Below are 251,301 nucleotides of genomic sequence, written 5' to 3' on the forward strand. Positions count from 1 at the left end.
CTGGCTGGTGAAGGCAGCCTGGGAGGTGACATGTGGTTGGGTGCAGGCAATGGTTAATACATCCTTGGGACAGGGAGTGTTCGCAGCTGCCTTTAAGGAGGCGCTGGTGCACCCCCTCCTCAAGAAACCATCCCTGGACCCTCCTGTATCAGACAATTTTCATCCTGTCTCCCACCTCCCCTTTTTGGGGAAGGTGGTTGAGAAAGTGGTGGTGTTGCGGCTCCAGAGGACGCTGGAGGAAACGGATTATCTAGATCCCTTTCAGTCAGGTTTCAGGCCCGGATGTGGGACAGAAACAGCACTGGTTGCAGTTATGGATGATCTCTGGCAGGAGCAGGATGGTGGCAGTGCAACCATCCTTGCTCTTCTTGACCTCTCAGCAGCTTTCGATACCATTAACCATGGTATCCTTTTGGGGCAGCTCAGGAAGTTGGGGGTGAGCAGCATGATTTTGCGCTGGTTCATGTCCTTCCTCCAGGTGATAGGGAGAGAGATATCTGACCCTCGGCCCCTCCTTTGTGGGGTGCCACAGGGTTCGGTTCTCTCTCCACTTCTCTTCAATATCTACATGAAACCACTGGGTGAGATCATCCACCACCACAGGATGAGGTATCATCAATATGCTGATGATACTCAGTTATATATCTCCATCCCGGATGAGGTAAGTGATGCTGTGACTGCCCTCTGTAAGTGCCTGGGGGTTGTGGGGGTCTGGATGGGGGACAACAGGCTTCAGCTGAGCCCTGGTAAGATGGAATGGCTGTGGCTTAATGGCTCCTCTGTATCCAGGAAATTGTCATCTTTAGTTCTAGATGGGGTTGCACTGCCCCAGACAGACCCGGTGCGTAACTTGGGGGTCCTCTTGGACTCATGGCTCCTCCTTTGCACAACTTCATGCTGTGCACCAGTTACGCCCTTTCCTGGATTGGGAAGCCCTCCGAACAGTCACTTATGCCCTGGTCATCTCCCACATAGACTATTGCAATGTGCTCTACATGGGGCTACCCTTGAAGAGTATCCGGAAGCTACAGTTGGTCCAGAATGTGTCCGCGTGGGCAATTCTTGGTGCCCCAAGATCAGCACATGTAACACCTTTCCTACGCAAGCTGCATTGGGTGCCAGTTTGCTTCCGGGTCCAATTCAAGGTGTTGGTTATCGCCTTTAAAGCCCTACATGGCATGGGTCCAGGCTACCTGAGGGACTGTCTCATCCCTGCTACATCAACCCGTCCTACCCATTCATGCAGAGAGGGCATGTTGCGGACCCCATCTAAGAGAATTACATCTGGTGGGGTCTCAGAACAGGGCCTTCTCTGCAGTGGCTCCCGTCCTTTGGAATATCCTGCCACTGGAGGTCAGCAAGCCCCATCACTCCTGACCTTCTGGAAGTCCCTGAAGACCTGGCTCTGCCACCGTGCGTGGGGTGGGGGTGGGGAGTCATTCTTGGGGATGGCTGGCACCTTAGAGCGCTCTCCACATATTTATGATCTTTTGTAGCCATCTGGATTTTTATTTTTATTTTTTAATTTATATTGTATTGTATTTTATTTTATGCTCTATTATGATTATTATTTTTAATGTTTTAATTGATTAACTTATTGTAAACTACTCAGAGTCCTTCTCTGGGGGGAGATGGGTGGTAGCACAAATTTGAGAAACAAACAAACAAATAAATAAGCTATTTAATAACTGTTTCCAGAATCATAAGATAAATGATAGTCATCATTGCACTGGTATTTCCAAATCACATCTAAACTAATTAAATTGTATTCCCCACAATCTTTCATAATAATTTTCCAATTACCCTTGTGAAAGTGTTGCTATATTCTCTTACACTTCCCTCAGTGATGTCATCACACAGCCAAATCTGATTGGATGAATTCAGAAGGCTATATAAAGGAGGTCTTAAGCAGTTGCAGAGCAAACTACAGCAGAATGTAGCTTATTTGGTCTGGCTTCATCTATGACTTATAAACCATAGTTTATGACTTAGAGAGTGATGCTAACCCAGGTAATTGTACTTCATTCAATAAATTATTGTTGAAGTAAGACTTAGCGCAATGTGCAAATCCACTAACGTAGATCTAATCTAATCCACGAACAAGTGGAAAAAAGAGCAATTAAAAAAAAACTGTTCAGAAAGTGTCAGGAAAAGCAGTGGTACCCAACAGAATTGTTGAAAAGTGAATATTTCCAGTGTATTTTCTAACCCTGTACAAAGTATTGCTTTATGTGCCTGTTTTATTCTGCTGCCCTATTAATTGTGCTGCATCCCCAACCAAAAGATAACACAGAATGCAAAAAATTGCCCATTATGAAAAAATGACCATGCCTCAAATGACTTAGGACCCACTTCCAGTCAGGGGCATCTGCTGAGGGAGTGGGGGGAGTCAAGAGTATCAGAATGGCATATAAAAAGGGGTGAGGCTTTGCTCATCCTGGGCAGACCTGCCATTTCGATGCTGTTGACCCGCTTGAGGGTGCCCCTGCTAAATCTGTACTACAAAATTGCTTCAACAATCATTCTCCCTTCCCTGGGGAGACTGGGAATTTTAATTCTCCAAAGAAAAAAGCCTATAAAATACATAGACATTGTAGGACAAGAATCGTGTTAGTCTGGTGGGTGGGGGTGGGGGCAAAAAATCAAGAATCTGGTAGCACCTTTTCCAAATAGTAATTTTTATTAAAAGCCTTAAAGCCTTTTACTTATGCCTTTAACTAATATTTGTTAGTCGGAAAAGACTACCAGACTCCTGATTTATGAAACAGGTAACTATTCTACAATTATCTGCCTATTCTCCAATTATTAGGTGCATGGGCTGGGGTGGGGGCAAGGGAAAAATGGAACAAACCTGACGCACATTCTCTCTTATACAGACACACAAACACACAGGCCAATTTCAGGTCTGGCTGTTTTACTCAATTTCTGAGAGAGTAAAGCTTATGATTTCGTTTACCTTTTTTTGATTAAAGGTTCAGCGAGACCGCTGCATCGGTGTTGATGAAGAGAGCATTCTCAGAATCGGAAAGCAGCGGCCCAGAAATGTGAGTGAGCAGCACTGAGGCTTTTTAAAAGCTACACGAAGTCAAAATCTTGTTTCTGTTTTTCCTCAGGGGGCCCGCATCTCCTGCAGATCTGTCTCCCCAAGCCCCATGCTGCGTAATTGCCTAGCCTGCAGACTGCGAGGGAAGATCGCCATCTACTGAGGAAAGCCTTCAAGGCCGGAGATAGACTTTCTCTTCTCGCTGCCCCTGTTTAGCTGCCAAGTAAAGAAAGAGGCTGCCGTTGCAGCTGTTTTAACACCAAAGCGACGGAGGGGGGGATAAAACTTGAAAAGTAAGCAGTAGGGCCCTTATAAAGGCCATTCTTGCACGCTACATAAAATCACTCCATCGTTGGTGCCCTGCAGCACGGCTTTATTTTTGCACTGTGCAGGATCCGGGATATTTTTCTAAGAGAAAGAAGATTAGGATGTATATCGGCCTCTAGCAATAGAGCCTCCTCACAGCACTTTGTGGAAACCCTTTTTTGTAACGGAGGCGGAAAAATTGATCTACCCTTTTCTGAGGGATTGGGAAGAATATCTGCAGAGCAATGCTTGTATTCATCAGAATGGGCACCTGCTGCTTTGTTATACAGCATGAGCAATGCCCTTTGTTTGATTTTCATTTTTTAAATGTTCATTCCACTAAATCAATTGCTTGGTTGCATGTCATCTTCAGGTCTGACACAACATTATTTTCTTCCCAAAGAATAATCCACCACTTGCTCTGTAAATAGTCTCAGGCTTCCTTTAATTACTAACATGCCAGAAAGTTTCCATTCTGCCTGATGCACACCATCAACACCCAGGAGAAATCAATATGCTGCATTTGATGTTACTCACCTGTTATATTCCCAGACACAGTGTGGCTTCATTTGATCACATTTGACCCTTCATTTGACCCTTGGAATTTTGAAGGAAGGAAGGAAGGAAGGAAGGAAGGACTGCTGAGAAAGAATATACAAGAAAAGAATAAGCTCATAGAGGAAAAATATTTACCAGGTGGTTATCACTGCAAATCCTTCTCCCTACATATACCATAACCAGCCTTTCAACTTGTTTAAAATAGTGCTGTGTTGAACATTCACATCAGAGAACTGGTTGTACAAATGGAGGGAGTAAGATTATCAGTGCAAGAAAGGATGGAAATGAATGTGGAGAAAATCCCCCGCAGTTCATTCCTGCCATCTTTTGTTTTCTCTTAGCATGCCTTTCAGAATTGCATACTATCTCCTAAGGTCTGACCCTTGGAATTTTGACAAGGCGTATGGCACTTACTCTCATGGATAATAATGATTAATATTCACCTTTATTGAATTTGAATGCAACAGAGAATTTTCCTTTGTTTTCCTTCGTTCCTGTTCCACTTGGAATGAACCTAAGACTATATAGGTAAGAGACCAGGAAGAATAAAATCAGGGAGGAATAGTTTCAGCTTTCTGAATATAAAAAGGAGCCAACAGTGGAAAGCTTTTGGGAAGATGAATCCAAGACTCAATTTTACTGTCTGACTTCAGAGGGGAAAAAAAATCTATTCTATAGTCTTTGGAAGCTGATTGGCGAAAGGAATCATTTTTTTCCATAGTCTCTATGCTACAAATCTTTTGTACATACAAAATATCGTATAGAAAACGCCTACTTTTTTATTTCTGGCTTGTTATTGTGGATTAAATGGATTTTTTTAAATGTTAGGAAGTATTCATTGCTTGCATTTGTACCCACAGTCTGAAATGGTACCATCCAGCCATCAGTCTAGTACACTGAATTACAGGACGTATCATGTAGCTAATAAAGAAGGGAGCCTGATCTCAGTAAACATTTGTTTGCAGTTTTTGCTGCAGCACTGCAGTAGTATTCAATCCTAAACAAGACAAGACAGTGCTCAGCGTAAAGGTAGCTTGTTTCTTTCTCAGTACAGTCTGCTGCTGCTGCAAAAACAAAACAAAAACAGCAAGCCAAACTTGAACATTGTATAGATTTTTATGTATCCCATCCACATCCAGGTTCATTTTGTTTTTTAATATGCAAACATACATTGACATCACACTACAGATGCGTATTGATATGGTTAGAATACCCCCTTTTCAGCTAGTGCAAATTGATGATCCTGAGCAGAAGGCAGCAGGGAACCATTTTTGACAGAAAGAATACACTTTAGCATGTCTTCTATTATCTGTATCAATCTGGCATTATAGGAGGAGACAACTTGCAAATGGGACTGCTCACCATTCTGGAGTAACCCAAATATGCTTCAGAGAGTCCTCTACACCTCAGAAGCTACTCTGAGATGTATGCAGCATGTACCAAGTGTCAAGAATTAAGCATCTGTGGCCAAGTGTATGATTTGGAGAAATGCAATCAAAATTTCTATATGGTTTTGTTTTATGCTATACCTTTTCATTTAGTTCTTTAATACTAAAAGAAAGAAGTCATCTACTGTAATCATCCGGCTTAGGTTCAAGGCTATCAAAGGATCAATTTAAATAACAAAAATGGTTATTTGAGCAGATTCCATCTGTGCTACTCAGCAACTTAAGTGGGTAGAGATCTGAGAGAGAAAGATCCAAAAGATCACTTCATATTGTGACACGTGTGTAATTTAAATAGAGTTTAATTGAGGATCTACTCAATTGCCCAGCTCTCTAATGTGAACAGTCACATAAGTATCTAGTATCTAACAGTATTACAGTACTGTGTACAAGCTGAAAAGAAAATGACTATGTTAGCACATAAGCACATAAGACTAACCATACTGGATGAAGCCAGGACCTGTCCTGGTCCAATATTTTGTTTCTTTGAATAGCCAACCAGATCTTCTGGGGTATTAGCAAAAGGAGGTGAAGACATTCCATCTCCCACAACTGGGACACTGTTGTAACATTGTGGTTCTTGGTTGATTCAACCGGCCTATGATCTTGTAATGTTACTCAATTACCTTGGGCTGCCTGAATATGTTTTAATTCTTGCAAACTCCTTGAAGTTAGTTGCTTTGGAAAAAGCTTTAGAAAAACAAGAAGTAGAAAATTCTTCTCCTGACTCAAGTATCTTTTGTTTGATCAATAGAAAAGACACAACACTGTTCACTTTCTCCATGCCATGCATGATCTTATAGACTTCTGTTATTTTTCTGTTTGGTTATCCATTTCTTAAACTAAGGATTCCCAAACCTTTTCTCATAAGGAAGGTGTTTGAGCCTCCTGATCATTTTAGCTCTGAAATTAGTGATCAAAAACACTAAAAAAAGGGGTCAGAAAGGCCTCACAACTCAGCTAGACTATAAAAAAGCAATGGGAACCTTGTGATCCACAAGATATTGCTGAACTACATCTCCCAATATCTTTTACCTTTGGTCTGCTAGTTTGAATTGCTGAAGGTTGTAGATCAGCAACATCTCAAAAGCCATCACTTCTCCACTCCTGAAGTGGAGAATTCTAAATAATATTGAGATATCTGAACCTGAGTTCTGGTCACTACCACCATGAATGCAGTAGGGTAATGACTTTGCACAGAGGATAACCGGCAAGGATATAGAATACAAAATAGGGGCAAAAAGAGAGTATAAGTTATTCATTATGGTGAGAATTAAACCAGAAGAGCAATAGGGGAGAACAAGGAAAAAGAGAAAAGATAGCATAACATAACAAGATATTTGCGTGTTTAAAATTCAGTAACTGTGAGATTGTGTATAGAGTTCCACACCATCTGGCAGCTGCAAGGAACAAACAATGCAGAATTTACAGGTACTGTGTTGTGCACATTCTAAATAATACACCATAGTATACCAATTGTGCATGGGAGACAGTGGAGCACTAAAAATAATTGATGTGCAGCCCTGCACTCTCGGCCTTAATTTATGTCACAGAAATACAATTGTGGTGTAATTATGTGTGCTATACAACATGCTGCAGAGCTAGATGTTATGACACACTCCAACTATGGCAAATGCAACCTTCAGTCCACACTCCAAGCCCTATCAAATCCAGTTGAAAAACAAAGAGCATCATTCAAAACGTCCACCTTCTGCCAATGGTTCTTTAGGCTACTTCCTTTCTCAAGTAACTGTGCAATTTCATTCAAGGCAAATAATTTTATTTATGTTTATGTATTTCTTAGCTGCTTTTCAAGACTACAGCCTTCCCAAGGTGGCATGCTATATATAAAGCCCAACTACCCCTGCTAATACTATATATACAGGCAATTGTTTTTAGGCACCACAAAACTGTTTTTGGGGCTAAGAAGTTTTCAGAGCTTTTGTATACTAAGTTCAGTGTAGATTAGACCCAAAAAAGCATGGCTGTTTCACCAGATTTTCTAGACAACGGTGAGCCTATCTTGCTAGTTCTAGGGAGAAAGAAAATAAATTGACCATTAATTGAAACAGTGAAATGGAGCCCTCACATAGGATTGCACTGCAGATCCTACATGTAGAAACAATGCAATTGTCCCTCAGACATTACCTTTATCTCTTATTATCATGTTTTTCTGGCAGCTGCCTAAATCTGAACGTGATTCAATTCCAAGCAAAATTTTCCCAGAATTCTCTTTAGCAAGATTTATTTAAATGACAGAGATGGGTTACAAAAATTGCAGCAACTGAACTATTTTTAATACAAACTTGTGTACATTAGAATGGAGAGTTTTTTTTCCTCTTTCATGATGCAGTGAGGAGACAGGTCTCTTCACTGATAACAGGGAAGCTTGCAGTTGGCTATTTATGTCTTTACCAGTTCGGGAAGTGATTCTTACATCTGTGCTCAGATATCTGGCTCAGATTTTAATGAGAGGAATAGTTTATTCAGGACATTCTTTTTGTTATGCCTAGAAGTGCTTTCAGACAAAAAGATTCTTCAAGAGAGGACCACAGTAGCATAAGTGTGTACGAATCCGAGTTTGCATCTGCTTTGAACATCAAAGCAGTACAATGAAATATAAACGTAGGTACACATCTATCATTCCAGTCAAGTCTTATTTCTTGTTGAGCATTTTGTTACATATTCTTTTTCCTTCCCAATTCTTTCAGTATCTTAGTCTTTTCTGTTCTGAAGCACCCCACCAAATTAGTTGTTGGATCGGTCAAAGAGAAGCTACACTATGGTTAATTGGTATACAAAAAGACCGTTTATGAATCAGCATGGCTACTGCCATTAGTATTTGGCCTCCCACAAAGGAATCCTCATTTAAGGGTTATGCAGAACATAAGAATCCACAAATCTGAGACAAACAGGAAGTGGGGCCATTCTTACACCCTTTTGGAAATAATTTAAATAATGCAATTAAGAAAGATCAGACAATCATTCCACCTACCTTAATCTGCTAAACTTGTTCTGCTCCTGTCAGGCCCAGCACAAGAGCAACGGCAAGTCAGTGTATTCCAAACTCCCGTTCTTTATTGCTCTCACCATACAGACAGAATCTTGCCAGACTAAAGCTACCCTAACTAACCTAAGGGGAAATAACCTAGGAGACTCTAGGGCGGGGCTGCTCTAACTCTCTTTGACTCTCTGCCAAGGCTCTCTAGACTGTGAGTCCTCTTATCTCCTTGGAGTGCCCTCTCTCCTTCCTGAGAACCACTGGCAGCCTTGAAATCCACCACAGCTCTCTCCTTTTTTCCCCTTTTCTTTTCTTGCCACATCATTGCAGTTCAACCCCATCATTTTGTTCAATGGGCTTGTCTTTAGATTTTTTTCAACTTCCATAGATAAAGCTCTCTCCAACAGAGTGAACACACCATCTCAGAGGGCATTGCTTCTTCATTCTGTACATCTCAATTAAATTTAGAAATAAATTATCTTGTTAGCTACATTATTACATTAAGATGACAAGTAAATTTTATTATAAAAATGTAATGATAAAATAAAAGATATTTTATTCATGCATTTAGTCCTCTCTCCCAATCTCTCTGACATTTAATTATGTCTACTGCCGCATGGTGATCTAAAACATTAATTTGGCAAATCAGCTAGACTTGTTGGTAATGGACTACTTTTCTATTTTGCTTTTTAAAAATTTGCAACTTATCACCAACTAAGATTTGTTTTCAGAGAAAGAAGTCTATTACTAAGGAGAGAAAGGAGGAAGGCAAAAAAATTATGTACAGCATCAGTCTTATTCCAAAGTAAAATGAAACATCCCAATTTGGTTCTGAGGAAGGAGATATTATCTTCACGTCTATAAAAACAGCTTCTACTTGGCCCTTATATCTGAAGTGCAAAAAGATTATCCTGGAAGAGCTGTTATATTTATTCATATATGATGCAGTGATGTTAGATGTTCTGACAAATTGTAGAGATAAGTGGGTACAGCATGCTGTTGGATACTTGGCTTATCCTGACAAATGACAAAGGAAAACACGTTGCCATTTAACTTCCAGACTACTAAGTACAATTTTTTTCTAGTACTTAAGATTTACATCCACCCAAACCGGAATGACTTGCTCATCCAGACAACTGCACAAGAGACATCAAAGAGTGCATATTGTTTCGTGCAAAACCAATGGCTTTCCCACAGCTGTATAAAGGACACAGATATTGAAGAAATGTATGCAGCAACTTCAAGCTATTAAGGATATCAGAAATATACCACTTTTCTCAAAAATGGGGGACAATAAGTAGGAGATAGTTCATGGATGAAGGAAGATGCAGTGAGACTATAAAGTGAACATATACAGAGTCCCAGAGAGTACTGCAACAAGGCTGGCTGGGGAATTCTGGGAGTTGAAGTCCACACCTCTTAAAGTTGCCAAGGTTGAGAAACACTGGATTACAGTCTCCATCATTCCCATGCAGTTTGGGTTTCACAGCAAAGTGTCTCTTTGCCTGAGTCCAGACAATCCAGTGCTGCTACCATTCAGTTCATTTTTTCTTTCAAGCACCCTTCTCCCATGCTGTGGCCCACCTTTCAGAGCGGGATATCAACCCAGATAAGTCATGTCAACTACTAGTTTTCCAGCAATGGTCCCTGTCCTGATTACCAGGAAACACACTGAGGCGAGGACTTGGTCTCTAATATTTATTAGTAGTACTTAACAAGAATCCTAACAAACTGAGAAAGCGTGGGAAAACCCAGCCATATAAACCCCAAAGGTTAAGGCGGTCCCGATCTGTGTCTCTTTGAATGGCTGAACAGTTCCTCAGTGCTACGCATGCGCTTGACAGTCTGGGTGAGAGCCCCCTGCTCGCCATCCTTACTCATGACATCACCCTCCCCTCCAGATTGATATTCCATTTCAGCCCCCTCCCCTCCAGAGTCTTGATAAGATATGTTGTCTGCTTGTAAGGTCCCATGAGAACTTGGCAAAGAAGGCAATTCTTCAAAGGACAACTCCTCCACGGACGAAGCGGTGCTGCCCTCCCAATCCGATAACGCCTCCGAGCCAGGTGGCTGCTGCTGAAAAACATCTAGAGAGTTAGCAGGGTCAGCCCCCCTCCCCCCTGGGAAATGCAAGCCCGAGGTTGAGGGCTGTGGTTCCTCCACCTCCTCTGTAACTGGAGTCGAGGCTTCAGGCAGGGGCGGGGGGAAATACACACAAACTCCTCAGCTTGGGCTTCTTCGGCCCGCTCAGGCGAAGGAGGAATCTCGGGTAAAATGCGAGGCTTGGGTTTGTGAGGGAAAAGCTGATGGAATCGATGAACCAGTGCTGGAGCATGTACATCTCTGGCATTCTCCCACGTGCGCTCCTCCTCAGGGTACCCTTTCCAGTGTATGAAATATTGGATGCCCCTTCCCCTCCTCCTAGAGTCCAGAATCTCTTCCACTTCGTACTCCTCCTCTCCCTCCACAATTACTGGAGGTGGGGGGGGTAGGTGCGATCGCAAGTTACTTGGGGGAGGGTCTTTGGCTAGCAAGGCTCTGTGAAACACTGGATGGATCTTCATGGATGGTGGGAGCTGTAAACGATAAGCTACTGGATTTATCTGCTGCACCACAGTGAAAGGGCCGACGAACTTAGAGTCCAATTTCTTGGAGGGTCTGGTAGAGATCAAGAACTTGGTAGAGAGCCACACTTTGTCTCCTACTGCGATCGCTGGCCCCTCCTGCCTGTGAGCGTCTGCCGCCCTTTTGTAAGCACTCTTTGCCCTGTTCAGCTGCTCCTTTAACAACTCCTGTGCAGCTTGTTGCTCTTTAAGAAAATCAGCTGCGGCTGGAACAGTTCCCTGCTGGGAGGAGGTGGGCAACACCTGAGGGTTAACCCCGTAGAGCGCTTGGAACGGAGACATCTGGGTAGATGACTGCACAGAGTTGTTATAAGTGAATTCTGCCATGGGCAACAGGGCTGGCCAATTGTCTTGCCGATACGTGGTGTAACACCTGAGATACTGCTGTAACCACTGGTTAATTTTTTCGGCCTGCCCATTACTGGCAGGGTGATGCACTGATGACAGGTGGATCTGGACCCCTAATGACTGGAAAAGGGCCCTCCAGAACCTGGAAGTGAACTGTGGGCCTCTGTCACTCACCAAGTGATTCACCATGCCTCTATACCTAAAAACGTGGTCTATGAACAACTGCGCGGTGGCTGGTGCAGATGGGAGGCCCTTGCAAGGAATAAAATGTGCCATCTTTGTGAAAAGGTCCACCACCACCAGTATGGAAGTCAGGCCCTGGACCGGGGGTAAATCAGTGATGAAATCCATGGAGATCGTATCCCAAGGCCTACTGGGGGTGGGTAGGGGCTGCAAGAGTCCTGTGGGCTTCCCTGGGAGAGGCTTGGCTCATCTGCAGGTGTGACAAGAAGCAACGTAGCCTTAATGTCTGCAACCATCTTAGGCCACCAGTAGTCTCTCAGAGCTCTATGGAGAGTTTTGAAAACGCCTCCGTGGCCTGCTGTTTGGTGGTCATGACACAGTCTCAGTACTTCTTCCCTCAATGAAGGGGGAATGTACAATCGCCCACTATGCCAGAGGATTCCTGCCTCCACATTGAATGGGGAGGCAGTGTCTTGCGGGGCCCTCTGGAGGTCATCCATCCTGGCCCTGGCATACAGGTCCTGTTGCTGCTGAGCTCTGGCTCTTGCAAATAGGTCCTCTGCTTGGCTGCCTGCTGCTAAACTCTCCGTTTGGCTCCCCCTCATCGGCTGATCAAAGTTGTGAGGTTGTAATATAGCAGCCTGTACTTCCTGGTGAGTGGGGGGGTCTGCCTGAAAGGATCGAGACAGGGCGTCTGCCAAGCAGTTTTGCGCCCCGGGCACATAAGAAATGACAAAACTGAAACGGGAGAAAAACTGGCTCCATCTGATCTGGCGTGGGGTGAGGGATCTGGTGTTTTGTAGAAGCTGTAAATTCTTGTGATCGGTGCAAACTTTCACAGGAAAGGCTGCACCTTCTAGCCAGTGCCTCCACTCTTGGAATGCTGCTTTAATTGCCAGCAACTCTCTGTTAAACACATCATAGTTTCTCTCTGCTGGTGAGAGTAGGCGTGAGAAAAAGGCACAAGGAAGCAATGTATTCTCTGCCCTGTTTGTATATTGCAATAACACTGCCCCAATGGCAACATCTGAAGCATCTGAATACATTATGAATGGCTTCGTGGGGTCAGGGTGCCTTAAGAGCGGTTGGGAAGCAAAAAGCTGCTTCAACTCCTGGAACGCTGCTTGCTCCCTCTCCCCCCATACGAATTTTGAGCCTTTCTTCAAGAGCTGTGTGAATGGTCTGGTCCGATCACTATAGGCCGGGACAAAACGCCGATAAAAATTGGAGAATCCTAGCCATTTTTGTATATCTTTAACATTTCGGGGGGGTGGCCAAGAGAGAATTGCCTGGACCTTAGCAGGATCCATGGATATGCCTTCTGTGGATACTATATAGCCCAGGAAATGTACTTCAGTTAAATCAAAGGCACACTTCTCTAGCTTGGCGAACAGCCTGTTCTCTCTCAGTCTTTGCAAAACATTACGTACATGGGTTACGTGAGTTGTGGCATCCTCAGAGAAAATTAATATGTCATCTAGATAAACGACCATGTACTTGTCTAGTAAATCAGCAAAAACGTGATTCATAAATCTGGAAAATATGGCTCCTGCATTAGACAAGCCAAAGGGCATAACAAGGTACTCAAATTTGCCAAACCTGGTGTCGAAGGCAGTCAGGTATTCGTGCCCCTCTTTCACCCGGATCAGATTGTACGCACTCCTGAGATCCAACCTGGTAAACATGCGTGCCTTCTGCAAGCGATCTAGCAGCTCCGAGATTAAGGGCAGAGGATAGGATTCTCTCTTTGTTTGTTTATTTAAGAAACTGAAGTCGTGGACCACTCTCAAGGGTGTCTCCTGGGTTGCAGGTGCCAACGGGTCGGGCTTCTTTGGTACGAAGAAGGTAGGAGCAGACGCTGGGGACGTAGATGGTCGGATGAAGCCCTTCTGGAGATTGGAGTCCAAGTAATCCTTTAAGGTGGCTAACTCCTTGGGGGACATGGGATATTGTTTCCTTGCTGGGATCTTGGCTCCTGGTAACAACTCAATGGTGCAGTCACAGTCCCTATGGGGGGGTAGTGCTGTGGCCTCTTGCTCGCTGAAAACGTCTGCAAAATCTGCATACTTGGCTGGCAAGTGGACCCCCCCCTGCTACTGTGACTGCGTTGGTTGCTGGAGAGTGTGGAGCGGCTTGACTCTTGTGGTGCTGGCATTCCTTAGCTGGGAAGGAGATTGCTCCTGTAGTCCAGTTCATCAACGGGTTGTGGATCCTCAGCCAAGGCGTGCCTAGGATTACCGGCACATTTAGCGCTGCAGTAACATAAAGCTGGATCCATTCAGTGTGGTCTCCCACTGTGAGCTGCACCGGTTCTGTGAGCCTTCTAATCGGCCCTGCCTTGAGGGGCTGGCCGTCAATGGTCTCTACTTCTATGGGGCATGGCAATTCCCTGGTCGGTATGTTGCAGTCTTGTACGGTCTGTGCATCAATAAAATTAGTTGAAGCTCCAGAATCCACGAGGGCCTCTAGCTTGACCTGGTGCTCTGGGTTGACTTGGACTTTTATGGGTAAGTAGTAAAAGTCTTGCCTGGAATCTTCAGAATGAGCTCTCCTTAATTGATTTACGGTCTTCCTGCTGAGCTCTTGGGAGGGAGACCAACGGAGTTTCCCTGATTGGAAACAGAGGCGGGGATGGGTCCTGTTTCAGCTGCTTGCCCTGGGGGTCTTACTGGAGCTGTTTGGCCTCTCGCTGGGCAAGTTCTCACCATGTGCCCCTGGGCTCCACAGTAGAAACACAGGGCTCTCTCTCTCCTTCTCTGCCTCTCAGTCTCGGAAATCAGTCTCCTGCTTGCCCCAATCTGCATTGGCTCCTCTCGTGCTGAGTGAGAGGCTGCTACAAGGGGAGTTGGGAATCCTGAAAACACTCGGGGGGTCTTGCTTCTCCCCGGCTGCATCTGCCTAAGCTCCTCTAGCCTGGCATCTATGACCACCGATAGCTGATATAGGGCTTCTAACGTGGCTGGTGTTCCCTGGCGCACCAATTCATTCTTAATCTCCTCATCCAGCCCCTGTTTGAATTGGTCTTTTAATGCACTCTCATTCCAGTCCAGATCTCCTGCTAACAACTTGAAATCAGCAATGTAGAGTCCCACCCTCTTGTTACCTTGCTTGAGCCTCCGAATCTCCCGGCTGGCCGTGGCCTCTCTGATGGGGTCGTCAAAGTGTGCTCGGAAGCCTGCCAAAAAGTTCTGGTAGTCGTTGAGAATCGGATCGTTGTTCTCCACCATGGGAATAGCCCATTTGGCCGCTGGTCCCTTCAGCAGGCCTAGGATGAAGGTGACTCTGGTTCTGTCTGTGGGAAACTCTGCGGGTCTACTGTCGAAGAACATAATACACTGTGTGAGAAAGATTCTCAGCTGTCCTGCTTCTCCTCCAAATTTCTCTGGTAGACTGCCCTGTGATCTCAACATTACCAGTGGGGCTGCTGCTGCTGCTGCTGCTGGTGCCGGTTGTGGGTTAATCGGAGCTGGTTGTTGCAACTGTTGTAGCATGGCAGCTTGTAATGTGTTGATCTGGAGATCTACTTGTTGCTGGTGTTGCTGTAGGGCTGCTGCCAATTGCTGGATGGCGAGCCGCATTTCTTGGTTTTCTGAAGACATTTCTAAACGTATCTGTTTAATTGCTTGTTCCTCCCTCTTTCGATGGGAGTAGGAGTTTGTTAGGATTGATGTCCTGATTACCAGGAAACACACTGAGGCGAGGACTTGGTCTCTAATATTTATTAGTAGTACTTAACAAGAATCCTAACAAACTGAGAAAGCGTGGGAAAACCCAGCCATATAAACCCCAAAGGTTAAGGCGGTCCCGATCTGTGTCTCTTTGAATGGCTGAACAGTTCCTCAGTGCTACGCATGCGCTTGACAGTCTGGGTGAGAGCCCCCTGCTCGCCATCCTTACTCATGACAGTCCCCAGTGCAATACCAATCATTCATTTAGAATAACATCACATAACTTCTCTGCCTATAAATACTATGTGCAGAATGCCCATATTATTTGATTGTTGTCACCTTTATGGGTACATTTATCCATGAATGTCATCTGAAAATCTGCCTCCAGTTTCTCAAAAGCTCCTTTTTTCTGCATAGTCGGCTTCTACCCTGCTACCTCATTTTCAAGGTATTTAGAAATTATTCAGCATTTATCTATATTCATGTTCTTCTAATTGTGGCAGAAACAAGGCATGGTGTGTTATGTCCTCAGGATACTGCCTTTGTCTCATCTCCAAACTATAGCCAAGGCAGCTTAAAACCATGTTTTTGCTGTTCCAGTTTTAAATTAGCGTTTTTCCTCTTCCCTTAACACAACTATGACCATGGGAAGGATCTGGCACTCTTGCCAATGATGTGGCTGCTGACATGGTAAGGGGTTTGATATGCCCAGATCCCACTGGCCACATTAGGCTGGCGCAGGTATGCCCCGCCCTCCAGTTGCTGGGCTCTGCCCTCCACTGCCATTTTGTCTTGCACTTCAGGGGGACCAGATGCAATGCCTAACTGGCATTTTCTAAAGCATTTGTCAGGCTTTATGCAGGCTTCTTATAAACATGGGTTTAAGGGTTTTGAAAAAAAAGCCCTAGGCCTGCTTTCTTTAATACTGTGTTTTTAAACAACTCTCCTGAGAGACAGCTAGTACAGTTTGGCCCAGAAGGTCAGTTCAAAGTGAGAAAGAGAGTTGGGTTCTGCTAATTCTTACTGGTTCTGTCACCCTTTGGTGCATTCAAGGTTTTCTGCTGCTTCTGCCAATGTGAATGTACTATTTTTACTCTTATTATTGGCATGGTGGCAGTAATGCCTCCTCCTTTCCAATTTTGGTAGAACTTGGTGCAGGTGTGGTAATTGTTATTACACTGGGTAAATCACAAGGGTGTGTTCTACATAGCCATCCACCATGATTGTAAACCGCCCAGAGTCTCCTTCTCGGGGGAGATGAGTGGTGATGGAAATTTGAAAAATAAATAAATAAATAAATAAATTTGTGCTGTAGGTGCTGGCAGCCATGAAGTCAGAACTGGAGACTTCGGTCACTCCCTGCCAACACTGCCATTTCCTTGCAGTGCTAGTCAGGGATGGAGCTCATTCTTTACTGATTACCTCCTTCCACTTCATCCCTGCCCTTTGCCTGTCAGTTGGTCTAGTTTTGGACATAGGTTCAGCACTCTTTCAGAAAAGCCCTAGACCTGTGAAGAAATAGCCTGACAGGTCACAGCTACAGAGCGCTATGCCTATGATCTATTAGGCAATCTGACATGCGGCTAAATACACCATTCCAAGCAGTTGCCTACTCTTGTCTAATCCCATCCCGCTCCACTCTAAATTAAGGAGCGTGATTGGTACAGGTAGTCCTCATTTAGCAACTGCCTCATTTAGCAACCATTCACAGTTATGGTGGTGATGAAAAAGTAACTCTGCAACTAATCCTTGCATTTACAACCTTCACAAGTCTATAAAGCAAAGGAAAGCTGACATAAGGTCAAAGCACAACTGCGTTTTCACTTAAGGATCACTTCATTTAATGACCGAGTTACTAGTCCCAGTTCTGGTCACTAATGAGGACTACCTGTAGTTGTTTTCCCATTAGCAGGAAACACTTGCTGAGAGGAAAGACAATGTTGAGGGAACTGACCACTTGCTTAGGACAGCATCAGTTGCCAGTCTCCTTGTTGTGGCAAAACAATTTATAGTGGAATACTTTTCTGCCAGCTCAGACCTAGAGAGTAGCCTTTTAGTTTTGTCCTTAGTTTTCTGTTCTTCCTCTTTTGAGGAGGTGGAAGTCAAAACAATTTCACCTCTGAAATGGAAGGAGATCAAGGAAAAGAATAGAAAAAGAGAATAAACTTTCAAAGCAGTGCAAGTTTACACACCAGTCCAGCTACCTGCCCACACATTCATGCCTTTTTCAAGCATGCTCAAAAGTGACTGTCAAAGAACCCCAAAAGGAAAGGAGCATGGGCATAAAGAGCATACAATAAATGAGCATAAAGTTAGTTCCATCAGCAGCTCCTTCTATCCTTATTCAAGTTGCCCTCCTTATGTTGGAGAACCAGTCTGACATAATGGTTAAGGCACCAGGCTAGAAACTGGGAGACTGAGAGTTCTAGTCCCACCTTAGGCACAAAGCCAGCTGAGTGACCTTGGGCCAGTCTCTCTCTCTCAGCCCTAGGAAGGAAACAATGGCAAACCGCTTCTGAAATCTTGCCAAGAAAACTGCAGGGACTTGTCTAGGCAGTTGCCAGGAGTCAACACTGACTCGAAGGTGTGCATGCTCACAGACACCCACATATCACCAGCTCCTTCTATCCCTGTTCATGTTGCCTTCCTTATGTTTAGGACAGACTTTGAGAGCAGACTGTCTCGCTTATAGAGGCTCACATGGGGAGCCTTCACAGAAAGGAGCGATAGCAAGAATCTGCCCTGCACAGCAGGAAAAAGAGAATGAGGAGGGTCAGAGAGACTTACTCTTCCTTACCTGATGCAAGTTTCAGACAACGTGAAGAGGCCACATGGAGACACACACGGAGACACTATTTGGTCTATTTGCATGCCCCAAAGCACTGAGCCAAATAAATATTCTCTTGTCCAGAGGCACCTCTAATTTATTAGAACTCACTGTGCGAACAGCTCTTCAGCCTAAAGGGGGTTGGTTGTTTTTAGAGAAAATACCTTCATTATGAGATGTAATTCTAAGATATGGATTAGTGTTATAAGTTAAATTGTTCATTTGCTCATGCCATTTCACCCTGTTCTGCAAGAGTAGAAGTGTAGCACTTAAAAAAATTAAATGCTCCCCCCATTACTTAGCAACGTTATTTGTGAAGTTCTCCCCCCCCATATACACCAGTCACTATGGAAACCAAGTGGATATAATGCATATTGCAAGCAAAGCGTGTTTCTGACTGTTAAAAGATGTCCAATTATTTTAATAGTAGAGCTTCATGGCAAACTTTCTATTTTGGATGAATTCTTATTCCTCTTAAGCACACTAATGATGTGTCAGAAAGACTGGAATGATCCAGGAGGACCCCACCGGGAAGTCACCATCATATATATATATTTTCATGTATCTCATGTACTGTAAATCCTTAATAAAGTACAGACACAGACTTTCTCTGTGGAACATGAGTAGACAATGTGGTAGGACAGTGAATGTTTCTCCTGGCTTCCACCAGGCTCCATCTCTCACCTTTAAAAACCAAAACATAGTAAATGGAAATTGGCATGCTGCAAAGCAAGGTGCAAGAGTCTTCACCGTCATCTTTGTTTCCAAAATGCCTTTGGGCCCCTGTAGGCATTTGTAGAAAATATAGATTCCAGGGATTGAAACTGTGCCCATCTGCCCCAACCCCCAGCAAAGATAAACACATTTCTCACAGATTTCTCTTTAACAGAGCTAAGAGTACAAGAATTATAGCAACTAAGCTATGTTCAGTTTGGGACCCATATATCCTCCTACATGTTGGGGTGGAAATGTTCTGATTTTTCTAACAGCCATCCTGTGAGGCTTTGAACAGCCTCTTCACCAATAATGGGACCTTGCAGCTAGCTTTTAACCTAATGGTCTCCTGAATTTTGATCAGTCTAGGAGCAACCTCTTACACAATGAATGGGAGCAATTCCATTGTTCAATCGCTGTTGCATGCCTGGCCTTGTTCACACTGGCAGCCATTTTGTGGAACTACCCAAGACATGGTCTTAACGTTCCTAATGTATCTTGTGCCTACCCACACAGTTCTGCGTATCCCTACTGTAGATGCCCTTGGCATGTGAGGAAAGATTCTAACCAGGCATCACAAAGCTGTGGCTGCATCCCATGGCCTTGAAGAGAGTGGCAAAATATCCACTGATTCAGAAAGATGAGAGGAAGAAGTCAAAGATTCAACACCTGATAGGGAGAAGGAGAGTGTTTTGATTGCTGTGAACTTCAGTAAGAAGATCTATTGTGTGTGGTTCATCCTAGCCTCCAAAAGGTAACTAAGTAACTGTTGGGAAGCTGGTTCCTGAATAAGAAGCTGGTGTCTGGAGGGACCAGATTGCCACCATATCTGGAGCTGGTTTGACACTCTTGGCATTGGTACAAGATTCTTATCTGAGTAAGGCTGGACATTGCCCCCTTCAGCCAGTAAATAATAAAAACCTCAGCACCCATGTTCCTCAAACAAGAAAAATAGGGGAGGCATCTCTACTTCTCCTCCAAGGAATTCAGGTCACTGATACTTGGCTCCTCTAGGACTGATTAGATAGGATACTCAGCAAACCTCCTCTAGTTACAAGGAGGGTGTATTGTTTTGAGTAGTGTTTGCAACCATTTAATAATGAGGTGGAAGAGCTGTAAAGTATAAGTGGGTGGAATCATGCAAAAAATCAGCCAGCTTCAATTGCAATGAAAGTATTAATTGTTAATAGGATTACTATCCATATATTTTATGATTTCTCCCTACCACCCATTAAAAATTACAATTCAACTGTAACTTTGGAATATACTGTAATGAGAGGAGGGTACCTTATGCCCACTACTTTAAAGTTGGTAGAATTTTAAGGAATTCTTTAGCATCCCCAGATGTAGACAATTTGCTGTTTTGTTACATGATTCTGTTATTAGCCATTATAAAACTGACTTGCTTGTAAAGTGCTCAGAGGAATTTAATTTGATTTAATTTACATGTAAATGTAATTTCAATTAAATATAGTTCATACGATTACTCTGCAGTCATGTCATTAATAATTTTCCACTGATGTCACATTAAACATGGAAATGTAGTAACCACATTTTGTCCCTTGCAAGACTTTTTCAGAGGACTGCAAACAGTCCCAGTATGCAGTTTTGCAGAACTAATCATAGTAGATATGCCCAGAGAAGGGGTCATGACACACATAAAAAGGGCAGGGCTTGACTTTTTTGACTCCCTCCCTGTGGATGCCCCTAAATGTCATGTTCACATTCTAATGTCTGGTTAACATTGTAACGTTTCACATGTCATTCTCTGTTCCGTATCCCTTCACCCGGGGTTTTTCCATTCTGTTGCCCTCCCTTGTTTTGAGGGCTTGGAATGCATGTTTGGGTTTGCGCTCCTGTTCAAGGTTACTTTCCCAGGCGCATCTAACGGCATTCAGCACCTGGGAGGGGGAGCGTCCTGACGGGCGATCGGGCGGGACCTGCCCACAAGCAAGGCTTTTAAGTTTGTATTTGGCGCGCTTTTGCTCATTCTCAGCTTTCTCTGTATTTGCATACTATTCCTTTAATAAATCAGTTATCTTTAAGCCCGAGCTTGTGAGACTGAGTATTTGGGTTTAGGCAATCATTACATAAAGCTGAGAATCATTTTTTCCATTTTCCGCTGGCCCCATCCAATCCTTGGATAAGAGGGAACGCTAGCGATGACAGAACCTCAACTTCGCGTAAGTGAGGGAGGCGAAGAAGAGCGGGAGGTGGTCAAAAGCCGGCCAGCGCTAACCTCGAGAGCGCAAAGAGCAGCACGTCGGGAGTTGCGAGATACCCAATTGGACGAGCTGTTGACATCCATACAGGAGAGTCTCAGGAGTGAACAGAGATCTGTTATGGAAAGAACCACGGGGAGGGGGTCTCCCCAATTGGCCTGGGAGCACGAAGTCCCTCTGTCACCGAAGGTGGTGATAACCAACCAACCCCCGGAGGAGCCGGTCACTCCGGCCCGTATGAGGGCATTGGAAGATAAAATGGATTTAATAGTAACGATCCTCAAGGATCTACCCAGAGAGGATCAGCCCAGAGAGGCAGAGCCCACCCCGGAGGATTGGGAGGAAGAGCCGTCACAGTACCCCAGGCACAGCACCCTGTCGACCCGGGGGAGAAGTAAGACTCGATCAGCCCATCAAAGGGGAGAGCGAGAGGCAAGACCTCCTAGGGATCGACCACTTGTGGGGGCTCGGCGTACGCTGTCATTCGCGGCACCGCCACAGCCAGCTGAGCCGGCAAGAACCTTCCCACCATTTGGAGTGAAGTTTGATGGGGATCCCGCAACGCTCTCCTTCTTTATTACGAATGCCAAGCATTATATGGAAGATTGGGGTCGGAACTTTCGGTCTGAACACGGCAAGGTCAATTTCATTGCCAACAAGCTGAGAGGAAGGGCAGCGGATTGGTATGTGCAACTATGCCAAGCTGAGGCAACTGAGTTAGAGGACTTCGATGAATTTTTGTGGGCACTTAAAGAGCATTTCGAAGACCCCCTAGCTCAAGAAACGGCAAAAAATGACTTGCGGAAACTTTACCAAGGGTCCCTCTCAGTTGCCAAATATGCGTTGGAGTTTAAAGCCTTGGCAGGAAAAGTGGAAGACTGGTCTGAGCCAACAATCATCGAATTGTTCAAGCAGGGGCTTGAACCCGAAATCCTTCGATGGGCTCTGGGCAGAGATGATCCCAAAACGCTATATGGGTGGATTCAGTTGGCGGGAAGCGCAGAAAATGCCCTACGAACCTATGCCCATACCAAAGAGCTTAGACAAACACGTCTCGCTAGAGGAGCGCGCGCATCTGGACTTGCCAGCCGCCCCAAACCGAAAACCTGGGAAGAAGAGAGGGAGCAACGGTTCTCCAAGGGTCAGTGCCTCCGATGTGGAAAAGAAGGGCATCGAGCCACGTCGTGCCCGAGACGCCGTCCAGAAGAACGACAGACGAAACCCGCGATAAAGACGCCTGCTCCTGCTCCACCGCGAAAACTGAAGGCAGCCCTCGCGGAACTGGACCCCCCCGACCTACCCTTCGGAGAAGAGGAGGAAGAGTTGCAATTCGAGCAGCCGGCGGGAAAAGCCTACCACCTGCCCTGAAGGGCGCCCTAGGGCAGGTGGAAGAAACCGGGCGTAACCATGATTCGGTGAGTGGAAACTTTCCCACACTGACTGTTAAACTTAAGCTGGGCTCACAAACCAAAACGGTGGAAGTGTGGGCCATGCTAGACTCGGGTTGCTCCCGTTCTCTAATGCACCCTGATGTCGTAGCGGCTCTAGAACTGCCCACGTTCCCTTTGCCAAGACCCATGATTTTCACCCAGTTGGATGGAACTATGGCGGGAGGGAAAGCAGTTAATCTTTCCACGGGACTGGTCGCCTTGCAGATGGGCTCCCATCAGGAAAAGCTGCCATTTGTGGTAGCTCCAGTGGGGGGTCCTCTGGTAATTTTGGGGATGCCTTGGTTTGTGCAACAAAACCCTTTCATCAACTGGCTGCATAGAACTGTGACGTTTGCGGATGGATTTTACAAAGTACCCGAAAAGGACCTATTGGAGGACATGGAGGGTGGAGGGGTAGCGTATACCACTGTACAAACGCTTCAACCTCTTGAGGGGCTACCCAATCAGTACCAAGATTTTGCTGAAGTATTTGGGGAAAAGGAAGCAGATCGCTTGCCACCCCACCGAAAAACGGACTGTGCCATTGAGTTTTTACCAAATGTAAAATTGCCTCACCCAAAAATATACCCCATGTCTCCCAAAGAGCTTACCACGCTAAGGGAGTTCATTGACAAAAATCTGGCTAGGGGTTTCATTGAGCCTGCTAATTCCCCGGTAGGAGCTCCTGTCCTATTCAGGCCAAAAAAGGATGGGTCATTAAGGCTTTGTACCGATTTCCGCGGGCTCAATGCGGTCTCAATATTAAATAAATATCCTTTGCCCCTGATCAAAGATATGTTATCACATCTGGCCAGAGGTAAAATTTTCTCAAAACTGGATTTGAGAGAAGCTTACTTTCGCATTCGCATAAGAGAGGGGGATGAGTGGAAAACAGCGTTCAACTGTCCTCTTGGGGCTTTCCAATATAAAGTTTTACCATTCGGTTTATCTGGGGCACCCGGGGTTTTTATGCAGTTAATCAATGAGGTCTTGCATGACCACCTATTTAAGGGGGTACTAGTATATTTGGATGATGTATTGATTTATACTGAAACCATGTCAGAACATATCCACTTGGTGCGTCAGGTACTGGCTAAATTGGAAAAAGCAGAGTTGTACGCAAAACTGTCAAAATGTGCGTTTCATCAATCACAAATTGATTACCTAGGCTACCGAATTTCAGCTCAGGGCATTGAAATGGACCCTGCAAAAGTAGAAGCTATTGTAGCATGGGAGCCTCCCCGTACCAGGAGACAATTACAAAGTTTCCTTGGATTCTCTAATTTCTATCGGGCATTCGCCCAACATTTTGCAGAAATCGCCCTCCCCCTTACTGAACTGTTAAAAACTAAAGGACAGGGGGATACGCGACGTTCGAAGAACCCAGGCGCGCTCCTTAAATGGACTCCAGCCTGTCAGCAAGCGTTCCAAACGCTCAAACAACTTTTTACCACCGAACCAATTTTACAGCATCCAAACCCCTCTCAACCCTTTGTTGTACAAGTCGATGCTTCGGATTTTTCCATAGGCGCAATTTTGTTACAATCTGACCAATCTGGCGCTTTAAAACCCTGTGCCTACCTCTCTCGCAAATTCACTGAAACAGAGAGACGTTGGCACGTTTGGGAAAAGGAGGCTTTTGCTGTGAAAACGGCTTTAGAGACGTGGCGACACCTATTGGAAGGTACTTCCAACCCTTTTGAAGTCTGGACTGACCATAAAAACCTGGAAGCTCTAAGCACCAGCCGAAAACTCAGTCCCAAACAGCTGCGCTGGGCTGAGTTCTTCAGCCGCTTTGACTTCACTCTTAAATTTATACCAGGCAAGAAAAACTTTTTGGCTGATGCACTCTCGCGCAGACCCCAAGATGATGGCCCAGGGCCAACGGTCCAAGGCACCGTCTGGACCGACAAACAATTAAGTCTGGCAGCAGTGACTCGCAGCCAGACTCGAGCACAATCGACTCCGCCTCCAGCCGCTCCGCCTTCCAGCAGCTCACCTCCCTTGTCAATTCCCTCCGATTTGCAACAACAGTTGCTCTCCCACCTTAAAACGGATACTTGGTTGCAAGCCAACCGACACATGTTAACTTTCACCGATGATCTTGCCTGGCGCAACGATCGTCTCTATGTACCCGCAACTATGCGGAAAACCATACTACAACGCTGCCACGATGACAAGCTAGCTGGGCATTTCGGCTACGTGAAAACTTTGCACCTCGTTCGCCGGCAATTCTGGTGGCCAACTTTACTCAAAGACTTAAAAGAATATGTCACTGCGTGCCCTGTATGTGCGGCGATAAAGCGCAAACCGGGCAAACCCCAGGGTCTCCTTCAACCCGTAGCCACTCCGTCGGTCCCTTGGCAGGATATCTCCATGGATTTTATCGTTGATCTACCCCCTAGTCAACGCAAAACTGTCATTTGGGTCGTCAAAGACTTTTTCTCCAAACAAGCCCACTTTATCCCCTGCGCTTCTATCCCTACCGCGCAACAGCTGGCACGCCTCTTCCTCATCCACGTGTACCGTCTCCACGGTATCCCCGCCCGTTTGGTGAGTGACAGAGGCACACAATTTACGTCACAATTTTGGCGCGCATTTTTGAAACTTCTGGGTACGAAACAATCACTTTCTACTGCTTGGCATCCAGAAACGGACGGATCTACAGAGGCTGTTAATTCTACCTTAGAACAATACCTCAGAGCTTTTGTTAACTACCAGCAAGACAACTGGGTCGATCTACTCCCATTTGCTGAGGTCGCTTACAACAATTCCATTCATCAAACCACTGGTCAAGTTCCCTTTAAAACAGTTTTTGGACGCGAGTTTGTTCCCATTCCTGAACTTCCTCATCCTCAACCGCTCCCAGCCACCCTCGCTGGCTGGGCGGACTCTCTCAAGGACTCATGGTCTAATATTCTACTTGCCCTCCAACATGCCCAAGCTGCCTATAAACGCCATGCTGATGCAAAGCGTTCCCCAGAACCATCCTTTACAGTCGGGGATAAAGTATATTTATCAACTAAGTTTATCAAGTCCCCACAACCCTCTAAGAAACTTGGTCCTAAATTTGTCGGTCCTTTTTCAATTGTTGCTCAGCTCAACCCTGTTACGTTTAAACTCGATTTACCTCACAACCTTAAACGTTTACATCCTGTTTTCCATTGCAGCTTACTCAAACCCTGCCTGTCATCGGACCGTTGGCATCCACAACCCACTCCTCCACCTCCCCTCATGATCGACAACCAGCAACACTTCGAGGTGGCATCTATTCTCGATTCCAGACGCCAGCGCTCTACTCTACAATACCTCGTCCGCTGGAAACATTTCCCTCATCCTGAATGGGTTGCTGCTCCAGACGTCCATTCTCCTCGTCTCGTAGCCCAATTTCACTCTGCCTATCCTGACAAACCGGCTCCCTAATTTCTTTTGGGGGGGCAATATGTCATGTTCACATTCTAATGTCTGGTTAACATTGTAACGTTTCACATGTCATTCTCTGTTCCGTATCCCTTCACCCGGGGTTTTTCCATTCTGTTGCCCTCCCTTGTTTTGAGGGCTTGGAATGCATGTTTGGGTTTGCGCTCCTGTTCAAGGTTACTTTCCCAGGCGCATCTAACGGCATTCAGCACCTGGGAGGGGGAGCGTCCTGACGGGCGATCGGGCGGGACCTGCCCACAAGCAAGGCTTTTAAGTTTGTATTTGGCGCGCTTTTGCTCATTCTCAGCTTTCTCTGTATTTGCATACTATTCCTTTAATAAATCAGTTATCTTTAAGCCCGAGCTTGTGAGACTGAGTATTTGGGTTTAGGCAATCATTACACTAAATCTCAGAAGCATGTCCTTCAAGCTCTATCTCAGAGAGTGAAGCCCAGTTCAGCAACAGCTTTTATCTTCAGCACTGTGAGCTGAGTCCATCCAGACTGGGGTGCCCTGGTTGGTAGCTTCAATTTTTTGACCCCCCTCTCCCGCCTTATCTCCAGGGCTATAGGCTAGCCTGGGAGATCAAAAATAAAATCCCCAAAGAAAGTAGTAGCGAATCAGTTACATCCTGCTGCCAAGACGACCTCACAGGTGTGTCGATGAAGCCACCAGGAATTCAAATTGGTTCCAGGGAGATTTAATCTTTTATTCCACCAAGTGGAGTTTGGGGAATGTCTCTGTATATTCAGCCTTTCTTTGAATGATACCAGGACACACCCACCCAAGTGGTAGCACCTAACTGAGCTTGGCTGATCTCAAAATGCTAAGTGGGGCTGAATCTGGTTAAATCTTGGAAGGGAGGCTGTCAGGAAGTAACAGGGTTGTCAGTTAGACTGGGAAATACCAACATCTGCAGAAGGAGGGGGAAACCACATACCTGTAGAGCAGGGTTTCTCAACCTTGGTGGCTTGAAGATGTGTAGTGTTCAACTCCCAGAATTAAGATGTGTGGACTTCAGTTCTGGGAAGCTCTGAAACTGCAAGCTCTGCAACAGGTGTGAGCAATTCCATTGGAGGTTTAGGTTACACTGCAATAGACTACAGAGGTCAGTTCAGGGGTGTCTGCAGGGTGTGGTCAAAAAGTAAATATGGCAGCTGTGAGGGTGTGATAGCTCTAACTAGACTTAGGTGTGTCAGCTGTGCAACGCACATAAAAATCTGGCAGAGTTTTGATCCTACCATTATAGCTGTCACCTTGACTTTTTTGTCCACAACCTAGAGACTCACTGGATCAATTGTTCTCACCTGGATAGAATAAGGGGAAAAAGAGATATTATAAGCTATTTAATACCCCCTCCAATCCCACAATGCAGAAAAAGAGATCTGAAAAAGTGGTCCTGCCATTTCTGGTGATGTTACATCATCATCATCATCATCATCATCATCCATGCCCCACGCAGGATGGGAATTCATACTTTGGCACATCCCTGGATTAAAATCTCCATAGTTTCTGACTATATTACATTTTGGCTGTGCCACTTTGATTCATAAGTATCTTCCATCCATTTCTTTCTCTTGTACTTTAAAGTTAAAATGAGAAGAGAGAGACTAAGAAAGAACTCGCATTTCAAAAGATGCATTTTTAAAAATCAGTATTTAAAGGAAAATATTGGGATACTTTTTTTTTAAAGCAACGATTTGCATGGAAACAGATGGGAGATATGGAAAACAGCGAATGATTACATACAAGGTCTGTCCGTTACTGGGGGTAGATAGTTCAGCTTTTTTACAGGCTGTGCCAATTCCTTCTGTGCTCATTCATTACATTCTGTTGCCTCCTTCCTCTAACTTAAAGAAAAAAACAGTGGGAAAAATTCTGTTTAAATGTGCATTGCTGATATTTTTTCTTCACCAAACACACTTTTATAAATGTACTTGTTCATGTGGCAAGCATCCTGAAGTGTATTTTATCATAAAATATGCATTGTGAAGCCCAAATTGATTGGTTTTTTCTAAGCCAAGAAGTGCATCACAAAATCAATTACACGAGAAAGCTGAAGCGTAATGCTGTTGCAAACACCTGATTAATTTGCAAACAGAAGCTGTGGATCCAGTCCATATTGGAAATCCACAAAGACTGAATTCTTCAAGTATCTTATCGTGGCAACATTGTCACAAACACAAGGCCTCATCTGGAGAGATTTCACTCAACATGGCTTCACAAAGGTACTATACGCTGCTCTAAAAAGCAAGTTGCTTCCCCCCCCCCCCCCCGAATGCAAGAACTCCATTTCCAGTGGCTGATTCAGGTTGGAATAAACCAATTTGGTTTATCAGGTTAGTTGTTTCCAGATGGCCTCTTTGGATGTTTCTGTGATAAACAAGGTTTTGCTAGAAAGCAACATATGGTGCCTGAAGTTTGCAGGGCTCTCACTGCCAGTCAATGGAATGGAATTACTGAAACCTACTCGTGAGGTCTGGATGGTGTGAGAAGAGCCAGGCAGGCAATGTTTAAAACACCATCTACTTTTGGAAATGAAAGCTGTCAAGGCTCATAGAAAGAAATTGGAGGAGAAAGTAGCTCTCTGGTGGATTGCCACAAAAGTCAGCGAGTATTGGTGTATTTAAAAAGGCTCACACTGAGAATGAGGAAGAGAAAAGGTCTATTATGGCTGTAAAAAGATAACAGCAAGCGGTGTGTACTGCCAAGGGGAGAAATGCTAGGCTGTTATTTTTATCTGAGCAAGAGAGAAAGGGATCTGCTTTGATATTGGTTTAGATCTTATTTAAATACAAGGCAAAACTTCCTGATGGTAGGAGCTCCACAACAGTGGAACAGTCTGCCTATGGAGATTGTGGGCTCTCCGTCTCTGGAAGTTTTAAGAAGAGGCTGGGCAGCTGCCTGTCAGGGATGGCTTGATTGGTTTTATGGGACACTGCAGAGGGTTGAACTAAGTGATCCACGTGGTCCTTCCCAACCCTACAATTCTGTAGCTCCATAAGATCTGGTAAATTCTGTCTCGCTTACCCAGTGGGACTTCCTTCTGAGTAAACTTCAGACTTCAGACTGACTGGCCTAGAAGATAGGGAGTGTGAATTCATACAACAAGTGAACATTGGTCAGAAAATGTCATGTCAGATTTGGGAGAATACAGAGTGATTTTGTATGCCAGATGTTTTGTGGGTCAGAGTGGACAATGACAGGGAATTCTGGTAGCCCAAACACTTCTGAAGATCACCACTTTGGGAAAGGCTGATGTTCAGACCTGGCACACATTAAACATTACATTGAATTAATATGATCAGTGCATAAGCAGAATGCCCAAGAATAAGATCCCGTTCTATGTACAATGAGGACAAAACAGCAGTATTGTAATGTAAAAAGAATGATTTATAGACAGGTCTAATTCCTGCTTGTTTCTCTGTGTACCAGCACTGCTTATTAAAAACAAACAAGCAAAGAACCATTTATTGTCCTCTTCCTTCCCCAGTTTGGCTAGTGAAGTTGGGAAGATCAGATCTTGGGGAAAATGTTCATTTTAAAAAGCACTGCAAAGCCTATTTCCAGATTTAAAACTGCACATGGTGTGGCATGATGTATTAACAATCCCTGAAGTAAGGGAGAGGGCAGCCTTCAGTGAAATCCTGTTCTTTTCTCCAACTCTCCCAAACTGACCCAATTCTTTCCAAACAATGAAATCCTGCCCAAATGCATAATGGGATCAATCATTCATCCAAACATACTGCCTGCCATTTTTGCACAGATTGAAAACTATACTTGCACACTCCAGTAATATGGCCTTAACAGGATTCTTAATCATGAGAAGCCATATATTCTACCACTACCACCACTATCATCATCATCATCTTATTTCATTTAGCTGGAAAAGCTATAGCTGTTTGAAGAAAACTCATGGAAGATTCTTCAAATCTGTATGGCAAAGGAGAAACTGCTCTGAAAAAGGAAAAAAAAGGAATTGTCCTGAAGCCACTGCCTTTGACTAATCAACTCGGAAGTCTCCCTTCACCTTGCCTTTTTCTCCTTATCTAGTTTTTCACCACAGCATTTAAGGATCAATATTTAAACTTGAGCCTGCCATCCATTTTGAGACTGCCAAAGCTTTACCATTTGAGACCTCCTTAAGCAGAAAATAACAGCAATAACATTCCTTTATTTGTGTGTGCGTGTGTACATGCATGCACACGCAGGCTATGGTAACTCCAGACTTCCTCCAGCGCATCAGGTGACAGATCCCATTGTTCCTATGCCATATAAATTTCCTAAATAAATAAATATTAAGGTGGGCATCCATATAAGTTACATCACAGGATGAATGAATGAAAAGGCTACATGATGACTTCCTCAACTGAAAGGTACTACAAAAGAATTACTAGAGGTGGACAAACTTATTTCTTATACATTCCCTCAAGAGAATCTTTTGGGCCGATGGTGGATGGAGATGAGTCATATTGTGGTTGGGGGCCTTTTGCTCTTTCCTCTTTCTCCAAAGCAAGAGACAGCCAAGAAAGGAAAAGCTCAATCTTACTAGAGATGGGAATTGTTCTTGAAATTATACCTTTATAGGGCTGTGGGTGGCTTGAGGAATCCAAGGCTGGAGTTAAAATCGCTGGAGGAAACATTAACAATCTCAGATATGCAGATGATACCACTTTGATGGCTGAAAGTGAAGAGGAACTGAGGAGCCTTATGATGAAGGTGAAAGAAGGTAGTGCAAAAGCTGGCTTGCAGCTAAACCTCAGAAAAACCAAGATTATGGCAACCAGCTTGATTGATAACTGGCAAATAGAGGGAGAAAATGTAGAAGCAGTGAAAGACTTTGTATTTCTAGGTGCGAAGATTACTGCAGATGCTGACTGCAGTCAGGAAATCAGAAGACGCTTAATCCTTGGGAGAAGAGCAGTGACAAATCTTGATAAAATAGTTAAGAGCAGAGACATCACACTGACAACAAAGGCCCGCATAGTTAAAGCAATGGTGTTCCCCGTAGTAACATATGGCTGCGAGAGCTGGACCATAAGGAAGGCTGAGAGAAGGAAGATCGATGCTTTTGAACTGTGGTGTTGGAGGAAAATTCTGAGAGTGCCTTGGACTGCAAGAAGATCAAACCAGTCCATCCTCCAGGAAATAAAGCCAGACTGCTCACTTGAGGGAATGATATTAAAGGCAAAACTGAAATACTTTGGCCACATAATGAGAAGACAGGACACCCTGGAGAAGGTGCTGATGCTAGGGAGAGTGGAGGGCAAAAGGAAGAGGGGCCGACCAAGGGCAAGATGGATGGATGATATTCTAGAGGTGACGGACTCGTCCCTGGGGGAGCTGGGGGTGTTGACGACCGACAGGAAGCTCTGGCGTGGGCTGGTCCATGAAGTCACGAAGAGTCGGAAGCGACTGAATGAATAAACAACAACAAGGGCTGTGGGTAGCCCATTCCCAATTTATGCTAAATCAAAAGCCATGCTTCAGAACTAGCTTGCACAATGAGCTAGTGTGCAAGCAAATGCAGGCAAAACCAAACCTGCATTCAGTTCAGATGATGTTTACCATTCCAATACTGTAACTCTCCAGATGATGAAGTATGTTGAAAGAATCAGTCCATATTGGCAAGGTTATATTGTATATAAGTGATTGTGTAATAAAGGTTAAACTCCAATAGTTGGTACTTACAATTCTTTGAGAAATATAGAACTCTTTGGATGTAAAACAAATGCTCACATTTTCACATTTCCTGACAAGCCTCATCATAATATTCTTACAGTTGCCATTATTTTTACTGTTATTAAATATAACTTTATACTGCTTCCTGTATACCCAAGATGGTTTGCAAATTAAAAAACACATAATAAAAAGCATACATTATATACCGTTGTTAAAAACGTATAAAGAGATGGGAGGAAGGAAAACTAACACATATTCTATATAAACCGCTAAGAGTCTTTTTGATTGTAGCAGGATAGAAGCCTGTTTAATAAATAAAAACAGGAAGAAAAGCTATTCATCCAACAGAGAAGGCCTGAATGAATAGGTAAGTCTTCAAAATGCACCTAAAAGATGGAACAGGAAGCATTACAATAGGTGTAATCACTGGCAGACCATATGTCCTACTTTACAGAGAATGCTCTTCTGTTTGAAGGACTGTCAGAGAATAGTCCTCTAGTTGAAAGTGTCCTCTAGTTGTAAAACGCATGAACAATTCTCCATTTAAAGGGACCTCTTTTCAAAAGGCTACCAGAGAATAGTCTCTTGTTTGAATATGGCCTTGATCCAAAGGGTGGTAAAGACCACTGAAAGTAGAAAACCCACTGCTTATTTGGTAACCCCTTCAAGTCTTCGCTCTAGTGAAATTGTATTGCTGTTTCAATCACAATTACTTTTGAACATGGAGATGACCATGTACATCTGTACGTGCATGTTTTATCAAAGGGGACTTTTTTTTCTCCTTTATTATTTTTATGATGCAGTTACTCCTCTCTTTTTGCTAACACACAAAACCACTTAGGGAAATTGCCTTGGGTATTATTATGGCCTGTCCTTTCCAAACTCTTAGAACTCTGCCCAACTGTATTTCCCTGTAATGTGCTTGCGTTAATAGGCAGTGTTATGTGTATTTCTGCAGCTTTTCAACCTCTGCATACCAGTGTTTCTACATTTTAATGAAGTGCTAATGAAGATGTATGCTTTTTTTTCCTTTGGTAGGCTGTAGTGGGGTCAAGTAAGCTACAGGAAGTCTTGAAATGTTGTTCCCATATGGCAGTACCTCAACATTTCCCTTCAGTTAGCTTGTACATTTGGATGGAATTGCTAGACCTCATAATGAGAATTAAAACTGACTTGGAAGAGTGTGACTCTCAGCCACGCAACAAGGAAAAAAGCAATCTGTGGAGGTGTAGAGACCACCCAGAGACAAACATTGTTTCTAAAAGAAGAAATCAAATGCCTGGTCCCACTTGAGACTGTGAAGGAGGAGAAAGCCTCTTTAGAAGAGGAACAGGCTGAAATGCATAAATAGGGATGTACTGGTAAGTGCATGATGGATGGATGGGTGAGTGTGAGTGTGTGTGAGAGACAGAGAGAGAGAGAGAGACCCACCAATCTTGGTGGTTTCAGGGATGTAAAATCATCATAATCTTCAAGTATTTATTTATCATTTCAAAAGAAGAATTTGCTTTAAAATATATATTCCATGTAGAACTACTTATTATAATATGTTTTAACATTCTCACTGTTTCTCTGATAAATCAAAAACTAGTTTCAACCATAAGGAGATGCAGTTAGGATCGAAGTTCTCGTTAACTGCTTTCTGAGTATCACCTCCATATATTGTCTTATGTAAGATGTTGCAATGTTCAAAAAATTAACAGGAGAGCATTTACATTTCTCTAGGCTCTGTGCTGCAGTCCTGAAAGTTTCCAGCATGAACAAATTGAGTTAGAAGTAGTTAGAAGGAATGTTTAATTTTATTTGGGTGTACATACAAGAATATAGACAATGGTCTACTGTTCCATTACAAGTGTTAATTAGTTTAGCCAAGGTAGAGTAATTTTGCTATAATTAGTTGCTGCGGTTGTAAATGTGTACTTATTTTGCATACATTTAAACCTTAAGTAGATGATCACAAGTGTACTTCAGGTATTTCATTTCCTTTGACTCTACTGATTACAAGTTTTTCCTCTACAGATGTGTCCATTTCATTCTATATTATATCTATCACTAGTTTGATACTTTCCAGCATTGGAACTATAAGTCCCAGAACTCTCAGGGAGCATGACTATTGATTGACTAGGAATTCCAGGAATTGGAGTGGTAGTCCCAACACAATTATAGATAATTGGAAATGGGAAGGTTGTTGAACTAGCTTATATAATTGAATGTTCTGTCTGTAGATTGAGATAGTCTGGATTCAGAACCTAAACAGGATTGGACCTGGTTAGACCTGGTTGGTATTTGGATGCGAGATATTCAGGATATTCCAGAGCTGTTGGCTTAACTCTGAAGTCAAACATCCCTGAAGGTGGTGGCATACCAATTCTGGAGCATTATCAAGAAAATTGCATGGATGTATCCATAAAATCACCAGGATTTCAAATTAAGTTTGACTCAAAAAAAAAAAAAATCTGATGCCTGACACGTTTATGAAGAAATCCCTAATCAGGGCTGGAATCCTTTATGGTGGCTGTTTTAGAAAAATAGTAACTTTAATTTTTTACTATGTGCATGTTAGTGTCCCCCTTGCTTTTTAAAATAGGTTAAGAAGAAGTGGCCCTCCAGATGTTGAATTGCAACTCTCAGCATTCAATAGTGAGTGGGGCTGTTAGGATAGAGTTAGAGCAACTATTGCCCCAACCTAGCTTCAGTGATGATCCTCATATTTCATTTTGCAGTGCAATGGTATTCTAATGTTCTATTTTGCCTAAACAAAGCTTTCTAATGTTACCAGTCCAAGATAAGAGAATCTAAAAAACCATTAGTATGATTTTTCTCTCCCCCTCTACCCTCAGTCACTAGGAAAGAACAGTTGTTTTACCTGATCAGTATCTTTGTGGTCAGGCCATATCAGCAGCATCAGAAACTCCAAGTCATCATTCTTCTTTGGGTGAGCACATGATGACAACGAAGAAGATAATCCAGTTCCGTGCATCAGTGTAATGATTCCATTTACTCTTTAACAAGCTCATTTCCAAACAATGATGGATCTTTTCCTTGGTGAAATTATGGCTCAGTGGTGGTTTTTTTAAGTTCAGAGAGAGAGAAAAGCCCATCATAGTAGTATTCCTAACGCTAATGACTTATTTTAATTTTTCTTTTATACAGCTTGCAATTTAGATTGGAATTGTCTCTGAATGGAACTTAACAGTGCAGAGAACAGACCTAGATTTTGACAGTGAGAGGAAGGCAAAACTGTTAAAATATTACTTTCTGGAATCAATATTCAGAGGACATTGAATATGATAATGCTAAAAATACCCTTCTACTCAATATACATAAAAAACAAATGTATGGTTGTTTCAGATTTGCCCACTTATTTTGAGCTTTTGATACATGGTTTTGGGCTCCACAACACATACTATACAAAGGCACCCAATGGAACAATACAATGCTCTTGGTGACCTTAAAAGTATATCGCAATTAAGCAAGTGTCTGTCTTGTGAACTTTTCTTACCTATGTGCATTCCAGTAGTAGGATATCATGTTTGAGGGAAAGACAAATGGAAACAATCCTATAGGGTTGGCGGTATTCTATAGCGATATGGAATTGGAATAGGGCACTGTGAATGGACATGTATACATTGGTGTGCAAGAGAGAGAAAAGAAGAAGTATATAGTATTGCTTAAAACAGTTGCAAAAAGATTGTCTAGGATGTCACTCATATATTTGCTCTCCTTTGTTATCTTTCTTCATTTTTAAACCAGAGAGTAATAGAACACTGTCCTCTGAGAACTGGTCGAATAAGAGGATTATTATGTAGAACGTAGGTCACATGGACATTCTACATTTTATTTATTAGATTTATATAGTCACCCACCTCCCATTTTTGACTCTGGGAGGCTTACAATTAAAGCATAAACAATACCAAAAACACAAAATAAAACAAGCATACAAACAATGCAAAACATTAAAACAAAATTAAGACCATGCAATACAATCACTGGGACAGCACAGTAATTCATGAACAGTACAGCCATTTTATGGGCTCTGCACCACTCTCTGATCCCCAGGCCAGATGGCAAAGCCAGGTCTTTTTGCAGACAGGACCCGCACCATACCCCTCCTGCCTGGCCTGAAGGGACGGGTAGATGTAATTGGGAAGAGGCAGCCCCTCAAATAAGCTGGCCCCATGCCATGTAGCACTTTAAAGGTCAAAACCAGCACCTTGAATTGGGCCTGGAAGCAAACTGGTAACCAATGCAGCTCATGAAGCAAAGATGTAACAGGTATCCTCCTAGGGGTACACATAGCTGCCCGTGCCACCACATTTTGCACCAGCTGAAGGGCCATCCCATGTAGAATGTATTACAATAGTCCATGTGGGAGGTGACCAGGGCATGAGTAACTGTGAGCAGAGCCTCATGATCTAGGAACGGGCGTGATAGGGCAACTTTAGCATTGGCACCAAAAATGCCAAAAGCAAAATCACTGCCAGGGCCCACACCAGACCAACCAACAGCCAGATTGATGCCCATAGAACATAGAATGGTGGCAAACTCCCCTCTGGCAAACCTCTTCCAAATAGCCCCAACAAGCTCCCACTATAGGTGTAAGTCCGCGGGAGATGAGGAACCACGCTGTACCACCCTCTCAAAGCCCGCAGCCCAAGGAGGAATCCGAAAAGAAGGAGTCTAAGAGGAATAATGACTCCAACCTGGCTATGGATCCAATTCAAGGTGGTCCAGTCCTCCACCAAGGCCCACCAGGGAAAGGCAGGTAGGTTCTAATGCCACTGACAGGCCCAATTATCTCTGGCACTCCAAACCCACCACAACATGGGAAAAACCATTCAAATAGAGCCCATGTTCACACACACCACCACTCTCGCCACCATCTTGAATTAAGATTTGATTTCAGATTTGATCATATGACATATGACATGATTCACAGTAATCAACAGCACCATATTCTTCAAAGCACATTGAGCTACTTAAACAATTTTCAGTCTATAGAAATAGAATAGCCTTCTACTGCTGCCTCAGCAGCTTCTATCTGAGCAGCCTCCAAAGCTTCATTGAAGATCACCTTTCTCATACCTCCATTTGCATGAGAAAAAGAGAGAGAAGACACAGAGGAATGATCTCTTTGCTTGCAAAACCCAAGGCTGTTGGTTTAACATTATGTTTCTCTCCTTTTAAAAGATGTTCAAATCCTCACCATGTTAAATAATATAACAAGTTCTGTTCTCCAAAGATAGCTCAATTTGTGTTATTCTCTGTGAAAGGCAGCAATTGGGAATTGGGAGAGTTGGTGTATAAAACCAAAAAGCAATGAACGGAAAGAAGGAACTCTAATTTTACACAGGAACAAGCTGCACGGAGTGTCATCTAAAATTAACAAAACCCATTTGGAGCTTCGTTTAAGACTGATCTCAGCTTATATCACCAACATGATAGGACAACCTTCCTCCTCTTGATGCCCTTCAGATGTTTTGGAAGCAAAACACATTCTCAGCCAAAGGCCACACAGGCTGGGGATTCTGGGAGTCTTATTCCCAGAATATCCGAAGGCACCAGGCTGCAAAAGAGGGTGAGTCTGTGATTATTCATTTACTATAACCTTCAAGTACAACATTTATAACTACAAGCTATCAGCCCAAGAGAAATCTTATGAACTGACAAACTTCAATCATTATGGCAAGGTAATGATTGAAACTCTAGCAATGACAGAAACAATTGTGACATCTATTTAAAACCTAATTTACATTTGCAGCACCAAAAATCGAGGCTTCCTTCTAGTGAAGGTTTGATTCAGGGAACTCCAGAGATCATGCTGTAGGGTTTGAATTATCCTGTGAAAGGGTGAGAAAGGCCAAAGAACAGCAGCAATGTATAAACCTTTAACGTGTAATTAATAAATAGTACTCCTCTTTGTTTTTCTTCTCCAGGAATGGGAGTGCACATTTAAGCACAAATTAGACCCAACAAAGCTCACTCAATAATCAGTTTTAGTTTTGAAAAATAATGAAGGCACAAATTCCAAGATAGTAAGACCCAATCCATTGGCACTGCTGTAGTTTTGGGAAGTTGTTTCCTCTTTCCTTTCCCACTTTCTTTTGTGTAGCTCTACCTTTGCCTTTAATACTTTTTTATTTCTCTTCTCTCTCTTATCCTTTTCCTTCTTCTCTTCAGCATGCTGGTTTCTCTCCTACTCTTTGTTCTCTTTCTCGTCAGCCTTCTTTATATTTGATGCTGATCCCTTTCCTCAGCCTATTTTTAATAATGATGATGGCAATAATGTCATCATCATCATCATCATAATTGTCATGGGTCCAGAAATTATCCCAAAACTATGTACCATCAGAGTTGAAACATATGACAAAAACTTCAAAAGTTATATGACTAACTCATTATGAGCAGTTTGCTGAAGAGACAGATTTATTCTAAGAACTGTGAAACTATTCAAAAAAAGTCAAGATAATAGACTGGTTTAAATTAAAAATTAATACTCTAGGAGAGCGTCATCAAAGGAACCATTTATTTAAATACACTTTAAATAGAAATTTCCCAAATGGAAGACGTTTGGTGCAGAACATCAAAAAACAAAATAGAGACAGACCCAAAGAACACATTTGAGTAACGTTGTAACCTTGGTAGAAACAAATTTAAAATTGTTTGACAGAGGAGAATGAGTAAGACATCCCACTGCTCCAGTGCACAATTGAATTGTAATTCATTTAAATCCAGATTTGTTTTCTTAACCCATATTGAAATGCCAGGTAAACCAAATTATGCTTTGACTTATCCCTCCTGAATTCTCCATGCGTTTCTTGATGTGCAGAGTATTAGATGCCACATGGCCTAATTAAGCACTGCTCTGCCCCAGGATTAACCATATATCCTCCAACACATCACAGAGCTTCACGTTCACACAGCAGTTGGCACACCCAGCAAGACTGTCTGCTGAACAACAAAATGGCTCAGGTAGCTTCTTAGAAAATGGACAGGAAAGCTCCCAATCACTGAGCGTAGTTGTAGAACCTTCAGTTGACATACAGAACACTTTTCCAGCTTTGGAAGTGGCAGGTCAAGACTCGAAGGAGATATCCAGCTCCTTGTTACAGCCAATTGTGTCAGAGGAAGAAAACTACATTGCCTCTGCCATTACCATGGAGGCAAATTCAAGATGCCATGCACACTCCTAATGCAAATAGATGCAACCAGATTTCTGAAGGAAAGCAGTAAGCCATACACTACCTGGCAAGGTGTATACATGAAATATACATATTTCCACCATGTTTTGATATATACCATTTAAGTGAATACAATGGTATACATTTGCAATACAAATGCAACAAACGGTTCCAAGTGATCTTCTCCACTTATCTCCCTGCTAGTCAGTACCAAGCCCCTAATAGCGGCTTACAGAAAAGAGAGCCAGATTGTTACAGAGTCTGTTTAGCTAGTTTTACAGCAAAGGAGAAGGGGTTAGATTACAGAATCTTGGGAGATGGATTCGTGTCTTTTAGCCCTCATTTATCAGCGGGTGCATTAAGGCAGGGTCCTCTTGATACGTTGGAGCCTCTATTTTTCTCTTGGTTCAGAGAGAGGGGTTGCTACCTGTTTGAAAGATATGAAAGGAATGTCCATCTGTTCTTCTGCATATTTTGGAAATATCCATTTCTATTCCCAGGCTCAGGAATCCCATTACGGTTAATATTATTCAGCAGCAGAGTCTGTCCAGTCCTCACTGGATTCTTTTGGATTTTTCTCCTCACTGTTATATACCTCCCCACCTTTTTTTGTTTGTTTTGTCCTTTTGCTGATAAGATCCTCCTTATGAAAGGGTTATTCTCTTTTTCTTATCTTTAAACATTAAAGTAAGCCCTCTTTCAAAACCATAGTAAAGAATGGTTAAGTTATCTGTATGGTCCTAATAAATGAATGATGTAGGGCCTGGTTATCTGATGGTCCATTTGTCTTTCATAGTTTCTGCCTGTCCTGCATGACCTGTCAGAGTCAGCATGCTCTGGATCCCATTGTCATCTGATGGGACTCAGGAAGCCTTTTCTGTTGTGGTGCCTGACCTCTAGAATGACCTCCTCCCAGAGATTCATATGGCTCACTCTCTAATCTTATTTAGAACAGTCATAACCTGGGCTGGAGTGGAAGCAAAGGAGTACAGAAATAGTCTTGAAGAAGGTATGCAATGGGTGTTACCCCAGAAAGACTGGAGAGAGTAAGGAAGAAACTCAGGATTGCCTCACTCTTGACTCTCTTTGGTATATGAAGGAGAGAGAAATCTTTCAAGATTCTGTAGTTATACAGTACAATTAAAGTTGTCCATATGTTACCTGACCTGAGCTGACAGTGGGTGGTGGACCCCTACAGAATGCTTAATTTATAAAAAATTGTTATTTTTTCTAGGTATTTCCTTTTGCATTGTTTAGATTGCATATGCCACTCAGAGTCACAAGAGAGGTGAGCAGCCTATAAATTTAAGAATTTAAAATAATTTATTTTAATTAATTAATTAAAATTAATATATTAATTTTTATTTTATTTATAAAATAAAATATTTTTTTTTAAAAATGTTTCAATATACTACAATTAAAAACACTCCATAAAACTAAAACAAAAACACTAGAACAGAGGTGTGTTTGCTATATTTTTGGACTTGGTTATGAGGAACTTTTTAATTAATTGCCCAGAGATAAACAATGGATGGTTAATGGATCAGGCCTTACACTGCTGATACATTTATCTCCATAAACCTCATTGCAAAACAAATGCAGAAAGCAATTGTTTGTGTGGATCCAGGGAAATATTTGCTACTCTATTGCAAATTCTTAAGGGATATTTGGTAGAGTTATATATTACCCCTGTTGCGTCACTCTCTAGGAAGAATGAATAATTGTACCAACTCCTCTCAAATACAAAATTATTTATCACCCATATAACAAATTTTGAGTTGCCACAGTGAAAACTAGGAAGCAGCTGATGAAAGTCTGAATACTGTTTTTTTTGTGTGTTTTTCCTCTAGCTTTCTGATTGTTGAATGAAATAAAATTGATAAAAGACACTTGAAATTCTTAATAAATGAGTCTGAACAAAATTACATAAAAAGTAGATCAGGTATGAAATATAAACTGACCTTTATGAGTTTAATAAGTTACTGCCAGAAATTTTGAACCGAAGATTTAAAAGTCATGAAAGAGAACTTGACCACCCCCCATCTAAAGCCAAATAGTGAACATTAGAAATCCCAGCGTTAGGCAGACCTAGGGAGCTAAAACAATAAGTTGAAACTTCAAGTAGAAACAGGGTACAAGAAGAAAAAAATGTTGGTCAAATTCTGCTATAATGAATGAGAGTAAGCTATTATTTATTTATACTGATAGAGTCAATAATCCCAATCATCAAAGGAAACAGCTGATGAAAGTCTGAATACTGTTTTTCCACAGGAAACAAAACATATTTCCACAGCTAGATGACAGTATTTACAATCTTTAGAAAAGTACCAATGAACATATTTTTAGCCTTTCTTACTATTAATTAGTTCATAAATAAATAAATAAACAAACAAACAAACAAATGCCTATGCAGCCACATTTTAAAAAAAGACTCTTGGCAGCTTACATAAAACATGGAAATTAAAACTTTGTTAACCCAAAGGTACATATTGTTACTACCTTGGAGGTATAATTAGGGCTGTTTGATCAATTGTTCAGTTGCCTCCAACTCTTCGTGATCTGATCGACTTCATTTCATCAGGACTGTAATCAGGATTCTTGGAATTATTTTAAGATTATGCTTGGGTCATCAGTATTTGGTGTTCTGTTGCTCTCTTTTTCAACTGACTTCGATTTTTCCAAGCAACAGGGTGTCCTCCAATGAATCTTGCCTTCACGTTATGCATCTAAAATATTTAACCTTTAGCTAAATTATTAGTGATTCCAATGAGCAACTTGGTTTTATTTTGAGCACTAAATTATTTGATACTTAAGGGCAAAAGGAATCCTTTCCCTGTTTTTAATTGATAAACAAGAATTAGACATTCTTAGCCACGTACTGCAAATAAGTTTGAGATCTACCAGTATATCCATCTTACAGGAAAACTGAGAGCTTAAGATGAAATCAAGAGAACAATTGACTGCAGAGGGATTTAGTTTTCAACATTTGCCAGAGGTACAATTAAGAGAAAGATTTAATATAGATAAAAAAGCACCAGGAATTCAACATTACAAAATGGAATTTGGAAATGAATTATGTACAAATGATGAACATGTGATTGCTAAAATGTATAAACTTTTGCTGATGTTTGAAACAGTAGAAAAGCAAGTCAAAGAATGTATGATAAAATGGGCTAAAACTTTGGTTGTAATATTCAAATGGATCAATGAGGGAGAATGTGGTCAAAAGGTTTGAAATTCACATTGTCTTAAAATTAAAAAGAATTTTTATAAAATGATGTACCATTGATGTATGTCACCAAAGAAATTGTCTAAGATGTATAAAGGTACTTTTAGTTACTGTTGGAAATGTGAAAAGCATGAGGGGACATTTTACCATGCATGGTAGACTTGTGAGAAAGCAAAAAAAAAATTGGACACAGATACATATGATGATGCAGAGGGTGTTAAAAATTAACATTCAGATGAAACCAGAATTTTTCTGACTAGGATGTAAGGATAGTCAATTAGAACAGACTCATGGTAGACTGGTTTTATGTATGATAACCACAGTGAGGTTATTATCTGCACAAAGATGGAACACAGAAATGCCCATAATGGAGGAATGGATCATGAAGATGGCAGAGCTTGCAGAAATGGCTAAATTGACTTGTTTGATTAAGAAGGAAACAATAAGTTACTTTTATAAAAGCATGGAAACCCTTTATGGACTTTTTGCTGAAAATGGATAAAAATGACCTGCTGATTTCTGGATTTACTGATTAAAAAGGTTATTTATGGGAAGAAGGGAACCAAGATATGTAATCTGGGAGGGCATAGATGGTAACTATCATATATATAACTGCTGCAAAGAAGACTGGAAGTTGCTTCTTTAGACATTTTTTCTTTTTTCTTTGTCTTTTGCTATCCCTTACTTTTTCTTTTATTTCTATTTTTCTGTTTAAGTTTCTGTAGTTTTTTAGTCTTGTGTAAAATTCTTTCAATAAAAAATATATTTTAAAAAAGTATATCCACATCTATCACCTGCTCACCCCTACAGTATGAATTCCAGCCACACTTCTTTAAATTGTGGGTTTATTAAAAATATGTGTTAAAATAATTATAGCTGCCTAATATCAATGAATCCATCCAAACCAAGAGTCAATCAGTTACAGCAATGAAATGGAGCAATGCCAAAATGTTTCAAATAACTTGGATCATTTCCCAGTCAGGTTCGTTCATACAGACTAATACACCAATCAAACAACAGAATCCATTGACATCATAAACACCTAACGGCCTAATAAAAGCATAAGCATTGGTAAGATATCGTCTCCATCAGCATTATGAAACATCATCCTGAATAGGATGTTGTATATTCATTATACAGGAGTATAAAAAGAGAGGAAATAAACATTAGCAGTGGTGAGTGCAAGCCAACATCAACTGAAAATGTTTATGAAGCACCTTCATATTTTAATGCTCAGTTCATTAGAGACACATTGTGGGTAGGTTTTCAGTGTTTTCAGGAAAACCCATGGGGTGCTTCTCTTTTTCCAATTCTCTTCTTGCTTACAGTATTTAGATTTTCTGTGTGCGTGTGTGTGTGTGTAAGATTATAGCTGTAACTGAGTTGAAAAAATGGGGAAAATCAGGGGTCATAGCAATGACTCTATTTGAGAGGAATCAACCATATTTTCTACATTCTTTTAGCCCTGATTTAGTTTCCTCAGAATATCACACTGGCAAGCCTCAACTCAATATTTCCTGTTGGATTGAAGACAATTTTTCCATGTGGTATAGGAAGATAAAAAGCAGCAAACTCATGATAGCAGTTAAGAAGAAAATCAGTAACTAACCCAAAAATCTCATAGTAGAAGTTCACTTTATGTAGTGCAAATACCAGTTTCAACTGTTTTCGCTATTGTGGTTCAACAGCCCTTTCTGACTATTTTTTTAGCAATATAGTAACAGATTGTCCAATAAAAAAGACTAAAAAATTATGTTTGTCGATAATAGGAAAAAATGCCTTGAATTAGATGTACTATATTCCCAGGAGAAAGCACAATAGCCGCATCTCACAACAATCTTTGAGAAATCCAATGCTTAAAAAGCAGTCTTTTAAAAGTGGAACTAGTTAACTCAAATGGACTTGAAAATCAACAAAGCCCATTTTTGTTTTCCTTGACTGGTACAATCACTTAATATGAGATATTAAAGCCAGAAAATGGCAAATGGAAGCTGTTCAAATTAAATTGTTTTAATTATTCAGTGTAGCAGGCGCACATGATGCATTGGCAGATTTTCTGACTTTCACCATGAGGATCTCCAGGGTTTCTATCCAGAGTGCTGATGGTTGCCAAGCATAAAATACAACTTCATTGTTAGCAAGTTTCATTAATAGAATCCTAAGGCTGTCCATAAGGGACACAGGAGGGGTAATTACCTTCTAGCTTGGCAATCACTCTCCCTTTTTGATCATGCCACAGCAAGGAGCCCTAGGAAGCAATATAGCAATGACCAAGGCTGGGAAAAAAATGAAGAGATGCCATCCAGAATTACTGCAGAAGTACGTGCTAAAGCACGTGTTAAGACATCCTTGTGCTCTGCCTTTCTGAATTTTACAAATAAAAGAGTGCCAAGTCCCAAAGAGATAACAGGAACCTAGAATATTGCTCAACAGAAGGGATGAGGGAGTAAAACTTGAGAATTGTTTAACTTCTCCAGACGAAAAATAAAATCATGATGGAACTAAAAGGCAATGTTGTTGATATGAGCATTAGTGACTGGGTTCACTCCTCAGAGTTCGTTTTGGTATTGTGTGTTGTATGTACCCAACTGTGGCTTATTGGCTTAGCATGTTACATTGAATCTGGCCACCTGCACTTTACTCAATAAATCACAGTTAAACAAATGTCCCCAAAGTGTGATGTTAGCAGTCCTTGTTTTTCATTCTGATGGTTGAAAGCCAGCCACAATCAAAATTATAGAAAGCTTTGTTCTGGATAACGCTTGAGATGTGTCCAATTTCAGGCTCTACATTATTAAAAATGCTACCCTATCGTGATATTTCGTTTGCTTTTGGACCAGGAAATTGAGTTTCTTGCTAGACTGTTTTATACTTCCCAGTGCCTGCCACAGTATGGATTTTATGCTGATTTTGCTTCAGTTTTATCTTTTTCCTTTGTCTGGTAATATTCCAGCAGAAGTCAAAAATCCCAGTAGATATATATTAAAAACATAAACACCTAGATGAAATACATATATCAGAATAAGCTTTTCATATATTCCTTTAACCATCACTGACAATTTAAAAAAAGCTTGTTTTCCAGAATAATCCTTCCTCAATAAATCCATGCTTTCTACAGATCTCCTTGATGTGACCCTGCTGGTTAATGGACACAAGATAATTTGAAATTGAAAGACTACTATCATTATCTTAGCCACAGAGATATTTGCTATCTATACACCAATTCTTAATAAACAAGGTTTATAAAGTGAAATAATAAATCAACATATGCATGAGGAAACACAAGTAAATGATTAATGTTATTATTTTCTCCTTAGAATTTGATAAACCAATATATCTCCTTTGATTCTTCTCTGCAGGGCTCCATGCAAAGCTGGATGAATTTATTACAGTTTTTATAAAATTTTTATAAAATGTTCTTTTAGCAGAGGAAGAGGCTCCAGCACTTTAGTAAGAAAATGAAACCCAACAAAACATTTTCTTCAAGTCTGACATGCATCACAGGTTCAGAAATTTGGTAAGATTTTGATGACAATCCAAGGGAAAACAGGTCCTTTTTCATACATGTTTTTCCAGCATATTTTTGTCTTATTTTTTTAAAAGGACATTTAAAATAAAAATCCCTACATAAATGTAACGGATCCTTATAGAACAGGTAGCACAGTTTGTACACGTATTACAAGGAAGGTTACTAGACAGCAAAATGTCTGGGTGAGTAGGGGCTAAGAATGTAAGAAAATCAACTTTTAAAACTTTAATCCTGTTCTTTCACCTGGAGTAAATCGGCATTATCTCATTTTTGCTACATTCAACATCAAGCTGTGTTCTTTTTCCCCTTCAGCTATACAAGACCTATTTTTTTAATTCTTAAAAGGCTTGTGTGACAAAAATAGTTATGTAAAAGAACAAGCACTTATAAGAACAGTTATATTTCATTAAACATGCTTTTAAAAATATACTATATTGCTTCAATTGTCTTAAAACTCTTAGCTAAAATGAGACAGCACAAGGTCAATATCAGATGTCAGGACTGAAATCTTACCATTATGTCTATTGCTTTGTTTGCAAACCTTGGTCTCTCTCTACCAGTAATATTAAATTTGTGTATTTGGCAGCATGCACATTTATTTTCTGCATTGATCATACAGTCTTTGCCATTAAAATAATGTCACTCTTTTCTCCTTAAGAGTTCATTATATCTAGATATTGTGACATAAAAAGTAGGTTTATTCATTTGAAATTAGATGCTACTATTGTTAATTCTAAAAATTATATAATGCACACATATACACATAATCTTGGGTATCAATTACATTTTATTGATGTAATACAAATCTATGGGCTTTTCCATATGAAATTAAAGACTAGTGCAACTAGTTTGTTATAGTATATTTGAGATGTACAGGTGATTGCAAGATAGTTATATCTTTCATATTTTATATTTACATATTTAGTACATTGTTTTTATTTACATTACTAAGCGTATACTATAGATATAAATTGGTTATCTGCAGTGTACAGTTAATATTGCATTTATGACAAGAGGGCCTTTAGGCCTTCAATATGACATTACAGATCATGCTAAATTATTGAATTGTTCCAATATCTTTCCTACACTAGTAAATATTAAATGGAAGAATATTGATATTAGATAGCAATTCAAAATTTTAACAAAGGGATGTAAAAGTGGCATAAATATTTCTTCCATGTAACATTTGGTTGAGATGGCACTTTTCCTGAGTTATACAAAAAAATCAAAACACAATTTCAAGGAAAAAGAAATAGAAAAATAAGTACATAGAGAAAATACGGCCAGAATGATATCAGCTTTCCATAAAATACCCCATTTTTATAACACAACATTGGAGGATAGATTCACTCCCACTTTCTGATGTGCTCAGGGGTTTTTTTTTTCACAGCATGAAGTATTATTCAGTTTTGAACAGGAAGCAATAATGATACTAAGAAAGCTTGAAAGTCATATCAAACAGAATTAAAGTTTTTTTTTCATTTCTCTTAATATATTTAACACAGTAACATGTGTTTTACATAAGGGAAATTCCTATGTAAATTACACAGTTTAAAAACTACAAATCCATGTCCTATTTTCTTTTTTTATGATTCATACAATTATCATTCTCATTACATTTCAGCTGCTTTTGGGGGGGGGGTTGTTTTGTTTTACACAATCTGACAACTTAAAAATAATAATGCACTGAACTTTAAAGTGTTGTTATGTTTAAGATATAGATATATAGATATATATATCCTTTGACTTACAGACTTCATGGGGGAAATACTGCAAAACTAAATGTCACTTCATTATATGATTAAATTCAAGAACCTATTGTGAATTACTTTGCATGGGATGTTAGTGGATGGATAATAGGATTAAAATTAATGCAGATACTTAAACAAAAAGTGATGGTGCAACTCCTCAATAATGTAGCTCCATCAGATCATTGTTGACTTGGAACCTCTCACTAATTGTATCCCCATTTGTGACCATGCTTCTGTGTTACAGTAATACCAGAACTACTCTGTTTTGTTCAGTAAAGCTATTAAACAGTATGTATTTGAAAATGAAATCAAATGGAACTGGATTGTGTTTCACAATCACATATCCCAATACAATCCAAATGCATAGTTAAACAATGCCAGAAAGAGAGTAAGAATAGGGTAAATACTCTGCTGAACAAAATATCTTTAAACAATAAACCTTGAAAAATCTTTGCAGCCTATGAAAAGCCAGAAAAATAGTTCTATTGCCCGTAATTATCATATATTTTGGCATCTATACATACAGAAAGGAAGTCAACATATACAAACACACTAAGGTATTGAAATAAAGACTTAAAGGCACACTTGAAGAGCTCCTAATATTATGTTATTCCATTTATAGTACAGGCTGACTCAGGACTTAGTGACAATATGAGTGATAAAAAGGTTTTCATAGATCATACTTTAGTAGAAGCATAATGGCATCACTGCTAACTTTTCCAACAACCCTTCCTCTATACAAAGATCAAGAACAATTGGCTTGGTCAACTGTATGCTAGATATGGAGTCTTAAAAAAAGAATAAATCACCTTTTGCATAAAAAGGTATACCAGTGGAAAAACTTTAACTGCTTGATTCTATTAGTAAACTGGACTCTCCAGTGGGTTAATGGTTGGTGAATATTTCAGAAAGCCAAATAGTTTATATTATTAATAAAGTCCTTTAACTGAATTCTTCAATAAGTAGCTGCTAAACTGACACATTTGTTTTATATAAGTGGCCTCTTAACTAATCAAGAAATCTGCTTGATAGGTGCAAGAGAGTGGATTTGAGAAGACTTCATCAGTCCAGTTTTCTAACCCTGACCAACACAGCGCAACTCCATGCTTATATTCTAAGAGCTGAGGCGCATGGACCCACACCCACAACAAAACACAATGTCAAGTGCCCCATCATATTATAAATTCAAAATAAGGCAGTAGCACATCAAAACATATTCTTCACCTATAAAGTAAGATTTTGACTAGGAAAGAAAATCTTGAAATTAAATGATCTACATGCTCAAAAATGTTTTAAAGCATTAGCTTAGTAATACATTATGGCAAACCAAACTTATTCCTACATTATGGTCAATATAGTTTGGAAACTCTAAAGTCAAATAACATAGTAAACATTATCTGCACACCACTGGGTAAAAACATCTGGGGATCTCCTTTGACAAGGCATGTGGCATTATCTTCAAGTTTTAAATATTGTGTTCCATAAAAATCTATTCCTGGGTTTCACTGGGTAAACCAACTTTATATTTAAAGTACTTAAATATCTTGCAGTTGGGAACAAAATAAAAATAAGTGTGTACAACCTCTACATGACCTTCTTGCCTAATTCATTTGTCCTCATTTTCAATGCAAGACTGATTATTCTTATTAGCTTGCGTGCACCTCAGACAGCAAAAATACTTCCATCAAAATAATGAACATAATTGACTAGGAACAAAGCTGATGGAGACAACACAATCAGTCATTAGATCCCAATGAACATAACACACTTTCTTCATTCACATAGTAACTCAATTACCACAGAAAAAAGGGACCATAATGAAGATAAAATTTAATCTGTATCTTTTTTTTTTAATCAGTGAACAAGAATATTTCTTTTTAAGCACACAAGATTTTCCCCAAGCCTGTATTCTCCATTTCTTTGGTAATCCAGTAGCCCCATAGCTTCTTGCTCAATAGTAATACAGGAGCTGTAGACAATTATGTGCCAGCACAATCACAATGTGGAAACTGATTTGGTGCCACAACCAGAGCCATGCTTTTTTCATCTCTTGTAATGGTTGGGAGCATCTGCAAATGCAAACTTCAACCTGTAGGCTTCAGCAAGGAGAACACTGATATCTTCATTTCCCCAGTGTATCGTAGGCAAATTCTGTAAAAAGATTAGTAGTTCCTTGTGGGAAAAAAAAGACAAAGAAATCAAAATATATATTTTTTGTTAACTTCATTGGTTAGTTTTGCTATATCAGTCCAAAACTTCAAGATTGGATTCATCCATTTTGAGTTATTTTTAGACATCTAAACGTATATCTCTAAAAACACAATAAAATACTGAGCAGCTCATATGTTATTCAAGAGCAAGAGATCCTGACAGCTTTAGATCACCCAATGAAGCGGCATGGCCATATAAATACAGCAGTAATTCAAAACAGAAAAAAGCAAAGCAAAATTCCACTTAGGTATAGTAGAATGGATAATGGCAAAAAGCGTTGATGTTTAATTAATCCCCTCTCATTTGGAATGACCTGATCCAGATCTTCCTGCCCACCCAAGTCTTGTTATGTGTTAATTTCATAAACAACCAGAATTGATCTACAGAAGCTTTCTTCTAATATATTTGTCTATAATTCCCACATCCGCAGACAATATGGTCATTGGCTATACGGGTTAGAGAGGGTAAGCATTGAAGCCAAACACCCCAAAAGGAGAGTAGGATGGAAAAAGTGGGCTTACAACTTTATTATCTAACCTTTTATTTATCCAATATAAATGAATAATTATTTCTTGTAAAGATCTTTTCCAGGGTAGTTGCCGAGTATTATTAAGCAAAGGATCTTTAAACATCACTTATCGCTTCAGGCATTCATGGCAAGGAATGCTGCCTGATCAGTCCAGTTCAAAAATGCTTATGTGCATCTCTACATGAAATAATGTTAAAACTTGGCATATAAGCACCATCATATCTATCTCACAATGTGAACAAGTGCTCCAAAGATAAGTACATTTACGAACCGAGAGATAGAAATCTGAAGAAAACAAATAGTTTGCCAACTTAAACAGTGGCAAATAGATTTTCCTTCACTATGTAATTCATGCTAGCTTTGGAGTGCTTTGCTAAGTATTTTATTTCTAAGAATAAACTTGTTCTTAGGAGTAAAATAGAGCATAGCCTGTAATAATTTTAACCAGATTTATTTTAAAAACTGGAAAAGGATTTGTAAAATGAATTCCCTTAAGACTAAGCCAGCTATTAATAGTTAGATATCCTAGTGCAGTTATGGACCAGCTGTAAAAGAAAACACATACGTACAATATGTCAGTTTCAAATATAAATAGAATAAACATAAACCAAAGTTTGAAATAATACCAATAAAATGAACAGGAAAAAGGACATGCCTCATCATCTCTACTTCTCTCATTTCACATGGGCCAACACATTACATAAGAACAGAAGTACAGACCTGCTAGATCAGGCCAAGGACATCTTAGTCCAGCATTTTTTTTTTTTTTTTTGCAGTGGCCAACCAGATGCCTCTGGAGAGCTTATAAACACAAGGCTATAATATACTGCTGTTGTTTGTTTCCCTTCAATTTCAATATGGAGTAATCTTTTTTCCCCAAGTTTAAGTTAAAATAGATTGAGGAAACATAAAACAATATATGAAAACAAAGCAAATTGGAAAAGGACCTAATTCATCCATACTTAATTCCAACATTACATGATTCCTCTAATTCCTTCATCTCAAAATGGTAGCATAATGTGGCATATCTCACAATACGAGAGCATTTAGACTCTGTATGCCATGCATTTCCTGTGTGCCTTCAGCAATTAATGTTTTACTATGCCAATTGTCATCAATGCTCAATGTCCAGAAGGTCAGTCCATTGTAATATTAAACTTTATTGCAACAAATACTTTTGTTGGACCTAGTTGTTTTACCAACATTCAGATTATTATTCTTCCTTTTAATCAAGAATTGTCCTCAGTAAATAGATGTGCAAATGGAACCTGAAAAATGTTACAAGCCAATTTGATATAAAAAGAATGTTCTTACTTTATTTTTAACGGTTTCATCCCATTTTGCAACCAATGGATCAAACAAAACACAAGTGTGATTCATAGAAAAAAAAATTAAACTATGTTTAGACCAAAAGATATCAATTCTATATAAATATGGTTAAATCTTAAGGAAGTTCTATTTCTCTCTCCCTTTCTGTCTCTCACATAAGCCTTCAAATGTGGTGAATAAACCAAATTTGTGTACCCCACTTTATCAAATTTATCAAGCAATCCACAGCTTTCACAGGACATCTTTTCATTTTTGCATACTAAACTCATGCTGCCTTTCAAAATGTCACTATTCTTTAGAACAATTCTACATTCTGACCTGGATTTGTTCAGTATTACTTTTTGTATCCATCTTCCTCTAAACTATCTTTGACAAGGTTTCCAGAATCATTCTAAATCTCAAATGAATCAGTAAAACCAGTTTTTATAACTGATTTCTTTGACAATTCTGTTATTAGTTGTGGAGGAAAAATCCTAGCCAACATCTGGATGACCTAGCACCAAAAATAGAAAAATAAGTGATAGTTATATTTGACTCAACAGTCAGCTTTTACAATTGGTCAACAAGGGCTGACAGTTCTCAACAAGGTGAAACAGAAAAGGTGACATTTTGACAGAACAATCTTCCATTAAACTTTCAATAATATAAGGAGGTATTCTACCCATGTGATTAATTTCAAATTCTCAGCGGAAACTAGTGAATGCCTTAAGATGCAGAAAATAAAGCTAACAAATTGAGGGGATATTACTGTCTACTTTAATGTTTCAAAAGGAATAAACTACTATAGATTTTCAGAATGGTGCATACCAAATTTTGAGCACTCAAATAAATTGCATGGTTCTCTACTTTATCTATGTATCTTTTTATAGCATTGATTCTTAGCCTATATTCTCAAAAGCTTTGTCAGAAAATTATATGCTAGTCACACGAGAAAGAGCTACAGTTTTCATGGATTTGTACTACCTAAAAGTAAGTTAAAATTTTGGGACTAATTTGACATTTATTAAAACTTCTTGAAACTGCCCTTCCTTCTCATGAACTACAAAAGTATATACGAAGTACACAAGTATAATTAAATAAAGTATAATAAAAACATTAAAACAGCACCATCATCAATGATATAAAAACAATAGCAAAAATAAAATAAAATATAATAAAATAAAATATAATAAAATAAAATAAAATAATAAAATATAATAATCAATTAAAATGTCTGGGTATACCAACTTTTTACAGTGCTATAAAACAGCTGCAATATTGGCACAAATTGGATCTCCGTGAAAGAAGTATTTCACAATTAGGGGACACAACCAAAAACATCTGCATCAACATATCACTCCTGAGACCTTTGGAAAAGATCTCTAAATAAATTTCAGATTCCCTGAAGAGAAGGTAATGGGTCAACTAGTATAGGAAAATTTCCTTCTCTGGATATTTGGGTTCTAACCTTTAGAGCTATAAAAATAAGCACCAATACCATGAATATATATCACAGCTCCTAACTGGCATGATGTGACCCCAAACAGCTGTACTAAATATTATTCTGGCTGCCAAATTTGACATTAGCCTGATAGCTTTTAAATGTAACCCCCGTGGCAATGTACTAGAGTAATTCAACTGGGATGTTACCAAAATATGAGCTGATGAGCTAGCTGACACTAACAGAAAGCATTTCTAGCCACCAAAGTCACCTAATCTTCAACTACCAATACTGAATCATGCCAAGCATCATGCCAGAAACTCTGTCTTCTTCAACTTCAGCTTATTGGTCCTCATTAAGTTCATTACAGATTCCAGATGGAAATTCAGAACCAGATAATCTGATCTCAGATGGCAAGGAAAAGTAAGGATGGGTAGGACTTCAGGGGGAGAAATGGCAAACTGAAGATGGCTCCATGAAAAGCAAAGCCAATGACTGCAGCAGAATGGAGAGCCGGCAAATAGACAGACTCTTCATAATTCCTCTCCAAACAAGGAGAGGATTTCAGATCACCCATAAGTGCTCCAGACATTTGCTCCTCATTAAGACACTGCAAGACAGCAGTCTCCGGCAGGTTTAGAGCTCTGGGAGATGAGGGAATAGCCATATTTTTGCTCAAACTGTGGTCAGTGCCTTGTAAAGGACACTGGGTTCACATACTTCCTTTCTAATCACGTTCAGAAATTGCTTGTTAACTGTTTTTCAGCTATTTAACCTTTAAATTAACAAGTTTTGCACTGGGTGAGTTTCCTTCTATCCTTAGCAAAAGAAGTCTAAAATACAAGTTTAAGGACTTAATTTGTTTTTTCTGGAATAAACATTTGATTAGTACCATTTGGGAGCATATAGAAAATTTTATTCTCAGCTGCTTAGATAAATATCCCACAGCATCAATAATAATAATACGCGGGAACTTAAATGCTAGGATGGGATTAAATGATCACACACTGTTCAGTCAATTTAAGGTCTATTATGAGGAGAATGTATTAGAGGAACCTTTGTACCCTAGAGAATTTAAAGATCTAAAAGCTAACTGGGCAGGTTTATGTGCAAGACAAATGATTGCACGCCTGGATCTATGCATTCTTAATGGTTCCGTAGGAGGGGATTACCCAGCAGAATACACTTATTGGGGGTCAGGAAGAAGATCCACAGTTCATTATTGGATAACTTTGTGCAATCTATTGAAATTCCTACGGAGGATGGAGGTAGACCCTGCTTGCGATATGAAAGAGAGCCAGATTAATCTGGACAAAATCCCTCACTGGCCTCCAGTTAGAGCACAAGAGGTATCCCAGCTGACTGGTGCTGATTGTGTCTTGTCCGAAATAATTAAAAGAAACTCTAATTGGTGGGCACCTCTACTAGCTTCTCTCTTCACATATATAGATCAGACTGGTTACATGCCAAAGGACTGGGGAATGGCAATTATTGTACCAATTTATAAAAAGGGTAACAAAAATGACCCATGTAATTATAGACCCATTAGTTTATTGAGTGTAGTTAGCAAGTTATAGGCTAAGCATTTAAATTATAAATTACAAGATTGGATTTTGTCAGAGGGCATAATTAGAGAGGAACAGGCTGGATTTAGAGAGGGGAGATCAACAATTGATCACAACTTGGTGCTTCATCACCTTGTATTAAAATATACATATAAAAGAAATTTTCCCTCTTTGTGGCCTTTCTTGATTTTAAACAGGCCTTTGATTCAATGGCCAGAAGTGTTCTTTGGAAAAAATTAAAAAACACAAATATTGACAGACGCCTCCTCTATTTTATACAGAAATTATATTCTAATTCTGTCCTAACAGCCAGGAACCACGCTGAGACAAGGAATAGGTCTCTAGTGTTTATTACTGCTACATAACAGAAAATCCTAACAAACTGAAGAAGCGTGGGAAAAACCCAGACATATAAACCCCAAAGGCTAAGGCGGGCCCGATCTGTGTCTCTTTGAATGGCTACCTAATTCCTCAGTACTACGCATGCGCTTTACAGCCTGGATGGGAGCCCCCTGCTCACCATCCTTACTCATGACATCACCCTCCCCTCCAGATTCACATTCCATTTCAGCCCCCTCCCTTCCAGAGTCTTGATAAGATTCGATGTCTCCTTCTAAGGTCCCATGGGAACTGGGCAACGATGGAAAGTCTTCAAAGGAAAACTCCTCCAAGGACGAATCAGTGCTGCTCTCCAGGTCTGATAACGCTTCTGGCCCAGGTGGCCGCTGCTGGAAAATAGCTAGATAATTATAAGAGTCGTCCCCGCTCCCCCCTGGGAAATGCACGCCTGAGGTGGATGGCTGCGGGCCCCCCCCCCTCTGTAACTGGAGTCAAGGCTTCAGGCGGGGGTAGAAGGTGCAAACTTACGAATTCCTCTGCCTGCTCATCCAAGTGAGAAATCACTGGTAGAGTGCGAGGCTTGGGTTTGTGAGGGAAAAGCTGATGGAATCGATGAACCAGTGCTGGAGCATGTACATCTCTGGCATTCTCCCACGTGCACTCTTCCTCAGGGTACCCTTTCCAGTGTATGAAATATTGGATGCCCCTTCCCCTCCTCCTAGAGTCCAGAATTTCCTCAACTTCGTATTCCTCCTCCCCCTCCACAATTACTGGAGGTGGGGGGGGGGCAGTTGCGATCGTAAGGCACTTGCGGGAGGGTCTTTAGCTAGCAATGATCTGTGAAACACTGGATGGACTTTCATGGATGCTGGTAGCTGTAAACGATAAGTCACTGGATTTATCTGCTATACCACAGTGAAAGGGCCCACAAACTTAGAGTCCAATTTCTTGGAGGGTCTGGTAGAGTTCAAAAACTTGGTAGAGAGCCACACTCTGTCTCCTACTGCAATCGCTGGCCCCTCTTGTCTGTGAGCATCTGCAGCTCTCTTGTAAGCACTCTTTGCCCTGCTCAGCTGCTCCTTTAACAACTCCTGTGCGGCTTGTTGCTCTTTAAGAAAATCAGCCGTGGCTGGAACAGTTCCCTGCTGGGAGGAGGTGGGCAACACCCGAGGGTTAACCCCGTAGAGTGCCTGGAAAGGGGACATCTTGGCCAAGGATTGCACAGAGTTGTTATAAGTAAATTCTGCCATGGGGAGCAGGGCTGGCCAATTGTCTTGCTGATAAGTGGTGTAACACCTGAGATACTGCTGTAACCATTGGTTAATTTTCTCAGCTTGCCCGTTACTAGCAGGATGATGCGATGATGACAGGTGGATCTGAACCCCTAATGACTGGAAAAGGGCCCTCCAGAACCTGGAAGTGAACTGTGGGCCTCTGTCACTCACCAAGTGATTCACCATGCCTCTATACCTAAAAACATGGTCCATGAACAACTGCGCTGTGGCTTGTGCAGATGGGAGGCCCTTGCAAGGAATAAAATGCGCCATTTTTGTGAAAAGGTCCACCACCACTAGTATGGAAGTCAGCCCCTGGACCGGGGGTAAATCAGTGATGAAATCCATGGAGATTGTATCCCAAGGCCTACTGGGGGTGGGTAGGGGTTGCAAGAGTCCTGTGGGCTTCCCTGGGAGAGGCTTGGCTGGTCTGCAGGTGTGACAAGAAGCAATGTAACCCTTTATGTCTGCAGTCATCTTAGGCCACCAGTAGTCTCTCAGAGCTCTATGGAGAGTTTTGAAAACACCTCCGTGGCCTGCCGTTTGATGGTCATGGCAAAGTCTCAGTACTTCTTCCCTCAATGAAGGGGGAATATATAATCGCCCACTATACCAGAGGATTCCTGCCTCCACATTGAATGGGGGGGGCAGTGTCTTGCAGGCCCTTCTGGAGGTCATCCATCCTGGCCCTGGCATACAGGTCCTGTTGCTGCTGAGCTCTGACTCTTGTAAATAGGTCCTCTGCTTGTCTGCCTGCTGCTAAAATCTCTGTTTGGTTCCCCCTCATAGACTGATCAAAGTTGTGAGGTTGTAATATACCTCCTGCTGAGTGGCAGGGGTTGCCTGAAAGGATCGAGACAGGGCGTCTGCCAAGCAGTTTTGTGCCCCGGGCACATAAGAAATAACAAAATTGAAACGGGAGAAAAACTGGCTCCATCTGATTTGGCGTGGGGTGAGGGATCTGGTGTTTTGTAGAAGCTGTAAATTCTTGTGATCGGTGCAAACTTTCACAGGAAAGGTTGCACCTTGTAGCCAGTGCCTCCACTCTTGGAATGCTGCTTTAATTGCCAGCAACTCCTTGTTAAAAACATCATAGTTTCTCTCTGCTGGTGAGAGCATGCGTGAAAAAAAGGCACACGGAAGCAATGTATTCTCGGCTTTGTTTGTATATTGCAATAACACTGCCCCAATGGCAATATCTGAAGCATCTGAATGCATTATGAATTGCTTCGTGGGATCAGGGTGTCTTAACAGCGGCTGGGATGCAAAGGTAAAGGTAAAGGTAAAGGTTTCCCTTGACGTAAAGTCCAGTCGTGTCCGACTCTAGGGGGCGGTGCTCATCTCCGTTTCTAAGCCTTGGAGCCGGCGTTGTCCCTAGGGACACTTCCGGGTCATGTGGCCAGCATGACGACTCGGAACGCCGTTACCTTCCCGCCGAAGCGGTACCTATTGATCTACTCACATTTGCATGTTTTCGAACTGCTAGGTGAGCAGGAGCTGGGACGAGCAACGGGAGCTCACCCCGCCACGCGGTTTCGAACCGCCGACCTTCCGATCGGCAGCTCACCGCTTAAATTCTTGGAAGGCTGCTTGCTCTCTCTCCCCCCAAATGAATTTTGATCCTTTCTTCAAAAGCTGTGTGAGGGGTCTAGCCCTGTCACTAAAGTATTATATGAACCGCCTGTAGAAATTGCAAAATCCTAGATATCTTTGTACTTCTTTAACATTTCGGGGAGGTGGCCAAGAGAGAATTGCCTGGACCTTAGAAGGATCCATGGATATGCCTTCTGTTGATACCTTATGTGAGAGGGGAATTTAATAACTGTACTTCAAATTCAAGGGAGTAGTAAACAGGAAGAGACTAACGAAAGTTGAAGACTCGGATGTGGGTAACTGACCCTCTGATGCCCTGTTGTGCTTGCTCACAAGAAACCGCATATGCTCCGGCAAGTGGGTTTGCAGCTGGGGAAGCTTTGCAACTGGGGTGAGTGCTTCTCGCTCTCGTAAGGATATGGTTAACTTGCTTGCAGAAAAAGGGGAAGTTAGAAAGTTCAAAAAGGGAAAGGTAAAAAGTTCAAAAGTGTACACGTGTCTCAAACTCATGGAAATAGGGAAGTGGTAGAAGCTGGCCATAACTGGCTTTCATCTGCTGATGCTAAAATGCTTATGTGTCAAATAATAAGAGGAGGATTGTGAGCCAAGCCTCCTAAAGGGGGGGGGGGCAGCAATAGGGCAGGTGGTTTACGAGAAAAGGCTAGTATAAGCAGGAACGAAATTTAAGCAAGATTGTACGCCAAGCCTCCTAAGGGAGGGGCGGCAGAGAGGGAATAAAAGAGCTTGAAATGCTTAACCTGGTGCTCTCGGGACTTTGGTCTACCTGCGAGTAGAGCCAAAACCTGGGAGCCCAGCTTTGCAAAGTTGAAAATAAACTTCCTTCCTTCGAGCCAACGAACCGGGTGAGTGTATTTTGTTGGGTCTTTTTCCAGCACTCTGACAATTGGCGAGCCAGCCAGGAGCCCGGAGGCCAGGACCGATCCAGAGGGGACCAGGAGGGGGTAAGTGGCCACCACTTCCCATTGGTGAAGTGTCTCCACTCGGGACCCCTCGGGACCGCCGGCACGGGCACCTTTCAAAAAGGACGACTCGAAGGAAGGAACGGAAACGTCCGACTGTTTGGGACAGCGGGCGAAGGAAAGCCAACCGGTTGGTGGTGCCGACTGTTTGGGAATCAGTTGAGAAATATGCCCAGTCGAAGGCTCTGACGAGAGACCAGAATAGGTGAGTTATAAGTCTTGGAAAGTCGTGACTGACCGGCGGGCCCTTGTGTGGGTGGTTAAACAGTCGCAGTTCCTGCAGGTAGCCGTGAGAGTCCGGTGCCTCAGGTCGGCTGTAGTGTTCCCGTGGGACGGGTATAGAAGGAGTCAGACTTTAAAAATAGCCAGCGCCTGCTGGGAGTCTGATAAAATCTTGCTGAGAGGAAGAGGGCTTAAAATTCGCATCCAGCGTGGGCTGGAGTCCTCGTGGCGAGACTAGATAGTGAGCGGTCAGTCATGGGGAAAGCATAGAGCAGACTACCTAGGTGACTGGAGGCTGGAGTTCAGGGAACTTCCAGCTCTGAGGCTCGGGGAGCCTCTAGGGTGGATCCAGATGTGCCGTTAGGGCAAGTGATTAATCAGTGGAATATGCCTTGGCTGAAGAAGTATACTAGAGGATTGGATAAACTAAAAATGATAAGTCTGTGCACAAAACAGTGGCCAAAATACCCCTTGGTCAATCCCGAACGTCCCTACTTTTGGGATTCGAATGGGATGTCCGATGGGTATCGGATCACTTAGTTGAAGGAAATGGTCTCACGGACCAGGTTCCTTATGTGGAAGTATGGTACCATGTGTCTTGGGAAGGGCCAGACCCGCCCACAGGCATTTTTGTAAGTAAAGAGGACAGCAACTCGTCTCGATGCCACAGATTGAGGTCGGACTTTAAAACTAGCCAGCGCTTGCTGGGAGGCCGGTCCGGTTTTGCCCCCGACAGTCAGAGGCTTAAAATTGCTGTAAAGCAAATCCAGCGTGGGCTGGAGTACTCTACCTTGGGTGTAAAACAATCAGAGGGTCGAGAGGAGGCTAGTGCTGATCAAGGATCGGGGTGAGAGAAGGCAGTAACCAAGATGGGCTGAGGAGAATATAGAGGATTTCTTAAAGGAAACGCAGAAAATCTATGTCAAGGAGAAGCAGAGAAAAACATAAGCAGAAGGGTAAGATCATGGTAGCAACAGTGAGGGAGGTTATGGAATAAAGGGAACACCGGAGGACGCCGCCAGTCAGAGATGAGGAAAGTATAGGTGTGGAAATGGCGGGGAAGAAGAGAACCGGTAGAAATCAATCCTGGGAGTCCTTCAGGACTGTCAGAATTTGTATGAGTATGTGAAAATGTTTTCTGTTTGTAGGTATTTGTCTGTGTATTGGTATGTATATTTGTTGAGGGAAATGGTGCAGAGTGTGTGTGTGCTCATGTGTGTGTGTGGCATGGGCATCTGTCCTGAGCTCAGGGAGAGAAAAGCTATGTGAGCGTGTCCCTTAAGGAGTTAAACGTGAGTCTGTCCCTTTCAGGAACTGAACTCCTCCACAGTAAGAAGGGGAATGCTTCAGGTTTTTGGAAATCCATAGCCCTGGCCAGGCTGCGGGTCTTCCAAATTTTTGGCTATGCCATCCCTTCTGTTATTTGCTGTGAATGGAGGGACATGGGATTTGATTGTGCCATGTGTTCAGTGCTGTGAGTAGGTGACCAATTTAATTTGTGTGCAAGGAAATTGGGTAAAAGTGAATTAAATAAAGTGAAGGAGAAATAAGAATGGACCCGATAGCCCAGCAAATAAGCAGCAAGTGCTTGACCTGTTTGAGGGCTAACAAGTGAGCCTCGCCAGAACAACTTATAGACCACTTGGAAATTGAAGGGGGAGGAGAAAACAGCCTTGGTGGAGACACCAGCTTTATATTTGCCCGACCTGAGGAAGCCTTGTGTTTTGTGTTGTTTGCTTAATTCGAATTTGGAAACGAGAGCTGAGGATTGGCAACTGTATGTGGCTGGAAGGTTGGATGGATGAAGTGTCAGTGATTTAGTTGAGAGTCTGTGGATTGGATCGATGCAAACCCACAATCCAAGGTGACAAGATATTCAGACTTTGTTATCAGTCTTCCTGACACTGGAGGAACAGAGGATGGTTATTGAAATAGGGCAGAAAAGGGAAAGGTTGGGAGGATAGTCGGGCAGAGCCCATAAATGAACAGGGTGTTTGCAGGGCAAACCCAGGAGATGGAGAGGAATAGGAGAAATGAGAGAATGAAGGCAGAAAGAAAGGGAAATGTCTTGTTTTAGCTCAAGGTTTGCGGCCCCAAAGAGGGGGAGGCAGGGGGAGTTCTCGGAAGATTGGGTCGAGGAGGTATTCCATGGAATGGAGGGCTCGAGAAACAGACAGGCGCAGAAAGGACCAGGAGAGACGCAGGCTCTCTGGGAGAGGAGTTAAGTTAAAACACAATAGGGCAGTTGAGTGTGGATTGTCTCCAATAGGCATGGGAGCGGCTAGAGCTTCTGTATTCCTGCAGTGCTGTGATGAATTGCATGTGGCAACAGCCTGTTGAGGCATTGGTGTGCGGTTTTCTTTCTGGGAGTATTTGTTTGTCTGAATGTACGCATATACGTAAGGTTGAGAAACTGTTTTGAGTTGTGAAAAGAGAGTTGAGAGATTGTGTGAGTCTATTCCTTGGGAGGCTGCAGGTTCTGACCATGCCTGCATCCACCATTTATTCTGGTTTTGTGTGTGGTGATTTGTGTAATTTGAATGCATATGATGGGAAAGTTAAAAGGTTTTTGTCGATCCTTTCCTATTTTTTAATTGTTTGAGAAGTATGTGTGTTTCATTATTTGCCCAGTCTCACCCAAACTCCCCCCCTTCAGTCTGCCTCTTGCCTGCTTGTTACAGGCTTGAGGATCCAGATGAGGGGATGGAAGGGTGACAGAGGGGAGGGGCAATGTTTTTACAGAAGATCCTTTACTCCCCCATCTTTTTGGATTCTTCCTTTTACAATATCTTTACACACACGCAGGGACAATCCTTTAAGTTTCTTTCTGCAGCTGCCACTGTAAAGGGGGGAGAATGTGGGCAGTTTCAGAGAAGCAATGACTCAGAGAAGGGGGGGGGGGAACAGCTCCATTCTACTCTGCCCCTGGCATTCCAGTTTTAGGAACGTGTGTGTGTTTTTATATGGATTAAATTTTAATCCCTCCTCAACATGACACATGATGATAAAAACAGGAGAGAAAAAAGAAAAAAAAAATTTTGGATTGAAAGCAATTGGGTCAGGTGGCAAAGAGATGGCCAGCCTATTTACTTAGGGTGGTATTTTGTTAGGGCAGGAAAATTAGTTTTATCCAAAGTAGTGCTTAGATATATCCAAAACTACACCTACCAATCTAGTCACATGGGACAAACGCTTTAGGGGATTGTGTGTCTAGAATATTTATTTGTCCTGGAACCTTTTTGAAAGCCAAACAGGTGTGTGTGAAAGATATGTGGTATGCCAAAAGGACAACCCAAAGAACCAGGAGAACCTCCAAAAAGAGGGTGGCCCTGGGGTGAACTGTTTCTTAGAATGGGTGAAAGGCTTTCTTTATAGGCTGAAAAGACACTGGGAGAGGCTAGGACCAAAGGCAGGATTAACATGGACACAAGCCCTTTTAGTGACAATACTTAGTCTCTGGATTGCTCCTAAGAAAAGATGAGGAGTCAGTCCATTTGAGATGGGTGACTCTATCTTGGAATTCTTAGTGGAGAAGTAGGAGACATGCATGCCATGGGGAAGAAATTTGTCTGCAAGCATTTGAAACAGTTATCTGCGCAAGTCTTGTCCTTGTCTCCCTCTCTACAGGAACACAGAGCCCTACTGTTGGAACAGCAGACGCATCCTTTTAAGTCTGGAAATCGAGTTAAACCAGACGGAGGGGAGTCAGCAACTGAGTTGGGAGAAACCCTAAAGAAGACACTGGTGTTGCCAAATACTGCTGGACACTGGACTGTGCAGCCCCAGGAAGACCCAGAAATAGGGCGCACCAGGCGCCTGAACTTTTTCTAATACCTTGTAGTTTTGATGACCATGATAGTCCCTGGACCTGGAAAAGAGAGTCACAGGGTTCAAGGGAAGCTTTGAAGATGTACTCAATTTAGAGCAATAGAGAATTTCTATTTCCATATGAAAAGGTATTAGGATACAGTTTTGAAATCCAGCTTAACTAGAGTATGGAACTACAGTTAATTCACTAGTTTGGACTTGTTAGCCTTATGGGAGGAAGAGAGAGAGGGAAGATAGACAGGGGTGGTTCAAGTCTCTGTTTAACACCTCCCCTTGGCTGACTACCCTAATTTCCACTCTGGTGGGGCCTTTAGTCATATTGTTATTACTCCTTATGTTTGGGCCCTGTATTCTAAAAAGAATAAGAGACTTTGTAAAAGGACAAATAGATACAGTCCAGCTGATGGTATTAAGGAAAGATTATAGACCAATAGAACAGGATGAACAGTCTGACAGGGATGCCGCGTTCCTGTTAGCTGAATTTGAAGCTAAGTGGCGTGAAAAGAAAAAGGGGGGAATTGTGAGAGGGGAATTTAATAACTGTACTTCAAATTCAAGGAAGTAGTAAACAGGAAGAGACTAACGAAAGTTGAAGACTCGGATGTGGGTAACTGACCCTCTGATGCCCTGTTGTGCTTGCTCACAAGAAACCGCATATGCTCCGGCAAGTGGGTTTGCAGCTGGGGAAGCTTTGCAACTGGGGTGAGTGCTTCTCGCTCTCGTAAGGATATGGTTAACTTGCTTGCAGAAAAAGGGGAAGTTAGAAAGTTCAAAAAGGGAAAGGTAAAAAGTTCAAAAGTGTACACGTGTCTCAAACTCATGGAAATAGGGAAGTGGTAGAAGCTGGCCATAACTGGCTTTCATCTGCTGATGCTAAAATGCTTATGTGTCAAATAATAAGAGGAGGATTGTGAGCCAAGCCTCCTAAAGGGGGGGGAGCAGCAATAGGGCAGGTGGTTTACGAGAAAAGGCTAGTATAAGCAGGAACGAAATTTAAGCAAGATTGTACGCCAAGCCTCCTAAGGGAGGGGCGGCAGAGAGGGAATAAAAGAGCTTGAAATGCTTAACCTGGTGCTCTCGGGACTTTGGTCTACCTGCGAGTAGAGCCAAAACCTGGGAGCCCAGCTTTGCAAAGTTGAAAATAAACTTCCTTCCTTTGAGCCAACGAACCGAGTGAGTGTATTTTGTTGGGTCTTTTTCCAGCACTCTGACACTTATAGCCCAGGAAATGTAATTCAGTTAAATCAAAGGCACACTTCTCTAGCTTGGCGAACAGCTTGTTCTCTCTCAGTCTTCGTAAGACATTACGTACATGGGTTACATGAGTTGTAGCATCCTCAGAGAAAATTAATATGTCATCTAGATAAATGACCAGATACTTATCTAGTAAATCAGAGAAAATTTGATTCATAAATCAGGAAAATATGGCTCCTGCATTAGACAAGCCAAAGGGCAAAATAAGGTACTCAAATTTACCAAACCTGGTGTCGAAGGCAGTCAGGTATTCGTGCCCCTCTTTCATCTGGATCAGATTGTACGCATTCCTGAGATCCAACCTGGTAAAAATGCGTGCCTTCTGTAAGCGATCCAGCAGATCAGAGATTAGAGGCAGCGGGTAAGTTTCTTTTGTTTATTTAAAAAACTGAAATCGTGGACCACTCTCATGGGTGTCTCCTGGTTTGCAGGTGCCAACGGGTCAGGCTTCTTTGGTACGAAGAAGGTAGGAGCAGACGCTGGGGAGGTAGATGGTCAGATGAACCCCTTTTGGAGATTAGAGTCCAAGTAATCCTTTAAGGTGGCTAATTCCTTGGGAGACATGGGATATTGTTTCCTTGCTGGAATTCTGGCTCCTGGTATCAACTCAATGGTGCAATCGCAGGTCCCTATGGGGGGGTAGTGCTGTGGCCTCTTGTTCGCTGAAAATGTCTGCAAAATCTGGATACTTGGCTGGCAACTGGACCCCCCCTGCTTCCGTGACTGCGTTGGTTGCTGGAGAGCGGAGAGCAGCTTGAATCTTGTGGTGCTGGCATTCCTTAGCTGGGAAGGAGATTGCTCCCCTAGTCCAGTTCAGCAATGGGTTGTGGATCCTCAGCCAAGGCGTGCCTAGGATTACAGGTACATTAAGCGATGCAGTAACATAAAGCTGGATCTACTCAGTGTGGTCTCCCGTTGTCAGTTGCACCGGTTCTGTGAACCTTCTAATCAGCCCTGCCTTGAGGGGCTGGCCGTCAATGGTCTCCACTTCTATGGGACATGGCAATTCTATGGTCGGGATGTTGAAGTCTTGTACGGTCTGCACATCAATAAAATTGGTTGAAGCTCCGGAATCCACAATGGCCTCTAGCTTGACCTGGTGCTCTGGGTTGACGTGCATTATTACTGGTAAGTAGTAAAAGGATTGCCTGAAATCCTCGGAATGAGCCCTCCTTAATTGATTGATGGTCTCCCTGCTGAGCTCTGTGGAGGGAGACCGACGGAGTTTCCCTGGTTGGAAGCAGAAGCAGAGATGGCTCTCGTTTCAGCTCCTTGCCCTGGGGCTCTTACGGAATTTGCTTGGCTTCTTGCTGGGCAAGCCCTCACCATGTGCCCCTGGGCTCCGCAGTAAAAACAGAGGGCTCTCTCTCTCCTTCTCTGCCTCTCAGCCTCGGAAATAAGCCTCCTGCTCGCCCCGATCTGCATCGGCTCCTCTGGTCCTGAGTGAGTAGATGCTACGGAGAGAGCTGGAAATCCTGGAAGCGCTCTGAGGGCCCTGTTTCTCCCCGGCTGCATCTGTCTGAGCTCTTCTAGCCTGGCATCTATGACCACAGACAACTGATATAAGGCTTCTAGGTTAGCTGGTGTTCCCTGGTGCACTAATTCATTCTTAATTTCTTCATCCAGCCCCTGTTTGAATTGGTCCTTTAATGCACTCTCATTCCAGTCCAGATCTCCTGCTAACAACTTGAAATCAGCAATGTAGATTCCCACCCTCTTGTTACCTTGCTTGAGCTTCCGAATTTCCCGGCTGGCAGTGACCTCTCTGATCGGGTCGTCAAAGTGTGCTCGGAACCCTGCCAAAAAGTTCTGGTAGTCGTTGATAATCAGGTCGTTGTTCTCCACCATGGGAATAGCCCATTTGGCTGCTGGTCCCTTTAGCAGACTTAGGATGAAGGTGACTCTGGTTCTGTCTGTGGGAAACTCTGCCAGTCTGCTGTCGAAAAACATTGTGCACTGTGTGAGAAAGGTTCTCAACTGTCCTGCTTCTCCTCCAAACTTCTCTGGTAGACTGCCCTGGGATCTCAAGACTACTGGCGGAGCTGCTGCTGCTGCTGCTGCTGCTGCTGGCGCCGGTTGTGGGTTAATCGGAGCTGGTTGTTGTAACTGCTGTAGCATGGCAGCTTGTAATGTGTTGACCTGTAGATCTACCTGTTGTTGGTGTTGTTGCAGGGCTGCTGCCAATTGTTGGATGACGAGCCGAATTTCTTGGTTTTCTGAAGACATTTCCAAATGTCTCCCCTTTAAATTCTTTGTTCCTCCCTCTTTTGATGGGAGTAGGGGTTTGTTAGGATTGATGTCCTAACAGCCAGGAACCACGCTGAGACAAGGAATAGGTCTCTAGTGTTTATTACTGCTACATAACAGAAAATTCTAACAAACTGAAGAAGCGTGGGAAAAACCCAGACATATAAACCCCAAAGACTAAGGCGGGCCTGATCTGTGTCTCTTTGAATGGCTACCTAATTCCTCAGTACTACGCATGCGCTTTACAGCCTGGATGGGAGCCCCTTGCTCACCATCCTTACTCATGACAAATTCCACCTTAAGAGTAAGGTGTAATCCCCTAGGGCCTTTATCTGGCTTAGTAAGTGTGCAGAAAGGAATACATCAGGGATGTATTCTGGCCCCCTCACTTTTTAATCTATACATTAACTCCTTGATTGATCTTCTTCATAATCTGGATTCCCATCCTCCCAATCTAGCACAGCGCAAAGTACTGATACTTCTTTATGCTGATGATGCCGTTATTATCTCACAAACCCTACTGGATTGAAAAGAGTCATAGCAGCAACACTAAACTACCGCAGACAAAACAGTTTTGTTCTTAATTTTGACAATCAAAAATCCTGGTCTTTGCTAAAAGAGCTATTCAATATTCTTGGAGAGTGGAAGGGCATAATTTAGAACAAGTTAATTCATTTAAATACCTTGGAGTTATTTTCCACTCGAAAGGTACTTGGAATGCTCATTTGAATTATGCGGTGCAATCAGCCCTTAGGTCCTCAAATGCTATCAAAAGCTTTTTTTACACAGGTGGAGGACAATCAGTCCCTGCAGCCTGAAAACTTTTTGAGGCCAAAACATTGACACAAATTCTCTATGGGGCACAAACGGGAATTTTTTTGAAGGAAGAGTCACATGAAACTGTACAAACAAAATTCCTGCGATCAATTTTAGCTGCACCTAGTGGAACATCAAATGCCCAGTTGAGACTAGAAACAGGAATGCCTCAAATTCAGGTTAGGGCCTGGAAGATGATACTTTTTGGTTGAAAATTCAATTCTTTCCAGTTGGCTTGACCCCTCTAGTCCTGACTGATAACTTTTCCTCTCCCTGGAAACAGGCGATAGAGCATAAGCTGGCTTTATATAGGCTTTCGTCGTCATTCTTAAAATCTTGAGGTTACGATCAAGCCAAGCAATTGGTTATGGATCGAATAAAAGATATGGAATTCCAGTTAGAAGTTAATAGGATACCTCTGCACAGTAGAAATCGGATAAGATGGGGTACATGGGGACCAGCAAGTTATCTGAAAGACCTAACATTTCCCAAGATTGGAATAGTATTTTTTTAGAGCTAGATTTAATATCCTCCCATCAGCGCTCCTGCAAGGCAGGTACAAAAAAAACCCCTTAGCAGAGAGAGTTTTTACATGTGGCAATAAGGAGGTTGAAAACACCTCTCATGTTTTATTACGCTGTAAATATTACAGGGATACCAGATCAATATACATTCACCCCCTAATAGAAAGATTTCCAGGGAGACCAGACAGTTTTTATGAGAACCATCTTCTTCAGGACTCAAAACCAGCCGTCACACATGCAGTAGCTAAGTTTTGTGCTGCCACAGTGATAATAAGGCAAAACTGATTAAAGAGGTAGGGATTCTTGCTTACTTTTCTATTTTTATCAATATTTTGTGTAGTTATCTTTTAATAAATTTTTGAGGATATATTTTACAATATAGCATTACAATATAGTATTAATATATTGGATCTATTAATGTTTAGGTAAATGAATATGTCATTATTGTAATAGGGATCTATAGATTATAATTGTTTTAATTTACAGTTGCCTATATATAATTGTACTCATTTGACTTATTTCCATTTCATTTGCTATTTTTATTAATTCTATGTTGCTGGTCATTGACCGAATAACCATTATTACTCTTGCTGAAATAAGATTTTGGAATTATAAAGAATCCTTCCCATGGGAAAATGCTTTTGTTTGGAATTCTTTTTAAAAAAAAATAGTAAGACTTTAAAAATTGGATACTAGAGGGAACTAGAAAGAACTAAAGATTACAATTAAAGAAGAAGAACACTTAAACTTGACTTACTAATACAAACTGAAGCAAAATATTTTAACATTGGACATATTGAAGGATGTTTTTGTACAATGGACCCAGAAGTTAATTTTAAGAGTGTCTGTCTCTATAGATAAACTGTGTTTAAAAGATGCTATGGAACAAGTATTACATGACATGACTGAGACTGATTTGAAAGTGGATTTAAAAAGGACAGGCTAAATGAATGGCATGGAAAAAGATGTTCCACTGGACATACAAAAGTAACCAGCTGATGTCTTCATAATTAAAAGGGATATACAAATAACAAACCAATAGAGTGACCTGGATAATTTTCCTATATTGGATTTACAAAAGAGGCTTGTTAAAGCTCTGGAGAATTTTGTGAGAAGGGACAAATTAAAAATGAAAAGAAATCAAGTTCTAGGACATTACTTGAAGTGATAAAGATCAAGATTGTTAGAAGTAAAGGGAAAAATATAAAATTGGTTTATTTGATCAAGGGTAAAATAGATATATTATGATAACCCTTAATGTACTTTTGCTGACATGAGGATTGAAATGACAAGGTTTTATGGGTTTGTTTATAGATAAGAGATGGAATGGGGAAGAAGAGATTTGTTGTATTTTAAGAGAAGTGATAAGTTACTAAAATTGTTTATACTTGTGATGAAGGGGGAAGTCACTTCTTTATATATTTCTTTTCTTTCTCTTTACTATGTTTTTTTCCCCTATTTTTCCTCTTTTTTCTGCACCTTCTTTTTATTACTTTCTTTTCTTTAGTTTGTATTAGTTTTTATTCTTGTAAATTGTAATAAAATTAGTGTTAAAAAAAGTAAGGATGGGTGACAAGTGTATTAAATGAAAAAACCTGTAATTATTTTCAGTAAAACATTGATACATTATTTGGCTGAATATGAGTTTTAATCATATTAGTAAGTACTCAATGTAGAGTACTTTTTGTGATTAAAAACAACAACAATAATATATCAGATTAGGCTGCAAGAATAATAGCATAATGCCTACATACAACTTGGAAAATTACAATGCAGACATAAAGTTTTGTCTTACAGCAAAATATTTTGAACTAATGGACCCATTTGAAACATTGAGAAACTATCCTGATGTTTCACAAAATGCCTGTCATGGAGGGTCATATTCTATTCACAAAGTAGCTGGTCATGATCAGCCACAAAAGTGCTCAGCCAGAAGCCACTGGTGAGAATGCCCTCTAAATCTCTCTAGAATCTCAACATACTCCCTAACATCCTCCAGCTTATTTGGATACACTTTTAACCAAAACCCTGGGCTGGAGTCAATTAGCATTTCCATTTTTTGAATTCTATACATGGGGCTTGTGAGAATTCTTATAAAGTTGACACTTGAGGCTGGTACTTTACTTTGGAGCATGTACGTTTTTCATGTAATTAAGTTTTTCATTAGAAAAATCTAAAAAAAAAGTAATGAAATTCAGATTGAGCAGAAAGCCAAGGAAAGTACTTACAGCCATAATGGTGTCACTTCGCCTACCCTTGACTTTCAGTTCAGTAAAACTGAGTTTAGAAATAATAATGCCCTAGAGGGGGAAAAATGATTTGGGTCAATTATCTGATCTGAGTGAGGCAGACAGTAAATAACAGTAAAGCTGGCGAGGCCTATATGAGTCAAACAGCCTGCTGGATTCTCCTAATAAATTAGATTTCAGTATCAAAACAAACCAGGAATATTTTATACAGACTAACTGAAACAAAAGACTCAAGAGCAAGTCTTGTAACTCAAATGCCTATTAAGTATTGAAGACAGCATCAATGATGTGTCAACAAAATTAAATACGGATATCCATTGTTACAGCAACTTTCAATGGCTTTCTAAAAGGGGGGCATATATTGGCAAAGGCTGAATAAAAGTTTTAATTGCTTTTGCATTAAAAGAGAAAGGTTTTAATGCAAAATGCTCAAGGCAGAGAGAGGGGAAAATGTGATGCCTGTTTATGAAAATGAACAGGAGTATTTCTGTATGACAGAAAATAAAGTAAATTAGCTACTCCTGACTTTGAACCCAATTGCAAAACTCAGCTCTGGAAACAGAATCCCTTTTATGACAAGGAATTATATCTAACTGCTTTACACCAGGTGACAAAACAAGACATATTTACCCTGCTTGTTTTCTGTCTTGCTGTTGCAGTATAACAGTTTTGTAATAAGATTCACAAAATTCATCATTTAGTGAATCATAAGAGACTAGATGCAATTTAAAAAAAGAAAAAAACTAGTAAATCACTTCTCTTCTATCACAGCTTGTCTGACAAGACAAGCATCTGTCACTTTATTCCATATTATCCATTTTATACCCCAAGGCTTCTCCCTCTTTTTTTGGAGGGTGGGGGTTGGTTTGCCCCCTTATCAGCAGTTTTGACTGAATTTGCTGGATATGCATCCAGGGTGTCTGTGATTTTCATTTTCACTAGAGGCGACACATTGATAAAGCCAATAATTGGCATTGTGATTCAGTTTCTACTGCAGAAAGAAACACAAAAAGAAAACAATTTTCTTTAGAGCAAGGCCTCTCCAGTGCCAGCTATGAATTACCAACAAAAAGAATCACTGCTAAGACATTTACTCTGGGCAGGTCACCTAAACTGCTTGAACTGCAACAGTCAGAAAATCCTTTAGAAAGTGGGAAATAACTACAAGTTGAAAGAGAGAAACACACTTAGTAATTCTTTGGTGACAGTTATTAAAAAACTAAAAATAATTTGAGTAAGGAAAAAAGTTATTCTGAACTTCACCAAATTGCATAGATATGACTGCTTTGTAACACAGACATGACCTTGAAGTTTATTAGACACATTTAAGACTCTCATAAGTAAATAACAAAAAAGAGAGTGCATTCTATGCACAATATCAAAGTACAGATAGGTTTTTCTTATGATATTCCATTCTTGAGTTATGTATGTAGTTCATCAGGTGTATTTTAAGAGCAAAATAGACACATGTAAGAGTAGAGATGATCCACTCATTCATGGCTTGCATCAGACTGGTTTGAAAATAAGCCTATGCAATTCACAGGAATGGCTCAGTTCACTCAGATTTTACAGATGAGACCATGCCATATTGTTGCAGCAACAGCAGCAAAGTTAAGCTGATACTGCTTATCACTCTCTAATGCATTTTAATAAGACAAGGTAGACTTAATGCTTCTGAATATTGAAAATCAACCTATGATTGATTGATAGATAGATGATAGATAAACTGCTATGACATAACAATGAAGTGTGTGAAATCAAAGGAACATCCTGTGTATAAGGGCTCCAGAGTTCAGTATCCTGAACCCATTATCTGATCATTAGAAAGCATACAGGCTAGGCTCAAAATAACAGAGAAACAAACAAGTCTTCAGTATGTTTTTTTTAAAAACAGATATGAATGAATCTTTCATGGTTGCCAGAAGCAAACAACTTAAAATAACCTACTAGAGCTCCAGACAGGAATACAGTACACAGTGATTCCAAAGGTAACATAAAAGCAAGTGGTATTTACACACTACAAATGCAGAGGAAAGTGGATTGCCAGTTTTACAGCCATCCCCTTGTCATCTGCTGTTACACTTTATGAGCTGCCATACAAATTTAGCTACATTATAGATAATAGCAGACTGTCTTGCCAAAAGTAAAAATATGAGAAGAAATGTTATTCTTGGTGGCCTGGAAAGTGAGACATATACAGAGGTGCTTCAAAGTTTGTGAACCTGATTGAATTTCAGTATTTCTGCATAAATTTATTATTTAATTAATTTTTAACCTGCCTTTATTATTTTTATAAATAACTCAAGGTGGCAAACATGCCTAATACTCCTTCCTCCTCCTATTTTCCCCACAACAACAACCCTGTGAGGTGAGTTGGGCTGAGAGAGAATGACTGGTCCAAGGTCACCCAGCCTGCTTTCATGCCTAAAGCAGGACTAGAACTCTTATACCGCACCTAATTTGCTCTTGGGCTGAGAGAGAGGGACTGGCCCAAGGTCACCCAGCTTTCATGCCTAAGGCAGGACTAGAAATCTCAGTCTCCTGGTTTCTAGCCTGTTGCCTTAACCACTAGACCAAATATGACCTAAAATGTGATCTGTTCTCCACAAAAGTTCTAAAACTAGCTAAAGAGAACCCAGTGAGTCTAAATTATCCTTGTTTATTTATTGAGGAAAATGATCCAAAGCTTTATATTTGCATCTGGCAAAAGTATATGAACCTCTAGGATTATCAGTTCATTTGAAGGGGAAATAAGAGTCAGATGATTCAATCAATGGGATGATAATCAGGTGTGAGTGTGAGAGGTCCTGCCTTATTTAAAGAACAGAATTCTGGGTATTCACTATCAAAGTCTTATCTTTACAACACAGGGATGTGGAAGTGTGTCATGGCTTGAAAAAAGGAGATTTCTGATGACTTCTGAAAAACAGTTGTTGATGCTCACCAGGCAAGGTTACAAAACTATTCCCAAAGAGTTTGGACTCCACCAGTCCGCTGTCAGGCAGATCATGTACAAATGGAGGCAATTCAACACCATTGTTACTCTCCCCAGGAGTGGTTGACCAACCAAGATCACACCAAAAGCAAAGTGTATAATATTCCAGGAGGTCTCAAAGAACCCCAGGATAACATCTAAGGAAGTAAAGGCGTCTCTTGCTTTGGTGACTATCAGTGTTCATGAGACCATTATCAGGAGAACACTGGACATCAATGGTGTGCATTGCTATACAAAGATGTTGCTTTGGATCATTTGTTCAAATAAGTAGCTACAAATATGTAGCTTTGGATTACGTTTTAGGTCATATTTATGCAGAAATATTGAAAATTCAAAAAGATTCACAAACTTTTAACCACTACTGAATTTATATTAATCCAATAAATGCATGTATAGCAAGACATTCTGACCTCTGAATGGATATTTATATTCCTCGGAAAGGATTAAGAGAAATTATTCTGCCTTCCAAGAGCGTATAGGAAGCATTAACCTCAGCTTGAGAGAAGGCTCTGTGATGGTTAGGGATTCCAAAGTTAAGTATTTATTTGGTTGCAGACATAAATTCAGTCTCCAGGACCAAATGTCAGCTCATTTTATCATTCAAGGTTCAGGATTTGCTGACTAACTTGCAAAAAGCTCATGGAGAAGAGTCTATAGGTCAGCAGTTTACCTCAAAGAATCCTTCTTTCAGAGCAAATAAAATTTATCATGAACTTTTAGAGGAGAAAAAGAGGTATACAAAATTCCTCCTGATTAATTTACCTGCCCATGTGGTGACAAGGAGATTGAAACCATTCCACATGTATTATTACATTGTAAATCAGTGTTTCTCAACTGTGGCAACTTAAGATGTGTGGACTTCAACTCCCAGAATTCCCCAGTCAATCATGCTGGCTGGGGAATTCTGGGAATTGAAGTCCACACATCTTAAAGTTGCCAAGGTTGAGAAATGCTGTTGTAAATTCTATAGGGGTATCAGGTCTGCTTATATTCTGCCCCTAATAACAAATTTTCAGGAAGGCCAGACAATTTCTATGTGAACCATCTTCTAGAAGATTCCAAACCCTTTATCACTTGTGCAGTAGCCAAATTCTGTGTTGCCGTGATGAAAATAAGGCATAACTTGTTACAGAAATAATCATTTGTTTTATTTATCACTTTAGGTTTAATACCTACCAGCCATCTTGTTTATAGATGATACTGTATATATTTTACTTTGTAGATTGTAATATTTTAGATTTACACTTGCAGAGGTAATTAATTAATCCACCATTATACTACTGTATGTTACATTTTTATGTTATTTTATCTTTGCTACGTGTTTTATCTCATCTATTTTATTTTGCTTTGGTGTTATTTTTTTTTTTAATTTTTGCTGGTCATTGACCAAATAAACAGTATTTCATCATTTCAGGTACTTTATTAAAAACATATCAAGAGGAATCCTGCCCATTCGGCACTCATTAGTTCCTAGTTTTATTTTACTTTTTTCTTAAAGATCTCCCCCCAAGAGAATCCCAGAGGGAATCTCCATTCTTTCTTTCTTTATTTATTTTCTACCCTGCCTTTATTATTTTTATAAATAACTCAAGGTGGCGAACATACCAAATACTCCTTCCTCCTCCTGTTTTCCCCACAACAACAACCCTGTGAGGTGACCTGAGTCCCATGGAAGGATGACATTATATATAAGCAAATATTTAAATAAAGTAGCTTGGTTAAAATGAAGTAGAATAATGAAGCAAAGTGTCAGGTTCTTCTAACAGTGTGGTGCATCTTGGAATGAAGTGATTCATCGCTTTCTGGAGACAAAATCTGCCAGCAGAGAGGAAATGGCAACATGTATTTGCAAAGGCTGCAAGAAAACAAGATAACATGCCTGCATCATCAGCAGACCATGAGTCCAGTCCATTTAGGATAGCTGGAATCCTTCCAAACATAACACCAGTTCATTTATTTCTCTGTGTTCTTTGATGATAGGATTGCAGTACAAGTTGGCAAGGCAAAATTGTTCTCCTGCTGAGTCATGCTGATAATTCATGTTGCTATCCTTCTACGTTTATACTGCCATCACATTACTATATGATGGGACTTCCATTATGGTCAAAGCAAGTGCAGGAAAGTGGGAGATAAACTACATGTCAGAACAAACAGCACTCGCTTCCTTACATTCCGATCTAAGATTTCAGTTAGAGACAGTTCTATCAAGAAAGAATATTATATACTTAATATATTTCTCTCAAGAATTATACCATGGTTTCACGGGCCGTTGTACCTCTATACATGAAGCTGTAAGCTATTATTCTTGCTAACATTAGAGCAGACTTTATAGAAATCTAGCCAAAAAATATCTAGATAAGACTCTTTGTTTCACGTTTTACTGGGATGCTGGCCTAATTTTTCCTGGCATTTTAAATGGCTCTTCATAATTTTTTGTGTAGCGGTATCAAAGTGGCTTCAAAATTATTTTGAAGAACCTAACATTCTTGATAACCTTCAATCATTTAGCAGGAATACACATCATAAAAAATGGGATATAGAGATTCATAACAGGCATTCTGCAAGCTCCAGAAACTGAAATCTTGCTGTCTCCGAGGCTGGGGCCTCAAGAAACATTAGAAATAGGAAAGATGGATTCAAAATCATCAACATCTGAACAGGCATGGAATATGATAGACAAAAACAGCATGGCTGCTAGCTCTATTATAAATGTTAATAGTAAGCTGAGGTATAACTTACGGTTGCTAGATAGCTAAAATAGGCCTAATAAAAGGGAGATTTCATGTGTTCAGAGGCACTTCAAAGCGCGCAGAAGCAAATAAATAAATGTTTGGGGGGGAAATTCTAAGAGTCAGAATTAGAATTGTTAGAGATGCCCAAAGGTCAGGTTCTTGCAGCAACCTGAACCAAGTGATTCTTTTCTAAGCATAGTTCTCTTCAGCAAGATTTATTGAGATGACTGAGTATTACCAAGTGAACTGTTTTCCATTTTTAACCAAAATACCCTCATATATATCACCATCAAGACTTTCTTCTAACATCCTTCCTGTGATACAGCAAGGATAAGTGTCCTCACAGATAATGGGAATGTTTGCAGCTAGTTGTTTATGTAGTTGTCTCTTTAAATTATCACTCTGACAGCCAATCTGACAATCAAGTTTCACAGATGTGTCAAAGCATATGAAGGCAGTTTCTGGATTATATTCCAGTTGTGCACTAAAGTATTTTTGCAGTTTGCCGTAGTGTTAGAACAGACAGAAATTAACCACTCATTTTTAAACGGGTTAGTTATTCAAATATGTTCAAATAGCTACAAAAGCCTGAACTTTTATTTAAACCAAGCACCACTCTTACAGGTCTCTGACCAAAAATTTGAAAAACTTTGTCCGTGTATAATGCCACTAATTTGCGTATTATATGCTTAGGCCTCTAGGCACATTAGTAATACAAAAAGAATAAAGAAAAAAGTCACTCCAACAGAGAACTAGGGTGAAGAGTTCTGGTAGAAAATGAGGTACTGAGAAACAAGAGAAGGTATCAGAAAGCATACCAGAACATCAAGATTTGCAGAAAGATTTTTTTTAAAAAATTGGGGAAAAAAATCACAGGTGAATTAACCTCCCCAACATTTAATTGGGATTTTTTTCCGCTGAAGATATGCTTTTTTTAATCAGTGCAACTGTTCCCAAGTTATTCACTAGGTTTCTTTCAATTAATGCTATTGTTCATATTAAATGATTTCACATTACTATGGCTATTTTCTAATTAGACCCATGTATGCACTAGCTGCAATTTGCCCTCAATATATTAGTACAAATGGCTTGCTACCATAGCAAACAGAGAAGCATAATCCTATTTTATTTTCCTACTTTAATTATACAGTCTTCTTATTGGTTTAGCTTACTGCAAATTTACATATAATTTATTTCGATTTCTTAAAAACAAACCATTTTTAAAAACTTGCCTGAGATTCCATTTATGTTTATGTTCTGGTTTTATAAACACACTAAAAGAGCACCCTTTTTTTCTCTTTTGAAAAGAAAATCAATATAGAATACTGTTCAAAATTGCAATTCAACAGGAATACAACTATATCCCCCAATCCTAAAATATCCACTGAGATTCTAAAGTAGTTCTATAATGATTCCATTCAATCCAAAACAATTCTGAGATACAAATCTCAAACTGAAGTATAATACATCAATTATACGTCTCTATTTTTTCTCGGTAATGGGAAAGGAGGTCTTTATAACGATGAAGGCATACAGCATCCCATTAAACATTTTGCATATCAGTGCTCAACTATGAACATGATTAAAGTATGGATTATAATAGAATATATGTAGCTCAGGGTTGAAATGTTGGGATCTTGGTGTTTTCTTCTCGGAAGCATTTCACGACCAAACTAGCAAACACGGTACCTAGTTTGGTAATGCAATGTTTGCAAAAAGAAAACCAAGGTCAGCGAACACCAACGAAATCTGGATTCTAACATGGGAAAATTACAGCTATTTAAAAATGGCTGGCAAGAAGAGAAGCTCTGCAAGGATGGCCCATTTAATTCACTGGGGATGAGGCAACAAACCCAGTATAAACTTAATAGACAAATACAGAGCAGCAAGAACAACAACAACAAAAACTGTATATCAAAATTTGGGGAAGGTGAGATTACCTGAGAGAGCTGTTTTATCAATTTTTTAAAGTGTAACAAAAAGACTATTCACCAAAAATTAATCTATGAATGATCCACGTTGTTGTCAGCTGAAGAAATATACTATAGGAAACAACACCCAGAAGCCAGATTACCTTGCTCACAGGTTAAATATACGTGTAATTTTTTACTGAACTTCCTTTTTATTTTTTTGTCCCTTTTCCCTTCCTATCAATAAGATGATTCAGGAGAATCTCAAGGCTCTGTAGGGGCTGGAAAAGCCCCCTGAACCATCCAAGGCTAAGTACCGTAAAAAAAAAAAAAAAAGCAAAACAGAAACAACTTTTAAAGAAAAATGGTTTAAGAATCTCGCATTTAGAAAATAAAAACAGTTTGATTAGTTTTTGGTTAGTGTTACTAACTTAACTTGCTAGATAATACTAGGACTTGGAACACATCAAAGTTCATTGAACTATCAAAGGGCAAAAAAAGTTAAAAGGGGGCAGGGGTCACACCACACTGGATAATATATCTGTACTCAACTGGGGTGTGAAACATATTGCTTTAACTACCATTATTTCCATTAATTGGATGTTTGGAAACAAAACAAACTGGGATAAACTGAATTAAAAATGTGTGCACATTAACTAATTCATGATAATGGGAGAGAAGCTTATTAGAATTAGTATTAAAATCAGCAGTCTAGGCTGGTTTAGGTGGTTATTGCATTTTTTTCATCATTTTCCTGTAATATGTATGCTGAAATGCAAATGTAAGAGGAGGCTGGATCTGTTCTTCCAGTGGTTTTTGTTGAATAGGCTAATGGAGAGCACCGGCTTTTACCCCAAAAGTTTAACAAGTTTACCAGTTAAAGTAAACTCTTTTGAGATTAAAAGATTTCAAAAAAGCCACAGGTGCCAAACATTGTCCATAGATCAAACTGGACTTAGGGTTAAAACAGCTTTATGCAATAACTAAATCAATGTGGACAAATTAGGGAAAAGGCATTCTAACCAAATGAGTGAAAATGGGCTGGATTCTGACATCTGGAAAAAAGACAAAATGGAACTGAGAAAGCAGAGTAGGAATAGAAGAGGCAGCTACACCAGTTCAAAAGAAATGTTATAAAAGAAAGATCTCAGGAAAAAAAGTTGGGGTGTCAAGTTTATTTTTTATAATCTAGAAGAATATACTATTGAATACAGTCATATTTGTCATAACCTTATATCACATAACATTATGACAAATAAAGTTACACTGGCGGCAAGAAGAAGAAATACAGCTTTTTTTCAAGAGAGCTGGAGGAAGGATTACCAAACTGTATTTTTTCATGCATTACCCGGAGTTAGTAGTGGAATTTCACAGGGGCTCCAGAAAACATCCTTCCTGATTTCCTCTACCCTTTCATTAGTTATTTTCCTCTGCAGCAAATCCTTTAAGGAAGAAAAGATGAAATAGCTGCACAGTGCTTTTCAGTTGGTAGCACTTGCAGCCTTATGCCTTGAAGCATCTGAGAGTCCAGTGCTCTGCAGCTGTTACCATGCTGTGAAACATTCAACTTTCCAATATTACAATATTCAGATGAATACAAAAAAGGCCTCTTATTTATTTATATTCAGTAATGTACAGGTCTCATCACAATCAAACAAATGTAGATACCCACAAAGGAAAACCTTCTTTCCATTGCTAAGAACTCCTACACAGAAATAAGTATATTTCAGAGAATTCCAATTCTTAACTGCCTAATTACAATGAGTCATAAACATCAAAATTACATGTAAGAGCCAATGTGATTAGAGAGTTGGATTTATGACTGAAAAACCCAGGTTTCAGTCCCAACTCATTAAGTTTACTGAGTATCTGTGGACCTATTACTATTTCTAAATGATCCTCCCTTGCAAGGTTCCTGAAGGTTAAAATTGAGGTGGGACTATTATGACAATAGCCTTGAATTTCTGAAGAAAAGATGGGGTATAAAGGCAGAAAGCATCTTCAAAATGTATGAAATCTCATACTGTGGAAGTCTCTGCAATAGAAATTATTTCTCATTTCTCCTCCAAACACTGGTAGTACAGAAGTTATCCCCAGAGCATCCCACCAATGAAAGTATTCCATGAATAGAGGAACTCTAGCCAAATTCTTAATTGTTCAGTATTACCTTTTATTTTACTAACCTTCTTCCTCCACGTTATAAAACATGGCACTGTCATCTTTAGTGGAGTTGTGTCAGACAAAATGAAGCATTGTCTTCTAATGAACAAAATGCTATAAGAGCTACTAGATATAATATCAGAGGGCATGTTGATAAACTTGTTTCTATCCTACACAATTCTGAACTGCTCCTTCTGTTATATTCCATTCCAAGTATCATCAGCCAAGAGTGATCTTCTGATTTTATGGTAAGTCTTGTAAGGCTTACCATAAAATGTGTACCAATAAATACACAGAAACTTTTAGCATCCACTCAATCTCATTCCTCATCCAAGTATGTTCAGTAAAAAAAGGAAACTCTTCTGTAGCCAGAAACTGACATGACGTTCTTAAGTATTTTGGTTGTATCTTCTTAACTTAGGGATGTAAAACTTCTGTTGATTCAAAACATGTTTTGTGAAGCTTGTTGAGGTCCACACCCAAAAATAATAAATAAACAAATAGGGCTTTATTCTTTTTATTTTTTTCATTTCCCTTTATGTTTTAACAATTGATATTTTACTGCAGTATTTTATTTTATCAGGTTATCTTATTGGTTGTATTTAAGAACAAGTAGAGTTAGAGAGAGAACAGTAGATCGCTATAAAGTATCATGCAAGGTTTGGAGAAAGACAGTATTTGAGGTGGCAAAAAAATCAGAAAAGCCAACCGGGAAGACAGAGAGAGGGGTTAATATACATAGGAGGTGAAGCTGTTGGGATTATGTAAGAAAAGAGTAGATAGGAGATGAAAGTCAGCAGAGACAGGAGGGCAACAATTCTACCGCAGAAAGCTAGAGAGAGGGAGAGAAGTGAAAAAGGAAAGTGGGGGACATGGGAAGGGTCAATGTGGGCCATAGCAGATCCCCTGCCTTACCAGAACTTGACTTTCCTATCCAAGTTTCTAAAAGTAGGGGTTGTTTTTTCAAAAGCCCGCATTTGCACTCACCCACAGCTAGGTGGCAGCACTATGCTGTGGACTGATTCAAAAACATAAGTAGGGTTAGGTCTGGCTAGTACTTGGATGGGAAAGTAATGCAATGGCAAACCACTAGTGCTTCTGTGTTGGTGTCAGGTACATTACCAAGAGTCAAACTCAATTCAACACAACTCAATATTTTGCCTTGTTATATTTGCTTTTCAGCTGTTGCTAGCAACATATAAAAAGACAACACATAATCTAAGAGACGCAATACCTACAAGCAACAAACTAGTTTTTAACAAAAGCAGTTAATCAAAAATAACATCATTGGGCCTGTCAAATTATTAGAGCTGTAACGATTTCATTTGCTAATAGTCATTTGCTGATGGATGAAAATATTATGGGATGACTTGGCATTTCACACTATACCACAATTGATCACTGGGAATTGTGCATGCACTTCCCACAAAAAGATTCATGATACAATTGCAAAGTTTGTCTCCCTCTTTTCTGAGAGAAGAAGAATATCACCATTCGCTTGAGAAAAATGTAACAGCTGAGTCATAAATGCCTTGATCAGTTGTAAATGCATATAAATCAAAGTAACTAAGGAATGGGAATCAGAAAAATCCAGCTGTGGCTATTCATGCCAAAATATGTTATAACAGCAAAACACACTACAGGTAGCCCTCATTTAGCGGCCTCAATTGGGACCACAACTCAGTCATTAAGTGAAGCAATCACTAAGTAAAATGGCGACTGTGCTTATGATCTTACTTCAGCTTTCCTTTGCTTTACTGACCTGCAAAGGTGTCATGAGTGCCGTTGAGCTAAAGTCATCAGCGCAATGGCACACATGACAATGACAAGGAAATAGGTGAAGGGGTACAAGATAAGTAGCCATCAACCCACAACGACTAACGGCTAACAAACAATAGCTAAACGGATCACGGAGCCACCCAAGCCATCAGCGGCAATACAACGGGGATCGCCTAGCTGAAAGCAATCAGCAGAAGAATGGAAACCTGATGATGGGCGATCCCGGAAACCCTCACCCACCGGCAGGGCAACGTATTGGACAAAGGGGGGTGACGTGACCGTGAGCGAGGGGGCGCTGACCGGCGCGGGGTATTTAAACCCCGCACCGGCGCGCTCCTGTCACTCTCAGCTTTTTTCTACCGACGCTGTACCTGCCCTGCAAATAAACCAGAGCCTGATCCACGAACCAGTGTCTGAGTGTTATTCAGAGGTAGGCAGCACATGACATAAAGCTGAGAGTCATAAACTCAGCCTCGCCGAGCCCCACCGGACGACAACGAGCCGCGGGAGGAGTAGACGGCGAGAAGACCAGCAAGATGAGGCCGGAGCGGCGCGGGCAAGGAGGGCGAGCCGTGCGGCAAGAGACAGAGGAGGACCGACCAAGGCCAGAGGCACCGCGGACTCCCGGAGCCATGGACGCCCACCCCACCCGACCCGAGCCTCAGCTCCAACCCCAAGGGGAGATGGCGACGGAGGCAACCCGACCGCGGGAGGGAGCAGCACGACTTCCGAAACCAGCGGAGGACCCCGCGCCCCACATCGCACCCCAGCAACGGGCGTGGAGCGACAGCCCCACGGCGGTCAACACGGAGGAGGACGACGGAGACACCCATCAGACGGCGGAGGAAGCGGACCCGCGGCAGAGGGACGATGAACCCCGCCGGCAACCCACCCCCGAGGACGCGCCAACGGAACCGGCCCCAGCGGCGGCGCGGGCTGTGGACGAGGAGGCACGAGCTGAACTCGCGGCCATGCGGGCTCAACTGACGGAACTCCGGACCATGCTCCAGGCGCTTATGCCCCCCGCGCCACCCAACGACGTCCCCGCACAAGCCCACACCCCGAGCGAAGCACCGAACCCACACGGGCCAGCGGAGGGGCAGCAGACGGCACAGGCGGCCGACACCACACCCCGGGAAGCGAGAGGCGGGGCCGCACAAAACGCCCGGGCCCCAAAGGACTTCCCCATCTTCTTCGATGGGACCCCCACAAAACTCTCGTTTTTCGTGACCAACGCTAGGGAGTTCATGGGGAGGCACGGACACTCCTATGACTCCGAGGCCGACAAGATCGCCGCCGTGGCGATCAGACTCCAAGACAGGGCGGCGGACTGGTACGTCCAACTGTACGAGTCCAGCTCCCCCGCCCTCGCCACCTTCCCTGCTTTCATCAATGAGATGAAAAACTACTTCGAAGACCCCCTAGCCAAAGTAAGGGCGAAAAGCGCACTCCAAAGACTTAAACAGGGCACACGCACGGTCCCTGACTACGCCCTGGAGTTCAAAGCCCACGCGGGGAAGGTCAGCGACTGGTCCGAGACCACCCTGCTGGAAATGTTCAAAAGGGGGCTCAACCGCGACGTTCTCCAATGGGCCCTCTACCGAGACGACCCAGAAACGTTACACGGGTGGATCCACCTCGCGGGGAAAGCCGAACATGCGCACCGCACCTTCCTCATGACAACCACGGAAGACACAAACTATGCCGGGAAAAAGGTACCCGCACCACACGGGGGGATGGCCGGCCCCATATACCCAAAAAAGAAGTTCAACCGGGAGTCCTGCGGGAGGTGTGGCAAATTAGGGCACAAGACGGCGGATTGCTTCGCCAACCGACCGCCGACCAGCGCGCCCAAACCCACTCCGAAAATTAGCCCCAAACCACCCAACCCGGGGCCGCCCCCTCACCGCCGAATGACCGTGGCCACAGCGACACCAGAAGAGGGCTGGGACGCTTACTGGGGGGAAGAGGACAATACAGACCCCGACCAGCCGGCGGGAAATGCTCCCCGCTTGCCCTGAGACGCGTGGCGAGGCAGGCGGTGGGACAGCAACGCGGACCACCTCAACGAAACGACGAAAGCCCCGTAATATTGGCAGCAATTCAACTCTCTGCCGGCAACGGAGCCACCACGGCCGCGGCACTCGTGGACTCGGGGTGCTCAAAAAACCTCATCCACCCCGACCTAGTCGCCAAACTCGACCTCCGCTGCTTCCCCCTCCCCACGCCGCTGGCATTCCACCAGCTGGACGGCTCTACAGCGGGAGGGAAACCAGCCACGCTACAAATCGAGCCGGTCACCCTGCAAATGGGCACTCACACCGAGCGCACATCGTTCGTAGTCACGCACATCGGACGGCCCATTGCAGTCCTGGGGATGCCATGGCTCGCGACAAACAACCCGCGGATCAACTGGGAGACCCGCACCTTCACATTCGGCGACGGCGGGTATCGAGCACCAGTTCCAGCGGGCAGAAGCAACCCCACGGTAGGACGAGCGGAGGCGACCACACAAGACAACGCCGCTACCACAGCAGACCTACCAGAACAATACGCCGACTTCTCCGAGGTCTTCGGAGAGGCAGAAGCTGACCAACTACCCCCCCACCGCAAGACGGATTGCCGGATCGACCTACTGCCCGACGTCCCCTTACCTAGACCAAAGATCTATTCAATGACCCCGAAGGAGATGGCAACCCTCCGGGAGTTCATCGATAAAAACCTAGACAGGGGATTCATAGAGCCAGCATGCTCACCGGTCGGAGCCCCCGTCTTATTCCGGGAGAAGAAAGACGGGACCCTACGGCTCTGCACCGACTACCGGGGCCTAAACGCGGCTTCCCTGTCCAACAAATACCCCTTACCCCTGGTGAAGGACATGCTCGCCCACCTGTCCACGGGCAAAGTCTTTTCCAAATTGGACCTTCGCGAGGCGTACTATCGCATCCGAATCAGGGAGGGGGACGAATGGAAGACGGCGTTTAACTGCCCCCTAGGCGCTTTCCAGTACAAGGTACTGCCCTTCGGACTCGCGGGGGCCCCTGGGGTGTTCATGCAGCTCATCAATGAGGTACTGCATGAACATCTGTTCAAAGGGGTCCTGGTCTACATCGACGACGTCCTTATTTACACAAAAACGCACGAGGAACATGTAACCCTCGTGAGGCAAGTCCTCGACAAGCTCAGAAGGGCGCAGCTCTATGCAAAGCCTACAAAGTGCGAGTTTCACAAAAAGCGCCTAGACTATCTGGGGTACCGAATCTCCGGGGACGGCATCGAAATGGACCCCGCAAAAGTCGAAGCGGTGCTAAACTGGGAGCGGCCCCGCAACAGACGGCAACTACAGAGCTTCCTCGGATTCGCGAATTTCTACAGGTCATTCGCCCGGGGGTTCGCTGAGATAGCCCTCCCCTTAACGGACCTCCTCAAAACCAAAGGGGTGGGGGACACCCGACGCGCCAAGAACCCAGGCACAGTGCTGAATTGGACTCCCGCGTGCCAGACCGCATTCAACAAGCTGAAAGCGCTGTTCACTACGGAGCCAATCCTCGCGCACCCGGACCCAGAACGGCCGTTCGTGGTCCAAGCCGACACCTCAGACTTCTCCCTGGGAGCCATCCTGCTACAGAAAGACCCCACGGGACTCCTGAAACCATGCGCCTACCTGTCAAGGAAGTTCTCCGAGACAGAGAGGCGATGGCACGTCTGGGAGAAAGAAGCCTTCGCGGTGAAATCGGCACTAGAGACATGGCGACACCTACTCGAGGGAGCCACCCAACCATTCGAGGTCTGGACTGACCACCGGAACCTCGAGGCCCTACGAACGCCTAGACGCCTTAGCCCAAAACAGGTCCGATGGGCCCAATTCTTCAGCCGCTTTGATTTCCAGCTGAAGTTCATGCCGGGCAAGAAGAACTTCCTGGCCGACGCCCTCTCCCGACTGCCCCAAGACGAAGAGCCCGCCCCAGACACCATTGGGACGGTCCTATCCGCCTCGCAACTGGGGATGGCCGTGACCACCCGAAGCGGCGCACGGAGGCAGCTCGACTCTACGGCGCAGCCGACGGCGGGACAACCGGCGACGGAAAGAAGCCAACCGCAACTACCAGGGGGAATGCGCACGGACCTCGCCGCCGCCCTCAAAACCGACCCCTGGTTCCTGGCAAACCCCGACAAGGTAACGATGGCACAAGACCTGGCATGGGGGGAAGGCAGAATCTACGTCCCGGACTCGCAACGCCAGGCGATCTTGCATAGGTCACACGACGCCAAGCAAGCGGGACACTTTGGGTTCCTCAAGACCCTACACCTAACACGGCGTCAATTCTGGTGGCCCGCGCTCAGGCGAGACGTAAAAACCTACGTGGCGTCCTGCCCAACGTGCGCTAGGGCCAAACGGGCACCAGGCAAACCCGCGGGGCTATTGCAACGGGTGGCAGAACCCTCCCGCCCATGGGAGGAAATCTCTATGGATTTTATAGTGGACCTCCCACCCAGCCAGAAGAAAACGGCCATTTGGGTGGTGAAGGACTACTTCTCAAAGCAGGCCCACTTCATCCCCTGCACGTCGGTCCCATCCTCACAACAGCTAGCCAAACTCTTCCTCATCCACGTGTACAGGCTACACGGATGTCCCGCACGTGTGGTGACCGACAGGGGCACACAGTTCACCTCCAAATTCTGGCGGGCCTTCCTGAAGCTGACGGGGACCCAACAGGCCCTATCTACGGCTTGGCACCCTCAGACGGACGGAGCCACTGAGGTTCTTAATGCCACCTTAGAGCAATTTATACGATCATATACTAACTACCACCAAGACGACTGGGCTGAACTGCTCCCGTTCGCCGAAGTCGCATACAACAACGCCGTCCACACGAGCACGGGGAAAACTCCGTTCGAAGTAGTCTCGGGGCGCGACTTCGTCCCCATACCGGAGCTACCTCAACCCCCGGAACCCCAGGTGGACGCTAGCGACTGGGGACGGAAGATCGCGGAAGCATGGCCAGTAATCACGGCGGCGCTGAAGGATGCACAGGCTGCCTACAAAGAGCAGGCCGACAAGCACCGGCGCCAACAACCGACGTTCCAGGCGGGGGATATGGCCTATCTATCCACCAAGTTCCTAAAATCAACCCAACCCTCGAAAAAACTGGGGCCTAAGTACATCGGGCCGTTCCGAGTCACGCAAATAGTGAACCCGGTAGCAATACGCTTGGACCTGCCACACAACCTCCGGAGACTCCACCCGGTGTTCCGCACCAGCCTCCTGAAACCGGCAACCACCTCCCGATGGCACCCAAGCACGCCACAGCCCGCACCGGTGATGATCGACGGGCAACACCACTTCGAGATAAGGGACATCCTCGACTCCCGCAAGCAACGAGGAACTCTACACTATCTGGTCAGGTGGAAACACTTCCCCCACCCGGAATGGGTGGCAGCGCACAACGTTAACGCGCCTGACCTGACCAGAGCATTTCACCGGGCATACCCCGACAAACCGCAACCAAGGTCAGCAAAACCAAACCCCCCCCCCGCAGGCCCCCCCGCCTCCCGTGCCCCAAGGGAAAGGGCCCCCCCAAGCCCGCGACTTGGGTGGACCTTCCCCCCCCGGGACTCACTCCCCCCGCCCCGGGCCCACGGGGTGGTGACAAACGTTCGCCAGCACCCTCCCCCCGCCCCCCGGCCGCGGGGGAGTGGCAAGCAAGTCAACAGGGCAACCTGGGGGCAACGCCCAGGAGACACAACAAAGGCGACGCACTTTAAATAAGAAAAAGAAGGGCCCTACCTGGAGCTGAGAAGCACCCGACCAGCCACGCCTCTCTCCTCGCCGAACTGAGCCAAACAAACAGGGTGTGGCTGGAGCATGCGCACGCCAGGTCAGGACCCGAGCATGCGTACCATGGACACACCCTGGGAAGGCACGTGGTAGAGGGAGGAGCAAAGGGAGGGGCGACAACTACTCCGGCGGGAACTTTGAAAAAAAAAAAAAAAATGTGGCGTTTTGACAGCTCCACGGGGAAAACCCAGAAAACCGGGGGAGAACACTATTCGAAAAGGGGGCAGTATGTCATGAGTGCCGTTGAGCTAAAGTCATCAGCGCAATGGCACACATGACAATGACAAGGAAATAGGTGAAGGGGTACAAGATAAGTAGCCATCAACCCACAACGACTAACGGCTAACAAACAATAGCTAAACGGATCACGGAGCCACCCAAGCCATCAGCGGCAATACAACGGGGATCGCCCAGCTGAAAGCAATCAGCAGAGGAATGGGAAACCTGATGATGGGCGATCCCGGAAACCCTCACCCACCGGCAGGGCAACGTATTGGACAAAGGGGGGTGACGTGACCGTGAGCGAGGGGGCGCTGACCGGCGCGGGGTATTTAAACCCCGCACCGGCGCGCTCCTGTCACTCTCAGCTTTTTTCTACCGACGCTGTACCTGCCCTGCAAATAAACCAGAGCCTGATCCACGAACCAGTGTCTGAGTGTTATTCAGAGGTAGGCAGCGCATGACAAAAGGTCATAAATGTGGGCATTGGTCACAAAGTTTTTTTAAAATCATTGCTGTAACTGTGAACGGTTGGTAAATGAGGCAGTCGCTACATGAGGAGTACCTGTACATTCTATGTGGATCACCTTGTCACCTCACACCTTCCTTCAAGACTTCTGTTTGGCTTTCACTTGTCATTGTACACTGTGGACTCTTTATCCTACCTTAGTTCATTCAAACACCACAAGGAAAACCTTGAGCAAATACAATCATGTAAGGGACGTTAATCCATATTAAACATGTTGTCTCAATTAAAAAAAAACATTAGTGGCAACAAAGCCTTTTGGTTAGCATGAATTTAATTACACCTATTCTCATTTCAAACATCCAGAAAGCATTCCTGAGGCAAATACCAAGGGCTGATCAATGACACTGCAAAGTTAATAGCACTGACCTAATCATATTAAAATATTGGAGTTTCAGAGAGAATCTATGGGATCTGCATTTTATTATACTGCTGAACACTGCAAAAAAAGGTAGCATTACACACTAAGTGTACACTTTATGGGATTAAAATGTGAGGATCACACACACAGTCAAATAGAGTGGGGTTGAAAATAAAATCTTGCATAAAGCAGTGTTAGCAGAATGATCTGAAAGCCCTGAGGTGAATATTAGACTATGTAACTTTTGTCCTTTTCAATCCCTCTGGGGTTTTTTTCCAAGCCACCTTTTGACCCCAAAACTGCTATAATTGCAGCGCTTTAGAGACAAAGTGAAGTAATACAATGGCGATATGCTTCTTGGGTTGCTATGTTACAGTGATTATCCAATTAGCTACCTGCCTGTAGTGAATAATAATGGCAGCATTTAAACAAATCGATAAAATACATCCAATCAGTCCTTGGCAGGCCTTTCGGTGTGTTTTAGAAATAACAGCTAAGAAAATAACTAGTCAAAAATATGCTGCTGCAGCTTCATGTAGAACTTTTACACTGCAAATGCTGACAGATAAAACAATCTTTTAAATGAGCCTATTTAATTGGTCTAGAAAGAAAGTTCTATTCTCTGAAAGCGTTGATGGCATGAAGTTAATATAATAAAATGTTAATGCTGGCTTTGCATCTTCCCTGAAGGCAAATCTGAGCCACAAAAGGCAACAGTTCACGTATAGCGGTCACACAAATTCCACAAAGATGTGAGATAGTTTTTTTTTTAAACAACTCACGATCAAGAACCTTAGATCTAATTGTGCTCAGCAACTACATGGGTCAGCCCTGACACCCCAAACCATCCAACAGGACAGACCATTGAAGCTACGTCTAATGATGGAAAAATAGATTATGAACCGAATAGGTTCATCAGGTCCTTCGCTGATTGAGCTGCTATCTGGATTCCAAACTTTTCTTACTCATGTCATGATGTTTAGCTTGCTCTTCTCTTATACAACTTCTGATGCTAAAGGATAGATGAAGAATTTAAAATGCAAAGTTGGAATTAAAGTTTGGCACTATGATAACATAGGAGGAAGAAAGAGTAAATCTAGGTGGCCAGTGATGGCTCCGCAGTGACAATTGGAAGTTTCTGTTGAGCTGGGTGAGCGGTAGATTGCATTTTCATGGAGGCCAGCAAGGAACAATGAAGATCACCCTCCCATTGCTACCAGAACCGGTCCAGCACCATTGCCTTGCACTGATTGTGCCTCTTTCTCTTATGCAGGGCCTTCTCTCCACCAGAAAGTCCTGGGAGGGTGGGAGAGCAAAGCCATCACAGCTACAGCCATGGTCTGGATCTCCTCACTTCCGGCTCCTCTCTCTATGGACTTAGTGTGACTGTGCGCCCAGGGGGCAGGGTAACAGTCCCTGGCCTCAGCTCTGATGGTGCCTTGATGCAGGACCAAGGACTGTAGTGCCCTTCAGCCTATTCTGCTGAGTCACAGAACCTCAAGCCATAACAGGGAGTTGCTGCACCATTTAGCCTGATTTTTGGCTTGCTTCGCTTTATCACAAGTGTGAGATCCTCAGATGGTCCCACTTTCTTGTCAGCCTAAGGAAGGACTACCAGGCTGCTGCCTTCCTTCTTGCTGTTGCTCTCCTGCTCTGGGAGGTGTGGTCTGTATGCAGCCCCAGGATCACAATTTGAATCCCCTGCTCTGGATACAGCTATGATGGTGAGATTTTTACCAAACTGAAAACAGATTCAAGAGAAGGTCAAGAGAAAATAATTGTGTATGAAATGTAACCTATTCAAAGTTGATATTTAAGAATGAAGAACCACATTACAATGTATAATGGTTGAAATTTAGAAGCAAGGTATGTGATTCACAATTCACACCGACCTATATTCAGTAGAATAAAATCCCCCTGGAGTCAAGGTCAAACTCCTGGAGACTACAGGTAGTCCTTGACTTACGATCACAATTGAAACCGGAATTTCATCACTAAGCAATGTGGTCGTTAGGTAAAACATCGTATGACTGCACTGCTTAGTGATGGCAATCCCAGCACTCCCCACTGCCATTGTTATTAGCCGAAGACCCACCTCAATCCAAGCCACTCCAGATTTGTTCCCGCCCAGCCCCAATCCTCAGTAAGGTAAGGGACTGCCTCCAACTCCTCCCACCTACCTATCTCCCCCCGATCTCTGCCCTTCTGGCCACCCTGCACCCTGCCCTGTGGGGCGGCAAGCAGTTCCAGTACCACGTGGCTCTGGGGCTACTTGCCACGCTGCAGCTCAAGGGCTTCTTGGTGCAAAGGGCCAGGCTGGGCATGCCTCGTCAGCAGCAGGAGCAAGAAGACAGCAAGGTCAGCTGGGGCAGCAGAACGCAGGGTGGCAAGGGTCTTGGAGTGCAGGGTGGCGAGGGTGACTGCAGCTGGGACAGCGCTGGGGTGGCTGTAGCATCCAGGGGTGGCTTTGCGCTACACTGCAGCTCAGAGGCTCCTTGCAGCCCCAGAGCTGTGGTGTGCCAAGAAACCCCTCAGCCACAGCGTAGCAAGCAGCCCCAGAGCCATGCAGTTCTGGGGCTATTTGCTGCTTTGCAAGGCAGGGTGCAGGGCAGCCAAAAGGGCAGAGATGGAGGGAGACAGGTGGGGGGGGGTTGAAGTGCTCCTGCGGTCATAAGTGCAGGCAGGCTGCCAAGTACCCAAATTTTGATCATGTGACTGCAGGGGCACTGCAAGGACCATAACTTTGGGGACTAGTTAAAAGTCAATTTTTTTCAGCACCGTTGTAACTTCGAAAGGTCACCGAACAAATGGTCATAAGTTGAGGACTACCTCCACATGGACACATCCATGTTTTTTTGGGTGACGATATGGAACTAATTTGCAACTGCCTTCTGAGCCTACCTTTTTTGAGATTAGTGATTTATAGCCTTTTTGAGCCTTACAATGCATTAGCTAGGTCTCTCTAAACAAAACTCTCATAATGGCATGTACTTCATTGCACCCAAATAATTGCCTTTTTAAAAACCAGGTTAGCTCTATAAGCAAATTCACAAGAATTAAGATTTATGTGTGATTTTTTTTCCTGCAGAGTCCAAGTAGTTTCTTGACTGGGATTCTCCAAAGTTCATGCTATTGTTGGCTAATATACATATCAGTAGGTATCACAGAAATTCAAGACTTCCAGCAGGGACATGGCAGACTGAACACTGTGCTTGTGGGTTCCACGGGCAGGACTGACAATGCAGCAGGTTTTTCCTGAAGCCCAGGAGCATTTTATCAGGAAAGGAAATCACTCAGAATTACCCCATTTGTTCTCCAGGACGGCGGCTTGCAGCCAGGAGATAGTAAACAGCGTTTGTGATCGATGGGTAAGAGCTGCTCGGAGGCTGGGGTGTCATCATTTCCAAGCCACGCTGTAGCCTTAAAGGGACATTAAGTCCAGCCACCCCATTTCTAAATCACCCAATTTATTTTTTTTTTTAAAGAATGTGTACCCTAAGAGAGGCTTTCTACAGCAAGGAGAAAATGCTGTCTTGGTGCTTATCGTTATTTTTGTGATTCTTTTTTTTTTTTTAAAGTTCTTTTTAAGTTTTGGATTTTGCTTTCCATCCAAATATTAAGGAGGGTTGAAACTATGTAATTGTCTCATTATTATTTCTGTACTAAATTTGAAGATTTTAGCATTTTCCTCCATGCTGAATCTGCTGTTTTGAACTCTCAGCTTTCTGCTGCTACTTTCTCTGGAGAACTGCCTGTTAGCTTTCTTTCACTGGTGTAAACACATTCTGAAAATTCTTCTATAATCTCCCACTTTTGCTGGTTAAGTTCCTAGGGGGCACCATAATCTACTGCATGAGACATGGAGGGTTTCAATCAGACTTCTGACATTCACCGAGACATTAAACAGATGCTTTCTGATTCCTGCCAAGCTCTTATAGGGGGTGTTCAGGACATTGTGGAAAAACTGAGGTTTGAAATGTGTCATCTGGCTGGGGAGGTCATGGAGGAAATTGAAGAGCTTAACAGTGATAGAAATGTCTCTTTTAATAGTGAGATCGGGCTTCTGTTGAAATGCTAGATGAAGATCAGTTGGTTGAGTTGAAGAGATTGAACGGAGGGATCGATTTGCAAGCTATGAGTGAAATTGACTTTGAAGAGAAGTTGGAGTTTTTTGTGGGGGCAGTTGGGCTGCTTGATCTCTTTATGAAAAAAGCTCTGTGTATATTGTGGAGATATATAAATGCTTTGGTTTATTTTGAAGTGGGGTAAGGGTTTTAGAATATTTATCTGGATTGCTTTTAAGGTTTGGTTGACTTCACTTATATTTAATGATTTCAATTAAGATTATTAAGGCATATAAAAAAATAATAAATAAATGTTTGGTTTTAGGTTTGATATGATTAGGATTATTATAATTGTATTATTAATTACAATGGCAGACAATTTACATGTTTTTTAGTTTGATCTTTATTATAGTAGACAGGAATGTATAGAATAGTAGTAGGAAGAAAGTAATAAAATAAATGTTAACTGGGGGGGAGTTGATTAGGAGGTTTATATATCTTTTCTTTTTCTTTTTTTTTAACGTAAGGGGAGGGAGCAATTGTATTTAGTGATTTTTATATTGTGCCAATGGAATGATTTATAGAAATAATGTGATTTTGGTTTAATACAGAGTAAGGGATTGATTATGGAGATTGTTTATAGCCTTGCTGTTAAAAGTTGGAAGTCACCTCTTTCTGTAACCTTTAAAAAAAATTTGCGTTTTCACTCTTTTTTAGTTTTATTATTCTTTGTAGTTTTTTTGTTTTTCTATAGTTTTTATCTATCTGAAATCCAATAAAATTCTTATTGAAAAAATGAATAAGAAATTCTACTTCAACATACCTCCTCATGCACTTGGACAAACTGGTATTTGTGGACAGTGAAAATAGGCAGTCTTTGCCTACACATGGCATGTCACTCTCTGGACTTCATTTGAACATGAGAAGATATTTCTCCTTTATCTTCCTATATGGCCAGGTGAGTTAGATTTTACCAGTTACCAAAGCGGTTTTTCTTCCCCCTTAATTTCTTTTCTACATGAAAGTTGCTGTGCTGGAATTCTATCAAATGAAGTTTGCCTGCTCCTAGTAGCCACATTTGGGGGGGGGGCGTCAAACTATCTTGATCTCGCCCCATCTGAAACAAGGAGACGGATAGATGCGAAAACATACAGCTGCAACTTTGTTCTTTCCTTTCATTTCAAACTCAGCAAGAGAAATACTGAAAAACGTCCAAATGTATCTAAGGCTGTTGAAACCCAGTAAAAGTGGGAGTCTTTTGCTTCTAATGTTTATGGAGTTTTTTTTTAATCCTCTTTTTTAGTAAAAAATAAAAATAACGTTTTACTTACTTGGAAGTCTTTTTCTTCTAGGATTTCCTTTTTCCATCTGACAAGGAAGGCAGCACAGACATATAGGTGGAAGTGGGAAAAACCTTCTGGTTCAGACTGTTAAAAGAAAGCAAATATATATCTAAATAAAAACATATTTGGATAGATATTTATCAGAAGTCTTCGTTATTTTCCTTATTTTTAAAATGTAATTGTTAAGATTAATTGCAGAATCAGATTCCAAATAATAGCCTTTTCATTTGGGGAAGGAGAGGAGGAATAAATAAAACAATACTGCTCCAGAATGCCTAGCTTATGCAAGTATATAAAAAACATACTATCAACCAATAAGCTTCTGCTATTGAGCATCAAGAAAAGACATCTGGCTTCAATCTTAGTTTAGGGAATAAAACTGCTGTGATTGTTCTTCATCGGCAAGTTTTGCTGGGGAAGAGACAATGGACTTCACTGGTTCTTCTCCAGCTTTGATGACTTCTGAAACAAGGCATCATTCTGTACAACCTGTCATATTTTGCATTGTATTGGCTGCATTCTTACCTGACAGAAAAAGTGTAGAAGGTAGTATTTGGAGGAAATATCTAGAGAGGTTGGTTTAATCCCCAATCTGTTTATATAAACATGAGGTTGCTAGGAAAGGTAATTAAAGGATCTAGAGTTGGGAATGATCAATATGCTTATGACAATACATTTATAATCAAGTTATATCCAAGAAATTATGTATCAGAAAGATGTAGTCTTCTAGTATACAGAAGAACATGTCTTATTCAGAAGTCCCATCTCATAAACAACTTGAATGAAGGATGTTCTAAAAATTCCTAATGTTTAATCAGAATCACTACCATTATAGCAGGAGAAGGATGGGGAATAAAAAAGTCTGCTTTTTTTCTCGCACAGAGACTTTGCCTCTGTGCAAGAAAATTAACCACCTTAGGCCTATCTGTAAGACACAGCAGTCCAGGAGTCTTAATTTCAACCAAAGAGACCTGAGACTGTCTGGGGCTAAAACTAACTCCTTCTCAACCCACTCACAAGTTTAACGGTTCACACAACACAATCCCCACCCCATTCCTTGACCCAGTTAAACATGCCATCTGTAGTTGACCCAATTCAAACTGTAAAAAGAACAAAGCAAGGATGCTAAGATGATTCACACCTCTCTATAATATAAGGCAAAGAATTTGGGAAGAATTAGGTAACAGCTAAAGAGATCACATGAAAAAGGACAACAAACTATACCTACCACGGAGAAACAGAGCTTTTACTACCCTTACACTCAACAAAACTGACAGAAGATTCAGGACAAAAGAAAAGCATAATTTTTTAGAATTTGAAGGTGACCGTGTAAGATGGCTTAAAATTGATTTTTGATCTGATCTAGTAAATCTTTTATGTCTGTGGGAGCATGGAAAAGAAGAAACCACTGTTTTCAGTCTAAATCCAACACCATCTGGTAGAAGTCAAAGTAATTGAGCAAAACTTCATGAGAAACTTTGAATAATGCTTTACATAAAGGCCTAAATAACATTCCCTATACAAGCTGTATCAAAAAAAAAATTTTTCCTTAAGAAAGGGAAATAAAATTGCAAACTATGCCAAAGATCTAAATTTATTCTTGGTATTTTCCTTTTTCACATTGTTTTTCAGTACTGTTTGCCTAGGCTCTTTTAAATTAAATCAAATGGACTTAAGCATTCAGTTCATTAAAGGAAAAATGCATATTCCCTTTAGATCTGAGAATTCATCATAGTTCAGGGATAAAACTAGGGTATAAAGCATTTCAAATGGATAGTCTTGGACAGTTTTGGAAATTGAGCAAAGCACCTAATGCATAATTGCCTTTCCTAACACCTGCTACCTATTATAACTTTCCATTTGCAACCCTTGAAGTTACAAGCAAATTCATCTTTAAATGTATAAAATGGCAGGCCAATAGCTAAAAGCTGCTTAGAAATCAAATATAAACAATGACCTTGATTTAAATATTTTAGCAAAAGATCTTAAAAACAGATGTACAGCCTTCCAGAAGACTTATTCTGAACATATTAGGCGTGACTCTGAGTGCATCACCACAGAACCATCTGTCATCATCAATAAAAATCATTTAGACGGTTAACACCACAAATATCACATTGCCTCACAAAAAGTTTATCGCTTCTCCGGATGAAATCGAACCCATTATTTCAGACTTTGCCCTCAAAAATCTCATGAATTAGTCAGAAGCTGAGTCTAAACTGAGAGACAGAGAGAAGTAAAGCAGAATAAATTATGTGGTTACATTGCACCTCACCAGTTCAAAAGGGAATGTTGTTATGAGGCTTAACCAATATTGGTTTATAATTGCAACAAAACCTATTCTACTGTTATACCAAGAGATTTGTAGTTTAAAGGGTCATTTCCCAACTGCAGTAAAACATACACATTGATTACCCCTTTTTTAAAAAATAAAGTTTTAGATCCCAGTACAAACCATACAAATAACAAATATTATTCCTATTTCTTTGTATAATGCTTTATCTGTAGTGGCTACTAAAGTCAAACAATACTTCCTTGGAATAATAAAAGTAATTGTTTCACTAGCTTGAAGTAGTTGTAGGAGTAGCTGTTTGAAGACTATTTGGGGACAGATTGTTTTAAAATTGGTTTAGATAAGTGGGTTACAAAAAGAATTAGTAGTGCAAAGGAAATAGCAAAATGGGTCTTAGGTGAAAGGTACTAATTGGCTCTCCTTTTTCATGGGCTATCAAACTCTGCCCATTCACTCACTCCAAGCTGTATCTCAGACACTGGTATGTTGACTTCCAACCAAGCAATTATTTCACCTGGAAAAAAAGCATCTGAACTGTGGAAAAGGAGCTACAAGGAAGTGGACAGCAAGCACAAGGGAGAGTTAGAAGTCCTCTCTTCCATATTTTGAACCAGCCAACCACTTTCCAAAAGAATAAGAACCTAAAAGTTGTGACAGAAGTATCTGTAACAGAAAAACTGCCAACCCTTTTCAAGAAAAACAAAAGACAATTATTTCAAAAGCCAATAACCCACATCCTCTAGACCACAACTCTTAAGAACCACAGTCAAAACTTGCTATAATCGAGGATTAAGTTGTAGCACATAATTATCTATTCCTACGTTAATTAAATTGGGGTTCAGAGGGAGAAAATGTAAGTTTATTTAGTATTATGTCTCTTACTGAAATAAACTATCTGCAAATTCCTTTGAAATGCACATCCTGCAATGTCCAGGTAACTTAAGCTTCAGAAGGGAATTTATTTTATTTGTTGAATTTTATTACCGCCCATCTCCCCCCCAAAGGAGGGACTCTGGACGGGAATATCTACTGTATCTCCATGAAGGAAATAGCTAATTGCTAAATCTCTTTTCTATAACAGTGGCAGTCATCTGTGATTTTCTTAAAAAAGCTTTTGCAGGCTGCTTCTATTTGACTGAACCGGCTGCAAAGCTCCACTTCCACACCAGAGAATAAATACCAAGGATTCAGCAGTCCTGCTCTGAAAGTACAGTCACTTGGCTGGACCAGCAACCAGTTTACTTGATTGAAGGCCTCCTTTCCATCTCACTTTCACAGTATGAACTCATGATGGACAAAATAAACAAACAAGCAAACAGATAAACTCATTTGGAAGGAGGGCTGTATACAATACAGAGCTAACACATTTTCTTTAATCTCCATTTTCTTTCACTAAGAAAGCTATGCAGAAAGAAATGATGGACAATACAACTTTTTCCCCCCGTCAGAATTAGTAAGGAACAGTTAGAAATGAGAAAGGCATAATTCCACTTCCTCTGCAAACTTAGCCTTAAACAGGTTCCCTGTTTAACACCAGCTGCAATTCTGCCATATATATGGACCAATAATAAGTAGCAGTAAGGATTGAGCAGCCTGATGGGGGACTTGAGAATATCAGATGTTGACTAACAAAGCTGTTGGACTGAATAATATTTCTTTTATATTTTTGCAGCTGCATTAACAAATGCAGTGTTTGGAAAATTCAGCACGGGAGAGAACAGCTGAGAAGATTATACTGCATTTTGGATTTCAAGTCTGAACAGGCTTGAAATAGCTGAATAATCTATTCCTATTAGGAGCTAGTCAGACATACAAAGAAGCTGCCATCAGATTTCTAAAAGGGATACACAGTAATCTCACACCCATCTTCTGTTCATGTTCTATAGCACCCTCTGCAACCTGATTCCTTTCAGACGCGTTGGACTACAGCTCCCAACATTCCCAGCCAGAGTTTGTTTGATTTTCATTCAAACCAAGGAGTCTAGAAATCTTGAAACGATTTTGATTCTAGATAAATGGATAAAGTCACCACTTTACTGTACTTGAAATCTCCATAAGCTAAAATGTCCTCTGAAATGGATAAACTGAAGACCAGTTTAGGAATTGCAAGAGCTTATCAGCTGAAAAACTCTTCTCAGCCTCTGAGTACATTATCTCAGGATTAACATTCTGAACTCACATCTTCTTTTGAGCCAGGACAAACTGAAACCATGATGACACCCTCACATCCCATCTGATCCTAATGACACATTCCAACCCCATTCACAAACATTCATTTACACAACTCTTTTCACCATGTACAGATCTGCAGATCACAAGGAACAGAAGCAGAAACAGTGGAAAGAGGGAGGTGACATGTCAGGAATTGTGCTGCCTCATGGCAGGAGGAGTATAATAGAAGTATTAGAATGTTCAGTCAAGGACAAGCTAGCTGAAGTATAAGAGACCAGCAGAAATAGCAATGCCTAACCCTGCAGTTAAACATGAGAAAACTCTCTAAGGCAGAAGTTCTCAGACTGGGTCACCCTTCCTAGTGAGAAATGAGTAAATTTAAGAGCGAGTGCAAAATTTGGGAGGGCTGCCCATAAAAACCTCAGCTGACGTGAGAATTGGCTCCATTTCTCCTTGAACAACTGGTGGTGATCACATAAATTCATTCATCAGTTTAAAGATTAACAGCACCAGATGGCTTTTTAGTTGGGCAGAATATATTCTATGAACATCTGAACTGTTTTTCCTGATCTGGATTTAGGGTTTAGCATGTTGGAGAACCCATCCTTGGTGTTGCAAAACCGACTTTGGCTGAAGAGGAAGAGATAGAAAGTAGTCCTGATTTTAAGACGTTTTAAGGGGAGGGAGATTCCCTTCTTCTCTCTCTCTCTCTGGAACTTTGGTGTGCAGAAGAAAAAGGAGGGTGTCTTCATCCAAGCAGAAGGAACAGATGGAGCTGAGCCTTGACGTGGGGCTATAGGGACACTGCCTGGCCAACATCTGGCAGAGAGCTGCCATAATGAGTCTTGCCCAAGTGGTAGATTAACAGAGCATCCATACTAAGGGGCAGTCTACATGGGAAGAGCTAGGGCTCTTGGGCAAGAAGACAGGAAACCTGCAGCTTTCCCGATTCGTTTTATATCTTCCCAAAGGCATTGGCCTGGCATTGCTGGAAGGCAGAAACAGTGGGGAGGAGGCTGTTGATAGAATCCTGAATGGACGGCTGTGACTAAAAGAGACCCAAAAGGTAAAGACCAAAGCTCTACCTACAGAAAGAGCAACGCACCTGGGGCCGGATACTCCCACCTCTCCCAAAGGAGAAGGAAATGAAATACGTTCTTGAAGCTGAGGAGGGGGTTATCTATTAGTCCATCAGTAACTAACCAGGCACCTATCTTGCAGTCCTGATGATGGAAACATGTAGGACGGCTGCCTTGGACCTTTAAAGGAAGAGGGAATGTAAGTCTAGCTCAGCTGAACTTCCTTGGACAGAAATAGCAGATCTCCAAGGGTGAGATGCTGGTGAGAGTAAAGACTGAAAGTGACTACCAACTCTATGACTCACTGTATCGACTGTGTGACTGGCTGGGGTGGTTCTAAGAGGCATCTACATGGCCTTTATTTGACCCCATGCCAATTCTTGCTCTTAGATATAAGAACTAGGACTTCACGCACAAAAGCAGAATACCTGCAAATTAAGGGGGACAGGAGGGTCAGAAGTTCCTGCCAACGTTTCCTGCTAGTGGAATTGCTCAAGGAAATCAACACATTGCTGTTGGGAAAAGGAAGCAGGAAATCATGCCATTTTGGTATGATCCAGCTTGGTATCTCTCTGGGGATGGAGGAATGTCACTGAAAAGCCTCACTTGCTTAATTTATAGCCCAGAAATTAAGAACAAAGTCTTTTGCAGCATCTATTTCAAGACACAATGTTTAGCTGTCCGGAATGCAAAAAGGTTGACCAAGCCGGTCCAGGACAGCAATTTCTTCCCAGAGGAAAAATCTGATCCTTTGGCTCCCTTGACAGCTGGATCCCACAACACTTGGAACTTGGCTAAAAGAGGGTCATGTGATTTGGGGTACAGCATCATTCAGCCATACAGTATTGTGTTTTGACAGACTCTGTGTTATAAATGCAGGATTTTTTTTTTCTTGGCCTAGATTGCTGTATGAGAAATGATGTCTGAAATTAAAAAAAAACAGAGTTTCTCTCCTCTCTCTCTCTGTCCTTAGAGTCAGCACCATCTAACAACAATTTGGGATGCAGAGGAAGGTGTTTGCACCTAAGCAGAAATAACAGAGGGAGCTGATCCTAGACACACTGGGATGTCGAGACACACAGAGACATCCACACAAAAAAACCCAGCACGGCAATGCAAAGGGAATCAGACTGGAAGTTGACCAAGAGCTGCATCAATTGGTCTTGGTCAGTCAGCTACTTAATGGAGCTTCCATATAAAGAGGCCATCTACATCTAAAATGCTATGCCTTCTGTGGAAATAGATAAGAAATATGCAGCTTTAGTGATTTGTTAGAGACCTTGGCCTGGCATTGGTGTACGTAGAAAAGGTGGAGCAGTGACCTTTGGTAGGATCAAAGTAATTAACCAGGCACCTATCTTGCAGTCATAAAGCCTTTGGTAGGCTTTATGACTTCACCCATTCAGGTTAAACTGGCAGGTACTGACTGTTCACAGACTGAAAATGTCTTCCAGGATGTAAGTTGGACTTCAGGAGGGCTGCTGGACTCTGGGGAACCTTCCCTCTTTTTGTAGCCAACTTCTCAGAGGGGAATTCCAAGGGTGAAAAGGCCCATTTGGCCTCTTCTTAGGAAAGGGAAGCAGGGAGAAGATGGGCTCCAGGGCACACCCAGCTGCTTTCCCTGCTAGTTTTAATTCTTCAGCTGATCCTTTTTAATCAACTGGGATCATACACCCCCTTTACCTTGCTTCCTGAATTAGCCATGTTTTCTTGAACTTTGAAGAAAAATTGAAGGAAAAGCTAGAGTGGCCAAGGAAGACAGTAGATCACCCAAAAGCAAAACAAGGTTAAAATTACGCAGGTCAACCCAATCTGGAACTACACCTTTTCCACTTGGGCACCTGTGAACCACAGGGATGTTGTTAGGGGATCTAAGTGTCACTTATTATGTCACTAAGTGTCACAAGTGCAGGATACCAGTCATTATGTACAGCAAAGGAGAAAAAAATAAATTAATGATATCGGGATGCAAAAAGCATTGTGGAGCATTTTGGTAAGAAGACCTTTGCCCTGGGATGGGGGAACAGAGAGGGGAAAAGTAGGCAAGGCTTGTCTTCAGGGCTGGGCTCCATCACAGAGATTTCTACTGAAGAAACTTCTCTCTTTTCCCAAATGCAAGGTTACCCAGAGGGAGAGCACAGGATAAACTTTCCTGATTCACTAAGCACCCTTCCTACTGTATCTTCTCTGACTACCTGGCTTTCTCATGAGGTTTTCTGCCTTCCATGGGAGCCTTCTGGGATACCTCCCAATTTTTCACCAGAGATCTTAGATGGGAAATAGGCTGTTTTACTGTTGAAAGTAATCGCTTCAACCAAGAAGTACTAATTTTCCTCCTGGCTGATCTCCATCATGGGGATAGTGTTACAGGATCGAAGTCTGTTCAATTGAAATGAAGTGATTCTAGAAAATAGGCCTCAGTCCATTCCTTTCCGAAGCTTCCTTCCTCTCTGTTCTAGGGGATTTCTCAACTGTTTTTCCTGTTTTGGGAGAAAAAAAAGAAAGGGTAGGAAAGCAAGTGATCCAGGAGCTGGTACCCAAAGCTCTCCAGGAGCAGCAGGCAAACTGGAGGATACTGCAAAGTCTCCTCAGGAAAAAAAAATAAAATTTGTTATTGATCCAGAGCCCCAAAAAGAGGAGCGGCTTGGTGAGTAGATGCTTTGGGTTGGGATGGGGCATTGAGAGGGAAAGGGAGGGAGTCCCTTCAGGAGTGGACCCCTCCATATAGGCATAAACAGGAGCCACTTCTGCATCTTTCCTGATTCAAGGCTGCACACAGGGACAGGGCAGAGGCAAAACAGAGGCTGTTCCTGACCACGAAGCACCCCTCCTGCTGGACCTCCTGAGTCCACACTGATTTCCCACAAGTTCTTTGGCTTCCACGGGACTCTTCTGGGCACCTTCAAGATTGTTCAGTGACACTTGTCTACATACTGGCAAATGGGGAGGGGGAATACAGAGAGTGGGATTTGCCCAAGGACACCACGAGACTTCTCTTATGGCCAGGAGACTTATCAGCTCTGTGAACCAAAAAAGCTTTTTAATGGATGGAATCGGGTCTCGATGGGGAGGACGCTGCATGGACAGGGCTGCCTTTGCCGCATTTCCTTCATGTGTAGGAGACCTAAAACTTTGCTGAGGATCACAGCCCCGTCTCTTCTTTCCCAGATTTCCCCAAACAGGACAGCCGAGGGAAAAGGAGGCTCCTCTTCACAAAGAAAGATCCCCACAAGGCACGTAAGGCCCAATGCGAGGCTGCCTGTGTCAGAACAGACCTGCGGACCAGCCAGAATCTCTGGCAAGAGGTCTATGAGAGGAACAGCAAGGCAGACCAACACGTAGGTACTCCTTGGACACAGAGGGTCCCATGGCTGGGCTTTGTTCCAGCTTTGAATCTCAGATTCTTTTGCCCAATCACAGTGTGGTACAAATGATTCCACTGGATAGAGAGAGTCTCAGAAGGGTTTCCAGCTTCCCCTCTCAAAGGGAGGCCATTGGGGACTACTGGGGGCAAGATGCCCCACAGCCTGCCTGACTTACAGCTTGACTCTTTTCCATTGCAGCAGGACCAAAACATCATTCAGTGCCTCAGTTCCATCGCTGCTCTGTTTCAGCTGAAGCAGAGCGGGGAACTGAAAGTCCAGGTTCCCCGCAACAAGAACCTGTATAGTCTAGCTGTGGTGGTAAGTAAGTGGGAAGGAGGGAGGTGAAAATGGGTGGCAAACAAAGAACGATGGAGAGAAACTAGGGGGAGAGGGAGAGGGAAAAAGCTACCCCTGGATTTTCATAAGTGTAAGCAGAAGCTTAAAGTCTGTCAGAGAAAGAGAATGCAGATTTCAAAAACAGGCCCATGCAAAGGGTCCTTCACCTGCGGGACATTCCCCTTTGGGCTGAAAGACAAGCTGAAGCAGAAGAGCAGGTCAAAAGGGGCTGGGAGAAAGAGGAAGGCGTGGGCTAGAGCAGCCTGGTTGACTTTGGGTTCTCTGCTTCTCTCCGTTCTTGTTTCCCGCCAGGCTCTGTTGGAGGACAACAATTTAAGCAGCTTCTCTGCAGGACTAGCTGCACTTCTTGTGGTCTATGAGATCAGGTCAATTTCTTGTTTCTTTTCTAGTGTGTAAGAAAAATCTGTTTGCAGTACTCAGAGAGTAAGAAGGGAGAGAAACAAAAACAGACAAAAAAGTAAAAGCACAGCTTCATCTGGTATACCAGGTGTGCCCCTTCCTACAGCAGGAGACCTTTCAGACAGTCACTCATGCCCTGGTCGCCTTGTAGCTTGACTAGTGCAACATACTCCACAGAGGGCTGCTCTTAAAGACCACCCAGAAGCTTCAGTTGGTCCATTGCCCAACTTTTGGACACTTCCAGCTGGGGAAACAAAATCAAAGGAAACCTTTTCCTTGTGAGGTGGAGAGGGTAGATTGACCTCCCCACCTCTCCCAGTGGTTGGCTCAGCTTCTCCTATTCTCTTGGGAAAAATGAAGTGGAGGGCTGTTGACTAAGACGATTGACTGATGCCTCTTCCTTCTTTGGCCTCTACAGCAAGGTTCCACCAGCCATGGACTCACCTGTGGAATCCATGCTCCTGGACCTCTTTGTCTTCCTTTGGATGGGCTCCATGGAGATAACAGATGAGGATATTCCTGAGGTACCACCTTCACCAACATTTCCGGGATTTCCATTCCAACGTTGGCATGGCTGGTAAGACATTCCGGCAAAGGGTATGTCACCCTCTCTGTGTTTCCTTTCAGGTCGAGAAGAAGTTGCTGGAGGAGGCCTTGGGCCTCATGCTCAGAGGTCTTCTTCGGCAAGGTCCGACAACACGGCACTTCATTTTCATTCTGAAGGTAAGGGCGTAGAAGTCCCAGGAGGAACTTGAAGGAACACTTGGCCAGTGCAAACATTCAGAGAATCAAGTGTGGAAACTCCTGTTCAATGTCCCACTCTGAACAACAGCTGGGGATTGTTCTGGAATATAGGCATCAAGCACCACAAGCACACTGGCTTGTCACAAGAGCTGTTTTTCTTCATGCAGGGATCTCTTTGTGATCAAGCGTCTTCAACTGTAATGTTGCAAGGCCAGAATTGCAAATGAGAAAAAAGTGTTTATAGTGACCTTGAGTTCTTTGCTGGGAAATGCCAACCCAAAGCTTCCTCCTTCCAAAGAGGCTGGGAGTTCGGAAGGCTGGGGCAATGTTCGAGGGAGAGGATGGCTCCAAAGGCCTGGAGAAGAATGTACCGTAAACTGCACATGTGCCCTTTGGCAATGAGATTCTTGGCTCTGGGAAATGAGCAAAGGTGTCCTCTCTTCTTCAAATCCACAGCACTTTGAGCCACATGGATGGAGATGTTTCTCCTCAGTCTTGAAACAGCTTCTCTACTGTGGGAACCATCATCCTAGGATCAATGTATGTTGCAAACCTATAATACCATGGATTGTAGGCTGTGGGTCCCCTGCTGCTCTTGGGAACCCATCATCATTTAACCTCTCTCTTGGGAGAAAAGGGCAGGGAGGGTTTCTTCTTCCCTTCATTCCACTTGATGGTAGACTAGGGAATTGCTGGAATGGATGTCTTGCTGGGTAAGATTTGGGGCAATGGGTCAAGAGAAGAAGGGGAACTGCTCTCCAAGACACTTGGCATCAGTGTGATGCACTTCTTTCTCTCTCTTCCAGCTTGCTAAAGTCCAGCAGACATTTCCACAAGTCCCTGCAGAAGTCTGGGATGCTGGAAAACAGTATGGCTTCATTAATGAAGGTAATTTCATTTAGAACGTTCAGGGGAAGGGTGAGGATATCAGAACATGGAAGGAAGGAAGGAAGGAAGGAAGGAAGGAAGGAAGGAAGGAAGGAAGGAAGGAAGGAAGGAAGGAAGGAAGGAAGGAAGGAAGGAAGGAAGGAAGGAAAATCCCATGTTTTATATCTGAAATGGGGTATATCTTTTGCAGCTATGTACCCAATTGATTACATTTCAACATCTCTGTCATTCAATTGTTCTCACTTTGTTGACAGGCGTAGGGCTCTGTACCATTTGCCTACTTTCCTACTTTCTTATCTATTTCTCATCTTTTCTTTTCCATGCAGATGACCTAACAGTAGAGGAGCTGTGACCTTCTCCCCCCCACCTCCATTTAACAAGCTAAGCTGGGGGAAGCTAGCTCAACATGGAGATTAGGAAGCCAGATCATCCATTTGCTCATTTGTTCAAGGTGATTGTTTGTTTTTCACTGGTCATAACCAATACGATGGAGATCTGAGAGAATGGCAAGCTTCTCCCCCTAGGATCCATCTTGTGAAAGACCCAGGATATGCACTTTGGATTTTAAATTCCCACCAGATTTACAAAAGGATAGGAAGAAACACAGCTTACCACCTGCTGTGTAGCTCTCGAAAAACAGGTCAGCTGACACATGGAAAGAAGTCACATTAAAAGGGACATTGAAACTTGAATACATTCTATTGTATTAGAAGGACTGAGATGGTGGTCTCAAGATTCTCAAAGTTTCCACCAAAGTCAAGAAAGTCTATAACACCAAACACAAGATGCCCCCTCAGCATTTAGTGAGGATGTGGATCATCAATGGGGACAGTAATATTCACACCAGTAGAGTTACTCAAGGATGGATGAAAGGGACTTCCACTCTGTCTCAGGGAAAGGCCCTCAGCTTGTTCCATTCATGCCCCTCAACTGTTGCAAATAATTGCTGTATTTGTTTTGTTGCACGCTTCTGACCTTATAATAACCTTGATATTTGTGCTTTTAGATCTTTGGACCATTCTCAATCACGTGAAGAATGGACCTCTCCGCTATGGAACTTCGACTATTCAACCTCAACTGATAAAAACAGTTCTATTTCCAGAGGTCCATCTTTCAGGCCCTTGGGAGATGGAACTTCCTGCATGATTTGCACAGTACGAAATGCACTCGTCTCAGGAGTCATGCTTCGGCCCTTCTCAGCAGTACTGAAGATTAATTAAGATGGCAGAGAGAGAGGGCTCCATGTTTGGGCTGTTGTCATGTCCAGCACTTCTGGCTGGAGGTTCATGGGCAGGTCAGACTGGACCGGAGAGCGGCATGCCAGAGGAAGACAGTGTTTGTCGTTTCCCCACGTGTGGCGGCATTTTTGCGGCGTTTTGCTATCCGCGCCTGCCGAGCCGCTTTGGGCTGGTTGCGCTGTGCTGTTCCTGTTGCAGGTTCAGCAGCAGTTTTTCTGGACTGGGGGTACTTTGGACTGGTTTTTCGGAGGACCAGACTGCAGGTGGATGACCGGATTGCTGCTGGATGCTACGGGCAGGCTGAGAGGCGGGCTGATGTGGGATGCTGCTTCTGGACGCTCTTTGCTGCTGTTTCTCCTGGTGCTTTTCTTGGAGATTCTGCTGCTGGAGGCCTTTGCCATTGCCTGTTTCCTTCTGCACTATGGACTTTATTCTTCTGTGGGACACTGGGACTTTGGAGGTGTGGCCAGTGGCCAGGTGGGAGGCGACAGTAGAGTGGGAGGCTCCTGTTGACCCCTTTCCCCCACATAGGCCACCTGGCCTGCCCTCTGGGTAGTCCTGAGAAGGCAGGAAGTAAGGAGTAAGGTGGCTCCATCTGTTTTTTTTTTTCTGTGCCTTTGTGAATTGACTGTTTCCTCTTTTCCCCTTCCCCTGGATGAGAGTGTGTGTGTATAGTGTATGGGGAGGTGGCAACTGGGTATCCTGTTGGCGCTGAGAGTTGGTGAAGCTAAAGTGCCTCTGGGTGCCCAGCTTCCCCTCCCAGGGATGGCTGAGGACACTGGGAGGTTTCTGGTCCCGGATTTTGAGGGGCTCGGATGTGGGGAAGGGGCTGCCACTGGGGAGCTGGTGGTGGGCTATAGTATCATGGTGGCATGTGGCATGGGGAGATATGGTGGGCGACGGGGAGCAGGCTGCCTTCTGGGAACTCTGAACCATTGTCTTATACGAGTTCTATGTGCCAGCTCCTTGATCCCAGCCTCGATGCCCTGTAAGCAGACCTTCAGTGGTCCTGGCCTCCAGCTGCTGCTACTGAATGCCAGGACGGTTTGCAATAAGGCCTCCCTCACCCGTGATTTAACCCTTTTTTAAGTTATTATTACTTTCTAAAATAATAACAGAAAAAGGGGAAAAAATTAAAAAATAGACAAAGATGTTATATAAAAAACTACATAACAGGTGCTTAAAAAATAAGAATATAAGAGAAATGTAAAATAAAATAAAATAAAAACATGAAATATAATATGTCATTACAACTATAAATTAAAATTCTTTCTATATTTATCTAATGTAAATATGATGCAAGGGTACATTCTAATACCATTATATAACAATCAGCCTTTCCCCTAAATTACTATATTTTGTATAAACGAGTCCCATATTTCACTGTACTTTGCACTTATCCATACAAAGTCTACGTCTATAGGCAATACTCTCATAGGCGGCAAGTGTAATCAGGTCTTCAGTCCATTGAGGAAATGGGGCCAGACTTTCACCTTTCCAGTGTTGCGACATCAGTCTTTTGGCCATAGGAAGGGCATGGAGAATCCATTTATGTTGTCCAGTTGTCAAATTCCATGGACTACGTTTGTAATTCAGAAGAATATTGTCCTCTGAAAATTTTAGTTTTTGTCACACAGCCGCATTAATTTGATCCACCCCTTTCTCCCAGAATTTAGTAAGTATAGCAGATTGTAAGAACGTATCTTTTAAGGAAGCATGGTCCTTATTACATCTCTAACACCGTGTTGTCTTAGACAGTCCTTTCTATAAAAACACAATGGAGTCCAATAAATTCTAAATATTATTTTTTGTTGCTTAAGTCGTAGTTTTAGGTCCACTGACACCCTTCCTCTAGAAGTTTAACCGTTCTCCCTTTGTCTAGGCTATATAGGCACCTCTAATTCTCTATTCCATTCACGTCTTAGCATCTGCATATCAAATTGATTTATTGATAACAAATATCTTTAAAAAAAATAGTAGGGTGTTTTTTTTACTTTTAAAGGATTTCACAAGTTGTTCTAATCTCTCAGGTATCTCAGAAGCTGAAAATGCTGCTGGTCCAAACAATGCTGTTAACACATGTTGTCATTGTAAATATTGCCACTGAGTTACCTCTGGTAGATGTTATTTACCTCTTAACACAGGATACGTTAAAAATTCATCTTCATCCTCTATCAATTGATCCAAAGTCAACATGCCCGCTTCCATCCAATTTTTCCATATCCCCATCTTTTCCCCAATTTCTAATGTTGGGTTTCAAATCCTCATAAAGTCAATTTCACATGGGAAAAGGCACTGAATCTTTTTTTTATTAGACATTCCATTCCATAGCTTTCTGAGATAATGGTTTCCAATGATTACCATTGGAGTTCTATTGTTTTCATGATTTAATCCTTGATGAGAAGGACAACATGGTGTGTATCACCAAGACCTGGCTGGGTCCAGAAGACAGGGTTGCCCTTTTGGAAATATGCCCAGCTGGGTTTCGAGTGTGGCATCAGCCGAGACTCCAGGGCAGGGGTGGGGATGTGGTGACTTTCATCCAGGAAACCCTTAGGGCTTTAACCATACCTCTACCCCTGCCCCAGGATCTCGGCTGATGCTGCACCCGAAAACCAACTGGACATAACTCCAAAAGGGCAACCCCCCTTCCAAATGCAGCCAGGTCTCGGTGATACACACCAGGTCGGCCCTCTCATTAACGATTAAATCACTGATGAGGGCAGTCTTATTACAGAGCAACGTGGTATTAAGAAGCAGCAGCCGGAAGCCAGGGCCTCCAATGGTCTGCTGGCAGGGTACTGGAGCTAAGACCGAGGAGCCGGAAGGCAAGACCAGAATCAAACAATGGGCCAGAATTCCCTGGGAATGGCCGGCTCTCTGTCTCCCACCATATGTCCTCATGCCCATCACCAGCAGAGTACTTTGCCCTGCCCCCATCCCCGCAATGGCTGCCCCATCTCCATATCCAAGTCCCTTGGTTCCCAAGACCAGGAAGCACCCACTGTCCTCACCAGCCATCCCTGGGAGGGGAAGCAGCACTCTGAGGCACTTTACCTTTACCAGCTCTCAGCACCATCAAGGTACCTCCGACCCAGGCCTCCTGCCAAAATCGTCCCAATGTGCTGAGCAGCCCAACAGTCCCGCTTCCATTCAGGTGAGCGCCAGTCCGGACACCGCCCTCCAGCCAGGCACAGCATCCCACATCCATCCGAGCACAAGGACAGCGGTTCCAGAGCGCTCACTCTCTCCACCATCTGAAATGCGTTCTTCAATCCGAAGTTATTTTCCAAAAGACCCTGTGCTGCTTCTCTATATTGCCTCAGTTTTTGAAATCTGTGGTTATCTGATCTCCAATCATAAATAAACTTACAATATAAGTCTTTATTTTATAGAAAATTCTGCATTGGATCCATCCAGGGCATCTCCTGTCCCCAAAAACTATGTAGGAAAGCTACACACACACACACACACACGCACCTGAAATATCAGGGAATGGAAAGATTTTAGTTAGCTCATGCTATTTTGATCTCATATGGTTACATTACAATTTTGTGCAAGATCTTATAAGATTTTCACACTTCTGCCAGGAGGTCTGAGATTTTAGAATTCTTTGTAGGTAATGGAAACTTATGGTGGTAATCAGATGGTCAGCATCTCTGCAATGATTTTCACGATTTAATCTTTGATGAGAAGGCTGACCTGGCACGTATCACTGAGACCTGGCTGGGTCTGGAAAAGGGAGTTGTGCTTTCAGAAATAGGCCCAGCTGTGGTGGATTTTGGCAGTGCTGCTGGTTCTCAGGAAGGAGGGAGCACATTCCAAGGAGGTGGAGGAGATAAGAGGAGGCACAGTCCAGGAGGCAATGGTGGGAAAACGAAGAGGTTCAGGATAGCCCCGCCCTAGAGTCTCCCAGGTTATTTCCCCTTAGGTTAGGTAGAGTAGCTTTAGTCTGGCAAGAGTCTATCTATACGGTGTGAGCAAATAAAGAACTGGAGTTTGAATGGACTGACTCTTCTTTGTTCTTGGGCTGGGCCTGACACCAGCTGAGTTTCAAGTATGGCATTATATGACAACATTACAATTTTGTGCAAGATCTTTAAAGATTTTAGCACTTCTGGAGGAGGTCCTAATAGAGCAGCATTCCGCCCCAGGCACAAGCTCCAGAGGACTGCCTCCCTTTTCCAGAGTGGCCTTGGTTGGGTTGGCTGGGAGGCCCAACTGCTCTTAGTGATAAGTCATCTGTTAAAATCTTTCTACTTGCTAAGCCAGGCTTTGGCAGTGTGGTGCCTACAGGACTCAACACTCCTAACTGGCACCTGAGACCTGCAAAATTAAGATAATTACACACAATCTGAACAGAAATCAGAGTACTTGGCAGCACATATGCTAAATTAAAATAGTTAAAAACAAAAATGGCCAAATTATACAAAATCTTGAAAAGTCTGTGTTAAAATGTATGAGATACATTTTAATATCCATAACACTATATGAAATCTCATGAAAATGCCCCCAACTTGAAATGGTTCCTAACCCATGATGTAAGCTTTCCCAGAAATATAGGTCTGATGCTGGCTGGTGTCTGACTGTCAAGTATAGGACATGTTAACATTTGCTTAATTTTAACTAATTCTACTATATTCATATTCATGCTGGATTTTAATTAGTTTCATTATATTTATAGATGTAATATTTCTCAAGCATGCTTAAGTAGAAGAAAATCGCTATTGATATTAAACTATTTTCACCTTGCCTACTCCAAAGACATCCATTTCACCTGTTAGTTAAATTGGTCAGAGTACTGCTCTTCTGAAATCAATTTCTATGTGACAGCAATCTATGCTTCCTTTTTACACTGGGAAAGGCATACTGAAGTTTACCCATTCTAATTTTAATGGAATTGTTTGATGGAAAAAAAGAACACCATAACAGAACAGTACACCCGTGAGATTAAACACAGACCAGTTTTGTCATCAATTGTCACTATAGGAAAGACTGACAGCAGCATCCATAGATGAAATAAAACTAAATGTGGCATCATTATGCCTTTTCAGGTTAACTTCTTCTACTAAAGGTCACACAATTCCAAGTAGATTTTTCTAAACAAGAATGTAATCAGCCTTCCATGCAGTGGCACAATTCCTTACCCTAAAACCACAATTTCATAAATACTTGCAGACTCTGCTGAGAGATGAATTCCAACAGGATACTCCTCACCTTGAATTGTTTCTATCTCAATTAGCTAGTACCACTTTAAAAACTAGTGCCAAAGTTTACTTCTTTTTTCTTCCTTTTTTTTGCCTTTTATGGTTTTTTTTTTATCTTTAAGCACTTCTGGGAACTTTTTCAGCTGAAGGAAGACATGCTTCAAATAGACAGACACAAAAAGTACAGCAGAAATAGATTTTATGGAACAATGGGCTTCAAAACTTATATTCTGATTTTTAACAAAAAGGCACCTGAATTCTTTTTCTAAAGAAAATATTGCTATCATACTTACCAAACAAGCTTCTTGCAAAGGGTACAGTATGTATGGATAGAAGTTTTTTTTTTCCCTCAGTTCAGCCAGTCACTAGGATCTACTAAACTCCTTCTAATAGGATAATTCCAAGAGGATATTCTTGCATTTAATGAAAAATTAGAATAAAATTTTCAAGGAACAAATGAAAGTGATTTCAATCTAATTATGACCACTGAAGTCTTTAAAATAACATCGTTAAAAATCAAGGATGTACTCCAACTCAACAGAAAGCCTGATTTGAGGCCACCCAGAGTCACTTTTAACTGATGTGAAGTGGGGCAAGTGTCTCTATCTTACTCTGTCAAAAAGCTCCATTTAGCTCAGTAATAGATCACGCTCTTGATTACAGCGGCAATGAGTGCACCATTGGAAGAGCTGAAGAGCCAGATTGCAGACAGATTATTCTGGAGAATGTCCATCTATGTGGTCACTAAGAGTCAAAACTGTCTTGATAGCACATTATCTATCAAGGAAGGAAGGAGGGAAGGAGGGAAGGAAGGAAAGAAGGAAGGATACACCAAAGCAGTGAAAAAAAATTACAGTAGTACCATTTGGTGCTTTCCCCCAAAATATGTATTTATTTCGTTGTAGTTCTGTAGTGCCATAATCTACATGGACTCTCAGAGGTTTACATGTATAAAAAAAACCATAAAGCCCGTAAGTTAGTATAAAAGATAAAATATAACATTATGAAAATAATAAACAATCTTATTTTTTACTTAATCCTCATCTCTCATTCATATCTCCTGCAAACCATTGCTTATTCAGCTTATTCTATTTTACCTGTGTAAAACTGGATACAACCCAGATATTTTTGGATCTGCTTTCTTGCCTTTTATTTTTCTAAGCTGTATTCCCTTCTCATATGATTTTGGCCTATAGAAAGATAGTGTACCTCCCTATTCGCCAGATTTCTATGAAATTTGGCAGGCTTCACTCTTACAAAGTCCACCTTTCCTGTAAATTTCATACCATTCTCATGAAAAGCAAAAATGTTATCTAAAAAAAGTTTTTAAAGGACTGAAATGCTGAAATTACTGCCATCAATTTCAATAACATTAGCCACATTTCACCTTCTCTTAATGCTGTAAATTTTGTTTGCTTCTGATTTTTTAAAAAAGCTATTAAGCAATTAGGCATTTATAGTTTTTTCCCATGTTATGTGATGGGAGGGAAAACTCTTATTTTTCTGATTCACAGTTCAGAATCAGGAAGATGTCAGAAAGAGCCACAACCTAAACTAACACCTGGCAAATCTGGTTACTTTCGAAGCTGAAGATTAGGCTACACAGAAGATTGGGCAATCCTTGCATTACCCTATGAATAATATGGAGCTACGGTTCTGTCAGACCTTCGAAGTAGGCCAGATCAGGCACCAGAGGGGATTCCAGGAATGCTACTTTATTGTTGTAGGGCATAGTAACAAAAATTTGAAAGGCTGCCCAAGTTTCTCTCTGTTCCATCTTATTCCAACAAAATCAAGACAGGGTTATTTTGAGTTTCTTTCTCATATTTGCTTCAATCACTGGACTGTGTAATCACTTCTCCAAGTCCCTCCTTAATGGCTCTTTCACACCTTCTGCAAGGTTATCTCAGAATTTCTTTACTGTAAGAAATGTGGGTAAGAAATAGGTCTATATGCACTTACTTGGAATTAAGTTGCAATGAGTGCAATGGAATTTGTTTCTTAACCTTCAGAACTGTACTGTGAGATTCTTCTATTAGTTTATATTTAGAATAAACTTCATGTCTTGCCCCCAGTTCACAAAAGCATATAGAGACAAACACTCAGAAGTAGTCAAGTTCTTCCTTCATAGTTAATTATTTCTTCCTACTTTGGATTCACCCTCAATCTAATTTGGAAAATTAAACTATAGAAACATTCTTCTGCTGCTCTTCCATGTACCTGCATTGGGGTCATACAGGACATACAGAAATACACAAGTACACAAGATGAAGTTAAATCTATATCTATATCCACACTCCACCTGGAATTATCTTCCCCTTCCAAAAAGAAATGTGCACCACTTCAAGATCTCTTTTGACAAGAGGTGTGATATAGAAATGTTAAGTGAATAAATGTATTTATAGAGTATTACATTTAAAGTTATTACCAAAAGCTTTATATCACCATTCTGTTGCTAAATAAAATGTTACTGACTAGGCTAATAGAGCAAAGAAGACCTTTCCAAAGATATGGTATCAGGTCTGCCACAGAAATGGTGGATATACGGGAATCAGGCAGCCTGCAAATTGTAAAATAGATTAATAAAATATTCAAAATAAGTTTTATATTCAGCAGTCATTTTCTTGTCTTCATCGTTTCTTCCAAGTTAAAAATCAAGACAAATACAACTTGCAAGTTTGTTATAAAAAAGCATGCTTGATCTGAAAGCATTATGAGGTGATCATAAATTTATTACTTGTCTCAAGATATAAATACTTCTTTACAAATATATTTACAATCCTTCCCCGTCCACAAATATGCAATATAGTTTGATCAAGTAAAATAACCAAGAGAATTTTGTAAAGTCAAATCTTGGCCAGCAGCTATCATCTGGTCTCTGACTAAAAGATTTCAAGATTGTCTATATACACTACCTCACAATAAGCAGAGGAATTATCTCCAGCAACTAGTAATAGCACAACAGTAAAATTACTAATGGAAGTATTTTGAGGATGATAAAAATGTAAGAAGGACTGAAAGATAAAGAGTGAATTATTGGCAAAACAATATTGGAAACAATTTTGAACAGAAAGATAATACGCCGTAAAAGAAAAGTGGTGAGAAGAATCATTATTTTGAGCCATGTTCACCCAAAATGGCACCTTAATTGCTGGGATCCTAAAGCTATTATTTAGTTCCTAGATTGTGTCTTATAGGCAGTCATACACACACATAGATACTTCTCCCTTGGGAGTATAAAACCTGTAAATTGCTCATAAGCTGCTAGAGAAGTGGAATCATAACATTTCAGAAGCTTTACGCTAAGTTGCCATGGCATTTTCCTGCCCAGTAAGTGGAATATTTGAAGACATGCTTCTCAACTGAGTCAGAAATGTTCTTTACTGCTTAGAAATGGAGTTGTTCTACTTCTTATAGAAAAGAATAGCAGAAACCGTCCAGAGCTGTGATTATCAAAGGCTTATGCATACATGATATATCTTGCCTTTACTCTGAAATACCTCAACATATTAAACACTCTTTTCTTTTATTGGCCCTCAGGAGTCAGGTGACTACCTCTGGGCACATCAGGCTGGCTTTTGATTTAAAGGGCTAGCTGCTCGCCACTACACTACCTATTTCAGTCTGGAAGTGAATCTCAGGAGCTCTGTGAAATGGTATCATTGGTCCAGCTTGGCCAGAAGTAATCCAGAGCTGATTCTCTATCTGAAGCAGGAGTTGGAAAACTGGATTCTACCATACCAACATACTGGCTGGGGAATTCAGAGAGTTGAAGTTCACACAATTTAAAGTTGTCAAGATTGATTACACTGCCTTAGTGTAGCATGAACAGTTGAAACATTTTTGTTTTTCACTCGAATGGGATAAAAGCTGCAATAATGGATGAAAGATACCAAATTTCAAAGGATATTAAGACTGCTTGAGCTATGTTTTCAGAATCTGATTTTAAAGGAGGATCATGGGTTTTTACTTTGGAAGGGAAGGTAATGAAATGTGCAATGATAACAGCTCCTATGGTAATAAAAGACAGATATATTCAAGGCTTTTTATGCAAAGAAGAGTGTAATAAAGAATCATGATACTCTTTCCTGAGCTAGAAGCATAAAAGAATAACTCACTGTATTTCGACAAAATAAATCACACCTTTAACCCAGTTGGCTAGCTAACATAGCTCACAAAGCACTGCCATACAAAGAACTGGAGTGAGTGATAAAATTAAGTATCTGTCTCCCAAGATCTTTCTGATACTGAAGTGACCATGATGGTCAGATTTGAAGGATCACTCTGATTTCAGGGCAGAAATTGATATTTGACTGATAGCCCTCTTGCCTGCCTGTAATAGTTGTCAATCTCCAAATGTTGCCTCCCGCTTTCCTGTCTGCTTGCCGTTTTCTTATCTCCTTTTCTCCTATACACCTTCACACACTCTGCCTTAGCATTTGCTTTGTAAGCTAAGGATCTGGGTAGGGTGAGGCTGCCTCTGGACATCGGCAGGTTCCTGAAAACATCAGGGTGTGGCTCAATTAGGCAGGCAGCTGGAAGGCCAGCGTGGATGCTTGTAAGTGAACTGTGAGTAAATGGATCAATGAGCCCATCTCCCAAGTTTCTGGGGCTGTAAACTGCCAGCCCTTTGGGGAAAAAAGAATGACCTGTGCTGAGCCTTGAAGAAGATGGGGTGGAAAGCACTTCTGCCTGGTTGCAGCTGCTTTTCCAAAGCGCAGACAGCTATCCCAGGTTCACTTCCTCACACCAATCCAATCCAATCCTTCTCTCTCTCTCACACACACGGATGTGCGCGCACGCACACACACAAACATAAATACATTCAAACACACCCTTTCTGGCATACCTCATTCTTATCATATACAATACATTGGAAATTTGGAGAAACAAAAGATTGGAGTTCCATGGAAGCCCAGATTCAAAGTGAAGTGAATTCAAATTCATTCATTTCATTCTGAGTTCACTGCAGGAGAACAAGATTCTTATAAAGAATAAACAAAATCAATTGTAAATGTATCTACTTTAACATGGGGATAGATTATGGAGGGTAAATCTGAGAAAAGTTCATCAATATCCTATACTATATCTGAAAATCACCTATAGTTCACAGGACTGAGATTGAGACAGTGGATAAATGAAATGAAATGAAACAAAGCAAAACATCTGTGATCTGTAATTTACCTAATGAACATGAAAGCAGAAAATGTGATTCTCTAGACCTTTTCCATGGGCTTCTGCACTGCAACCTTTAAATATCCCAAACATGTACATATGACTCCACCATATGAAGTTATGATTCATTTGGATGAACTCACTGACTTTATTTTCACATATAGATCATACAATACCAGGAGAGTGCAGATTGTCTGATGGGTGCTGTGTGAACTGTCCCTTTGAATAGATGGCCTGAAGGCATGAAGCAGCCGCAGCTGCTTCAAGTTTTGTCTGAAAGCTTAAAGGCTTTCCCATTATAGGGTCTGCACAGTCAACCATGTCAGTGAAGTAAGACTGAGTTTTCCCATCCTGTACTCAGTATTTCAATGTATGAGTGAAAGATACTTCATCTATAACCAAACTAATTTTTCCTTAGTAAATTTGACTTTTTATTCAAATTAAGTCTATCCTAAATATAAAAAAAAAGTTTTAGCATAAAATAGCTAAAATGTCATGTTCATTGATTCAATATAGTTTATACATCGTAACGTTTCACATGCCATGGCGTTTCTGTTTGGGAGGGAGCTGCTGTGAGACCTTGTACCAAGCTCTGTATGTGAAATCAGTACAATGGAATGTGTTTGGGTTATGTTCTCTGTTCAAGGCCTTTTCCCACAGACCATCAGAAACCGTTAGGAGCACCTGGGATTGCGAACTTGAGAAGATTCTCTGGGGGGAGGGATTTCATTTGCACCAAGGGTTTTTGGTTTGAATTTGGCGCGCTTTCATCATTCTCAGCTTTCTCTGTGATCCTGCATACTATTCTTTAATAAATCAGATATCTTTGAATTCATACTCATGAGTCTGATGGTGTTTTAGAATAGGCAACCATTACATAAAGCTGAGAATCCTCAAAGTTGTACAGTTAGCTCCTACCAAGATCAGTCTCTTGTGAGGGAAAATAGTTAACGATGGCTGAGTCAAAATTCACAACCTGGGGACTCGAGGAGATGGCTAGCTTGATGCCCGAGTCGACGGTCAAGAGCGGAGAACTGAATCTCACCACAGAACCTTCAGAATCCTGAGACCTGTCAAGGGATGAATCGAATTCCAATTCTGATGCAGAGGAATCTGACAACAGGGAAGAGCCAAAGCAACCGGCACCCAGCGAATTGCTCGCAGAGTTGATCACCTTGGATGAAGTGGGGGAACCCCAACCAGGGACGTCGGGGACGTCCTGGAAGTATCGGTTCCCACTAACCCCAGACAAAGAATCTACTACAGTGTCAACTGAGAGGAAACCAGGCACACGAAGGAGAGGGGACTCTCGAACCCCTGAGAGACTAAGAGTGGTGGAAGCCAAAATAGAATCGATGGAGTACATGTTGAAAAACCTGTCTTTGTCACTGGAGGGGCAGGGGAGGTGCGGAGGAGATCCCAGCTTCCTGCAACCATCCCCCATCCAGACTGCCAGCGGAGTGGGGCCGGAGACGGCTCCGGGATGAATCTCCACCCCGCAGAGCCCGGCCATCAGTATCCCCACCCTGAAAAGGTAAAGCTACTGTAACCTGGGGCCCAACCACTCAAGCGCCGGCTGGTTCCACTCCAACCAGAGGTGGAGTGAGAGACTTTTCTGTCAAATTTGATGGGGATCCAACAAAGTTATCTTTCTTTTTAACTAATGCTAAAAGTTATATGAGGCAGTTTGGGGCACGCTTCCCTTCCAAAGAGGCTAAAATAACTGCCATTGCCACCAAGTTGAAGGGTCGAGCGGCTGACTGGTATGTTCAATTAAGTGATGCTGACTCCCCTGAACTTGATTATTTCGATTATTTCATGTGGGCATTAAAGCTGCATTTTGAAGATCCTCTGGCCAAGGCAAGAGCTAAGAAGGCACTGAAGGATCTTACCCAGGGCCAAATGTCAGTAGCTGATTACGCCCTAGAGTTTAAAGCTCTGGCTGGGAAAATCACTGACTGGTCTGAGTCAACTCTAATAGAGCGTTTTAAAGAGGGACTCAACCGGGACGTCCTGCTTTGGGCGTTGTGTAGAGACGACCCCGAGTCATTGTACGACTGGATCTGTCAGGCAGGCAAGGCTGAGCACACTCAGCATACCTTCATGCAAACTAGAAAACATGAAAAACCACCCGCCACCATGAGAGGATCCCGAAGTACTGCGACTGCTGCCCGGCCAAGCTATAGAGCCTGGGATGAGGAGAGTGATCGGCGCTACGCGAGGGGTGTTTCCAATGCAGAAAGGAGGGCCATCGAGCAGCTGATTGCCCAAAAGCCAAGGCTGATGATCGAGCGGGGAAGCCACCGGCCAAATCAGCCCCCCCTCGCAGCGAATGACAGCAGCCAAAGGGACAGCCGATGCTGAAGAAGTAATCTACTTCTCAGGAGAGGCTGAAGATGACTCTAAGGAGCCAGCGGGAAATGCCAGCCACCTGCCATGAAGGGCGCCAGCAGGCAGGTGGAAGAGGATGGGTGCGAAGATGCTATGGTGAGTGCTGACTGTCCCACTTTAGCAGTAAAAGTGAAATTGGGTTCCCACACAAAAACTACAGAGGTATGGGCTTTAGTTGACTCTGGGTGTTCCAGGTGTTTAATTCACCCTGAGCTGGTTGCTGCTTTGGAACTGCCTAGTTTCCCCCTCCAGCATCCTTTGATCTTCACACAGTTGGATGGTTCAACAACGGGGGGGGGGCAGCAACCCATTTCACTGGAACTGTGGCAATGCAAATGGGCAGCCACCGTGAGACTTTGAAATTCGTTGTAGCACCTGTTGGCAATCCCTTGGTAATCCTGGGGATCCCCTGGTTGACCTATCGAAGCCCATATATAAACTGGGAACACAGAACTGTGACTTTTAAAGATGGATTTTACCAAGCTCCTACAGCGGAGATAGTTGCACGTGCAGGGGTTGGAAGGGCAGCGATCGCCACGCCACGCCCTGACTTGCCACATTGAGAAGGCTTGCCTGCTCAATACCAATTATTTGCAGACGTATTTGGGGAGATGGAAGCAGATCAGTCACCACCACCCCACCGGAAAACTGACCGTGCAATAGAGTTGGTCCCCAATGCTCAATTGCCCAAGCCAAAAATCTATCCGATGACTCAGAAGGAACTCGAGGCATTACGGGACTTCGTTGACAAAAATCTGTCAAGGGGGTTTATTGAACCTGCTAATTCCCCAGTTGGGGCTCCTGTGTTATTCCGGGAAAAGAAAGATGGCACGCTTCGACTCTGTACGGACTATCAAGGGTTAAATTCCATCTCTATTGTCAACAAGTACCCTCTGCCTCTCATGAAGGACATGTTAGCTCATTTGTCAAAGGGCAAGATTTTCTCCAAGCTCGATCTTCGTGAAGCCTATTTCCGCATTCGCATAAAAACTGGGATGAGTGGAAAACTGCTTTTAATTGCCCACTAGGATCGTTTCAGTACAAAGTCCTCCCTTTTGGGTTGGCAGGGGCACCCAGAGTCTTCATGCAATTGATTAATGAAGTATTACATTATCATTTGTTTAAAGGGGTCCTGGTTTATTTAGATGGTGTTCTCATTTACACTGAAACCGAGGAGGAACACAAACGCCTCCTCAGACAGGTGTTACGCAAACTTAGAGATGCCAAACTCTATGCCAAACTTTCCAAATGTGAGTTTCACAAAACCCAACTTGACTATCTGGGCTATCGAGTGTCTGACCGGGGTATAGAAATGGACCCTGCAAAAATTCAGGCGATTCTCAGTTGGGAACGTCCTCACACCCAAAGGCAATTACAGAGTTTCCTAGGGTTCAGTAATTACTATCGGCAATTTATCCAGGGGTTCGCTGAGATTGCTCTGCCCCTCACTGATTTACTCCGTACTTGGGGGAGACACGCAATGTAAAAAACCCTGGGGCAGTGCTGAATTGGACGCCTGAATGCCAGGCAGCATTTGAGAAATTAAAAACCCTTTTCACTGCTGAGCCTATTCTACAGCACCCTGATCCTGAACGCCCCTTTGTGGTCTGACTCCTCTATTGGGGCTATTTTGTTACAAAGGGATTCAGAAAATCGCTTAAAACTCTGCGCTTATCTATCCAGGAAATTTTCTGAAACAGACTGCTGTTGGCATGTTTGGGAAAAGGAGGTGTTTGCTGTGAAAGCAGCTTTAGAAACTTGGCACCATCTCCTTGAAAGCGCTAAATACAGATTTACTGGGCTCAGCTTTTCTGTCGCTTTAACTTCCAGTTAAAACTTTCTGGCCGATGCTTTATCATGGTTACCTCAGGACCTTGACCAGGTGGCAGATGTGGTTGGGACTGTTCTCACTGAACCACAACTGGGCTTGGTTGCTGTCACTCAGAGCCAGACCCGTGCGCAGACAACCCCGCCCCCAGTCCAGTCTGGGAAGCGGAAAGTGCAAGTTCCTTGTCAGTTACAGAAGGACTTTCTCCAGGCACTGAAATCTGACACTTGGTTGCTAGCTAATAGAGACAATGCTTCTTTTGAAAACGGTCTGGCATGGGTGGAACACCGCCTTTATGTGCCTGAAACTTTAAGAGCTGATGTTTTGCAGCATTCCCATGATGACAAACTTGCTGGACACTTTGGTTTTGTCAAAACCTTGCATTTGGTTCGTCGTCAATTTTGGTGGCCAACCTTCAGACGTGATGTAAAAGACTATGTTGCTTCCTGTCCTGTTTGTGCCATGTCAAAACGAAAAGGGGGGAAACCACAGGGGCTTCTACAGCCAGTGGCCAGCCCGTCCTGCCCCTGGGACGAGATTTCTATGGATTTCATTGTGGACCTACCTCCCAGTCAGAAGAAAACTGTCATTTGGGTTGTAAAGGATTTTTTCTCTAAACAAGCTCATTTCATTCCATGTGCATCCATCCCATCAGCCCCACAATTAGCGTGCCTATCTCTCCACCACATCTACCACCTCCACGGTAGCCCCTCCCATTTAATTTCTGACTGTAGCACACAGTTTACTTCCTAATTCTGGAAATCATTTTTAAAATTGATTGGCACTAAACAAGCACTGTCCACATCGTCCCATCCACAGACTGACGGTTCTACTGAGATTTTAAATGCCACTCTTGAACAGTTTCTTAGAGCATACATTAACTACCATCAGGACGATTGGGTGGAGTTGTTACCTTTTGCTGAAGTTGCTTACAACAATGCTGTGCATCAAAGGACTGGACAAACCCCTTTTTGCGTAGTTCTGGTCCCGACTTTGTTCCCATCCCTGAACTGCCACAACCCCCTTCCCAAACATGTTCTGCCTCTGACTGGGCTGTTAAACTGTCTGATTCCTGGCCAGTAATTTAACAAGCTTAGGCTGATGCCCAGGCTGCTTACAAGTCTCAAGCTGATAAGCATCGTTCTTTATAACACGACTTCAAAGTTGGGGATAAGGTGTATCTATCTACTAAATTTATCAAATCACCTCAACTCTCTAAAAAACTTGCTCCCAAATTCATTGGTCCTTTTCCTGTTGTTCATCTTGTCAATCCAGTTACTGTTAAATTGGAACTGCCTCACAATTTGAAACGCTTGCACCCTGTTTTCCACTGCAGCTTGCTTAAGCCTGTGCACCACTCACCGCGTTGGCACCCTCAACCTCCTCCTCCTGCTCCAATTATGACTGACGGCCAACAACACTTTGAAGTCAAGGACATCGTTGATTCTTGCAAGCTTCGAGGCACCCTGCAGTATCTGGTCCGATGGAAACACTTTCCTCATCCTGAATGGGTGTCTGCCCACCATGTTAATGCTCCTGATTTAGTTAACCGTTTCCACCTTGCTTATCCTTTGAAGCCTGCTGCTTAATGTATTCTTCATTTTGGGGAGGCAGTATGTCATGTTCACCGATTCAATGTAGTTTATACACCGTAACGTTTCACATGCCATGGCGCTGCCGCGCGTTTCTGTTTGGGAGGGAGCTGCTGTGAGACCTTGTACCAAGCTCTGTATGTGAAATCAGTACAATGGAATGTGTTTGGGTTATGTTCTCTGTTCAAGGACTTTTCCTGTAGACCATCAGAAACCATTAGGAGCACCTGGGATTGTGAACTTGAGAAGATTCTCCGGGGGGAGGGATTTCATTTGCACCGAGGGTTTTTAGTTTGAATTTGGCGCGCTTTCATCATTCTCAGCTTTCTCTGTGATCCTGCATACTATTCTTTAATAAATCAGATATCTTTGAATTCAGACTCATGAGTCTGATGGTGTTTTAGAATAGGCAACCATTACATAAAATATTTAGCTATTTAGCTCAGAAATCACAGCAAATATGAACCTCTGTTGTAGAATTGGCTGCTTTGTTATTAGTCAGGATAGTGAAGAGTTCAGTGTAAGGACAGAAACAAATACTTTAACTCCTTTAAATTGAACTGTCATGAGCCATCTAGGGAGAGGATATCAGACAGACAAGATGGAATGAAGTTTTGAACAATGCAATCAAAATCATAAGAATACTTGAAAAGTGAGGATGAGCTATGAACCACAACTTGTTATACGAATGATTAAATGCAAGTCTAAAATAAATAAGATTCACTCATTTCCTGCTGTGCTAAAGGCCTGCTCCAAGAAAAATGGTACGTTATTATAAAACAAAACTAGATGGAATAAAAAGATGGCATTCTTCAATGTTTAGTATCACTGCTTTACATTAACAGAAATTCATTTTGTAATACATTTTGAATAAAAAAAACCTTTTTTATTCTAGGCTGTTTAGTCAAGAGCTGGTTACTGACACGTAACTGCAATTCTTTGACTTCTGTGAAGTCATCTTCATGGGTTTTGAACCTGCATGGGGTGTCACTCAGAATTTTCTGCTGAGAGCCCCAACCTCCTATGCCTACTGTGCAACTAGGTGCAGTTTCTACAAGCACCTTCAAATCCATGGACACTAATTATACCTTTATTGAAGAGAAAGCCAAGCCTCACTCTTTTGGATGGAAGAGGAAGGCTAAAACGTGATGGACATGATACTGCTTGGGTTTAAACTGCTGCTTCCATGTGGAATTCTCAAAGGATTTCCATTTAGTTACACAGAATCCTTTCTGGAAGGCTTCTAAGGAGCCAACGTAACTGATTTTACCTCACCCTAGAACAGCTATGAAACTGAATCCTCTAAACTGTAAGGTGAAAGGAACTGAAGAATGGATGGAAGACTTGTCCCTGACAGATGGAGAGGAGGTTGGGTCAACTTAGAAGGCAGATGTGCTTCCAAGAAGACAAATGAGCAAGAGAGGATAAACATGCAATCTACTGAAAGCCTGCTGATCTTCTCCAGGACTCTGGTCAGCAGTGGAATGGGCAAACAATTGCAAAACAGAGTCCACTCTAAGAAAAAAGGAAGACATTGCCAAGAAGGTGAGAGTTTATGTTGGTGTCACGCTCACCAATCAAATGTTCCCCAGAACACCTTATCGGAAGAGCATCCATCTTCTGAAGATCCGTGTCAGCCTACGAGTCACCAGGCAGGAGGGGGAAATGGACTGGAGTGTGAATTGTATTGTTTGGGTTAGAGGATCATTGCCACAAGGTCATCAAAAGAGAAACCGTTCCGGCCATCTGTTGGCACGGAAGGAGGAGGGGTGCATTCCTAGGTGGGCAATGGGGGGGAAGATGGGAAACTCATAATTTTAAACTGTAGAATGTGCGGGAACTGCCATTCACAACTTTTACCTTGTACTGGATACTTCGCTCATTAAACAGATGTGTAAGTAACCCTTATGAATCGTAATTGAATGCCGCTTGAGTAGCCAGTCACTGACAGTTGGTCCTACTATCCCATGATGCAGATGCATTAATCTTGGATTTGTACAGTGGGACTTGATAACCAACAGATTCAGCATCCATTCATAGATGGCCATCCTGGAATGTCTAAGCTGATCAGAAAGGATGGTGTCATAACCAGGCATGTGGATTGCAAGGATGAAGATGAAATGAAAAATAAACCAATGCAAAAGCTGTAACGTGGTGCAAAAGGCGTAGAGACTGTGCCACCTTCTTTGTTTATGTAACAGACTACAACAGAATTGTCTAAAGCAATCTAGATAGTCTGATCATGGAGACAGCCTTGGAAAGCTCTGAGTGCTTCCAAACTGCAAGGAGTTGGAGGGTATTACTTTGTTGCAATGTTTTGTACCTAGATCAAGCACAGTGGATGCAGAGGGCTCATTAAGTAAGCTCCCCATCTGAACACAGATGTATCAGTTGTGAGTAAATACGTCATGAAGGGAGGTGCAAAACTAACACGTCTGATAAAATTGCATAAAATCAGCAGCTAGTGGAGGGATTTCTTGGAGTTGGGCAGAACTGAGAGGAAGTAATGTTTTATAACTGCACCAGAGAAGTGGAACAGAAGTGCCACACCTGTAGGTAGTAGATCTGAAGGTGGGTGAAGCAAACAACTGAAGCCACAGCTGCCATATAGCTCAGTAATTAAAGAATATGGGCCGAGTCTCTTAATAAACAGAAAAAAGAGCCAGTGCGGACTGGACAGTATAAGAGTCCATCAAAAATGTTGCTATTGATAATGGGTTTGGAGAACGCCTTATACAGTACAAAGGAAGTTGAGGCAGCTGGAGCTGGAATTAGAGGGGTTCTTTATCACCTTCTTTTTCTTTTTGCCCCAGTTAAAATCGAACAGGGAAAGATTCTTTGAAAGTTTTGAACTCTCAATGAGCAATTTCTTCAGTGCTGCTAATGGAACAGACCTCAACAGAATAGTCATTGTGGGTGACAGAAAATCTGGTTGATCTCTCAAAGAAATGAGATTCAGACAGCAACCCAGAAGTCAAGAACTGAATACTGGCTTCTTCCATATGTTTGCTACGGACCTCATGCTTCATGATTTTGGGCAATGACTGTGATTGGCAAGGTAAGGTAAGGATAAAATGCTGGAGGGTAGGAATAACTGTAAGCAACGTCAAAAGTGTGACAACAAAGACTGTAATCATTTTCAGAATCTTAGCAGAAAGTAGAAAATGGATAGTAGATTCACACCCGTGCACAAACACATTCTTTTCCTAAGTTAATCTGTATATTCTTCATTGCAGAAGAAGAGCAAAAATAAAGGATATTTCTACTGACGTTTTTTGGCTAATGGCTAAAGGGGTGTGGTTTTTCAGGAGCGCAGAAATGCATAGTTGAATACATAACTGTGCTCCAAATTCTATTCTACATTTTCCATGTCTTTAGCTGCTGAATGTTTTTAATTGGCTATTTAAGAGTGAGATGTTCATTCCAGTACTCACCTTTCAACTATTTTGCACCTTCAAATCAGACTTGCAGTTGATTTAACTGGAAAATTGCATTTATTCTCATATTACATCAATCCATAATTACTATATCTCTAACAAATTATATGAAATTAAGCCTATACCCAGTCAAAGTTTAAACTAGGGAAAATATCTATCTTTTATACTAATAGGGCAAGACAACTAGATATTTAGTGAATCAAAAATAAAGTTGTAACAACTCAGACTAGTAGTTCAGATACATCCCAAAAGCCAAATTAAAACACTTTTTTCAAAGGTTTGGAAAATAAGTCTTTGTTATTACTTGCTTGTTTTTTTTACTATTGAAAAGAAGTGCAACATCTGTCAAAGACATGAAAATTTAATCTCTGTATAACTGAATTTTCCTGTACTTTTGTCTAGAAAGATTATCTTTAGGGGCTGTTCTTCAGGTCAGCCTGTCAAATGGATTGGAACATGTAGTTTTTAAAAAGACAAGGCTTGTCATGGTTGTGGAATATTGTACGGTTTACTGTGTCACCCTGAATTTCACTGGTCACTTACAATGTGAACATTTCTGTCCAAAGTAAATACTTGTTTATTTTTCCACTTTCAATAATCAGTACTTTTTAGAAGTTGGATACTATTATTTCCTTTGTTGGTTTTATTTTGATTTTAAAAAAATAAAAGATTTTTTATATCCTGTTGTATATAAAATGTTGAATTTTCATGTTGAATTTTTACGTTTTTTTAGATGTATCTACCAGCTGGACATAGCAAAAAAGATGGTGGTATAAAATCATTGTAAATAAACAGCCAAAATTTAAGAAATGATAAGAGCCTTCCCCAATATTAATTTGCCCATACACATCACTTCCTGAAGCCATATTGTAATGGTACTTATTTTGTTGAATTCTTTTTTGAAAGCGAGAAGAAACTAGCAAGGGTTCCTCACTGATGACTTTCAGATGGCAAGTTAATGACATTTATTTCAGAGGGCATGAACTATAAAATTAAGTTCTCCCCCATTAAACTTTCACGCTGCTACTATTATCATCTATGCATGTATCTTCATGCTTTTTTATTAATTTTATATGGCTGTTTAGTGCTTTTGTATTTCCAGTGGATAGAAGAATATCTTCCAAGGGAACTGGAAGACGTGCTAAGAGCTTTAGTTTACAAGAAAAAAAAAATCAGTTGAACAAAAATTTCTATAGGGATTCTTTTGAATATATAGATTTCCCATATCCAGCTAGGGAAAGCTAACTTTTTAATATGACAGCTCTTTAATTTATGGAAACAGATCGTTATGGAGAAAATCTATATATGTGGTCACTAAGAGTCGACCCTGACTTGATGGCACATAATCAATCAGTCTTTAATTTATATTGAGGCACGTACACCTAACCTTGCCACCAGTGAGATAAAAAGAGTCTGTACAGTAACACGAAAGCTGCCAGGAAACGAACATACATACATATCAGTTTTAAAATCTGAGATATATCTATTGGTGCCACTGATATACACAAGGAACCTGGACAAAACTAGTGGCTCTTTTCTTGAATGAGTTATCACCTAGGTTCTGACGACAGGGCAGGGAAGAGGCTGATCTAAAACCGTAACACGTGACTACTTGTAAAATGCACATTTTAAGGCTTTGCTAAAGATAGGGCTGAAAATTACAGGTCAAGGCCTAACGCTTATTGTTCTATATTTTTCCCTTGCAATCTACAGTTTGATCTGGTAGTTACAACATATTAAGCTGATATGTCCAAGTACTTGGCCACAATACCATAAATGTAAAATAATTACGAAGATACTATTCTATCAAACAGAGACAATTGTAGGCAGCTATGTTGGTCAATTTTCATTTCAAAATTAAAATTCCTACAAGTCAAACATCCCAAGCACCCAAAACATCAGTACACATCAGTCAGGTTAAATAAGTATAGACAGGAGGAAACATGCTTCAAAACATCATGGGGCGCTCAAATGCAGGCTCAAAGCCATGGCTCACCTGGTATGTATCCCAAAGCCTTATGGTACACCACAGGGGGACTTCTCTCATCAACAAGTTATTCATCCAACGGAAAGCAAACTGGAGGTATTTTACTTCGTGTTGTTCTATGTGTTTATGCACTTGCTCTGAAAGAGAAAAGAAGATAAATAAACTACTGATGAGATTTATATAACCCTAGCAAACCTGTGTAATCACATATGTGTTCCCCACATATACCCAAATATGGTTCAGAAGATCCTCCATCCCTCAGAAATTGTTCTGGAATGTAAGCAGGAGATAGGATTTTAAGAATCTGTTCTGGTAATAGGCATGCGTCCACTAATGCAACATTAATATACTACTAAAATCTAATTAATAAATGCACATACACACAACTATGTACAAGTCATATCAAACTTTAACAGGATTGTGTAGGAATTATAAATCTTAAAATAGCTGTCCAGCCTTTTTATTATTATTAATTTTTTTACTCTACTTTTTATTTATTTATTATATGGTCAACTTAAGGCAGTGAACATACTTAATAGTCCTGCCTCCTGTCTTCCCCACAACAACAACCTTGTCAGGTGGGTTGGGCTGAGAGAGAGAGACTGGCCCCAAGTCATCCAGCCACTTTGATGCCTAAGGCAGGACTAGAACTCACAGGCCAAACTGGCTGTCAACCTTTATTTGAAAACCTCTAGAAACAGAGGAAGCACAACACCAGGAGGCAAGCTGTTCATTGCTCAAGAGCTATTTCAAGTTTGGGTCTCTCTCTCTCTCTCTCAAGCTTCCATCCAGTGGTTCTTGTTCTACCCTCAGGTACTATGGAGAATAAATTAACACCTTTTTCCCTGTGACAGCAGTAGCTAAATAAGTCACAGAAGCTTCTTCCATGATTTGCTTACATTGAATACAAACTGGGATCTATGGTTAGTTCTCCTTCTATAAAGTCCAAATTACAAGACATGGTTCGTTCTTGGCATTTGAACTGTAGCCTTTCCCCCCTAGTAATAGTAACAAAAAGGCACCATCATTTCTGCAAAGTATTTTCACAGTAAACAGGCAGTATAACAAACGTATATGCTAGCATTACATATACCAGTAGTCCTCAACTTACGACAGCAATTGGAACCAGGATTGCTGTCGCTTAGCAATGCGATCATAAAGCAGAACGTCATGTGACTGTATCCCTTAGTGATGGCAATCGCGCAGTCCCAGTTGCTGTTGCAACCTCAGGGCCATACGGGTTGTTAAGTGGGAAGAGGTGGAAGTCCCAGGCAAAGAGCACAGGGAGACCTTCCCTGCTGGCTTCCACACTGACTTTGCTTGTGGGAAGCTGGAAGAAAAGGTTGCAAATGATGATCACATGACTGTGGGATGCTGCAACCATCATAAGTGCGAGCCAGTTGCCAAGCACCCAAATTACGATCACATCACCGCGTCATAAGTACCACACATTCAGCACTGTTGTAACTTTGAACAGTCACTGCATGAGTGATCATAACTCAAGGGCAACTTATAGTTGCTTATCTGTCCAGAAGTAATTGATAACCCTATACTTAACTTTACAGTTTTCTAAATTTTGAACTTTCAAACTACTACACAGAGCAAAAGTTCATCACTGAGCATCTTTGTTACGCATGGCGTATTTGTGGTACAAGACAAAACATTTACCTTCCCTAAGAAATGACATTAACAAGGACCAAATATTACAGACTGATAAATTTACTGTATCACTTTAAATGTAAAAGTTATTTTAAGTCAATTAAAGCATTACTCATGGTTACATGAAGCAAATATACATAGGCAGTGACTTCCACATATTTATATAACAATTATCAGAAAATCTTGTGAATAACGAAACCTGAAAACCAAGGCATCTTAAGTGTTCCAAATTCTTTTTAAAACAAAACAGAAAAACATTGAATTTCCCATGGGCTTCTCTTGATTACTTCCTAACATACTGAAAAATGGACAACTAAATGCAAAGCTTTAGTTGTCGTTTATTTGATAATATATGAACAGACAAAAGAAAATGCACAGGCTGAAAAGATTCATTCCTCTTTTTTCATAAGTAATTGTGAGCAGATGTTATTTCACTGATAAAGGTAATTTGGCTGGCAATAATTCTAAATCTAAATTTTCCATTTCATTGAAAGTAAGCATGCAGATGTAATAAATGACTTGGCAGATGTAATTATTGCCATCTTTCAGACTTAGAATTTTTCCAAAGATACTTATGCAGCAGTTTGCAATAATAAAATTATGCTAAATCTTTAAGAAATAATAGCTCTTGTATCAAAATGAAGGAACATAAGTGATTTTATTTTAACAGTCTTTTCAGCACTTTTACATCTTACATAAAGCTATTGAAAATGTTGTTTGAAGCAGGGCCTCCATTTTTTAGAAGGGTGGTTAGGAACGCATATTTTATATCATTGATTTACTGTGTTTGGATTTAATAGGTAACATGTTTATGCAAGTACATGATGCATTTTTACAAACAATTAAAATAATGGCTCCATAATTTATCCTCAAATAAACTACATGGGAAAAAAGCATAATATTCAGTTAAAATGGTATCTTACTTACAGATACTAAGAACATTTTATCCACTAGATCAAATACTTTTGATATATAGCATTGCCTGGAGTTAGAACTTAACAACTTTGGCACAATTTCGGGCGGTCTTGCCTGTATGTGTCTGTGTATGTCTTTCAAGCCAAGCTGGCTTCCTCCCCTGGACTTCTAAAGTAAGAGTGAGCCCTCATTCCTGCAATCATCTTGAAGGGGTTTCAACGGTCCTACACCTTTCCCAGTGGTCAAGGAACAGACTAACCAAGCTACCTGAAGTAGGAAAAACAACTTCAAATGCTTCCAGCAACATTTCAAAATGCTTCTCACAGAAGCATTTATATTGCTGTATTTATTTTCTGTTTTATTCTACTGCCCAGGAACATAAATATCCATAAACCAATATAGCATAGGGCAATAGCTTTTAACCTATACATCTCCACCTGATATATAGAGAAACTTCCTTTGCATTTAGCAGGATAGCATGAAAAACCAAACTATTCTGAAATGGAAACATCTATTTTAGATTTGCTTACTTGTGTTGCTAAAAGAATTAAAGAAGTTTCATCATATATCACATGCTAAAATGATCGTCTTGAGTTTTTTAAGGTTAGCTAATGCTCAGTTCTGAAAATGCTATAAAAATGCTTAAGTTAGATTCAAGGGGCAAATTGGTCTTAAATTTAACAACTTGCTTGGTAGCCATAGAGGATCAAGAATTCCACAGGAATTTTCTGCACATAGCAGAAAAGGGATAAACTGTCCCATTGCTCCTTTATCAATCCAGTTGGTTTCTGTGTTTGTATTTGTATTCATATTTTATATACTATTTATGGCTATTGTTTTTAACTTGTTAGCTTTATTGTGAACCGCCCAGAGTCTCTCTTGAAAGAGTTAGGATGGGTCACTCTATCCCTCCCTCAGCCTATCAGGTTTGGCTTAGTAACTCTCATTATATTCAACATATGTTCTTGGTAGGATGAAATACTATTAATAGTAATAGTAGTTCTTGTTAATAAAAAGATCAGAGGTGCTGATATAGAATTGTGTATGAGTGATGGGCCACAGTAATATATATATATATGATTAATACATGGAATTACTATATCATTTCAAACTCAAATAATGAACTTTATATTTAAGTTCCGTAGAACACTAAGTTAATTTCAACTGATACGTTTAATTTTACTGCCTGAACAAACAGGCACTACATCACTAAACTCCATAAATCATACAGGAAAATCAAACAATACAAGCTTTGCAAAAAGGGCTTGCTATTTTATTTCAGGAACTGAACTTGATCATGTTCAGTAAAACTGAGCTTTTGGATCAGCAAGCTTTAATAAACCTTAGAAAAGTAATTCAATTGTTTGTCTTGCAATACTTTGTATACAATTTAAAACAGCTTTGCTTATAAGCATTGCAATGCAACAAAGCCTTTGAAACTGAAATCTTAATCCACCAAGTTAAAAAAAACAAATTCTTTCGGAAAATAACAACAGATAATTCTGACAGTAGTGCATTTATTATAAGTGGTCCTGTATAATGTAAGATGGGGGGGTGGGGGGAATGACGCTAACAGGCATTTTAATAAATTTATGTACAGTATGCTCTTTATAATTATATGTAGAAATCAGAAGTCCAGAAGCTCCAGAACTTCCAATCCTGTGTAAATAACCATTTTAAAAATCTCTGGTCATAGTCTTGAAGGATTATTCTTTTATATATGGTTGAAATGCTAAGGACAAGAAAAGGGAAGAAGTAGCAATATTAAACCCAGATTAATGAAACTTCCATGTAAAATTGTGTTGACAACATTTTTAGTTGCTGTTTATTTGTTTAGTAGCTTCCGACTCTTCGTGACTTCATGGACCAGCCCATGCCAGAGCTTCCTGTCGGTCGTCAACACCCCCAGCTCCCCCAGGGACGGGTCCGTCACCTCTAGAATATCATCCATCCACCCTGCCCTTGATCGGCCCCTCTTCCTTTTGCCCTCCACTCTCCCTAGCATCAGCATCTTCTCCAGGGTGTCCTGTCTTCTCATTATGTGGACAAAGTGTTTCAGTTTTGCCTTTAATATCATTCCCTCAAGTGAGCAGTCTGGCTTTATTTCCTGGAGGATGGACTGGTTCGATCTTCTTGCAGTCCAAGGCACTCTCAGAATTTTCCTCCAACACCACAGTTCAAAAGCATCGATCTTCCTTCTCTCAGCCTTCCTCATGGTCCAGCTCTCGCAGCCATATGTTACTACAGGGAACACCATTGCTTTAATTATGCGGACCTTTGTTGTCAGTGTGATGTCTCTGCTCTTAACTATTTTATCGAGATTTGTCATTGCTCTTCTCCCAAGGATTAAGCGTCTTCTGATTTCCTGATGCAGTCAGCATCTGCAGTAATCTTCGCACCTAGAAATACAAAGTCTTTCACTGCTTCTACATTTTCTCCCTCTGTTTGCCAGTTATCAATCAAGCTGGTTGCCATAATCTTGATTTTTTTGAGGTTTAGCTGCAAGCCAGCTTTTGCACTTTCTTCTTTCACCTTCATCATAAGGCTCCTCAGTTCCTCTTCACTTTCAGCCATCAAAGTGGTATCATCTGCATATCTGAGATTGTTAATGTTTCTTCCAGAGATTTTAACTCCAGCCTTGGATTCCTCAAGCCCAGCATGTCGCATGATGTATTCTGCATACAAGTTGAATAGGTAGGGTGAGAGTATACAACCCTGCCATACTCCTTTCCCAATCTTAAACCAGTCTGTTGTTCCGTGATCTGTTCTTACTGTTGCTACTTGGTCGTTATACAGATTCTTCAGGAGGCAGACAAGATGACTTGGTATCCCCATACCACTAAGAACTTGCCACAATTTGTTATAGTCCACACAGTCAAAGGCTTTAGAATAGTCAATAAAACAGAAATAGATGTTTTTCTGAAACTCCCTGCTTTTTCCATTATCCAGCAGATATTGGCAATTTGGTCCCTAGTTCCTCTGCCTTTTCTAAACCCAGCTTGTATATCTGGCAATTCTCGCTCCATGAATTGCTGAAGTCTACCTTGCAGGATCTTGAGCATTACCTTACTGGCATGTGAAATGAGTGCCACTGTTCGATAGTTTGAACATTCTTTCGTGTTTCCCTTTTTTGGTATGGGGATATAAGTTGATTTTTTCCAGTCTGATGGCCATTCTTGTGTTTTCCAAATTTGCTGGCATATAGCATGCATTACCTTGACAGCATCATCTTGCAAGATTTTGAACAGTTCAGCTGGGATGCCGTCGTCTCCTGCCGCCTTGTTATTAGCAATGCTTCTTAAGGCCCATTCAACCTCACTCTTCAGGATGTCTGGCTCTAGCTCACTGACCACACCGTCAAAGCTATCCCCGATATTGTTATCCTTCCTATACAGCTCTTCCGTATATTCTTGCCACCTTTTCTTGATCTCTTCTTATGTTAGGTCCTTGCCGTCTTTGTTTTTCATCATACTCATTTTGGCCTGGAATTTACCTCCGATGTTTCTAATTTTCTGGAAGAGGTCTCTTGTCCTTCCTATTCTATTGTCTTCTTCCACTTCCACACATTGCTTGTTTAAAAATAATTCCTTGTCTCTTCTGGCTAACCTCTGGAATTTTGCATTTAATTGGGCATATCTCCCCCTATCACTGTTGCCTTTTGCTTCCCTTCTTTCTTGGGCTACTTCTAGTGTCTCAGCAGACAGCCATTTTGCCTTCTTGGTTTTCTCTTTCTTTGGGATGTATTTTGTTGCCGCCTCCTGAACAATGTTGCGAACTTCTGTCCAGAGTTCTTCCGGGACCCTATCTACTAAATCCAGTCCCTTAAATCTATTCTTCACCTCCACTGCATATTCCCTAGGAATATTAGTGAGCTCATATCTAGCTGATCTGTGGGTCTTCCCTAATCTCTTTAGTCTGATCCTAAATTGTGCGGTAAGAAGTTTGTGATCGGAACTACAGTCAGCTCCAGGTCTTGTTTTTACTGACTTTATAGATGTCCACCACCTTTGGCTGCAAAGGATGTAGTCAATCTGATTTCGGTGTTGTCCATCTGGTGAAGTCCATGTATATAGCCGTCTCTTAGGTTGTTGGAAGAGAGTGTTTGTTATGCAGAGTGAGTTGTCTTGGCAAAATTCTATCAGCCTACGTCCTGCTTCGTCTTGTTCTCCCAGGCCATGCTTACCTGTAATTCTAGGTGTCATTTGACTCCCCACCTTAGCATTCCAGTCTCCCGTGATGAAAATAACATCGCTGTAATGATTGCCCTAGCCCCAAATACTCAGACTCACAAGAGGCTGCTAAATGAAATCTGATTTATTAAGGAACTACAGACAAATACAGAGAAAGCTGAGAATGAGCAAAAGCGCGCCAAATACAAACTTAAACCCTTGCTTCAAACGTATCCCGCCTCCCTCGTAACAGCCCCGCCCGGCACAGGTGCTAGCAATCGTCAGAGTTGCTAGCCTGGGAAAGTAACCTTGAGCGCAGTAGATAATACAAATACATTCCAAAGCAAAGCCAAAAGATAATCGTTCCCATCCTCCCTAGACAACTGAAACACGCATCCAATTAATGACATGCGAAACGTTACGATGCATCAAAGACATTGAAACGGCGCACATGACATACCGCCTCCCTAAAAATACCCCTAGGGACCAGGTTTCGAGGGATAAGCGGAGTGGAAACGGGCCACCAGAACCGGGGAAGCCACATCTGGTGCAGCGACCCACTCAGGATGAGGGAAATGTTTCCAACGAACTAAATATTGCAAAGTATTGCGAAGGCGTCTAGAGTCGAGGATTTCTTTAACTTCGAAGTGTTGCTGACCATCAATCATGATGGGGGTGGGGGGTGGAGGTTGCCGATGCCAGCGATCAGAAGGAATAGTCGGTTTGAGTAAGCTGCAATGAAAAACAGGGTGTAAGCGTTTCAGGTTATGAGGCAAGTCAAGTTTAAAAGTCACAGGGTTAATCTGAGCAACGATTGGGAAAGGACCCACAAATTTAGGTGCCAGTTTCTTTGACGGTTGTGCAGATTTGATAAACTTGGTAGAAAGGTAGACCGAGTCCCCAACTTGGAATGCAGGGTGTGGGGCACGCTTCCGATCAGCATACAGTTTATAATCTGCTTGTGCATCAGCCAATGCCTGTTGAATCATTGGCCAAGAGTCAGCCAGTTGTGTTGACCAATCATCTGTAGTGACTGCACCGGCAGGAGGTTGTGGGAGATCAGTGATAGGTACAAAGTCTTTACCCAGAGCCACCCGAAACGGGGTTTGTCCAGTGCTTTGATGCACTGCATTGTTGTAAGCCACTTCAGCAAATGGTAGGAGGTCTACCCAATTGTCCTGCTGATAATTCACAAAAGCGCGAAGGTACTGCTCCAGAGTAGAGTTAACAGCCTCAGTGGCCCCGTCCGTCTGAGGATGCCAAGCCGTGGACAGGGCTTGCTTCGTGCCTAACAGCTTGAGAAAAGCCCGCCAAAACTGTGAGGTAAATTGTGTACCCCTGTCCGAAATCAAGCGTGAGGGACATCCGTGTAGCCTGTACACGTGTACAAGGAACAGGCGGGCCAATTGACGTGCCGACGGAATGGACACGCAAGGAATAAAGTGAGCCTGTTTGGAAAAATAGTCTTTGACCACCCAAATGACCGTTTTGCGTTGGCTGGGTGGGAGCTCTACAATAAAGTCCATGGAAATTTCTTCCCAAGGGGAAGAGGGGGTTGCTACCGGCTGCAGCAGTCCCTGGGGCTTGCCCACCTTGCGCTTGGACATTGCACAGACAGTGCAGGAAGCAATGTAGTCTTTGACATCTTTGCGTAATGTGGGCCACCAGAATTGCCTCCGAACGAGGTGCAGGGTTTTCACAAACCCAAAGTGACCTGCGAGTTTGTCATCGTGGGAACGTGTTAACACATCTTTCCTGAGGTTTTCAGGAACGTAGAGGCGGTCGGATTTCCAAGCGAAGCCTCTGTCAAAAGTAACAGTATCTTTATTCGCAAGCAACCAAGTATCAGTTTTTAGCTCTTTTAGAAACTTTTGTTGCAATTGGGAGGGAATGGACAAAGTGCTTGGCTGAGCAGCGCTTGTGGTAGGCGGTTGCTGCGCGCGCGTTTGGCTTCGCGTCACAGCCTGGATGCCCAATTGGGGCGCCGTCCAGAGGGTGCTCACCACATCTGGCGCCGCCCCAGAGTCCTGAGGTTGCCTGGACAAGGCATCAGCTAAGAAGTTCTTTTTCCCTGGAATAAATTTGAACTGAAAGTTGAAGCGATTGAAAAATTGAGCCCAACGAACCTGTTTAGGGCTCAGTTTTCGAGGGGTACTAAGAGCCTCCAAGTTTTTATGATCAGTCCATACCTCAAAGGGATGATTTGCCCCTTCCAATAGATGCCGCCAAGCTTCTAATGCAGCTTTCACTGCAAATGCCTCCTTTTCCCAAACATGCCAACGTCTCTCAGTCTCGGAGAATTTGCGGGATAGATAGGCACAGGGTTTGAGGCATCCTGCCTCATCTTTTTGCATCAATAATGCCCCAATAGAATAATCGGAGGCATCTGCCTGTACCACGAAAGGCTTGGAGGGATCAGGATGTTGTAAAATGGGCTCTTTGACGAACGCTGCTTTCAGCCGCTCAAACGCCGTTTGACAAGCAGGCGTCCACCTCAACAGCGCTCCGGGATTTTTGACTCTCCTAGTATCTCCCACCCCTTTTGTTCGAAGCAGCTCCGTTAGGGGCAAGGCAATCTCAGCGAACCCCCTTATGAACAATCTGTAGTAGTTGCTGAACCCCAAGAAACTTTGAAGTTGCCTGCGGGTGCGGGGACTCTCCCAGTCCATGATAGCCTGCACCTTGGCAGGGTCCATTTCTATACCCTTATCAGAAATCCTATACCCCAAGTAGTCAATTTGGGTCTGATGAAAGGCACATTTCGATAGCTTTGCATACAATTCAGCAGATCTGAGTTTACACAAGACTTTCTTTACCAGAGCTACATGCTCTTTCATGGTTTCAGTATAAATCAACACATCATCCAAATACACCAGTACACCTTTAAACAGATGTTCATGCAAAACTTCATTGATTAATTGCATAAATACCCCAGGAGCCCCAGCCAACCCAAACGGCAACACCTTATACTGGAAGGCTCCCAACGGGCAATTGAATGCGGTTTTCCACTCATCACCCTCCTTGATTCGTACACGATAGTAGGCTTCTCTTAAATCCAGTTTAGAGAAGATCTTGCCCTTGGCCAGATGTGACAACATGTCCTTTATCAATGGCAAGGGATATTTGTTGGAAATTGAGACGGCATTTAATCCGCGGAAATCCGTACAAAGTCTCAGTGTCCCGTCCTTTTTCGGGCGAAAGAGAACCGGCGCCCCCACGGGTGAATTCGCCGGCTCAATGAATCCGCGCGCCAGATTTTTGTCCACAAATTCCCTCAACAGAGTCAGTTCCTTTTGCGTCATGGAATAAATTTTTGGTTTAGGCAATTGGGTGTTGGGCAGCAGTTCTATGGCACAGTCCGTCTTTCGATGGGGGGGCAACTGGTCAGCTTCCTTTTCACCGAATACATCAGCAAACATCCTGTACTCGGCTGGCAAGCCTTCCAGAGGAGAGGCCGGGTAAGGCGGAGTCGCAGCTGCCGCAACCCCCACCATCTCCTCTGAGGCACCCTTGCCCTCTGCCGCTTGATAAAACCCATCCCTAAACGTGATGGTTCGGTAAACCCAGTTTATTTGGGGGTTCTGCTGCACCAACCAGGGTACCCCCAACACCACCAATGGTCCCCCTACAGGAGCCACGACAAAAGACAACCCTTCCTGGTGACTGCCCAGTTGCAAGGCTACACGCCCTGTAAAATGGGTGACCGGTTTGCCCCCTGCCAGGGACCCATCCAATTGAGTAAAAGCGATGGGTCTTTGTAAAGGGAAAGTGGGGAGCTCCAAAGCCGCCACCACGTCGGGGTGCATAAGACACCGGGAACACCCCGAATCAATCATGGCCCATACCTCCACAGTCTTGGATTGGGGGCCCAATTTCAATTTGACCATGAGTATGCGGTAAGTGCCACTCACCGCTGGAGGCTCGCGCCCATCCTCTACCACCTGCCCAGCGGCGCCCTTTAGAGCAGGTGGCTGGCATTTCCCGCCGGCTGCGGGATTTCGGTCTCCCCCTCCATTTCGTAGGACATCACACCGTCTCCCTCGGTCTCAGCCACCGCCGCTTTCTGTTTCCTCGGCAATGCAGGGGACTTTGCCGGCGGTTTTCCGGGCCGTTCCTCTACCTTTGCCTTCGGGCATGCTGCCACTCTATGCCCCTCCTTACCACATCTCAGACACAAGCCTTTTGCGTACCGCTTCTCTCGCTCCTCGTCCCAGGGTCGTTGTCCCGGTTTCCCCCCGGTGGTCGATGGGCGGCTGGGCTTCACCTCCCGCCCCGACTTGGCGTTCTTTCGCTGGGCAAAGATCTCCTGGGCATGTTCAGCCCTCCCTGCGAGCAGGATCCACTCATACAGCGTGTATGGGTCGTCCCTCCCCAGGGACCAGCGCAGCACCTCTGTATTCAAGCCATCCTTGAAGAGCTCGATTATGGTTGCTTGGGACCAGTCATCGACCTTCCCAGCGAGCGCTTTAAACTCCAACGCATAATCGGCCACTGATCTGAACCCCTGCTTGAGTTCCTTCAGGGCTCGCTTTGCTCTCTCCTTGGCTAAGGGGTCCTCGAAGTGTTGCTTCAACGCCCAGAGGAACTCCTCGAGACTTTCCAGTTCAGGCGCTTCCGACTGGCACATCTGGACATACCAGTCTGCCGCCCTCCCCTTCAGTTTGGTGGCAATGGTGATGATTCTTGCCTTTTCCGATTGGAAAAACGCCCCCCATTCTTCCATATAGGCTTTCGCATTCGTCAGGAAGAACGAGAGTTTGGTCGGGTCCCCATCAAACTTGACAGGGAAGTCTCGCATGCCGCCTCCCACCGGGCTGCGCCCCACCACCGGTGCTGCCGCGGCTTGTGCTTCCCTGGCTCGGGGCGGCACAGGGCCCCGGGGTGATCGCCCTGGCGAGGCTGCGATTTCCATTTGGACCCACTGGTCCCCTTCGCGCCTCCGCACCACCCGTTGCCGTTCCGGGGTCAGCCCCTGGGAAGAAGGGGTTGAATGCCTCTGGCTTGATTCTTCCCGGACCTCTCGCAACGAGGTCACATCCAAGCTCAGCTGTTTCAGTATAGCCTCCAACGAATCCATTTTGGACTCCAGCACTCGGATCCGATCCGGAGTGGGTGAGCCCTCCGTTGGCTGCACCTGCACCACGTTGGGGGATAATGGGTATCTCTGCTTCCAGGATGGGCCCCCCTCTGCTGTGGCATCTCCTCGGGTCTCATCCCAGGTGAGCAGCTCGCCCGGATAGTTTATGGTGGTCTCCGGGGCCGTTTCCAGCCCCCCGGCTTCGCTCTCCGACTCGGAGCTCGCCTCCTCTCTGATGGCGGACAGCTCCCCACCTTGGTACGGGCGGCCAGACTGCCTCACGGTCGAGTCCGGTTCCCCTTCCTCCATCATCACGATGTCGGGTTCGGTCATCGCGGGCTCTCTCCCTCACAGGTTAGACGCGTGTCTTCCCTGGACAGGGGCCAGCGGAGTTAGGAACTGAGATTCTCAGCTTTATGTAATGATTGCCCTAGCCCCAAATACTCAGACTCACAAGAGGCTGCTAAATGAAATCTGATTTATTAAGGAACTACAGACAAATACAGAGAAAGCTGAGAATGAGCAAAAGCGCGCCAAATACAAACTTAAACCCTTGCTTCAAACGTATCCCGCCTCCCTCGTAACAGCCCCGCCCGGCACAGGTGCTAGCAATCGTCAGAGTTGCTAGCCTGGGAAAGTAACCTTGAGCGCAGTAGATAATACAAATACATTCCAAAGCAAAGCCAAAAGATAATCGTTCCCATCCTCCCTAGACAACTGAAACACGCATCCAATTAATGACATGCGAAACGTTACGATGCATCAAAGACATTGAAACGGCGCACATGACAATCGCTTTTAGGCATGTTGCCCAGGAGGTGTTGCAGATCCTCATAGAACTGCTCTACTTCAGCTTCTTCAGCATCTGTGGTTGGGGCGTATACTTGGATCACCGTGATGTTAGATGGCTTGCCCTGAATTTGAATTGAGATCATTCTATCATTTTTTGGATTGTATCCAAGCACTGCTTTAGTCACTTGACTATTAATTATGAAGGCTACTCCATTTCTTCTGTGGTTCTCTTGTCCACAGTAGTAGATCTGGTGGTCATTTGATGTGAAGTGGCCCATTCCAGTCCATTTCAGTTCACTGACGCCCAAAATGTCTATCTTTAATCTTGACATCTCACCAATAACCACATCCAATTTGCCCTGGCTCATAGATCTTACATTTCAGGTTCCAATGGTGTGTTGATCCTTAGAACATCGGATTCGCCGTTCACCACCAGCACCATCGGCTGCTAGCCGTCCTTTCGGCTTTGAGCTAGCTGCGTCATCACGTCTGGGGCTAGTTGAACTCATCCTCTGTTCCTCCCCAGTAGCATTTTGACCATCTTCCGACCTGGGGGTCTCATCTTCCGATGGTATACCGACATACCTCTGGTTGTACTGATCCATTTAGTTTTCACGGCAAGAATACTGGGGTGGGTTGCCATTACCTTCCCCAGGGATCGCATTTAGTCTGACCTCTCTGTCATGACCTTCCCGTCTTGGGTGGCCCTTCACAGTTTAGCTCATGGCATCATTGAGGTGCTCAAGCTCCAGCACCACGATAAGGTAACAATCCTTTGCTGTTTATACTGACATTGAAATAATTAAATGTTATTCAATTTTTCAGGATGCCCTTTCATCACAGTGAGAGCCAGTTTGGTGTAGTGGTGAAGGTGCTGGCCCAGAAACCATGAGACTGTGAGTTCTAGGCCTCCCTTAGGCTTGAAAGCCGGCTGGGTGACTGGGCCAGTCGTTCTCTCTCAGTCTAACCCACCTCACAGGGTTGTTGTGGGGAAAATAGGAGGCAGGAGCATTAGGTATGTTCACCGCCCTGAGTTGACATACACACACATATACAATAAAAAAGGGCTAAAAACATCATCATCATCATCATTGTGGGTGTCCTTCCATTTGGAGAGGAATGCCATGATTGGCATGCCAGGTATTCCTTTGTAGCCCATGAGGATTTTTAATTTATCAATGTGGCCCTCTTCCCTCCAAAAGTCGTGCAGGCCTGCTCTGATTTTCATTAGTATTCAGTTTTCATTAAAGTTTTTAATAACCAGCCAGTAGATTGTGATAATGTTACACATTTGCTGTCCCACTTACACCCTATTCTTTTTGTATCAAGCCTTACTATCTAGTTATATAGCTAACTTATAATATCTGTGTATTTCACCTACCATTTCATAGAGCAAGAGAACTTTTTCTTTCTTGTTTGCTAATACTTGGCTTAATCCAGATTTTACATGGAGTCTGAACTCCAGTCACAGCTTTGACTTAGGACCCAATGGCTGGGTGGAAAACCAGGAAACATCCTGGCCTCTTGTTTTGGCTTGAGGCTAAGAGCAAAACAAGGTGCTATAAAGTCAAAAAAATTGTATAATCTAACTCAATTTTATCTATAGTGACCAACAGTGACCTTTCAAGGTTTTAAGCAAGCTCTTTCTCATTATACTTGGAAATATCAAGGATTAAACCAGCTGGACGAAAACATGCGCTCTATCCCAAGCCATGGTCTTTCTGTGTAAGAGAAGAAGGAAAGAAAGATAGGTCTCTGTTCCTCTGAACAGAAATCACACTTTTCTTTTTTTTTAAAAAGGAGAGAATTACTTACAGGAAAATTATTTATGTACAAGTTCCATCTGACCTTATAAACAACTGGATATAATGGATAGCTTCATATGATGATAACCATTGATAAAAATGTATGTGAATATTTAAGCACATTATACAGTATCAAATATCACTATTTAGAAAGTCCAATCACATACAGGAAAAACAAAAAATTCCCATGGTATGTACTGGTGCAACTAAGCTTATACTGCACATAATGAAACCAAAGAAAGGATCTTCTCAACAAGCTTATCCAGTATTAACCTATTTGAGGAATAGCATTTCTTTGGCACACATACCAATAACTGACAGGCAGTGTCACAAATATATGCTTAGTTCTGCTTGGCATCATTTTGCTCATTAATTTAACAAACTACCAAGAGAATATGTTCAGAATGGGTAAGCACTATCTCTTGAATTTCATTTAATTAAACTCGGCTTTAGAAATATGACAGTCAGCATTTCATGTTGGGAACTGTTTTAAGAATGAAGGCAGAAAATGTTTCAAAATGGCCCTGCTAAACAGGTGAAAGCATTATCTAAATCTACCCTTGCACCCTTGTGATTTATTTCTAGTATTAGAGACGTTATTTACAAAGCCAGTAATTAATTGGATCCCATGGAGAAATTATTCACAGCTTCCTTATAGCAAAGCAATACACAAAGAAACAACACATAGTATTAAAGGACAGCTATATTTTTTAAAAAAAATCTCCCAAATTACTATAATCATTGAGGTTAATGCACAGTGAATGCTGGTTGCCTTTTGTAAGCAGACATTAGTCTGCAGCAAAGTGATTGGCACTGAATGTTGATTACATTACTTAATAAAATGTAATGAGAGTGGCTCATGCTCCAGTAGCTTTTCTTTAAGTGATACACTGCAGCAAGTTTGCAAAAGTCACTGTGCCACACGCTGGTTGAAGATAACACCTTCCTTAGGAAAAGCTGATTACAGTGGGGGCAAAATGTTGTGTTGACATTTGCAAGGTAATTCCCTCTTAGTTAAACTTAGTCTTTTGCATTATATGGGTGGAACTCAAGGGACCAAATTCCTGTCTCCTAGTCTACAGCTGTATTCTCCTGCCTCCTTTTGAGGAGCAGTAAAAAAAAAAAATCAGATAAACTTTTCAAACCAGATGCCTGGTTCAAAGTTTCATCTTGGCACTACCCATTATACATCCCAATATCTGGTCGACATCACCTAACATTTCATTGAGGAAAGTTTTTACATCTCTTCACTTTCAAACCATGCCCACCACATAGCTCAAAGGGAGTTTTTGTAAACATCCAGTAGAAGAGCAACTCTGCCCTTGCAGTGTTAGTCAAGTGGAGGGCATCATCCATTACACCCTCTACTGCCCTATCTATAATGAAATTAGGGGGGAAATACTGATGATAAGCAAACTTAAGGGGTCAGATGCCACATGGCTGAACTACCTCCTTGCAGATGTGATTCCAACTGTCAGTAGCCAGGTTGCTCCCTTTGCCACGCTCTCTTTAAAACTCAGAAATAATTTTTAAGCTCTTAATTTTACTATTGGTTCCATCTAAACCCAACTCCTGCACATGCCTTTTCTCTGTTATTTTTTCATTTTTTTCTCATAATTACTAATTTTCTTTCTTTTTTAAATTCTGTATAAGATTGTCATAAGGGGTCACAACAATAAACTAATTGATTGATTAGCAAGGTACTGCTCAAGCTTTTAACCGAACACTCTCCAAGAGGACACATTTCAAGTCTCCCTTAGCTTTAAGGCTTACCATCAATCCGACTAACAAGCTCTTCTAGCATTTTCACTTTCTTCTGAATACCTGGTTGAGCAAAGGTATAGTTATCCTGGAAAGAGAAAATAAAAACAAAAATTACCTGTTGGCTAAGAAATATGAAAAAGAAGCTTCAAAAAACTAATGCATACCTAGCTAAATGAATAATGTACTTCTAGATACCACCTGCTTTCAGTTTATCTCACCTTTGCTAAACGACTAACAACAAAATAAAAAAGTTACCAAGAGAAATTAATTATAACCATTTGGCTGCTTTTAAGACCTGTCATTCAACAGAGGGATATTCTGGCCTATTAGGAATTATACCAACTGAGAGGAAATAAATACATCAGACAAAGAGCAGAATTAGGGAGAGCGTAGAAAAAGCTTATTGGTGTGTTATGTTCATTAGTAAGGTGTCAGTCTTTATTACAGCAAAAGGACTGACATGACATCGATGTTGCAAACATGAGAAATTGTCAAGAGAACATTATTTACAGTAAAGCCAATGATATATTCCCAAATCTTGGAAACAGTTTCCTATTCCATACCACAGTTCCTATTAAAATAGAAATGCATTGTAAAAAGTCAGCGATCTTTGGCAAAGTATCTGCCTTCATGAGAATTCTAAGTAGGACATGCCAAAACATTCTGAAAAATGTTTTCTTTCCAGTTGGAACAGCTGGATATTTTTTTGTCCTCAATGGAGAAATAATGCCTATAAGGAAAATGGTAGTTCAAATTCTATGTGGTGAGATAATTGTATTCTGTGCTTTCAGAACAGCTACACAATGCAGATTTTCCTTCCAAAGCTTCAGAACAGAAGAATGCACAGGCCATATCAAAGCTTTCAATCTACTAACCACTTTTCAAACCTAAGTCCCATCTTAAATCTTGTTGGATACTACAGGACAGGCTTTAAATATCAACCTCTTGACAAACACACATGTTTATGGCAATTAAGAAACTACTGAAAGAAGGGCAACAAAAACAAAGAGAACATCTTCGCAAACAGCAGTAGTCACAAACAGAGAAAAGTACAGCTGTCAGTGACAAAATGATTCTGGAAGTGAAGAAAGAGCAGTCATGAAGCCACTGGGGCCTCACAGGATCATAAAATGTGTTCACCAACTAATTTCTGCTTAAAAATAAAATGGTGCTTTTTGCCCAGTGAAATTGCCTTCTGCTATGCACTTCTATCTACCTACATGAAAGTTATTGTTTCAGCCCATGTATATTCATGGCCATGATAGAGAATGCTTAAAAACTAGGCCACTCAAAGGCTGCTTTCAGGCTATAAGCCTTCTGCATGCCAGGCATCACAATGCATTCTACATGATGCCAGCTACTAGGTGGAATAATTTAAAATACCCTTCTCATACTTACAGCTATTCCAAAAAGAAATCTGACTGCTCAAATGGGAAGCATAAATATAAGAAGTGCTTAACTCTACTGATCTCATATAATATCAATTCACTGGGTTAGGTATGAATTCGCAGCGAACGATGACCAGTGGTCTCATCTTTGATTGGAACATATTGATTGCAATTTCATAATGCACTGAGAAAAGGTTCAGGGCAACTTTGAGTTTTTTAATTTTAATTCTCTGTATCTGTGCTAAACAATCTTTTAATTAATCCTATTTCTGTTCATACTGCTTGTATTAATTTATTATTTTGCAATATTTGCACTTTAACTACTATTCAGTATTGCCATTTGTTTTGAGCTTTTTAAAAAACTGGTTTCTTTTTTAAAGAAAATACTGATTTTAAAATACTTGTTTTGAAAGGGGGCATATAATTCTTATCTACAAAAAATGCCTACGAACATTTGGTAAAATAGACTTGTTTCAATCATAGAAGGGAACACTGAATTGATTTCTTTGCAAAAAAAAAAAAAATCTTTTTAACGCACCTCAGAAATGACAATGGCCCAGTTCATGATAAATTATCTTTACCAGCAAGAATCAGGCAGGTAGTCCTTTACCAATAAATACAGTATCACCAACTGCTGCATCCTACTTACCAAATGTCTGTTTTTCAACATCTCTAATGTAGTTCCAAACTCAAATGTGAATGAAACGTGCCCACTGGTTAGAAAAGAGGGAATCAATTTACCTGAATGCCATCAAGCAGTTTGCTCATGCACCAGAAACTGTCAGCTTCAATATTTTGCAGTACCTCAGTAGAGAGACTGGAAACATCAAAATTTTCCAAATCTTCTTCTGAAATAAAGAGAAGGCAAGAATGTCAATGACAGGTGGGGGACAAGCACAAGATTTAACACAAAAGATATAATCGTAATTAAATTTAACCATGAAGGTTAAATTGAATGTCTTTGCTAAGGACTAAACACTCTGTTTAAGTCATGTAATTTGACTTATGTATGAACTTTGGCTGATCAACTGAAATACTTGGGGATGCATTTTATTAGATATTAAAAATACCCAACAACCACTGTGAAAAATTGGAAGTACAGTACTTCAGCACACAAATACAAAAGCTTGAAAAGGTGGAAACCATCCAGCGCAGGTTCCCTTTCCATTCTGCTTCAGGATTTCAACAGATCCCCCAAGACTTCCATGGCTAATGATCTATGTTTACAAGATCCCAAAGTTGTCATCACCCCCAATGAAAGTATGATTCATCCCCAAGGAGAGTTTAAGACAAAATGAGTGTCAAAAGAAAGAAATTGGTTAATTTCATGGGTGCAGCATAAAAAGTCCATGACAGTTTAAGAGATTAACTGGTTATGAGCTCCAGGAACATCCAGTTTCATGTTCTAACTAAGCCTAGATAACCCAGTAAATTAGCCTACTAGGAGAATAAGAAGCCAGCTTTTTCTTTACTTTTTTATAAGTATACTACTCTTCTTATAATTGTTGTGAAATTAAACAACAGCAAAAAAAAGGTCTTTGTAATTAATCTGTTGATATATTGCAAAAACTGGAAAGTAATTTTTGTTAAGTGGTATTAGCAGCTTACTTGGCTTTCTTTCTAATAATGATGGCAGCACCAAAAAGTTCAAAATTGCCTTACTAGTCATTTTGTTCATGCAGTACTTATCTCCCAAATAAAAAACCGAATACAATAAACTTTACTGAATTTAAATGGCTTAGGTAGCCTCAATAGTCTAGATGCTAAATCATTATCACACATCAATTCCTGTACCAATGGAAATCAACAGTTAGAGTCATTTTTCTAAGAATGAAGGATGCAGTGCAATGTAGCATAACTGTTTCACAGCATTCTGTGTTTTGTGATCTCCGTATCAACAATAAAGTCCTGGTTACACCTAAAGGTTTTGAAGGTTTTTTCCTCTCAATATTACATAAATGGGACCCTAGCATTTGAAAATGCTGAACTATGAATACAATTCATAAGCTTCAGTAGAGCAGATCATTTTCAGCTGGACACAGGAAACCTAGTAGTAACTACAAACTACTATACGTTGTATTTTTCATAAAAGAAAAAGTGCAATTTTGTTTTACATGGCTATAATAGAAAAATCACTTCTTACACTACATTTTAATTCATTTCATTGAAACATACTGAACACACCCTTTTTCATGAAATAGATGAGCAAGAAGTTTAAAAATTACTCAATAGATTCTGGTTTCCAAATCTAGAAACTTCAGCTTCTGCACTGGGATGTCTTTTCTAGAAATAAGGTATTAGTCTACCAATGTTTCATCTGACTCAATAGGAGTTTGATGACTTCATGTGCTACAAACCCACATACAGTAAGCAACCAACAAGTTTAGAAATGCCATTAGCTGTTTCTATGTATAGATACTGACATGACTTTGCAGGGTTGTTGTTGGAGGGCAAAAATGGAGGACAGAATGTTATATATGTCACTTGAGCTCCTGGAGGAAAGATGAGACACAAATCTAATAAATGTGAAGATACAGGAGACATTATGGTAAATTGCCTAGAATAGGTCATGAGGGACCATCTGGGTATTTAATACTAGAAGTTTATGTATAACATAATCTTATAGGAAAGCAGCACTTTTAAGAATTGCTGAGGTTCTTAAACGGCTCCAAGGTAAGAATAAGTAGTTTGTCATTTTTCTTCCTCTGTAAGTTGAGGAACATCATGCATCTTCATCAACATGTACTGCACCAAAATCCCCAATTACAAGGTCTCAAAGCCATGTCTCTCATTTTCTCCAGTTTCCTGTGCCCATCATGCTCTCTGCGTAAGAGTAAAAAATACCGAAAGGGTTGCCTAAAGAAAAATGACTGTGACATAAAAAAGCGGCATGCTGATGCAAGGGGCTGCAGTTGCTGCAAGCGCTGCCCTTAAATCTTGTTTATTTTTTCATAGCACATGATCCAATTCCAGTAAGTCCAGCGATGGTCTTTTTGTAGTGTTTCTCAACCTTGGCAGCTTTCAGATGCGTGGACTCCAACTCCCAGAATTCCCCAGCCAGCCAGGGAGTTGGAGTCCACGCATCTGAAAGCTGCCAAGGTTGAGAAACACTGGTCTTCTGGTTTGCTTTTAAAAGTCATGAAATAGTACAGAAGTTCTTTGTTCACTACTAAGAACAAAGAGAATGCTTTTCTCCTAATTTTTCAGGTATGAATGTTCACCAAACAAGTTCTTCTGTATCCAGCAGAGCTTTCAAGACATAGCACAAGTTATCCTTCTCTTTATCTTTCTTTGGATTTATCCGCAGACTCTGTGACTCAGTGACCCTTTAAAACTGTTTTCAAATGAGTGGCAATATAGCTATTTGCGGCAAAACAGAATCCTGTGGCCCTGCAAGGCATTTTTTAAAAATTTACTTGACTTTTTCTACCATTGAGCATAAGGTCTCTTGATAGTTTTATAAATAAATGTTTAAGTTTGTAAGATAATAAGAGGTTATTATTTTTCGGTTGAACAAGGTTAACTTTGAAAACTGCCAGTTACCAGAGAGGAGTTAAACTCGAAATTTCTTATCCCCCTGTACATACACACTCACTTGAAACAGAATAGGAAACTGAATAAATATAAATATACATTTGAGGAGAACAAGAATATTCTAATTCTGGGGTTCCCATGCTGGGCCCCATTTCACAAAACAAGTGTGTCTCCTCAGAATTGCCTTTACCCTGCTTTTACCACAGCAGTTAACGTTTCTAGTTTTAACCATCTTCAGATACCTAAATGCAACTTTGAATAAATTCTCCAGCTCAGTTGAAGAACACGATATAAAACACTTTCAATAACTGACAACCAATATTATGAGAAATATAGATGATTCATTTAATTTATATATGTCAGAGCTACAGAAAAATCTTAAGAAATGGAAAAGTATTCAAACAATGCTCTTTAAGAGGAATTTTATTTCTAGTTGACAGTTATTAAACACCCTTGACCATCACTTGGCAATAGGCACTTCCACAGAGTAAGGGACCTTAAACATATTGAGTTACTGGTACCTTAGCTAATAGAAACACTTATGGACAAATGAAAGTGAATTTAGAGAGTTCATTTATCACAAACACGGAATCATAATTTGTATTTTAATTTTTCAGAATAAAATTCATAGCATGCAACAGAGTTCTTCATTAGCATAACCTAATTACACTACAACTCATTATTCCACAAGTAACTGTTAATTCTGCTACTAGGATTATAAACATGTTTACAAAATGTGGAGGTAGGGTGGGGAAAAGAAATCAATCAAGTATTACATTTTGTACCACCTTCAACTATTAAAATATTGCAATCCATCTGTATTGACTGCTATACAACAGGTAATAAAACCAAAGGTTCAATTAAAATACCACAAAATTAAGATTTTGTGGTTGAAATCACTCTTACTGGTTATTTCTCAAAATGGTCTGGCTTCATTCCAATGAAACAGTTAATTATTCCCTAGGCTGACAACATATACTGAATCAATCTGTTATTGAACAAGTTGTGCTAATAGTACTGTTATATCAAGTACTTTTGTTTTTAATACAGTTTACCATAATGCATCTTTCTTTTATTGTTTGCTAAACATTAGTTGTTAACAATCCCAGAAAAACTGTCACAGAATCCACAAAAGTGCTTTATACATTAGGCAGGAAGCAGAAAACAACTTTAATAATTAATATGTGTTTGCTGGATACAATAGCTGAGCTTACAAGCAACACTAAGCCAACATTTTAACCCACAGCTTCTTGAACCACAGTGATCCAGTTACTAAAACACAATGGGAGATTTCCACATAATGCTACCAAATCAAATTTCCAACTTTCTCCACAAATGTGCTCATGTGCAGCCACTTCAAAGACAGTAACTTTACTCATGCTCCTATGCATATAAAGCAACTCATTTGAATGCTTTGCATAGCTCTGTAAGATAATTTCACTAATCTGTTCTTGCTGTGTAGTTGGCATCCTCATTAGTTCAACTTTATATGAGTATATTCAAACAGTTTAATACACAAGTGTATTCATTTTCTTTTCAGACACAGCATAAGAGATTTGCGAAACTAACTGGAAAGACAGTTGTGAGTAGAATGGATGCAAAAATTAGATTTCAAGACTTTTAGTAGTTTAAAATGTGATCGAGCCTAAGACAACAAAAGATTCCTCTCAGAATACAGCATAAAAATATAATTTGAGGGACCCAGGCTACAATCCTGTACCTCGTTTACGCAGCAGCAAGTCTTCTGATATTCAGTGGGACTTAGTTCCAAGCAGATACATACAGGATTATACTAAATCTTATATAGTATGTATGTATGTGTGTGTGTGAGTGTGTGTGTATCTATCTATATAGATATGTATATCATATATACTGTATAATTTATTGATAGATCATATTTGTACAGCCATGCATCTCACAAGAGAGTGACTCTGAGCAGCAGGCAACACTCAATTAAAAGAAGCAATACATACATATAAAATAATCATTAAGCTATAAAAACTATAAAAACAAACACAAAACTGATCACATGGCCAGGTCTTGAGGGACCTGCAGGATGTTAAGAGGGATGGGGCGAACCTGACTTCCAGGGGAAGAAGATTCCACAAGGCAGGTGCCACAGCAGAGGAGGCCGGCTGTCAAGAGTTCAACATTCAGGCACAATAGGCGTCTGAACGCAAAACTCAAACTTGTAGAAATAGAAAGTTAGACAGAGGAACACTGAGATTAGGAATGTGAAACTGAAGCAGCAAGCAAGAGAACTGTCTGCATTCCGAAGACACTGAGATTGTTTGGGAAGAGCTTCTTAACAAAGGAAAACAAATTGAGGCCCGTTAGAGAACAGTTGTAAATCTTCAGAGGAAGCAGGGAGAATCATGCAAGGAAGGATGGAATAGTACCAGGCTTTGAGGCGTAGGCCAAGGGGGGTTGAGGGGTGTAGAGACTACTGTTTGAATGAGCTGTTTAGGCGCACCAATTTTATTCAAGGCTTTGACTGGCTTTGTGATCACCTATTCTATTATCCTAATAAAGGCTTTTATCCTATCCTTAATGGCAAAAGTTCTTAGGCAATAGAATGAAGGCATTACAGACCTCACACCCGCCTCCTGGGACCCACCAAATGTAATTCCCTGACAGGCAGGACCCACAGCATGTTTTCTCTGCCAGATGTGGTGGGGCGGACAGATGTAACCAGGGAGAGGCAGTCCCTTAAATAATATATATCTTATACCTGCAAGACTGCAGTGAAAGGGCTATTTTGATAACTACATTTATTTTTATGTATCAAAATACATGTGCTATCTTGAATATTTTATAAAAATGGATGATATTATTGTTATTATTATTATTAAGAACCTTATTTGTTGTTTGATGTATGACTCTGCTTAAGGTTTTGCTAGGACAAAAGAAAAAGAACAATTCTAGTAAATAAGTAATTCCCATTTGCAGCAGATGCAGGCAATAATCCAGATAGCTGAAATAGCATTTTAGATAGTATATATTCAATTGCAATTAAAAAACAGAATTAAAATATGACTGGGGGTGCTGTTAATGTTAATGTTAATCTTTTGAGCTGTTAATCAAGAATCATATATCAACATCCAGGAGGCTCTTTATTCAATGTTTTGAAATCGCAGATTTCTTTTTCTCCCAACCTTTTCAAAACATCTGGCTACTATTTTACAACTGTATCTCTGGATCAGAATTTGACATTGTCTTCAAGGCTAAAATAATGCCAGTCTGCCTTGACAGTATATGAAATCTAAAACTCAATCAAAATATGTACTGAAAAACTAATTTTCACTACAGCTCTATTTTAAATCTGCAATCATATTCCTCCTGAGATAAATCCAATCACCTAAATTTTCTCTCTCAACTAGAAGTAATTCCAGTACAGTAGGACTTATTGTAAATTACAGAAGCTTGGAAGCAGTTAATGATGTATCTTTTAAATATAAACACTACAGTTAACTTACAGGCATGGAAATACTTTTTAAAAAATCTGTATTTTTCAATTTTATTCTAGTTTATTGAGGGTTGGAATAGTATGAAGTGGGATCTGCATTTGAGAAAAGACAGTATGCTGCCTACTTCTTACATGATTTTTGGAATTAAGGCACAGAATATACCGACATACATTACCTATCATCATGCTGTTTCCTTTTGAGATAAGCAGCATTGTACAAAGTACAGAAAAAGAGTTGGAAGAAGTAAGCAAAAGAAATTAAAGGCAGGGGCTAAGAAATCTAACTGTATTGAGTTTGCACAACACTTTTCACCCCATCTCTCCATATGTTTTGATCACTGCAAACAATCTTAATTCAGTCATGCCTACTAAAATACAGACTTTTCCCTTTCCTTTTTTTCTCTTCATCCAACGACAACTGTTTCCGATTTCCCTTTCCTTTTGACTCATTTATTCTTTTGCAATATGATTCTTCTGTTTATATGTCCAAACCATCTCAATATTCAAGTTAAAAACCTCATACAATAAAAAGGGAATTTCTAAACAGATTACACAAAACAACATTTGCTGGAACAGAGTACAAATGCAAACGTTACAATTTGTAAAATACTAAAGATTACTTAATGTTTTATTCATGAAGAAACCTAAAGACAAGCCTAAATTCAAAACCAAAGGAACTATTTAGAGGAACAAGAGAGCTTATGCAAAGTGGAAACTGAGGAAGTAAAAGAATAGCTAAGTAAGCAGCCAGCCTATCTTCTCAGACCAGTTTGAATAGCATACTAAAAGCAACTTTTCAAAAAGAACGAGTTCTCATTTCCTTTTTAAAATTCTAACTTAACCCCCTCCAAGTCACATTCAAATGTTTCTTAGAATGTCTTACTACAATATTTAAGAATTTCTCCAAATTCATTAATTTGGTAGAAAGGTTTGTTTTTGTTTCTAATTTTTCAACATTCAAAGCATAGAAGTGTGGCAGAAAACCTTACCCAGTAAACAGCAATAACTGGAGAGGATCCAAACAATTCTTTTATTAAAGCTAGTTGCTGGTTTCCTGCTGCTAAGAGCAAAGAGTGCCAGAGACTGGTCAAGAGAGTTCTCATATAGGGTTACAGAAATAAAAGATGAGCATACATATACATTTGAACATTGTCAAAGAATTATTTTGCAACCAATAAGGAGAGCAAATGGGGTGAACAGGAATCTGGATGTTCCTGTGCCCAGTAAGAGTACAGTTTATAATTCAGTATGTTTAGCCTGTGGGAAGATGAATGCCAATCAAATTGGTAACTATTCTAAGAGTTTGACCCTGCATCCCACTTTGAACACGGAAAGATGTAAACACACTCATTATCAGTATCCTTCAAAATTCTGTCGTCTATGGAAAGGTAACATTTGTGAATCAAAGGACATTTACTGGTGTAACAAATCTGGGAGAATACATGTCATGACAGTATTTCTTCTGTATGCTAAAACTGTTCACTGATACAGCTTTGCATTATAGTTTATCATTTGCAGACGGAGACACCAAAGATTAAGCCTATGTTCAATGGTTAGAAGAGTTGTAAACAGGAGGGCAAGTATAGGTAATGGACAATTATATATGCCACTTAGCTTCATTGCTCAAGCTGTCGCTACAGGGATGTCATATTCTCCTTAATGACCAAGACTGAAATAAAACATTTACTCCCCTTTTGGTTGCCAACAGCAGTATCTTCATCATAGTCAGTGTGATATAGTAGTTAAAATGCTGAGACTGGGAGCAGTTCCCCCTCAGCAAAAGGAGCTCACTGGATGACTTTCAACCAGTCACTCCCTCTCCGTTCAGCCTACCTCACCATGAAAACTAGAAGTTTCAAAACTCTTCTCTCAGGAGCCCATGGAGTCTACACACCCAAGCCCTATTTCCTGACCTGGTGCATCTGCTTGTTAGTTATTGTTGCTGCCACCTATCTTCCAGGGGTCTCACTGGGCACCCTCCCCTTACTCCCATCTGCCACAGAAGGGGCTCTCACTGACTATTGCCCTTCTGGAACTGGTAAGAAAAATGGGCAAAGGTGTGTGCGTGAGGAATACAATCTCCTGGCCCTATAGCATTTAGGCATGTGTCTTGAGCATGGGTGGCAAACTACAGCTTGTGGGCCAAATTCACTGCCTGCTTCTGTATGGCCCACGAGCTAAGAATGCTTTTACATTTTTAAATGGCTGGGGGGAAAAGCAAAAGAAGAACGTTTCATGACATGTGAAATGTATATGAAATTCAAATTTCAGTTTCCATAAATGAAGTTTTATTGGAACACATCCACACTCATTTGTTTATGTATTGTCTATGGCTGCTCTGACGCTACAAGAGCAGAACTGAGTAGTCGCGACAGACCTTATGTGGTGCTCTCACCACTCTGCACTGCTGCTCGGCGTGCTACAAATCGCAGTGACACAGTTATAAGAAAGTTTCAAGTGCCAGGCGTATCACTGTAGAGCAATGTTTTATTTTATTTTTATTACCAGTGCATACCCATCATGTCAAGAAAAGAAAAGTGGACTTCAAATGACACATTTTTAAGGCACAGTGGAGTGTGGATTATTCTGTTATCAAATTAGATGGCAAAGCACTGTATTTATTATGCAATACTATAAGGTAAAGGTTTCCCTTGACGTAAAGTCCAGTCGAATCCGACTCTAGGGGGCGGTGCTCATCTCCGTTTCTAAGCCTTGGAGCCGGCGTTGTCATAGACACTTCCGGGTCATGTGGCCAGCATGACGACTCGGAACGCCGTTACCTTCCCGCTGAAGCGGTACCTATTGATCTACTCACATTTGCATGTTTTCGAACTGCTAGGTGAGCAGGAGCTGGGATTAACAACGGGAGCTCACCCCGCCGCGCGGTTTCGAACCGCCGACCTTCCGATCGACAGCTCAGCGGTTTAACCCGCAGCACCACCGCGTCCCTATGCAATACTATAGCTGTGCTTAAAAAAAATACAATATACTTCGACATTACCAGACTAAGCACTCATCACAATACTCCCAACAGAAAGGAAAGGAAGTCAGAAAAATTAGTAAATTTAAAACATCACAGCAGAATTTTTTCACAAAAATAAAAAATGAAAATGAGGTTGCAACCATAGCAAGTTTCCAAGTGGTTCATTTGTTAGCCAAGTAAGGAAAGCCATTTACCAATGGTGAGTTAATGAAGTTGTGTTTGATTGCAGCAGCCAAAGAAATATGTCCATAGAAAAAAAACTTGTTTAAGACTATTGGCCTTTTGGCAAGAACAGTTGCTTGAAAAGTTGAGGACACTGGGAACATCATCAACAGTCAATTAAAAAACAAGTCAAATGGTTTTGAGTAGTTTTCCTCAGCTCTTGATGAGTTCACACATATTGTTGTTTATTTGAGGAGTCAACGCCAAGTTTGAGATGACTGAAGAAATAGTCTCTATGAATAGTCTGCATGGAACCACTACAGGAGAGAATATTTTCAAAGAAAATAATTCAGTACAACCTGAAGTGGAATCTGCTAAAATGTGTTACAACTGATGATGCTAAAAATATGTGTGGAACAGAAAAAAGCTTAGTTGGACAAATTTGCAAAGCTTGTGAAAAATGTAAAATATGTAAAGTGTATGGTTATTCATTGTATTATTCATCAGTAGGTACTTTGCAGAAAATATTCAAATCTATCATGTGTTATTAAACCAGCAGTGTCAATGATGAACTTTCACTTTCTTGGACTTAACCATCATCAATTCCATGAATTTTTGTCAGAAACAGAAGCTGAATATTATGACCTGCCCTACCCCACAGCAGTTTGATGGCTTGGCAGTGGTAATGTTTTATTGCGATTTTTTGAATTTAGGGCTCAAAATTTTTTCTGAACAAAAAGAACCACCCTCAATCGCTATCAAAAAACACTGAATGGCTTTGGAAATTAGCGTCTGCTACAGACTGGATAATATTTTTTAATGCATTCAACCTAAAATATGTAATATTTTACAGAAAAACTTGCTGACTCCCGGTCTAGAGGTTGCTGTCCTTCCTCCTATCCATCACTTTGGAAAATAAATCAATCTTGCAAGAGATAAACAAAACCAAACTTTTAAAAAAGAAACTAAAATATATGATATATGAAGCCCAATTTAAACAAACAGGTGCAATGTTCTTGGAAGGCCACAAGATGGTGCTGGTTTGCTATAATTAATGAGCTAGAGCAGAATCTTTGCCTCCAAATCAGATTTCAGCTGGTAAGAAATTAATAAAAAGCAAAACAAATATTGTCTATTGATTTTCCACTGGATGCCCTATTCATGAAGAAATAGGAAGAGGCAATAAGGCTTAAAAGCATCCAGGAGCAAATTTCAACATTCTAACAGTAGTTTGGCTAAACCTGATTATCTTTTCCTTCTTAAATAGCATCTACCTGAAGAAAAGGTCCAATTCTTTTCCCTGGACCTTTCCCAGCTTCTTCAAGTAATTCCAGTCATTTGTCAGATCTGCTGGGAAGATGGCACACCCCACTTGTTTTCTCAACTCATGCATAGCAGCTACTTGCTCCTTTTCCCCTTAGTTCTGTTTCTGTTTTTAAAAGAACGTTTTTTCCTATCCCGGAAGGGTAGGTGTCAGCCATTTGACTATCTTTGTACCAAAGACATCTCTCACCCTATGCAAAAAAGAACATCTTTCCCTCTTGAATGTGGATTGAAGCTTAAATGTCAGCTGGCTGCCAGCTGTCTGTTAGTGAATATGGATGGGAATTTCAGCCTACATATTCACTTTTTTTTTTTACCAAACACTATCCAATGTAAAATTAAAATGGAAGAACAAGGAATACTAAATATGTACTTCGTTTCCAACAGAGAAAAGGACTGTAAGCAATTCACAGTTTACAGTTGAAATTAAAGCTGAGCCCTTTCAACTGACTCTTCCAAACCTGCTATAAAACGAGTTTATTTTAAATGTATTTAAACTCTTATTAACCAAACTTAATGAATTATCAAACATACTTAATTTCTTTCTAGCAGTGGGTGAGTCCTTGGATTTCATGAAAAAAGAAATTATTCCTTCTGTCAACTCAAAATATGTTTTTATTTGAGGTTTCACAATATGCAAATTTCAATTTAATTAAATGAAAAAAATCAATTAATTATTAAAATGGCTGACAGTGTTCAAGCCAGAACAGCAGAAAGAAAACATCAATTACATGAAAAACTTCTATCCCATTTCATGATGAAGCCTTTCATACTTTTAGTAAGCTAACAGCTTAATCGTTCCAAATATTATTAATATATGTATACATTTCAGTGCTGGAACTTGCAGATTATTTTTTTTACATTAGCTTTATGATAATTAAATGGGGATAAGGAAGTCATTTGCCAAAACAAATTAGTTTTTTTTCCATTATCCTTTGAATAAAGGCCATTTTAAAAGTTTCATGTTCAAAACATGTTCAAGCACCTTTTTGCTTTTTTATTCCAGAAAAAATAATCAAGAATAGCTAAGCAAGGACCAAAGATAATACTGCACATGCTGATACTAAAGGATGTTGCTCCCTTGGAAGTACATTTCTGCCTTCATAATTACATTAATGCAATTAGCTTTCCACCTCCTCATAAAGCTTTACATTTTTACCCTTTAAACGTTTCTTTGGCACTTCCACTACTAATTTTACCATACCAACATTACTCACACAGTTATTTTCATTTCTTCCCACCATACATGATTACAGCAGCCTACACATGAAAGAGATAGTAGTCTTTAAAATTATGCTAACAAATGTGCTTCCTGAATATTAACGATAGCCTTTACATTATGAAACAAAGGATTTTTTAAGAAGATACTTCAATAATCAATTTTAATTATTTAAGCCTTCTATTTTAAGCAACTTAAATATAAGTATGAATAATATACTTTTGCTTGCTTTTAATTCAGACTATTATAATCTGAAATAGCACTTCCTTTTGAGCACAAGATAAGGGCGTATATGTTTGGCTATCAAAAAATAATTACTACTACTACTTATTATTATTATCCTTAGCTCATTTTCTTCTGAATCCTTTTCTACTTTCAAAGTCCTAAAAAATAACAAAACGTTTTTTGATACCTTCCTTTTTTTTTTCAGTTAACAAGGTTACTAATTCTCTGTTCACGTATCTGTATTTTCTTAATCACAAAAGAAAGTATATTATCACTCCAAAATTATCTTTCCTAATCAAATAAACATGCTGCTTTGATATTTCCAAGTCCAACTGACTGGTTGGATGACTGAAACCAGAGTAGATAAATTTAGACAAAGCAGATTCCAAACTATTGCAGGAGCTTTCACTATGGCTATGCAGCTACAGTATATGAATACATACCCAGGACAAGCAGCTGTAAGGATTGCCTATTCTAATGGGTATCAGACTCACAGGCAGGGTTTCAAAGATATCTGATTTATTGAAGAATAGCATGCAGGATCGCAGAGAAAGCTGAGAATGATGAAAGCGCGGCAAATTCAAACTAAAAACCCTCGGTGCAAATGAAATCCCTCCCCCCGGAGAATCTTCCCAAGTCCACAATCCCAGGTGCTCCTAATGGTTTCTGATGGTCTGCGGGAAAAGTCCTTGAACAGAGCACATAACCCAAACACATTCCATTGTACTGATTCCACTTACAGAGCTTGGTACAAGGTCTCACAGCAGCTCCCTCCCAAACAGAAACACGCATCAGCGCCATGGCATGTGAAACGTTACGATGTATAAACTACACTGAAACAGTGAACATGACAGCGGCTGCCTGCCATTTGTCTCCTGAATATGAAAATCTACAAGGTTAGATTAAAAGCTCTTCCTCCAACATGCTAGATTTCATCACTCAAGAACTTTCTAATAATGCCAAATACATAATAGTCTGTTTCCCAATGCAAACAACAATGTATTTCCATGACAAAATGTGTAAAAGCTCTATGAGCTTCAATTTCTTCTGGTAACCACAACAAATCCCTACATTTCAATATACTTTAATAGTGTCCACCTCTGTTTCATAGAGCTCAAGATTCTAGAAAACTCACATTAGATCCTGTAAGCCTGAAGTCAGTCTTTCTGTCCTAAAACATACTTTTGTTTTCAGGTATAGCTATAAATGTTGCATTTTTGCATATTGCACAGTGTTAAACATTAACAAGCACAAGTAGAAAACATTGAAATTGTAACTTCCATCTGTATTTCTATGATTGCCCTGGCCATTTACTTGAGGGAGCCATCTAGGACACAATTTTCTAATTTCCAACGATAGAAACATACCCAGATTCGTTGTGCTTATATTACATGGGCTTTTATAATTTGCAATGGATGGCATTGATCTGGGGTACGGGTAGTCTTCACTTACTGACCGGCCGCTTAACGGCCATTCAAAGTTACAATGGTACAATTTCCAACTGGGGCCCAAAATTACGACCCTCACAAGGCCTCCATGATCATGTGACCTGAATTTGGCCACCCTGGAAGCGGTGGCCATTTTGGGTCACGTGACCACCCTTTGGTACCAGGAAGTCCTCCAGACTTATGATGCTGGATTTCTGAGGCAGCAGGCCTGGTCATGTAGTCACACCACTTCCGGTGATTTAGCAGCCAGCAGAAGGGCTGTGTACCTTAGTGTGCAGGAAAGATAAGTACTTTTTCCATGCAGTACTGTACTTATGCTTCCCTTTAATTTTTTTCCAGTTTTTGTTTAACTTCAGTAGAGATTTGTATGGTGGCATGCATGTTCCATCCTCTGCCTGTCTAATTTTTAATTATATTTAACAATACTGAATGCTGGTTTACTGTTTTTAAAACAGTTGTCTATTCCAAGTTTCTTTCCTTTACAGTGTTTAGAAGCAGAATGCAGCAAGTATAAAATGCTGTATCTACTGTTTTTTTACTGCTGTAAGGTAAGCATTTTATTTACGGTAGTGTCTTAGTATTAGTGGCTGTTGTTGATCTAGGAGATTTGTTTTATTTCATTTCTTTTTAACTATACTGTATTTGTTTTATTTTTATTTAATTTAATTTCTTTTATTTTAATTACTTTCTTTTGGTACCCCTCACCCATGAATCAATATATGAATGCTACCATAAAGAGGAAACAGCCAGGTACTGTATATAAACCTGATTTTTTATATAAAAATCAGATTTATATACAGTACTGTACAGTGACAAAAGTTGCAGAGTTTACTACAGCAGAAAAAAATGTTACAGTACTGTACAGTACCTTTAAACCTGTCTAGTACTGTACTGTAGAACAAAGATCCCAGTGAAGACCTTACAGTAAAAGTTTTTAATAATCAACCTGTAATATTAGTTAAAAAAAACAGTACTATTAACTGAAAATAATACTACTGTAGCCACAGAAGCATTTCCATAGTCATGTTTTGGTGGAAAACATATGACTATCACACTCCACCCCCGACAGTACTGCAAAGTAACTCCTGGTTCACTTAACAACCATGCTGTTCACTCAAGGAAACTACAAGCCCTGATCTTGATTCACTTAATGACCGCTGTGACTCACTTAACAACCGTGGTAAAAAAGGTCGTAAAAACGAGTCTGGACTCACTTAACAATCATTATGACTTACAACCGAAAATCTGATCTCAATTGTGATCATTGAGTGAAGACTACCTGTAATGGATCTATAAGAAACAAATAAGTCACTTTTGCTCACTAATAAATATCAATAATAGAAGCAGAGCAACAACTTGGAGACATCAAAATAAATGGTTGGCTATACTGAGAGGGGTGAACTGCCAAGGTGAGTTTTCAGGGCCACAAAAATCTCTTTGGGTATGATAAATGGATTGAAATTAACAATGGATTGCATTCTACCCAAACACAGAACACAATGGCAGGACTGTGAAGCAAGTACAGAGACAGTAAACAAACTAACAGACATGAATAGCAACAACCTTATTCATCATAATTTTGTTAATTGGATTTTCTGGAGAGGAGGAGATTTTGGCAGCAGTGAAGAAAATAATATCGCTAGAATAAAGACAAGTCTGATTTTTCATCAACACAACATTCTCAGCACTGATTAAGATGCTGGAACATACAATATAAAACTGTCTCGGTAATATAACATACAATCAGCAGAAAATGGGCAAACAGGCAATTATATGATTTTGGACAATTCAGGGTTCTTCAAGGCCAAATTTAATTAGTGATTCTGTATTAGATTGACTTAACCTTGTCATTTCTTTTGTAATAGGTGAACATCATATATGTACCTCAAATATATGCCTTGACAAAATTATGAATTAGAGGAAAAGGATTGTAAACAAGATAGCAAATATAATTCTTGATTAGTACATCAGCATATACTGTATACAAGAGTGGTTATCCCATCTAATTGGAACTACTAGCTGTAAAATATCAAGGGCAGCTTAAATTAACAGGGAGATATATCATCTTTCCTCCTTATGTAATTTTCAGGGTTATTTCTGATATCTCAGACTGTTTAAAGTAATCACAACATGACTTCCACATGGCAGCACAGTTCAAAATAAGACATCCAAACAGCTTTCCAGAAGCAGCTACCTCCAAGAGAATATGACAAAATATTGGATTTTGTTCATATCGACACGCCCGGAAATGTTCCAAACTCCACATCAAGTTTCCATGCTTGTGTTCAGTTTCCAAAATCTCCTCCTACCAAGCTATTATTACTAGGAAGCTGATAAAAAACGGGGAATGAAAATAATTAAATCCGCAGTTCTTATAATACCAAATATTTGGTGACGTGTTCAAAATGAGAGATCGTCAGAAGAATGTGTCCACAACATTGAGGAAGTCATATAAAAAAGTTTACGTTTCAGGTTTTCATCTGTTCCTCTCATACCTCTGAGCAAGATGGAAGCATGTGCTTTCCTTGCCTCACTGCTTTTAACTTCCAAGGATTTGAAGAAGACCGAGGTACATCCTTGCCATGACAGAAATAACCGTATCTTATGCTTTAAAATAACTCTTGTAGTTAAGAATCCATATGAACTCTTAACCATGGGAATAAATTATAGTGATTTGAAAGCTAAAAGTATGGTTACTTTTGTCATTGTCATTATAATTTCACTTTGTATTATCTTCATTTATACAAGCCTTATATTCAAACCCAACCCTGAAATGAAATGATACACTGTTTATTCTGTCAAGGACCAGCAAAATTTGAAAAAATACAGCACAAAAAATCAAATATTATAAAATACTAGCATAACAAAAATAACAAATAAAAATGCAACACACACTACTATACTGATGTGTTAGTTACCTGTGCAAATTTAACCTAAAATATTACAACTAGGAAGTAAAAATACATATCACCTAAAACAAGATAACAAACATGTATTAAACCTGAAGTGATGAATAAAACAAGTGGTTATTTCTTTGACCAGTTATGCCTTATTTTTATCGCAGCAACACAGAATTTGGCTACTGCACAAGTGATAAAGGGTTTCGAATCTTCTAGAAGTTGGTTCATGTAGAAATTGTCTGGCCTTCCTGGAAATTTATGTATTAGGGGCAGAATATAAGCCGACCTGATATCCCTGTAGAATTTACAACGTAATAATATACGTGAAATGGCTTCGATCTCCTTGTCATCACATGGGCAGGTATGCTCAGTTAATGGGATTCTGAGGTATCTTCCTTGTAGCAGTGCAGATGGTAAGATGTTATTCCTGACTTTGAAAAATGCTATCCTTAGCTTGGAGAATGTTAGATTTTGTAGGTATCTTGCTGGTCCCCAAGTGCCCTTACCTATCCAGTTTCTGCCATGTTGGGGCAGCTTATTAACTTCAGCCTGAAACTCCACATCCCTTACTCTTTGGGTGAACAGTTGTTTGGCTTGGTTGCATCCTAAAGAAATTACGAATGGTATAGAAAGTTCATATAATGCCACCTTCTGCTCTACGGCCTGTTTCCATCATCATCACTCCCACAAGGGAGTATTTTTTTGTATGTGTTTTAACCGTATTACTGTATTGAATATGAGTGCCACTTGGAGTCAGTCACAATTGGAGCACCATATAAGCCTGGTAAAATAAATAATAAATACTTCTATTTCAACCTGTCTGCAGTAATAAGCTGTAGCTCTTCCAAGGACAGTCCTATATTATTGATCCTATTCATTTTATTTAGTATCTTCCCTTATTTCTATTTCCCTTAACCATGCCAAGTATATTTGATTTTTCTAGTATATCATTCAGTTGCATCATACAGTATGCTCAAGTATATGAACTTCTGCTCACTGATTATGGCCTCAAGGATCCAGGACTGATTGATCTATTCTTCTTGAAGTCCATGGCACTCCTAGGAACCGTAGTCAATCTACAATTCAAAAGTGCCACCTTATTTCCCAATGTTCAATCTTCACAGCCAGATATTACCACTGATATGCCTTATATTTTCCTGTAAAATGTACATTATAGTTTGTTTGCCAAGATTACCCTCAATTTACAGTACATATTGATGAATCTGAAATAAAGAGACCCATTAAAAAGCTAGCACTTTATGTTTGATTTGCTGGGTAAATTTGACAACACACACTTGTCGCAAAAGTCGAAAGTGTCCCTTGATAGACTGATTATATGCCACAAAGTCAGTGTTGACTCTTACAACCACATAGATTTTCTCCCTGACAGTACCCTCAACCTGGTCCTTTAAAACTTTCAATGGTTCATCCATCACCACTGTCACTGAGTCTACCCACCTTGTCGCTATTCATCCTCTCTTTCTCTTTCCTTCCAGCTTTCCCTAATTACAGACTTTTCCAGACAACTAGGTCTTTACCCAATGTGTCCAAAGTAGGCTAATTTTAGCATGGTCATTTGTGCTGGGTTGAATTCTTCGATGATCCATTTGTCTCTTTTCTTGGTTATCTATGGTATTCTTGGGAGTCTCTAACACCAAAGTTCAAAAACACTGACACTCTTTCTATCCTGCTTCTTCAAAACCCAACTTTTGTTTCCATAAAGTGCCACAGTGTCCAGTGCCTGCATGATCCTCATTGTTTTGGGTATAGACACATTCTGGCCTCTGAATTATCTTTTCTAAGTACTTAATGGCTACTGTACTGCTGGTTCCTTGTCAATTCTAAGGCTGGTTGTTATACCTGTTGTAGCTTGTTATTAATGCTGGCCTATTAATTAACTAATTTTTTTAGCCTGGAACTATTTAATTAAAAGTTTGTAATTCTCATTGCTTGTTTAGTTATATTGTTTTTAAATCCTTTGTTGGTGGGCCACAGGGATTTCTTATGTAGCAGTTATAAATACGGGAGCAAGAGGAGGAGGAGAAAAGAATTTCTATTATACTTTCCTTCTGAAGCTAGCATTCGAGTGAAGTTTCGGCCTTTTAGCCAAGGTCATTATCTTTGTTTTCTGATAATTTATTTCTAACTGATTATTAATACAATATTGGGCCAAGGATGTCAAAGCTCTCTTGAGACCTAGAGAGTAAGACCGCATCATCTGCATACAGCAGCAGGGCAATTTTTCAGTCCCCTAATTTAGGAGGATGAAAGTCTGGATGACTTAGGCATCTTACCATATCATTAATGTAAAAGTTAAAAAGTAGGGGAGCCAAAATGCAACCCTGTTTCACCCCCTTTTGTACTTTAATCGGCTTGGACAGTGACCCAGATCTATTGCACCTGACCTTCAAGGCCGTATCTGAGTGTAGGGCACGTATTAGGTAGAGAAGCCTACTATCTATTGAGGCAGCTTCCAACTTCTCCCACAGCTTAGGCCTAGATATAGAATCAAAAGCTGCCTTTAAGTCTATGCAAGCAGCATACAATGATGTTATCTTGTTGGAACAATATTTTTCAATCAAGTGTTGAAGAATCAGGCATTGTTCAATAGTTCCTCTGCCCTCTCTAAAGCCAGCCTGTTCGTCCGCTATAAGATTTCTCTGGTCCAGCCAGTCTTTGAGTTTTCCTTGCAAATGTCTAGCATATAACTTACTAATTATATTCAGTAGACTAATAGGTCGGTAACTGGCAGGATCATTTGTCTTCCCTTTTTTAAAAATCGGGACTATAATAGCCAGGCCCCAATACTCTGGGATTCTCCATGAATTATCAATATAGGTAAAAAGTGATGCTAAAATTGGGGACCACCATTCAACATTATTGTTTAATACTTCCACTGAAATAAAATTCATTCCCGGAGCCTTCCCTTTTCTAAGTTGTCCAATAAGAAATTTGATTTCAGTCACTGAGACTGGGGGCCACTCGGTTAGACCTTCGTTCATTTGTGTCAACATCGCATTGTTAGGATCCTCATACATTTTCTGGAAATGGTATTCCCACACCTCTGGTGAAATGTGAGAGTCTAGAATAGTAGATGATCTGACAGTCTGATTGGATAATAGTTGCCAAAAAAGGGAGGCGTTCTTCAGTTTGGCAGCTTCAATAAGACGTTTCCACGTGGTTTTCATATCCTGCTTCTTCTTATCAGCCACCAGTCTCTTATACTGTTTTTTGCTAGCAAGGAGGTGTTCAAGAGATTTTGTATTTGCGTTGTTAATAGACTCTGTCTCGGATTTATATAAGTGATAAGCTGCAGTGAGGGCTTTCTTAGCTTCAACACATTCTTTGTCGAACCATGTCTTAGAGAAAGTCACAACCCTTTTGCTGTCAGGGTTAGTAATGCAAGTCAATACCGGTTGTAATTTTTGTATTAAGTTTTTATACAAAATCAATGGGTCTTGTGAGGTATTGGGAGACATAAACGATGATCGAATTGTTTGTAAATCATCCTCTGCCAATGTCTTCTTCACCCTTTGATCAAGTTGTAAGGTCCATCTGGCATGACAACTTACTTGTCCTGCTGGTACAATGACAGGGGTAGAATATGTCTCCGGCCTCAGCTGACTAGTAGGTATCTTCAAATGTAGACATAAAGGAAGATGGTCATTTTCTAGATGTGGAAGCACCTTAAAGGACTCCACTGAATGTAATGAGTTAATAGAGACTAGCATATAATCAATAGTACTTTTCCTAGTTCCAGCCATAAATGTATATTCTCCTGGGTGATCACTTTTCATGGAGCCATTTAGTATGTATAGATTAAACTTGTTTGCAAACTTGGCCAGACAAATCCCAGCATAATTAGATCTTTTATCTTTGAAGAGGAGTACAAGAGTGGCATCAGGTAAATTAGGAGCATGGGTTGGTGGGTACTGCTGAAATTTGGAGAACAGTGTTTGGTCATCAGGACCTAGCCTGGCGTTAAAATCCCCCTTGAGTAGTACCAAGGCACTAGGATATTCCAAAAGGAGGTTATCCATGTACTGCTCTAGATCTGACCACATTGCCTCTATTTCAGCTCTTCTTTGTATTGGCAGGAAATACACATTAATAATTAATAAGGAAATATTTCCCAGATCTAAGAGTAGAGCCATAGTTATTTGATTAAGTGGCTGAATGGATTTATGGCCTACTCTCAGAGCGGTAGAAATAAGAATTCCCAGTCTACCTTTCATCCGCCCTGGCCCTCTGCCAGCGGTTGCCTCCAACTTGTACAAATAATAGCCATTGAATACAAGATCATCGGCTGTCCAAGTTTCCTGAAGCAAAAGGACATCCGTATCTAACAAATGATCTAAATGGTTAAGGCCTTTGTTACGATACCATCCGGCTATATTCCACGAAATAATTTTCAGGGGATTTATCTTACACTGGTCTGCGTACCGTCAGGCCATATGCATTAATATCCTTGATCTAGACAAACCCTCTTTATGACCCAAGTGGGTCCCATCCATATCCCCATCTTCTAAAGAGCCAAGGTTGGAAATTTCTAAGGGCTGCTCGTGAACTTGGGCCACTGTAATAATTTTTGCTTTAGTTGTTTCCACTTGCTTCAGTGTGATGTTAATACTTGTAGTGAGAGCAAAAGGCTCCTCTATCTCAGATATTACATCTGGATTTTGTAGTTCATGGTTCTCACTGACAGCTTTCTGCCTATAGCTAGTTTGCTCTCTCTTTTCAGTGCATTCATATTGTTGTCCCAAGTGAGGATTTTCTTCTTGCATAGTTTGAGGTGTTAAGTTTAATAGAGAGTTCGCTGTGTGGCAAGTTGCCATTAAAGCTCCTTTTAAGTCATTTAATTTCTTAAGTGTATCAACTTGTCTATTATCTGGTGGAACACTGGATAAGTTAATTAAGTTCCATTCTAAAGGAACAGGAGGCAACTGAGTTGTTATCGGGTGGAGAAAATGTTTACTATTATTGTTCCTTGGCATAGCCTCCATTAATGAGGTGTCCTTGGATTTATCTGCAGGAGTATTTCTACTATGAGTTAAATTTCTAACACTCTCTTGATTATGCTGAATGATAAGGGGACTAACTTCCTCTGAATGAAGAACTTGAATTGGGAATATTGAGAAAGCATTCAAAAAAGGTTTCATTTTTAGAAGCATACTTGGAATCACAGAAAGACCAAAAGTCAAGAGAATCTGTCTAAAGCTGCCTCTGGCTGGTAGCCAGTCTATCTTTTGTAAATCCACAAATCGTTTCTCACATCGTAGAGGAGTGGTGCAGGTGTAAGCCCTTAGCAGAGACCTCAGTTTGATTTGCAAGACTCGTGCCAAATTCAACCAGGGAGTCTCTTAAAGAATCAACTTGAGTTTTGATCGTAGTCAGTAAATCAAAGATTGAGAGAACTGTCTGTGCTGTCAATAGACTGTGTCTGGTTATAAACTCCAACGAGTTTTGGACTTCCAAGCTTTTATGATCAAGGAGTCCTTCCTTATTTAATTGTTCAGCAGCTGTGCAGATAGCAACAGCCTCTGGGGAAGAAGCATTTTCTATCAATGATGAAGAAAACTCCAACAATTGATGACTCTCTGTCTCAGCCTGTAAGTCCCACTCCAAAGAATCCTTTCTATTTAATAAGTAAGTTGGGGGATCATAGTTTACTGACGAGGTTTGCTTACTTGTAACAAATCTGTCCACCTGCTGTTGTTTCAGTGGTTTAGAAGAGGGTTGCGTTGCTGAGAGAGTCCTTTGTCTCTTCCTCCTTTTCCCCGTATCAAGAGATAAGTGGTATAAATAAAATATAAATAAGCAAGGGAGGCTCCGTAGTAGGATAAAAAACTATCTGAAGTTGAATGGTGAGTTTAAAATGTGATAAAATAGAAAAGAAGGAACTTGTTAGAGGAGCTCATTACAAGACGTTGCAAGTGGGAGGCCGCAGGTCCATCTCAGTCAGCTATATTCATGAATAGCAGGGAGTTGTTGAGTCTGGGTTTGCCTGATGACTGAGAATCTATCCTTTAAAAATTGGCAGCAAAAATTTGTCATTAACTGTTTTTATTAGCAACAATACATGGTTCTTCCAAACTCTCATGCATCATCACATTTACAATAGGGTTACCAAATGCCATTTTTATGAAAGCAGGAGAGGAATCCAGCGAACATGGAAGATAAATAGCATTCAGAAGCAGCAGTTTTGTGAAGACCACATTGGTTGTAAAATTTCTTAACTGAAAGATTACAAAACTCAAATAGAACTTTTTCGATGTATGCTTGTATTTAAATAATTTAAATAGACATTATAACACATCTGCTACTTCTAATTCTTCACTAAATTCTGTGTCCAACCTGACAGTGGAAATAGTCTTAATTCAAATGATCTATCAATATTTTCATATGACCGATAGAACTGCGTTAAAAACAAGCTGCTTCCCAAAAAGAACTATGTTTGTTTGTTTGTTTGTTTGTTTGTTTATTTATCAAATTTGTCACCGCCCATCTCCTCCGACTGGAGGGACTCTGGACGGTTTACAACACAGAATAAATATACAATAAAAACTCAAATAAAAACACAGTAAAATTCCAATAAAATCCCATTAAAAACCAAAACAATTTCTTAACTACCCCAGCTCATAAAATCTAGATGGCTATGATCTCTTCAACCATCATGTTGAAGAGGAGGGGCACTTCAAGGCACCAGCCAACCCCAAGTATGTCGATTCTCCTCCCTGCCCCAGTCTTCAACTTCCTCCGGAAGGCTAAAAGCGATGGGGCTAATCTTACCTCTGGGGGCAAGACATTCCAAAGGGCGGGCGCTACTGCCGAGAAGGCCTGCCTCCTGGACCCCGCCAGATGGAATTTTCTTATTGACGGGGTCCGCAGGCAAGTCTCATGCATGCCATAGATCAGATTCACTGGAAATCATGCAGCTTCAGAAATTACTCCCTTTGGCAATAGAAACCTTACTTGGGCACTGCACATTTGAATACATTACTACACATCATAAACCAGCTCTTTTGAATTCTTGAGTACCTGCCACCAATTTTATTGCTTTAAAACATTTCAAAATCTTTTTCATGTGATGTCTGTCTTGCACAAGAATTCATTTTACCAAGAATGTGATGTGTCACACAGCCCTACTACAGATACAAGTCACAACTATGAAAAGTTATGTTTCCTTAGATAGAATGCTCCCTCCATATGCTGACTAAGCAGTCTACAACCTGTTGCACAAATCTAGAGAGAGAAGGATATACTGCCCAAGAACTATGAACTTAGAGATGTAGTACTCATAAGACTTCATATAATTGCAGAGTAATTTACCAAACTACAAACATAAGTTGAACTCAACCAACTGCAACTTTTGAAGTAGTTATAATATGGAAGACTAAAGTTCAATTTAATTTAATTTAATTTAATTAAAGTTCAAGTTAAGGGACGCGGTGGCACTGCAGGTTAAACGGCTGAGCTGCTGAGCTTGCCGATCGGAAGGTCGGTGGTTCAAATCCGCGTGACGGGGTCAGCTCCCGTTGCTAGTCCCAGATCCTGCCAACCTAGCAGTTCGAAAGCATGAAAATGTGAGTAGATTAATAGGTACCGCTTCGGCAGGCAGGTAATGGCGTTCCGTTTAGTCATGCCGGCCACATGACCACGGAAGTGTCTACGGACAAACGCTGGCTCTTTGGCTTTGAAATGGAGATGAGCACCGCCCCCTAGAGTCGGACACGACTGGACTTAATGTCAAGGGAAACCTTTACCCTTTACCTTAAAGTTCAATTTAAGGGTAATCATGCTTCTATTGCTTTCATCCTCTAATGGAACATTAATAGGTAAGCCTTTTGTTAGCCGAGATAGCTGTAAATAGGACTCCTTTATTATAACTGCCATATGGCATGGTAATATGAACTCTTTTAAAGTATTCTATTAAGAAATCATTCTAGTTCTTATTGAGGTTAGCAGTATTATAATATCTACAGTAATAACTATTTTCAGCCACAAGCATTAATTACACTAGTATGGCAATTACTGAAAATTATGGAACATGTTTATTTTAGACTAGGAGTCTCAGTTTCAAGCACTCCATATTTCTTTTACTGCAAATACAATATAGAAATATAACAATTGTGTGTGTGTGTTAGAAAGCAATTGGGTTATTCATTTGCATAATTTCATAAGCACATTAATAAAAAGTAACTGCTCATCATAAATAAAAAATAATTTTAAAAACTTAAGCCTTTCATCATACGATTAACTCAGAAAAAGCCAATTAGAAATCTTGATTTTCAGACTAATTCTAGAAGCACCATAATGAAAAAGATTCATTTTAAAAAAAGTGACTCCCTATCTTACATTTGAAAGTGACAGATTATGTGGTGTGAAACCAAAAAATATCCAAATCTCAGGCAATTATAATATGCAATACCATATAAAAAGTGCATATATTTATATATTTAAGTATGTTTGTGTTCTAACAGCTGTTTTCCATAGAGATTCTGTGGGTACATCTCAGCCAAGAGGGAAAGAGGGAAGGAAGAGCTAAAAAATCAGGAAAGGAAAGAGATATACTCATTAATCTCCTTATTTACAGCTCTAATCACAACCAAAATATGTTAGAGATACAGATACAGATACAGACATGCTGATTAGAAATTTCATTCACTGTTCAGGAAGTTTAAGGTTAAACTTAACAAGTATAAAAAATGGAAAATTATAGTAAGTGTTGCTGTCATTCTGAACATTGTCCAAAATAACAAGTATTTTATTTAAATTCCTCAATGCCACATGCATAAGTAAGCTATGTTTTCAATTCCTTCTGTACTTTAGAAACTTTGGAGCAGGAGTTCTCAAATTCTGTGGTAGAACAATCTCTTAAAATGATTAATGAATGTGTGCAACTTCCTCTGTGAATTAAATTTATTTCTTTGATGGGTAAAAAACTAATACACCACATAATCAATATATCACAGGAGTTCACAAACTTTATGATATAGCAACTGGCTTAACACTCTAACTGCTCACGACTACTGGATGGCCCCAACCCAAAGTTTGAAAATTCCCATTTCAAGTCTTAAGACTTCCTCTTGTGTACATGTACTACCTAAACAGAAGATATTATTATTATTATTATTATTATTATTCCCTCCCTCCCTATATCTCAAGGAAGTTGGGTTGGGCTGAGAGAGAGTGACTGGCCCAATATCTCCCAGTCGGCTTTCATGCCTAAGGGAGGCCTGGAACTCACAGTCGCCTCGTTTCTAGGCCATTACCTTAACCACTACACCAAACTGGCTCACATCCCACAAGGCAAGCACCAGGTATGGAAGAGGAAGAGTTTGAGTGAAAGTGGGTCACTTTCACTTCAATATGCATATAATAAAAACTTTGTAAGCCTAGAAAAACGTAGCATACTTTATGTGGTTTAATTAGCTAAAACACTAAAAACAGTCTTGGGTAAAAAATGATATACACAAACAATAATGCTAAGTGTCATTATTTCTCCTCCAGAAACAGGGGCTTCTGCTGATAGTTCACTAGAATACCAATTAGGAAATGCACAGAGAATAATTTTGATCCCAGACAAACATGCTGATATTGTTTTAAGATGTGGTATCAATTTTGAGTGTTTAGTTATGTTACATTGCATCAGCAGTAGCCTTTCACATTATGCTTCAAAATGAGATGTGTTAAAAACAAAATATGAAGTAATTCAGAAATATATAAAAGAATTAAAACCTGGAGAGACAAATACATTTTGGAAAAAGAAAACCTGATAGCTTGCCAAGAAGAAATGGCTTGGATTCAAGGTCAAGTATGACATTCAAAAATCTCAGTGCTGAATTTTTCTTATGCTGAAAACATAAATGTTGTCCTGGAGAAAATGATTGCAGGAATTGTTCCAGCACAAACAGAGAGATCTGTCAGAAATAGCTTATTATTACAAGGTTCAAATCAATTCATAGCCAGAATCTGCCAGCCCCACCAGGTAGACCAGACCATGAGTGTCATGTTCCCCGTTTCAATGTTCTGTTAACATCGTATCGTTTCACATGTCAAACCGTTTTTCCGTGTATACCCGCCTTGCTCATGGCTGGGTTTTTCCATTCCTGCGCTCTGCTTTGTTTTGGAACTTTGGAATGTATGTTTGGGTTTGCACTCCTATTCAAGGTTACTTTCCCAGGTGCGTGTAACGGTTCCTAGCACCTGGGAGGGGGTGCGTGCTGATGGGTGCGTGGGGCGGGACTGGATTGAAGGCAAGGCTTTTAAGTTTGTATTTGGCGCGCTTTTGCTCATTCTCAGCTTTCTCTGTATTTGCATACTATTCCTTTAATAAATCAGTTATCTTTAAGCCCGAGCTTGTGAGACTGAGTATTTGGGATTAGGCAACCATTACAATGAGTCAATTCCACAGGAACGTAAAGGCTACTTTACTGACAGTGGCTATAACAGATCTTGCAAGTCTGATTGTGCTGTACCTCCTCCCCTTCTTATACACATGTGAATTAGGGAGGTGTCTGTCTGAGCCACTTAACACATACTTTCTCCATAAAAAAATATATGGCGAGCTTATACAATGAGTCCTTGGGAAAAGAGGTCTTACCAGTATAATATTATGAGGTCTACGGAACAATCATTTTGAATTGTGTGAGTTAATGTCCAATACACTTATTCAATGTGGATATCAAGATTTTAACAGCTACAGTGTTTTGGTATGAAGATTATATTAACTTAAATTATTCAACCAGCACAATCTGGTTTCATGAAAAGATGTCAAGCTTCTGACAATATTAGCCTATTGGTAGATATTTGAGCATTCTACTCTGATAAGGACATAGCCTTACTAGATCGGAGAAAGCCTTCATTATGGTACAGATTAAATTTTTGGATTATGAAAAAAATAATTTATTTGGGTAAAGGTTTATTTTTCTAATTCTTCTAACTAGCAAGGTTATTATCTCCCCTACAATCAAGAGGCAATGTGGAATTCATCAACAATAGTATCTCCTTTAATATTTAATTTGGTGCTGAAATCTTTGGCGCGCTTAATAAGACAATCAAGTGATATTCAATGTATCTGGGCACCAGGAATTGAGCATAAGCCATTACTATATGCTGATAATATCTTTGGTCTTTTGAATGATCAGAAACCTTTACCTGAAATGGTATAGCAATATGATAAATATTTTGGACAAACAATACACTGGAATAAAGCAAATATTTTGGTAAAAAGCTATCCATGTAACTGCATAAAATGGGCTTTATATTTTGCTCTGAGTCTATTAAATACCTAGGGATAATTATCCCTAAAATATATTGTTTAACAGATATCAATATATTGCACAAAAATATATTGACTGTATTACTCTTTCTGAACTTTTAGATTTAGAGGAAGAGGGGAAATGGGGGAGTTAAATATATGGGGAAAAACAAATAAAATAATAAGGTAGGTAAAACTATGGCTAAAGAACTATAGAAATTAAATTTGGGAGTTTACTGGCTGGGGAGGGGGAGGAGGAATCTCAGTAAATCACTCTTCCCCTAGACCATGAAGAGGAATAGTGATTCTTTCACTATTGGTCAAAGTGGGATTAGAGGGTTGGGAGGTTTGATATGGAGGCATAGCACAGGGTGGGGAGTGGGGTGGAGGGAGGGATAAGGGAAGAGGATGATTTTCAAAGGGGGGAGGGAAAATGGGAGGAGGGCATCCACACAAAAAGAATATTAAAGTTATATATGCTTAATGTTATAATATCAGGCATCATATTGAGCAATAAGCTTTCCAAAATTCTTTGATTCTTTGCAGATATTTTTGTCATGAGTAAGGATGGCGAGCAGGGGGCTCCCATCCAGACTGTCAAGCTCATGCGTAGCACTGAGGAATTGTTCAGCCATTCAAAGAGACACAGATCGGGACTGCCTTAACCTTTGGGGTTTATATGTCTGGGTTTTTCCCACGCTTCTTTAGTTTGTTAGGATTCCTGTTATGTACAAGCAATAAAACATTAGAGACCAGTTCCTTGTCTCAGCGTGTTTCCTGGCAGTTAGGACAATTTTAAACACATTAGTAACATAACTGTTAACGTTTTGTGGAATGGTAAAACATCGAGGATTTCTCTTTTAAAGATATGATTTTCATATGACAATGGAGGTTTTAATTTTGAATTAAAATTAATTGTATTTATTGAAATATTTATTGAAAACTACATTAAAACTTTGCATTTCCATTGGACAGACTTGTTAACTTTAGTCATGCATCAGAATAAGAAAGATATTGAATGTCTACCATTATGGGTTGGACTGGAGAGTTACTATGCGGTACCATTGAAAGCCTGGCAAGTACTTGCTTCAAAGTATAGTATAGGTAGTCCTCACTTAATGACCACAATTGGGACCAGGACCTCCATCACTAAGTGAGATCACACTGACCACCCTGCTTAGCAACAGCAGTTCTGGCAGTCCCTGTGGTTATCGTTAAGCGAATCCCATGCAGTCATTAGACGAGGACCCACCCCGATCCAAGCCATTCCTGGCTTGGTCCCTCCAAGCCCCAAGCCTTGGTTCTTCCAAGGTAAGGGACTGCCTCCTCTTCAACTCCTCCTACCCAACTATCTCCCCCCCAACTCTACCCTTTTGACCCGTCTGCACAGTGGCACTCCTCGGCAGTAGTGGCAGTGCCACCACCACGGAGAAGTGCCACCTCAAGTGCTGCGCCGCAGCAAGCCATCCCGTTGCCATGCCATGAAGCCCTGTTGCTGTGTTGCGGCACAAAGCCCCATTGCTGTGCCATGCCACAAAGCCCCGTTGCTGCAGCACAGTCAGCCGTCCCAGCACCACAAAGCCCTGTTGCTGTGCTGCAGCACAAAGCCCTGTTGCCACACCGTGGCCAGTGCCGCAGTATGAAGCCCAAGCCGCCACAGTGCAGCAAGAACACAACAATCATGCTGAGGAGGAGGACAAAAAGGTCAGCTGGGGCAGACCCAGGGGGCGGCAGTGGCAGGGGGTCGTAAATGTTGGCAGGCCCAAATGTTTGTCATGTGACCGTGGGGGCACTGCGACAGTCACAAGTTGAGGAATGGTTGTAACTCCATTTTTTAAGCACCACTGTAACTTTGAATGGTCGCTGAACGAATAGACGTTAAGCAAGGACTACCTGTAGCAATTTGGTGGCTTTTCCAACACTTAAGGCAGTTATCTATATGTGTGCCATATTGACTTTTAAGAAATATTAAATAGATTTATTATTTTTTCAAAAAAAATTAATTTTTAATAAAGTTCTTTTTCAGGTTTACTAGATTGTCCAGTGAAATTTTTAGAACATGGCTGTTGTCCTTTCTATGTTGGAGATGTAATAAATGTGAAGGTACATTAGTGCATTTACTTCAGTCATGTCCTCTGGTTGTTCTTTTTCAGTTAGCCATCATTACTCTGATGAAACAGGTTCCTGGGAGGAAATTAAGGTTTAAAAATATCAATGTGTTGTTAAACTATGGCCCCCAAATTTGGAATTTGCCTCTTTACAAAGAACTCTTGATAAATCATGCCTGGACTGCTCAAAAAACAAAAGGCAATTATGGAAGGAAATGTATATACCAACCTCTAAATGACAAGTTAACAAAATTTGTCAATTCTCAGCCTTTCAATCATTCTTTATCAACAAAAAGGAAAAACTGTGCATTAAGATTCTCTGTAGTCAAGGTTTAATTTATTGCCTAAAAACTGAGTTGTACTGGTGGGCATAAAGCTGTATTAGTTTTGTACTGTAAAAAATTAAATATATTGTTTCTTTTTGTTCATTCTTCTCCCTCTGTTTTTCAGTGGTACTCTATTCCTCTTTCACATTTATCTCAGCTTGTTAGTTTCCTTTATTTAGATTGTCTACATAGTTGTGTTTAAGCAGTCTGAACTGCATTTACAAGTTTGGGACATTTTTTATTCTTTTTTGTTGTTTATTCGTTTAGCCGCTTCCGACTCTTCGTGACTTCATGGACAAGCCCACGCCAGAGCTTCCTGTCGGTCGTCAACACTCCCAGCTCCCCCAGGGACGAGTCCGTCACCTCTAGAATATCATCTATCCATCTTGCCCATGGTCGGCTCCTCTTCCTTTTGCCTTCCACTCTCCCTAGCATCAGCATCTTCTCCAGGGTGTCCTGTCTTCTAATTAATTTTTATTCTTATAAGGAGTTTTTAAGAAAATTAATGAAAAAAACTTGATTCATGAAAAGTAGAAATCAAAGATATACAAGTTAAATGCAAACAATACACAGTTTAATAAAACTTAATAGATTTATTTAGTTATTTATTCAATTTATATAGCTGCCCATCTCAGACCAGTGACTCTGGGCAGCTAATGACAACCAGAACAGTCAAACAATAAAAACAATACCAAAAAATTAAATATAAATCTAAATACAGCCGAGAGATCTTAAAAGCCGTTGGTGTTAGCCCAACCATGAAACGGGTCCATTCACACATTTGGGGCCCCAGGCCTGGGCACAAAGCCAGGTCTTCAAGGCCTTCCAAAAAGCCAAAAAGGTCAGGGCCATCCCAATCTCAGGAGGGAGGAAGTTCCAGAGGGCAGGCACCACAGCAGAAAAGGCCCATCTCCTGGTCCCCGCCAGACAACATTGCTTGGCTGATGGGACCCAGAGCATGCCCAGGACCAGAATGGACGGGTAGAAACAACTGGGAAAAGATGGTGCCTCAGGTAAACCGGTCCCAAGCCATGAAGGGCTTTAAAGGTGACAACCAGCACTTTGAACTGCACCCGGAAACACACCGGCAACCAATGCAGCTCCCGAAGCAGTGGTGTTACATGAGCCAAGTAGCCGACACTATTTACAACCCAGGCAGCTGCATTCTGCACCAGCTGAAGCAACAAAATTACTCTGACAGATTTTCCTGTGAATTTCATTTAATTTTAATTTCCATTCTTGAAGCAATCAAATAAATACTGGATTTTGAAAGAGTTCAGTATGCTAATAGGAAGTTTAACAACTTGATGGTAATACAGCTAATTTGGACCCATGCAAAATGGTTTAAGAAATACCTAAATCTATAGACATGTGCAGGACTTAGCTGAATGTTCTAAATATTTCAAATTTACAATCTTACAGGTAGTCCTTGACTTACAACCACAATTGGGACCAGAATTTCCATCTTAAGTTGTTGCAGTCACAAGTCAAGTCACCAAGTGACTGGACCCAATTTTACAACCATTTTTATGGCAGTCATTAAGCAAATCACTGCAGTCGTTAAGCAAATCCAGCTTCCCCAATGGGTGTTTTTTGCCAGCAAACAGCAAAAAAGTCACAAAACACGATCAAGTGACCACAGGACGCTATAAATGTGAGCCAGTTGCCAGGCACCTGAAATGCGATCATGTGACCATGGGGGGATGGTGTGACATTCTGCAACGCTCAGAAGTGCTTTACAGGCCATAAAGCACCCATTCCAAGGTCGCTGTAACTCCAGACATTGTTAAACAAATGGTCATAAGTCAAGGATTACCTGTATTATAAGTAGACACTAAGTAGTAAGACCTGAGCCCTCATAAATTGAGTACAGGTCACCCATAGGGGTGAGATGGGCAGTGAATAAATTTGTAAAATAAATTAGAAAATAAATATTTGTGTTGTGCACCAGCTACATCCTTTCCTGAATCTGGAGTCCTTCCGAATGGTCACTCATGCCTGGTCATCTCCTGCATAGACTACTGCAATGCACTCTGCACGGGGCTACCCTTGAAGAGTATCTGGAAGCTACAAAATGCGGCTGTGCAAGCAGTTTTAGGAGCCCCTAGAAGGGCACATATAACACCGTTGCTGCGTGAGCTGCATTGGGTGCTGGTTTGTTTCCAGGTCCAATTCAAGGTGTTGGTTATCACCTTTAAAGCCCTACATGACATGGATCCAGGTTACCTGAGGGACCGCCTCACCCCTGTTACATCAACCCATCCCACCTGGTCAGGCAGAGAGAGCATGTTATGGACCCAGGGCTGGAACACACTACCGGTATCTAACACCAGGGGCATCTTCCCCAAAGATGGCCCGCCCTCTAACTCCCGCCATGACAACCCTGCTCCATCGCCACCTGAATGGAGTAGCCTGTCCTCAATCCCCCAGAGCTCCCATTTACAATTCCCCCCAACCCCAGCCCTCTGGATTCCCTGGTTACGGGTCCTCCATCCAACCATACATCAACAGGCATACACCAAGCAACCACGGGGTGGTGGAGAGTTCCCCAGCACTTCAGCTCTCACTCTTAGCACTGTGGGAACCCAACCTTCACTCCCACACCTACTGCGCCCCCTTCACCGGCTTCTCTTACTAGCTGGCAGGGGGCACCGCACCCACTTTCCCTCCCCCGACTCTCACTCAAGGAGGAAGGGTCCACACATACACACCACATCTACTCTCAGGCTCCTGCCCTGTCTCTCACATCAGGGAGGGAGTACCCCACTCATCACATTGAAGGACCCTGGCACACCTCTGGAGGGGGCAGTCAGATCCTCACCACCCGATCCCCCACCACTCGTGCTGCTCGCCACACTGCTCCCTGTTGCCCAGTTCTTGCCCAGCCACTTGCTGCAGCCCAGGTCTCTCCTCCAGCCTCTCCAGGGGCTCCTCGCGCTGTTTGATTATTCTGGAGCACCACCATCTACCACGCTTGGCTCACCACTCATTGCTGGGCCACTCCAGGGGCTTGCAGTCCCAGGGGGCTTGCTGCTGGGCCGTTAGGCCACTCCAGGAGCTCACTGTGCTGCCCTCTTAATGCAGCAAACTGCTCACTTGCTCCAGGGGGCTCTGCCCACATCCCGCTGCCTCGGGGGTTTGCCAGCCACCCACTGTCAGGTTGCTCCCTGCTGCCGTGGTGCTCGGCCCCTCGCTCCGGGGGGCTCCCCGGCCCACTCGGGTCCTCACTTCAAGGGCTCGTTGGCCCACTTGGCTTGTTGCGGCTCTCAGCTGCAAGGCTGTGGACTCATAGGGATTGCTGGGCCTGCTGCTCTGTTGTGGGCCGCGCTCCGGGAGACTCCATCCAGCTTCTACGTCTGTTATTTTGAAGGGCTCACTGGTCACCCCCCGCCAGGCCACTCCTATCCACCATGGTGCTTGGCTCCTTGCTCCAGAGGGCTTGCCAGCCTGCTTAGCTCTTTGATCTGGGGAGTTTGCCGGTCCACCTGGCTCACCGCAGCATTCAGCCACTGGGCTAGGGGCTTATGAGAGACTAGGCCGCCCTAAAGGTTCACCATGCCGCTTAGCTGCCACCAGGGGGCTCCGTCCAGCTCCTCCAGCTCCCGACGCATTAACCAAGAGGGCCAGGACACCCCGAGGCATCCCTCCGAGACCACCATCTGGTAAGGAGGGGGTGAGGAGGAGGTCTGACAGGCAACGCCCTTAGCCTGGCAACCGGCATCAGCTCCCGGCCACCATCTTGGATTCTGGGATCCAATTCATACATTTATGGATATGTTCATTCTTTGTAAAAACAATTATTTTTTAATATGGATGTGCTTCACTTCTGGAAAAGTCACAACAGCATTAGAGCAACCCATTATGAACTTGAAATAACTGTTTGGGACTTGAAAGTATTTCATAGTCCAAGCATTACAACATTTAAAAGACTTTACACACCCTTAATTTGTAATGATTCTTACCTCCTTTTCTATCCTCTCCCAAAGATATGAAAACAACACTTTTTTTTCAAAGTAACTACTGCATTTTAAATAGGTTAAGCTGAGAAATTGTTACAGTATTTGAAGCTTGTTGAAAGTTCCACACTGACGTTTATTACTAAGCAGAAATCTGACCCTCAGTTTCCTCTTTTCAAACTCAACACCGCAGCCAATGCACATTCTGCTCCCTTACAATAACATTTTAATTAAAACCAATTAGAATTTAACAGAAAATGCTTAGCCTTATTTGTCTATAACAAATCAAATATTAAATTGAAATACAGAAATAAAAATCATTGCTAGAAAAGAATGTGTTCCCTTCTATTAAAATACGCAATGCAATCAATAATCTCAAGCTGTACTTGAAGGATTCTTCACAATTATTTAAACTAGTGTCAATTAGGCCCTGCCATACCAGGAAAACTGCTTGCCCTCTAAAATTAACAATTTTCACAACAAGAGGAAGAACCCAATTAACCTGACACCCTACCCAAGTTCCTATTCCAGCAAGTTTTGATTAGCGCTCCCTCCAAACATGAAGTTCTTCAAAATGATGGCTAATTGAAACAGAACAATACAGACTGCTCCACAAATAGCTCTCCACGTGACAATTTTGAAATGCAATGGCAGTCTTAGGAGAGGGTTGAAATTAAAAAAGCACTGAATTTACAGCAGAGCTACTTCACATTAACACTTAGTGAAGCAGAACTGTATTTGGAGAATCGGTTTCAGGAAATGTAGCATAATTCAGCAGTCTTCCCTTCAAAAGTAGACTGCATGCAGTCCTGCCCTGACAGAATACTGTACATAGGTCACTGCTATTATCTTTATTTATTTCAAATATACAATGCAAGAAGTTCCAAAAGTAGCTGATTTGGATTTCCCAATCATGAAACGAAGAAACATCAGACCGAGTTCCAGTCTTCCTTCTAGCTTTCAATTTAGCACTCAGTAATTAGTGCCATTAGTTTAGTCAGCCAAAACTACTAGATCCACTTTGTTCTCCACTGAGCTACCCAGAACATCTATTATTGTTTCTAGCCTGCAGAACTTATGGCAAGGCATAAAAAACAGAAGATAATTAACAGAAAAGGTGGTTATATAATCAAGTATTACAATAAGAATCTCTCTATTAGAGTAACACAACAGTAACTTCCAATTCTAAAGGTGGCTCGGTGACAACCTTTCACTGGTCCTATGACCAATTACAACTGGCCATTAGACAGTTACTCTCTCATCTGTAGAGAGAAAATTTCAGAAAACACAGACAACTCGCTAAGGATTTGCAGTGTAAATTGGTGGTAAAGTACTTAAGACCAACATATTTACTATATTAATTAAATGGTCTATTTAACATGGAATATCAATCCTCTAATCACATCTCATTTAAAGTTATTTCAATTAACAACTCTAAAGTACACCAGCACAGACCCTACTGTTCTGGGCTCATTAAGATCATTTTCATTATCTGTCAAATCAGGGAGTAAAAGGCAGAAAACTGTAAACACTCTCTAGAGTAGCCCCCTTTCCTACTTAAGAGATTATTAGGGGAACAAGCAGCAATAATTCTCATTAGCTGCTGAGTTTGTGGGGGGAGCACTTGCTATGAGCTGAAACAGAAGATGAAATCAGTAAATGGACAGATTTTCATGCATCCAAGGGTAATCTGTCCTTTATCAAACAAAATCAAGCTAAATTGTTGATGAGGCATATAAAGCAAACTGAGGTAAACGATGAAGAAGAGTTGAGCAGGAAGAGTTAATGACATAGTGAGTTTGGATGTTAGAATCTATGCAATGTTATTCTTACATTAAAAAAAAAAGCCTTACCACCCCATCAAACAATTTCAAAACACCTTTAAAAAATTGAACTGATGTATTATTCTGCATACACTGTACATTTTTATAAACCTAAATTTTAAGAAACACAAGACAATAATCTTAAAATATCAGACTAAAGCAATGTATAGAGTAACATGATTTTTTACCTGTATATTCGCTAGTGAAGACAACAAGGAAAGGAGTCACAAGATCATTAATGCCCTGAACATATCCGCTGGCTGGATGACGTATTGCCCAGATAAACAGAATTCTTTCAAAAATCTAGGGGAAGAAATATCAGGAACAAAAATGTAAGTATAGCAGAAAAAACGTATGTCCAAAATTCAACTACTGGCTATATGGAATACAGTTCTTCCTATGAGGCTCTCAGGCTATGGAAAGCACCTCTAAGAAGATACATTTGGCTACCACATTTTGAGTATTCAGAAGAAAGGCAAAAAAATGTGCCTCTTTCACCAATTTTTAAGTGTGAACTGATTTTAATGATAGTGGATTTAATTTTGATTTTAATAATATTGATTTTTCTGTTATATTTTAAAGGTTGCAATTATTAGAAGCCACCTTGAAAGTTTATATAAACATAAAGGTAGGGTATAAATATAACATTAAATAAAAAAAGAAAATAAACAGGTAGATGATGGATAAGGAATCTCAGTGAACCTTTATGAGGCCTTGATGCATATTCAGAAAACCAAGTTAGTACCAAGATATTAAAGATGCTGTCACATTACAACAAAACATATAAGAACCATGCCTAGTTCTTGGAAAATAACAACATTTATAACAGAATTAAAATAGTGTTGACATATGGTGTATAGCCTTCAGCTTACAAAACTGAATTAGCCACTATATACTTTTATGGAGATTCCATATATAAATATTTGCTGAATTTGAAGAAAGAGATAAAAGCAGTAAGATCAGTTATTCCAGACTTTTTCAGAGACTGTTAAAATAACAAATATAAAGCAATAAGAAGTAAATAGCTTGAAGAATTTTTTTTAAAAAAATCAGTGTCCATGAAAGCATATTCATATATCCAAATATATATTAATAATCCTTTATCAGAGCTGTAAATGATCTTTGTAGCTGAAATACACTCTGATATGCCCAGTTATAGAAGAATATTTCAAAATGAGGGTGGCTATAGATGAAAGACTTCAGTTCTTTGTGCCTAGATGTTCTGGGAAGACCGTGCTCTCTCCCCTTCATGTATACTTATCAGTCTTTAATTATCGTGGTATGGACTTTATGTAGTGATCATTATGTTGTAGGATTAACATCAAGGCTCTAAAGATTTTACAATATAGGATTAATGTCAAGACAGAGTAGAATGGCTTATTTCTCTGTAAAGCTTACTGTGTAATTGCAGAATTTCTTCCCTGCCCCATAATCTGAGATTATCCATTTCTTGTGAATATCATTATAGCGATGTAGTAGACTGAGCTAAGGAAACGCTTAGTATACTTTAGAGAACTTCAGAGGTAGTTGAAAAATGGAGTTTACATAGTCTGATTGCCCTGCTAATCAAGCAATTTTGAAAAAAGATGAATGATCCAAAAAAAACGGGGGGGGGGGGGAGCAATGAGGGAAAGAGGAAGAAGTAGCATGTTTAAGCCACATATTTTGTCCTGGGGAGAGGAATAAGCTCATAGGCTCATTCACACATTACTTTTCTAACCTTTTCATCCTATCCATGCATCTTGCTCCAAGTCCTTTTTAGAGATTCTGAATCTTTTTATGTTGAACACATCTTCAGTAATGGGACTATTAGGATGAGAAGAAATAATATTTTTCTCTCCAAATTAACTTTACAAAGTCTTTTTCTAGGATTCTGAAAGGTGGGGTGAAAATGAAGTTAAGAGTTCTGTTTCATGAGACGTGCATCTGGGTTTCCAGAGACACACACACTCTTGTCTGAGGTTATACAACTACAACTTAGTCACTTAGTTCGGATCCTCATGAATATACCATAGGACTAGCCTGATAAGATTCAAGAATAGGTGAGATGACACAGCAACTTCATAGCCGCTTGAATGAAAGCGCGCCTCTCAGCACAATCTGAGGCCCACTTTATTAGTGTGCAGAGCTGCATGCTTGGTACCCACTTTGAAGCCCTCCACATAATCAGCTAAACAATACAAGAATTAATACTAGCAAACCATACACACCCAGCAAGCACTGCTTACAAAGAAAAGACCATTTTTGACATATCATATCCAAGATAAGTATATTCTAACTTATTATATACCAAACACAGTTGGAGAATCTTAGGGTCACACTTGCCTCTGTTACTTTGGATTGAAGAATTAAAGCTTCTGGACTCATGCGAGGAATATCTATGTGAATCTGTAAGAGAAGCATTTACATTCAGAAACCTTCAAAATCCACAAGCAGATTCAAATCAAAGGTGAAAGTGCAGGTTTCCACTTTTCAAAAATTACCTCACCTTTAGCTTTTTAAAAGCCGTATCTTTTATTTTATTTACACACACACACACACACACTCATGTCCAATTCTCAGAGACTGCTTGGACAGGTCCCTGCAGTTTTCTTGGCAAGGCTTTTCGGAAGTGGTTTGCCATTGCCTCCTTCCTAGGGTTGAGAGAAAGAGACTGCCCCGAGGACACCCAGCTGGCTTCGTGCCCAAAGGGGGACTAGAACTCACAGTCTCCTGGTTTCTAGCCTGATGCCTTAACCACTACACCAAACTGGCCCTCTTTATAATAGATATTTATAATTATTTCAGTATTATGAGTGGTAGCTTACATGTTATTTTCTGTTTAAACATGCTATGCATGCCAAATGCTTTTGCAGGTACAAAGCATGGTATTATCTGTTATTTTATACTATTTAATAATCCCTGAACCACATTAAACTCATGACATCCTTGATTTTTTTTCTCTAATCAGTTAATTAATAAAATAAAAGCCATCAGTTCCACAAACACCCTCAAAACGAAGACAAACAATAAGACACCAAAAAGAACTTATGCAGATGAGTTACATAGCAACCTCTAGCTAAGAAGATATTCTTCAATGTTTCACAAAAATGTATTAGCTCTCCAGAAGAGAAGAATCCCCTCAGAAAAGAAATTACAGACATTCAAGTCTGTAAGACATTCATCCAAATTTAGAGTGGGGAATTTTCATTCATTCATTCATTCATTCGTTCAATGTATATAGCTGCCCATCTCGCACTGGTGAACCTTATAACCTCTAAATGCTGCTAGACTACAATCCCATAGCTCCAGCAAGCTCCTGGGTAAGTTCAGGGATGAGGGAACATCAGAACCTGAACTTCAGCAACTCTCTGAAGGTAATGACAAAGTATCCCAGCTTTGATCTAACTGAGATATTTCCAAAGAATATTCTAGGGGCATTCATGGAGAATATGTGACAGGAGGACCGATCTTCAGGCTTTCCTGAAAGACAGCTTACCATTATTTATCTTCTTCAGGAATGAACAGAAAGAGAACAAGAATGCTGTATGAGTTAAATTTATTTATTAGATTTGTTAATAGGGGAGGCCTGGCTTGCTTGGCTCATGCTCTGTGTAAACCACATATGTATTTTATGAAATGTTGGATACGTTTTCTGATATACGGAGAGATTCCCCAGCTAAAAGTCACCAAGAAAAATATTCTCTGAAGGTAGAAGATCTGGAAATTACTGATTTCTTTTTTTCATTTAATTCAATTTTGTGGCTGCCAAACTCTACAATGACTCTGGGTGGTTTGCAATTAAGAGAATTAAAAGAAAACAACATAGAGAAGGACTAGAATCAACTGGAAGACTGATCCCAAATCACATAACAGAACAGAAAAATACCAAAACCCAATCACCGTCTTATCCCATGAGTTATATTTATTTCTAAGGTTAGCGACAAGCTGAAAAAAGAGAGGGGGAAAAGAAAAATCAGTGGGCTAAAGCAGGTCTAATAAAAGTCCTACAAGATCAAATCCTTCCCCAATCACTGACATCAGAAACAATGGCACATCCTCGTATTATACCAAATGCCAGGATTTTATAGCCAAGGAGAAAAGGTATGATCCCCAAGAGTTCTTTTCCAAAAGGAAGGACCTGAAGACTGAAGAAATTGAAAATGTATATATTAGGAATAGAAGGATGTAGTACTTAAATGAACGATGTAAATGGTTTGTACCTTTATATGGTTGCATTAGATCAAGGACCATATTGGACTACGTGAAGTATGTTGAAGGCTACATTCCATAACTGCATAGGCAAACTTTATTTTTTATAATATATTTTATTATTTTAATTATGTAAACCTTTTAATTATATATTCTTAACTAAGTATATTTTTAAAAAAACAAACATCCCCTTTCTCAAAAAGTTGTAGTTGTTTGTAAAGGGAGCTGGGGCTCTGAAAACCAGGGCCAAGAGCTGGGACCTCACAGCCTAAGATGGTCAGATGAATCCATTCAACATGTGCAGTTCACATGTCCATTCAGCTTGGCATGGTATTAAAACAACAGGGATATTCTTGCTAGACAACAAACTTCACAAAACACACTTCTGAAGTTGCCCTTAGTGGAGTCATTTTAACAATTCCTTTACCTGTCTGTATGTATCCTGATGAGCTTCTTCATTTCTTGAATCGTAATACTGTTCAACAAAAGCAAAGTATTCTTTCCGTTTTCTTTGCAAAGTGCCTTCTCGCCTATCTATATTTGCAGGAAGATAACCCTAGAAATGGAGAGGAATAAACAGTAGACAAGTTGCTAATAATTAATTCAAGGAAAGAATCAGCACTGTTATATCAGGTATCCTCAAACTAGTTTCAATCAGCAAAGATAGCCAAGTAAATTTGGGTTTTTTACCTCTTTTAAAAATTTGAGCAGCATTTCATTCTACCATTTTGCCAATGGTTTCAATGGAGACCCAGACTACACTGTGCTACTTATACTTTTATTTTAGTATTTTTGGTAGAAAATATTCTCTAACTCAAAGGGGTAAGACCTGCCAAATTTCAAATAGATAGACAGAAACTTCATCTAATTAAATTTAAATTCATCAAATTAAAAAGCTGCATATATTAAAAAAATATATGAACAAAAGAGCTTTCTAAAATGCATACCTTTCACTGCTGTCCCTTCTGTGAATTGTTTCTAACTATTGTTCATTTTAAATACCCATTCTTAGACTCATAATCCACAGACTTTTTCTTAAATAAGTAGGCATGTTTGTTTTAAATTAGAATTTTCTAAAACAGGAAAATCTGGTCTTTAAAACTTTAAAATAAGCTAAGATACCCTTCCCTTGCAAATCAGTTCAGCATGAATGTACACCAGGGGTTGGCAACTTTCCAGACACCCTTATGTGATTTTGCATAATGACACAGGCAACATCATTAAAGAAGAAATCATTTTAAATCTCTGAAACCTCATGAGACTGCAAGGATATACAATTTTTCAGAATCATTACTCTGAAAACATACAAATTTAGATGATGTCCTGAAATTAACCATAAAGAGTATAACAGGCATCATATTGCCAATCCCTGATGCATAAGAAAAGAACATAGCCTGACTCATCTTTAGCTTACAATCTTATAGTTGTTAATATATTCATGTGAAAAAGACAGTGCACTCAGTGCAAAATAATTGAAAACAAGTAAGATTTCATTTACTTTATTCCCCAATTTATTTTCAGCATGAAAGAAGAGAACATCCCTATATGGAACTCCATTATTTTCATAGAATTCATAAACATTTATTTCCTATTTTCTCTCTATGTCTATAAACTAAGATTAAAGAATAAGGAACAAAGGAGGTAATAGCCATAATGTGTCGGTAAATGAACCTGGAATCCTAATAAGGAATGGTACATACAATTACTGAGAGTAGGTAGATGAGAGTCTAAATTCAAACACGGGTAAACCTTACTTAATGACTGCTCTGTCTAGTCACCGTTCAGAGTGACAATGGCACTGTAACAGTAACTCTACAACCAGTTCTCGTACTTATGGCCATTGCAGCATCCCCGTGGTCATGTGATTGAGATTCAGGCGCTTCACAACAGGCAAGGGTTTACGACTGTTGTAGTGCCCCGCAGTCACATGATCCCCATTTGTGTGCTTCACAGCTGCCTTCTGACAAGCATTCACAGCCGCCTTCTGACAAGCAGAGTCAATGGAAAAGCTGGCAGTAAATCACAAGTCATGGTCACATGATGTCTTGCTTAATGACCACAGGAGATTCACTTAACAACTGTGGCAGAAGTGAGGTCATAAATTGTCACAGTCACATGATACCTCACTTAATAGCCACATTGCTTAGCGACATAGTTGCCAGTCCCAATTGTGGTTGTTAAGCGAGGAATACCTGTGTATTTTTTTCAAAATGAACTGATTCAACAGAAATGGGGGGGGGGGGGCATTATATGGAAAGAATGCATACATCTATGTGGAAATCCATGTACTTAAAAATGGAAGCATTGTTTTGAGCATCTGGGCAAGGTGAGAAATATTGAGAAACGTAAGTAATATTTCTGCAGGAGCACAATAATATATTGTATGCAATCCTGGTTGCTGCACCTTAAAAAGGATTTAGCAGAGCTAAAGAAGGTTAAGAGGAGGGTTGGAGCAACTCTCCTATAAAGAGAGGTTGTGCCATTTGGGAACTTTTATAGTCTAGAAAGGAGGCGAACAATAAGGGATATGATTGAGGTGTACAAAATTATGCCTGGTGTGGATAAAATGGACAAGGAGAAGTTATTTTCCTCTTCTCAAAATACTAGAATCAAAATACTAGAATCCTGGAAGAATCAGGACGGACAAAAGGAAGTTTCTTCTATACAACATGTAATTAACTTTGGAATTTGCCACCATGCGATGTGGTGATGGTTACCAGCTTGGCTGGATTCAAAAAAAAAAGGGGGGGGGGCTAAAGTCACCCGGTGAGCTTCTGTGGCTGATGGGGCACTTGAACCTGGATATCCCCAATGCTAATCCAACACTTAACAACTACGCCGCACATATTAAAATGTGTAACAGTGAGGGATATTAAAACTAAGCATACAATAGTTAAATATGTATCCTAATTTTAGGAAAGCTGACTTCAAACCCCTCAGGAAAAAGTTAGATGCCATCTATTAAGATCTGCACTGGGGGGCGGGAGGAATCAACTTTCTGGTTATTCAGTTCACTCCTTATACCTACTGAATTGTCCAGGGGAAGTTAAGCTCCATTATCATTATGGCAAATCAGAAAAGCTGTTATTTAATCTTTATTTACAAAACAGGGTGTAAAAACCATTATCTGATCTTTTACACCTCCCTGGCAGTTAGAATAATTACCTGGAAGAGTGGCATCTGCACAGCTTCTACTTTCCAGCACCAGCTAAGCATTTTTTGTTAAAAGCGTGCACATACATACATAGAGACACAATATTTCCCAGGTATTTTTACACTATATTAGCTTACATTATGACTTTAGATGAAATCTGACGTTTAATATCCTGTCGCATAGATTTATGTAAGGTTAAATATTAAATTCTAGACTTCACTTCTTGTCAACAGTTTGCATTTCTGTAGCATATTATTAGTATCATTAAAAAACAATTTAATATTAGAAATAGTAAATCTAACTGTCCAAGGGATATCAATATTTCCCTTAGCACAGAGGTGTCTTCTCTTACTCAGTTTTTAAGATTAACACAGGCATCCTCTTTTTGAGACAGGTTCAATATCCTGTTCTCAAGCCAACTTTTATTTTTGCAACTACAAATACATACATCAAATGTGAATCACTGTGTCGTCTTCTAGTTCCAAAAAACACAGTAGCCTTGTTTATTGTTACAAACAAGGAACCCATCTGTACATCTGGACACTGCATGAGACATTCAGATTTCATTATCCAGTTGGAGTTTCCCAAACTCTTTTAAGCATGACTTTGTCTCTTGTTGGGGGAAGAAACTTCCCTGGATCCCTCTTCATGATCAAATTACTGAACTGTGTCTCTACTTCCTTTTTTTAATCCAAAGTTCTTGTGAGACTTGCCTTCTCACAAGTGATTTCTACTTCTCTTCCCATGGCCTTCTCGATCCATATCAATCAGAATTTTGTGAAATTCAACTGAAGCAGCACTTTCTCGAGTTCTAAATGTTCTTTGGTGACCAAGTCCCAACTTCTTACATTAGGCTGATTCTTTTGGACTAGATACTGCTCCTAAGTTATGGTCCCTGGGCATCACTAATGGAGAACTTTATTGATTCAAGTCTTTTCTATCTTCTTGTTCTTTTGCAAAATGGATTACAGCTCCAGGGGTTTTCCCTTATGGCAGGTGTCAGAGATCAGTCCTAGATCTGCCTTTATCCTTTACACCCTTCCCTTGAATACACCAAATTCATGAGCAAGGGTTTCAATACCACTGTTTCACTGACAATATTCTATCAGTCTTTTGTGATTCTTGATGAAGATACATGGTCAAATATGTCTCATTTACAGTTTTGCCTTGAGATGTCCTGTCCTTTGCTCAAGTTCAATATGGGTAAGACAATGACTGTTGGTTTTTGGCCTGATCATCCTTCCCATTCCCTCACGCATTTCTCTCCTCCACCCCATTTGTTGCTGTAATTGCCAGATTGTCCCAGGTTCCTCTGCCTCTTAGGATCCTGACTGATGATCAACTGACTTTGTGCCTGTTTACTGATCTTTGTCATCCTTTCGAAGTAGGCAAAGTCAGGGAATAGGCACAGCAGGGGTTCCAGGAATGCTCTTTATTGTTGTAGGGTAGAAGAACAGAATTTTGAAAATCTGTCAGTTTCTCTACACCAAACAAAATCAAGGTAGGATTATTTTGAGTTTCTTTCTCAGGACTGGGTAATCCCCTTAACCATTTGCTCATTCTCTCCCCACATTCCTGAGGCCAGGTCTACCCTCCTTCACAATCTTATAGCAAGAGTTGAAAATTTTCATTTGATGAATATTTGTAGAATTTGAGGATGGAGTTTCATCCTTAGATTACTGCAATAGTTTCCGAAAGGGTCTTCCTGATTCTTATTGCCATCCTCTGATCCTCTGGTACCGTTTGGGTTGTTCTGGACCTTCCAAGTTATTTCATGTTTGTTATACCAGAAGGTGCCTCGCTGGTTCTGTATACAAACAATAGCTTGGATCACATTGCTGGTGCTTATATTTAGAACCCTCTAGTCACAAAACCTTCCTATCAGTCTGCCCTTATTTCTCTCTTCCACTGTAGTCATCCCTTACATTTCTCTAGGGAGGGTTCTAAAGCATGGTCTCCAGGCTCCCAGCTTTCAGGGATTTGGCCCTATAACTCTAGAATCAACTCTCTCCTTTACCTCTATGAAAGTCTGATGGCTTTCAAAATGTGTTTAAAACCCTTTTTCTTTGACTAGTACATTAGTGCATGAATTGGTTAATTTACTCTACTCTCAGTAAGACCAATAGTTTTCAGATCAGTATTAATTTTATATTAATTACAGATATATATGTGCTCTGCAATATCACAGGCTGAGCCTTTAAATAATATCTTGTTATTGTGTTTCATTAATTTTAGTTAAAAATATTGATTTTTTAATTGATTGCTACATTGTGAATTAATTTTCTTGGATGGGATTTTGTAATTATTGTATTTTTTCTTTTGTTCTGTACATCTTGGTAAAGGTACATAATAAATAAATATTTTATTATTAGATTTATTACTTTGATTTTAGACACACTACACAATATTAAGGTTTCAAGTAAGCACTAGAAATAACAAAACATATGTAATCTGTTAACTCTTCCATTTTGCCTCCTAAAACTATTTCCTTTTAAATCAAAATGCTCAGAATCAATGGGACACATAGCTTCTCCCAGGTTTCTTCTCAACCAACAATACCAGTTAATTATTCAGTCTGAATTTCATGATGAAATATCAACATACTTTTTTAAAAAAAGTGTGTGCTTAATTTTAATCGCAAAATATTGCTTATTTAATATTCGCTGTTAAAAGCTGCATGTGAAATTTGGATCAGAATGCAGGAAGCCCAGAAATTCGTCAGGACTTATATGTAAGTCACAATATTATAAATACTGAAAACCAGAGCTCTTCTTAAGTAAAGTCTTCACATTCCCCTAAGATTTATCCCTCTTGGGGAAAAAAAAATATGCATACATACATACACATACAGAATTAATTTCAGTCTTCTTTCTGAAAAATTCTAGATGTATAACCTGAAATGTTAATCTAGCATAAAAATTTACTGAGGAAGACATATCCTTGTTCTCTTGAGCACAAACCATATATTCAGGAAGGGAAGAAAACAATATTAGCTAAACACCAATTTCAAGAAGCAGACTTTGTAATTAAACAAACAGATATAAAACTACACTTTTATTTAATATCACAGAATACTTAGAAAGTGGGGGGGGGAAGCACTTGTCATTATTTACTACTCTATTCTTTAATGGCAAACGAAGCTTGAAACTGAAAAACAACCATGTTCTTTTGGTCACACTGTTCTGTAATGCTACTGAGCAGGTGTGACTCAAGCAAAATCATACATGGCAACAGAAACAACATCATCATCACAAAATCCTGAAGTACTTACTGACAGGAGCTTCCATGTAATTGGCCGTACAGGTTTTGGAATCCCTGACCAACTCAGCTTCCGCAATTCTTCTACTCGCCCCACCAAAAGAAAAACAGCAAACTTCATTAAGAAAATTGCATGAAAATACATTTGGGTTAAGGTAATTCCTTAAAAAGTTTACTTAGAATATTATGCATCAGCTCTGGTTCTTACACATGATTTCTTGTGCCTACTTTTAAAAGGTTGTTGAAATGTAAATCAAGAATTTCTTTGAGTTCTTTGTTTGCATGGGGATCAATTTCAATGCCTGCGCTTAACAATTCAAAAATATTGGGTTGCGGATATAATTTTGATCTTTTTAACCACAAAAAACTTGTATTATGGAATAAATCCTGCTTTAAAGTTAGCATCTACAGTAAACCAGTTTGGGGGTAAACCTGACTTCTCACAGCATTATTACTTTGGATCAACTTGGTTCTGAAGATGATGTAAAACTTTTTCTTCGCAGTTTATTCAACTTAATTTGTTATTCAGTCTGTTTGGCCCAGATACTAACACTGCTTCTGAAGTTATCTAATGATTGGAGTTTTGAGAGGAATTTGGTTTCTAAATTAGTAATCCTTTTTTGAACAAAGTTGATATTTTTTTACATCACCTCTAGAATAAAGTGTTTAAATGTCCCAACATGAAATTAGTTTATTTTGATCATGCACAGAGGTTAATACAGCAATAACAACAAAACTGGATACTGCAAATAATGTTCTAAAAAGTTCATATGGTTCATTCTTGCCCCATTAATGCCACATTTTGGACTAATATCAATAGGATTGTTAATATTACTCTGGACAGATCACTGTGTGTTAAAGAAACATAGCTCCTCTTGATTATATTCCCAGTATTTGCAGTCTTTTAAGACACCAAGAATTAAGGATTTCTCAGGCACTGGGAGCTTTTTAAAAGAATTATCATAGAACATTGGGGGAAGAAATCTATATTTGAATTGTAGCAACAGATTGTTCATTTGTATATTTTTGTCAATATTTGAGTTTGGGGTTTTTTTTCCCCCAACAAAGAGACAAGGAAGAAGACTTTCAAGTAATATGATCAAATTAAGGGGACTTGTTTTGTTTAGGACAATTTTCAAGGTCATTTTTTTCCTTTATTTCTCTTTTTTATTATTATTAATACATTTGGAATTTACATTTAAATTGAGAGAGCTAAATGAAGGCCAGTTTGGTGTAGTAGTGAAGGTGCTAGCCCAGAAACCAGGAGCCTGTGAGTTCTAGTCCTGCCTTAGGCATGAAAGCCGGCTGGGTAACCTTGGGCCAGTCACTCTCAGCCCAACCTACCTCACAGGGTTGTTGTTGTGAGGAAAATAGGAGACAGGAGTGTTAAGTATGTTTGCTGCCTTGAGTTATATATAAAAAGGCAGGATAAAAATATAATCATCATCATCATCATCTGTTCATATAACTTATATATCTGTATATTTTCTTAGTTTATCATAATAAAATTAATTTTAAATATTATTTGTCATCTACATAGAAGACTTATAAGTGAATAAAATCGTATTTGTAGATAATTTTCATAATCAAATTCATCCATAAACATTGCTTGCCTTGCCATTTCAGCAGTTGATACATTCTGAGAGCCATTATATTAGTGCTATTTGTATGTTTGTTTGTTTGTTTGTTCAATTTGTGCCCGCCCATCTCCTCCCATCGGGGGACTCGATACCAGTTTGGGATACATACCAAAACTGTGTTCCTGAAAAGATTTCTGTTGCCATTTTTCTTCAAAGATAAATGTTCTACTCTTATTTCCCACAAGCCATACATTAGTTACTGCCATCAATAATAAAGTTCATCTAATTTAAAGCTATGAAAAAAAAATTGTTACGTTTTAGTTTTTGCTGCTACAAATTCAGATGAAAAGAATATTCCAGAATATTATGATGACTCTTTCATCTATAGCTCTCTTGGATTCCACTGCTTTACCAATCTGCCCACAAAGACACCAGTTTTATACTGGTGTTTTGAATATTGGAGAAAACATTTACATGCAGCTCAAGTTTTCCATAAGATCTAAATGAATATAAATTTCTTCAGTTACATTCTCCAATAATTTCCTTTACAGGAGTTACTTCAGAAGACCTCAGCATCTTTCATCTCCACATACTTCCCAACAATAATAGTTTAGGAGTAGAAGCAATCAACCAGAGAACTGGTGGGTCCCATTCACTGGATGTGTTCAAATGCAGGATACAGACTCAACTGTTAAGGAAGCCTTAACTGGATATCTTCAGTGAGTAGAGAACTGGACTTGATTACCTTAACGACCCTTTCCAAGTCTACAGGTCTATGATTCAAAGGTTGTTTGCAAGTTTTATATCAGGGAAATAAATGTTTACAGCTTGCTTCCAAGTTCTCTATTCCAGGAAGGAAGATAAAACTGTTCTGAAACTTAATTTTATGAGGCACCATCTGAATTGAAATACACCCCTCATTTGCTGGAGCATTTCCCTATTCTAAAGTTTAGCATTAGATCCAGTAGCCTTCAGAATCATCATGGAAATTCAACTTGCTTTCACAGATTCAAAGTCATAAGTCAAATTTCTAGGCTGTATTCCAACAAGTCACCCATTCAATATACTAGGTCAATTCCTCCTTTCTCCAGGTATTTCACAAAGAATCCATTCATTGCCGGGTTGTTGCTTTTAAATTAAATGTATATTAATTTATATCTTTTTAGTCACAATATTTTCTGAGACACCCCAAATGCCAATTTAGCTTATTGGCTATAACCTAATTAGCCTGATTAACTCTAATTAGGTTGTCGGCTATAATTTTGAAGTCTATGGCACACTGGAATTAGACTATATTATACCACATGTTACCTTTGATGCAGACATGAACTTATTTCCCAATAATGGTTTTTAAGAAGGCCAGCAGGCAAAGAGAGTTCAGGAATCTAAATAAAATTTACAGGTCATCACTGATTTTGTTGGCTATAGCTGACAATCATACTACATATTTTGCTACAAACCAAGAAAATGAAGCTCTAAGAGAGAGTCTAAAGCATATTTAAACAATAAGGCGGGAAGCCATCTTGTATTAAAATTAGGAAGTGGCTCACCTTTCTGATGAATAAAGATCTGACTGGATATGGGTGGCTCGGGGCAGATGGCTGCAATTCAAAGGAGGTGCTAGAATGGATTAGTATTCAGAGTTTTTTGTGTTTTACTTTCAGCCCAACCTTATTACATTGCTTCTTCAGCAAAGTAAGGCTGGGCCAGATTGTTAATTTGCATAGGCAGAAAAAGGTAAGGGATGCCATCAAACTTTAAATGCAAGAACATACCCATATAAACAAGGGCATGGTATGTGCTAATCCACCAAGCACAAATGTATAAGAAATGAATTAAACATGTGCAAAAATGTTTATAGGACAGAGAAAGCTAAAAAGTAACACCTTTATCTTGCTTCATAAACCTAGCCTTATTGAAATATATCACTGCCTGGAGGAAATGGGTAGATCAAGGAGAACTGTTCCTTTTTCCTTCCTCCTGGTAACAAAGGTTAAATGTTACTTGCAGGGTGGAAATAACATCTTCCTGCACATAATCAGGAATCTACTAATGGACACATCTGTAGGAAGCTGGTCACAAGTGTAAAAGCACTAGCATAGCATGTTTGCCTTCAGTATGATATGCCCACAGTGTCAAGCAATGATTAAAAATGGAAAAGATGGCTGAAGAAGAGTTTTATGAAGCTCTACGTTGTATCACCACTGAATTAGAGTGCACATGAAGTGTGCACTTTCTCGTACCCTAGATAACAGCAAACTCAAAATTACCTAAAGCTCACCTAACTATGCAACCAACTGGATGAACAACTTTGCAATGGTTTTCCAACCAACCTTCCTGTACCTCTGCATTGCATTCTCACAACGCAGAGAGACCAAGAAAAGAAGCTGGCTTTAAACCTTTTTTTAATTCAAGTATTTGCTGAAATGCTCCCTAAATGCAAGTGATTGCTGTGTTGTCCAACTGTTCTTCCTGGCCATTACAGAGCATTTATGAATATGCATTGTTGACCTGATATAATCTGTTGATACGTATGCATTCTGTTTGGATGGGAGGGAAGAAAGGCTGCATCAGGGATTTTTAATGCAAATATTTAATTTCTCTGTTACATTCCATTTGAAACATTTACACATAAGCTGTGCATTGCAGATGGAGAGATGGTATCAGTAAAAGCACAAACATCAAAAATAACAACATCACTAAGTTACATTCTTCTTTTGCAGATTTCTCTCAAATAAGCCAGCATTTCTACTGTATATAGTTATACAACAGATATTAAAATTGAGAACATAGGGCAGTTCAGAGAAGAGACCATGGTTCTCTATATACTTCTAGGATTCATTCTGGATCCATTACAAATCCAGTAAACTAAATGTATAAACAAGTAAATCATTACACCGACAATAAGGAGGATACTAGTGATGCACACTAGTTATGCCTCAGCAAGCATTTACAACTCAACAATTTTTTAAAGAACAATCCTGTTCACTGCATTCAGCAGTATCTTAAATCCTGCCATAAAATGGAAACTATAAGACAGAAGCTTTCACAATTTTGCCAAAGACTGGTGAAATTCTTCAACGTGTCATTTCCTTACTGAATGTTTTGCCAATAGCATACAGAAGCAAATACTTCCACCCTAAGATGCTTCAAATAAGGTAAATGAAAATTTCAAAGGCAACTAAAAGAAAATAGTTCAAAATGATTTTCTTTTGTACATGAGAATTATTTGAATTATTTATCCCTTAGCTGCACATTCCAGAATAATGTCCAAGAAGCAGTATTCACTTTCTAATATTGACTGTAGCACAAGATCACTTGGAAAAAAGACAAGAGGCCAGATAGGCTTCATCCAATTCTCAACCTTTGAACTGGCTCTCTTATCAGCAAAAAGTGAAGACTGGACCATACGATTCCATGTGGCCAAAGGTTTAACTTGTTTAAAATCTGAGTGGCAGTAGTTTTTATATAAATACAATTAGTGTATCTGTGTTGTAGTAATGTAACATTGAAATACTTTTTCCTTATTTTTTTTCCTTCATGTTAAAAGAGATTTCTATCTTTTGTTGGACAAATTAATAATAGGTGGCCTGTTAGATAATCATTGTATTACAAATACATTTCATTCTGTTTAAATTGTATTTACGTTTGTTTTTAATTGTAATTAAAAGAAACTCGGTAAAAATCTTTTTGAAAGATTGCATCCAGCTCAGGCAGCCAGTTTCAACCACATTTAGCATCAGAGAGTACATATTGTCTTTGAAGGAACTGGCTTTCATACTTGTCCCTACTCCATAGGGATATCTGCAACTAAATATGTCTATTATATTTCAAAGTGTTAAGATGAAGTACTTCTGACTCATTTAAGCAGATCTAGGATGAAAACAACATCGATGGGGAGAAACAAATCTCAGTGAAGGACTCAGAGGAGAATGTGCAGATTCAAGAGGTGTTCTCCCTTCAGCAAGGACACTTGAGCAGTATGGAATTGTTCATTTTGTTCCTAGAGGAAAAAAAAAATACTGGTGGCAGTATCTCTTTTCCTAGCTGCCTGCAGATAAATAGTCCTCATTTAGCAACAATTGGGACCAGCAACTTGGTCATTAAGGAGTGCCCTGAGGATGCGGACGATCAGGCAAAGTGGTGTTTCAGGATCTGAAAAGCAGGCCCCATGATAGCAGGAAAATGCTAGGAAGAAGAACTCAGTCATTAAGTGTAGCAGTCACTAAGTGAACCCACAACTGTGCTTATGATCTTATGTCAGCTTTCCTTTGCTTTACAGACCTGCAAAGGTCACAAATGCGAACATTGGCCTCAAAGTTACTTTTCCATTACTGTTGTAACTGCAAATGGTCACTAAATGAGGCAGTCACTAAACGAGGACTACCTGTAGTTCAAATACCCAGGCACCTAAGTAATAAGTTCCAGTTATTTTAACTAAAAGCCTCCATGTCAACACCACACTGTTTTCTTTTTTAAAGAGAGAGGTATTGGGGGTGGGGGGAAGAGGCAGAGATATGACAAGCAAAGAATTGCATGTTTTCTTTTGCTTCTGCCCTTTTCCCATTTAGACTTGTCACATTTAATAAGTACCCAAGAACTTTAACCAGTATCAAAGGACAAGAAAGAAACCACTGCAAAGGCAGCTGAACTCTACTGATAAGATTATACTACTCTGATACTGCAATCTGCAAGAAACTGAACACTTAACACAGTTTTTACTAGATTCAAATAAAAAGAGAATAAAACAAAGGAATGGGAAGGATGCAAGTAATTGCAGATGCTGCTGCTACAAAATGTGAACATACTGGAAGATGCACTTAAAGACTTAAATGACTGTCTGAATTTCACCCTTTTGGGAACATCAAAATAGGACCTTGCTAAGGAAACGGCCTCTTACAGAACTGAACAGTTGAAAAAATTTATGTATGTATGTATGTATGTATGTATGTATGTATGTATGTATTGTATTTTTATACCTCCCATCTCAAAATGACTCTGGGTGGTTTACAAAAGATATAAAACAATAACACTTGAGTATCAGTTAGAAAATACATTATAAAAATATAAATCTACAAATATAATAAAAACTCTAAAATATTAAATATAAAATATAATATATAAACACAAGATGGCAAAATTGCAGTCTTGTTAAAATTTCCTGAGGCTGCATCAGGGCACCAGCCACCCCCATGATGAACTATCCCCATGCCACCCCAAGCAAGGTGGCACAGCCACGTTTTGAAGCCCTTCTGGAAGGCCAGTGGAGTGGGGGCTTGTCTTATCTCTGGGAGTAGCTTACTCCAAAGGACTGGAAATATGGCTGAGAAGGCCCTCCTCCTGGACCCTGCCAATCGACACTCTCTCATGGACAGGGTCCGTAACATGCCCTCTCTGCCTAACCGTGTAGGACAGGTCGATGTGATGGGGGTGAGGCAGTCCCTCAGGTAGCCTGGTCCATGCCATGTAGGGCTTTAAAGGTGATAACCAACACCTTGAATTGGACCCGGAAGCAAACTGGCACCCAATGCAGCTCAAGTAGCAGAGGTGTTATATGGGCCGACTTTGGGACTCCTAATACAGCTCTCGTGGCCACATTCTGGACCAGCTGTAGTTTCCGGATGCTCTTCAAGGGTAGCCCTATGTAGAGCACATTACAATAGTCTATATGGGAGATGACCAGGGCATGAGTGACTGACCGGAGGGACTCCTGATCCAGGGTGTAGTTGGTGCACAACACAAAGTTGAGCAAAGGCTTCCCTGGCCACAGCTGCCACCTGCTCTTTGAGCAGGAGCTGTGAGTCCAGGAGAACCCCCAGGTTCCGCACCAGGTCTGTCTGGGGTAGTGCTACCCCATCTAGAACCAAAGATGGTAATTTCTTGGATATCGAGGGCCCCCCAACCCACAGCCACTCCATCTTACCAGGGTTCAGCTGAAGCCTGTTCCCCATTCAGACCCCTACAGCCTCCAGGCACTGAGAGCGGGTGCCCACAGCTTCAAATTAGTAATAGGAGAGTTGGTCTCTTAGATAGTCATGCCCTAAGCCATTTAGAATGTAACAGATCAATATCAATTCCTTAGTGTTTTTCAAACTTGGCAACTTCAAGATGGGTGGACATCAACTCACAGAATTCCCCAGCCAGCACACCTACATTTCAGGATAAATGCACACCTGTGAAGAGCCTCAACCTCTGGGTCCATTTTCCTATTTACCAACAGCCCAACCCTGACAACTGGTTTGTGTAAATGTTGAACACCATTTAGCCTCCCAACACCATCAAACAGCTGAGAACTAGAATATGTGTAAAACAGTGTCCCCAATGTCCAATCCCAACAGGTGGCTTATAAGGATACCATGGTTGTTTGGAAAGCCAACAGGTCCAGGAAATATAAATGTGCTGAATTCCACCCATCCAATTTCTTGTGTACGTCGTCCATGAAGATGACCGAACGTTTTCAGTACTTCGGGTTGCCCAAAAGCCTGATTTAAAATGGGTCCAGAAATAATATCATTCAAGTCACCATTTTCTCACCTTTTCAAGAAATGGAATATTTGAGCCTAGCCTATAGCTGAGTAGGTCAAGAGAGAAATTCTTCAATAGAGGTCTTATTACTGCTTCCTTTCAGCACCAGAGAAGGCATCCTTCTACAGTCAGCGTGTTTCATCTTAATGGTGCTAGAGTTTGTTTTTTTAAATTCTGTTTGCTTGTTTCCTAATCACAATTGTTAGCAGGGTCTCTCCTAAGGAGGCTGATAGCTCCTTCTTATGCACAGATGCTGCCTATGTAAAGGAGAGCCATTAAGAATGTGAGCATGTTACTGGTATACGAATGGTGACTACATGGAACATTCAGAATTAGTATGCCATTGAATGCAAGCTGCTGAATAGCAACAACAGAAGACAAACCTTCTTTGGATAAATATTGCAAGAAGAAGAGCATTAGATGTTTTGGCTTACCAACACAGTAGTTACTTTCTTAAGATTCTTTGTATGTTCGCAGGAAAGAAGAAAGGGGATCTTTATTTATTTCCCTTTTGAGTTCTTGGCCTGCTCTGGTTTATATTCCTTGCTATGTAAGGTTTAAAAGGCAAATACCTCCTTAAGTAACCATATTATGCCGCAGCTTAATTTAAAATAGGCTAAATATTATTCTTCTATCAGCGGACTGACTTTACTGTATTTTTCATAGGTTAGTATATGGCCAATTTACCTTCAGAAAGAATAGTTCCCATGTTCTAACCAAGCAAGAATCAGTCCGTCATATAACTGTTCACAAGTCTATTTAACTAATCTGATTTTAGCCAAAACAGGTTTCTTTTAAGTTATGCAGTTTCAGTAGTAAACTGGAATGTAATACTGGTATACTGTAGATAGGAGGAACAAAAATCTGCTAATTCATACTCTACTCTCTGTATTAACTAGGAGTGTAAAATTTACTAAGATGCCCATAGCGCTTTGTGTCCAGAGTTGCCACTGTGGCCTTTGGTGCTTTCATGGAACTTATTTTTTATTTAAAAATATGTTATAGGTTAAATGCTTTTGCAAGAATACACAAGCTAACCTTCATCACAGAAAAATCTTTGACCTCTTTAAAGTTTAAGTTGTTTAACGACATGTATTACAGAAACACAAGCCAATAACTTCAACAAGAAGCCACAGGACAGTAGAGAATCAAAGAACCAGGTTCCTGCACTTTCTCATACAATGATGAACTGTTCCACATTGAAAAGTGCAAGACAGCTACTAAAAAGACTGCAGGTATGAACAATACTACACCATTAAAGTGGTGGCTAAAACTACTCCTCCAGAAAGGAAAAAGCACCGCAAGCAATCAAACAGGAAATGCCTAACCCCTTATTTAAAAGATGGAATCAGGATAATTAACCAACGTGGAGGAGCAGAATAATTTTTCACCCCAATAAGTACTGGATTTTTTTTAAGGAAATCAGGCCACATCAAGAAAATGACCTGGGACTTTCCTGAAGTAATAAACTATTACCACTCTTCTGACTCAAGGATTTCCTTTTTTCCCAGGAAGGAAAGCCTGTAAGGCAGCACTTTGAGCTTTCCTAGTCTTCCCTCTGGTAAGATAGATTGACCCTTGGCTACTTCAGCATCAAGACCCCATTTGAGCAGCTTAAGCATATTGCTGTATTCTAGAAAATATTCAAGGCAGGATATAAAATGTGTGCATATCTGTAGCCCCTCTGAAATCATTAGCGCTTACATTCAATTAAAATGGATATAATTTATCTATCTGTAAGCCTACAAACATTTCTCCAGCTTGAACTGAATATATTCATTATGTGCTGCTTCAATTCAGCAGCCTTCAGTTAACACAGTACAATTACAGTGAAATAAATACCAGTGAACTATACTTTTACCATGGAGATTTGGTCCTCTGCTATTATCAAAAATTAGACTCAGCTTCAAACAGGAGTCATTGCTGGCCTGGAGGCCTGCTGAAAACCAGGCAACTAACTACTCACAATATTTTGCTCCAAACAGATAAGCATTCTTCTATCATTTCCCTTTAAGCGTAATATTTCTGGCTCTGTAATTTTAAGGGAACCCACAATTTTTGCTCATGCATTATTCATCTTTTGACACAAAACAGTTACTTCACTGAGAGGCTGTAAATTGCAACGTGGCTTGCATGAACAATTAAATGATAGACATGATAAACTAGATTTATAAGCTTCAAATTCTTATGAAAAAAATCTTAGCATAATTTAACTCTAAAGAACTAGAATATTCTTCTAAAACAATGCAGTCTCATGGAACTGCAGCTCCCCCAACAGTATCTGAGAAGTTAAACAGCAGACACAGAGATTGATCTTAATAAATGGCTTGATATCGCTATGGGTAACCACAGTAACTGCTTTTTAAAAAAAAAAGGATAGTTCTGTTACACATTTTTTTAAAAATCCATGTAAATATTATACTTATTTTTTTCTGAATGGATTGAGAAACTTAAGAAATATCAGACAAAGAGATCATGCTGAACACGTTATATCCCTGAGAAACAATTCTCAACCAAAAAAAGCCAACTAGATGAGGCACAAAATGTACTAGCAAAATAGATGAAATAGAGATGTGAAAGAAACAAAAATAACAGCATGCAGATTAATCATTGAATGACAACATAGAATGTTTAGAAGAGCATTAAGAGAGAATTTGAACCATGACTGGCTGTCAGGGGAAATAGGAATTGTTGAAATACAGGAACACTGCTGATCTACGTAGCTTTAATACTTCACAGAATCTCTTCCCCATTCAGGAAGTTGGGGCTGTATTTATATTTACAGGTCCTTCAAGGCTAACTTGAACAGAGAGTTTTAAACAACAATTCACTATTTGCTCCCAAATTTCCTCTCCATGAGGGTGATAAGGAGCATCCCAACCTTACCCACAAAGCTGGAGCCAGACTACCCATGCAGCTGTTCAGCTTCAGAGAGCAGAAAGGGAACTTTGAGATTGGCTAGTATGAAAGTGGGCAGGCAACCAATTAAATCATTCCAAACTTCATGACCATTCATCATCAAGTATACATAATCTCTTCTCCAAACTTATAAAGTTAGAGACAATACTGTAAGACTTCTTGACATCATTGTACAAAGACAAAGCATAGTAGCAGGAGCTATGACTATGTATTTTACCTAAGCTCTACTGGGACCAATAGCACTTATTTTCATTTAAAAAGATATTGTGAGGAAGGAGGAGTCAATATTACTTTAGCTTGATCTGAATTGATGGACCATACTCCCCTTATTATGTAATTCTCCTAAAAGCAAGTATCATCTTCAGTCCTAGAAAAACTACTGTTACATAAACCAAATGATAAAAATTAAGTTCTAATATTCTTGCAAGTCTGGCAATAGACTGTTATTACTGAAAGGTATCAGGTATCAGCAGATTTCAACATTCACAGACCTTGAGATTCCACTTTTGTTCATCAGGAAACATCTAAGTATGTGTGTGTGTGTGCAAGCGCGTTATAATTTGGTCGTAACAAGAGAGGGAAGAGATAGGAGCTCACTGCTGATACGCATCATACTTGCCACCTGAGTGCATGCTACTTTGAACCATCTGAATGCTTCTCTACGAACTGATAAGAAATAAGATACAGAAAAATTTTACACATGGATGTAAAATCACAAGATGTCTTGCTGCCTTGTTTGCTTCTTGTGCCCCTTGCTTGCTCACGCGCGCGCACACACACAGGCAGGCATGCTCTCTCTCCTTTTCTTACACACATATAGCTCTCTCTCACACCCTTCTCAGCCACCACACAGGAAACAAGGCCTTTTAAATACCCCGTATCATTGGCATTTTCTTATGAAAGAGGATAGGAGGCCTTAATTGTTCTTTTTTTTAAAAAAAAGCCTAATTATTGTTTCTTCTCTTCAGTAAAGCATTGCACACTGAATTATAATCTGGACTGTTTTCTCTCTATGCTGCACTACTAGCACAGCAAAAAATAGATATATCTTGCCACATTTCCATGGTTCACAGAGTACTTAGAGGTGGAATACTTTCCATTGCCATAAAAGTTTAGAGGTAAATTAAGGCCCCAATATAATGTACAGAAGCATCAAATCCAACTGACATACTTTTGAGCCTCATCTAGCATTCTAATATTTTATTTAATAATCTTTTCCCAAACTCCAATAGTTATCTAAATTAGTTCCTGTTCCTAGATTATGTTACTTTTTCCACAGTCCCTATGTTTCCTACATGTTGTCCTAACCCTCCACACCTCTGAATTTTAATCAACATTGGGATGTGTTAATTAATTTGACATATATGCTGGAAAGAGTTGAAGAGTGAAATTAGAAGGGAAAAGTAGCAGAATGTATCAGCTGCAAAAGTTGCAAGTGAAAGTCATAAAATATAAGTAAATGACTCAAGAGCACAAGAAAAAGAGGCAGCAGACAATGTTCCTTGCAGGGGGTTTTTTTTCATCCACCATGGAAGAATAATCTTACCTGTGTGTTTCATGTTAGAGACTAAAACATCTTGGCATATACACATGCAAAATTACACATACAGCTTTTTATTAAACATGAACAGTTCATCATTCAATAAATTTTAGCTTTGTAGATGTGCCAATTTTAGGAAACCTTTTACCAATTTTCTTGTTCTTCTTCTTCTTCATCATCACCATCACACCTTTTACTTGCAGTTAAACAGGAATATATTCAAAGCACCCCCATAGCTGATGCAATTGTTCTGGACCAGGGCCATGATGGAGACCCTGGAAGCTTTTCATCTAACAAATGTCTAACGTATAACATATATGATTAATTGCTGCTAGAATCAATGCTTGTGGAATCTATTGCCCTGGATCCTATGGTAATTAAAGAAAATCCCCAAAGAACAGCAGACCAAGGTATCTATACATGTAGGCCCACTCTCCATCCATATCTCTGTATGTGGATAAGAAATTTAAACATCTCCCTAACCCTATGCAGAGATTACAGAGAGAGAAGCTCTTTGTAACTAGAATTTTGCAAGTGGCAGCCAGCAAAATCCTGACTTTCCAATTTTCTTATGCCTGTTTAAATGACAGGCACACTTTACTGTAGCAAGAAGAAATTGCATTCCTCTTGGGCTACCAAACAATTGCTTGAAGGTCTGGGAAAAGTATAACCTACTTGCGGATGAGATCTCTGGGGATGCAGTTAAAAGCCTTTCTCTTATCCCTGTGATCTTGATTGTTTTATTCCTTCCCAAGCTACTTCAGTGGATATTTCAGCAAGATATCCTTAAAAATGCAATGCCACTCTAATATTGATATGATCTAACATAAAAGCTCAACAATAGGCTTTTAGTTAAAATCCTTGTGAGAGGTACTGAAATAGACCACCTATTTTTCTTTCCTTTAAGACAAAAGAACAAAACAAAGCAGAGTACAGTGCAGTAAAAGAGTTCCTAAACGCATTTTAGGAAGGAGCAAATTCCATATTTTGAAGAGAAACTCCTATTCTTTTCTCACAACCATTAATCTAACGTGCTGTTTAACGTTTATGAATACTTACCAAGGTTTGTATTGGGGCCAGCAAGAAGCTGTTTGAATTTATCTAACCGCAGTGCTTCTCTTTCGGATAGTACATGAACACCAGAGGCATTATCTGCCACCCCACCTGTAAGAGCATATGTAGAGGCTTGTGGGAGGGACTGAGATCTTGGCACAGAAGTATCTGCATTAGTGTTATCTAGAAAATGTAACAGAAAAAAAAAAGGCATGAATTTGTCTAAATCTGAAATGGAGGAAAGAAAATTTAAGATAGTTTTAAAATATACATATTTCTATGTATTTGTAATAAACATTTGACTACAAATAGCATTTATCCCCCTAACTCCAAACCACATATAAGAATAGATCTGTCCTGCCATCAGCCTTATGTTTGTCAAGAAGCAGATGCGAAAACTAAGGAGTACCTCACTGAGATTTCCTTTTGCAAGAAAGGGAGCACTCTACTTAGAAGTAGCAGTATTTTATATAATTCTTAGAAACCCATTATTTCACAGTATTTTCATAATGAAAATATTTAGTTGATTTCCCATTTCTGCTACCAGAGAAACGTCTCTGGAGGACTAAGATGGCTTAGTTCCGTGTAAGTCAGGGTAATAAATTCAATGTTCACATTATCAGAATGGAACTATTAGCCATTTTCCAACTTCATTTCAGTTGTTCTGGAAAATCAGCATGACCTTTCAATTGGTGCTCGGAAACAACCAAGGAATCCAAGAATGGCCTACAAACTGTTGCATTCAGCCAGGGAAGCACTGGGTAGCAATTGAGCTTCTTAAGTGTAATATACCTGCAGAACTGGATGCGTTTGTTTCACTGACAGATTTAACCAGCCTGTTGTCACCACATGCAGCTGAAGGCAAGTCTGAAATCTTCTGTGGCTGTTCCCTTTCTATCTGTTCCTCCTGCAATTTGTGCTGCTCTTGTAATTTACTGTGATTCTGAATTACTCGGTTAGCCGTTTCCATGACTACATCAGTGTTGAGGCTTTCTGTAGCCATTGCTAAAAGTTCGTCATCGTCCTCCCCGACATCCCAGGCATCACTTGTGTTGCTTTCAAATTCCTGAAATGTGCTGACTTTCTTTGTTTTCACTGGGGTTGTCGGAGGCTTGGGTCCTTGTTTCAAACTGTTAAAAAAACAAACAAACAAAGCAGCTTTTACTGATACTCGCACCTACTATAAAATTTAATTAAGGAAAAATTCAATCCAGCTAAAGTAATACATTTCAGTTGAATAAGCCATCTGATAAGGATGTCATTTTGCGAATTTCCATAATGTTTCATTTATTCAGCTGTAGCTTTTAAAACAAAACAAGCAAAAAGAGCAAAAGACAAGACAGATCTCAATTAACAATCAAAAGTAATAATTTTGTATGAAGTGCTAACACTGCAGCAAAAAAAAAAATCCTCCTCATGCTTTGCTTAGGTTCAATGTGAATATCCATCATACAAAAGAAACTTTTTTCCCCCAAATTCCCTGTCATGCCAGTTGAAAATACCACAAACAGTATCAATCACATATTGTACGTTACATGCTTACATAGGTCTTTAGCTATAATGCTGGACTTCACAGACAACTATGAAAATACACAATGTGAAAACAGTTAAATCAGAAGACTGAATTTGCTTTCTAGAGAATTTGACATATACTATTTTATATATGCATAAAATATTATATATGCTCAGAGTTACTTCAGTCAGTCCTAATATTCTTCCCATTCCTCTATCACTCTACATTCTATAAACTGGGAGGGTCTGTGCAGTAAATGTATCTGAGATGAACAGGTATGCTTCAGAGATTTCACCATAGAACTCCCCATAACATCTGTTACATTGTGAAGCATGTAAGACCTAGTTTTGCAGGTTTAATAAGCCACAATGAAATAGGATAGCTTTTATGATATAGGCCAATGGTTGAGAAAAGATGTAGGTCTAATGGTACTTGGAGCATTTGAGCTTTTTTACTTGATATTTCATGAAATAAATAGTTTGTGCCCTATAAATACATAAAGCTCTTTGTAATGTGTGTGTTTTCCTTTCATAAGTAAAGAATTCATGAGTGATTCCCTTTTAAACCATATAGACACAGTCAGAACAGCAGAAACTGCAGTTTAAAACACTTTTAGTTTAATAAGTGTTTGACTAAAGAAACAAATGTAATTCCAGTACATTTGAAGCAGTGACTGAACATCATTTCAGACTGCTAAATGGCAGTTCAGAAAGCCATTTAATAAATAAACTTGTTGTCTGGCAGTAGTTCAGAAAAATATTTAATATATAAAACTTTTAAGATGTTTATGTTTTATTTTGCTTCTTGTGGAAATTTAAGAAAGAACATTTTAAAGAAAACTTACAGGAATTATCTTGGGAGAATATTTAGTTGAAAAGTGGTAAAATATATATTGTACAGTTATAATTTTAGGAATGCCATGATTAAGGTACATCTTTCTGTTGGTTGCTTGGAGAATAACATGTTTAAAATAGCCCATTGTTTTACTTTCTAAAAATGTCTTAACTGGTGTCCAGCTGAAAAGACTGCACTACCCACACTAAAAGAACAGCTTCTTTTAACACCTTTCAACTAAAAAAAATACCCTAAGTGACTTTGGATATGTTGGTACAAAGGGCCATTTTTCTTTCTGTTCTGTTTGGTTAAACAGTTTGTCTTTATTTCTAGAAACGTGCAAAAAAACATATTCTTCTACAAATACTTACTGGTTATCTCATTTGAAAATGGAGGGTTAGAAGATCAACATGCTGCTTTTTAAAAAAAAATAATGCTAGCTTATCTATTTAATAAAAACCATGACAATAGAAAGGCTTTGTAAGAGCTGAAGAGTGTTGCTATATACAGTAGAACATGCATTGTGTATAATCTATCTTTTATCCACAAAATCAGACAGGCTTCAGAAAATAGTGGTATCGTATCAAGAAAAGAGACTAGTAGGGAAAAAGACTGCATAACCATTTAATACATTTTAGCCTTTTTACTGCTACCTGTGAAATAGAAACTCCATTATATATTTTCATATATTATATATTTTAAAACTTCAAGAAGAAAATGAACACACATTATGGTTTGGCAAATAAATCCACAATAGCTGTTAATTAAGATGGCAAAAGTACTTTCGTTAGTGAACCTGTTTCTTAAAGAAATACTCCTTGTCTCACATTGTCTGGCTCTTACAGCTAGCCAAAAGGGGGTCCTTTAATTGTCAGCCAGGATGACCCCCTCAGAAAGTCAGGCTCTATCAGTTTTCCTATCATTCATCTCCCAAGGAGCGGAAGCTTGCACTTTACAGAAATTATGAAACTTACAATCACAACTTTTAAGGAACAGCAGCCCTAGCAGCATCCATAGGTTCCCACTGCTTTTCTCAGAATGACCAGCCTTGTGCCACAAGCTCCATCCCTTTGGGGAGTGCATGAGTTGTCACAACACAAACTGAAAAGGTTCAGGGCTTGCATCACAACACGCTCAACGCTACTTGCATCACTCTGGTCCCCCTTGCCCCCATGGATGCCACTGAGCAGATCACCTATTAAAATATAACAGATCGATCTTCTAATCATATTCTGTTGAAGTAAGTAACAGAGTATGTAAAAATAAGCATCAGCTAGCTGCATGGGCTTCCCAAAACCATGCAGCAAAAGTTATATAGCTACCATATGCTTGTTACTAACACAAATACAGTGATCTAAGGCTACAATAAACTTTAAAATGTAACTTTGCACAAACAAAAGATGTTTCTACACCAAATACTAACCAGCATCTCAAAATTTCAAACTGTGCGGGGCAGAGGACATCTCAATTAGACTATTGCAATACACTCTACACGAGGCTGCCTTAAAGGCCATCCGGAAGCTACAGCTGGTCTAGAACGCAGTGGTGTGGGTAGTTATGGGTGCACCTCAGTATGCCCATGTAACACTGCTACTCCATGAGCTTTGCTGGCTCCCTATCAGCTTCCAGGTACAATTCAAGGTGTTGGCTATCACCTATAAAGTCCTATGTGGCACAGGACCAGGTTATCTGCGGAAAGAACTAGGACATAAAAGGAAAGAGCTGCTATATAAGGTGTTGTTCTATTCAGACTGCTTTAGCTACAACACTAAATAAGAATGTGCTTAAATATTAAAATATTTAATTATTTTGTAGCCAAATAAGAATGTGTAGCACATATCTCCTGATTATTACCTCAGGAAACAACATGTTATTTATTTACTTATTTATTTTTCAAATTTCTATCACCGCCCATCTCTCCCAAAAAGGATTATAGTCCTCTGCTACACCAATGCCCCAATAATAGCCAATTTCTTTAATTTGTACAAAGACTTGACTTAACTACAATTCTATGAATTTATATTTACTTGCTGAGTAAAAATGCTTAGTATTACACTAGATTACCCTCTAAACTCCTTAGAAGCTAATCTTCTCCAACGCTACAAGTTAACTATTCATGGTAGACTTAACAGAGCTGGTAAGTTTCCTCTTATATGACAAAGCAATTGGAAAAAAGATAATAACCTAGTCTGATACAGATATGATATTGCTAATATTTTAGGATACTAGAAAATGTTGTAAACTCGCTTGCTCAGTTCTTCTGCTTTTATTCCTCCTATCTAACTAGCCTCAGAGATAGTTACCACTGTACATTCACCAGTACATAGTGGTAATAGTTTCTGTTAACCAGTTTCCTCATGAACCTGGGTTTGCAACCTTATTCCAAATTTTAATTCGTATTAATAACAGTTGGTGTAGATACACACAACAGTAACAAGATTCATTCATATTAAGACATATTAAGTAGTTTGTCTACTTTTGATTTAGAGTTGTGTGATACTTGAGCACTGCTGTTTGCAAATGATAGATTATTATGTATAAAGCAAGTCAATGTCTTGCCCAACATGCAGCCACTTATTGGAGCATATAAACCCAGGTACTAATTACAATGGCAAGGAAGCAAAAATATGGACAATTTAGGCTAAAAAGGCAAAGCAAGCAATTCCCCAAATATCTGTAATGACTGTGATTATAACAGTTTAATCATGTTATTATGTACGTACATTACAGGCATCATACAAGAATAGCTTGGACTTTTTCCCCAAATCATTTGTTCATGTGTCTATTTTAGGTATGTGTAGATCCTGGAGAGGTCATTTCCAGTCCAATTTTTAATTGTGAATATACTATTTGTTTATTGCTTTATTTTTAGGTAATCAAACTTGACTTAGTGTAATTGTAATCCATATATCATTTTGCATCTGTTGAATTTCTATGTGGTTCATGCCTGCCCACATGCTAACTGGGATCTTCCTGTATAACTATATGACACCAGTATTGTAGGAACTGCATTGGTTATGTGAGAAAGAAAATCATGGGTTGTATGAGACAGAAACCTGTTTAATATTAGGCATCCCAACAGACATCAGCATAATAAAATAAATATAAAACTCCTCTAGACAGTTAAAGAGCAATTAACATTTATTTTGTTCTGTAAACTTTTAGTACCAGTACAGAAGAAAAAGGCCATAAACTGTGAGTTGCCACTCTTGAGACTATACATCAGGGTTTGTCAACCAGGGATCTGTGGAAACGCAGGGTTCCATGAGAGGTCACTAGGGGTTCCCTGGGAAATCACAATTTATTTAAAAAATTATTTCAAATTCAGGCAACTTCACATTAAAGAGGTAAGTTTCATTCTTTATTTTTAGTTTAAGAGCACTGTTAATGCATATATACATGCCTATACATGAAACTAATATAATAATTTTGTAACTTCTGGCCTATATTTGAGCCTGAATGTGCAGGGGTTCCCCAAGGCCTGAAAAATATTTCGAGAGCTCCTCCAGGGTCAAAAGTTTAAGAAAGGCTGATATACAGTACATAATACTCCTTGAAACTGCAAGCACTGTTGAAAAACCTATTATGACTGAGATATCTGAATGACTATTGGCCATGGTTTCTCTATTATCACAGTAAGGATCCTTTCTTTACTTTCCTGTTCTATGAATTCGATTGAACTCTCTTCATTATTACTCACCCTGACATGATGTTTTACAAGACTGATCCCTCAATAGAATTTATACTGAAGTCCATAGTAAGGTGTATCAGCTTCTCTTCACAAAGTGTAAGGCCGGTTTTGTGAATGAACTTGCAACCCACAAATAGATAGATCATTGAGTATGCTGACTCATGTGTATGGGAAGAATCTGTAAGATAGTGCCATACCAAAGGTCCTACAGTATGCCTTGCACATTCCCAAATATTTATCACATAATGTTTATTGTGGTGAAAGAGAATGAGATAATGCTCTACATGCTTCCCCAATTTCTTAGAGTAAGAGCACAAGTCCACTGCAATAAATAAATGTGAACCAGATTATGGTTCATATATAATACATCAAATTACAGACATACTGTTATAAAGCAGGATTTACTGTCTGAAAATAGGCAAAGTATACAGCATTAGTATCAATAAAACAAATCATAAAGCTTTCATTTTACATAAAGAAATGAGAAGTATTCACATACAACTATAATCCAGGATTCCTGGCTAAGTGTTTATGGTGAATAAGCCACATGCCAGTGCATAAAACCTGCTCATTCCTGCTTTCCCCTTCCCCTTATCCAGTCAGATGAAACTGAGAACTCATGACAACAGGAGCCTAGTGTATTGTTTGCAAGACAAAAGTAGAACCAAACAACTATCCAGAATGTGTTGCTAGGTTATGATTATGGCTTGTTTGCAAGCAACAGAGCAGAGTCTTAGATTAAAATAACATAATAAATAATCCATTAATTAATTTCACCTGTTTATGTAAAGGAAAAAATGCATTGTTTATGTAAAGGAAAAAATACACTGTTACAATTGCATGTTGTAGTTCCTTTTAAGCTAATATAACGAAGATAGTAAATGTCATTTATAAACACTATGTTAATTAAGTTACTTTGTGCTTACACATATTATTATTTTTTATTTATTTATTTTCTATCCCACCTTTATTATTTTTATAAATAACTGAAGGCAGCGAACATACCTAATACTCCTCCTCCTCCTCCTATTTTCCCCCAACAACAACCCTGTGAGGTGAGTTGGGCTGAGAGAGTGACTGGCCCAAGGTCACCCAGCCGGCTTTCATGCCTAAGGTGGGACTAGAACTCTCATAACACACCTGATTGGCTCTTGGGCTGAGAGAGTAAGTGACTGGCCTAAGGTCACCCAGCCGACTTTCATGCCTCAGGCAGGACTAGAAATCTCAGTCTCCTGGTTTCTAGCCGGTTGCCTTAACCACTAGACCAACTCAATTGGACAGGCTCCTTTTTTTCTCTAAGTTTTTAACTAGAAATGATTACTTTACATATTACTTTAAAAGACATGGCATTAAATATTCACTCAATATGCTAACCCAGCCAAAACACTATTGTATTCCCTCTTATTCAGGAAGCTACTTATGCCAGAAAGAAAGAAAACAGGAATACGATTTTTTCAAGTTTAAGATAAGGCAGTGAGGTTTTCACAAAAATAAAGTCCCTCGTCCATAAAAGGAAACAAAAAAACTTACTTTCCATGCAACAGTGGATCAAAAGGAGGATGCTGAGCTCCATACACATGTTGAATACTAAACAGAAAAATAGAGAATTAACATTCAGTTCAATTACAACAAGTCTTTAATACTTGGAAGTAAGTCCAAACAATTTGAATGTGGCAAATTTAATAATAACTCTCTATAGCAGATTTCATAATACAGGTATCATAATTACACCCATCACGGCATATATGAAAGGATCCTAACAACTTTCAAAATATGGAGATGGTTATAGTTCATTACTGGAGCTTTACACTAATCTCAAACTTATCCCCAACTCCAAGATGACAGAGAAAGCAAGGAGTTGGAAGTGTGATACAACTGCCTCCTTTCTTGCAGATCAACTTTGGAATTCTGAGCTTGACTGTTGACCAGCCAAAACTCTTGCTGCCTCACTTTCCCACAGAACAAAAGGGGGTGACTCCTGCTACTGCACACTTGAGCTACCAGATATGGGTGCAAAAATTTGGACAATCACTAGCTGACAACAAGGAATTCAGGTATCCAGTATTCCTTTGCTGCTATCTAGTGAACAGATTTTTGCATTCCAGATCTGGTAGCCCTAAATACTGACTGAAAGGAGGAGGAGGAGAAGGGGAACAAAACAACCACCACCACCTGGCTATCTCATCTTCCATGGAGGCACTTATTGCTAGCCAGTTCTGAATGGAGGAACAGACCCTGCTGGCCAAACTTTCAGCTTAGTTAAAAAGACCATCCAAAAACCATGCTGTCTGATGTTTACAACCACTACACTACAGTACATGATACTAATACACACTAGATCTTAGCCAAAAGGCTAAGATTAGGCTGGCCACAACCTTTGGAAAGCCTTAACAATCTGGTTGTATTTTTGATCATGAGAGTCAGAAGGTTAGTCTGAGCCCGTAAGACGTTGTGATTCTTTATTATCATTGTCGTGTTGTTTGCAGTAGCCATTAGGTATATATATTATGACTCTATTGAAGCGTGTACTGTTGTGTGATATTTTGTTGCTGTTTTCATGCACTACTAGCCACCCAGAATCACTATGGCAAGATGGGCAGCCATTGAACAATAAATAACTAGGACCTTATATATTGGCTTGAATTCTAACCTTATGGATACAGATTTAATAGAAAAGGCTCTTCTTGGTTTTGACAATCCATTGTTTTGGAATGCTTGGGAATTACGTGAAAATGGAAACTGTACACAGATGGAAAGGAGATTTGAAGGAAATAAATCACTGCCATATGTGAACAGAGATTTTACAATCCACTCCATTGGCAAGAACAAAATATTTACTTATTTTATTATTTAAATTTATTATAGCCACACAACTCCAATGGATTCTGAGCAGCATACAAAACCAAAAAAACAAAACACAGACAACCCAGATTAAAATGATATAAAAATGACACAAATCAAACAAAACAAAACAAAACAAAACAGGGGCTCCAAAAATATAACAATACATTAACCTAGGCCTGGGACCAAAATAGATGTTGAAAATAGATCTAAAGTTGTTTCACAGAATAGTGATAGAACTGAAAAAATACCCAAAGCTAGTTTACCCTTGAAGGGGACTTAAAAATTAACAGTACTTAGAGCATTTAAAGTACTTTGTGTAAGTAGTTTCAATAATCCTTCCAAAAGTCCTCCAAAATAAACTAGCATTAATATCTACATACTTATGATGGGAAGACTTAATCTAAAAGTAAATTTACAATTATGCAAGATTTGAAGTAAAGACTTTCTAACACTCAGCAAACCTTCTTACTCAGTATAGCTACTCCCATAAGTGCTAATAAATTATGTTATCTGGAATGCAAAATACCATTATTAATGAGAAAATAAAACTCAGTGGGTAATTTTATTCACAGAAACATAATCCTGATTCACCCTCACTTTAAAATGCAGTAACTGAATGCTGTAATTGAAATACAATTTACATTACAGGAAGGGATATACTGTACTCTTTAGTAGAACAATAATCTATTTAATTTACCTTTTATCATAATCAAATGAGGTCATTCCACTGAAAACAATATGCAATATACATCTTTTTAAAACTAAATGTCAAAACTAAATAGTTAACAAAACCTTCGTATTTATTCTCTACCAAAGGGACTTCTGGTAGGAACATGGCCAACTGAGCAGCTGTGCCCGCGGGCTCTGCAGGCAGAGCTGGCAACGTGCACTTTTGGGGGGGCTTAACAGGCTTTTTCCTGGAGCCCAGAGCCTTTTCATGTGAAGAAAAAGCTCGGAATCACCCCATCTGCTCTCCAAAATGCCATCTTGCAGCCAGAGAATCGCAGCGTTTGCGACGATCCGGTAAGAGACAATGGGAGGCGGGGGACGCCATCATTTCCACACTGCGTTTGTAGCCTTAAAGGGACAGTAGGTCAAGCCATCCCATTTCTAAATCACCAACTTTATATACTTTTTTTAAGTTCATGTACCCCAAGAGAGGCTTTCTACATCAAGAAAAAGTGGACTCTCTTGGTGCTTATCATTATTTTTGGATTAAATTTTTAATTTTTAAAAAAGTTTTGGCTTGTTTTCCCGTTTAAAGATTAAGGATGATTGAGAATATATAATTGCCTTTCTGTTATTATTTTTGTACTGAATTTGAAGGATTGAGTATTTTCCTACATGCTGGATTTGCCATTTTGAATCTTCAGCTTTCTGTTTACTTTCTCTGCGACTTCCTTGTTAGAGCACTTTCTCTTGCCAATTTCATTCGGATCTCTTTTATTAACCCATTAACTCCTATCTGTTCGAGTCAAGTATCTAGGGGGTGCCATAATCTACTGCCTGAAAAATGGAGGACTTCAAGGAGATCTTTTCAGAGCTTTGCTGTGAGCTTAAGCAGACTTTTAAAGAGACTCTCCCAGAGGGCCGTCAAGCTATTCTGCAGAATATTCGGGACATTGGGGAAGATATTATTTCTAAAGTATGTCATCTGTTATGGAGGAAGATGGAGATTTTGGTAAAGATGGTGTTTTTACTGACAGCGAGATCGAAGTAATGCCAGGCGAAGACTATGTTTTGATGTTGAAGGGGTTAAAACGACAATCTGAACTGCAGACTACACAGAAAGTTGCTTTTCTGGGGGACTGTTATGGCTTTCTGGCGAAATGTTACGGGAGAGAAAGGAACTTGTTTTTTGCTGAGAAGGCTGTTTTTAGGGGAGCAGTTGGGCTGTTTGATTCCTGTATGAAAAATGCCTTATACGTAAAATGGAGATATGTAAATGTTCTGACATATTTCGAAGTGGGGTAAAAATTTAAGAATGCTTAATTGGACTGATAATGAGGTTATGATTTTATGTCTTTCTAATGATCTGGATTAAGATTCACTGGTTTCTTTTTAAGATTTGTAAGGTATCTATAAGGTATAATAATATTGCTTGGTTTTAGGTTTAATAGGGTCAAGATGGTTATAATATTATTAATTATAAAAGTAGACAACTTATATGTTTTTATAATTTGATTTTTACCATAGTAGACAGAAATATATAGAATAGTGTTAAGAAGGAAATAATTGAATAAAGGTGGTATTTAGGGGAGGGAAGCTGGTTTAGACATTTATACTTTTTTTTTCTTTTTAATATAAGGGGAAGGAGCAAGTACTTAGTGATTTTTATGTGTGCTGATGGATTGATTTATAGAAATAATGTGATCCTGGTTTGATATAGAGTAAGGAGTTGATTATGGAAATTGCTATATATTTTTGTTGTTGAAAGTCGGAAGTCACTCCTTATGTAACCTTTTAAAAAAATTCTTCTTGTGTTTCTCACCTTTTTAGTTTTTTTTCTTTTTCTTTTTTTGTAGTTCTTATCTTTGCTTTAAGCTTAATAAAATTCTTATAAAAATATTTATACTATACCAAAGTAGGCAAAACAGGTTTCATTGTCACTGATAAACCTTATATTTATTAAGTCCCCTGCTGGGGGGAGATGGACGGGGACAAATGAAATAAATAAATAAATAAATAAAACGCTTTCAGGCACAACAAAGTTGTTGAAGTTATTCTGGCAGATGTCATCATTTAATGGAGGAGATTCAACTATTCTGGAAGCCATCATACTAACAACAAGGATCAGTTACTAAGATTTTATCTTCCACATCCAAATCCATTCTCCACCCCAAATCTCCATCTCGCCATGATTATATTTAGAAATAACATATTCTATCTGATGTAACACTTATTCTTTATATCCAAATAAAGACCAAGTGAAACAAATCATCCAGATTTATATTAGTCCAATGATCTGTTCTGTTACTGTTGCTCTTCCACATTTAAGATATTTCCAACTAAGCTTATTCCCTCCAAAACATCAAATATAGCTATTATAAGAAACCATAACACAACCGAGAGTTCCAGGCTGTGATATTTTAGGTGTGCTTTCCTAATACTAGCTAGGAATAGCATTTTACGTACTCAACTGACACTTCTTCCTATCAAAGATTTAACACCTATAATGGTATACAATTATTAAGGCGTGACTAACAAAGGTAAAGAAATATTATTTTGATTCAAGCTCAGCTCCTGATTATTATATTGCTACATCCAGTTTCTTGGCAAAATAAGGAAACGATTTGCCACTGACTTCTTCAGGAATATTTTTCTTAATAGTCCTGGATTACCTAATGGTCTCCCATTTAATTACTAAGAAGGTCCAAGCTTGCTTAGTGCTTCCTGAGATCACTCAGAGTTGGTTATGCATCGCCAACTACTGTGACAAGGTCTAACATATAATTATTAGACTATATCTTATTTTAGTGAGCTATGTACATGATAATTATGAATTACCTGTGCATACATATTAATTTCTTAACAGCAACCTATGTTTCCAGGTTTGAAAACCATAAGACTTAGGTCTATAGAATCACTGCCACTGATTTTAAGAAGCTCCTCAATGGATTTAAGGTTTAAAAAAATCTTTAATTATTACCATCAAAATAAACCCTCTGTAACTTACAATTTTAATTCTATGGACAGGCCCAAAACTGATCTCACTACAGTACATAAAATAGCCTGTTTTGATGAACGGGATGACAGTGCTTCTTAATAAAAGTATTTACAATATAATTGCTTAATTGCTATATAATTGCTGCAATTGCTTAATTCTACTTAGATCTTCCACTGTATGTACAGCTTGGTTATAAAAACTATCAGTTAATATTTTTTCTTAGCAAATAAGCTTTTAATGGCTCCTCCTTCAAACCTGAGCTCCTTAAGTTCCATTCTAGCTAAATTCCAGTCTCGATCTTTCATTATAACAGCTTTCTCTTGTCAACACTTTCTGTTCCCTTCAACATGAAGGGCAATTTGGTGCCCATGTCTCTTGGCTAAAGTACCTTCTGGTCAAATTGCCTTTAGAATCCTTTTAGTGTTCAGTTTCACCACTATCTTACAACACTGCTTTCCACAATTCATCCATAAAACTGGCCTCTAGAGCTTTTTTCAATAAGACTGTCTCAAATTCAAAAGCGTACTGTTCTCTTACTCTGCCCCTTTCACCATTCCTTAACTGTGATTTTCCAAAAGTCCTGTCATTTTCCAGGTGACCTCTAATTTTGCAAGTAATTTTTTTTTAAAAAAAAATTCTGACCCAAAACTTTGGCTATTCATGTTCCTCAAGGGCCTTCTAACATTGAATGCAAACTTATTTATTCCTAGCATTCCAAACTGTGCTTCAGTACTGATTTTTAAATCTTTAGCTTGAAGTCTTCCAGAGTAATCAAGAAAGCCAAACAGTCCAGCAAAACTAGGCCTCTGACGTACAGTATTCTCCTACATTCCAATTCCAGTCAGAGGTCTTTCTATGAGAAAACAATAGTTTCTAATAATACATTTTGATTATTGCTTTTCCATCATAGATAAGGATGTGATGGCATGATTTTTCAGCTTAACAGAAAAAGCTACAGGGACAACAATCTACAAGCTATGTGATTTTTTAAACCCACCAAATCTACATGTTCTCCAAAGCTACCTAATTCACCTCTGCTTGTCTAATTTGTTTGCCTAGTCCAACATTGCCAAATAAACTTAAAGAGCCACTTAACTTCATGGAAATATGTATGTATGGGTTTTTTCCTCCAAAACACAGATTATTTCCTTCCCTCCCCATACAAAGAAGGACCAGTTCACACAGATGCAAAGGACACTGGTGCGCTTTCAGATTAAAATCCAAGGCACTCAGTTCTCTGAGGCTACAGAAAATGAAACAACGCCCCTCCCCCACCTGAGAATTTAGGGATACTTTCCAGAGTCCAACAAGGAAATCAAATAATTTATTCTTCAGTGACTGCTGCACCTTACTGTCTTCTCCTCTGTTTTTACCCTCTCACTTCTATGCATGAGAAGAACACAACAGTGGCCAAGAACCCATCTAATTTCCTGACAATACTTTCAGAAAATCTACCAGCAAAAAATGATGACAACAGCTCCCAGCTTTGACACTGAGAGATGTCTTACCTCTGAATGACTGTATTAAATGTTATTTAACTGATACATTACTTTGATTTAAAGGCGCCGGTTCAGGCTAAGAAGATCATCAAGCCTCACTTCTGCTACAAAATAAGCTACTGGTTCTACCGCCCTCCCCACTCCTCCTGTCTCGAAGCGAAACACCCCCAAAGTACTTCGAGCAAACCCAAGAACCACAGAAGGGCCGGCCCGAAGAGCAGTCGCCCTCGCCCGCAAGCCCCGTCCTCTACCAACCCTCATCATCCGTTTCCAAAGCCATCACGCCATCAACCTACGTAACCGAACGCCTCGGGAAACGGGGAGGCGGAAAAACAGACACGACACCACCGTGCCTCTGCTCAAAGTGAAACGGGCACCTACCTCACCCGCGGGAGAAGCCCGTAGAGCCCGGCCACCTTACACGCCCCCTTAGCCAACCCGCAACTTTTCGCTCGCTTACCTGCCCGGCACCCGGGACGCATTCCGCTTCCAGAACTGCTTCTTCCCCCCGTCGCTCGCCATCTTCCCGTCACCTCATAGCCCTCCTTCCCCACAGTGGGAGCCGCGAAAGTGCACAGGATCCAACTCCCGACCCCGACCGGCGGGTCCCGCTCTCTTCTCCAACCAGGCCGAGAGGTTCGGGGCTCACTCCATCCCAGCCCCTTTCCTTTCCCGCAGAGACCTGCGCGCTGCCATCTTGTTACCCCAGAGCAATCCCTCTCCCCATTGGCTGCGAGCATCAGCTGTCCCCTTCGCCCTATCACAAGTGAACATACTTCCCTGTGGGTTCAAGTCAGCCCAATTAATATCAGTGAATCCTATTTGAGGAGAGTTGAAATTTCAACCAATAGGAGTCTCCCTCGGAGGTTTCGGGCAGAAGGGAACGTTTCCGCGACCGCCGATTGGCTGCTGTAGCATTTCTCCCCCGCCCCCATGCGGAGCGCCAGTCGCAAGACACAAGAGCAGAACAACAACAGCCTTCATCACCACCTGGCAATTAATGGCACGCCCAGGACATGATAAGCTGGTCTGAACATCAAAACATTATTCTCAGAAGGCTATGTTTAAATGCGGGTTAATTTCATATCCTCTTGATTCATGAGGAAGTTCCTGAATGGGGCTACATACAAACCTAACTTTATTTTGGGCATAGAGCAGTACAAGATAACATTAATTTAAGAACTACAGTCATTTCAATCCTAATAATGAAGCCTATGAGGTATTAAAGGAATACCTAAAGGCTAGCATCACTAATAATAATAAAACACTAAGATGTTTATACAACGGTTCTTAATATTAAAACAGATGGTTAACCAAGAAAAAAAATAGAAAATGGAATAGTACAGCGTTTCTTAAGGTGTGGTCCTAGCACCACTGGGGGTCCCACAAGACCCTCTCGAGGGTCCTCAAAACCAAAATTATTTTCCAGCCTATGTTGAAAAATAATACAATATTAAAACCCCATGAAACCATCTTGAGAAATGGTAGCAGTGTATGCATCAATTTTAATTTGTAATACAGTAAATTATCGATAAATATAACCCATACAAGCAAGTCTTTTGGGGTCCTCCGTAATTTTTAAAAGTGGGAAGGGGTCCTCAGAGAAAAAGTTTAAGAAACGAATAGTATACGTGAATCTTATTAAAATTTAACTCCAATAATACAAGTATGTAAAAATATAGGAAAAGTTCTCTTTTTATCTATTGATTTATGATCAGAGATAAGATACAATTAAACCATACACCATAGAACATAAAGTGTACAATTAACATTCTCGGTCCATCTATGTTATCTGCTAGCAGGTTCTCAAAGTAGCTGCACAGAACTTTGTGACTGCATTGGAAGCATGCTGGTTTGTAGCTCAGTCATTCATAAACAACCTGATTCTGGATCACAGTTTTGTATGTAGCAGAGCAACACTGTATCAATAGACAGATTATTTATTACAGTCAATGCCCAGCCCATTAAACACACTGCATGCAGTAATATTGATTAATTAATTAGGTAGGCGTATCAATCAAAACCACATGAAATTGCAATATAGAATCAGGATCATATATTCTGTTCTGTATAACCTGTAAAGTCCTTATTTAGGCTCATACGCCATGATGGGTTTGTAAGTTGGTCTCTGGTCTTCCAGATTTTGATTGGTCTTTCAGATCAACCTTTGACTGAAGAGGGATGTGTTTAGGAAGACATTCAAGAGGTGCAGCTTCCCCAATGACTTGATAGATGTACCCTGATGAAATTATGCTTAATGCATATGTAGGACGCAAAGTTCTACCCTAAAACTCCAGTTATTTTCCTGCCACTTCTCCACCCTCTCTAAATAGCTTTTCAAGGAGAGAAAGTAATCAGGTTAAGATTCAGTACATCTTTGTATGAGTCAGAATTAGACCCTAAAACATAAAAGACATCAGCATATATTGAATTATTCATAATAATACAGCATTTTCTAGGGGCAGGTGTACTAATGCAGGTGTAGTATTATAAATATTGTCCATTCATCCAACAAATATCAAAGCCTTTAGAATGGATATTTTATGATGATTTGGGTTCTAACCAAGAGCCTAGGTATTGTTGCAGCTTGTAGGAAGTTCCAGGCAAGGTGGTTTTTGATAACATGTGTTTGCATAAGCTGTTCTTATGCTGTCATGATTGTTCTTTCTGTTTATTTTCAACAATTCCAGTTTTCAGCCATGGCTCAAATTTTTGTTCTGATTTTATTTATTTATTATTTTCTATCCCGTTATTACTTTTATAAATAACTCAAGGCAGCGAACATACCTAACACTCCTTCCTCCTCCTGTTTTCCCCACAACAACAATCCTGTGAAGTGAGTTGGGCTGAGAGAGAGGGACTGGCCCAAGTTCACCCAGCCGGCTTTCATGCTTAAGGCGGTACTAGAAATCTCAGTCTCCTGGTTTCTAGCCCAGCACCTTAACCACTAGACCAAACTGGTCTATACTATTTTCCTTTAGTATCATGTATATACAGCATTTACCATGAAAAGGTTTAGATTTCCGGGCATTAATTTGATTTTCAGTTGCTTCCTTTGTTATCTTCTTTTGATTTTGTAGTCTTTGGTAGGGTTTTTTTTGGAGGGGGGCAAACATCCACCGATAATTACTCTCACCTTACCTATTCAACTTGTACGCAGAACACATCATGCGACATGCTGGGCTTGAGGAATCCAAAGCTGGAGTTAAAATCGCTGGAAGAAACATTAACATCTCATCTTATTTCTGGCAAAATAAAGCCAGAAAACATAATATGTGGTCATGCATCTTCTTGTTTTCCTATCAAGTCTATCAAATTCCACTTGTGTCCGATCAATAACTGGGAGAGTTCAAGTGTTTATGGATTATTGAAATGGCATAAGCAACTAGAGGGGACCAATTTTACAATATCCCATATAATATGTGCTTCTGCCCTTGCTCCAAGGAAATTATACGAGGTTTTACCCATTATTTATTGTACTGCCCTATTTCCGCTCAGCATGTGGGAAATTTCTGGAGCCCCACTTGGTAAGGAAATCATCCTGGCCTGATTCATATAATACTGAATATCTAATGAGTTTAGATAAGAGACACTGCTATGGAAATTAGCAAGCTTTGCACATGCTGCTGCTAAACAGAATATTTTATCAAAAGTTCGTAATGTTTTCTAATATTTTATTTGCTGTAGTAACACTGTTTTAATGTTTTTACTGATTTTTGTACATTTTAATCTATTTTATTAATGTTTGGCCACTTTTGTACAGGTTTTATCTTATCTGTTATGACTGGTGGTCAAAACAAGAATTGAAATTATTATTATTATTATTATTTCTTCTTTGGCAGTCAAGTTGCCAACTCCATCCAGGCTCAAGACGACTTACAAACAAAGATTTAAAATGTTCATGGTATCACGTAAGCATATAAACAATAAAATATCCATAGGAGAAATATAAAATCACTATCAACTAACTGGAATTAGTGGAGGGCAGGAATTATAAATCTCTTCCCCACAACTGCAGAGGGACTATGTCAGGATGGTTCAATACAGCACAACCCTTTGAAGCGGTGTCCGCACTATGCTGCAGAAACCTCCCTAGTGTGCAAATACTCAGCCATCAGTTATGCTACCGGAGGCTGCTGCCTCTGAGTGGATGAGAAGTAAACAGAATGGAAGTCAAAATAATGGTACTCCTTTGAGACTTCTGATGTCATGAGTGCCGTTGAGCTGAAGGCATCAGCACAACGGCACACATGACAATACCTAGGAAGCAGAGGAAGGGACTTAAGATAAGATAAGCACGCACAACAACAGACACAGACCCCGAGGAGAAGGGAATGACCCCGGCCGGATGACCCAGCCATCAGGACACAAAAGAGGAAGAAGGAAAGACAAAGACAGGGCGGATCACGAGGCACACCTGAAGCTGTCAGCAAAGCGCAACGGAGATCGCCCAGCTGACAGCAATCACCGGCCGGAGAAAGAAACCGATTATGGGCGCAGCCCGGGGCACCAGCAGGGGCCCTGCAACCCTTCACCTACCGGCACGGAAGCATGCAGGACTAAGGGGGGATGACGCAACCCAAAGTGAGGGGGGGCGCTGACCGGCGCGGGATATTTAAACCCCGCACCGGCGCGCTCCCTTCACTCTCAGCTTTTTTCTCGTCTAGCACTACGCTGAAATAAACCTTAACCTGCTCTTCCCTGAATCAGTGTCTGTGTTTCAATCAGCGGTAGGCAGCGCATGACATCTGAACTGCACACCATGTTATTCTGTCTCCTTCTAAAGTAAGGACTACAGAAGAAAAGAACCCATAAAGAAAGATTGTCTTCCAGGCAAACATCCATTAACGTTCAGTGCTATTTTCCCTAACTGTCTAATCAATCTGGAGAATTAAAAATAAATAAATATTGTCACTCAAGCACGTAGCACTACTCATCTCTACATCTAATGCAAGGTTTTTCATAGGAGCTCAATGTGTCTCCTTTCAAATTGTAATAGATCAGCTAAGATGGTTGCATGACACTTTTGGTGGTATCCTTTGTGTTCTAATGAATGTTGAGAATACAAAAGAAGCAGACATTTACTTAAACTCTAAAGCACTTGTGTAAAAAGAGGCTGGAAGACTCCACAGAAAGAAAGCAAAAGAAAGGCTCACAAATGGAAGCTTAGAGTAATCAAATGGTATGCACATTCCTTCTCAAATATAGTAAAATCTCAATTTTTGGCTTTACTTGGGGGAAGCACCATCAAGCAAGAAATTGTTGAACTTCTCTTTATAGCTTGCCTTAAACACAGACAGTGAAAGGTCAAACACTATTGTAGAAAGGTGCAACTTCAGAGGAATTCAACTGATATATTCACAATTCATGTGTAGTAAAAAGGGAAACAGGATCTCTATTCGAAACAGAAGCATTAAAATATATTCTTGTTTTTTATTCGTTCAGTCGCTTCCAACTCTTCGTGACTTCATGGATCAGCCCACGCCAGAGCTTCCTGTTGGTCATTGCCACCCCCAGCTCCCCCAAGGTCAAATCCGTCACCTCTAGAATGTCATCCATCCATCTTGTCCTTGGTCGGCCCCTCTTCCTTTTGCCTTCCACTCTCACTAGCATCAGCATCTTCTCCAGGATATCCTGTCTTCTCATACTTTTAATATCAACTATATTTTACAATAATTCCTAATTTACATTAGTCTTTACATGTTGATATGAACTTTCTAAATGATAGCGTATAGATGTATGGAAAGATTAATTACAATAGACAAGCATCTCCAAGAGACCAGAGCGATCAGTAGTGACTACACCTAGTCTTCTTCTGCAGTGAGCAAGAGAATGAAAACTGCTTCTCCAATCTAACAAGCTCCAGTGTGTTGATGTACAACCCAGCCTGCACAGTCATACTTGTTTTGCTGGAGGAAAATGAGATTTGTAGTATACGACAATTGTCAGCTGAAGGGTGGTCATTTGAAGGTGTAGTACAGTAGGATAAGCAGTCTGCAGGCCTCCAGATGTTGCTAAGCCACAGCTTCAAGCAGGCTGTTAGCATATCCACTGCTGAAAGAGGAAGGCAGATGTAGTTCAGCAGCACTAAGACCAAACAGTATGTTGTGCACTCATCAATACAATAGACTGCACTTTCGTTTCACAGAAGACAACGAGGCCCCCAAATCATCTCTGCCCTACATAAGAGGAAAAGATGGGTGTCCTCCACCACAAGTTTACTGAAATGTTTTCAGTAAGGTGGACTTATGTGGCATATATTTTGACATTTCTCAGTACATTGCATGACACAGAAAGAGTTCTGCAGAGGTAGTAAAACAAACTAATTATTATATGGGTAATATTTTTTGTAGTAGCCAGGGCCACCTATGCTTAGTTCCAAAGGTAAAACAAAGGTAGCTAGATGCTACCATCAGCTGACAAAAGTTGCTCTTGTGCTAAGTTCCCTTAGCTGGGAGACCAATCAAACTATCTAGAACTGTGGGCTAGGCTGGAAAGTTGTAAAACATTTCAAGAAGCCAGTGGTAAACCACGTTCATAATGCTATCAAGTAAATTGCATAGATAGGGTCATCTGTTGTTGACCTCAACTCAAGGACATCTTGAATATTTGTTGAATTTCCTTTTGCTCTTACTGTCCTCCCTTTGCTCTTTGAAGCAGAAATTAACATGTCACTCTGTAGGAGACCTTAGTCTCAGCAGATACATTTTCAAACCTAGAAGTTAAATACCATGCACAGAGTCCCCCTGTGTGGGGGAGATGGGCTGTGATAAAGTTTGATCAATAAATAAATAAAATTATCATTTATACTATATCACACACACACTGGAAATAGAATGAATCACCTGGTTGCAGCCCAAATTGAAACTCCCCTACCTTTTATTGCTACTTTAACTGTGTGAGAATATAAGTAAGTGTAGCTAGACCAACAAGAAGCAAAATCAGTTAACGCTGGAGGAGTTAGAGGCAGAGCTCCAGTCTGCTGGTACACTATAATTTTTTTTCATGGGTCAAAACAGTCTGAGTATCCTTCAGACACTGAGCAGCCTTTCAGTTGTACGAAGTAGAATAATGTCCAAATTGTAGGCAGACAATGGAAAACAAGAAGCAAATGTTTCCAATCATCATGCCTAGTTATTTAAAAACACAAAAAGTAACAATCAGATTGTGTTCTGGATTCATTAGTAATCATAGTTTCAAACAATTTAGCAAGTGTTTTAATACACCAGGAAGATGTGAGAGGAGCTTAAAAGGCATTGTCATTTGTATACCCCATTTTAAGAAACAGTAGCTCTTGCAATCCAAAAGCTACAGTTGTTTTGTAATCTAGTGTGTAAGTTTTCCTGGTAAGGGAAATAAAACGACACCCATAAAATTCTGATTAGTTTACGTCAAGTTTTCTTGCTGTGTAATGTGCCAAGAGATTTCTTTTGAAATGGAAAGGAGACCAGCATCTATTTAAAAAGCTTAGCAATGGACAAAATTAGTTTTCTGTTCTACCGAAACATCCAAGTAGATTAAAGCTCTTGGAAAAGATCTGCAAATATTGTTTGCTGCTGTTCATGCTAGAAGCTCTAGAGCAGATGAGGCGACATTTAAGCAGTCTAAGGGACTATAGAAGTCTTCAGCCCTTCTCCAACCAGCTTGGTATCACTTGTCTATCAGTGCTCTTTAAGGCTTTGTTCAAATAAAACAAGGAAATGAATAAAGGCTTCAGAGACTAGTGACCAGTCTTACTCCATCTGCTCCAAGCCTTCTTGAAGCTACAGAGTAGGGCTAACCAAATATGGGCTGCAGTACTCCAAACTACCACTATATGGAAGCAGACAGAGTTTACTACATTTCCCTGCTGTTATCTAGTGGTCTTCGCTATTTTGGCAGACCCGATATAGCAGCCCCAAAAGAGAAGTTTTAGAAAAAAAGAGAAAAGGCCTAGCAATAAATACCCAGGCTCTACTAGGAAACTTCATCCCTGCTAAATACCGTTTTAGCATGCCAAAGACAAAACCTGGTTTTTGCTTAGTGATTTTGTTAGCCATGTTTGTATGTCTTTCCATCTGTACCCAATGAGCCCAGAAGCGCTCCAGGACTTCTAACCCTAGCAAGAAGCCAGAGTTGTAGCCCATATTCTGATTTGAATGGAAATACCCACTAAATCTATAAATACTACTTTATTAAGATTCCTACAAAGATTTTAGCTTCTCAGACAGGCAGACTCCCAGTAGTACGAGGATGGAGTTCATTTTTCCAAGTTCAGCGTTTCTCTTGCAAAATTTATGTTAAACAGAAATCATGGTAATACCACTGCTGTGATGTTTACTCCTGTATCATTGATGATGCCAGAATGAATTATAGCATGACCCCGGAAGAAATATAAAATTATTTCCTCTGGTTCCCTAGTCAGAGGCCGAAGGGTAGCAGAGGAAATAATGTGAAGGAATAATGCAAGTAACTGAGTTGCATGCTTTAGGAGTTTATTGCAGTTTAGGATAAAGATGAGGGGAGATTGTTTTATCGTTATTGTTAACTATGTATGACAGCATATGGCCATGCGCAACTGACTACAAAAATGCTTGTCTATTGATTTCTCTGACTGATGGAAAGTAGCAAGCAACTATCAGCTGCAATAATCATCAACACAAACTCTCCAAAGCTATTTTGAGTGTTTGTTCCCCATTAAAATATTTTTGTTTATTCGTTCAGTCGCTTCCAACTCTTCATGACTTCATGGACCAGCCCACGCCAGAGCTTCCTGTTGGTCATCAACACCCCCAGCTCCCCCAGGGACGAGTCCATCACCTCTAGAATATCATCTATCCATCTTGCCCTTGGTTGGCCCCTCTTCCTTTTGCCCTCCACTTTCCCTAGCATCATCTTCTCCAGGGTGTCCTGTCTTCTCATTATGTGGCCAAAGTATTTCACTTTTGCCTTTAATATCATTCCCTCAAGTGAGTAGTCTGGCTTTATTTCCTGGAGGATGGACTGGTTTGATCTTCTTGCAGTCCAAGGCACTCTCAGAATCTTCCTCCAACACCACAGTTACAAAGCATCTATCTTCCTTCTCTCAGCCTTCCTTATGGTCCAGCTCTCACAGCCATATGTTACTACAGGGAATACCATTGCTTTAACTATGCAGACCTTTGTTGTCAGTGTGATGTCTCTGCTCTTAACTATTTTATTAAGATTTGTCATTGCTCTTCTCCCAAGGATTAAACATCTTCTGATTTTCTGGCTGCAGTTAGCAACTGCAGTAATCTTCGCACCTAGAAATACAAAGTCTTTCACTGCCTCTACATTTTCTCCCTCTATCTGCCAGTTATCAATCAAGCTGGTTGCCATAATCTTGGTTTTTTTGAGGTTTAGCTGCAAGCCAGCTTTTGCACTTTCTTCTTTCACCTTCATCATAAGGCTCCTCAGTTCCTCTTTGCTTTCAGCCATCAAAGTGGTATCATCTGCATATCTGAGATTGTTAATGTTTCTTCCAGTGATTTTAACCCCAGCCTTGGATTCTTCAAGCCCAGCATGTCACATGATGTGTTCTGCATACAAGCTGAATAGGTAGGGTGAGAGTATACAACCCTGCCATACTCCTTTCCCAATCTTAAACCAGTCCGTTGTTCCGTGGTCTGTTCTTACTGTTGCTACTTGGTCATTATACAGATTCCTCAGGAGGCATACAAGATGACTTGGTATCCCCATACCACTAAGAACTTGCCACAATTTGTTATGGTCCACACAGTCAAAGGCTTTAGAATAGTCAATAAAACAGAAATAGATGTTTTTCTGAAACTCCCTGGCTTTTTCCATTATCCAGCAGATATTGGCAATTTGGTCCCTAGTTCCTCTGCTTTTTCTAAACCCAGCTTGTACACCTGGCAATTCTTGCTCCATGAATTGCTGAAGTCTACCTTGCAGGATCTTGAGCAGTACCTTACTGGCATGTGAAATGAGTGCCACTGTTTGATAGTTTGAACATTCTTTAGTGTTTCCCTTTTTTGGTATGGGGATATAAGTTGATTTTTTCCAATCTGATGGCCATTCTTGTGTTTTCCAAATTTGCTGGCATATAGCATGCATTACCTTGACAGCATCATCTTGCAAGATTTTGAACAGTTCAGCTGGGATGCCGTCGTCTCCTGCTGCCTTGTCATTAGCAATGCTTCTCAAAGCCCATTCAACCTCACTCTTCGGGATGTCTGGCTCTAGCTCACTGACCGCACCGTCAAAGCTATCCCCGATATTGTTATCCTTCCTATACAGGTCTTCTGTATATTCTTGCCACCTTTTCTTGATCTCTTCTTCTTCTGTTAGGTCCTTGCCATCTTTGTTTTTGGTCATACCCATTTTGGCCTGAATTTACCTCCGATGTTTCTAATTTTCTGGAAGAGGTCTCTTGTCCTTCCTATTCTATTGTCTTCTTCCACTTCCGCACATTGCTTGTTTAGAAATAATTCCTTATCTCTTCTGGCTAACCTCTGGAATTTTGCATTTAATTGGGCATATCTCCCCCTATCACTGTTGCCTTTTGCTTTCCTTCTTTCTTGGGCTACTTCTAGTGTCTCAGCAGACAGCCATTTTGCCTTCTTGGTTTTCTCTTTCTTTGGGATGTATTTTGTTGCCGCCTCCTGAACAATGTTGCGAACTTCTGTCCATAGTTCTTCCGGGACCCTATCTACTAAGTCCAGTCCCTTAAATCTATTCTTCACCTCCACTGCATATTCCTTAGGGATATTAGTGAGCTCATATCTAGCTGATGTGTGGGTCTTCCCTAATCTCTTTAGTCTGATCCTAAATTGTGCAATAAGAAGTTCATGATCGGAACTACAGTCAGCTCCAGGTCTTGTTTTTACCGACTGTATAGATGTCTGCCACCTTTGGCTGCAAAGGTTGTAGTCAATCTGATTTCGGTGTTGTCCATCTGGTGAAGTCCATGTATAAAGCCGTCTCTTAGGTTGTTGGAAGAGAGTGTTTGTTATGCGGAGTGAGTTGTCTTTGCAAAATTCTATCAGCCTATGTCCTGCTTCATTTTGTTCTCCCGGGCCATGCTTACCTGTAATTCCAGGTGTCATTTGACTGCCCACCTTAGCATTCCAATTAAAAATATTACCCCACCAGAATGCAACTTACCCTCAACAGGCAAACTAGTAAAGGTTGTCTCCTGCAACTTTATCTAGCTCTTACGTTATTTATGTCTTGCTTGCTTGCTTTTTTGCTTGCAAGTGGATACATTTCCAAACAAAGCACTCCCATCTTATTTAAAAAATGGTCTTGAGACATGTGGGGCATCTTGGAAATGAAGATGGTATTAGAGGTTTTGTAGCATGCCAGCTTCTCATTTAATTCTTATTTTTAAGTGAAAGATTATGGGCCTTTCTCCACTTGCACCAAACCATGGAAAAAACATGCCCTGCCAACTTCTTTTTTGTACTACGTCCTCATGACACTGCCTTCATCTCATCCCCAGCATGGGTGGAAAAAGCAGATGTATTGTAAATCCTAGAAAAACAGGCTTTCAAAAATTGCAAGAACATTCTCTTTATTTGTTGTGCTTAGATGCTACATCTGTTGTGATTCAGGAGTAGGATGGATCTACCCATGCATCCATCTCCAACTTAGTTTCCTCCTGATCTATTGAAATATAATTTGCCACTAGCCATACAGGCTTGGGATGATACGTTATAGTTCAGCGCATCTGGAGAGAACCAGATTGAGGAACGCTTTGCTAGGACATGAGAAAAACAGATATTGTACTTCTATCCTTTCCAGCATGAGATGGGAAATGATCCAAAGGCAAGATCAGCCTGGTTTATAAATCTTAAAAATGCAATTTCAAGTTCGCTTGAAAGATCTTGACACTTGCTCCAGGGTATTTCTATCTTATTACAAGAAGTGTCCTTAGAATACTGGCAGAAGCTCATCAAACTATCTTTGCTTCTTGGAAAAAGAATGATAGGGCTCCCACAATCTTTCACAAGTCAGAACTATCCTAAGTGGAAACAGTCGGAAGAATTAATCTTTTCTGGTTTAACACTGAAGTACTTTAAATATATTTCTGCCAGAGATAATCATTAAAACAAACTTTCACAAGTAGCCAGAAGAAATTCTTTATCATCTAGGAGAAACTTTTCTAAAGGGCACAGAGAAGTGAGATAAGTTTGAAATAGAAACGGATATAGAAGTTATACACTTTTCTCTAGTTCCTCTTTCCTGACCTACCATTTACTTGATGAATCATTTGGGAATCTGTAAAAAAAATTTTTTTTACATTTACAATCTTTAAATATTCTGTCTACAGTCCATGTGTGGATATGCAGTCCCATCTGTTACAACCAGGATAAAGATCACTTGCCACATCTTGATAGAAACTACCCAAGACCTTTGATACACAAGTTGGGAAACAGTAGGACTTCCTTTAATCAGCACACAGCACAATATAGCAGGTCGTTTTCCTCAATAATTCTTACTAGAATACACAGTGCTCATTCAAGAACGGTGTCCTTGTACATTTTGTTTAATGAAGATTGCACAGACGAACTTCCCACTAAATCCACCTGAAATGACTCTATTTTCTACACTCAACTTTAAATGTGCCAAGAGAGGCACTTATCTTGCCTTCTTAGTTTTGCTCGAGGCACAGACAAGCAATCTTTATTCTGCCCAGGACTTCATTCCTGCCAAACATCTCCATTGGAGATGATTCCAAATGCTGAAGGGAGAGTGGGGAAGGTCAAAGCCCAAGTGAGAGCAGTCCCTTGTTTCTCTTTTTCTAGCATTCTAGAAGGGAAGAAGTGGACTGGGGAGTGGGAAGAAGTGGATTGCTTACAAAGGGCTTTTGAAACTGGGGTTACATGAACTTAGGCCAAGGGCCATGACCTAATCCTGATATTATCATTATTGCAAGATATAAAACTGGAAAACAAAAGCCTGTTCAGTAACATTAGGCCACACAATAGAGAAAAACACAAGAAATAGGATATGCAGAAGAGCTCAATGGCAAATTTGTCCATAATTTTGGGTACTCTCATGGATTCTTTCACTAGTCATCTAACCTAATCAGAGTGATTCCTTTTGGACAGGCTTCTCTATGCTATTCTTGTATCCTGCAATAATGATAAAATCAGAAATAAGAGGATGGGGAGCAACCACATAAAGAACTTTCTTACATTAACTAATGATACAGAAGGGTATTGTTGTCACATCATTGGGAGAATGTTAGAACAGGACTACTGATCCACATGGAATTACCACAGATTGGTCTACACAGATCCTTGGTCTAAGAGCACTATTGTTCCTCCCCCCTCCAACAGCTATCAACTCCAGCACAAGAGAATTTCTGCTCTGTATTATCTGCACTGCCAGTGCAGCTTTTCACGTTCATGTCCGTGCATCCACAACCAGCAAGCCACTTGAGAAGGGAGGGTGCAAATTAATCCTGACCTTTTGAACTGACCTTTTAAACTATCCTCATTTAAGTCCTTCCTTCGATTTCAGCAAAGTGCTGCTTCAGGCGAACTGGCTAAGGTGACAATGAATCTGTGACAGACAAAACACAGCAATTTATCTAGTCCCTCACTGAAGTCTTAGAGCAGTTGAGTACTTTTCTTATTCTCTTTAGCAGCAGGAACAGTGAGGGCAGAAAGGCACATGAGGAAACCTCATTGTTCTCAAAAGAGAATTCTTCAGCACATCTTCTTACCTCCAATAGCTGTGGAGAGGATTCATTATTTGTGCTTTTGCTGAGTGTGGGTGCTGGGTCTCCCAGCAGGACAATACAGCTTGCCTCCTTTGAGCCTGCTGTCTTTACTACCTCTTCGAGGAAAAATAACGTGGCTTCCCCAGAGGTCCCAGTTATTACTTCATTATGAGATCCTAATGAGAGAGATGCCCCTGGAGGCTCCTAGCAAGATCACTGAGAGAAAGGAGCAGCTGGGACTGCCGAGCAGTATTGTAGTCATGTCCGCCTGGGAGATCAGGAGGCCTTACTGATGCCGCAGAGCAATCAGTCTGGAAGAGAGAGAATTGGCTATCCTAATTACTCATAAAATTGGATGAGAAAGCAATGGAAATAGCTATACCATAAGGATTCCCAACTCATTTTTTCTAGGATATTTCTTCAGATCAGTACCTATTGTCTAGAACAGAGACCCAAAGACAATTAGCAGGCAGAATAATTAGCTGAAAGCTTCCATCCAGAAGCAAGATGTAGACTAGGATCTATGATAATGGATTTGGGATATCATTAACTTGGACAAGCAAATTTGGTTTCAAGATCTGGATGAACACCAGATGGCAGCAAAGAGACATATGGTAAACTCTTAACTGTCCAGATTTGTGCAGGCCACATCTGGTAGCCCTACATTAAGGGAATAATAGTTTAACAAAGTCGTTTGGTTCATATTGGTAAAGCCATTGCAACTTCTACTAGTCTCGTACTCTCCAAAATTGCTGGACAAAGTTGTCAAATATTTTAGGTTAGTAGGGTCTTTGCAGGCTGAGAATTCTGGCAGTTGTTGTTCAATAACTTTGGAAAGCATCGGTTTGGGGAAAGCTGAAGTATCCAGAATACTCTGTGGGGTGAGTAAGTAAGCAAAGATCATGTTCAATATATACATTGCTTGCAAAATGTGGTACTCACTCAGTAAGCAATATATAGGGCCTATCTTCACCTCCTGCTAAACAAGCCCCTAGCCCACCAAAGAGACTGTTTAAATTTTAGTTCCAGTTTTGAAGTAGTGATTTCCCTCTTCTCCCAACACAAGTCTTGATATGAACAATCTACACCTCGATGACAAAGTTGTGATGATGAATCAGGAGCTAGGATGCCTTAAGTTGTTGCGAACACATACACTCTCTTTGGACTGCTGGTCATTAGGCCATTTTTGCTTGGGCTGCAGAAGAGAGCAGACCCCTGGCTTCCACAGAAGCAATGCCCTCAATATGCTAGGGATGAGAGCTCAGTAAGTGAGCAGAGGATGCTGCCAGAAGAAGGATCATGAAGCACCCTGGAAGGCCCGTCAGTCTCCCTCAGGCTATGAAGTCTTTGCATTGCTTCCTGTTCTGGGCTGTCAAAACTAGGAGTCACACTTTGGACCAAACTTCTCCAAGTTCTTGCAAAGATGGGTGGGTTGGGGGGTGGGAAGAAGCAACATGAAAAGAACCTTTCAGTATCTGCCATTCCAGTGACTTTATGATTGCTAACACATTCTTCAAACAACCAAAATTATGCCTATATAGTGGACATCACCAGATGAAGCGCACAGAAATCAAATTTGTTCAAGGAGATAGAAGGGCTGATTGTGGAACAGATCATGAACTATTCATGTGCAAGTTCCAAGTCAAGTTAAAGTGGAAGAACTAAGCCAAGCAGAATCCACAATAAGATGTTAAACATATACCCACCATTTACAAGGAGGACATCAGAAATCACTCTGAACCTCACTGATAAGGAACCAGAAGAATGAAGTCCACGAAGTTAAGGATGAATATGAAAAGAGGCTGCCAAAGACCAAGAAAGAGAAGGAATCAAACTGGATGTCAGAATGGAAATTGCCAAGGACAGAAGAGAAGAGAGCCGAAGGCCAGAAAGACAAAAGGTCTTAGGAAGGAGCTTAATGAAGAATTTCAGAAAACCTTTAGAAGAGATAAGAAGCAATATTACACCGAAGATGGAAACAAGGCTAGGAAAGTTTTCCAAAAGAACTCTGAACTCAGAAGGAGGTTCCAATTGCAAACTGGTATGCTAAAGAATGTCAATAGACAGATACTAACTGATTCAAAGAAGATTGAACAGAGATGGGAGGGATGTCAACATCCAAGGGACTTTAGAACAATGTTTCTCAACCTTGGCAACTTGAAGATGTGTGTTCAGCTCCCTGGGAGTTGAAATCCACACATCCACAAGTTGCCAAGGTTGAGAAACGCTGCTTTAGAAGATATTCCCTGCTTGCAAGAACCTCTAGTACCAGAAGATGAAGTTAGATCAGAATTTCAGTCATTACCAGGTCAGAAGGCTATAGGAATTGGAATATTTACAGAAATATGGTAAGCAACAGAAGAGTTACTAAGCATTCTAACTATGCCTGCAAATGACTGGCCAACAGAGTGGAAGAGGTCAGTTTACATACCAACACTAATGAAAGGAAAATAAACTGATGGGCAAACTATCACACAATATTCTTAATTTCATATGCTAGTAAAATAATGAGAATCATCCAATGCAAATAAAATACCCATCTGCCATTCCCCAACTTGACATCCCACCCAAATGGGTAGAGTTTAGGAAGCTGAAGTCCATCACATCTATAGTCTACCAGGCTCAAGAAGGCAACCAGAAATGGACCTGAGATAAATTCTAATCAGAGATCTCAGTTGTACCTATCTTGTTGAATAATACTGTAACTTGACTGTGCAATAACTACATCAGAAAGTATTCCAACTGAATAGGAGTTGATATATTAAACCCTGATTATATTACTCCTTGCTGGGTTGGCAGAGCTGGCAGTACAATGTTTTATTGCTGAAGTCACCAATGGTTTTTTAGTTGTCTATTACACCCATTCAGGAAGAAGGCTGCAAGTGGAAATTTCTGTTACTATTAGCCTTTGAGCTGAATAAGGCTGGCATCAGAAACTCCAAGAGTGTGAATAAGACTCAGGGAAAGGAGCACTGTAAGGTTCTGACACAATTGACTCAATAATGACCTGACTCATGCATTCATATAAAATGCAGATTTCAGTTTTATTGCAGATGTGTACAGAATGGAAGCAAAAAGCCAGAACTAAAAATTCCTGTGCAAACTACCTAATTAAAAGCACCCAGGCAAGCCAGAACCCCCCTCCACATTCCTTCCCCCCTTCCACCATCAGTCCGGCATTCCAAGTCCAACCATCTCTGACTGATACGACCTTGAACATCGTCCTTAGACGAAACAGTGCTCTTTCCCACTCTCAGCAAATCTCCCCCTTCTATCCGATTCTTGACACTTGTTGAGTCTGATGGCACAGAACACGATCAAATGATCTACCAGTTCTTTGATCGTGGGTTCTGACAAGCACCAAAAAGAAGGAAGGGGAGAATTAATAGGTGGTCAAGGAAAGGTGAGGTCGCAACTTGCACAGACAAGGCTAACAGACAGAAAGGACCAAAATATTTAGCTCTAACAGCAACAAAGCTGCAGAGTTTCTCAGTTATATCTTTACTTGCCAAAATTTTGCCATTATTACGCAACTTTCCTTGTCTTCCCCAAAGAAATATTTCCTGAAATTCTCCTGACCTTGCTAAGTTCTTGTCTTACAGAGAAGCAAGATACATGGTCTATGCCATTTGGTGATTGGATCAGAATTTATTCACTGTACAACTACATTATTTCTTCATTTCTCTTGAGTTTTCAGATTGGGAACCTTTTGTTAGATTTTTCTGAGTGCCAATAACTGACCAACTCCTACAGAAAGCTCTCTCAAATCTTTTTCTCTGACACAAACATTGTTTGCTAAATCATTCCTTAAGAGGAGGATAAAAATAGAGAAGAAAAGTATTGCAGTAATTCTGCCAGGAGAAATCCAAACTATATACCTGAAATTCTTTCTAGGGTTTCCATGAGGTACAAATCATATTTATCTATGATTTGTACCTCACGGTGTGTGTGTGTGTGTGTGTGGGAGAGAGAGAGAGAGAAAATACATATTATAGTCAAATACACAAACACACACACAAATGGATCTTCCATTACTTTTTAAACAGGTGATTGATTATTAATATTCAGCTTTGGTGGAGTACCTGCCTACTAACAACAATCAGCAATATCATTTATTGTATGTTGAAGGTCTAATTACTGAAGCATGCTTTGGTCTGAATTAAAATAGAAGGCTTACTCACATATAAAAGAGTTGCTCTTTGAGTGAGATGGGCGGTGACTAAATTTGAAATATAAATAAAAATAAATAAAACAACACATAGGGCCAGCTCTATCATTAGGCAAAGTAAGATGGACACCTGAGGCAGCAGATGCTGGAAGCGGGCAGCAGAGTGTCAGGAGAGAGAACCGCATGCCAGTCCAGTTAGCTGTTGAACAGTGAATGGGAAAGACCGTACGTCACAGCATGCCTTAAGCCAGTGCTGTGCACACTCCTACAGACCAATAAGAACTATGTTATTTCTTCCTTTATGCCTACACAAAATACCAATCTGGACATGTAGCAGGCAGTTGTGCTCTGTCAGGAAGGAACTGAATGATCCAGTTTTACTGGATGCGAAAATGTACAGAATTAATCATACATCGTAGAAAACTGAGTCAGAGCCATTGGTGAGGTTAAAGCTGGTTAGTTGTTCCCAATATCTTTCCACCAGGGTCTAATCCAGAACTGATTATCTGCTCCTGTGCTCCCCATCAAAACTCTTTGTTTCATATTTCCCTAAGATTGGGAATTGTTCCTTTCACATGTTAAAGAGGACTATGCTAAAACAATAGCTTGACAGTTTGTGCTTTGTACTGATTTACAAATAAGGGTTGGGTAGCTCACAAGGAGCTTTGAAATGCCCTCAGATACAGCCCTTCCCAATCATTCATTCATGGAACAAGACACTGTTAAGTATGTATGGGCTACAATAATAACCATCACGGTAAGGTTAAGGATTGGGAAGCATGTATTCTGTGATATACATTAGACTATTCTAAACTTGATTGATTAAATGCCATCAAGTTGGTGTCAATTCTTAGCAACAAGACAGAGAGATCTTCTCCAAGATGATCTGTCCCGAACCTGGGTGCACCAACGGTGCACCCATTGCCACTATAATTGAGTCCATCCACATTGCTATTGATCGTCCTCTTTTCCTCTTTCCTTCCATCTTCCTTAGCATTATAGACTTCTTGGTCTTTGCATAATATAATAATGCAAAAGGAAAATAAAAAATAAGAATTCACAACACAAATAAAATGAAAAAGTGGCAGCTTTGATAACCATCAATAATTAACAAGGTTAATTTAACCTCCTGACCCCCATGCCTGGAAGAACAGCCACTTTTTTGTTTTATTCTTGTTGGATATTTTTATTTTTTATTTTACTTTTGTTTTATTATATTTATATTTTTTAACTGTGTTTATCACCCAGAGTCACTTATGCAAGATGGGCGACTATATAAATTTAAATAAATAAATATCATCCAAAACATATTAATTTGAGCCAGATTTTTTTGCCTCTATTCCAAACTATACATCTCTATATGGTGATTCTATATTTGTTGCCATGTTAACGGCAAGCAGCGTTTGAAATTGCTTCCTCGTTCCAATTCTCCATGGCCGGGTTTTCACAATGGACTAGATACAGTATATTTAAAGTGGGCTTGGATACTCTGTGGTTCAGTTATAAGAACCCAGCCATTGTCTTAGGATATGGTGTGAAGGAGATCATTGTGTTAAGCTACAATAAGGTTTTGTTGTTTGGGTGTAGTATCTTATAAGAACACAACAATTGTATTTCCTTAATACAGTTTATATGTTGTATAAATCCATTTTTGCAAAGGTGGAAAGAAAAATAACAGTAGACAACATTGCCACGTTGCAAAACATTGATTTTCTCTTTCTTAAAGCAAACAATAACCTTTTGGAAATCACTACCAAAGGATATGGTAATAGCCAGAACCTTAGATGGCTTAAATGAAGGATTGAAGAAATTCATGAAGGGGAGCTCTGTCAATGAGAACTGGAATAGTTAAATCGGGATGACCCAAAAATAAATAAAAACAAACAGAAAATATACTGGTTTGCATAACCGTCCTGGAGTTGAAGGGGATTTGCCCACCTAGCTGGGCAAATGTTGAAAAAAATTACTATGTTTTCAAGCAAAATACAGTATATCTTCTTCTAGCAGAGGGAACTGTTCTCAGGTGACTCCTGTACGCCTGTTTTGACCGCTGTCTAGATGCTGATGGTCTCCTAAATAGACAGCTCTTTCAGTAGACCAGGTGCAGTGTAAGGAACAGATACTCTCCCGATGTTTTGGATTACAATTTGTTCCCTCTGCAGGTTATGGCTAATGAAAGTTACAATCCATCACATCTAGAGGATACCATGCTGTCTAAACCTGCAAATGATAATACCTTCAAAAAGACGTGTGTCTTCTTAAAGTAGGACACATAACTACACTAAACATGCTTTGAGGGCTTCAGGTTGGGAGAAGGCTCCGTTAGAACATGATAGTGCTTATCTCCAAGTGTCAAAAATACTTCATCTTGTGTTTTCTGTAGATCAGCTCTAGTAAAAGAACAAGACCAATGCAGGATATTATTTTTCTTCTAATCAGCATGAAACCTTAACTTATGGAAATAAAAGTTCCTGCCCTATATCTTTCTGAGGCAAGTTTAATTGACTGTGGCTAATTAGATATGCCATTACTGCTGTCCTTAGACATCTATCTGATGTCATAAAGAAAATTAGAAAGAAAACCAATCTGCTCGGTCTAACCTGTGTGCTGCAATGTCAAAAGGCAGAGGGTAAAAATCACTTGGCTCTGCAGATTTCATACAAAGCAATGAAATTCATTTGCATTTCTGTATCAGCCACTCCTAGCTGGGTCATCATGTTTGTTCTAGTATTCAGCTGAACAGCTATCAAAGGGAGGATCATTCCATTTAAACAGAAGACTTGTGGGTCCTCCTGGCTACTGCTAGATAGGCAGGTGGAGGCTCCAGCCAAGAGATCTTTGCCATGTTTTTCTTGTGTGTTCCTTGCAGCTCTGCCTGGAGTAGGAGGCCCTGGCACCAGTTGTGTTGCCATTTATCACAAGATTGGACTACTGCAATATGCTCTACATCAGCCTTCCTCAACTTTTGACCCTGGAGGAACCCTTGAAATATTTTTCAGGCCTCAGGGAACCCCTGCACATTCAGGTTCAAATATAGCGCAGAAGTCACAAAATTATTCTATTTGTTTTATGTATAGACCGGTATATATGCATGAATAGTTTTCTTAAACTAAAAATAAAGAATGAGACTTACCTCTTTAATGTGAAGTGGCCCGAATTTGAAATAATTTTTTAAATAAATCGTAATCTCCCAGGGAACCCCTACTGACCTCTCGCAGAACCCTAGGGCTCCACAGAACTCTGGTTGAGAGACCCTGCTCTACATGGTCTGCCTTTGAAGAACACTTGAAAGCTGCAATTGGCCCAAAATGCAGTGGCTCACTTGCTGGTAAAAAAGAGTTGCCACAACCCTGGATGGCTCCTTGCATATAGGATTCTAAGTGCAAATCAATGTGCTGGCTTTAATCTATCAAGGGCTATATGGCTTGGCTCCTAATTACCTTCAGGAACACTTTGTCCTCATGGAATGGACTTGTCTGCTGCATGCTCCCCACAAAATCTATTAATGGTCCCCATTACTAAAAGGCTAAGGGAACAGGGTCTTACAGACAAGGGAACAGTCCCCCATCCCACCCCCAGTTGGATCAGCCCTCTTATGGAAGTAAGCAAAAATGGTGCCTTTTCAGAGAGCATTTGAGTGCTACTCCAGCTGGATTACCATATTATTGTTGTTGTCGTGGGTTTAGTACAGAAATGAAATAAAATATTTACTGGGCTAATAAGGAAGCTAAAAGTAGGCCAGTGAGGATATTTGAAAGTCTGAGTACCCATCGCAGTCTCACAAAACATCAGCCATGGAGGGACTTGTCTATGGTAGCCATGGTTACTCATAAGGTACCCATTTACCACAAGCAAACAGTTGATGCTTGTTGCTCCCCACCACTCCCTCTAACCCCAATATGTTCTCTACCACTACGGTTAACCTTTTCAGTTGTGACAGTAGAAGCAAATGCACCAATTTGTTTTTATTTTATTCAGCATATAAACCACCTAACTGGAAGGGCTCCAGGCAACATACAAAAAGACAAACATCCCCTTCCAAGCCAAACGTTAGAGGGCAACCACCCGGTACTTGTATTTTAAAATGAGACTCTATGGGGCTCCGAAGAACTTTTGGAAATAAAGATGATCCAGGAGGCTGGGACTTTGTTTTACAGTATGTTAGTTTTCTCTTTAATTTAAGGGCATTTTTAAAATATCAAATGGGCCTTTGAAGAAACATTTGTGCCCATGAATATGCTTCCTTCACTTCTCTTGTCTGGGAACAACACAGTTGCTACACAAGGAGATTGCACTCTTACTGCATTTTGATTGTTTTATTGAAACATTGATCAAAATAATAATACGGAGCACCTCTAGAAATAACAATAATCTATGGCTACAGCTTCAATATCCTACCTTGGCAGGGGAGACAACTCCAAAAGATTTTGCATGCTGGTTTCAAGCACTTGTTGACAAAACCAGCCACGATTAACTATGATTATTCAGCTTCTAAGCAACAAGTACTGGCAAAGAGCAGGGAGGCCAAGATCAAGAGAGAATCTGCCCAGTTATATAATACTGATGCCAAGTACAGCTTATTGCTTGGCTTTGAGAAGACATTCTGTTAGGAATATTTCCGCTCCATGTTATTTAGAAGGCTACCTTTAATCCTAATCAAGTTACACTGCAAAAGCACAGACAAGGGAAGAGTTTTTAGGCCTCAGATGGACTAAGCAGGTTTCCAGATTAAGCCTGGACAAAATAAGTGGATTATATTACATGAAATGCTAAAAGATAATAGCATTAGCATCTTCTGTACCTTTATCACTCCCCTCTAATGCAGTCTCTAATTTACACAGAAAAACTAAATCCAGCTAAAATCAATTGATTAGCTTTTTAATTCTGTGAAGAGCTTTCATTTCATTTCTAGCCTCAGCAACACAAATTCAACTCATTTAGGTTTAATTTGAACCATAATTCAATTCTGACTATTAGCATACTTGTTCTCTTTCATGCATGTTTCTCATACAAGGAAGAAATCACCAGGTCTTTTTGAACTGAACAAGGAGGGAGAAAGAGAAAACATTTTACATTTAACCATAAAATGAAAATGAAAGTTTTGTGTCCCCCTCCATTACTTATGATCCTGTATTTTTTCTGGTTACATAGCAAATCTGGTTGTACCTTTTTTGACTATTAAAATCTTATTAAAAGGTATAGCTGCCTTTTTTGTCAGCTGCAGCTCACAAAAGCTTGTGTATTTTAATAGAATTTGTTAGTTGGAAAGACTGCTATCAAATTCCTGATTTTTTGCCCATATAGAATGTCCCAGCTCTCCTCCTACAACAGCTAATCTAATACGCTGTAAACTGAAAACACACCAAATTCTTTTTATGCTCTTAGAAAACAACAGGGGGGAAAAAATCAGAGCAAACCCCCATAGACTTTTTGTGAGAACTACTGCTTCTAGAGCATTTTTTAAAAAGGAAAAAAAAATCTCCAAATAAGAACATTTTTTTCAGTAAATTGATATTAATGAGGCTATCCTAACCACAATTTACATCAAAATACAGTATAAGACAGAAGCATTATTATTTTCAATGATTATTCCATTTACCTCTACAGAAAGGTGGAAGATATGTCATACATGCCTCATTGATCTTAAGTTATGCATTCCTTCTTTTCTCCTAATTATTTTTACAGCAAAACAAATGCAAAGGTAAAGAAGAAGAAAAAAGATAAGACATATTTATTTAAAACAGTTCTGGGGATACCAGTGCAGCATACAAAATGAAAGCAGTAAAACAGGAATCATAATGTAAAATGTTGAAAGCTGCTCCTTCTGATAAACAGCAGCTGACACAGGAAGAATATGTCTACAAGCCTATTTGCACCAACTACAGGAAGATTTACTTCTAAGAAGGCATAGTTAGGAATTATTATAAAAGAAGCCAGTTTTGAGGCAGAGACATTCAACAGAGAGGATGTAAAAGAAGGAGGATTGCAAACAAGAAACTTGTAATTAATATTGGAAAGGACCCTTTCCAACTGCATCTTCCTTGTGTGCTAAGAAGGCTATAAATTTTGGGAATAGAGCCCTGCTAGTTACAATAGCACTCAGTATTGTGAATGTAACCTACATAAGTTACACAAGTTATACAAAGGAGTATGGAAGAGACTGACTTCAAAGGATTTATTTTAGATACACCAACATATGGGTACAATGGTCAGCTCTATATTGCCTGCAACAAGTAACCGAACTTAGCTGGCCTTCAATGATCCAAAAAGGTTAAGCAGTATCAGAACTGGTTACTATCTGGATGGGAGACTACCTGGAAATCCCCAGGCTACAGATAAGTCCAGAAGGAAATGACAAACCTACTTCCATATTGATGCCAAGAAAACAACATCTCTGTTGTCTCCATCTCAACTTAATGGAATACTGACAGATTTTTAAATAGGCATTTTTCTGTTCACTGTAGCACTAGACCCCCATCACTTTTAATCCCACAAATAATATAGTTTTGTGTGATAGGTAGGCTTAATTTATGTGAGGTCTCTGAGTTAGCAAATCGTAAAAGGTTATACCATCTTGCAGAACCCACAGACTCTCTTTAATATTCAATGATAAATTCTGTTAAACCTGTAAATAGCCAGCTACTTTTCTGTATTCTAAGGGAACCTAACTTCGAAAGGAAAAGGATGTTTCTAAACCTCATTAGATCAATGATGTTTACATTCATGCAAAAGGAAATTATTTTCTGGATTCTTTCTGCTATGTCAAACTTTTCCTCAACTGCTTTTCACTTAATACAAGAATTACATGAATCACAGAGAGGAAAAGAAAGAAAAGGACAGTTCTGACAATCCTTCAGGATTTTGTGAGGGGAGAGAATATTTTCTCCTGTCTAGGCAAGGCTATTGCCAATAACCTTTATAAAGGAATGTTTAAAAATATTGAAATGAATGTCATGGGTCAGCAATGTCATTAATTGCTCAAATGTCATCACTTGTACACTGATACCAACCCTCCCCAATCTGATGGCCTCCAGATGTGCTGAAGAATGATTCTCACAATGGCTACTCAACACATACAAACTAAATGGGAATTATGGGAAGACTACACATTTGGTAAGTTAGGGAAACCTAAATTAAGACTGTTTAATCTTCTGCAAAGCAGGCATTTTAGAAAGGTATTCAACACAAGGTAGCCCAGTGTTTCTCAGTCTTGGCAACTTTAAGATGGGTAGACTTCAATTCCCAATTCTGACAGCTGAAGTCCATCTTAAAGCTTTCAAGGTTAAGAAACACTGATATAGTCAATGTAGCCACATGTCCAATGCCTGGTATGGACCAGCTGTATCTTCTCGTCTCCTATTCTGAAATTAGCCCAGGTGACCCTGTCAATCATTTTAAGAAACCCACTTCTACCAAATCATAAGCCAGAGTAAGAAAGAAAATATCCATCTCAATAGATTTCTGGCTTGCACACTTGTCATGAGTAGATTATATGAGGATGCAGTGAATGACTAGTCTTACTTGGCTTCCTGTTAATTGCATTGCGTACATAGGTTGGAAAGGGGCATGAGCAAATGCCTTCTATTATCAGAAGGCAACCTTCTCCAAGGGTGTTAGTGCTAACCTGATGAAGTTAGAAGGTGGGAACCAGAGACCATGGGATAAACCAAGAAAACAAAAAAAACATACTGTACAAGTCAGGAAGCAAAAATGAGGAACAAACAATAAATAATGAGTAGGAACAGAGGAACAGCCAAGAAACAGAGTCACTGATGTGAAGTTGGAAGCTATACATATAAATAACAAGCAAACAGGGTCAGAATACATGGTGTTTCAGTACAGCTCAGCTTTATGTAGTTCCTGCTTATTTAGATCCAATGGCCAGCCAGGATAGGGGTCATCTGAAAACTGATGGGGTCCTGTATTTTTTTTAAGAACTTTTTTATTGTTCAAAGCAGAGTTAAAATACAAAATAGAGTATAGAAAAGACAGCGTAAAGACCTAAAGAAAAAAGAAAAACTATGGAAGTGCGAAGTTAGAAAGAGAAAAAGAAAGTGACTTCTGACTTTCTCCAATACAGATATAAGTACAATTACAAATATAATCTCTTACCAATAGTTAAACCTTAGTAACATTATTTCTATAAAATCAGACCTTTTAATCATCAAAACCCAGGATTAAAGCTTCATTTTTTTCTGACATGAGCAAATAATCTAAAAGCGGTTGCCAAGTAGAAATAAATCCAGAAATGGTATTTTCTCTTAACTCTGTTACCTTGGCGATTTGGGCCAATTCTGTCAGTTTAATAATCCAATCCTCCACTGTAGGGATTTGTGGATCTTTCCATCTTTGTGCATATAAAAGTCTTGCTACTGTAATCATACCTAAAAGCAGAGTCCTGTGTTGTTTCTCGAGCTGTTTCTCCATCAGTCCCAAGATAAAAAGTTCTGTTTTTTTTTGTAAGTCCACTTTAAGAATCTTTTGTATATTGACACATATTTGGTCCCAGAATTTTTTGTCCTTCTCACAAGTCCACCAAAGATGATAAAAAGTTCCTTCACCCTGAAAGGATACATCGTTTTATAAAAATTATCTTTTAAATTATAATTCAAAGTGAATTTCAGGACTTTGTTCCACACGTTCTCCCATCGCTCCAACGTGATATTATATTCAAAATTCTTAGCCCATTTAGTCATACATTAGGTCTGCATTTCTTGATAGGGGGAAAGTACCCCAGTATCAGTTGGATCACCAGGTACAAGTCCAGAGTAGTCTTGATTCCAAAAATTAAAGGGCACTAACTTTTTTTTTAAGTACCCCCTCTTTAATTTCCTTTTTCTTCTAGATGCCCGATGGGGGGGGGGCGGCAGGGAGGAGAGAGAAAGAAATCATGTTAATGTCACTATCGGTAAGAATAGGATGGGCTGTGGCAGGGAAGCAAATGAGGAGCAACTTTGGTGGGAGACAGAGAAAGAAAGAAACGCAGGAAAAAAGTGAGAGAAAACACACTCGCTTCAGCTTGTAATTACTGATGAGACTCCTTTTATTGGAATAGGCAATCATTACACAGCTGCACATATACTAAAATTGGAACGATACAGAGAAGATTAGCATGCCCCCCACCAAAAAAATGAGGGAAAAAGAAACTGGGACTTGAACATCAAGGAGGAGAGGGAACAAAGTTCTGGTTCTATTTTATGGACCACTCTCCCCCACCCCAAAAGTACAGATGGTCCTTACTCTAAAGCAGTGTTTCTCAACCTCAGCAACTTTCAGATGTGTGGACTTCAACTCCCAGAATTCCCCAACCAGCCATGCTGGGGAATTCTGGGAGTTGAAGTCCACACATCTGAAAGTTGCTGAGGTTGAGAAACACTGCTCTACAGTATTTCACAGACAGGCCAAATCAGTACTATTTCACTGTTCCTAAGTCTAGCAGTGCCCCTGATCCAGGGATGTCCACAGCATATGATAAAAAAAAAGTTAAGATGGCAGCTGTGGTGTGCATAACATAGAGGCAGAGCTTTGTACCATTGTGGCTGCCATCTTGACCTTACTGACCATACCTTGCGGACACTCCTGCATGATCAACCCAAAATGTTCGTCTATCACAATACTTCGAACATAGCATCATTCTGGGGCCCTGGAAGAGTATCTGAGATGAGCTGCTGTGGTCCTGGCACATTTCTTGACAATGTTGTTTGTGTGATGAAGTCAGGCCTGGTGAGAATGATATACTTTCATTTTAATTTGGAGGTTGAGTCAATAGTTAAAAACAGATTTAGCTTAAGAACCTCATCAGCACGGAAGATTTTCTAAAGAAAAGAAAAGTCCCATCAGAACAACATGCATTTGGATGTATCTAGCAAAGAACAGCAATGAGTGTAATATTAAAGGTAGGCTGAAATAAAACAGATTTCAAGTGAATGATTTTATTTGCAAGCACATAAAAGATATTCATTGCCACTATAGTTTTACTACAATGTGGATTTATGGCAACCTTATTTTAGTTTTTTTTTTAACCCTGCATTTCTACTGCTATTGATGTGGCATTATTACTTGATCATGTTCTGAAGTCTGGCATTATCTGCTTAAATTGGGACTCAAACTTTATTTCAGTCAAAGACTAGTATAGAACAAAACAACTAACAAACTGTTTACAAGTAAAAAAGGAAGGTCAGATATAAAACACTAGCTAAAAGGATAGAACAGAATATTATTACCACTATTATTACCACTATAAACTGTGTCTCTAAAGCTAAGAAACAGTGTTACTTATCTAAAACTAAGACATGAAACTAAAATTCTAAGACAGAAGTACATTAAAAAAAAAAATCCAGGAAGGAAGAATCCCTTTGATCCAAAAGCAGAGTTTATATGTAGAAGGTATCAGAATGACTTGGGTATTTTACCAGATAAGGAGAAATAAAATGGATTCTAATATCTGTATAAAAACAGCAGTATATTAAAATGTGGGCAATAGATTCCACGGCGCCTATATCGCATGGACAGAATTGAGCAGCATATGGAATTTTTTTGTATCTAGCTGAAGGGAAAGCATTAAATTGAGCCAGTATTAAGGCCCTTCTCAGCTTGGATACTGTATTATTATTTAAGTATCTTGCTGGCCTGAACAAGTAAGATTGACTGCTCAGGAAAACATTCCTGGGCAGTAAAGTCTGGTCTTGTTATCTTTCTACCTCCAGAACGCGTCGTGTCAGAATTCTCTTGGCTTGTTCATATCCCGAAGGAAGGAGAACCTCTTACGAAAAGCCATGAAAGTGCACTTTGTCAAAGGAGACATCTCTTCTGCCCAGTACTAAAACTATTTGCTAGCGACAGGGAGTAAATCAGGCCTACCATATCTGGGCTACAAAGATCAGGGAGATTGTTAAATGGCAGCAGAGATTCAAAAAATGCGAACATGTTGCTGGAAATGATTATTGAGCAATGCAAATAACACACCACATGAATGCTATGTCGGGAGGTGTGAGTTAGTGTTTCAGCAAAAAAAGCATTTGAAACATGTTGGAACAGAGAACCAAGGAAAAGGAAAACGTCTTGCAAAAGATAACACTGTGTTTGGACATTCAAGTACTATATTACTTCTGCCCCAATCAAAGAAATCATGCTTCCTTTTTGCATCACAGCGTTCAGGAGGTTCCCCAAACCAAGCCTCAATGTGAAAATTACATGGTGGCATCATTATTTTGCTACCCCATTTTTTTAAACCTTCCTCCTTTGGAGGATCCTGATGTTACATGTGGAGAAATTCATACAGATTCAAACTGAAAACTATCTATGCTTAACATCTCTGCATATCGAATGGAGATTTGCTGCCCTGGACCCCAAAATGCTTTATATTTATTTTGGTTTTTCCTATTTCTTTGGTTCAAGACAGGATATAGATATATATAGATATACAGTAGATATATATTTCCCTTGCTTATTTGGTGTTTTCAAAGGCCCTGTTTGGAAGGTGAAGCTCAAGTTGCCCTAATTTCTTTCTTCCTTTTTTTTTTAATTTGCTGAGGAATAATTATAGAAAGCAGACCTGGGGCAGCTCTTCTTTCAGTCCACAAGGATCATTAAGTGAAACAGTCACTAAGTGGAACCACAACTGTGCTTATGATCTTACTTCAGCTTTCCTTTGCGTTGCAGACCTGCGAAGGTCATAAATGCGAGTATTGGTCACAGAGTTACTTTTTCATCACTGTTGTAACTACGAATGGTCACTAAATGAAGCAGTTGCTAAACAAGGACTACTTGTATCTTGTCTCATTTCTGGACTGTTGTAAGACTTAGGGGTCCAGATATGGGATTGTTTCACATACATGCTAAGCCATAATGTGATTGGCTTTTTGTGTTTGTGTTAGCCCTGTTAGTAGTCCAGACAAGAAGCACAACAATGAACACTAGCTCTATCTTTATTGTAAGGTTACATTAACAGAATCTTGCAAGTCTGAAAGTATTTCCCCTTTTTCTTTTACTCTCCAGAAAACTAAGGAGGGACCCTTCTGAAATGCTTCCCATGTTCCTTTTCTTTCTGTGGGCTGAGATGCCTTTTGTGTAACAGTTATCTAGTCTGTGGCTCTTCCTCCTGCCCCCCCAAGGACATTCCCACATACCATTACAGTTACAATGTTGTGTGATGCCAACCTTTGCAGTCTATAAACAATTTGTAGCTCATCATGAAATGTTAATCCAGGAAATTAGTTAACAAGCCATCTTTTAGCCTAGGTGAAACTACCCATTATCCCCTTCACTTTACAATTCTTCTGTGGTTTCCTATCACTTCTGTTTTGTTTTTCCACATAAAATCTATTAAAGGACAAGAAAGGTGGAATTGCTGCAGCATGGCTTTGATTGGAACTCCAGGAACTGGAGTCATCCAGAAGTACCCTTGATTTCTGGTTTTGTTAGATCAAGTTGGTAGCATTGTTATTCACCAATTCTCCAGAGTTTAGCTTCTTTCTCCAGATCACTTGAAAATGTAAACGTCTGCATAGTTGCATCTTGCTTTAGTCCATGTGCATGCATGTTTCTTTTCAAAACCAATTATAATTTGAGATTGGGAAATCCTTCAGTTGCTATGACCTGAAGCCTGCCCACCCTATCTATCGAACTTCAATCGAGCGTTTGAAGATGTTCCTAGATAGCAAAGATAAGTATTGGCTCTCCAGCAGTTTTCCCAATTCAGCCCTTTTCCCAAGGTGGAAACTGAGCTTAGACCAGTGCTTTTCAACCTCAGCAACTTTAAGACGTGTGGACTTCAACACCCAGAATGCTTTGCATTCTTTAAAAATAAATAGATTCAAGAACAACTATAGCTCCTTTTATTTTTTCCACTAAAAGTAGTGTAATCCCACTTAACTTTTAAGTTGATCAGGAAAATACAAACAAAGATAGCAGGTGGATAATATGGCATCCAAAGATTAGCAATACTTAATTACGAAGTTTGATAAACTATGATTCTTTTCCTGTCACCACCAGCAGCTCCACACCCTCTTGAAACTACTACCACAAACACATCATCATTGTATTTGCAAGATGAGGCTTTGGGATGGCTATTTTTAACATCTGTCTACCAACCACAATCTCTCTTGACCATTGCAAGGAAATGCACATGGCCAGAATTCACTTCGGTCCCTTCAGTCAGCTTCCTTTGGACAGCTAAGAGAAGCAAATCTGGAGCACCCTTAAAAAGCTGCCCATGTATTGCCATTTTTGGTGTGTTTTGAAAACATCAT

General features: G+C 40.4%; 1 protein-coding gene across 1 annotated transcript; it reads right to left on the reverse strand.

Annotated features, from left to right (window-relative positions):
- Positions 1–47,139: 47,139 nt before the first annotated feature.
- TBC1D22A (TBC1 domain family member 22A) lies at positions 47,140–220,921 on the reverse strand. Its single transcript, XM_063307950.1, has 13 exons — positions 220,651–220,921; positions 213,711–213,767; positions 206,935–207,272; positions 206,149–206,325; positions 192,539–192,609; positions 186,541–186,669; positions 184,248–184,310; positions 182,111–182,225; positions 145,931–146,037; positions 143,811–143,886; positions 127,630–127,757; positions 93,457–93,552; positions 47,140–49,332 (listed from the first exon to the last, which is right to left on the reverse strand). The coding sequence occupies exons 1-13, from the start codon at positions 220,710–220,712 to the stop codon at positions 49,204–49,206; spliced, it is 1,548 nt and encodes a 515-aa protein (XP_063164020.1). The 5' UTR covers positions 220,713–220,921; the 3' UTR covers positions 47,140–49,203.
- Positions 220,922–251,301: the final 30,380 nt, after the last annotated feature.

The sequence above is a fragment of the Candoia aspera genome, chromosome 7 (assembly GCF_035149785.1).
Source record: "Candoia aspera isolate rCanAsp1 chromosome 7, rCanAsp1.hap2, whole genome shotgun sequence".
Lineage (NCBI taxonomy): Eukaryota > Metazoa > Chordata > Lepidosauria > Squamata > Boidae > Candoia > Candoia aspera.

What these genes read in the sequence shown, in the direction of transcription:
- TBC1D22A (XM_063307950.1), bottom strand. Translation starts at nt 220,712, where the DNA reads ATGGCGAGCGACGGGGGGAAGAAGCAGTTCTGGAAGCGGAATGCGTCC. An exon ending in TGGCCCCAATACAAACCTTG is followed by an intron (nt 192,610 to 206,148) that starts GTAAGTATTCAT and finishes TGGGGCGAGTAG; the next exon opens with AAGAATTGCGGAAGCTGAGT. An exon ending in CTTCACTAGCGAATATACAG is followed by an intron (nt 146,038 to 182,110) that starts GTAAAAAATCAT and finishes TCTTTATTTCAG; the next exon opens with AAGAAGATTTGGAAAATTTT.